Here is a 288,358-nt window from a genome sequence, read left to right as displayed (position 1 = left end):
TGTTAAAGGATATACAGAAGAAAATAGATGGAAGCTCATCAGAAAGCATAGAAAAGTTGGAGTTTAAAAAATAGTGTCGTTATCATTATTTACATTTTTTAAAAGGCAGTATAAAATGGAGACCCATGCCTTCAGGTAGAATCATCTTTTTCTCTGTGTGTTCTACTATGTAGTTGGACATGATGTTTTGGGGAATTCAGAGTCCCAAACATATATGCATATATGTATATATACACATATATATGAAATATGACTCTTGAAGAAGAGGCAAATGAAAAAGTATACATACATATCAACCTCAAGACTTCAATGCTAACCATTTTCCTACTGTCCATTTGTAGGATTGTATTATATTCCTCTGTGATTAATAGCAATTGTGCATTGGTGTTGCCCTTGGTAAAGCTGTAACGTTAACAATGTTCATCTTTATTCATCCTTCCCTCATTTCCCTTTCTGATGCCCCCTGACCCAAATGTATATGTTCTCATGCTGATCTTCCCTGTAACAGTTCACCTTAGACTGCCCCTATCAATAGTACCCTCCATGCTCTAGACTTTTCCCAAAAACCAACCAAACCCACCTGCACTCTATCCCTTAGGGCCTTATATCTTCCAAGTACCAACTAGCTGATTAATTCATCTATGCTAGTAACTCATAAATGAATCTATGCTAATGTGATAGTGGGTAAGAATGAGTCTATGTTACCATCATGCTCATTTTTGCAGGGATGAACAGAAAGTGCCGTCTTCACTTAAAGAGTAACTTTTCATGTCAGGATTTCAGATGCTGTCAAATCAGTGGAAGAGAAAGCAGGAGGATTATTTGATCTTCATATTTCATGTCATATGCAGCTGCCTACTTAGCCTCAGTATAGGGTTGACCTTCAGTCTTAATATTCCCAAATACTCTGTCTTTTGGTGAAACAGTGAAAGGGTACTTTCATCGTGAACCAAAAAAATATTTTGTTTTCACAGATCGTTTTTGAGGAAAACTGTGCCTTCATGACTTGGAGTCATTTTTTTAAAACTTCCAATAAACTATCCTGGCATTATATAAATTAAGGAAATAAAAACAAAACCCAGACAGAGGAGGAAACATAAAGACTTGAATGAAGAGACAGTTACATTAATAGCAGCTATAAAGAATCAGACTAGTCACCCTCACTCAAAAAGATACCAGGTCCATAGCCATGTTTTCACTTATTATTAGCTCTGATGTAATTTGGGAGGCACCTATAATATGATGTGATTTCTTTGAATTAACCACTGCCTTTGCTGCAAAAATGAGTTTTGTTCTGAATTAATTTTCTTACTGGCATTCTTCCTCTCTGATGCTGTGTCTCTTGTATTTCACACAGTCCCCACTAACTTCTGTTCTTGAGGAAATATCTTTTCCAAATACTGTAGGTGTGTAAGACTTATTCTTTTGGGGAGGATGGAGGGTACTAGCTGGTGCAGTGGAGAGAATGCTTGGCCTGGAGTCAGGAAGACTTGTCTTCTAAGTTCAAATTTGGCCTCAGACACTTACTAGTTGTGCCACCCTGGACAAGTCACTTAACTGTTTGCCTCAGTTTTCTCATCTTTGAAATGATCTGGAGAAGAAAATGGTAAACCACTCCAGTATCTTTACCAAAAAATGCTCAAATGGTGTCTTAAAGAATGAGAATAATTGATATGACTAAATAACAACAACAAAATGAGCTGGAGAAGGAAACGGCAAACTACTCCAGTATCTCTGCCAAGAAAACCCCAAATGGGGTCACAGAGTCAAATATAACTTTAAAAGACTGAACAGCAACAGAGGTGATAAGTGGCTGAACTCCAGTGGTTGAAAGGCAAGTGAATAGCAGAGAATTGATGACAAAGATTGTAAAGGTAAAATCAATCAGACTTAGCAACTGACTGGTTGTGGGAAGCAAAGGAGAGGGAGGAACCAAAGATGTCTGAGACTGCAGACCTGAGTGATGATCAATAGAAATGGGTTTTTCCTTTTTTTTTTTTAGTGTTTTGGCAGTAGGGGGAAGTAGAAGGGAAAAAACATGAAGCTTTTAATTAAATTTAAAATCAAAGACTTAAATTTTTACAAAATTTAAAAGAGAGAGGCTCTAGGAAGGCAAAAAGGAGAAGTGGGAATTCCGACTGAGTCAAAATTGGGAAATGTTGACTTGATAAAATTTATTGCTTTCTCTTGGGGAGGATGGTTTACTTAAAGCATTTGCATGGTTACTGACTTTTTACCTGAGGACCCTTTAAAGTGCTACAGTGTTTTATGTAACCTACACAGTCTGTTCTTCAAACAATGGCATCTGGAAGACCTCTCTCTGTCCACTGGGAGTCTCTCTTCAACTTGAACTTAAATGGGGTCTCCTCACTGACAAGCACATCTGCTTAGCTTGTGTCTCACCTCATCTTTAGGATAAGAGTGCAATTAAACAAAAGTTTCTCCCTTGTTATATCCTCTGACTTATTTTGATGTATGTATTGGAAGACACATTGTCAGAAAAGAGCTTTTATGGCAGAGAATTATAACCTGGCATCCATGAATTTGTTTTAAAAACATTCTTTGATAACTATTGCAATATATTATTTCCTTTGTAACCCTATTTGGTTTTATGCATTTAAAAACAGTGAAGACATTAGCAGTTCCAAAACCGTAAAGATGCAAAGAATAGAATTTCTGAAGAGGTCATAAAAACAACATTGCTCCAATTAACACACATTGTTTGGAGTGTTTGGTTTAAGCAATCCCTAAGCAGCAGTGCATAACAACCTTTTTCATCACTTTTTTCTTTGATTTGTTTTTCCCCTTTTCTTTTGTCCTTATTTATCCATGCAAATGCTTGTACTCCTTGATGGAAGAAAAAACATAAAAGGTATCTATTGAAGAAAATAGATAATTTAGTCAAGTTTCATAAAGCAGGTAGTGCAAATAATTCTCTTATTGTCCATGAGTTTGTGGTCCCTTACCTCACCTGTGGACCCAAATGGATCCGGGTTTAAAATGTGGAAACTTTTAATAATAATTTACCTCCCTTGATTCTTTCCCTCTAAAATGTCAGAAAACTGGGAACTTCAGAAAATAACTGAGGCTGACGTTTTTGCTTACTGAGCTAACAGACTCAGACAAAGAATAACATGAGAACTATAAACACTGTGCTGAGATAGAAATGAATATTAATCATCTTGGCTACATTTTTGAATGAGTAGTTTTCTTCTGCTCTGCCTTAGAGTAATTTGAGACTCACGCTACTCCAAATTTATGAGTCCAGGGATGAAAACATGGGCTTAGACTATAGATATAAGGTACTGACTGCTGAGTGGTCCAAGGTTGAGGATTTCAGGGAAGGATTAGGTCTGTTTGGAATTATCTGCTTCCCTCTTTATCTCCTTCCATAAAGTAAACAGCATTTCTCTTTACAAGGACCTGAGGCACACTGTCTACACATGAGGCTTGCTTTTCTCTGCTTCCTGTATCCACTAGTCATCCAATGCAATACAGCAATAAAAATGTCCTCCACGTTTGCTTTCTCTGGGAGTGGGAGAAAGAACAAATTCAGAGTAAATTCTTCCTCAATAGCCTAAAGAAAAACTTTTCTTTCCCAACGTTGTTTCATTTGGAGAAGGGGATGTGGGTGAGAGCAAACCACTTTAGGAAAAACTTTTTCTTCCCTTTATTGGGAAAAACTACTCAAATGACCTCGTTCCCCACAACTCATTCAAGAAGGCGGTCCCAAGGAAAAGGCAAATGAAAAGTAATGCACACGCCAGCCTCATGCTATGGAGAATTGGTAACTGTACTAGCCTCACTTTACAAATGAAAAAACCTAGAGAGTGGAAATCCTCCCAAGTCATACATGCTTCTAGTAAGTGCTACAGTCAGGACTCAAATTGGGGGCTTCCAATTCCGATCCAGCGCAATTCTCACCAGATCGTGCTATTTTTCTGGAATTGTGTAGGCTCACATGATCGGACCTATTTCATGATGAACTCAGTAAGCTAAAGCAGGATGCTCATATCACAAACCCACAGCACGGGACAGAAGTACTAAGTTCTCCAATTGTTTCATTAAGGAAGAGAACTTGGTTACTGCATTAGTTCAACTAGCCAAGAGAAAGCATTCTAAACTTTCCAAAGTAATCACGCCAGGAAGAAGCAGTTTCCGTCAGTTACACCAACATGCACTTCCTGTCAGTTCATGAAAACAATCCTTGCATCAAAAGCTTTCTCCTCTGGTAAGGCACAGGTTCCTTCCACAGAATTTCTTCCTTACTGGCTCACAGAACCCACAGGGGAAATCATTGCCCGACCCAAGCTGGGCATATCAGTGTGGTGACACCAATTCCTCAACAAGGACACAGTTCACAAAATTTCCAGAGGAAAAGTTTTGCTGAAAAGGCAAGGAAAATCGATGTTATAGCAAAACTTTTAGAAAATAAAGCAATATCCACTAGGCAACTGTTTACTAAGGAACGATATAAGGTAGCAGATAGCATGGTCCAACCAGATGGGGTTGGAGGTCCTCTGGTCTGGCTTCCCCTTTAATTCTGTTTCACTCCATGATAAGCCCTAGGCCAGCCAGAACAAAACCAGTCCAGTGTTCTCCCTGTATCATAATCCCAGGGATGTACTGAGGGTTGGAAGCCCATCTCATTGAGTCTATTATTCTCTGATATAGCACTTGTTGGCCCAGTCTTTACAAAAGTGTGTCTAGGGAGCAGGACCATTTCTTCTCTCTGTGACCAAGAGATTCTTAGCAGTCATCTGTCCTACATTTAGAGAAGACTAAATTGTCTAATGTCCTTTCTTGCCCAAGACCTAGAAGGGACATTGACCTACACAAGGGAAGATGCCTCACTTGTTCAGCACCCTACTTTTTATTTAATAACTCTCTTGAGTACAAGACATGGGTTGGAACTATTCAACTCACTCTAGGCTGTTACAAAAGAGATACAAGACATTTTTTTTTACCTTTTGAGGGGAAGTAGTTAGATCCTAGCATATACAAATGTACACACACATATAGATATATAGATAGATGTATGTATATCTTGGATCCCCTATGGCTTGAATGAATGCTCCTTAAAAGAAGAGATGGCTTCATTGTTGACTTTGCATCTCTAATACCTAGTGTTTAATAAATGCTTGTTAATGTATTATTTGAAGAAGGTCCAAAGTGGGGTCCTGGCAGCAGCACAGAGGATGTGTTCTGGAATCCAAAGGGGGAGGAGGTTCTCAGGATGGGATCAGAATAGGTCATTCTTCAATTGAACCCAAAGTGCTGAATCAAAACAAAATTAGCTGGTTGGAAGGACAGTTCCATTCACCTGATTTCTTCTCTGCACTAATTCTCCTTCTATCTCACTGCTCAAGACCTGTCACTTCCCCCTGAAAGTGATATGTTTAGGTTCTGTTCCAGGTAACATGCTCAGAGGCAATGAATAAGTCAACAGAACACTATGTCCAAATATCTGTTCCCAAGAGTCTTTTCTCCAGCCAATAATCCTGAGAAGTAGAATAGAGGTAGGAATCTTTCATATTCTAACAGATGAGAAGGGCAGGGCTATTATAGACCAGGTGATGCAGAGTATCTGTCATCAATGGTAGACAAAATCCAAGAAATGGAATGCCCATGTTCTGCTCCAGATAGATAGTGTCTACTTAAGATCTCAAAAGAGTTTGCAAAAAGAAGATACAGTCTGAGTAGGTAGTATTATTTAAATACTTGATATTTTCAAGAAATTTAGAAACAGTGGATATAACATCCAGCTTAAAGTCAGGATGCCCTAAGTCCATATCTGGCCCAGTTTACTTACTGTCTGTGTGACCCTGGGCAAGTCATTTCCCCTGTTGGTCTCAGGTTCCTTCTCTGTAAAATGAGCTGGAAAAGGAAATGGCAAACCACTCCAGTATGTTCCCCAAACAAACCCCAAATGGAGTGACAATAAGTCAAATATGACCAAAATGACCAAATAGCAACAATACTGTGAATAGAATAAGGGACAGGTGGGTAGAGTGAAGAAGAAAATAAGCACTGGAATCTCTAGACCATCATTTCTTGAGCAGTTGCTGCTCTGGGTTGGCAGAGGGGCTCTTTTCCCAAGAAATCCCCTGGATCCATGTTCTTAGGGATCTAGATGCTCCCTCTCCACCCTTCCTCCCAGCTTAGGTTGGAGTCATGATCTGAGTTTGAGTCTTGGCTCTGCCATTTACTCCTTGTGTGACCTTGGGCAAGTTCCTTCACTCCCTTAGACCTCCAGTGTCTCATCTGTAAACTGGCAGGGTGAGACTAGAGGGCTTCTAAGGTTTCCTTCCAGCCCTCAATTTATGACCCTGCCTCCCACCTTAAAGAGATGCTGTTTCGTAACACAGCACAAACGATTATTTTCCCACATTTTACCTCCACCCCCTCAGAACTGATGTGGTTGTGGTTTGGGAAATATGGTCTGGGAAGTTTAATCCAATGGCCAAAGAGCCAGGGAAAAGAGCTTAATTAGGCCTCTTTACAGTCTACCTTGCAGAGCACAGAGACCAAAGTATTGAATAGTTGCCATTCTGAAGAACCTGATAAAAAATACTCTTATTTTTTTCTAGCCAAAAAAAAAAAAAAGATGCAGATGGAGATGTTCTCTCAACAGAGAAAGGAGCCAATGAAAGCAGTGAATTTTTGGAGGCCACCCATAAGACACAAACCTAATCTCTGGATATCCTGCCAGAAGTGTGTGGGGAAAAAGAGAGAACAGATAGGATCAGTGTGTACGAAACCGTGGGGGGAAAAATGGGTTGGGGGTGTGGAAGGGGGTAGAGATTGATTGCACAGTACAGAGACAGGCATCAGGCTTCATGTTCAGGAACATAATGGGAGAAGGAATTGTGAGATCATTCCCCTCTGTGACAGAGGGCTTACTCCAGAGGAAGTCGTTGGTCTGCCCACAAGCCTTTAGTGTTTACTATCTGCCAGTCACTTCACTAAATGCTGAAGAGACCAAGAATGGTTTAAAAAGGAAAAAAACAAAGGAGTAATGGATAGAACAGTGTAGGGCAGGACCAATTAACAGTCGAGTCTAGACTATGGCCCATGTTCCATCATTTTTAGGGAGTACATGAGCTTGCAGTTAGAAAAATCTGGGTTCAAAACTCACTCGTAGCACTAAACCTCAGTGTGAGCAGAGACCTCAGTTTTCTCATCAATAAAATGGGGGGAATAACGCCTGCAGTATCTACTGCACTTCACAGGGTTGTTCTATAGTTCAAATGGGAGAACATGTGTAAAGGGCTTTGTAAACCTCAGATCATGATCATTATAGAATGCTGCTTCTTAACTGAGACCTCCTTGAAGGAAGGTAGGATGAGGATGCGAAAAGCAGGGGTGAGCTAGAAAATGTTCAGTGACCAGAAAGAAGGGATTATATAAATATATATACATATATACATTAGATATATATATAGAGAGAGAGTTTAAAATTCAACAAGGAAATCTTTTCTACATGACAGCATTTATATAGTTAATAACTGTGACAAGGAAATCACTTTAAAAGACTGATATATATTAATTTAAGCTAAGAAATTTTAAAATTTACATAACCTCACAACATATATTTACATATATTTACATATTTTACATATGTGCGTACATACATTATTACATATATTTACATATATTTTCCCAGGGTGCTATGAAGAACTCTGTGAGATAGGTGCTATTGTTGCCTCCATTTTACACATGACAAAACTGAGGCTGAGAGTAGTTCAGTGACTTACCCTACAGTAAGTGTCTGGGGCAAGATTTGAACTCATTTAAGTCATATCTGATCAAGGGTGTTATGAGACTCAAATGAGATAATGGACATAATTTGTGAGTTGTTCAGTCATGTCTGACTCTTTGTGACCCCATCTGTAGTTGTTTTTTTTTTTTTTTTGCAAAAATACTGCAGAGAGTTGTCATTTCCTTCTCTAATTCATTTTACAAATGAGGAAACTGAGGCAAACAGGGTTAAGTGACTTGCCCAGGGTCACACAATTAGACTGAGACCAGATTTGAACTCAGAAAGCTGTATGTTTCTGACTTCAGACCTAGTGCTCTATCCACTGAGCCACCTAACGTCCCAGATCTAAAGCACCTTGCAAACTTTAACATGCTCTATAAATACCAGTATTATTGTTGTTGTTGTTGTTTTACAATAACTTCCTTCTTGTTCCTTAATATCCTGCTTATTTCAGCAGTGTTTGCGGGGCCATAGAGAAGTGTGCTTGTTAAGACTCAACTGCAAAGGATGTCAGAGGAAGATGATGGCTTCTATCCTTTTAAATTCAATCTGAGTTATTGGTATTTGCTTTAGTCTAGTCAATGAACAGGAGAATAAATCAAGCACTGATTTGTAACAATTCTGTTATTTCTGAGATGTAAAAGGTACACTGAAAATTTAACAACAGTCAGTGCAAGTATGCTGTTTAGAGCTGGCCATTTAAAATGGATAGTAGAGTCTTTATGCATCAATTATTTACTTGGTGGGAAATCCCTTGTAAATTTCCTTTTCAAGACCTAATGAAAGGTTGGACCCAAAGCTCTTGAGTGCCCCCTTTGAATGCTGGGAATAGTTCTCGAATTAATCCCTAAGAGTGACCACACTAAGTGTTTTATTGACATTTCACACTTTCTCTGCTTACTCCTACTTTGTACTAAGGCCCTGGAGCAACTCGAAATTCCTTTGAAGTCAAACCATTAACTAAAGAACATTTGAGTTCAGTGGTTTCTGGAGTAGGATTCTGGGGCTCCTTGAGAAGTCGCAGAGACCTTTTTTTTTTTTTAATTAATCCACTAGTAAACAAGCAAATACCTATTGACTAAAAAAAAAGTCTTAAACGTGTTTTAAAGCAAAATACATATGGTTAAACACGGCTTGCAAATGGAAACTTCCCAACCAGTTGTCAGCAACCTGTGCATCACTTGAAGTTTTAGAGAGGTTAAGTACCCCTTCACTATGGCCAGGAAGTGTCAGAGATTTAATTTAATCTCACGTGTCCAAGTCTCCTAAGGAAGTCCTCCTTGCATTATAGCAGACTACATTAGAAGGTGGGTGGGGGAGGCAGACAGACAGACAGACAGACACAGAAAGAGAGAGAGACAGAGAGACAAGAGACAGAGACAGAAAGACAGAGAAACAGAGAGACAGAGACAGAGAAAGGAGAGAGAAAGAGAGAGACAGAGACAGAGAAAGGAGAGAGAGACTTTAGGTAGTTGAAATGCAACATTCATTTTATGATAATTCATTTTTTATTGTTGTATAGTTGCTTTTCTTTTAATCACATGGTCATAGTCATTCTATAGACTGTTTTCCTGGCTCTGCTTACTTCATTTTGCATGAGATTATTTAAGTTTTGATAAATATGATATATCATAACATCTATTATAAATAGTATCATATATGCATATACAAAGGTGTAAATATGCAGAATTTTTCAAATGCATATAGACGCTTGTGATTAAAAAAACAAGAAGGCAAATTCATTTAAAAGCAATACTGAAAAGTTTAGGTGACCTCAGGCAGAGAGAAGTCAGTAGAGCAGGTAAACAATCTACACAATGACCACAGCAATGCAATTAGAAAGAAAAACAATTACAAAACAATTGAAAATAAATATTACAAAATTACAAAGAATGAATGGCCAAGAAAAATAGATTTGAATAGTTAGCTTTTCTACTCCTGTGGAGTATATAGTGGAATATTGTATATACTGTTAACTTTTTCAATGTATTGATTGGTTTTTTCTCTTTTTCTTCTTTTACTTTTTAACAAGTCTATTATGATAGATAGTTGGGTCTCTTACAGGAAGAGGGGGGAGATGTCTAGAGAAGTTTAGGAGATGTAAAAAAAAAAGTGAGTAAATTTTTTAAAGACCATTACTGAGTTCATAGGGGTTTATTGTCATTTTATATTTTCCTCTCTAAGGGAAACTAATAGCACCATTACTGGTACACTCAGGGGGAGAGGAGGAGTGAAATTTTGTTGACATTACAAATAAATCCATTAAATTCAAAAAGATCAAGAACCACTGCTTTTCTTGGGCTTATAATTTGTCTCCGTTTGGGAAGTGATGTTGTTTATTCCCAGGCCTGAGTGAGTTATAACTAGAACAAGGACACAGGTGGAAGAGGCTCCCTGCTCCCAATCAGCCTTCCTAGTATGGATTCCTTCTCATTTTGTGTCGTCATATATCCTCTCAATAAATTCAATTAAATTCAAATAAAAACTCTTTCTGAAGTCATATATTCAGAAATCTGGTAAAGCTTCATTAAGATTAATGTTCTTTCCACCCACAGGCATCAGAAGCTCTCCATACCTTAATTAATGGTTCACAATTTGTTTCTAAAAGCATCATCTGCTGGCCAATCCTATAGTGATGAATTTCTGCAGACTGAGACTGGTTATCAGATTACAGACAGACAGATGGATGGACAGACAGCCCATCGCTGGGTTGTTCTCAGACTCTCACCAATCAATGCTCTGACTCAGCCTTTAACATTCTAAAGGCTCCTTTACTCCACGTGGAGGGGGTAGAACTTTAGTAAAGGCAGCATACGGAAGGAATGATTTTTGACTGTCCGTTGTTTATAACTACGTATCTGTCCCCTTCTTTTAGCAATGATAATTAACATTGATTGTACTCTGAATCTAAAAGATAAATTTAAGCATTAAAATGTTTATGATGAGGGGTAGTGAGGTGGCTTCGTGGATTGAGAGCCAGGCTTAGAGACAGGAGGTCCTGGGTTCAAATATGGCCTTAGATGCTTCCTAGCTGTGGGACCCTGGGGAAGTGTGGTGAAAATTTATTAGCAGAAACATCAATAAGAGAAACAAGATCAAAATTAACTATAAACATAAATTTTAAAAAGTCTCCAAGCTAATAATAAATAGGTTTATTGAGATGTGGCCAGTCTCACAATAAAGCCAAGTTCTGGTCAAAATCAACCCTAGAGACCCTGAGCCTTAGGAGACAGCCTTTTTTTTATGCAAAGAAAGCTGATGACACAATGACACAAAGAAAATACAGTCAAAATTAAAATAGAATGAATGCAAACTCTTTCACATGGGCAGTTCTGAATGACGCAAGTGCTGATTAAGCCAGAAAGTACAAAAATAAGCACTATGGGTGCTACCTTTATGTTTATTATTATTGCTGACCTTTCCAAGACCTCTGCAATATGGGTCAGGGTCCAGTTGTTTTCTGCTGACAATTATGATTTAATACTAGGAGTTAGCAGTTAGATAGCACCCAAAAGTAGTTGTCGGCTTCCTTTTTTGTCGATGTTTGCACCCAAGAGCAGCCCTCCACTTCCTTTGGGTCAATGTCATACTTAGAGCAGGGTGTGGTGGGCTTAGTGGAAATTCTTAGGTTATAGACACAGTCAAAATGCCTGTAAACAAGATTTTATATCCCCTAAACTGTATTTTTCTTAGCTAATATTTAAAATTCTTATAAAGCAAACTATATAACTTGACTATTAACTCAAGACTAATGATTATGTTATTAAAATAATCATAGAGGCTAATACTATTATAATCATAAAAGGGGGCAGGGGTTTCACACTCACATAAATCACTTACCCATCATTGCCTAGTCCTTAATGTTCCACTACCTTGGAACCAATAAGGAGTATTGATTCTAGGATAGAAGAGAAGGGTTTATTAAAAAAGATTTTATGATACTTGAAATTCAGATTGCCTAAACTGGGTTTTTCCATCAAGCATTTGATATCTGCTATTAAACAGGTTAAAAGGAAATCCACTTTATCCGAAGGCTAATAATAATGCCCACATATAGCATTGCTATTATTTTATATGTAGTATGGTAAGTATATAATATACTGATATATCAAAATATTGTATTGATAATTAGCAGCAAATTAACCTAGTCCTATGGAGAACATACTGGAAGGAAATCAGACATTATCAATCTTTACCACTCAAGGTCTACCTTAACCACTGTTTCTTCATAACATTTTGCCTGCATTTCTCCCAAGCCCTTATCACAATCTCCCTAACATTCTATCTTTGTCTTTATTACACTCACCTTTGCACTCATCTGTGTCCAGATTGAACTTCCTTTAGTAGGTTATAAACTCGAGGGGAGAAACATTATTTTTCATCTTTCAATCTTCAAAACTGAGCATTAATATGTGCTTAATAAATATTTATTAAATCGAATTGATTTGAAGAGGTTTTGTTCTGTTGGACCAGGGAGAGAAAGAGGGCAGGGGAAGGAGACATGTTCCCCTTAAAAATCTGTTAATACATGTAGAGGAATCATTGGGATTATAGAAAGAGTGTTGACTCATTCCAAATTCAATTCCAAATTCAAACTCTGGCATTTAATAGCTACATGACCTTGGATGAGTCCCTTAATTTCTTTATGCCTCAGTTTCTTCATCTGAAAATTAGGATAATAACATTTTATTACATTTATTACAGAGTTATTATGAAAAAAAATCTTGGAAAACTTTGAACTGAATATTAATATAGCCTATTATAAACACCCCAATCATCAACAAAAGTGTGGGAATGCTCCCCTACTCCCCTTATATGCTCACAGCCCTTAGACCTAACCTTCAAAGCTCTCCTTGATTTCCATTTGAACATGAATTGATGCCCATAATAATAATGATAATCATGATGATAATAATGGTAGCTTATATTTTATAGTTATTAGGTGGCATTCATGAGCCAGGCAGGCTGAGCTATTAAACTTTACCTGGGCCAGCAGACCTGTCTGTGCATGATTTCAGAACTTTCTTCCCCTTCCTTTCCTGAGGGTGGAGCTTTCTTTCAACTGAGTTCACACTCAGGAGAGTGGTTTCCCATTTCTAGTCATCCCACTACTCCACCACTTGTTTCATTGGGGCAAGGCTTTCTTTTAATCCCATGGTTCCAGATGGCAGCCAAGAGAGGGAGAAAAAGAAAAAGAAATGGCCATATTTTGCTTGTTTTTTGGCCTGTGGTTAGTACTAGTTCATGTTTTTAAAATAAAGCTTAGGATTTTTAAATTCCTTGTCAGGTTGCAACAGCACAATATAAGCTACCGCCATTTTGCCTTAGTTCCAAGCTTCTTGTTAGGCAAGATGACTTTCATCTCCAGAAAGGATATTCAGTGCCCTGACCTCACTTCCTTTATTCTGATACATGAGAGATAAGTAAAAGACAGCAGTTCAGATTTTACTGCCCACAATTTCTATAGCAGGTTTGAGGCATTAGAAAAATCAAGAGAGTAATAGATGGAAGGAGAATAGATATCAGGGTACTAATAATCATCAGGGAAACTTCCTTTTCCTGGGGCAGAGAAATGGAAGAAAGAAGAAGAAAGGGGAAAGTGTTTACTGTCCTCCTTCCAGTTCACTTGGGGTCAGCAATCTGACTAGTCAGCAGTCAGAATGAAATCTTCCCTCCTCCAGCCCAACTAGTCATCCACTGCAGCCTACCATGACCTACTCATTTCTTCTCACTTGTTTGGCTCTCTCATTCTTCTACCTTCAAGCCCCTTCTCTAAAGACCAGGTAGGTCAGCTTAGAAGCCAGAGCATACATGTATTTTTGGACACGGTTGGTGAGGAAATTTGTTTTACTTGACTATGCCTATTTCTTACAGAGATTTAGTTTTTCTTCCTCTCTATCTACCTCTCATAGGGTGATGGATGGGCAGGAGAAAAAAATGTTTGCATTAATTTAAAATTTTTTAAATTTAAAAATAAAAGAGACAGAGTCCCCAAATTTCATTGTCACTTAAGAATTTTGTCATGCAGAAAGAACAGCACAGATGTCACTGAATTATGAAGCTAGGCAAGATTCCTTCAGTATCCTGGAATTTCAGAGTCCTCCTAGCTTTCTCCCTGATCACATTGGTCTACAGACCCAAAGTGGTATTGCTGGGTCTAAAGCTTCTCTGGGCTTATTTCCAGATTGTTCTCCAAAGTTGTTGGATTCCAAGTTACACAACAAACAGTGTGTTAGTGAACCCATTTTTCCACATCCCCTCAAAATTATCATTTTAGCCAATCTAATAGGCAGGAAATGATATCTCAGAATTGTTTGATTTGCATTTCTCTAATCAGTAATTATTTAGAGCATTTCTTTCATATGCCTACATAGAACTTTGATTTCTTTGCCCAAAATCTGTTCATATCTTTTGACCATCCACCAACGGGAAAATGGGTCCTATTCTTATAAATATGATCAGGTTCTCTATAAATTTTAGAAATAAGACTTTTGTCCAGAAAACTGTCCATACATTTTTAAAAACATCTCTTGCTTTCCTTCTAATCTTGACTACATTAGTTTTATATGTACAAACCCCTTTTGATTTAGTATAATTAAAATGATTTTATATTTCAAACTGCTCTCTATCTCTTGTTTATTCATAAATGCCTCTCCTATCCATAAATCTGATAGGTAATATGTTCCCTATTTTTCTAATTTGCTTATAATGTCTCCCTTTAGGTCTGTCATGTATCCATTTTGATTTTATCTTACTAAGTTGTGTAAGATATTGGCCTATACCTAATTTCTGTCCAACTGCTTTCTAATTTTCCTGACAATTTTTACCATGTGGTGAATTCTTATCCCAAAAGCTTGGATTCATAGTTTTGTTAAACACAACGTTACTATAATCTTTTACTAGTCTTTGTTGTACTCCTGTTCTGTTTCACTTATTTCTATTTCTTAGCCATCACCAGATAACTTTGATAATTACTGCTTAATAGTATAGTTTAAAATCTGGAACTGACAGACCTCCTTATTGTGCATTGTTTTTTCATCTATTCCTTTGATATTCTTGATCTGTTCTTTCGAATGAATTTTGTTATTTTTCTAGTTCAGTAAAAAGATTTTTGGTCATTTAATTGGGGTAGCATTAAATAAGCTTAATTTAGGTAGGATTATAATTTTAATTATATTGTCTTTGTCCCCCTATGAGAAATTAATATTTCTCCAATTATTTAAATATGATATATTTGTGTAAATAGTGTTTTATGATTACATTCATATAGCACCTGGATTTATTTTGACAGATTTACTCCTAGGCCTGTGGTTATTTTAAATGAGGTTTCTCTTTCAGTCTCTTCTCGCAGTTTTTCTTAGTGACATATAGAATGATAATGATTTATGTGAGTTTATTTTACATTCTGCTGCTTTTCTGAAATTATTGATAATTTCAACTAACTTTTTTAGTTGAATGTCTAGGATTTTCCATGTATGCCATCATATCATTTGCCCATTCTGATTTCTTCAACTTCTTTTTCTTCTTTTATTGCTATTGCTAGTATTTGTAATATAGTGCATAATAATATTTGTGATGATGGACATCCTTGTTTCACTCCTGAAAGGCTTCTAGCTTATCTTTATTACAAATAATATTTGCTAATGATTTTAGGCAGATATTTCTTTTCATTTTAAGAAAAAAAAATCCATTTATATCTATGTTTTCCAGTGTTTTCTTTTCATAAATTTCCTTATCTTTTAAGGAAGTATGTGAAAATCAGGAAGTCAGTATGGCATTATGGGAAGAGTACCTACCACACAGGGAGTCTAAAGACCTGATTTCAAAACCTGGCACAGACACTTTCCTATCACCCAGGGCAAATTACTTAACTTGCTGATCCTCATTTTTCCCATCTGTAAAATATAAGAATTGGATTTGATGATTTCTAATGTTGCTTTCAGATCTAAAATTGTGATCCTATGAGCTAAATTAATATCTTTTGTTATAGAATTTAGAAAAGAGAGAACAAAACTTGCAAAAAAAAATCAAGCTATCAACTTAAAGCTATCAACTTGTATAGCCATCAATCTAAAAAAATCAAAAAGGTTTTTCTCCTTAATTTACTATTTGGCATAGATAACAATGAGGTTATCCCTATTGTCTTGGCATGTAAGCAAAACTGTGAAAGGTTCTGTGGAACTATTTAGATTTGGAAAAATGGACTTGAGTTTCATAAGTAGGACTTGGGAATAGATAATGCTTTGATCCCAAGATTTCTAAGGACTTGGTAAATAGGGACAATTGGATTTGCCTGTAATCTAGCTCCACCTAGAGTACAGTGAACACCAGTGAATAAAAAATCTGATCTCTTAATAAAATCAGTGTTCTGGGATCATTTTCCACAGGGACAAAAAAGGCTTCTGGAACTTGCTTTCAAATTATATAAAATGATTATTTGTCCCAAAGTTGGCCATACTTTGTGGAGGGAATGAGCAGAAAAGCTATTTATCACAAGTCTAGGACTAGAATATGTCTTTCATGAAATAGCAATGATGTATCCAATATTCATATTTACCCAAAATACAAATTTCTTTATAACAAGACTCAATATTTTACAAAAATCAGCAAAGATTCCTTTAAATTAAAATGTCATACAGTTCTGGATCCAGTGAATTGAATGGTCTTTAAAGAATTAAAAGGGCCAATATAAAGGCTCTAGGGACACAACTATAACTTTAATGGGATAGGGGATGCTATGGAGAGAAAATCTCTCCAAATACAGGTGAGCAACTTCTCCACAGTTTACAGATTCCTGAAATGTTAAATAACTTGCCCAAAGTCACACAATGTGTGTCAGAGGCAGGACTTGACGTCATGTATTTCTGATTCCCAGGGCAGTTCTGACTCTATCTTGCTGCCCCTGACCCGATTTTGAAAAACTTTAATATTTAGAGTGTAGGATAATGAAAAGAATACAGTAATGTTGATAAACATTTAGTGTGAGACTGCTATAATGTTAATCACTGTGCTAAGCAATGAAAATGCAAAAAGGACGGGGATAATCCTTGTTTACATAGCTCTCCCAATCTTTTTTTTAATCATACATTGTCATCTGTATTTATACTCCAACAGTTCTTTCTCTAGAGATGGATAGTGTTCCTTTTCTTAAGTCCCTCAGAATTATCCTGGATCATTGCAATGCTTATTGATCATTCTACAATATTTCAGTTACCCTTCTATTTTTTAACCAGTACCAGATTTTTTTAATGATTATTGCTTTTTAGTACAGTTTAAGATCTGGTATTCCCTAGGTCACAATCTATCACTTTTTGTTCATGAGTTCACTTGACTTTTTGTTCTTCCAGATGAATTTTGTTATTATTTTTTCTAGTCCTATAAAATAGTTTTTTGATAGGTTTGGCACTGAATAAGTAAATTAATTTAAATACATTAACTCAGGCTACCCATAAGTAATTAATGTTTTTCCAGTTATTGAGATCTAATTTTATTTGGCTGAAAAGTATTTTGTAATTGTGTTCATATAATACCGGCATTTGTCTTGGAAAATAAATTACCAAATATTTGATATTATCAAGAGTGATTTTAAGTGAAGTTTCTCTTTCCAACTCTTGATGCTGAGTTTTGTTGGAAATATGTAGAAATGCCCATGTTTTATGTGGATTTATTTTGTATCCTGCTATTTTGTTAAAGTTGTTAATTATTTCAACTAGATTTTTAGTTGATTTTCTAGGATTCTCTAAGTATACCATCATATCATCCATGAGGAATAAGTTTCCTTATTGTCTATTTTCATTCCTTCAATTTATGTTTCTTCTCAGTTGCTACCACTAACATTTCTAGGACAATATTAAATAATATTGGTGATAATGGGCATCCTTGCTTCACTCCTGATCTTATTAGGAAGATTTCTAATTTATCCCCATTGCAGATGATACTTGCTGGTGGTTTTAAATAAATTCTAATTATTTTAAGAAAAAGCCCTTTTATTCCTCTAGTGTTTTCAATAGGAATGAGTGCTATATTTTATCAAAGACTTTTTCTTCATCTATTGAGAAAATTGTGTGATTTCTGTAAGTTTGATTATTATATGGTCAATTATACTGATAGTTTTCCTAATATTAAACCAGCTTTGCATTCTTGGTATAAATTCCACCTGGTCATAGTGAATAATCTTTGTGATATATTACTATGATCTCTTTGCTAGAGTTTTATTAAAAATGTTTGCATCACTATCCATTAAGAAGATTAGTCTGTAATTTTCTCTGTTTTTGATCTTCCTGGCTTAGGTATAAGCACCATATTTGTGTCATTAAAAAGAATTTGGTAGGACTCCTTCTTTGCTTATTTTGCCAAAAAGTTTATACAGTATTGGAATTAGTTGTTCTTTAAATATTTGATAGAATTCACTTGTGAATCTTTCTGGATCTGGCAGTTTTTTCTTTGGGAGTTCATGGATGATTTGTTCAATTTACTTTTAAGAGATTGGATTATTTTATTATTTTTTAATCTAGGCAATTTATATTTTTGAAAATATTCATCCATTTCACCTACATTATCAGATTTATTGTCATATAATTGGGCAAAATAGCTCTTAATAATTGTTTTAATTTCTTCTCATTAGAAATGAAATCACCCTTTTCCATTTTTGATGCTGGTAATTTGATCCTCTTTTTGTTTTTAATCAAATTAACCAATACTATATTTTATTTGTTTTGTTTTTTCATAAAACCAGCTCCTAGTCTTATTTATTAGTTCAATAGTTCTTTTATTTTCAATTTTATTAATTTCTCCTTTGATTTTTAGGATTTCCAATTTGGTTTTAACTGGAGTTTTTTTTTTTAAATTTGTTCTTTTTCTAGTTTTTTTTTTCCATTGCATGCCCCATTCAATGATCTGGTTGTTTTTGGGTTTTTTTGTTTGTTTGTTTGTTTGTTTTTTGGTTTTGTTTTGTTTTGTTTTTCTATTTTATTGATATAAGCACTCAGGCATATAAATTTTCCCCTGAGTACTGCTTGTTGGTATCCCACAAATTTTGATATGTTGTCTTCTCATTGGCATTATCTTCAATGAAATCAGTGATTGTTTTTATGATTTGTTCTTTGACCCATCAGTTTTGAAGAATTAGATTATTTAGTTTCCAATTAATTTTTAATTAATGAACCATGAACCCTTATTGATTATAATTTTTATTGCATTGTGATCTAAAAAAGTTGTGTTTATTATTTCTGCTGTTCTGCATTTGGTTATGAAAGTTTTATACCCTAATACATGGTCAATCTTTATAGCATGTGTTGCTGAAAAGAAGGAATATATTTTCTCCACATATCAATTATATGTAACTTTTCTAAACTTTCATTCACTTCCCTTATTTTCTTTCTTATTTATTTTTGGTTAGATTTATCTAGTTCTGATAGGAATGGGTTGAGATCCCCACTATTATAGTTATACTATCTATTTCTTCCTTAAGCTACTTTAGTTTATCCTTTAAAAAAACTGAATGCTATGCTTGCATATATGTTAAATACTGATGTTTCTTCTTTGTCTATACTGTCTTTTACCCAGATGAAATTACCTTACTTATATTTTAATTGGATTTATTTATGATTTAGCTTTCTCTGAGCTCATTATTTCTACTCCTGCTTTTTTTGTTTCAACTGAAGCCAATAGATTCTTCTCCAACCTCTTACCTTTACTTTGGGTGTCCAACTGCCTCAAATGTGTTTTTTATAAACAACATATGGTAGAATTATGGTTTTTAAGCTACTCTCCTATCCACTTCCATTTTATGGGTGAATTCATCCCATTTACATTCACAGTTATGATTACCATCTATGTCTTCTCCTCTGTCTTGATTTTCTCTCTTAATCCTGCCCTTTCTCCTTTCACTTTTTCTCTCCACATCAGTGTTTTACTTTTAATCATTCCCTCTCTTCTCTCTCCCTCATATTACTCCCCTCCATACCACCCCCTTTCTTATTCCCCTTCTATAGGGTAAGATAGGATTCTATACCACAATGAATTTGACTTATCTTCCCTCTCTGAGCCAATTCTACTGAGAGTAAAGTTTAAGTATTACCTGTCACCACCCTCATTCTCCCCTCCAATGAAATAATATCTCCACCACTCCACACCTCTTTATGTGATATAATTTACCCCATTTTACTTCTCTCTTCCCATTTTTCTTGGTACAATCCTCTTTTCCACCCCTAGGTTTTTTTTTAACTTATCATCCTAAACAGCTTACTACCATATCCTCTATCTATGTATACTTCTACTACTATGATAATTATAACAATTTTTAAGAAGTATAGAGATCATCTTTCAATATAAGAATATAAACAATTTGACCTTAGTGGAGCTCTTAAATTTTTCTCTTTCTTATTTACCTTTTTATTCTTCTCTTGAATTTTATATTTGAACATCAGATTTTCTATGTATGTCTGATCTTTTCTTCAGGAATGGTGAGAAATCTTCTATTTTATTAAATGACAATACTTTCCCTAAAATTATGGGGAGGTGATTCTTTGTTGTTAACCCAGTTCCCTTGCCTTCCAGCATATTCTAAGCCTTCCAGTCCTTTAATGTGGAAGCTGCTACATCCTATGTAACCCAGACTGAGGATTCATGATGTATGAATTGTTTCTTTCTGGCTGTTTGTAGTATTTTCTCTTTGTCCAGGAGCTCTTGAACTTGGCTATAACATTCCTGGGAATTGTCATTTGGGGATTTATTGTAGGAAGGGGTTTGTGGATTCTTTCAACTTCTATTTTGCCCTCTTGTTCAAGAATATCAGTGAAGTTTTCTTGGATAATTTCTTGTAATATGATATATAGTCTTTTTTTTTTCTGGTCATGACTTTCAGATAGTCTAATAATACCAAAATTGTCTCTCCTGGATCTATTTTCCAGGGCATTTTTTTCCCAATGAAATATTTCACATTTTCTCATTTTTTACTCTTTTTTGTCTTATTGTTTATTGATGTCTCATGAAGACATTAGGTTCTATTTGCTCATTTGTAATATTTAAAGATTGAATTTCTCCCATGACCTTTTGATCCTCCTTTTTCATTTGGTCCTTTCTACTTTTCATAACACTCTTTTCTTCATTGGTTTTGGTTTTCTTTGGGGAGAGGTCCTCTTTTTCTAGTAGGTTAATTCTATTTTTTAAAAAACTTTTTCTTCATTGGATTTTTGTGCCTTTTTTTTCCAGTGGACTAATTATGCCTTGGAAGCAGTTGTTTTCTTTTTGCATTACTTTCACTTTTTTCATTTTTCTTCCCATTTTCTTCAACCTGTCATTTGATTTTTGAATGCCTTTTTGAATCCTTCTTGTTCTTGAGACCACTTTCCATTTTTAACTGAAGTTTTGAATGGAGTTATTTAGATCTCACCATCCTCTGTTGGGTTTATGCTTTGCTATTTGCCCATAGAAATTTTTAAGGGTTAATTTTTTATTTTTTATTTTTTGGCTTGTGGACTGGAAATTCTGGAAGCTGCTTGCTGATTCTGTTTCCTTTGCTTCTGACTTACAGGGATTGATACTTTGAGCTGTTTTACCATGGGGCTAGGTCTTCACCACAGCAGAGCAAGTTTGAAAAGGACCACCACTATGGACTTCTGAACTTCACAGTGGGATAGTATCAGAGTCTGGGACTTCAAGGGGTGGGTCTGAGGTGCTCTTTTGTTGGTGTATCCCACATCCTGGGATCTCAAAGTTAGCCTATGCTCATTACAGAACCTGATGTAGTAGGTGGAGGGTGGTCAACCAGCACTATTTTGTGTGCAGTTTTGCTTCTGGTTCCCCCTTATCCCATATAAATCAACTGTCTCGGCCTTTATTTCAAACTGTGTTCTGGGGGAGACCCCTCTCAATCTGTCTTACTATCATTTTGAGGTGCTTTTTAAAGATTTGTTAGGAAAGACTGTCAGAGCAGTTTCAGTTTTTGCTACTATTAAGCCATCATCTGGGCTCTGCCCCTGGATCTCACAATCTTATGAATAAAACAACATACATACAGCTATGTACAAATGAAATACAAGGTAAATTAAAGATAAACTTAGAGAAAAGGCAATAGCATTAAGGTGGACTAGAAAAAGCATCTTCTAGAATTTGGGGTTTTAGATGGGATATGAAAGAATCTAGAGAAACTAGGAGATGAAGATGAAGAGGGAAAGAATTCCATGCATCAGGGACAGTCAGTGAAAATGCTTAGGATCAGGCTATAGAGCTATTTGTGTAAAGAACAGCAAGGAGGACAGTGTTACTAGATTACAGAGTATGGGGGAGGTGGGGTAAAGTGTAAGAAGACTGAAAATATAGGGGGAGACACATTAAAGGAGCCAACCAGATTTTATATATGACTCTAGAGATAACAGGAAATCATAAGTATTTAATGATGGAGGAAGCTAGGTAAGATGGTCCTATATGAATGAGCATTAGGAAAATCATTTTAATAAATGAGGGATGAATAGATTGGAGAGTCTTGAGGCCAGGAGACCAACCAAAAGGCTATTGCAATAGTCCAGGCATGAGAGGAGAAGGGCTTGCACCAGGGTAGTAAAAGTGTAAGAGGAGAGAAGCGGAAGTATAGAAAATATGTTAAAAAAGTAGAACAGATAGATCTTTGCAACTGATTAGATATGGGATCCATTAGAGAGACTACTGGGTTGGGTATGATAACAATGCTACTCTGGAGGTAAAAGAACTTGAATTTGTACCTATTGACTTAAAGTTGCTTTTGGATCTTTATGGATTAGCCTATGTTTCTAAGCATAATGTCTAGGGAAGCACCCTGGTATATAAAGTAATGTAAATATATATACATATATATATATATATATTAGATTGTACATGCTAATAAGTATTTTCAAAAAGGCAAGATTACATTCTATGGTCTAGATTGTAAAGGGTTGATTTGGAATTATTAATCTCCTAACCCTATGTATATATTATATAAGATAAATGTATGTTAAAATTCCATGTGATAACAAAAGGTCAAAAACTCTTGGCCGCAGCTAAAGTCAAAGACAAAAATATAGAAAGAGTCCATGACTCATGAAGGGGTTGGACAAGAAGACCTCTAGGTTGCTTTCAACTTGGCAAGTTTATGATTCTCAACAAAAGAATTCCCCATGAGAAGAAGAGCAAAGATCAAATTACTAAGCAAATGTGACCAATTGAAATTAGGGTTCATTAGTTTATTGACAAGGTTCAACTTTAACAAATAGTCTCTCAGTAACCGAGGATGAAGATTGTCTTTGTGCGTTTTCATCTATGGTACAAAACTCTAAAATTTATGATCCAGAATGTTTACGGAGATTATTCAATGAATTTATAGAATCACAAAGCTGGAAGGTATCTCAGGGTCATATAGCTCAACTATTACCCAAGAAAGAATCTTTTCTACAAGCTTCCCAACAAGTTGCTATCCAGTCTTAACTTGAATGCTGCCAGTGACAAAGAAGTTACTACCTCATAAGCTATTTTCATGCCACTGTAATTTTCATCTGCTTACCAGAAATGTTGTCCTACTTTTTATTTGCCTTCTGGATCCACACAGAAAAATGTCTTAACCTTCCTTCACCACTGAATTTATTCTCACTGTGGTAAACTTATCCACAAAAATTCTGAACCAGCAGATATAAAGAATAATTTTTGTGACCTTAGAAAAATATTAATTTGAATGTTGGTCTTCTAAATAAGAGATTCTTGTTCCATGATAAGACTAAAATAGTCACAGAGGAAATGAATCACTACCATGCTCTCTGATAAAGGGAAATTGAGCTAAATGGAAGTATGACTTAAAGCTTCTCCCTTGGAGAGACAATAAAGATGACAAAGTTAACTTTATTGCACATCCAAAGGCAATAAGAAACGTCATTTTATTGGATACTTAGTTATCTCATATTATAGTGTTCATGGTAAGCATTGCAAAAAGACCATTAAAAAGATAATTTCAGCTTAGGCAAGAACTTCTGTTGTAAAGGATGAGGAAACAGAAATTCTATTCAGATTTTAATAACACCCTTCAAACTAACATATTTTTAAAATTCATATGGGCAACCCTAAGTAGCATGGTAGATAGAGCACCAGGCCTGGAGTTGGTAGGACCTGGGTTCAAATCTGACCTCAGACACTTCCTAGCTGTGTAAACTTGTGCCAGTCACTTAACCCCAATTGCCAAGTCCTGCCTTCCTATCTTAGAGTTGTTACAAATACAGAAAATAAGGATTAAAAAAAAAAAACAATGAATTTACAAAAGTGGACTTAAAGGAGAATAGTGTATGTGTATACATGGATATTTATATTGGAATATATAGTTTGAAAAGAACACAAAAGCTTTTAGACCAGCCAGAAGCTCCATGCCTCTCTATAGATCATGAATAATTTATTTAAGAAGTTCAAGAATCAATGATTTGGCAAACACCACATACAGCTACACACACAAAAAAAATAAAATTGATTTTAAAATATAGGAAATGACTGATTACTCATGTGGTGAGTAATATGATAGAGTAAAAAAATAAAAATAAAATCAGTACCAACATAACAAGAAAAACGAAAACTGTGTTATATAATTGAGGTAACTAAAGCCTTACTCATTTAAAAAGCTGTTAGTGGGGTAGCTAGGTGGCTCAGTGGATTGAAAGCCAGATCTAGAAACAGGAGATCCTGGGTTCAAATCTGACCTCAGACAGTTCCTGGCTGTGTGACCACTGGATAAGTCACAATATACACTATTGATTCTAAAATGGAAGATTGAGGGTTTTCTTTAAAAGGTTGTTATTACTGAAAAAGGAAAGTAGTTAAGAGGACAGATGTAAACACTATCAACATTTCCTAAGGAAATTTAACTAATATAAATCAGTTTTCACAACAAGGAGGCAAAAACAACCTAGAAACTGCCTCAACCAGAAAACTTTGATCTCTTTCTCAAATACATAGATACAACAGCCAACAGAAACAATGTCCAGAATATAAACTTGTTTATAAAATTTTACAAGAACAGAGAAAGATTATGAAAAGTATCACTTCATAAAACTGTAAGAAAGAGTAAGAGGAGAAAAATAAGTTTATAAAATTCAATAAGAAGTTCGATTTTACCAGATGATCCTCAAAATATTTAAGAATAAAATTGAAAGCTCAACAAATAGACAAAAATGGAAAACACAGCTTTGTGAAGATATCTTTAATAAACCCTCTTATCCTAATTCTACCACTAAGAGTGGAGTCACTAAATTTGCACCCCAGTCTGCAATGAGAAGCCTAAGAAAACAGAAATTACTCTAAAGAAAATAATGAGGAAAGAACATTAAACCAAGAGATGAAGTCTATGCAGGAGAGGACAAAATTTTGAAGTTATTAAAAGATTCATTTTCAAAAACATTCTGAAGAGGGAAGATAATCAAATACATGGAGAAATTACAGTTTTATGATTAATAAAATGGGTAAATATGAAAATATCAATAAATATGGGACAATATACCTACTGTCAAATTTCTATAGTCTTTATGATAATATGTGTACATAGTTTTTTGTTGGGGTGTTTTTTTCAGTCTTTTCAGACTGCTTCTGGTCCAGTTTCAATTTCCTTTAGATACTGGAGTGGTTTGCCATTTCCTTCTCCATCTCATTTTACAGATGAGGAAACTGAGGTAGTCAGGGTTAAGTGACATGTCCAAGATCACACAGTTGTGTCTAAGGATGAGTCTTAATTCAGGTCTCCCTGATGATACCCTCGATACTGTGCTATCTAGATACCTTGTGTATATAGCAGGCTTTCACAAATGATATTCTACAATGAAACACATTTATGACATAATTTCCTAAAGGTAAAACAAGAGAATACAATATCCCATCATATTTATTGTTTGTTGACCAGAATAAGGTTGAAACTATTCCCCTTATTTTAACCTTGAACATTTGCCAAGTGAAAATAAATCTAAATTAATAAAAATTAGACTTAACTAAGTTTGAAAAGTTGGGTTTGTTGGGGGTTTTTTTAAGTGTAGGATAAGATGAAATGATGCCTGGAAATTTATTCCAAGTGGTTGAGAGATTTCATCATACCCTCTAGGTTCTGTATAAAAAAGCATCAACTTATTTGGAATTAGGGAGTTCCAGAAAGTGTATCAAGTGTCAGACCTCTAAAGAAACCTCTGAAAAAGGACTGCCTGGTGAGGTGTGAAGTCAACATGTGGCTGAAGGGATCCAGTTTTATTTGAGTTTTACACCACTGGGTGAAGGGAAAGCATAAGTTGGGATCAAGAAGACCTGGGTTTAAATTCTGCATCTGACACATCCTGGCCCTACAGCCAAAGGGAAGTGGTGATTTCTCAATGCTCTAGGCTCCTCTAAAAGATTATCAATAGATCAGCCATCAATCTGAAGTTGAAAGAAAGGTTTCTATACTAGGAGTTTCCTAAACTGATAAAATCACAGGTCTACACCAAAAAAGGAAATGCTTTTTTTAGACAAAAAATTTCATCTTACAAACTTTGATTAAACAGGAAATAATTTATGGCAGTTACAAAGGGGCAAAAGTAGGTTTGATGTTTGGAAAATTTTCCAAACAGTTAAGAGTTATTCTAAAGTGAATTGGGCTGCCTCAAAAGGGTGTGGGTTTCTCCTTATTGGAGATCCTTATGCAGAGGCTGGATGGCTGCTTGGTAAGTAAATAGTGGTAGGAATTCATTTCATATATGATCAAATGGTCACTGACATTCCTACTCACTATCAAATTCTATAATTCTGTTAAAAGATTATAGATAGGGGACAGCTGGATGACTCAGTGGATTAAGCACCAGTCTTTGGTGTGGGAGGTCCTGGATTCAAATTTGCCCTTGGTCACTTCCTAGCTGTGTGACCCTGTCACTTCACCCCCTTGCCTAGCCCTTACCACTCTTCTGCCCTAGATGGGATTTTTTAAAATTTAATTTTACTTGATCTTCACAATAGCCTGAAAGGTTCTTCATGTGTTGCTGTTCTCATTTTACAGTTGAAGAAACTAAGGCAGAGATTGTTTAAATGATTTGCCTATGATCATTTAGCTTGTAAATACCAGAGGTAGGCTTTGAGCCCAGCAAATGTTAAACCCCAAATTTAGGCTTCTTTCCACTATACCTTAAATTGGTTATTAACCTGTTCTTGGAGACACTCAGTAAAAGGAGAGAGAAGTAACTTGGCACACCGTAAAGAGAAAAGCCCATTTCAGAAGCTCTTTTTCCCCACTTTGTATTTCTCTTGTCAAGATCTTTGAAAACTATGGCAAGAGCCCCTCACTGTGTGAAAACTGAAAAACAAAACTAAATACACTGTTTCAGATGAGCAAGGCAATGAATCTCAGACTCCAGGGAAGAGAACTGAATTAATTAGTTCAAAACACTTTGAGTTCCCATCATGTACCAAGCATTCCTGCTCAATTTCAGTGGTTGTGAAAGCCTTTGTTTTAGGTATCAGAAAGATACTTCATTTTATCTGGGAGCTCTTTTCCTGCACTAATCTCAATCACTCTTCGAATAACCAGAGCCTTCAACAGGTCTTTTGTTTTTTGGATCCTGATATAGAACACCAAACACGAAGGTTTACTAAGAAAAGAAAACACTGAACATTTATTTTCCATTCTTCTGGTCTCACCCAGCTTTTAACTTCCCTGTAACAGCACACTGTTCAAGAGGGTTGGAAAATGTTCCTTTTCATATCTGTGAAAACAAACTTTCTCTCAGAAGAGGAAGCTATCAGTAACATCAAGCCCTTGCTTATCTTGTTGGCTGCCACCTTTGGACATTAGGTAAACCATGAAAGAACTGGCAGCCCACCGAAAGGCGAATTAGCATCAGCTCAGAACCTGCCGGGACAATGGCACAAGGCTGTGCAGTCCCTCCCTGCCTTTTATTCTAGCTCCCCGTATCCTAATTAAACGTTTCTGGCTTTTTGGAGAGTTTTACTGACTAGATGAGCGCAGCCACAAGAATGAGCAGGATTTTGAGAAAATGGCGGCAAACTCTCTCTTCACGCCCCAGAAAAGTGCGCTGTCCTTCCTAAGAGATGAAATCGTCCCTTTCCACCTTTGTGCCATGACAGGCATGAATTCATCTCCCTCAAGCAGACTTTATGCCCATGAAAGGCAAACTATCAAATACCCTTTTTGGAATGTGTTCTTTTTTTCAGCTTTTACATAATAATAATGATATATGATTAACTAGCATGATCTCACTGGAGATTAAAAGGCTGGAAACGTGCTGCACGTTAGTGCTTCGATTTAATGTCATTGTAAGACTTTCATATCAAATAGCATGTTTGGAATTATTGTCATTATTATTCATTGCATTTAGAAAAACTACGTCTGCACGATGAGTAAGTAACAGCTATAGCTTTCTGGAAGGTATTTATTATCTTCTGGGAAGATTATCACTGAGACGTGAGCGAAGGCTTTATTTTTACTTCAGTTTTCACAAAGATGCTAAGTCGCTATAATTAGAGTAAGGCTGCTCTGTTCAGGCTGATGAGCAACCTATGGCTGTGGCAGGCTTTCTTCTGGGGGCTAAAGAGAGGCAACCCTCTGGACCAGAACACAAGACCTGGGTTCCACTCAACAGCAAACTGGAGCCAGCCCTCACCCATTTACTGGCCAATTGTTATTTTTTTCGTGGTGAGCATTTACACCTCAGAAATGGCAGTTGCTATAAATCAGTCTGCTTATTTTGTCGACTGCCTAGACGTAAGAAAATGATGGGGAAAATGTCAATAGTACATATTAAATTTCAAAGTGTCTCATTGGCAAACTTTTTTTTCATACAGACAGCTGTCAAACTTAGCATCACACTCCTGATTCCATTACAAAATTATATATTTTCTATGAATTTAACCTTAGGTCAGTTGCTTCTCCATTCTGATCCACTTCCTACTCTGTATAAAGGGGATTATAGCAAGACCTGCCTTATGAGGTTAGGGCCAGGATTACCTGAGGTAATGTTTGTAAAGTGTATTTATTCTTTACATATATTTAATTATATATGTATAATTAAAAAGAATATATAAAGTACATTATTGATTTCTTTTTTTTTTAAACCCTCACCTTCCGTCTTGGAGTCAATGCTATGTATTGGCTCCAAGGCAGAAGAGTGGTAAGGGCTAGGCAATGGGGGTCAAGTGACTTGCCCAGGGTCACACAGCTGGGAAGTGTCTGAGTCCAGATTTGAGCCTAGGACCTCCTATCTCTAGGCCTGGCTCTCAATACACTGAGCTACCCAGCTTCCCCCCATTATTGATTTCTAATATTATTACTGTACTTTCTAATCGCATATTTATCACTGAATATGTGCCATTTAATTTTAACTAACCCTGGCATCTAGGAAATGGGAATAAATAAAATTGCCTTCTCTCTACCTCAGAGGGAGGTTCTGAGAAACTCTGAAGCCAAAAAACTCTCAGAAAATACTTTTAAAATAGTAGCTGTAGCTTATCAGATAACAGACATTCATGAAGCACCTACTATACGCTGTTCCCTATGGACAAAGATAAGGTCTGACTCCAGTACTTTATAATTTTGCTTAGGAGAAAGTAATATAACGAAATGTTGTATGGCAATTAAAGATCATAAGAAATTGGGCAAAATAGTCCATAAATAATTAGAAAATTGGTTGCTTTGACAACCCAGGCATTCAGAGAAGGGTGAGATCATCTGGACTGGGGGGAGAGGAGGAAGGGAATGGTAAGGAAAGGCTTCCTTGGGAGATTTGGAACTGAACTGTGTCAATATTGACAGCCTCTGTGTAATAGAAACCAATGAGCAGGAAGGAAACAATTAAGGCATTTTATGAAATAGACTCCTGTTAACCTAACTGGTATGAAGAGATGATCATCCTCTACTACACAGTTGTGTCACCCAGAAGAGTAGAAAGAGACTGGAAATATTTTTAATTTTGTAGGTAAGCTACTTAGTAGGTAACTTACTGGCTTTCATCAATTTTCTGCATTTCTCCATCATTACCTTAGGTAATTGAGTGGAATGCTAATCAAAGAAAAAGCATTGATCTATAATGTTCAACCCAGATCAGTTTCCAAATAAGCATTTCAAACAAAGAGATAGTTTGAAAGCATTCTTCTTTCTAAAATATTTTCAGATTGGGATTGGGGATGGCACTGGGGAACAGGAGACATCACTGAAAATAGAAGAAATTGTTCAGAGGACTCAGAGAAAAATGAGCTAAGAAAAACTTATTATCATTTTTCAGGAGACGGTTACAGTTCTTTTCATAATTTTATTTCTTTGTTAGGGTATATGAGGTGTTTCAGGAAGACTAGCCAAGTCCTTAAACTTAGTATTTTGTGTCCACCTTTTCACTCAATTTTTATCTGTTATTCGCCCAGTAAAAAGCTGTCCATGAGTAAGGACCATGTCTGTTCCAATCACGTGAAGACTTCCCTCAGTGAAATGAGAGGATGAGAACAGTTTGTTCCAATAGCCAAGAAAATGGTTGAAGAGATCAGAGCTTGGTCAGATAACAAAAAACCTGAGATCTCCCATTCATCCCAGGCCATTGCCAGGCTTGCGGATTTTTGTCCTGCCACTGGACTTTGATGATTCTGGAAGAGAGAGTAAGGCTGATGGCAGTGCAACTCCTTCTTACTTCGATTCCAATTCACAGGAAAGTTAAGATAGCACTCTGTGTTGTCACTGATCCTTTTTGAAAAGGGAGGATGAACAATTCATTTCTTTGCCAATGAAGAAATATTTTTAGCAAGTGAAATCCTGTCTCCTTATTGCCTTTGGTCATTCATTGACCATCTCGGAGTGGACTTCTGACTAGTCTTATTGTGAAGCAATGATCCATTTGTCAAGTCTTCTATTTCAAGTCATCCAAATAGCAGAAGTTGGGGTCAGAGGCAACTGTAGCATTAAAAAAAAATGTCTGCAACTATATTTATTTCTTTAAAATGAAATAAAAGCTAAAATGGAAAAAACAAGGATAAAAAATTTTTTCAATGTCCTCCTTCAGCAGAGCATATGTTTCCCCTAAGTCCTATACTAGTTATCATGCAGGCTCCAGAGCAAGGAGGAAGAGGGCAGAATCGTACTGCCCAGTGCCCAAAGATGAAAAATATCTTTGGAAGATAGTGTCAAAGCAAAACAAGATGGGTAGATCACATGAGGTATTTGTTCTCCCTGTTTCTGATATAACTAGAATTTGTTCCTAGCCCCCTCTCTTAAACAAACAATCAAAAAAAAAATCAGAAATCAAGAGAGACCTCTGGTGATCAGTGGCGAAGTTAAACAAAGGAGATAGAACCACTTAAATGATGAGATTTTAGCTTTGGGCATTTTGTGCTTCTACCTTCAAAATAAATCAAGCTTTGCCCTTCCAGTCAGGAAAGTGAGCCAAGCAGCCAAAACAGAGGAAATTATCTTGAAACCTGTAATAAAGTGAGATGAAACCAGGATATAATCATATTTCTACCTGTGAATTCAATTCTGTTTGCTTTCAAACTGAGGAAGGAATATTGGGCAATGCCTGAATGTTAGCATTTCTACTCCATATGTTTCCATTACGAGACACTTTTAGGGGAAGGGTTTATGGGCTTCTGTCTTGTGCTGATTGTCTTATAAACAAAGTCTTGTCTTACAAATAACAAAAGAAAGCCTAATGGTCAGGTGAGTAGAAAAAGAAATCCAGTAGTTAGAGGCAAGATAAGGTAGGAATAAACTGTTATTTAAGGGCAACTGACAAGAGTTATTCTCTCAGCAAAAAGGCAGAAAACCCATGCTCAAGACTTACTCAGGAGCTACCAGTCACAAAACCCTCAACTGGTATAGAGAGTAATAGCAAATAAACACCAGAAAATAGAAAATTAGTGGTCACTCCATCATAGAGTTTCCTAGAGAGAAAGAGGTTAGGGGTGGGACAGCTGGGTGGTCCAGGGGATAGAAGGCCAGACTTAAGTCAAGAAGACCTAAGTTCAAATCTGGTCTTAGAGATTTACTAACTTCTATGTGATCACTTGTAAAGTGACAAGTCACTTTATCTTGTTTGCCTTAGTTTCCTCATCTGTAAAATGAGCTAGAAAAGGAAATGGCAAATCACTCCATTATCACTGCCAATTAAATCCCAAATGGGGTCACGGAGAGTCTGACACAACTTTTTGTTACTTGCCCATTTCACTCTATCTCTTGTCTCTGTGACTTCACTAGCTGTCTTTCCTGCCTGGAATGTTCCACCTCTTAGTTTTCCTAGCTTCCTTCAAGACTTAGCTCAAATCCCCCCTTTTGAAAGATACCTTTCCTCCTGCTTAACTGTCAATAGGTTACACCTTTTCAATTGCTTTTCATTTACTCTGTATATTTTATGTAGAATACTACGAGTTCCTTGAGGACAGAGACTTGTACTCAGGAAGATCCTAGTCCAAATCCTGACTCTGATACATATTAAGAACTTTGACAAATCACTTAATATCTTAGGGTTCTAATCACCTCTCTAAGTCTACAATTAGCAGAAAAAGTGTCAAATTGCATTGGAAGAAAGAATTGCCTCAGCCCTCTTTATCAGTGGAATTCTAAGTCCAGTCCCGGATTCCCTTTCCCTCTCTTAAGATGTTGTTGTTCAGTTGTGCCTGACAATTCATGATCCAATTTGTGATTTTCTGGGCAAAGATCCTGGAGTGGTTCTCCAGTTCATTTTACACATGAGGAAAGTGAGGCAAACAGAGATAAGTAGCTTGCCCAGGGTCATCGAGCTAGTCTAAAGCTAGATTTGAACTCCAGAAGGTAAGTCTTCTTGACTTTAGACCCCAGACTCTCTCCACTGTGCCACCTAACTGCCCTCCCTATCCTATAGTACAAAGGAAAAAGGAAGAAAGGAAATAAAATCCCATTAGGAAGGAATAGAGTTGAGACAGAAAGAAGGGAAGCAAAGGACAAACTTTGTCTTCTTGGAAATTTTGTTTCTTAATCAGAAGCTTAATCAGCCCAGATTAAGTCATATAAACCCTTTCCTTGTCAATGTACTCAGATATCTACTTTGGAAGAGGGAGCTAGGAGGAATAGCAAAGAGAGAATATGGCAAAGGGAATATTATTTTACTCATAGCAGATTTACTTTGAAAGTATGTTCATAGACACAGTCCATGTTTGTTTTAGGTTTTATAACGAAAGCATCTTGAACTCAAAGTAAATGTACCAATCATTCAACTGGAAACTGATCAAATTGTTCCCTTACAGATTGTGGAGCACTTACTAGATATGACATGAAAAGGACAGTTCTTTGACATTGGGAACATTGTCTTAATGTGGTCTTGAGTAAATATCAAATGCTTCATTTAAAATGAGTTCTATTAGTCATATTTCATTAAATAGGACTTGTTCTAAATACATTAGTAAGAAAGTCATTTTGGCTCCCTAATGGATATGATGACATCAAGCAGCTGCCTGGAGCTTCGCAAATCAGCTTTTTTATGTCACCATTTATTAGCACAAAATCCTTTTTCTGGTTCTCAAAGATTTTTGAAAACATTATACAATTTAACAAAACCTCAGAAAATTGCCACAAAAGCTAAGTGCCATTTAGACCCAATATCTTGATTTCATGAACAGGACAAATATAAATTTGAGACAAGTTAAGATCCTGATACAGGAAACTAAAATTTAGGAATGTCTTTAATAAATGAATTGTTCATCTCAATCACAACACATGTGTTAGTTATATCAAAACTCAGCACTGTAAGCCAGCTAGCTAGTTCAGGCTTTCTGATTGGGTTCTGGAATGAGATGGTATCACCTTTTCCCACAAATAAATTGAATTTTTACAAGGTCCAACATCCACTATGAGATAGCTATAGACTTAACATGTATATTTTAACCACTCTGACCTTAGAAAGATTACATATAAACAGTTAATTCATGGATTAATGCTCTTATCACTGCAGAGTTATTTCTGTTAAATCATCTATAGAAAGTTAAATGATCTAGAAGTATGAATGGGAGAAAGCTTTGGCATAAAAGATCTTTTAAATTCAAAGATCTTCCCATTATAAACATTCATGACTTATAAAACAAGAAGAGGGACACTTAACAATAATAAAGACAGGAACATATTAAAAAAAAAAACCTTCTTTCCTGGCTGACAGTGCAAAGTCACATGGCTATCAATCTGAGGCTTCTGATTATTGTTTCTGTGAAATACATAGAAGTAGAGATAATAATTAGCATTTATGAACCTCCTGGCATTATGCTATGTGCTTTACAAATGTTGCCTCATTTGATAGGTATAATAATCCTAGGAGGTAGGTGTCTTGCAGTTGGAGAAACTATGGCAAGAGACTAAGTGACTTGCCCAGGGATTCATAGCTATGATGTGTCTGAGGTCAGATTTGAACTCAGATCTTCTTGACTCCAAGCATAGTGTTGTAAAAGGGAATTCTTTGTTCTCTTTGACTTTACACTTGTGAAAGGGAATCCTTTATTCCCTTTGTCTATTTTGAGTCAACACTTTGGTTAATAATAACTAAAGTACCCCTGCTTAGTACCTCACTAGATTGTAAAGACAGGATTAACTCTCCTTTATCTACTTTTGAGTTGAATCAACAAAAAATTAAACAACCCACTTAGTACTAGGTGAGAAGCTAGAAAGGTGCTTAGAGAATTCAAAACCTTAGAAATTCAGCCAGGAATCTGTGAATCTTTTTGATAAGAACTTAACTTTCAGAAGGTGAGAATTCAATCCACAGACACTGCCCCCTGGGCAGTGCTAGACAATTTGGAAACTGGGATTGTCTCCTGTGAAGAGGGAGGGGACAAGAAGTCACCATAAAAAGCAAGCCCTGAACTCCTTCAGAGCAGACTGTCTTTGAGAAGATAGTCTGAAGAGATTGTCTTCTATAGATAATCTTAGATAGTCTTTGAGGGAGCTTCCCTGGAGACTCTAGCTTGGATGGTGGGCTCAGAGCTCAGCTTCTAGTTGGACTTGGACTCTTGGATTACTTCGTTGGGTGAGTAAAAGTCTGACGCCTTTCCTAGCTTCTGGAGAGACTAGCTTCCATCTTGGAAGAGGCCAAGTGGTTACTCACTACTGGCCTTCCTGGTTGAGAGCTAATTACTCTTTGCCTGGATTAAGCAGACCCAGAGCAAAACATTTAGGTTGACAGGATAGATAACTTCTCTATCCCCCTCACATTTTTCTTCTTTATTGTTTCCTCTCTATTTGTAAATACATTTCTGACTCAAGATATAATAAATACTGGCAATCACATAATTTCACATAATCATGGTCCAATCATTAATTTTAACCTTTACAATGTTCTATCTACTCCACCATTCAACTACATTGAAGACCATGTTTTTTAAAAATTTGTCATGTTGTTTGGATAAGAGCAATGAAAGAGCCATGATATTCTTCCTCTATTTCCCTTTCAAATAATAGAAGATAACTTATCAATTGTTCACTTAAAGTACTGCTAAGAATGGTGGAGCTCACAATTTCCTGACATTCTCTCTTTTTTGGTGGGATGATGTAAGCAAGTGTCCTGACCAAGCAAGGAAGCTTCTAACAATGAACCAAATCAATAATTAAATTCATATCAGGTAAGTTAAACAGAGGCAATATTGCAGAATGAAAAGGGCACTGAACTGATAATCAGGGGCCCTGGGCTCTTACCACTAAGTAGTTGTGTGATCTTAGACAATTTAATAGTTAACAGCAACAACAATCACTAGTATTTATGTGGCAATTTAAAGTGGCAAAGCACATTTCATAGTTAACTCACTTAATACTCACAATGACCCTATGAAGTAGCTGCTATACTTATCCCCATTTTAAAGATGAGGAAACTGAGGCTAACAGGTATGATATGATTTGTTTAGGGTCACCTCACTGCAAAGTGTTGGAAACAGCATTTAAACTCAGATCTTCCTGTTCCTAATTACAGTCTTTTATCTACAAAAGCACTTTATCTTACCCTGAATTTGTAAAAGAAAAAGATCCATTAGATGACCTCTTGGGATCTGGAAAGGAGTTGAAAGGCTGTTTAACCCAGTCAAACCCTGAAATTTTCCAGATGAAAAGAGAGGTCCATGAAAGATGAGAAAATTGCCCAAGATTATTCAAGTCATAATGCTCAAAAAGCCTTCATTTCACCAGGTTCCATTATCCCAATGTACCTGTTGTGTTACTTAAAAAAAAACAAAAACAAACAGGATAAGCTGGTCCCATTGGTTCCAAACTTTGCAGAAACTAGCTAGATGGAACACCTAAGCAACAATCATGGAATTATAGAAACAGCTATTGATTGAAGCCATGGATGCTATTACGTAGGAATTGTGACTAATATAGTGTTCTGAAAGAAACTTCCATTAGGGCCTCTATCCAAATTTATAATATCATGTGGAACAATTAACTATATGACTCACACTAGTACTCAGTTTATACTTAAAGATGCCATTAATTGTATCAGCTCAGATATCAACAAATGGCACTTATATTCATAAAAACTTCCCTGGCTTTTAAAACATTATAGCAGTCAGACTTGTGGCCTTGTCCTTCTTTAATCAGAATTATAGAGGTGGAACTGTAGTCTATAGAAAAGTATTTGCTTTAACTTGTTTACTGACCTCTTATTTCCCTAATGATACACATTGGTGTTTTGAACTACAAAATAAATAAGAAATTGAGTTTAAGAAAGGAAATTTAGGCAGGTAAAATCTAGGCTCCACTTAATTCCTAAAGCACCATATGGATTTATATCAGCAATTATCTCAGGCTTTCATATCCTGTCCTACTGACACAGGAAGTAGAGCAAACAGCAATAATCATCCCAGACAACTGTTGCCTCATCTACAGATGGGAAGAGGTCCCCAGTGCAATCATGATGTGCATTTCATCCGCTTTCCCTGAAGAAATTAAGGAAATCACACAAAATAAAGAAGAAAAGGAAAAAAACTTCTAAACCCTAAACTCACAACAGGAGAGAATAAATGGATTTTCTTTCCCATTAAAACAATATTGTTTGGTGTCAAGAGCCCTGAACAGGAAGTCAGAAACTGTAGTAAAAGTTCCTCACTGTATGGATTGGGTGACTTTGAGAGAATTACCAAAAGTCTTTCAACAACCATTTTTTCATTGTAATGCACTGCCCTAATTACATTGAAGGGTTTGAGAACATATATCAGAAAGCAATTTATATTTTTTTAAATGCTGAAATATTATTCTTGTTCTTTCCATCTTATACATTGCTCCCCTACACACATAAACATATGTGTGTATTATAATCTAGTGACCAGTATTAATTAGAGAAATATAAATTTAAAAAACTCAGGTGTCACCTCACACCTATCAGACTGGCTAATATAAAAAAAAGAAAAGAAAGAAAAATAATAAATATTGGAGGGAATGTGAAATAATTGGGACACTAATACACTGTTGGTGGAGCTGTAAACTGATACAACTATTCTGGAGAGCAATTTGGAACAATGCCCAAAAGGCCATCAAACTGCATACACTCTTTGACCCAACAATACCACTATGTCTGTTACAAATCGAAGAGGAAAAGGGTCTACTTGTACAAAAATATTTATAGCAGCTCTTTTTTTGGTGACAAAGAACTGGAAACTGAAGAGATCTCTATCAACTGGGGAATGACTGAACATAGTGTGGCGTATGATTGTAATGGAATACTATTCTGCCATAAGAAATGACAAACAAGATTCCCACCAAAAAGAAAAAGAAAAAAGAAAAGAAACAACAAACAAACAAACCCTGGAAAGACATATAAACTGCTGCAAAGTGAAGTGAGCAGAGCTAGGAGATCACTACACAAGTAATAGGAATAAGGTACAAGACTCAACTGAATGACTTAACTATTATCATCAATGCAAGAATCCAGGACAATTCTAAGGGACTCATGATGAAGAAAGCTATTCACTATCATATAATGAATTGATGGAGTCTGAATACATATCTCCTTTGGGGGGTTTTTCCTTGTATAAGCAACTTGTGCCTTCTTTTACAACATGAACATGGAAATATGTATTACATGATAGGATATTCATAACCTTTTTCATATTACCCTCTGTCTGGGGGAGGGTGAAAAGGTAGGAAGGAGGAAGAGAACATGGATTGCAAAATGTCAGAAAATGGTTATTAAAAATATCAACATATAATCTGGAAAAATAAAATAAAAATTTAAATGTATATGTGTGTATGTATGTGTACAATCCAGTGACACAAGTCTTCCTTGCAAAAGATACTCCATCTCTCAGGTCTTTGTATTTTTACAGATTATTCACCATGTCTGGAGAGCTCTTCCTCTTCATCTCCAATTCCAAATTTTCCTGACTTCCTCAAAGTCCCATCTAAAATTCTACTTTCTGTAAAAAAACATTTCCCACTCCCTCTTAACATTAGTGTCCTCCTTCTGAGGATTATCTCCAATATATCCTACATATGTCTTGTTTGTAAATAGTTATTTACATCTTGTCTCAATTAAATTTTGAGCTCCTTGAGAGCAAGAATTATTCCTAGTGCTTAGCACAGTGCCTGACACAAAGTAACTATATAATAAATACTTGTTGAAGATTTGATGATAATACTTTTTGCCAATTTGACTATACTATCATGAGGCATAAAAAAATAAACATCCTTAGATAACAGTATCACAAAATGATGGTATGACTTGTTAAGGTTCATATAGCAACAGATAACCAAAATAACAACTTTTTTTTCTACTTCATTGTTTTATCCAGAGTTCATTTAATAATGAACAATTTAGTCTAATTAAAATAGAGATAATAATATAGTAAAGATGGGAAAGAGAGATTACTAATCTTATATCCTATAAATATGCCTAAAATTCCTAATAACTACTTCTAACTGTCTTTTGAGGACAGCTTCTTCTTGCCTGGCAAACACCAGGGCTATCTAACCTACACTATCTATAAATAATTCACTAACTACCTAACTTCCTAAAATGATGGATAGCCACCCCTCATTTACTCCTTCAATCAGTTTTCTATAGCAACCCAAACTGTCAGGAGCCAACTGATAGCAGATCCTTGCCTATGAGACAGACCTCCTGCTTTCTAGAGATCCCAGAGGTAAAAAAAAAAACAAAAAACCCTCTAAAGGCTAAATTCAAAAAGCCCTCTCAGTAAGCTCAGGCCCACCTTTATATTCCAGCAACTAAATGCCAACCCACACCGGCCCTGTCAGCAACTTACTCCCCAACTGTCAACAACTGACAGCCTGTAACTGACGCTGGCTCAGCAGGGGGCTCTCCAGTTCCTACTTCCTGTCACTGTGGGCTGGTTAATCCCTACACATCTCTATGGTAAGAGGACCTCCAGTTCCCCCGTTAAATTAAAGATAAATTAAATTAAAGAATTCCTTTTTACAATCTGCAATGATTCTAATGAGAAATTAGTACAGCTAGTCACCTGGGTACTGTCAGAAAATCATGCTGGAAATAGAGACTTGAGAGGATAATATAAACAATTGGTTTCATAATATAATGAGCTTAGCACTTTCCCTTTCCAGATCCAGCCCAAACCCTATACCTGGAGAATCAACTCTATGGGGAGCCTTTCCTCCAACCTTCTTATTGATACCTCCTCTACATCTCCTCCTTCATGGAAGCTAACCTCTCCAATTCTCAGCACCTTTGGAAGTAACCCAGAACCCCATTTCATTCTAATTCTCAGACCCATTCTCTTCTCTCAAAAGTAATTGGCCATCCCTTCCTAGTCCCCCACCCCAAGGCAAAGTGGACACTTAGATGAATAGGAATTCATCAGCTACAATTCTTCCAGAAAGATGGAGGACCCCTATACCTTAACAGTTGCCCTGTTACTAAACCCTCCATGGGATCTTTCCCTGAACAATGCAAATTAGCTTTATTTTCTGTATGGTCTTCCTTTGTATCCCAAAAAGATAAAAATAATGGGAAAAATTCTGTTTGTATAAAAATATTTATAGCTGTGCTTTTTATGGTGGCAAAAAAAAATTGAAAAATGAGGGGATGTCCATCAATTGAAGAATGGCTGAACAAATTGTGGTATATGGTGGTGATGGAATGCTAGTGTACTATAAGGAATGACAAACACTTGATTCTATATGAACAGGAAAGACCTGCATGAACTGATGTGGAGTGAAATAAGAAGAACCAGGAGAACATTATACACAGTAACTGAAACATTGTGGGACAATCAAATGTAATTGGCTTTGCTACTAAAAACAATGCAATGATCTGGGACAACTCTGAGGGACTTATGAAAAAGAATGCTATCCACATTTGAGAAGAGTGGGAGTAGAAACCCAGAAGAAAACATATAATTTATCACTTGTTTATATGGCTATATGATTTGGGGTTTTGGTTTTAAAAGATTACTCTATTACAAAAATGAATAATATGGAAATAAGTTTTGAGTGATAATATATGTATAACCTAATGGGATTGCTTATCAACTCTGGTAGGGAGGAGAAAAAACAGGAGGGAGACAAGAAGAATCATGTAACCATGGAAAAACAATTTTTAATAAAATATTTTTAAATTATGTGATCTTCCTCAGTTAAGATGTGAGTTCTTCAACAGCAAGCTCTAAATCCATTGTTTACACTACAAAGAGCCTAGAATTAAATATTTCTCGTCTTCTCAATTTAACAGGAAGAAAGGAAAACAAAAAAAGCTCTCAAGTCATCATCAACCAACCAGAAATGGCTGTGCAATGGAAACATTTGAAAATTTGGAGCCAGAGGAATTGGGTACAAACTCCAGTTTTGCTATTACTTCTTATGGAGCCTTAAGTAATTTATTTCAAGTCTCTAGCCCTCAGAGAGTCAAGCTAGATAACTCCCAAGTTTTCTTAGAGTGAAATCTATGATCTTATGATTGAATACATCTTATTATGTATCTGACACTGTAAAGAAGAAAAAGGGATATTTTTTAAAAGGGTTGGACTTGATTATTTAAGAGTGTAGTCACCAGGAATTTAATTAATTCCAAAGAGATTTTATTTACAACTTATTTACAAAATGTAGAAAGAATGAACAAGAAATCAGAGAGAGGAGAAGGTAAGATATCTAGCCTGAACACTAAGTAATTTACTCCCAGCCCCTCTGGGCAGGGAGAATTAGTTTCAAACAGCCTCCCAAAGCAGAGGAACCATGAAGTCTCTGTAGAAAATCCAGCAGTTAAGAGTCAGTCTTTCACTCACCAAGTGTCAATCCAGTCAGTAGACCCTTCCTCACCAGCCTCAATTCAAAAACATGAAGAATTGACATCCATCAGAAGTGGAGGCCAAATTGAACTCTGCTCCAAGAAATCCACCAACTCTGTGTAGCACTCTCTCTTTTAAATGCATTTTCTCTTGCACCACTTCCCCTAATTTAATGCCTACCAGACAGCTGACGCTCTTCTCTAGGACTGCCCAGAAGGCAGTTAGTTGATTCTGATTCATTACCCACTATCACACAGGTGGGTCACAGACCTCCCACTTCATGATTAAGTGGGATTTGTACTTTTTATGATTAGATCTAAATGGGAAATTCTTCATACTTAACTTTTAGGTACTGTGAACTTTTTTGTGATTGAATCTAAAAATAGGCAGGTCTCCATACTTAACTTTTAAGTAGGGTGTTTACACTTATGGGGATTAAAATCTAAAAATATACATGAATTACATCTAATCTTCACAGCATTATGTTAGGTTATACAGGGGATATAGAGGAAGTATATGGGGCATGGTCTTTATCCCATAGAAGCTTACAGGCTAGATGTAAAGAGAAGACTGATACAAATGAAATCTTAGCAGGATACATGAAAGCATGTATATAAACAAGCATTATCACACAGTAGATTCACCATCTTAGATTCAATAGGAATTTGGAGAGAGAGATCAATAGTCACAAAAGGCTGGTATGAACTTTAAAAGACCATCTATAAGCATTAATAGAAGCAGCATAGAGTCTTAAGACCCTGACTGGCCATGTGATCAGTCACTTAAGTTCTCTGGGGTCTGGACAACTCTAGGATCCTTCACCTACAAGTTCCCTATATCAATGAAATCATAAGCCTGGTCTCTATCTCCCCATCATGAGTTGAGCACTTGATTATCTGGGTCTTATATTATTTTCTAATTGACTCACATGTTATTCTGGATCTGTACTTAGAATGTAAGCTTCTTGATGACAGGACAAAAGGGAGTGAGGGAAATGAAATATAAAGATAAATAATTTGGAATCTTGTTTTGAATTCCAGCTCTGTTCATTAATCAGTTCAACCTTGAATACGTGGCTTCTCTCTTTACCTTGGTTTCCTGATTTGTAAAATGATGAAATTAAACAAAATTATTCCTAAGGTCCCTTTGAGTATTAAAATTCTGTGAGCAAACTTTGTTTTCTACTTTCTTTGTATCCCTCCATGGCAGTTAGTACCATGCTGGCAAAGATGAACATGTGGAGCTAAACTAAAAAGTAAATACAGATAAGATAAAGTAGGATATATTAAATAACCTAAAGAAGGAATTTTATAAACAAAGACCAATCTGAGCATGTACATGTAGTGTAGAGAAGAAATATATAACAACTCCTAAGCCCATATTTAAATTACAAGTTTCTAAGGCAAAGACTACTTTTCTTCATCATTTATGTCTTTATATAATGTTTAAATACAGCCATATTTCAATTTATTTGATGACAGAAAACTCTAAGGATGTTTATATTAATCAAAATGGATGATCTCCAACCATCTATGCTTGTCTATTCTCTGCAGCTCTATCCATGTCCACTCATAAGATCACTGAATATGCTAGGGAACATTTTGAATTCTCTTGATATCATGCATGAAGATACCAATGGAACACATAGACTATCTATCAGTCATTGCTTCCTTGTATCATTTAGCCAGTCCAATGTCTTTTTCACTGAGGCATTTCTCTTGTAATCTCCTTTATAATTTTTCTTGTTTGTAATTCTTTGTTTTTAATATTGTGTAGCCTTCTCACACCCATTATGCACCTCTCCACTGCCCTCAATATCAGTTGTTTAGAAACTGATTTGATCCGTGACTTATAGCCATACAATATCTTGGAAGAATGTTGAAATAAATATACGGGCCTCTATCTCAAGGAGAAGTTTGGGTTCATTAAAAGCCTCACAGTTTTGCTAAAATAATCTAGCCTCCTCTTATCCTCATCTTCAAGCCTAGTCCCAACTTTGTGTCTATTTTGTAGTGTTAGCGTGTGTTTTGTAGCAAGGGAAATTACAGGATGCAAAAAGTTTGAGTGAGAAGCCCTCAAGACTCAGAATTCTCCCAGGGGTGTCAAAGTTCCAAGGAACAGTTTTGCCAACTGACACACTGGACCGGAAGGTGAAGCCTGGAAGGTGAAGATCTGATCTCTCCTGGACTCCCCTGGACAGCTAGCAAGCAGCCTCTTTTAATTCCACCATACATGGTTGAGAGGACATCTTCATACACTCTGGTGGACAGAGTGAAACTCAGAGAAATCCTCTTTTCCCTGGGACAATTGAGGACTTAGCTGTATTCCTGTACCTGAACCACCAAGGACTCTGTGTGAGAAATCTGATTCCCTGTTGGACTTACCCTTAGGAAACTTAGGTATTTAGATTAGAGTATTTAGATAGTGGGTTTAATAACTGGGCTAATGATCAGATGCTAACCCCAAAACCTTACCCTTATCTGTTAATAAATTCTATATTTATATCTTTTCCCTCTGTATTGCTTTCCCTCTCCCCATCCTAATTATAGATACTTTTAACAGTTTGTGAGAGACAGAGACAGAGGGGAAAGAGAGACAGACTGATGGAAAGATAAACTTTGGAAGTGGCCATTCAAATGCATACTATACTCTTGACATCCACTCATTTTTCTAGCTATTGGTTTTGTTTTGTTTTGTTTAATATGGTAAACAAGCAAAAGACAATGGGAGTCTTATTTTCTGCCTCTTTTAACTACTGTATAATACTGTTTATGAAAGCTTACCTATTCTGCCCTTGGTGATTATATATATATATATATATTTTATAAATGTTTGTAGAGCATATAGGTTATCTTATATATTGTATGGATTATTCATATAAATTATTTACATAGGTGAGAAAATAAGCATGTGGGTGAATTATCAATGATATTCTTCTTTGATTTATTTTTGTGGAAAAAGGTTTGAGATTTTTTTCTACACCTTTGTTATCTTCAGGTAACTTGAAAATTGATCTCTAAATGTCCTTAACATTGTAACACCTCTAGAAAGGACCTCCTTTGAATCTACTTATTTTAGTCCAGCTGCTTTATAGATTGACAGAATAGTTGCACACATCTCATCGCTATTCCATCCTACCTTCATAAACCAAGACGAAATATCAACTGGCCAGTGTAATTTAGCACCATTATTCATGAAAAAGTTTTGCACAGAGGGCAGACTGTGGTCATCTAATGTAATACTTTCATTTTACCAATCAGAAAACTGAGATCCACTGAGATATGACTTATCTAATTAATGAATCAATTCATAGCCAATTCTCAGCAAATCCTGGATTAAAATCATATCCTTTGATTTTTGTCTTCAGTGATCTCTCCACTATATGTCACTGATGATTCAATAAGATTCCCACAGTAGTCTTAAAGAGTAATTGGTTTTCTCAGATTTGGAGCCCTGTTCCCATCCTAACCCAACCCATTGACACTGCATTTCAAATTTTACTCCTCTTCATAGATTCTTCTCTAATGTTGAGAACTACTCTCTTCTCACGTCCTTCCTATTTCCCTCTCTATCCAGTTACCTTAATAAATAAGTTATTTATAGTTTTTCTTTCAAGATTAAACCTTATTCCTGGCCTCCAACACCCACACTCTAGGCAAGGTATGTTCCCAGGTGAAGCTGAATAGTAAGTTAGGAATTTGCTGGAGTCAACAGGCTAAATGGAACCAAGTAATCTATGAGCTTGCAAAGGGTGCCACCCTTTGGAGAAAAAGGGATTATTGCCCTTTCAAAAAATGTTTTTCTCTTTGGAGGTCTTAATAATCACCTTCTATAAAATAAATGCAAAAATAATTTAATCTTTTTTGCTGCAGGAATTTATTTCCAGGTGATTTATTTTTGTTTCTGTTCATAATATCAATAATGCCTGAATAATCCCTACTGGAAGACATATAGGGACAGAAATTAGACTCGAGAATTCACTGATGAAGGGAATTCCCTGTCTAAGGGAATAACAATCCAGATAAATATCTTCTTGGCAATTTGTTTAAACCTAGAGAGTTGCTCAGATCCCTGAAAGGTCAAGTGCTTTGCTCAGAGTCACATAACTAGTATGCACCAAGTCAGAATTCAAACTCAAGTCTTCATGGCTTTAATACTGGCTGTGGTATCCAATACACTAAACTCCCTCTGTAACACACATGGGGCCCTGATCTTGGAATTAGAGAACCTAAATTCTAATCCTGGTCTCACTACTAGCTAATTGTATGAGAAGTTATTTAATGTCTTTGGGACTCAATTTCCTCATCTGTAAAATGGAGGAGATAGTGGAATAGATTAGATAACTTCCAAGGTCATATCTGACTCTAAAGATCGATGGAGAAGTCAACTATCATTAGGCATCTCCTTGGGTAACCAACAATAGCTACCATTAGTGAGAGACTGAACCCTGGGACTGGCAAGAATTGTTGAGAATTAAGAGTTGATGCCACTAACTGTGTGCATTTGAGTGACATTGACCTCCCCACAACTATATAGCTGAGGGATTTTGTCTTTAACACAGCCATGCTTGCCCTTCACACATTATAAACCCAAGACTTCCTGCCACTCCATCCCTTCCTTTGCTGTGTGAACTCTTAATGTTCCCCCTTTACACTACTTCCATTAGGATAATTCTTACCTCACTGAGAGATGGACAACAATGGTGACGGCATTTTAGGGAACCCTTTCCACCCTCACTCCCAGCTTACTCATTTCCTGTCTAGATGTCCAGGGATCCCTTCCACATCACCATTTTCCCCATCACAATTTCAATGTGTAGTGGGTCAACAGAAGAAATTAGATAGAAATTTTAGGGGAGTTTTGCAGAATCTGCAGACAACACATGAAGGCCAGCAAATGACATAAAAAGGTTTACAAACTCATTTTTTATTTTACAATGACCTATACATATCCTATGACCAAATACTTCACCCAAATGTTAGAATAAGGTGCTAAAAACACTCCAAAAAAAAGGAAAAGGAGAAAAATCTTCTTTATGAAGGGAGAACCAACAAAATTTTGCACAGACTAGCCAGATTAGGAGGGGGTGATGTCATGCCATTAACCATGTGAAATGGAAAGGATACCTGTATGCTCTTTTTTTTTTATGGGAGGGGCAGTGGTTGATGTAAGGCATTTACCTTACTTTTTTATTACACTACATACTTTCTAAAGTCCATTCACAAATACAACCTCTTTTGATGGTAACAAAGCTAAATTAATCCAGGCAAGATGGAATGGCACTTAATCTTTCCATTTTATAGATGAAAAAATTGAGGGCCAGAGGTCTGCAGTTACTCATCAAGTCACTCGTTACGCCTATGTGTTCATGTCAGGTATTTAATTAAGTTTTTCCACAATTCAGCAGGCTATGGTGGATGAGTGACCTACTCCTGGTCATAAGTGGGTCAATAGAATGAGAAATAAGTTTCTCCTTTGTACCACTAAAAGGGCATTTAGTGCCTGGAAACCAAGCAAACACTTCTTGCCCCCAGGGAGCTTGCTTGGAATTGCCTAATGGGGTACAGTAATGAACAGCTTTCCATAAAAGACAGCAAAGCAGCAAAATCAGCTCTAAATTTTACTTCCTGCCATTTGCAGCAGGAAAATTACTTCAGTTCCTGGGTGCTGATTTGGTGTCCTTTACCTTTTCATTGCATTAATGAATGCCAACCCTTTCAAAGCAATCCCTCCCATTTCAACAGGGATTTTGATGAACCCAGTCTGAACAGGAAGCAACTGGTCTCAACCAGATTTGTAATTTCTCTCAACTAACAAATTTTCATTTCTAAGTCTTTTACTCCCATCAAGGTTGATGGGGGTTGGGAGAGCTAGAATCTCCTTTCCTCTTTTAGTTTTGTTTTAGAAATTGCTTATTCAAGATTCAAAATGTTCCCCATATGAGCTGAACTGAATGAATACCACAGGGTGAATTGATTAAATGAAATAAAATATGTTAATTTCCTTTGCAGTCTAAAATAATGGGAGACCAGAAACATATTTCTGGTCTCAGAGTCAGAAGACTCAGATTAGCAACTTGAGTATACTTGCAGATCATATCATCTTGGGCAAGTCACTACAGTCTCTGAGTCTCAAGTTCCAAATCTATAAAATGGTGATGGGGATGACCCCTAAGGATCACTTTACACAAAGTGCTAAGAAAAGTGAGCTTTTTTTTATTGTGAATACCATGATTTGATTCCAAGCTACTCCCTGCCACAGAAGTCCACCAATACCAATGTTAATATTCTTCCAGTGAAGCCACACAATGTGCTGATCATGTCAGGAAGTCCAGGTTCGAATCCTGCTCTTGACACAGCCACAAAAGTAGGGCTGAGTCACTAATCCTTTCTAAATTTCAGGCAATTCTATGGTTCTAACACATATATTAGTATGGAAGTTACTGTAATGAGCTTCCACTTAGTGAATTATCCAATTATAATTTTTTACTTTATGTTTCTATAATTTATATTGTATATTACATTTATAAAATTACTTTTTACATGAAATGATTATGGCCCAGCGTTTTATGGAGCTCTTTCATATATATTTCAATGCACAGTGAATGATGAGACATCTGATGGTCCTTCTGTATTAGTCAATAAAAATTTAAGTGGCTGCTGTGTGCCAGGTATTGTACCAAGCCCAGGAGACACAAGAGAAGGCAAAAACAATCCGTGCCTCCAGGAGCTTGAAGCCTAATGGAGGAGGCAACATGCAAACAATGTACAAAGGATTGTCACCATAAAGGAGGCACTGGAGTTAAGGGGGCTTTGAATGGGTTTCTTATAGAAGGTAGAACATTAGATGGGACTTGAAGGAAGTCAAAGAGGCAGGAAGTGGAGATGAGGAGGGAGAGCATTCTAGATATGAGGGACAGTTAGTGAAAATGCTGGGAACTGGGAGGTGGAACAGCAAAGAGGCCAATGTCACTGGATCTCAATGTATATGAGGGGTGGGGGGTGGCCATTAGGAGTAAGAAGACTGGAAAGGAGGTAGGGCTTGTGAAGAGGTGCCCATATTTGCATTCTAGAGGGCATTAACCTTGCCATTTCAACATTTCCTGTGGTTTGTGCAGAGCTGGTGATTGAATAGCTAACTGACTGCCACTTTCCCACCAGGGTATAGACTAGGTCAGACCTCTATGGGCACAGTGCCCGCAAAGGTGCTATGTTTCACAACACTCAGTCTAGACTTTCAAACCTCGGGGTGTCTTGATATATTCTGGCTAAAGAGCAGGAAGGTTTCAGGAGAATCAGTCACCAGAGGGAGTCTGGTCCTTACTGTCCTTGGCTGCTCCAAGCTGTCAATCAGTATTTATTAGACTGTTCTAAGTGCTTTGGAGGGTCCAGTTAAAGAGAAGAAATAATCAATGCTCTGAAGAAGTTTATTAACTGAATTGAAGAAATAAGCCACAGATACATGAAAAATTAAAACACAAAGCAATATGTCATTAAGTGACAAATTCCTGACACTAAGAAGGGACAGGGTGGATACATAGAAGAACATTGAATTTAGCAAAAAATGGGATCAAATCTCAGCTTTCCTGTTTACTAACTGGGTGACTTTGGGCAAGGTAATCATTTTCTCTGGGCTTCAGCTTTCTTATACAGAAAATGATGGGACTAAACTAAAGTCTAGATAAGATAAGAACTAGATAAGATCCCTTCTAAATTGAAAATCCTGTGATCTAAGTACTAAAGCAATTTTGAGGAGGAAGAGATTGCTGTGAGCTGTGGTGATCAGGGAAAGCCTCATGAAGGAGATAAGGCTTCAGCTAGAGATTGAAAAAATAGGTCAGAACTGAATAGGTGGAGTTGAGAGTGGGAGTTAATTACAACGATGTCATTTAAGGGGAGAATGGTTTGAAAAAGAATTCAGTAGAGAAAGGACCAAGTGTTTACAGGGGAAAGTGAATAATCAGTATTAAGAAAAGAGAATACTAGGAGATAACATTGGGAAAGTAAGGTTTGGGACCAGATTGTAGGAGCCATAAAGTACCTTGGTCACTAAAAGATGAAAAGGAAACATCTTCTAAGTAGTAGTAATTTATTGAAGGCATTTGAGCAGTAGAGTATCACAACGAAAGTATTATAAGAAGATTACTAAGGTTGCATTATAGAATGGATTTGAAGATAAAGGGGCTAAAGGCAGTTTGACTAAATAAAAGGCTATGGGTTATTGTTAGTCTTTCTTGCCTGACTCTTTTTGTTTGTTTTTTAAGCCCTTACCTTTTATCAATCAATACCATGTATTGATGTATTAATTCTAAGGCAGAAAAGTGGTTAGGGCTACACAATGGGCTTAAGTGACTTGCCCAAGGTAACATAACTAGGAAGTATCTGAGGTCAAATTTGAACCAAGAACCTCTTTCTCTGAGCCTGGCTCTCAATCCACAGAGCTACCTAGTTGCCCTATGTCTGACTCTGAACCCATTTGGGGGCTTTCTTGGCTAACATACTGAAATGATTTGCCATTTCCTTTTGATTTTACAAATGAGGAACTAAGGCAAACAGTCTGAGGCTGGATTTGAACTAATGAATTTGAGTCTTACTAATTCCAAGTCCAGTGCTCTATCTACTGCATCATCTCGCTGCCCAGGCTATGCAGAGCAGAAATCCTAGAAGTAAATTTATATTTTTACTTAGGAGGGGAGAGAAGGTGGATACATGATGTGGAGATTGAAGAATTAGAGAATGTCTGTCATTACCTTCATGGAATATGCAGAAGGTGATAAGAATACTCATTTTACAACTTTCACAAGACACCTATGATTTCTTGATTGAACTTCCTTGTTTATTCTAGGTTGGAAGCCACATACTAAGCAAACTAATGCTTCCTCAAGCAAAAGTAAATAATGCTTTTGAGGCTTAGGTAAAAGAGGAGATATTCTTCTGCTGGATTTCTCAGAAAATAATGTCATCATGGCATAAAGCCTAAAGAAACCCATAAATAAGATCACTGATTTCATGTGACCAAAAAATTAATGTAGGGCTCTTCCCCCACCCGGCTTCTGGAAATTTCAATGACTTGCTTGGGTGTGGCACGTTTCTGATCATTTGCCAAGTCATATAATTTCTTTTTCCATAACACCTCTCAGATACTTTTCTTTCTCTCCACTGAGAAATATGACCATCACCCTACTTTGAGCATGCAACACTCTCACATGGAATATTGCAATAGCCTTCTAATTGGTCTGTCTCCAGTCTCTTCCCTCTCTAATCCATCTACCACACAGCCATCAGTGATTCTCCTAAAGTGTAAGTCTGACCATGATGCCCCCCTCCTCAATCAATTCTAATAGCTCCATCATATCTCTAGAACATAGCTATATAAAATCCTCTGCTTCTCATTTCCTTCCTATCTTTCTAGAGTTCTTACACATTTCTCTCCTCCACATACTATATGGTGCAACCATATTTGCAAATAGTCCTTTAAGCAATCTAGGCTTATTCACTGTTCCTTATCCATGCACTCTATCTCTCATCTCAGTGTCTTTGCCTAGCCTGAAATGCTCTCCCTCCTCAACTACACTTCCTATTGTTTTACATGCTTCCTTCATGAATCAGCTCAGACACTACCTTCAGTGGGAGGAATTGGATTAGTTTCTAGTGATTTCTTCTCCCAGGCCATCTCTCATCTTCTCTTTCTCTATCTTCCATTTATATATATATATATATATATTTTCTCTCCCCAATTAGAATGTAAGTTCGTTCCTTAAAGGCAGGAAGCCTACTCACTTTTTCTTTGCAATACAGTATCTGGATTGTAATAAGCATTTAATAAATTATGTATCAGCAATTAGGTGGCACAGTGGATAGAATGCTGAGCCTAGAGTCAGGAAGACCTGAGTTCAAATCCAGCCTCAGACACTTACTAGCTATGTGACCCTAGGCAAATCATTTATCCTATCTGCTTCAGTTTCCTCATACCGATAAAATAAACTGTAGAAGCAAATGGCAATATATATCTTTGCTAAGAAAACCCCAAATGGGATCATGAAGAGTCAGGCATGACTAAAAATAACTGAAGAACAAAAATTACTTTTTATTGCTAAATTGAAGCAGAGAAAAGAAAGCCAATAAATAGAAGCAAAAATAATATAAAAGCTCATTTTAATGTGTATAAGATATGATGATACCTGCATTTATTATTATAATATCAATATAAAAACCCAATATTATCATAAATACGTTAGAGTAATGACATAGCCCTCTATATGAAAGAATATGCTCTTTAGAGATTTATTGACCCAAACAACCCCAAATCCCATTATTTTCTCTCTTTTGGTTGGACCTGTGATTTCATTGAAATTAATAATTTTCTTAGTTCCTGTATCAAGGTAGATCATTTGCAACTGTTCTTTATACAATATACTCTTAGAGACTTTCCTGTAACTTGCCCAGGATATCACATCCAATGTGCTCTAGGGAAATGTTCTCATGACTCAAAAATTAGGTCTATGACATCATGCTGCCTCTTTCCCTACTGAATGCTTGGTTAAATGATTTGTTTGTTTTGTGCAGACATCTGGTTCAATATGGTATAGATAAGAACTTGGTGGTAGAAGACCAGAATTTGAATCCTGGCTCTACCATGTATATGTTCTGTAACTTTGTCCAACTTAGTTCTTCTCTAAAGGCCTTGGTTTCTTGATCTGTACGATAACATGGTTAGGATCTCTGCCCTCTAAAAGCTCTTTTAGCTCCAAATATCTATAATCTAAGTATAAGCCACAGGACTTGCCTTATAAGAACTTGGGATTTTGTAGTATTCAACCCAGCCAGAGATAACTGATTTAATTATATTTGTATCAGAAGTAAAATGGTGTCCCCTGTTTCAGATACAGACGTCCTCCTCTTCTACCAGCACCACAATAATTCAAGCCTTTAATTCTAAATATAGAGCACTTGTTTTATAAATTGGGGAGGGAAGAAAGAATCTTCTTTATGTCAAAATTTCCTTAAAATTTGATATATCATTGTGTTAATGGATGATTTAGAGAAAGCATTGTAAGTCTCTTTTCTATCTTCTTGTGGGAAAAGTGACTCAGATCCTAGTTGGGGAGCCAATGTACATAAACTCCACTTTCCTATTAACAAGGATCTTAACTGTAATCCCTCTTGCCTATCATTAAGCATAAACATATGTTTAAAACTTGCTATATATTTAAAATCGATTCTCTTAACTTTATAATTTAGTTTCTTTGGGTGGGTCATTTTCCTAACACAAAGTCTAGTTGTCCTTATGGCTCACCCTTGGGAATAGCACTCTGGCTGAATTTTAATAGCTTATTATGAGAAAAACAAGAAGGGGGTGGCGGGGAGAGGAATGATAGCCAAGAGAAGGAGAGTGAAGAGAAAAGAGGAGAAAGCAGTTAAGAAAACAGTTGCCAAAGCCCATTAAAGGATTCCTTGACCTTGCCTGCACACATGTTGTGTGGTCTATGTTGAGTTATTGGCCTAGGTCTTAACATCCTAGGCAGCCAGATTTCAGAAATATTGTCTTCAGTGTGTAATAAATTTAAATTCATAGTCACCAGTGCAATGATTTAAAAAAGAAGTCCCTCTCCGTTGTTAACTGGGGGAAAAATAATCTTTCCATTTGCAGTCCCTTTATTCCCTACCCTTGCCATTCAAGAGGCTATTACTGTGACATTTACAGCATCAAATTGCCCCTATGGAAAGTAAGGTGTTTTTTTTTTTTTTGTAGGAGGGCCACTGAAAACTGGAAATCTATGCCGAGAGACTTAGGAAAGAAAAGTTGGCCCCTGGTTTGGGACTAAGACTTGCCTCACCTACTCTTTGCTTACCTCCCAGCTGACTATTCCATCCCAAGTCAAGGAGTTAGGAGAGAAAGGAAAATCATGAAACTGTTTAGAGTTGCTAAGGAGTTGACAGCCTGTCCTGATTTATGTAGTCATGGTTAATTGCCTTTTATGGCTTCGCTATGACTGTATGGGTTTGTTGGGGTCACCTAAGCAAGGTCCATCAGGAACTAAGTGAAAATGAAGAGTTGTGGCAATTGCTTAAGAAAAGACATTTTGCTTTTAACTGACAAAGAGTATGAACCACTTAAAATTATTTATATATATATATATATATATATATATATACATGCATTAGTTTGGGGGGAAAGAAGGAAGAAGGGAAAGGAGGAAAGGAGGGAGGAAAAGTTTCTTTTGAAGTCCTCTAGGGTAGGAAATTCACTGCTTCTTAAGCAAGACCATGATTCTTTTGAACAACTCTAATTGTTCAAAAGTGTTTTTTCTTATTTAGAACCAAAAATCCTTCTTTCCAAAGCTTAGAATCATAAATTCTCAATGTTGAGAGTGATCTCAAATGGCATTTAATCCAACCTGTGGTGTAAAAAGTATTGCCTTTATCACTTTCTCATTAAATGCTCATAGACCTTGAATATCTCCAATGTAGGGGAAGTCACTAACTTCACAAACAGCCACTCTGGAGTATCGTTAATTATTAGGACCATGTTTATGGAACAAAACCTGGTTTTCCTAAGCCACTTACTGATCCTTGTTTTAGCCCCTGGGACTAAGCAAAATAATGCTGCTCTTTCTTGCACATAGGTGCCAGCCCTTAGATACCTGAAGATAATTACCATGCTCAGACCCCACCGCACTCATCTCTTCTCCAGATTCAGTTTTACCAGTTCTGTTAAATTATTTTATCCAACATAGTCCTGAGTCCCTTTACCAGTCTATTTGCCCTCTTTTGGATATATGTTGCAGTTTATCAATGTTTTTCCTCAAGTATGAACCCCAAACTAAACATAATGCTCCATTCAGAGCCCATCTAATAAGGACAGACTATAGAATGAATACAACTACCCTTATTATGAACACTATCTTTTTCACATGAAGTGATCTAGCCATATATCATCAGATGATTGGGCAGATGAATTTTCTGAATCCAAGTGTGGGATTTTACATTTATCTCCAGTGCATTTCATCTTCACAGATTCAACTCATCATTCTTGCCTGTTAAGATCTTTTGGGATCTTTACTCTGTCATCCAGAATGTTAACTTTGCCTCCCAGTTTTGCATTACCCAGAAATTGTATCTACATGTGGAATATACCAGAGCCAAAGACAGACTCCCTGGGCCATCCCACTCCAGACCTCCTGCCAGGCTGATGTCTATTCATTAATCACAATTCTGTTTATCTTGTCTTTCAACATTACAAAGACTGTGTAGTTATATTATTATCTAGTTCACATTTCTCCATTTAAAATGGAGCTTCCTAACTTTTTTGGGAAGGGAGAGGGGTGGTAGACTTCTTTGGTAGTCCAATGGAATTCTTCTAAGAAATTTTTGTTTTGTTTTTTAATTCATAATTGAAGGAAATTCTAAATTTCAGTTGAAGATTAGTGCAGATAAAGATATATTTGTCCCACCTATGTTCATAAGCTGTCTAAAATCCTTTTTAATTAGTTTGTTACATTAAAGTTCCCAAGTTCCCTCCCCTCCCCACAGTAGAGAAGGCATCATTTAACAAAAAGACATACGTATATATAAAACTATGTCTTGCTTATTTCTATTTATCTGGGCTTTTTTTCCTCTGGAGGTAGAAATATATGGGTATTTTACAGAGATAGCATGAGAAACACTGTCAAATACCTCCTTAAAAATCAAGTATGCCACATTCAAAGCATTTTACTGTTATAACCCTATTTTAAGAGAAGCATTATAAACAAGGGAATAAGGTTGGTCTCATATTATTAGTACTTGTTCTTGTAATGAATTCATGTGGGATCATAGTGATTGCTGCTTCTCTTTTCTGAGTGTTCACAGCCTATTCCATTAAAAATATTCCTTGAAAAATGTATCGTTGGGCATCTAAGTGACTCAGTAGATAGAAAATCAGGACAGGTCACAGAAGGTCCTAGTTTCAAATATAGAATCAGATTCTTCCTAGCTGTGTGACCCTGGGCAAGTCACTTAATCCCAAATGCCTGGTCCTCACCACTCTTCTGCTTTGGACTGATACTTAATATGAATTCCAAGACACAAGGTAAGGATGTTTTTAAAAAGAAAATTATAAAATTTTGCAAGAATCCTTGTCAATCTAAATGATCACCCTAGTGCAAATATCAATAATATGGAAATAGGTCTTGATCAATAACACACATAAAACCCAGAGGAATTGCACATTGGCTACAGGAGGGGGGTGTGAGGAGGGGAGGGAAAGAACATGAATCATGTAACCATGGAAAAATATTCTAAATTAATTAATTAAATAATCCCCCCCCCCAAAAAAAAGAGAATCCTTGTCAAGCTCAATAGCTTATTTGAGGAAGCCAAATTCTTTCTCCTTTTTGGAATTGAGAATAATATCTACCTATTTCCAATCAGAATCATAGCATCTCAAAGTTGATTACTGAGAGTCACACACAATTTTTAGATCATCAACAAACTTCAATGTGACTACTGGCATTGTAAATTTGATATCTTTGCCCAGTGTTCAAGTGGACATAATGTTGGAGTAGCTAAACTAAACTAATATCAAAGAAGCTTGATATTATATGCAGTGGCCCACATACCTGGCAATCTACCTCTGGGGGGAAAAAACAAAATGAAACAAGGGAAATGATTTCCTATAGCTCTTCCGTGGAGCCGAGCTTCATCATTATACTTTTTCAGCATTCAGGTTTGGTTATTTTGTTTCAGTCGTTGTATATGTTGTTTCTTGGTTTTGCATCATGCTAAATCTATTGAGACCTGTATATATTATGCTCATGATTCCTTACACTACAATGATACTTAATTACATTCATGCACCATAATCTCTTTCGACACTCCCAATACATGGACAGTTACTTTTTTTTTTCCTATGTCCTTGCTATCAAACAATCAAAGCATTAATTAAACACTTCGGTATACGTAATTGAAGCACCTACCAGGCACTGGGCTAGACACTGGGGATTCAACTACAGTACAAAGATTGGAAAAAAATGATATATTTTCTATACCCAAAGATTTTACATTACAATGGGAGAGACAAGTGCATATTCGTAATTGTAGACAAACTAAATATGAAGTGAATAAACACAAAAAAAGAATTCAGTATCAGGTCATTTGGGACACATTTCATATGGGAAAGGGATTACATTTCTCATATTTTACTTCTGAGGGAAGAAATATGAGTAATTAAAGGAAGCAGTGATTAACTGAGATCAGCTCCTACAAGCCTTGAGAGCCGAGTTAAATTTTCAGTGTGAGCATTTATAGTAAAGAAATTAGCAAGTGCTACAAGCCACAGCTTGATATTTGTTGATTGTCTAGATTTAAGAAAGTAATGAGGAAAAATTTTTTAATGCATACTAAACTTAAAAGTTTACAATGGACACTTCCCTCCCCCAAGAGAGCTGGTTATTAAATATTTTTCAGCACCCCCTGGATGAATATTACAAAAATATTTATACACACACAAATATACACATATGCATTCAGAGACAGGCTTGTCAGTGTGTGCACGTATGTATATATATGTATATGCACACATATATAAATAGAGAGGCTTATATCAGTGTGTGTGTGTATGTGTTTGATATCAGGAATATCTTCTTAGTCAATGGAGTTGCTGAAAAATGCAGTCAGCTGTCTCACAAGTATGTGGCCTCTTCCATCACTAGAAGACTGTAAACAAAGACAGAGTAAACAAGTATTGGATATGTTACTTTGGTGGGAATCATTTTTCTGGTAAGAATGAGTTGATGACTCCCAAGTCATCCTCCGCCTCTGAGAGTCTGTGCCACCTGGACTGTATCATACCCTCCAAAGTCCCTCAGCTTTCCCCCATCTGCTGAAATCACCATGCTAATGCAACCTCCCATTCAAAAACATTTAGGGATTATCCATGGTCTTCTGAAGGCCTTTCCCCAATCCGGCTCCAACCTAGGCTCAAGTTTTTAGCTCCAACCAGAGTCTCCAAGCTTTCCAACATTATTCCACCGCCTGTGCTCCAGACAAATTGAACTTTCTGTCCTCCTCTGCATGTGCTCGGAGGTTTCTAACTTACATTTATAACCTTTTCCCTACTTGATAAAACTTGGCTCATCTTTCAAAGCTCTGTTCTTTGCCATCTTGATCTTAAAGCCCTTATTGCCTCATTTAGAAGTGATGTCTTCTCTCCTTAGCTCTCTTCTTTTGTTGGGGGGTTTTTTAACCCCTTAACTTCTGTCTTAATATCAGCTCTAAGAAAGAGGTGGAAAGGACTAGGCAATCTGGATTAAATGATCAGACCAAGGTTATAGAGCTAGGAAGGTTCTGAGATCAGATTTGAACCCAGGTCCTTCAGATTCCAGGCCTGGCACTCTGCATTGTGCTACCTAGCTGCCCCAACCGTTAGCTATTATACCACTTTGTGCCTCTTTTGTGAATTTGTTATATTCTATTTGTATTAGTTATTTGCGTGCATATCCCACAGTTCCAATTCCTTGAGGGCTGAAATCTGCCCTTGAAAAAAACTGAGGGAGTGGTACCATGGATAGATAGCTGACACTAGAGTTTAGAAGACTTGAGTTCAAATCATCCCTCTGACAGCTTACAATTTATATGACCTCAGGCAAGTAAATTAATGTCTCCTTGTCTCACTTTCTTTATCTATAGAGTAGGGATACTAATTGTACCTACCTCTCAGGATTATTGTGAGGATTAAATCAAATAACCCATGGAAAGTGTTTCACCAATCTTAAAAGTACTATATAAATGCTAGTTATTATAATTTAAGATGAGAGTGTGTAAAACAGTTTCTGTGAGAGATAAGGAAGAGGTAAAAGTTAGGTTTCAAGTCTGCGTGACTAGGAGAATGATTAAGAGAAATCAGGAAATTTGAAGAAAGGGAGAGGTTTGAGGAAAGGGAAGGAAAAAATTATAAGTTTAGTTGTTGACAGATTGAATTATTAAAGTCACTGGTAGGACAGTCTAGGAGGGAGTTAGAAATTTGTTACCAGAGCCAAAGGTATACACAGAGCCAAAGCAATAAACTAGTAACTGTAATTGTAAGTGTGTGTGTGTGTGTGTTGGGTATGTAATTCTTGGTGCATACATTTAGAGCTTAAAGAGATCTTAGAAGTCTTCAAGTCTGACCTACTCATATGTCAAGAAAAGCAACTGAGGCTCAGAGAAGGTAAATAATTTGCCCCAAATCACACATGGAATAAGTATCTGAGACAGGATTTAAACCCAGACCTCTACACCCTCAAAATCCATTGCTCTATCCCCTAGACCACATAGCTTGTCAGATAAATGTTGAACATATGAAAGTGGAAGAACTCAAGTGAGATTGTTGAGAGGAATGAGGACAGAGTTTTGGGGAACACCCATATCCCTCACAGAGATTTGGAAAGGGGAGCATGTGCTATTAAATTCGATCTGTTTACATTTGATTTTAAAGACACTAAAAAGTCTCTCGTTTAAATGCAATCTCCTTGTGTGGACAGTTGACTGATTAGAATTTCAATATTTTGCAAGACCCAGGGAGAAGTCAAAGTTTAGCTGTTTATGTTTGCCATGTTGTGAAATGTCTGCAGCCTTAAAAACCTCCTACAGTCATTAAACCCTACTCCTACAAGTTGAATGATTTGAAAACTTGACCTAGTTCTCAAAAGTTTGATTCAACTATTCCCTTTCCAAAAAAAAATTATAAATGTAAGATTTTATTTGTTTGTTTGCATAAATTTGACCTGGACTAATCATCTCTCATTAGATTAGCACTTTTCTAATTGTACTTAGGGCTAGTTGGTGTTGTTCAGTCATTTTTCTTTTGTGTGTGACTCATCATGACCCCATTTAGGGTTTTCTTGGCAAAGATGTTTGAGTAGTTTGCTACTTCCTTCCCCGACTCATTTTACAAATGATGAGATGCGGGCAAATGGAGTGAAGTGATTTGCTCAGGGTCACCCAGCTACTATCTGAGGCCAGATTAGAATTCAGGAAGATGAATCTTCCTGACTCCAAGCCTGCACTCTATTCCTCTGTGCCATCTAGTTGCTCCACGAAGGACTATAGAATGGCATATATTTCATTAGTCTGTGAGGGAGCACAGTAAAAATTCACTTTGGGGACAAGAGGACCTGGGTTTTAATCAGACTTCAGACCTTTGTTAGCGAGGTTAACCTGAGCAAATCATTCATCTTCTGTCTGCTTCAGTTTCCTTATCCACAAAATGGGGATAACAGTAAGCCAGATCCTGCAGAGATATCAGGAGAGAAAAATGAGATATTTGCAAAGAAAGTGGCAAATCAAAATGATTCATAAATGCTAGCAAATATCATTATCATTATTATTACTAAAGGCTTTGACAGCCAATTCTATTCTTCTTTACACTTAATGGAGAGCTTATGAGAAGCCATAAGATTTAGAATCGAGTTCTTCACCTATAGTCATTAGACGAACAATTGCGATTAAAAGAGAGTAGATATATGAATTTTTAAACCACTCCCCCTCCAAGATTTAGGTACAGTAATGAAATTATTTTCTTGATAAAGTACTACAAAAAATGAAGACATCACTGTATAAAAACATGCAGGGGAAAATTTAATAATTGTTCAAGCCTCTCGGAATTATCTAAGGCTAATACATAGTACCTATTTTGGAACAGGTGTGTCAGTTTACCCTAGATACTGGTTACAACTACAGAGAAGGAGAGAGAGAGAGACAGAGAGAAAGACAGAGACAGAGGCAGAGACAGACAGAGGCAGAGACAGACAGAGAGAGACAGAGAGACAGAGACAGAGACAGAGACAGAGAGAGACAGAGGCAGAGACAGACAGAGAGAGACAGAGAGAGAGACAGAGAGACAGAGAGAGAGACAGAGAGAGACAGAGAGAGACAGAGAGAGAGACAGAGAGAGAGAGAGAGAGAGAGACAGAGACACAGAGAGAGAGAGAGAGAGAGACAGAGAGAAAGAGAGAGAGAGAAAGGAGGGAGGGAGAGAGTCAGATAAAGAGACAAAGAGAGACTTAAAGTTCTCCATGAACTTGATTCTCTGTCAAACCAAGAAGGAAAGAGGTTCAGGCTGGGCTGCTGTATAGATGATGAGATGTATGTATTTCTTCGAATCGGGAATATGGACTTCAGCGAGGGGTTGCACCAACCCTAGAAGTGTGCACATCATGTCTTCCTGATCATGCTATCTCTTCCCCCAATATCCTCTGACAATGAATGTAAGCCAATAGGAGGACATCATTGTGCTGGCAGTCCAGAAATCCTAAGTGTCAATAAACATTCCTTCAATCTGAGGACTCACACCTTCCAAAAGCATCATCTAGAACAAGATGAAGGGAGGGTTTTCTCCTTAAAGGAATGTGTATTGCCTATACTCTTCTAGGTTTATTGCATCTGATCTTTAGAGCAAGATGAAGCAGAGATGTGATATGAAATCATCTATGCATAAGTTTTGTTAGGACTTCACCTGTGATTTCACTGTGTTAGGGGAACTCCCAATGAGAAGGAAAAAAACTTGTTCTGCCAGTGGTTATCATCTGTTCTATAACTTGTCTTAAAGAATGATAAATATCAGCTTTAATTTATCCTGGAGAGTAAATGTTTTTTGAAATTCTGATGAACTTTTTTACATCCTTACCATCTGTCTTAGAATCTATACTAAGTATCTGTTCCAAAGGAGAAGAGTTGTAAGGGCTAGTCATTTACGGGTAAGTGACTTGCCCAAGGTCTCACAGATGGGAAGTGTCTGAGCCCAGATTTAAACCCAGGACTTCCCATTTCCAGGCCTGGGTAAATATTCACTTGTGGGACAGCAGGTTTTGTAGTGGGAGAGTGAATGCCGGTTCTCATCCAAAGAATTGCAGATCAGATCCCTTCATCTTAAGGCATGAAAAAGTTTATTTAAGGATGTTATAGATAGTGTAGTCAGGGTGATGGAAAAAGCCAAAACAGGATTTTCAGTTGCCAGTTTTATTATAGGTCTGGGATATTACTCTCCTCCCATCCTAGGAATTCTCTAATAATCCCTCAGATTATTCTTCCCATGGTATTCCAGGGGGCATTACAGGGAAGGGGGGCAGGGAACGAGTATAAAGATTCCTAGTGCACCTGGGTGATGTTTCCTCCCATGTTCTGTTTGTCAGACTTTCAAGGTTGTTTGGGTTTCTTTGGTGTCCTTTCTCAGTCTTACTGAGAATAAAGGGAATAAAGTCATAATATAGTTCATGTGCTCCCCCCTCCCTTTAGGCTTGGCTTTGTAAGCTTTTATCAACTGGGAATAGCTGGAAAGTACAGGGTAACATATACTTTTCTGTTAACTAGTAAAAAAGCATGAGATCCAAAACACCACGAAAGAAAAAGTATTTCAAAGTATTTCTAAGATTTTAAAGTATCATTTACTATTGCTAACCCACATGACATTGGACCACCTATTTGCCCCTTTCTAAAACCTTTCATAACACCTTGTAGCTCTCTCTTCCATTTATTGTTATTAAACATTGACCTGGTTTGCAAGGTCCTTTTTTTGTTCCAAAGCTGCTGTTTCTTTGGTCTCCCTTTGCTATTTATTTGCAAACTCATTTCATTCATTTTCCTTCCTTCAGTTTAAAGAATGCTTGGTGCAGAAATTCCCTCTACCAATATATATGGGCATCCAGTCTATAATTTAGAGACATAGCAAGTTGCCTGAGGCACTAAAAATTTCAAAAAGTTTCCCAAGACTTGAGACAGAACTTGAACTTAGATTTTGCCAACTCCAAAGCTGGCCCTCTGTCTCTGATACCATGCTGTCTCTCCAGTCTGGTTGATATTATGTTCGTGTCCATGCCATACCTTGCCTGGAGGACGGTGACTATCTTTTCATCTCTTCCTTTCTCAGTGTACCTACTGTGAATCTTGAAATTTCTCAGACTTGTGAATGTTAAAAGATTCTCAGACTCTACCTTAGAACATTTGGTTAAGACCATTCCCCATTTTAAACAATGAAGCTACTTAGATCTAAAATGTGAGAACTCTACTTAGATCAGAAATGGGAAGACCTCTACTCCACCCATACTTAAGACTGCTTTAGGGAAGAAAACTCCTTGTAGAACAATGAAAAGTACTTAAACCCGTACTTAAGCCATGCCTATTTTTAGAAAGGGGTGCTAAGTACCTATAAAGGTCAGGCAACTTGTGAACTTACAAGGAGCAAAGAGGTGAAAACTTACTCAGAGCTTTCCTGATGTGAATTACTCAGAAGTTTTAGTCTACCCAGAAAAGGTGAGAGCAAGATGTGAAATAAGAAGGTGATAAAATGTGAATTAAGAATGGCCAGTCCTTTGGAAAAGTCTACTGTGACTGGTAGATGTAAGGACTTAGGGGAGGTGACATAGGAGAAATTGCCCTTTAAATAGGAGCTCAGATAGGAGCTCAAGGGGGTCTGATTCTGAAACATTCAGATTCAGGATAGAGCTGGTGAAAGCAGCTGAGATGATGCTGGCCTGGTGTCACTAGAATCTTTTTCTTTTAGGACTTAGGCCTGGGTTGGCCAGGGCTACTGTGGACTGATCTATCATTTCCTTTTTCTCTCTTTCTCTCTTTCTTTGATTCCTCATTGTATTATTAATTAAAGTCTCTATAAAACCCAGTTGACTTGGGTATATTCATAATTGGGAATATTTCCCTGGCGACCCCCTTATATTTGATTTAAAACAAAACACTGTGGTGAAAACATATTTTCTGCGGTCACAATTTACTCACCCACTCTTATATCTACTACAATTTATATCTCCCACCATTTTAACTCTTACAGTTTAAGGCATCCACTCTTTTGCTGTCTCTCCAGTCTGGTTGATATTATGTTTGTGTCCATGCCATACCTTGCCTGGAGGACGGTGACTATCTTTTCATCTCTTCCTTTCTCCCAGTACCTACACACAGTGTACCTACACATAGTAGGTACTTGTTAAACATTTGTCAACCTGGATTTATTGACTAAAATCTCTTGGCAATGCTGAATAGTTATGAGTCAACTGAACGCTCTTTAATTTATGAGTAGGCACAGACCTCTGATTGCTTTTAGATTACATTCATGTTTACATGAAACTGAGTCATAGTGATAAAATATTTGTTGCAGTTAATTAATGCAAGGCCCTGCATTGTCTCCATGTGTGAGTAGCAAAGAAAAAACTATTTAATGCTCCTAACACTGTCTGCTAGAAAAGATATTCCCTGAAGGGGTAGGTGATTCATTCTCTCAGATGGAGCTGGCCCCACTTTTATGCCTTCTTAAATTACCTGAAAAAAGGAACCAGTTAGAACAAGAGAAGCCAAGATGATGAATAAATGCTATTAAAGCAAGTGGGGCAATGGCAAAAACAAGCTGGTTCTTGACTCAAGGGGAAAAGGTTCAAATCCCACCTCTGACATTCTACATTAAAAAAAAAAAAAACAGGGTGCCCATTATCACCACTCTTATTTAATATTGTACTGAAATGCTAGCTTTAGTGATAAGAGAAGGATAAGAAATTGAAGGAGTTAAAGTAGTCAATGAGGAAAGTAAAAACTATCACGCTTTGCAGATTATATGATGGTATATTTAGAGAATTCTAGAGAATCAACTAAAAAAACTAGTTGAAATAACAACTTTAGCAAAGTTGCAGGATACAAAATAAACCCAAAAAGATCATCAGCATTTACACACATACACACATATGTGTATGTGTGTGTGTGTATATATATATATATATATATGCATATATATATATATATATATTATTAGCAACAAAGTCCAACAGCATCAGGTAGAAAAATAAATTTCATTTAAAATCACTCTTTAGGCAATATAAAATCCCTAAGAATCTACTTGACAAGACAAATACAGGAATTATGTGAACACAGTTTCAAAATACCTTTTACACAAATAAAGTTAGATCTAAACAATTGGAAAAACATTTATAGTCATGTGTAAGGCAAGTCAGTATAATAAAAATAATGATTCCATATAAATTCATTTATTTATTTGGTGCCATACCAACCAAACTACCAAAAAAGTATTTTTTTAGAACTAGAAAAGATAATAAAACTCATCTTGAAGAATAAAAGTTCAAGAATATCAAGGGAATTAATGAAAAAAATATAAAAGATGATGGCCTACCAGATATCAAGTGGTACTATAAAGCAGTAATCATTAAAACAAATCAGGTACTGGCTAAGAAATAGATTGGTGTGGATCAGTGGAATAGATCAGTGTTTGATAAACACAAAGATCCCAACTTCTGGGATAAGAACACACTATTTGACTAAAAAATGTTGGGAAAAGCAAAAAACAGTATGACAGAGACTAGGTATAGACCAATATCTCACACTATACCAAGATAAGGTCAAAATGAGTATGTGATTTAGATATAAAGAGTGATACCACAAGTAAATTAGGAAAACATAGAATAGTTTACCTGCCAGATCTATGGAGAAAAGAAGAATTTATGACCAAACAAGAAATAAAGAAATGAATAATTTAACTGTATTTATTTTTTAAGTTTTTATATATAAATATAATTAATACAACCAATATTAGAAGGGAAACAACAAATTGGGGACAATTTTATAACAAATTCCTCTGGTAAAGGTCTCATTTCTCAAATATATAGAGGACTAAGTCAAAAATTTGTAAGAAAACAAGCCATTCCCCAATTGAGAAATGGTCAAAGGATATGAACAATCAATTTTCAGATGACGAAATCAAAGCTATCAATAACCATAAGAAAAAAAATGTTCCAAATCACTCTTGATTAGAGAAATGCAAATTAAATCACCTCATACCTATCAGATTGGTCAATATGCCAGTTAAGGAAAGTGGTAAATGTTGGAGAAGATGTGGCAAAACTGGTACACTAATGCACTTCTGTGAACTGATTCAACCATTGTGGAGGGCAATTTGGAACTATTCCCAAAGGGCTACAAAATAGTGTGTACCCTTTGATGCAGTGATACCATTGCTAGGTCTGTATCCCAAAGAGATTTTTATAAAAAGGAAAAGGAAGAAGGATCTTCTTCCACAAAAAATATTTATAGCAGTCTTTTTGTGGTGGCAAAGAATTGAAGATTGAGGCGATGTCCATTCATTGGGGAATGGCTGAACAAATTGTGGTATATTATTTATGGAATACTATTGTGCTGTAGGAAATTAATAAGATGATTCCAGAAAGAACTGGAAAGACCTACATGAACTTATGCAGAGTGTAATAAGTAGAACTGCGAGAACATTGTACTCAGTAACGGCAATATCATAGAACTATCAACCTTGAAAGACTTAGCTATTCATCAAAACAATGATCCAGGACAATTCTGAAGGACTTATGAAAAAGAATACTATCAAACTCCAAAGAAAGAATTGTTAGAATCTCCATGGTGATCAATGCATATTATTTTTTGCTTTAGTTTATTTGAGTTTTTATTTTAGGGTTTTGGTTTTATGCAATTATTCTCTCACAAAAATGAATATGGAAATATGTTTTGCATGATAATACAAGTATAACTCAAATAAAATTTCTTACCATCTCTGGGATGAGTGAGGGAAAGGAAAGAAGGAGGCAATTTGGATCATATATCTTCAGAAAACTTGTGGGAAATTATTGTTACATGTAATTGGTTCTTATATATTCACAAAAAGAACAAGAAAAAAAACATTAAAGCAAAAAAAAGTTATTGAATTTAGATGGAACCATGGAAAAATATTGCTCTACTCTGAAACATCAAAGTTTACATACATACATACACATACACATGCAGATAAATCTGTAGTCTCAGAAATAAATCATGGGGCCACAGTAATTTCCTAACTATGTGACCATGGGCAAGTTACTTAATCCCAATTCCCTAGCCCTTACTACTCTTCTGCCTTGGAACTAATATTTTTTTTTTATCAATTCTGAGACAGAATGTAAGGATTTTTAAAAATTAATAAATTATGGGAATGTATATGTTGTTTTCCCATCTTTTATTCAATTGTGTCCAACTCTTCATGATTTCTCATTTTGGTAATTGCTGACTCTTTGTAATCCCTTTTGGTTTTTGGTGTGTGTGTGTGTGTGTGTGTGTGTGTGTGTGTGTGTGTTTGCAAAGATGCTCGAGTGGGTTGCCACTCTAGTGGAAACTGAGGAGGAATCTGAGGCAAACAGGATGAAGTGACTTGCCCAGGGTCACACAGCTAGTAAGGGTCTGAGACCAGATTTGAACTCAGGAAGATGAGTCTTTGTGACTCCAGATCCACAATTTCGTGACAAATTGGGTGAGAGGGGAAGGTGCTTTGGAAATGAACTAGGAAAGGTAGCCCTGTATCACAAGGAAACCCCTTGTGAACATTGCAGATAAATGTAGAATACATTGTTATTTGGGGGAGTATCCCCATCTCAAGTAGGATGGAGCTACAATCATGCTAGGACTGAAACAAAGAGTCACTTATTAATTATGTTAATTAAAATTATATATAATAAATAATTCTAATGAATACTACTAGTTAATTAGCCTGTATTGATGAATTTTCCCAGAGGAGAATCAGTGTACTCTGAGAAAAGATGAAATTGATGAGATTATTCTGTTAAGAATTAAGTGAGAATTTAGATAACTACAGCATCATAACCCTAAGGACTTGACAGCCTTGGTTGATATGACATTGTACCTAAATGGCTATCAAGAAAACAAGGAGGGGGCAGCTGGGTAGCTCAGTGGATTAAGAGCTGGTCCTAGAGATGGGAGGTCCTAGGTTCAAATCTGGCCTCAGACACTTCCTAGCTGTGTGACCCTGGGCAAGTCACTTGACCCCCATTGCCTAGCCCTTACCACTCTTCTGCCTTGGAGCAATACACAGTCAATACACACAGTATTGACTCCAAGACGGAAGGTAAGGGTTTTATAAAAAAAAAAAAACAAGGAAGTCATTGTACCCATGGGAAAGTCTGAAATTCAAATGACTTGATGTTAGTGCAAAGAACATTGATTCTAGAGTCAACGTTTCAAAGTTCCAATCCCAACTCTTCTACTTACCTCCTGGGTAACTAACCTTGGACAAGTAATTAAGCCTTTCTGTGTCACCTACATAAAATGAAGAGATTGAACTACATGCAGCATTCTTAACTGGGAATCCACAGACACTCCAAGGAGTAAGTGGATAGATTTTATGGGCTCTCTGAATTTTAAAAGGAAAAAATAACATTTTTATTTCAATCTAATTAGTTTTCTTTGTAATTCTATGATGTTTTTCTCATGCATTTAAAAATATTCTGAAGAGAGGTCCATGGGATTCATTAGATTGTAAAAGAGGTCCATGTAATAACAAGTTAAACCCTGTACTAGATACAATGTCCTTTTTAGCTCTAAATTTGTTAAACTAAAAAAATTCTAATAAATGCTTGTTGAATTGAATTGAATGACTTCCAGAGGAGCAACATATTTGAGTGTCATTGTTTCAACCATTAGTATCCTTCTCTTGAATGGAGCTTCAAGAGATATTCTTTTTCCAATCCTCCTGCCTGGAGACATAAAGGGAAAGGAGTCAACCAAAAGCCTCCTAACTTATAGCAAGGTGGTCCAGGTGACCTTTTTTCTAAGGTAGAAGAGCAACTGTTGACAGACAAAAATTTTCAATTCAAGCAATCGATCTGAATGAGTAAGCTACAGCAAGAAAAGTAGTTAGTCTACCCTTCCAGAGAAAAGACTGAAAATTCTAAAGGGGTCAAGAAAAAAAATGGCTTAACAATAAGTACAAGCCAACTTTTCAAATGAAAGGCAAGAAATAAGGTTCATGGGAAGAATGATCTGTACGTGGGAGCTATGAGTTGAGTCATAAAGAATTTCAATCATTTTCAGAAAAGCAGTCAAGCAAGAAAATGAAATTTGTAAAAACTCTGGGAACCAAAACCCACACCAAAATACAAAAGAAAGAAATCCAAGAATATGTGAATGAGTTAGTTATTCTTAGGTACATGAGTACATGAAAGGAGGACATGTCACACATACGACACAAACACATACACATATACACCTCAAATAGAAGATAGGAGAAACAAAGATAGTAGTGGATTAGGATCCTTTTAGTGTCTTATTAGAGAAGTTATCAGAAACAGAAGCCTACAAACAGAAGCCTGAAAACCAACTGGTACAGTCCGCAAGAAAGTTATGGAAAGCAGAAAAATTATCACAAGTTGGGCTGAATTAAGGACTCACTGCTTTAGTATGAAGGGTCAACTTTATGCAGATTATTGAAAAAGGAAGATGATACAAGGGCGAAAGATATACCCAGGAGTTGCATATTTCCTGTTTCCCCAAAGATTGTTTATTCCCCAGTATTGAGCTATTTCTGGTTGGCTTCAGTACCAGGACAAACTGGACTGGTTGTCTAGGGCAGACATGATGGGGGCTAACTGAGAAGATTTTAACATCAGTTACAAAATTAGCAAGGAAGCAACTTTTGGGACAAGAACTCACTATTAGACAAAAGCTGCTTGGAAAATTGGAAGACAATATGGGAAAAATTAAGTTTAGGTCAACATCTTATACCCTATACCAAGATAAATTCAAAATGGGTAAATGACTTAAATTAAGAGTGAAATCACCAATAAATTAGGTGAACATAGAATAGTATACCTGTCAGATCTGTTAGAAAGAAAGGAATTTCAAGACCAAGCAAGAGATAAAGAACATTACAAAATGTAAAATGAATGAGTTTGATGATATCAAATTAAAAAGGTTTTGTATAAACAAAACCAATGCAAAGAAAATTAGAAGGAAAGAAACAAACTAGGAGAACATTTTTATGAAAAAACTCTCTGACAAATATTTAATTTCCCAAATATATAAGGGACTAAGTCAAATCTACAAAAAAATAAGCCATTCCTCAAACAACAAATGGTCAAGGGACATTGAATAGGAAGTTTTCACATGAAGAAATTAAAACTATCAATTAGCACATGAAAAAGTGTTCTAAATCCTTCCTGATTAGAGAAATGCAAATCAAAACAACCCTGAGGTACCACCTCACACCTAGCAGACTGGCCAATATGGCAGCAAAGGAAAGTGATAAATATTGGAGAGGAATGTGGCATTGGGACACTAATGCATTGCTGGTAGAGTTGTGAATTAATCCAACTATTCTGGAGGGCAATTTGAAATTAGGTCCAAAGGGCTTTAAAAGAATGTCTGCCCTTTGATTGAGCCATACCACGGCTGGATTTGTAGCCCAAAGAGACAAGGAAAAAGACTTCTACACAAATATTTATATCTGTGCTCTTTGTGGTGGCAAAAAAAAAATGGAAAATGAGGGAGTGTCCATTGATTGGGGAATGACTGAACAAATTGTGTTATCTGGTGGTGATGGAATACTATTGTGCTGAAAGGAATAATGAACTGGAGGAATTCCATGTGACCTGGAATGACCTCCAGGAACTGATACCGCAAGAAAGGAGCAGAACCAGAACATTATACACAGAGACTGATACACTGTGGCACAATTGAATGTAATGGGCTTTTCTACTAGCAGCAATGCAAGGACCCAGGACAATCCAGAGGAACTTATGAGAAAGAATGTTATCCACATCCAAAGAAAGAACTGTGGGAGCAGAAATGCACTAGAAAGACATTTCCTTGATCACATGGTTTAATTGGGATATGACTGGAGTTTTGATGTTAAAAAATCACTCTGCTGTAAATATGAATAACATGGAAATGGGTTTTGAACAATGATACATGTATAACCCAATGGAATTGCTTGTCAGCACCAGGAGCAGGAAGGGATCGTGTAATCAAGGAAAAATTTTCTAAATAAAAAAAGTAGGAAGAAGATCTATATTAATGTGGGAGAGGAGGAAAAAACTATTGAGGAATTTGGATTTGAACACTGAGTTTGAGGTGCCAGAGGAATATTTAAGTGCAGGTTGAAAAGTTAAACTCTGAAGAGAGGTAGAGACTTGGGAGTCTTCCACAAATTTGAAGCTATGAGAGTAGATGAGATCATCAAGGCCTCAGAGTATAAAGAGAACAGAAAAGGGAACTCAGGACACACTTTGGTGAATTACTATAATTAAAGAGATGGAGAAGGAAGATAGGGAGGCAAATGAAAAAAAGTTTCCAGAGAGATAGATTGAAAAACAGGATATTACAGTTTCGAGTAAGCAAAAGACTCCAAGGAGAATTATGTAGTAAAGAATCTGGCATTAATGTTCAAAATTCAATTCAACAAGCATTTGCCAAGCACATATTATGCATAAAGCACTGTATTAGAGATGAGGAAAGTGAAGAGAAGCAGAATAATCCCTGTCCTCAAGGAACTTACATTCATTAGGGAGGACTTGGGCCTGAGAACAGCAACCCAAAATCAATGGATTTTTATTAGGAATGTATCAAATGCCAGATACTGTGCTAAACTGTAGACCCGAGTAGTGAGAGTACGCTCCAATAAAATCAGTCATTAGCTAGAGCCTGACACAGTCTCCCCTCTCCAGTGTGAGAACTTAATCCAACACCTTCACAAATACTGTATGTCCTGCCAAGAAATTACTGGTGCGAGAATTCTATGAGAAACTTTGATTTATTACCCTATAGAAAACTCTAAGTTTTGGTGAGGTAAACTAAGTCATTGTACTAAGATTGTAAATCATTATCAATCATTGTCCATGTAAAAAGCTTAACTAATTCCTTAGCCTAGGTCACTTTCTCCATAAAATACTAACTGTGATCCATAAACCTTGCCTCTGATTGCTACCAGCTTCATTGGCCCTTCTGATGCGTGTCATCCTTCTCCCCAAATCTCATTCTCACCCCTTCAGGATCCCCAAATGTTTGACAGTAACCTGACACTGTGCCCCAGGAAGGCAAATAAAGGAAAAAATAATTTATTTTATTTGTCAACTAGGACTCTGAATTTTATTTCTGATAGTCTTACATTCAGTAACCCATTAAGTGAACTCAAGTGACTTGAAATTGAGGTTCCTGGTGAGATTTTATTCCTGTTTCTGATTTTAATTTGAGCTGAATTTTTATTATTCACTTTTACTGTCACATCAGTGTCTTTCTCATACTCTTCCAGAAGAAGATGTTTATGTTACAGTGCATCAGTTAACAGTGACTTCAGTCTCTCACTGTAAACCAAGACTTTTAATATTACTATTCATTCTTATGTGTTCCATGACCATCTATCAACAGCTCATTGGTTATATCATCACTTACATAATCTAAATAGAGAGACAATAGAGCTGTTTACCTTTCTTCCACAACCAGGATTGCCCAGTTTCACCAGAACTGTGGCAAATGATCCAATATGAAACTTGCCAAATAAGAAATGTCAGTAAGTGACCTGCGAACTCTCTGCCTCCCTAGACCCTAGAATCCCAAAGAATGATCACAGTCACTGGGGAAAAGAGAGCTAACAGATATGTGAATAGGTATGAATGTGTATCCATGTCTGAATTTCAAAGAAAAAGCATTTGATTCGTGTGGCATATTGGAAAGGGCAAAAAGGCTTTATTTCAGGAAATAGAGATTCTAGTCTTGGCACCACTAGAACTAGTTGTATCATCTTAAACAAAGCACTTAAGTTAAGCTTCGATTTTCTAACAGTAGGATCACGGATTCTTAGACTTAGAATTAAAAAGAATCTTAGAGTCATCTAATCCATTTCTCTCATTTCCACCTCATCGCTGTAAAATGAAAAAAATGAGACTATGAATGATAAGGTTCATTTAAGCTATAAAATGCTATGATTAGGGGCTTATCCATAACTGTACTAAAAGCTCTCTTCTCCCTTTATCTGCCTTGTTAATAGAGAATTAATAGAGTACTGGCATGGGAGAGAGTGGAATGGAACACAAAATTGATCTGTACTTTATCTTTTGTATTATAATGTAAGCTCCATGAAGACAAGGACTAAATCTTATTAATCTTTCATTCTCAATGGCACCTCGCATAACAATATGAATTCACTATTTCTTTAAGTTAGCGAATGAACATGAGGGAAATAAAATGCAATTCTAACTATTGATATCTTTGAACTTATAGCTTGCCACACACACACACACACACACACACACACACACACACACACACACACACACACACACACACACACACAAAAGCTAAGCCATGACCTCAACAGAAAATATCAATGGTAAGTCCAAATTCTGGAATTCCATAACATTCTTGAATAGAAATGAACAAAACTTGAGGTGGGGTGGGGTCATGAGGCCCTTTAAAAAGTGGATAGACATGGAGTTTGCTTTCAAAATTTCAAACCTCAAATATAAAACAACTGTAGACCACCCCATCACCATTATATGAAAGTGGGGTTTCTACATTTCTTTGTCAAGAAATTCTTTTAAGAGATCATTGGCAAGTTTTGCTGAAACTTGCTACTCGTGCCTGTCAGCATTAATATTTTCTTGCTGCCTTACTGGCAGAGAAGGCAAATGCTGACAGTGTGGTCCATCCTCCATGCAAAATCTGAGCTATGAGATATGTGGTTTCATGATCTGCTCAAGTCAGCAGAAGTTTTTGCCAAAGCTCAGTCCCAGCTCCACTAGCAAATTGTAAAAAGGGTATCATCTTAGAATCAGGATTGGGTTCTATGTAAACTGGGCTATGAAAAGACCACACATTCTGTGACACAGAGCTCCTGGGAATTATACTCCCCTCCATTTGTCTTTTTGAGACATATGTCCTTGGGGGTTTTTTTATTTAGAAATTACTCATGAAGAAAATATCAGCAAAAATACTCTAGATAGTATCTGCAGTTTATATCTTCTTAAAATGTTTTCATGTTAACTCAGGTCTTAATTTAGTATAGTTATTGAACTAATGAGAAAAGTATAAAACCTTTTACTAAAGTACATGTCCACTTAAAGCAGCCCTAAAATTTAATTTAAGAACTGGACGGAACCTTAGAGATGATCTCCTCCAACACTCTCATCTTATGTTATTAGTGTCAAGAAACATTCATCTAGCATCTATTACATGATAGGTCTTAACATATATAAGAATATTTTTCATTAATCTTATGATCATTCATTCATTCATTCATCCAAGAAATATTGAGACTTTATTATGTGCCAGGAACTGTGCACATAGTATCATATAATATAATATAATATAATATAATATAATATAATATAATATAATATAATATAATATAATATAATATAATATAATATAATATAATATAATATAATATAATATAATATAATATAATATAATATAATATAATATAATATAATATAATATAATATAATATAATATAATATAATATAATATAATATAATATAATATAATATAATGTAATGTAATGTAATATAATATAATATAATATAATATAATATAATATAATATAATATAATATAATATGATATGATATGATATGATATAATCATAAGAGATTATAGAAGTGCTTTATAAACTTTAAAAGCCATTGTAACCCCCTAAACCCAAATGGGCTGAGTGGGGGAGGGTAAAGAATCTTATATACATGTATGAGGGTATGCCTCCTGAGAAGCAGAGTGGGAGAAACAGACACACAGACAGATAGAGACAGAGAGCACTTCAAATGCTAAAAAGGATCCTCCAAGAGGCAGCATTAGATCAGAGAGGAAGAGATGAAAGCATCTCAACCTGCCCTTTGATCTTGAGTTCTTGTACCTCCAAGACTGTTAAGAGTAGGTGAGTCCATTCTCCTCAACTCAACAAAAATGCCCTCTATTCCTGAGCAGTAGGGTCCCTGAATTCTTATCTATTTTATCACCTAAACGAATCTGTATGATTTCTCTAGTGACTATTTTACTGTTTCCTTTGATAAATATTTTGCTTACTATCCAAAATTTTCTTTTGTGTAATAAACATATTATGGGAGCTAAACTAAGATAAAGCTGTTGTCCTCCAGATTTGAGGCAGAACTAAAGCTCTACCCCCAATTCCCATCTAGCAGTCAGGGAATGTGGCTTTTATCCTGAATTCTACTCCCCTCCATACGCACACCCCCAAAAAGAATTGTGCCTCTGGATTGCATATATTAGATTCTAATGCCTGGGTATTATCCTAGCCTAATAGACTCTTAAAGATAGGCCACTAAAGGAGTGATTAACCAGTTACAGCCATTCTTAGGTTTTCCACCAAAGTTGAACATCATTCTCCCAGGTATATGGGTTTGGACATTCCAGATCTAAACTCCGTGCTATAAATGGTGATTTTTCAAATTTAACTCTAATAATAAGCCCTCAAAAACAAGGGTTTTTAATAGTAACTGTACTTAGAATTAAATTTACCTGAAATGATTTTTCTTTGAAAGAATACTTGGTTGAATGAATGAAAAGGAATATGCTAAGTTCTTATTCTAAACCAATCACAAGACCTCTTCCAACTCTTTAGGCTTTGCCACCCTTCCTCAGCTGTCTTCTCCCCTAGGAAATCATTCTATCCCTAAGGTCCCTACCTCCCCATCAGTGAGTTACTCTCATAACCTACTTGTATTTTGAGGAATTACCCCCAGCTGCCACTCTTTGTTCCTCTCTCTGCCTTGCTCCTGACTCTTCAGACTGCACCGGAACCTTCTGCTCTCCATTTAAGCACTGTTCAATGTAATATCTTTCATGCCTTAGAATGCTATTTCCTTGAAAGTAAGAGTTCTCTTTCTTTTTTGCTTGCATATGCATTCTCAGAATTTAACACAATGCCTGACACAACAATCCTTGTTGACTGATTGACCTCACACATAAGGGGAGAGATGTTCTGGAAAAGTTTTGGTCTGTAAAGTCACGAGATTCATAGAAAATCCAATTAGAGTGACCTTTCCAGAAGTAACGGTAATATAGTTCTAATTACTACTACTATTCCTATAGCAGGAGGTAGAAGCCACAGACTGCTGTAAGTTGTCAGGACAAATGAGAAGATGATCCATGTGGATAACTCAGGGAGATATGAAACATTGTCTGATCTGGGGTCAGCTAGAAATAGAAGGTCTGGATGAGTCTGTGCTTCTCTATTAATCAAAGAGGCTCAGTCTCAAAACAGAAGTTCCAAATTCAAGTTAATTAACTGCCTCATTGATTTGGGCCCAAACCTATGAAAAAGGGAAAGATACACTCAAGTTTCTGTCATTACTTATTTCTTTGGGGGTGGAGGGGAAGTGGCAGTGGAAATCTCTTATAAGTTTGCACGTTATTTGCTAATCATCCTAAAGTAATTTATCTGGTGAGGAAGCTCTCAATTATTTTTCCATTTGAATCTGATTCATAAGATCATCAACCTCATTTATTTGGAACAAAGTTGGGAATGAAGAAATTAACTGAGAAGCCCAACTAGAAATCACAAAGCCCATGTCCTGAATAATGAACTTTATTTGGAAACATATCTCTTAGGTACTCATTCTGAGCCTATTTACTCATATTTTATACAGAAATGTATAACTAAATAGCTATCTGGTTTCCAAGGTCTTAACAGAGTAAATATGACAAATTAAAAAGAATAGAAGGAACAAGCCACATTCATACCAACAGATTTCTATCAAAATATGTGTTTTTAAAGTTTTCCTTTATAAAGGGATAAACTTTCCACTATCCAAGAAATATCCTTTTTCAAAGGATCCATTTCCTCAGAATTCTGGATAGTCAAGGCTTTCCTTTTATTTAGGAGTTCACTTTAGAGTTTTCTATAAATATTCTCTCAGTCAAAGAGCTGTCCTGGGTCCCTTTCTCTCTCTAAACTACCTTATGAGATGATCTCATCATCTCCCACATATTTAACTACTATCTCTATGTTTCTGATTCTCAAATCTACCTTTCCTGCCCTAAACTCTCAGCTGACCTCTAATCTCACTTCTCCAACTACCTTTCAGAAATCTCAAACTGGAGTTTGATATCTTCCATTCAACATGACCAAAACTGAACTATTTTTAATTTTTTTCCAAATTGAATGTTTATAAAAAATTTTAGTAATCATTTTCTGACATTTTGTGATCCATGTTCTCTCCCTCTCTCCCTCATCACTTCCCCAAGACACAGATAATATGATAGGGGTGGTATATATGTTATCATACAATACATACTTCCATGCTTGTCATAATATGAAAGAAGACAGAGAAAAATTCATGAATGAAATAAAGTGAAGAATGATGTTTCCATCAGCAGTTAGACTCCATCTGCTTCCTTTATGAAGATGTATATCCTTTTTTCATCATGAATCCCTTTGAGTTGTCCTGAATCCTTGCCTTATTGATAATAATTAAGTCATTCACAGTTTATCATAATACAATAGTGTTGCTGTGTACAAAGTTCTGGTTCTGTTCACTTCACTTTGCTTGGTATTCATGTTTGATATTGAAATTCACTTCATATGTCTTTCCAGTTTTTTTCTATGATAGTCTTGTTTGTCATTTCTTATGGCACAATAGTATTCAATACAATCATGTACCACAACTTGTTCAGTCATTCCTCAATTGATAGCCATTCCTTCAATTTCTAATTCTTTGCCACCACAAAAAGAGCTGCTATAAATATAAAGGACTAGTAGGTACTTTTCACCTATATTTAATCTCTTTGAGGTACAAATCTCATGGTGGTATTGTTGGTTCAAAGAGAATACACTGTTTTATGGGTCTTTGATCATGGTTTCAAATTGCTCTCAAGAATGGTTGTATCAGTTTGCAGCTCTACCAACAGTGTATTAGTGTCTATTAGTGTCCCAATTTTTTTCACATCCTTTCCTTTTTTGTTATATTATATTATCCAGTCTGATAGGTGTGAGGTGGTACATCAAAATTGTTTTTAATTTGTATTTCTCTAATTAATAGTGATTTGGAGCATGTCTCCATATGACTAGAGATAGTTTTAATTTCTTCATCTGAGAATTGCCTGTTCATATCCATTGACTATTTGTCAATTGGAGAATTCAACCAAACTCATTTTTCCCTAGTTCTGAATTTCCTTATTACTGTCAAGAGCACTCCTAGTCCCCTCAGGTTTATAATCTAGTGTCATCCTCAACCTCCTACTCTCTCTCACACCTTTCCCAACCCCATATCCAATCTGTTGCCAAAGCCTGTTGATTTTTCCTTTGCAACATCTCTTGATTATGCTTCCTACTCTCCTTTGGCATTGCCACTACTCTAATACAAGTCTTTATCACCTCAGACCCAGGCTATTGCAACAGCCTGCTAGTAGGTCAGCCTGCCTCTAATCTCTTTCCACTTTAATCTATCTTCCCTTCAGCCACCAAAGGGATTTTCCCAAAGTGCAACATTGACCTTGCTACCCCTCTCTTCAAACTCTAGTAGCTTCCTAACATCTTCAGAATCAATTACAAAAACCTCTGTCTGGCATTCAAATCCCTTCATAACCTATCCTTTTTCCTACACCTTGCCACATACTCTTCAATTCAGTGACCCTGGCCTCTTTCCTGTTCCTTAAACTAGACAATCCATCTTTTAGCTCCAGTTATTTTATCTAGCTGTTCTCCATGCCTGGAATGGTCTTCCTCATCTTGAACTACTTATATCTCTGGCTTCCTTTGGGTCCCAGCTAAAATTACAACATCAGTAGGAAGACTTTCCACAATCTCTCTTAATTCTAGTGCTTTTTCTCTGCTAACTATTTCTTATTTATCCTGTATATAGTTTGTTTGTACACAGTTGCTTACATATTGCCTCTCCCATTCAACTGTGAGGTCTTTGAGGGCATGGACTGTCTTTTGCCTTTCTTTGAAACTCCAACACTTAGCACATTGCCTGACACATAGTAGGCACTTAATAAATGCTATTAACTATTAGAAAGATTGATATTATTCCAATTTATTATGTGTATATTTTTTCATAGTGAGCTCCCTCGAGTAGGCATCAGGGACTAGGTACTTGTTATACCCAAGTGTCAGGATACCTTATGAGGTCTGACCCAAGCCAAACTAGTATTAGACTTAGGGGTAGGGATGGGTGGAGCTTTATCATCTTTTTTGACAACAACTTGTACAGATCTGGACATTAAAACATAGCTGTGTGGGTGTGTGTTTTGGTAGTTATCTATATTTGTGGCATGTTAATTAAGGATTAGTCAGAGTCTCGGTGGTCTAAAGTCATTGTTGAAATGGTTTATGAATCTGCTTTGTTTAAATATTGGAAATGCTTAGTGTACAATTTGCATTTGGTGTAAAGACACATTCTAGATTTTTTCCATAAAATTTATAATCTTTCATTTCTGATATTTCCATATAGGTATTTAAGTAGTTTATTCAATTGTCATTGTTTATTTTAAATTTTCTCTTTTCTATATATACCATTTTTTAAAATATCTGTTTATTTTTGGCTTTTATTGCAGTGTTATCTTTTATACCAGATCAAAATTCAATAAAGCTGCTAACTAACATCTTTAGGTTTTAAATTTCTGTTTAGTGTGAGGAAGGAGTTAATGAGTTTGTAGGAACTTCTAAATCATTAGCAATATTATTTAAAAGGTGTTTTGTTTATGATTTGTCTTGGTCTCATATCCTAGTCATGTTTTAATCTTGATATTAAATTACTCTCAATGGATATTGATTTAAAGCTTCAGAACTTTCAAATGGATACCTCAAAATATTTTTACATAATTGATCAAATTCCACCAATAATATTCTGATCTAACATTTGTTGTATATATTTTGCACTAGATTTTTCACTCCTTATCACCTTCTCTATTTCTCCTATCCCATCTGGCTTCTTCTCTTTACCCTTATAATAACAGAGGAGAGGCAACCACACTTAATTGCCTATAATCAATAGTCTTATTCCAATTCCTATTTGATTTTTGGACTGGTAAAATTTTTCTTTTCAATTGTATTATTCACATACACAGTTTGCATATCACATTTATACCTCTAACCTTATACCATTCAGGTAAAAAATAAATTTTCTTTATAGTACAATTGCATACAGACTTTTTTTAACCCCAGCCCAGCTATTCCAGAGGGCCCCTTCCATTACATCTGTAACTGATCAGATCGCCCCCCTCCAAAAACCCATTTTCTTGTCAGTCTTTTAGTACATACTCCCAGTCCCTGGTATTCAGACCCAAATGTCTACACCCTGATTCCACCTCAGAAAGCAAAAAGTAATATCAAGCATTTATTTACTTCAGCTTTGTTTGACTGATTTAAGTACAAAAGGAGCAGGTATAGGAGGCAAAGCCCAAGACCCCCAGCAAAGCTGAGGACCATACAAAAGTTGATGGTGTTCATGTTATTCACCCCTCACCCTGAGCCCCCCACCCCTTGCCCATGCATTTCCTTGGGAAAACAAGTTAGGCTATTCCATGTTGATTTATGATCTTATAGACTCCATTGTGTAGACTTGATGAGGTAAAGACAACACTGTATCACTTTACCAATTACTTACTTTCATTGTGTATATGAAAGTTTGTACAAAGACGTCAGCTTGTTTTGCCCTCTTTATAAAATAGCAGTTATACCAATAAACCTCACCTCTGACAACTACCAGTTTCAGTGTTCCTCCTAACCCCCAATTTTGTTTATATCATCCTTATCACACCTCATTCTTCTTATCTCTCTGGGACCCCCTGACATGTTTTTACACACTTCCTGCTTTGCCTCATGAGACCCCAGTGGCATTTCTCTAATTCCAACCTTATATCTCTTTTTTAGTTACTCATTGTGACTACATCTCTCTTGATTTCCCTTAGATGTTTATATTACATCTCCAAACACTTATTCAAATTAAGCTTTATCTTATATTGACTCAACAGTGGTACCATATTTATTTCTTATGATATCACATACTTTTTGGACCACATTTGGGCCCTTGTTCTTGCCTTGCTTGAAGCTCATATTTATTGATCTTGTTTGTTTTTCAAGTCTTTATTATGGATTTCAAATTAGATAGAGACCTATAGTAAGCATATAATAAGTCTCCAGGGCTAGAGAAAGTGGATGAATTTATGCTCAGGGTAGAGAATACAGTAACCAGTTTATTTAGGACAATCATCAGTGACTTTCATGCCTATAGTTAAATGTATTCTGAGAGTTAGTGGGAGATAATTTGCTAGCCTACCTATTTGAATATTCAAATTCTCAGCATGGAGTGAGGTTGGGAGTCATCAGGTCATGATGCCCTGACAAAGTCACTTGTGGCAGCTAAGAGGTCACAGAGTGGCTCTTTGGCAAAATGAAATTGCCTACTCAGCCCCCTCTATATAACTTCTTTCATCAACATCCCTTACTAGAGGAATTGATATGATTCTTGCTTTCTCCCTAACCTTAGAAGGAATAATATAAGAACAATATACTTGTACTCTATTTCCCCAAAACATCACCAAAAGATCAGACTCTCAAATCCAAACCCAAAAGACCATCATGGGTCAACTTTTGCTTAGGTACATAATTTGCAGCAGGCCCAGAATTTCCCCCACTACCCTGCACAGAAACTTATTCTCCAAAAGCCAACTAAATCAATCATAAAAACCCATATAAAATATACAAGTACACCAAGCTTCACCATGCCTCAGTGACTCGATTTCACTAGCCAGAAACTCCCTGCTAACCCTGAAAAATGATCAGACTAATAATTAATCTGAATTGTGTTCTCAATGCCTCTCAGATCTCTCAACCCTAATGTTATGATTGTTGAATTGTCTAAAAATTTCTGATTGATTACTTTTTATTAAAAGTAATAAGCAAATTTCTTTGATTGTTTGTCAAGCCTAGACTCCGTGAAGGTTAATGAACAAATTAAGCCACCTGTGATGAAATCATTTATCTTGTGTAGAACCTTTATTCTGTCAAGAATCTGTAATCACAAAAGAATATAGAATGATCTCAGAATATTAATCAAGTGATTTGTTAAAAGTTTATCACTTTTCCAATTATCTTTACTTGAACATGTGTGTTAGGTAATGTATCTATGTGCCAAGAAAATGGGTATAAAAATAAAGACCAAACCTGGGCATGGTGGAGCAGTCACCAGATACAAAGTTTGCCCCTGGCTGATTTATATACAGAGATGACTTTCTTTTTTTTTCCATCCTACCATTCATTCACCTGCTGAGAACCCCTGGAGCCATGAGTGGGCCTAGACCTGACTCATGGCAGAGTGAAGAAATCTTGTCCTTAAAATTTTCATCCCCCTAATAAATGTTATTCCCCCAGCAATAACAACTTCCCAAAAAATTATAAAATACATTATAAAACAAAGGATGGTTGATTGTATCATGGATTGTGATGAAGTTCACTAAAACAAGGGATCTCAGATTGAGAAGTTAATCTGGAGTACATCCACTCACCTAATGTGTGAATACTCCTCAACAACATCCTTGCCAAGTGATTATTTGTTCCCTGCTTGAATACTCATGGTTCTGAAGCCTGGGAAACTTTTAGAGACTTAAGTGTTTTAATTTATATTCTTAGACTTTTTTTCTCTCCAAAGTTATGTGTTCCCAGATCTCCCCAAGTTGCCTCTTAGAACTTAACATCTCCTTAGAACCACATGATCCTTTAAGAAAAGGCCAGTTGGCTGGTAGAGAAAGGAAAATACTCTTGAAAGTTTGACTCTCAAATATAGGCTGAGCCGACACAACATCAAGTAATCAAATAAAAGAAAAAAAGTTGAATTAATTTAATCAAAGATTTTACCTCTAAAATGTCATCAAACACCTAGATATTTACAAAAATTAGTTGAGGAGAGGAGGTAATTGATCATTAGCCAGTTGATTCCAATGCCTCCCAGTCCTCTTCCATCCTTCAGGTAGGCATAGAAAGCAAGCGACATATTTAAAAAGCTTACATGGACCTATGATCTTGTATACTTAGGAGTTCCCTCTAATGATGTATATGGCAAACCATCTGTGATCATCCATCATATTTAAGGGCTTTCTCATATTTAAGGGCTTTCTCACCTTCTTGAACTATGAGGGAACCAGTAATGTATTCTGGCACTCTCATTTGGCCAACTCAACTTGTCTTTCTGTCCTCCAATTTTTTGATAACATCTTTTACTTCTGCTCTTCAGAGGCAAACAAGTGGCTTGCCCATAGCTAGGAAGAGTCTGAGGCCAGATTTGAACTTAGGACAATGAGTCTTCCTGATCTCCAGCTGGGCACTCTATCCACTATACCACCCAGTTATGGATTATTCAGCATCTTTTTGATGACTTCAGCTTTTTCCCTCCTCTGATTGGAAGGCTGGAGAGTGGAACATCAATCTCTCAGAACCTTCATAAAGGGCTGGGATCTGAAGTTTCCAAGTAACTCTCCATTTTTCATCCTCACCTTTGCTTGGTTTAAATGGAGTATCATATGCTTCCTGTCTCCAGCTCCAATTTTTAGTGTCCTTTTATCTGTCATATTTCCCCATTAGATTATAAGCTCCTGGATGGCCTGAGCTGTCATTCTTTTTCATATTTGTGTCACCAGCACTCAACCCAGGACCTGGCCCATAAAAGAAGCACTTAATAAATGTGAATTGAATCTAATGGAAAGAAAGAGTACTAGATATAGTCAAAAGATTTGGGCTTTGAGAGTTTGCCACTTACTGGTTGTATTACCTTCAGAAAGTTACCTCATTTTTTACATTTGTATCATGTATAAAATAATACTTGTACTGCTCACCTACCAGAGTTGTTAAAAAGGAAAGCACCATAAGATGTGAGCGATATATGAAAGGGACTTACTCACCCTTCAAAATATAAGGAAATCGATACTCTGCAAAAGCTTCAGAGTGTGATTCTATAAGGGAATCATTTTTCAACAAGGGTAAATTAAATTCTGTCTCTAAGTAAAACCCAATTGTTGCCTCACCTAACCTGAAAACATGACCTCTAGACTATAATCATCCAAATCCTTTCCACTACACAATTGATGTTTCAATGAAGTTTTTGAATTGCTTGTTAAAGTATGTCACTGAAGGATATGTTTAATGGAGAATCATTAATTCCTTCTAGGAAAAAGAAAATGGTCCTTAGAAACCAATGAAGACAAATTGCCTGGGTTACTTTGGAAACAGCATTTGGAAACAGCTCTTTGGAAAGAGCATCACATTGGCAGTACACTTGGAAGATTAAATTGTAAAGGCTAGAGGAAGAAGCTTTTTGTTATCTTTAATGTGTTTGTAAAGCGCCTCTACAATTGCCCTGTCTGCAATAAGGGGATTGTTACTGTGGTACATTCAAGCTATATATCTCTGTAATCCATATAGCTATCTATCAGCATATAGAGATCACAGGAAGAGAGGCGATAGATCATTCTCAATTTTATAGACTGATAAATTATTTACAATGGAAGATTCACAAGTAAGAAGTCACAAGAATAATAAAATGTTAGACCTAGAAAGGTTTTTTGGAGATCTTTTTGTCTAAGCTCTCATTGTTCTTGAACTGCAGGTCCTTGTAATCTCGTAGAGAAGAGAAGACAAATAAGATATATATATATATATATACATACAAGACACATATAAGATATATACATCAAGAGCTACAATGCAACCCTAAGGGCTTTGGAAATTGTAAGGACAGTAAATGCCATAGAAATAGAGAAGACAAAGATCACTTCATTCTCAAGAGCTCGAGGAATGAATAGGAAGACATGGTTTTTGATGTGGACTTTAAGAGATGGGTAGGATTTTAATAATCAGAGATAATATTCCAAGTGAAGTGAATGGCATAAACAAATACATGAAAAAACGGGGAGATGCCAGACCCGTGTAAAGCCGTAGTGCCCAAAGTGCCCTCTCAGTTCACATTTCCATCCTCCAGCCCACCTCAGGACATAGCACGGTGGTGTCCTTTATTGCATGTTTGCTGTATTTCCTTGCCCTTTACTAACAGCACCTTTGTTCTCTACATTGCCTTCCTACCACCACCTTAAGCAATGCGAGAAGACAAAACTATCTTATCTCCTATTCATAGAAAATAATTGATGATCATTGAAGGAGATTTAAACATAAATATTTTATACCATATAATCCAGTTAACCTAACCACATACTACATATTGATATGATAAAATAAAAATTACACATGTATCTACATATATGTACATGTGTGGTTTATATACATGCATGGGTGTATATATATATATATATATATATATATATATATTTGCATGCATCTCAAATACACTTTAGGTATAGATGATTGGATAGAGATTGTCCCTGTGATTTCGCTGGTATAAGAATGGACAAGTGAGGAAACTTCTCTTCCAAAGATTAACACCTCTCTGCAAGTTACAGTCAAATGAGTATTGCCTGGAGCACTAAAGGTTACATGACAAGCCCAGGGTCACAGAGCCAGCAAGAGCCAAAAGCAGGAGTTGAACCCAGAACTCCCTAGCTTCAAGGCCAACTCTTTGTTTTTCATATATAGTTTCTGTATAAATAGTCAGTATATAGTTAAGCTAACAAACTAATTCTTGGGGAGAGAATGGGGGAGATAGAGCCACAGAGAGAAACAGAAATACAGGTAGAGTCAGAGAGAGATATCACATATATGTGCATGTATGCAGTAATGAGTGGCATTCCATTTATATGTAATGAGATAAAATTATAATATAATAATACATATGCCACTCCACTCAACACAAGGCTCACACATTACTTGGGTTTAATGCTGGAGGAAATGGTGACCAAAAGACCATAGCTAGCATCTTCTATAACAACACACTATATGGCAACCAAAATCCAAAAATCATCTTATAGATTTATATAGCTGGACAGGACCTTTGAGATCATATAGTACTCCATACTCAGTTTACAGGAGATTTGGGCACCGAGAAGTTAGGTAACATGTTTAGGGTAACACAACTACTAAGTAAAAGAGTCAGAATTCAAACCCAGGTTGAATGATTCCACTTTTGAGCCTCAGAAAGTCTTTATCCAGTTTTTGTAGACTAAGGATAAACAAAGGTATTTCCAAATCCTTCAGGACTAAGGAGTGATTGCATCCCTAGACCCTTCCCATGATGTCTTCTTTTGAATAGGAGGGTTCCACATGTATTCGTTTTTCATCCTTCATCCCCTTCCTTGGACTTCAGTTTGGATCTATGTCGTGACACTTTTGATGCTAGGGCACCACAGTGAATGAAAAAACAAGAATGGGTCAAAGAATAAAAAGTGTTAATGGAAATAGACATATTGAGGTCACCAGAAATTCCTTGAATAGGATGTTGTGGGAAAAAATGATTGTCAAGAGTTTAAAATTGGGCCATAAATCTGAGAGAAAAAAATCTTAAAAATATTTTCCTTATGTTTTTCTTTCCTCATCTGGATTTAGTAGATTGTATGATGGAGCCAATTCATTTTTTAGAAATTCCTCTGAAATGAAGAGATTTCTTCCACTGCCCACTATCATTCCAATGCAGTGTCTGCATTTGCAAAAGCATATTTCATCATTTTCTAAGAGAGAAGGATCAGAATTGTCAGCCCATATCAAACAATATATAAACTTCTATAACAACAATTGCTACTTCAGCTTTGGAGGTGACAGAACCTGAGTTCAAGTTCTGCTTTTGGCATTATACTGGTTATGTGGCCTAGAGCAAGTCATTCAACCCCTCAATTTCCTAGGCACTACTCTTTTTTTTTTTTTAAACCCTTACCTTCCATCTTGGAGTCAATACTGTGTATTAGCTCCAAGGCAGAAGAGTGGTAAGGGCTAGGCAATGGGGGTCAAGTGACTTGCCCAGGGTCACGCAGCTAGGAAGTGGCTGAGGTCAGATTTGAACCTAGGACCTCCCGTCTCTAGGACTGGCTCTTAATCCACTGAGCTACCCAGCTGCCCCCTCCTAGGCACTACTCTTAAGCTGCAGGAAAGATGCTGACTTTGGACTGAGGGAGTTCCCTATACCAATGAAATAATAGGTCTAGTCTCTATCCCTCTCGTTGCGCTTGCTTTAGCATTGCAGTTGGTCTGTCATCTCACCTAATGTGGGATCCCAATATGCCTTTCTGGTGTACCTTATCACTATCACATACCTTATTCTGGAGCCCTCTTACTTACGTCTTTCCCTAAATCCTGAAGAGAGATACAACCAACATACTGAAGGTATTATTCAGATGCTTTTACTTTTGAAGATTCATATGTACAAGCCGGCCTTTTTGGAGAGGGGAGAAAGGTGAGTGCAAGGGAAAACATTTTTATAAGTTTATTAGTTTCTTACCGAAAGGAGAGTTTTGATAATCATATCAAAATAAGAGGGAAAAAGAACATTTTAAAATTCCAGTAGGAGAACAAAAGAAAATGGAGTCCAAACGCCCATTTTGCAGATGAAGATTAAAGACTCAGAAAGATTTAGTAACTAAATTAAGAACAACCTTTTTCTCAAGCTTTCAAAACCATTACTCTCTCTCACATCATACTTTTCTAAAAAAAAAAAAATCATGCTCACCATTCACTTTGAGCTCCTTCCTTATGTCCATCTCAAAATCCTTTGACATCATTCCTCACTCTCCTCCCTTTGTTCAGTTTCTGGTGCCAAGATTAGCCCCTATGCATGTAACCATGACCCCCATTCAGTCCCATCTTCTCCAGCAAATTACAACTTCAATCATCCCCTATCTTTCTTACCTTTAATCTCTGCCTATCTACTGGCTCCTTCCCTGCTACCTCAAAATTTATCCTAGTCTTTCCTATCTTGGGGGAAGGAGGGAGGGAAGAGACAAATAAGCCCTCTCACTAAATGCCATCATTCTCTCCAACTCTTAGCTGATATCTCTCCTTCCAGTCATAGCCAAACTATTTTTTAAATGTTTTCAAAGGGGCACCTGGGTGGCTCAGTGGATTGAGAGCCAGGTCCAGAGATAGGAGGTCTTAGGTTCAAATCTGACTTCAGACCCTTCTTAGCTGTGTGACCCTGGACAAGTCACTTTACCCCTATTGCCCAGCCCTTGCTGCTGTTCTGCCTTGGAACCAATACATAGTATTGATTCTAAGATAGAAGGTAAAAGTTTTAAAAAAATAAAATTTTCAACTTTTATGGTTCTTTTACAATTCAGTTTTTTAACCTCCTCATTCAACCAAGCAAACCAACCACCAAAAAACAAAAAACAAAAACATTGTTTTTTCAAAACTATTAATAATTTCTTAATGATTCAGTAATCTGATAACTTTTTCTCAATGCTCATCCTTCTCAAGCTTTCTGCAATATTTTGGGCTAGGGAATGCCCTGTTCTCCTGGTTCCCCTCTCCCCTATGCTCTCTGTTGTCCCTCCTCCAACTTTTCTGACATCTCTTTTTCATTCCCATTCTCCAGCTTTGGGTGTAGGCCAAAACTCTGTCCTATAACCTCTTCTTTCTTTATAATGTATTCTTTCACTTGATTAATTCATCTGTACCTATAAGTTTAATTATCATTTCAGTGGAGAAAACTCCCAAATCTCTATCTCTAACTTAAGTCTATCTCCAGAGCTCAAGGTATGCATCTCTAAATGATATTTCAAACTGAATATTTCATAGGCATCTCCAATTCAACATAAATTAAAAAATTAATATCTGGAGTTCAACCACTTCAATTCATGGATGAGGAAACTGACCCAACAATGGCATTATGTGACTTGTCCAGGGTCACACAGCTGGTAAATGTCTGAGGCTATCTAGAATTTAAATCTTCCCAGCTCACACCAATGCTCCATTCACTATACCAAGCTGTCTCTTTAAAATTGAACTTTACAATATTCAATACAAAACCAATCTTTCCCAAAAAACACACCCTTCTCCCAGTCTTCCTTGCCCCTATCAAGGGCATCGCCATTCTTTCAGACACCCAGATTTTCAACATTGACATTTTCCTGGAGTCCAGACCCAAGTTCATCTCCCATATCCAATCAGGACCAAATCATATTATTTCTGCCTCCACAATATCTCTTATATTCATCTCATTCTCTTTTCTTATACAACCACTTTTGCTTACACTCTCACAGTACTTTTCTAATTGGTCTCCCGGCCTCAAGTTTTACCTTATTCCCAGTTGATCTCCAACATAATTTACCAACATTATTTTCCTAAACCCCATGTATGACTATGGCACTCCTTTACTTGATAAAAATCGAATGGCTTCTTATTGTCCCTAGGATCAAATGTAAGCTCCTATTTGGCTTTTATAATTCTTCATCACCTGAACCTACCCCTCCTTTCTAATTTTGTTATATATATGTAGGAAGGACCCCCCCTTCCTATATTCAATGACAGTCAAATAGACTTTGTTGCTGCTCATACATACCATCCCACCTCCCAACTTCATTTCTTTTCCTTAGATCTTCCTCATGCTTGGAATGTACCTTCCTCTTCTCTGCCTCTTGTTTCCTTAAATGCTTTGCTCAAAACCACTTTTTCTGTGTAATCCTTCCTGATTCTCCCAATTTCTAGTGACCCCCTCAGCAAAAATCCTGTCTTCTGCTTCTCCCCCTCAAAAAAAATCCTTTGCTCTTCTCCATGATACGACTTATACTTATGTGCTATCCCACCATCATGAGAATTCTATTAGTGATAGTAGCCATATATAAATGGTTTCTGAGCATCGGAGTTATTCTTATTTTATACTTATGACAACAAAGGATAGCAACCCCGTTTAAAATATAGAAATCTAAGGTAAGTAGTACAAAAGCAACATTGAATAGACCAAGCATAGTTAAGCTAAATAAGGATATACACACAAAGCCTGGTAAAATGTGTGTGTGAGTATCTGTATGTATATGCAAGTACCTGCAATTCTCTGAGTCTCATTTTTCTCATCTATAAAATAAAAGTATTAAATTAAGTGATTTCTAAAATCATCTCCAGCTCTCGATCTGTTCTGTGGGCAGCTAGGTATAGATCTAGTTCCAAGCCTAGAGTCAGTAAAACCAAGTTAAAATCTACCATCAGATACTTAATCATAATCTGTTTTGTCTCATTTTCCTCATCTGAAAAATGGGGATAATTATAGCACCTACTTCCCAGAACTGTTGTGAGGAATAAATGAGATAACATTTGTAAAAGTGCTTAGTTTTACACAGTGCATAGCACATAGTAAGTGCTATTATTATTAAGCTATGATCCTATAAACAGCCTTAGAATGCCCATCTATTATCTCTCAGGCTTCCATAACTGAATAATTTTATTTTCCAGTTATTTTACGAAGGATGCAATCAGAAGAAATGTAAAATTGGTGAATTCTCCCAAATGTTATGCAGGAGAATACAACAGTTTATATTTTTATTTTTCAAAATGTTTACATGCACTGAATTTCATCTTGTCTTCCTAATAACTCTTGGAGAGATGTCAATTTTCTCCATTTTACAGAGGGCTGAAACAAAAGTCTCATCTACAGATAAACCAGTTTTCAGAAGTGATGAGTAGGCACTGTCATATTTCACTTAGATTCTCCATCATTCCAAGAGCTTCAAGGCCATATATATATTCTTAGGCTCAGGGCTTATGCCTAACTTTCTGTTAGTGGTCATCTTGAATGCTAAAAAAATCTTCCCTTCTGTGAAAATTCAGCTCCATCCTGTGGATCCAAGATTTCTGTACCTCTTATATGGTCACCTCTGAGTCTGAACATTGACATTTTGAAATATCCCATAAGTCTTTTTCATATCTAAAAGTTGGTGACTCTAAATTTATACTTTAGTTTTCAACAAGTCAAATTTCAATCAAATAAGTCTTCCTTTTTACAGACTTCAATTTTAATTTCAATGTGAATTGAGCCAGATATAAAAAGAAACAAAGAAAAAGTGGCAGCTGGAGGCTTAGGCTCAAGCTTGTCCTCCTAAATCCTTCTGCTCTGCTTGCCACATGAAAAGGTTCCTTTATAAGAAACCTAGTGAAAGGAAACCATTTGCTATGGGGCAGAATATGTGGAATAGACCCAGGGGCAAAACTACTTCCTTTCGAAAAGTCCATCATATCAATAATTCTTCTTACTCAGTGGCCAATAAAGAGATTGTTTCATTAGATGAAAGCACAAATCATTCAGCACTTATTCATAGATGACCAGAAGCATCCAGGTGGGCTCCTCATCCCCCAACCCTTAAGCGATGAACTAACACACCTGGCTAGCCTGAATCAGGAAAGTCATCTTTGCATATGCCTGGTAAAACCTCCGGTTACCTGTGACTCAGGCTTTCTGGCACTCTCTCTATCCCTACCTCCTTTTAAATTGTGTTACCTCTTCCTCTGGATTACATATCTGGCTGTTTGGTTCCTGGGAATAAGAAACTTACAGGGATTGCCTTTCCTGTAAAGAGGAAGCTACCGAAGATGATTTCTATTCTTAGTCTGGCTCCACACCTGCCTCTGACTCAGACACTCTCCAGAGGCAATTGGCAGCATCACTTGGCTTTTCCAGTGTAAGAGGAATATCCTTAGATTAATATGAATAGGTTGTATACTTCTATTTCAAAAGTGGGACTGCTGATCATTCCCCTCTCCACAACCACTCTCTAAGCCCATATCGCAGTGGAATTTTTTGGAGTATATGACAAAGAAAAGTGAAAAATTGCCAATGTCCCTGAGATTCAGTAATTAAATTCCTGTCAAGTAGGTGAACCATGACATGCATATGTCTATACATCAAACTAGATTCAAAACTGTTATGAACTGACTTCTGGAATTATTGGAGTTGTGCATGCATGGGAAATTTGAATGGGAAATTTTCGTTCATTCATATTAAGAAATAAAGTCATAAAAGAATACAATTTGTAACCACTCATTTTCTTTTAAAATGTTTTTAGGGTTTTTGTTTTTATATCACCTAAAGCAACCACTCACTTTCAATAATTATTACCAATTGTCTTTGTTTGTTTTTAAGTAATATGACAAAGAATGGCTTGGTCTATTCAATGCCAAAATGTCCAGATGAAGAATTTAGTGAATGATCCAAGGATAGTAATTTAAGTAAAGCCAAACAAAATGGATACTTAGAAAGTAGAATATGATGGATGAAGTAGGGAAGATCTGATTCCTCCCTAGGGCCTTCACAAGATGAATAAGATTTAACAATGGAACAGATGGATGGCCTAAAATATTCATTGAAATAAATGTTTGGAGGAAGCAAAAAGTCCAATAGGCAAAACAGAGCAGATTCTTTAATGATGGTCTTTTTTATTTTTAATAGACTTGCAATTGCACTGGCATAGTGCATCCCTATTTCTTTTTTTTTTTAAATTTAAAACCCTTACCTTCCGTCTTGGAGTCAATACTGTGTATTGGATCCAAGGCAGAAGAGTGGTAAGGGCTAGGCAATGGGGGTCAAGTGACTTGCCCAGGGTCACACAGCTGGGAAGTGGCTGAAGCCAGATTTGAACCTAGGACCTCCCGTCTCTAGGACTGGTTCTCAATCCACTGTGCTACCCAGCTGCCCCCTTCCTCCAACAATGTAGGTGGACACCTGCTTTGTAAATTACAGTCTTAAAGAGCTGTATGAGATGCTTAGAGATTAAATGACTTACCCAAGGTCTCACCATGAATGTGTCAGAGAAAGGACTTCCGCTCAGGGCTTTATGAGAACAAAACTATAATGATAGCTTCAGTTTAAGTTGTTCAGATAACATAGAGGAATAAATAAAATAATAACTGACATTTATATGTTGATTTAGGATTTGTAAAGCACTATCCCTAGATTATCTCATTTGATATTTAACAGTGTTTATAACATTCAATTTTAATAAAATATGATCAGCTTGAGAGTAGAGGAACCATTTCTCAAAAACTACAACATTCATCAGAAAAATATCTGGGGATTTTAGTGGAATGCAAGCTTGATAATATAGAGTGGTATGATATGGCATCAAAAAAAAGCTAATTTATCTTTTGGTTGCATTAAAAGGGGCATGGTGCCCAGAGGTTAATCCTGACATACTCTGCCCTGCTTAGACCCCATACGAACTGTTCAGGTCACGTGTAGGTGCCTCATCTTAGTATGGATATTAACAAACTGGAAAGTGTGAGAAGAAAATAATCAGCATAGTGAAGGGCTTTGAGGTCATAACAAATAACAATCAGATCAAGAACTTGTTTAGCCTAGAGAAGAAAATAATTTGGGGGGCATGGATAACTTCAAGTACAGAAAAGGAAGTAGTAGGATTCAATTGTGTGTTGGTCCCCAAAGGGAAACAATAGGTGGGAGGTTCAAAGGCAATATTAGTCTTAATAAATAGAAAAACTATCGAATAAAATGGGCATCTACAGAGCTTGGTGAAGTAGTAATTCACCCTCACTGGGGATTTTCAAGCAATAACTGGTTGCACAATTATCTAGTATAATATAAAGTGAATTATTTCTTAGGTAAGGGTTGGACTATCATAGTCTCTGATATCCCTTCCTAGCCTTCTATGGTTCTATGATTTTCGGTTAGTTAACAACTCCACATCCCAAAGATCTGCGTAAAGCCCCAGTGATGTGCAGTACCAAGTGGTAGGTTTCCTCTGCCGTACCTTCTCCCCCTATAAAAGCCTTTCTGGGTCTGTGGCTTTCGGCTACCTGGAGGAAAGTGAAGTCCATGCCAGCGTAGTCCAAAAAGTGTGTCACAGTAGAACCTTGAAAACTGAGTAGAATATGTAAACCTTAAAATTTCTTAGACTTATGAATGTTGGAAATTTCCCCATTGGGAAATTTCATACTTGAAAAAATTTCCTACTGATAGTAAGAACTCTATTGGAATATGAAACTCCTTGGCTTGGGAGGATCCTTCTCCTCCCTACTTAAGACTACTTTAGGACAGAAACATTTTGCTAAACAATGGAAAGGGCTTTGACCTATGCTTAAGCATAGAACAGGAAGTTCTTTGAGTCATGATTGATTTTAGAATTGATCCAATAGAGCTAGTTGGAATGACAGAACCAGGTCTTGGAAACTACAATCTCCACCCTACTCAGAGTAACAGGATTTAGGAAGGGCTGCAGCAAAGATCAAGATTTAATTATTTGAGAATATGACCTTCAACAGACATATGCAAAGGAGACAGACCTCTGGGCGGTCCTGGGTTAAGCTAGAGCCACCATTGGCATAGGTGAGACATCGACAGTGATTGGTAGATGCGAGAACTAAGGAGAGGGAACTTAGATTTTTTGCTTAAAGATAGCAGGGTCTGAGGACTGAAGGAGGTTGATGCTCTGAAGGAGGTCTGAGAGGAGAAAGGTCCTGGAGGGAGAGCTCCTGGAGAGGTCTTGAAGGAGGCTGTGGAAGGAGAACTCAGGAGGAGTCAGGAGGAGGATTCTCTGGAAACATTTCTTGAAAGGAGGCTCTCTTGAAGGTGGAGCCTGAGGTTGGCATGAGAAGCCTTACCTAGAGAGATCTTGGGTGAGTGATAAAACCAACTGACTCTTTTATCTCTTAGGACTGAGGTCTAGGCCTTATTGGCTTGAGGCCCTTCATTCTTATTCCTTTCTTCCTTTCTCTCTTTTTCTATTGATTAATCAGTGTATTATAAATTAAATTTCTCTATAAAACCCAGTTGGCTTGGGCATATTCATAAATTGGGAATATATTCCCTGGCGACCATCTTATATTTATATAAAACCAAGACACAGTAGAAAACATATTTCAGCAGTCATAATTGTTATATATTTCCTTTGCTCCCAAACATTTTAATTATCACATTTTATGGCTCCCACTCTCTTATCTACAACTATTTAATGCTCAAAACTATTTTAAATCTAACAATATAGACATCCACAAAGTGCCACACTTAGGATCTCACCCCCCTGATCTATGTTTATGATACAATTTCAGTCTTTCTCTGGGATTGTCTCAGTCACTCCATCGCCCTAAACTGCTTCATACTCGAAGGTTCAAATGTCCACATTTACACAATGGTTATATTCCGACTCTTGCAAAGTCCCTGTTAGGGGAAATAAACTTCCCCTACTTAGCACTCTAGCTCTGGAATGAGTTCCCATACAATGTTTACTATCCATTCCACTAGCCATTACAAGTCAAGTAAAGCCAACAAAACCCCTGTGTGTCCAATGCTTAGCAACACACTGAATATAAAAAGAAACACAAAATGCATCCACATGATGTGTGATATTTATACAGCCAGCCGCCATTTATAAAAATGACACATTTTATCTTAAACATAACCATTTACTCATAATACAAAAGAAATATCATATATGTTCTTCTATTAAGTGACTAAATTAATAATGAGATATATTATTACACATATTAAAGTATATCCTACAATTCTGCCAATGTATTCTATAGCTATAAAGAAGAGTGGGCACACATTTATAGGGAATGGTAAGTAAACACATGGAAAAGGGAAACTTACACAGTTAAAGTAACACAACTCCAGACTCCAGATTTCTATATTATTGGTCTATTAAGGAACATCTCCTTTACATGAAACTGCTTTTTGGCTCAGTTTGACTATTAATAACACTCTTCAAGTGAAGATGCTTTCTTTTCTCAATTCAAATATAGTCTTTACAACTTCTTTCAAAAAACTTTTCCCTTAATGGGGGGCATTTAAAAAATATTTGTAGGGCAGCTGGGCAGCTCTCAGAGCCAGGCTAAGAGATGAGAGGTTCTGGGTTCAAATGTGACCTCAGACACTTTCTAGCTGTGTGACCCTGGACAAGTCACTTAATCTCCCCTTGCCTAGCCCTTAACCACTCTTCTGCATTAGAACCAACACACAGTATTGATTTTAAGACAGAAGGTAAAGGTTTAAAAAAAATTCTGTTTACGTTCATACACCCCAGGATAAGAAACCTTGTCTTAGATAATAGCAACCCAGCTACAAAATTATCCAGTAATAACTGCTTTCAGATTAGTTCAGACCTTTTTAGAGCTGTTGTATCTTTTCTTTGGGTCTTGATCAGATCAGGTGACAGTTCATTTGGCTGGAGAGCTTTTACATACAATGGTAGGCTTAGAAAGAATTGGCTTTTCTTTATGAAGGAAAAGGCACAGTCAACAGAATGGATTAGGACCTGCTCTAACTAAATGTATATACATATTGAGAGAGAGAGAGAGAGAGAGAGAGAGAGAGAGAGAGAGAGAGAGAGAGAGAGAGAGAGAGAGAGAGAGAGAGAGAGAGAGAGAATTCCCTTAGTTTTAAAAATACTCTTAATAGGCACAATTGCTGTATATATTTTAAGTGAAAGAGTATATGTATATGAAAGATAGGCAGCCTGGCATAGTGTTTAAAAGGCTGAACTTCTGATCAAGAAGACCTGATTCCAGTCTTGACTCTGACCACTAGTTGGTGAGCATGGAAATATCACATGGTCTCTCCAATGCATGAAGTAACTCTCAAAGACTATATGTTAAAATGAATTACCTATCTACATCAGGTGTTTCCACATCAAGGTTCTGTAATGGTTAGAATGGGTGGTTGCCAAAAATTGTAATTAACCCTTAAGTCATAAGACTGTAATAGCTAGATTTAGTAGTAAGAAAAGAAAATAAGAGATGTTAAAAGGAAAGATGGAGAACCCCTGGGATGATGATAAAATGGTTAGTCAGAATGTCTAGTGAGCTAACCCGCCCAAGGGTACTTCCTCCTTTCCCAGACAGAGATCTGATGGCAGCTCTCTGATCTTGTTTGGGTAAGATGGAGGCACAGGTAAAGCAGAGGTCCATACCAGACTAGGGAACACCACAGGAGTGGAGAATGGCAGTTGATTAGGTAAATTTTACAAACTTTAATCCCCCTGAATGTCCTTTTGGTAAAAACCCCTTGCTGGAGGAAGATCAATGATGTCCGAATCAGGATTTTGCTTAACCTGGTTCTAATAGAGATCTCTTTCCTGGATCTAAAAACCCTCTAGCCATTAACCCTCCTTCTTCTTCCCTTAAAGATCTGACTGCTAATTATGTACAATCAATTATTTATTTGGGATGGGATAACTAGGGTGGGATCAGGGAAGAGGTCAAATAGGAGTTCCTAAGCTAAAACCCAGATTGATCATGGATCCTTTCGACTTGGGTCAGCTGCTGAAAGGACCAGACAGGAAGCTTTCTCTGTCTTCTTGATTCCCCTATGCTGGCTATCCTAAACTAATGTTAAAGAAACAACAAATGTCTTTAACTATAGCTGACACTAAGGGAGATGGTTCTGTCTTCAGGACTGACTCCACCTGCCCTCCAGGGTAAACCCTCTCAGGCAGCTGAATGTCCTGTCAGTCCACACAGGTTTTGAGATGGCAGAGAAAAATAGGATTAATTCACAGTCAATGTAGGCATCAGATATGTTTGGGAAATATTCAGAAAATTGGGTTTCAAATCCAGAGATAGGAAAGGGGGCTGTTTTCAGTCCAAGGTTCAGAACTGAACTCCTCATCTGCTGGTTATTTTCCCAGCAGTCCCTCTTCTCAACATTCCAACTGCCCTGTCTGTCACTCTTGCTTCTCTATCATTCCATTTCGACTCTGTGTAAAATCCTTCTCTTTCAGAGAGAAATATAGAAAGGAGGTGAAGAATTTCCTAGCCTAATAACCCAGAGCCTAACAACTCAGCCTCAGAAAATAACATAACATAACATGCTGTATCTCATCTTATAAATCATTACTACACCCACTGGTTCTCTTACATCACTCCCCAGGAACCAATCCCAGTTCTCCAATTAGCCTGGCACCACCCAGGAGGGCAGTGCCTGTGGGATCAATTTCATGGTTACTGATTGACCCAAATTCAAAACAAATGGAAGGGAAGTTCAAATCTCTGATTGATTAAATCAACACACAAATTCCCTTCTTACAGTTCCCTACATGATTACAATTCTCATCCCCCAAAATAAGTATGTAAAACTATTCTGTAGACTTTAAATATATGTGCAATTATCATTAATAAAAAATATCATCATAATACATTAGTGATTTTTTTCATTTTCTTTTTTATTACTATCAACTTGATAAGCATTAACCAACATGAATATCTCTATATTCAAAGAAGACAAAAAAGAGTCCCACATAGGAAATTGTAAATCTCTATTAGATACAACTTTTAGAACATATATATTTGAAATGTAATATTTTAATTCCAACACTGCTTTGTTTGTCTGGGTCCTGTTCTATATTTTCTTTTGTTTTCTAATTCATATAAAAAAAAAAAACAACTTGTACCTTCCAACTTAGAATCAATATTGTGTATTGGTTCTAAAGAAGAAGAACCATAATAGGCAATACAGGTTAAGTGACTTGCCCAGGGTCACACAGCTAGGAAGTGTCTCAGGTCAGATTCAAACTTAGGACCTCCCATCTCCAGGGCTCTCAATCTTATTTGTGTTTTTAAATGATTCATCAATGTTCTTTTCTTTCTTTTTTGATATAATCATCATCAACCCTACTTCTTTTCAAAGCCCTCCTATTCAACAAAAAATAATAAACTATTTTTAAAAATTTCTCCTCCCTCTCATCAATTCCCCTCCCCCAAAAAGCCAGACATATGTAGGCTATAAATATATTATGATATAATCCATATTTCCCTATTCATCATGTTGTGAAACAAGATACATATTGCTTATATTAGAGAAAAATTCATGGAGAAAGTAAAGTGAACAGTGGTATGTTGCATTTGGCTTTAATACTAGATGTCATAAAAACAGAAATGTCAATTGCTAAAAAGTTATGCATTTGGCAAAGTGCATGACCATAATCAAAAAGAACTTCTATGGGCCTTCTATGCTATGAGATGGTGGCTTGAAGTGAGTCAAGCCTGAAATGGAAGTAATTGATTCTAAAATATCTTTTAGCTAAGAAAGTTCTAGTGACTCCAACTATTGGAGAATGGGCTATAAGCTGTTCTGTTACATATTAACTAAGTATGTTACTTACAGTAGCTTATTTAACAAGTCAATAGGATTTCTGGCTACACTTAGTCATGACTTAGATATTCAGTGGAATGCTGCTTCCTCTAAAGATCAACAATAAAGAAGCCTCAGGGAACAGTAAAATTAAAGCTAAAAAGAGCAAAAAAAAAATTTTTTTTTTAAAGTCAAGATCTCCTTTAAACAAATGAAACAGAGGAGTTTGGTAGGGAAAAAGGGAAATACTCAGTAAAAATATTCAAAAGAAAGTGGCACTTAAATGGAAGTGCCAAAGTATATTCTATTTTTATAAATATATATCCAATGAGGAGGCCAAGGTCAATATAACTTAATGGTCAAAGTATGAGGCCTATGAGGAAGTCAAAGTCAAATACAAGAACCTGACTGCAAGTTGGAGCAGAAATCAGTACAATTTCTAGGGGCGTGTGTATTCATAAATCACAATCATCCAATGGATCACAAATATGAAGCAACTATAGGAAGTTATAGAGAATGAAGTGTAAATAACTAAGGCACTAGAAAATACTATCCTGAGGAAACGAGGTTAGGTAGAACTATAGCAATCCATAGAAGACTGAATTGCCTTCATGACTGCCACAAATAAGCTAGGTTATTTTCTGAAGGATGTTAATCAATGACCTTCTTCTTCTTCTCTCCCAAAATGATGTGATGAAATCCTATATGCTATTAGCGTGAAAGACTAGGGAAGAGAAGAATTAGAGCTTTGAAAGACTAGATTATATATTTTTTAAAACAGGCTAATCAAGAAGGTTGTGAGTCTCTATGGGTAGTTTGGGATAATTTGAATATGATCCCACTTGAAAACTGAGGACTAAAATAATGACCTCTCATAATTCCTTTCAAGACTAGAATTTGGAGGTTATTTGAAAAGTTTACCTTCAAAACATGTGTTGGATATGCCTATGTTAAATAAAGAATTTTGTGGAAAGGTCAGCTTTTTATTTTTATTTTTTAAAAAGGAAGCTGGTGCAGTAGAGTGATTAATAGGTCTGACTTTAGTCAAAGGAGTTACATTTGAGTTCCAGTTCCATAAATTGATCCCACTCTTCAATACCACTTTATACTGTAGACTCCAGGGTTTTACTGTAATTGTGAAGCATTGTATCAGATGTCCTTTTTATATTATGTAGAGCCCCAAATCCTATCATCCAATGATCTCCTATCAGCTAGGGAGTCTTACTGTTAGACACAACATACACATGCATACATACATAAATTCATTGTTCAACCTATAAAAGAGTTCAACCAGGTGTTCAACCTATAAAAGAGATTTGGGGTGTTGTCTCCAAGAATTTGAAGGCAAAGAAGCATTTGATTTACTCTGGTTGGCCCCATGGGATACACTAAGAATAATGCCTGGAAGGAGATTTAGGCTTCATATAAAAGAAATAAACTTCTTATTCATTAGAGTAGCCCCAAAGTATAAGAGTCTACCTTGGGAGGCAGAGGTTTTCCCCCTCACTATAGGTCTTAAATTTGAGGCTGGACTAGTCTTTCATGAAAATTTTCTAGAGAATATTCACGATCAAATTGGAAGTAGACTAAGTGATGATCTCTAAGTTCCCATACAACTCTGTTATTTTGTGATTACAATGAAAATTTTGATATGGTCATTTTCTACTTTGCAAAAATCTCCATAGGGACAGATGAGTAGCTCAGTGGATTGAGAGCCAAGCCTCAAGACAGGAGGTCCTAGGTTCAAATATGGCCTCAGACACTTCCCAGCTGTGTGACCCTGAGCAAGTCACTTAACCCCCATTGCCTAGCCCAAATAAGTTTTACTTTATTTAGAAATATATTTGCCAAGGTTGAAAGATTTGCTATATCTATAAAAATTGTGACAAATATCCATCAGTTCATAGGTTGCTGTTTTTTTTTTTGTCATATAGCAAGTTATATGAAATATGATAGTGGGATTGTTTGCTATTGCAATTAACTGGGCTATCATGAATTTTGGGGACTTTGATACTTCTTTGAATGTGCATCATCTACTGTTTTACTGCTTTATTGTGAAAATTACTTGCTTGCAGTCAAAGTGGATCATGGCCAGGTTTGAAGAGGAAATGAATCTCTTTTTTTTTTTTGGTGAGAAACATTTGTATTCTACCCTTCCTTTGCTGAAAGTGTCAATGATTGTATGCTATATATTTTTTTATTTTTAAAAATTTTTATTATTACCATATTAACAAGCAAACTGACAAAAATCACATGATTATCTCAATAGATGCAGAAAAAAACCTTTGATAAAATACAACACCCATTCCTATTGAAAACAGTGGAAAGTATAGGAATACAAGGGTTTTTCCTAAAAGTAATAAACTCTATATATTTAAAACCATCAGCAAACATCATGTGCAATGGGGATAAACTAGAAGCCTTCCCAATAAGATCAGGAGTGAAACAAGGATGCCCATTATCACCTCTATTATTTAACATTGTACTAGAAACACTAGCCGTAGCAATTAGAGAAGAAAAAGAAACTGAAGGTATTAAAATTGGCAATGAGACCAAGCTATCACTCTTTGTGGATGATATGATGGTCTACTTAAAGAATCCTAGAGTATCAACCAAAAAGCTAGTCTAAATAATCAACAACTTTAGCAAAGTTACAGGATACAAAATAAACCCACATAAGTCATCAGCATTTCTATATATCTCCAACCCAGTTCAGCAGCAAGAATTAGAAAGAGAAATTCCATTTACAATCACCCTAGACAATATAAAATACTTAGAAATCTATCTGTTGAGACAAAAACAGGAATTATATGAACACAACTACAAAACACTCTCCACACAATTAAAAGTAGATCTAAACAATTGGAAAAACATTGATTGCTTATGGGTAGGATGAGCTAACATAATAAAAATGACAATCCTGCCCAAATTAATTTACTTATTTAGTGCCATACCCATTGAACTACCAAAAATCTTTTTTACTGAATTAGAAAAAACCATAACAAAGATCATTTGGAAGAACAAAAGATCACGTATATCCAGGGAAATCATGAAAAAAATGCAAAGGAAGGAGGACTTGCAGTCCCAGATCTCAAACTATACTATAAAGCAGTGGTCATCAAAATAATTTGGTACTGGCTAAGAGATAGAAAGGAGGATCAGTGGAATAGACTAGGGGTAATTGACCTTAGCAAGACAGTTTATGATAAGCCCAAAGATCCCAGTTTTGGGAACCAAAACTTACTATTTGATAAAAACTTCTGGGAAAATTGGAAGACAGTATAGGAGAGATTAGGTTTGGATCAACAGCTCACACCCTACACCAAGATAAACTCAGAATGGGTGAATGACCTGAATATAAAGAAGGAAAGTATAAGCAAATTAGATGAACACAGAATAGTATACTTGTCAGATCTTTGGGAAAGGAAAGATTTTAAAACCAAGCAAGAACTAGAAAAAAAACACAAAATATAAAATAAATAATTTTGATTACATCAAATTAATAAGTTTTTGTACAAACAAAACTAATACATCCAAAATTAGAAGGGAAGAAACAAACTAGGAGACAATCTTCATTACAAAAACCTCTGACAAAGGTCTAATTACTCAAATTTATAAAGAACTAAACCAATTGTACAAAAAATCAAGCCATTCTCCAATTGATATATGGGCAATAGACACAAATAGGTAAGTTTCAGTTAAAGAAATCAAAACTATTAATGACATAAAAAAGTGCTCTAAATCTTTAATAATCAGAGAAATGCAAATCAAAACAACTCTGAGGTATCACCTCACACCTAGCAGATTGGCTAACATGACAGCAAAGGAAAGTAATGAATGCTGGAGGGGATGTGGCAAAGTCGGGACATTAATTCATTGCTGGTGGAGCTGTGAATTGATCCAACCATTCTGGAGGGCAATTTGGAACTATGCCCAAAGGCGCTAAAAGACTGTCAGCCCTTTGATCCAGCCATAGCACTGCTGGGCTTGTACCCCAAAGAGATAATAAGGAAAAAGACATGTACAAAAATATTCATAGCTGCGCTCTTTGTGGTGGTAAAAAATTGGAAAATGACGGGATGCCCTTCAATTGGGAAATGGCTGAACAAATTGTGGTACATGTTGGTGATGGAACAATATTGTTCTCAAAGGAATAATAAAGTGGAGGAATTCCATGGAGACTGGAACAACCTCCAGGAATTGAGGCAGAGTGAGAGGAGCAGAACCAGGAAAACATTGTACACAATGAACTGATACACTGTGGTACAATCGAATGTACTTCTCCATTTGTGGCAATGCAGTGATCCTAAACAACCTTGAGGGATCTACGAGAAAGAACACTATCCACATGCAGAGGACGAACTGTGGGAGTAGAAACACAGAAGAAAAACAACTGCTTGAATACATGGGTCGAAGGGATATAATTGAGGATATAGACCCTAAAGGAACATTCTAGTGCAAACACCAATAGCATGGAAATAGGTTCTGATCAAGGACACAAGTAATACCCAATGAAATTGCAGGTTGGCTGTGGGAAGGGTGGGTGGGAGGGAGGGAAGGAAATAAAGTGAGTATTGTAACCAAAAAATAAATAAATAAAAATAAAAATAAATTATTATTGTTTTTGCTTGCATATGCAATATACTATTTCAGTTTTATTTTTTCTCTCCGTTTTATATTTGAAACACATCACTAGTATTGAGAAGATGTTATTTAACATTTTTGATTTTTGCAGTAATATAAGTTTAAAATATATTTGTTATAATGTCACTGCATACCCCCCCAAAAGCTTAAGACTATAAAAATGATGACACTGATTGCTAAAAAGAAATTATGGGATTTTGCTAAATGATTCTATCTGATTCCAGGACAAGAGAATACAAAAAGACCCAGTGCCAAAGAAGCACAAAGCTAACCTGAATAGTGCCAATCGAGCACAAGGTCAAAGAGACCAACCAATCCCAATGGGATTGATGAAAATTTCGAGCCAAGACAAGAGGACTTGAACTTGTTCGGGGTTTGAGGTTGTAGCTATTTAACATGTGTGAAAGGCAGATCTTCCCTGTCCCACATTCTACCAAGTATCTGTAAAAATAGACTCAAACTCTGGACTTCAATCCCCACAAGCCTTTGCTCCACTTCCCCAGAATGCTTTGTAATCTCACCTGGGCCGAGATCGAGAAGGTCTTTAACCTGATTGCAAAGTCTTTTGACTCTCTTGGACTTCCATTTTGGGGCAGATGTGGCTCTTTCCGTAATGTAGGTGAGGTCTTATCTAGGCCTCTCTGGCCTAGACACGTGTTTCTTATCCTGTATTTTCTTTAATCCTTAACTTTTAATAAACCTCTAAAAAAATATAATATTCCTTGCAGAGAGAAACTAATTTCTACCTGCCTCAGTCTCCTCAGCCTCCCCTAAATTTTAATCTTTACATATCTCAAATTTGGCTCCTACCTGGCTCCGATAATCTAGTCCCTTTTCTGTCTTTCATGGTGTAGCAAATTTTCTATAGTCCTGGCTACTGGTTGGGTAAATGAATAATTGCTTAAATTACTTTAATTGGGCCCTGATTCAAGGGCCCAATTATAGGCTTGTTATAGATTTATTTTCCTTTACTTAGTATTTTTACACACAAGACTTTGATAGTCTATATTTCATCCAGAAATTATCTTTTTTTATTTGGATTTTCTTTGATGTTTTCATTGCCAATCGATTCATACACCTTATAACTTCACCATGCATTCCTAAGTGATCCCTGTGTTTTTCAACATCCTCTTCAGGAGGGAATGTATAATTACTCTAAATTGCAAAGTTTAAATTCTTTTTGAGAATAATTTTATGTTAAGCAACAAGCTACCTCTCCTATACTATTATATAGAGGCAATTCTTGTAAAGTCAAGGAGAATGTGTGTTTTAATCGTCGTTCTGAGAATCTATAAGATAAATTACATAGAAGACTAAAAGAAAAAAGGTAAGGAAAACTGTTGTGTACATTGAATTCAGTGAAGTGTCTGAGGAATTGATAGTGTATGATGGGCACTCTGGAAATAATTTTTACTGGTGATATATGAACAAAGTAGAAAGAAAAAGGAACAAAATAATTCATTTAACTAATCCTGAGTACAAATATGAAGAGGATTCTTAAGAGGTTTTAGTCAGTATCTCAAATAAACTAAATCATGGAATTATGTTTCCAAAAGTGAATAAAAGACATCCATTGTTACACTAAGGGTGTTAGGTGACTGACTGTGATCTTGTACATAGGTGTCCTTACTAGTGAATGAGTGAGTGAAAAAATGAATAATAAATTGTAAGTAATAAGCTAAGCTTTGGTTTCATTACTGATTCCATTTATTAACAACTTTGATAACCAGTAACTTTAAAGTTTAATTAGAGTGATTGGAAAAGAAAATTGTTCCAGTGTATTCAATATAGTATGTTTAATAATAATAGAGTTGATACAAAAGATTAATTAATAAGAAAAAGGTTTTGCATTTCCAAATTAATAATATAAATTTTGATAAAAAATATCAAAATATCCATCCATATAAATCTAGAGCACAGGATGATCAGACTGACTATTGAAGAAAGCAAAAGGTAAACTGAATGAAATCTGACCTAAAAATAAAATATGATCAACCCCATATAAACATTGCTACAATAAAATGAATATCCACTCAGACATTCTGATACCTACAACGTGGATGGGACAGAGAGTTTATTGGGGAGCTAGGGGATGATCAGAAGTATCAATTGTTACCACTATATTATCCCAGGAAAATTATCAGAGTCGGGAGATGAGGCTGTAGCCTTTTCTGGTCTGGTATTTGAATTATTGACTGGGTTGACCCTCAAGGCCAAGGTAAGGTAGAAGCAAACTTATAGAAGAACTCTTGGCTAGAAAATCCAAGTTAAGGACAAATTTTATCTAACCCAGAATTTTTTAAAAAGATAAATAATATATTATTATAGATGTGCTATGATCTCTCTCCTTCTCTGGAGTTGGTGATGAGGAAATATGGTCACCATGGCTATGTCACCAAATTGCCATGCACAGAATCAGTCATCCTTAAAATACATTAATTAAAAAAAATTAGTAAGTTCTTGTTAAATTGTATCTCCAGTGCTGAGTACTGGGGGTGCAAACATAAATATAAAACAATCCCTGCTCTTAAGGAGTTTACATTCCAATGGGGAGACAATACATATAAAAGATTATCAATGAGAGAGGGATGTTTTGTTTTGAAAGTCTATGTCAAGTCAAGTTAACATATACTTATTAAGTACCCACTATATCCCTATTCATCTAAAATGCTAAAAGGACAAAAAAAGGACAAAAAACAGCCCCTACCTTCAAGATGCTTACAATCTAATAGGTGGAGTTAACATTACAAACAATTATATACAAAACAAAATATAAACAGTATAAACTGAAGGTAGCCATAGAGGATTAAAATAATATTCTCTTTCTACTAATAATAATAGCATTGATTATGATTCCAAATCTAGAATGGAGTAAGCATGACATTAGAAGTCATGGAGCAGTGTATATGTCAATAAGATAGTTAGAAATAGAATGTGAAGCACAGCTGGGCGAAACAGTGAGTGATGCAATATGTCCATCAGTTAAGATCATGTAGGTCCAAGAGAAAGAATTCCAGAACTGAAAGGGATGACTTTCCTGGGGCATGGTCCTTGGAAGCAGTCAGAGGTTAAAGTCCATCTGGAGAGTGAGCAAGAAGTTGGCCAGGATAGAATGGGGAGCCTGGTTGTAGTTGGCTAGAGAGCAGGGTCAAAAAAAAAAAAAAACCCTAGATAAGCCCACATCTCTAAGATGCTTTAGATCCATTCTTCATAGGAACTCTAGGTTATTAAAGCTAGAAGGGACCTTAGGAATTATTTTATCCATACCCCTCATTTTGAAGAGGAAACTGAAACTCAGAGAAGAGAATGAAGCATCCAAAGACCTAAGGAAGAAGGGACAGAGCTTAAACTGAATTTCCACAGAAATTTCCCTGAAACTATACTTCTAGATCATCAATAGAACAAAACATTTTGTACTGGCTGCAGTGAGGTCCATGAACTTGAACTTGTGAAAGCAGAGCCATTGAACTTCAGGAAGTACTATTTTGATTAGATGGTACTTTTGGTTCTTACTAAACCCTAGAATGGGGTGTATGGGGTGCTCAGGGAGGGGTAATATCTCTGGTATGGAGGGCTTGTCATGCCCTTTTAGGGCAACTCTCCAGCCTCTGACCCTCACCTGACACCCAGCTCTCACTTGTGGCTCCTAGTAGCTGCTAGCATGCGGCAGCGGCCACACCCTGGGCAACGGCTTCGACAGGCTGGCTAAATCTTGTGAGGGTAGCCATCGGGTCGACGTCGACCCCTGGTGAACTAGGGCTTTGCTCACCCAGCATGTGAAGACTGCTTCGGCGGAACAGGCGGAAGAAACCAACAAGAAGGTTCAACAGCTGAGATGGCGATGCAGCAAGGCACTGTGGAGTGCTTAGGGCGTGTTGGAGCACAAAGGACAACACGGCCATCCAATGCAGCTGAGGAAGTCTCCAGGTGTAACGACTTTTCATACCAATGGACCCAGGCTTCCAACGCCGAGAGAGTGGAACTGTCTCTGTGCATCGACTTTTCCACTTAAATCTTCATGCACAGGTGTTTTTGTGCACAAAAACCCACAAAGACAATCGTCATCCTCGGTTCGAGAGACAACCAACAACAACAAATCCTAGAAGGAGGGTGGTGAAGGCTCAGCCTCACAAGCAAAGTGGACAGGGCACAGCTGGCTCTCCTTGAGTTTGTTAAGGGAACCAAACATAATTTCAATCAGGGAGGACTTAATGACAAAGGTGTCTATCGGTGTTAATAGGGTTTCTGGTTTCAATGAACCTTTGATTTGTCATTTGGAACTTTCTCACATTCACATTTGTGATAATTACTCTAACAATAATTAGTCCTCATTTAAAGGACATTGGGAGGCTACTCATCACTTGAGCATGAAAATAAACAATATTTATGACAAAAAGTTTCTTAATTAAAAAAAAATTATGGCTTTTGGATTCCCTCAAGGAAATCATGTACTGGCAGATGTATTAATAAGAGAGTAGGCAAGGTTCAGGCTTTTGAATTTTGTTTTATTTTGCCAAGTTTACAAACATGTTGCTTGAAATATCTCTTTTCATGAAAAGCTAATATGTAGAGCATTCTTTAGAATGTTTATAGACCTTTTTTTAATGAATTGTAGTCATGGAATTCCAGGCTTGTAGGGATATGCTCATCTCCCTAATGCCATTGCATCTAGACATCTAGATCTAGGGTTTAATGATCCTGAAATAGGAAAGCAAAAGCTCTGAAGATCAAAAACAAACAAAAAAAACACCACAGAAGATAGGAAGACCCCCCAAAAAATACAAAACAAACTTGAAAGCCATAGGCATAGTTTCTAGCCAAAGTAACCATGTATTGCTGTGAGACCTATACAGGAAGATTTGTTCCACAGAATCACAAAATTTAAGAGTTGGAAGGGACTTCAGCAGCCATATAATCAAAACCAAAATAAACTCCACTATTATTTACTCAAAAGGTTGTCCTCAAGGCTCTAATCAAAGGCCTCTAAAGATAGTAACCCACCAACTCTCAAGGCAATCTATTCCACTTTGGGACAGCAGATATTGTATGTGTGCGTGGGGGGGGGGGAGGAGGGGGAGTCCTAACACCATTAAGTATAAAGTTGCCTGTCTCTTTCCACCTATTGCTCCTGGTTCTGCTCTCTGGTGATAAAACAGAACAAGTCAAATCCTTCATTTACAGGACTTCCCTTCACATACTTGAAGACATATCATTTCCCTCCCAAATCATCTCTTTTCCATGCAAAACATCCTTAGTTCTTTCAACTGATTCTCATGACATGGAGTAAAAGTCCTCCACCATCTTGGTCTTCTAAAACTGTGGTGTTGAGAGCTAACATAATACTCTATATAAAAATCTAAAAACAGTATAATATAATAGAACCCTTGCCTCCCTTTTCCTTGAAGCCATGACTCTCTTCATGCAGCCCAGGATCACCTGAGCTTTTTTTGCCTTCCACATCCCATTGCTGACTCACATTGACTTCACAGTCAATAGATATTTCCTTTAAAATTACTATCTAGGGGCAGCTGGGTGGCTCAGAGGATTAAGAGTCAGGTCTAGAGACAGTAGGTCTTAGATGCAAATCAGAAACTTCCTAGCTGTGTGACCTGTAATGGGAAAAGGATAGAGATAAGATTTAAGAGAAGTGGAGGGCTGTCTTTAAGGCACATACTAGGAACTAAAGAGAAAGGATTTTAGCAAGCAGAAGGTAGAAGAGGAAGAATTTGAAAATAACATCCGCTAGAGTAGTGACTTCCTGTAGAACACTGGGTTTTCTTCTTGTCTGGAAGGGTGGAGGAAAGGCAGGCTTGTGGGAGCTCATCTAACTCAACCTGACTGTGGAGAAGGAGTAAACCCCTACATCATCTTTGAAGGTACTCTATTTGACTGGGAAACATCTAGAAAAGGATCTGACCATACCAGCTGTGCTTTCCAGAAGGTTTTTATCTAAAAAACCTGTCTGATCTGCTTTGAGGTTTTTCCTCAGGGGTCAGACCCCCAAGGGTGAACTTAGCCAGTTGAGAGCAATCATAACGGTTTTCGGAGACAGCTTTGAAAAGAAATCTAACCAAATACTGAGGGTCATTGATAGGTAGCTTAGTCAGTTTTTGGGGAACACCTAAATAGAAATAGGGAGCTGGTAAATTAGCCAGAAGACCAGAAGCCTCCCTCTTGTGAGGGACATAGAGGATTGTGAGGGACTAATAGATCCCTTAGAGTTAGGGATCCCTTGTCTGATCCTCAGTTTGTATCCCCTCTTATAATAAAAGAGATGCTGTTTTTTATATATCAATTGTCTCCACGGTGTTTGTACAACTGGCCCAGGAAGAAAAAGTGATTCTGTTTCACTCTCACTAACTGGAGGTTAGAATACCCGGAGATCACAGCTTCATGAGAAAAGTTTTGGTCTTGGTCTGTAGCTGTGATTTTGCTGGAAATTATGTACCTAAGTAAAAGTTAACCCATGATAGTCTTTTGGGGATTGGGTTTAAGGGTCTGATCATTTGGTGATGTTTTGGGGAATTAGAGTACAGATGTTTTGCTCTTGCATTATTTCTTTTGAGACTAGGGGGAATAATAATCATGCCAATTCATAGGTAAGGGGCATTGATGAAAGAGGCATTTAAAAGGGGGACTGGGTGAACAATCACATCTTGCCAAGGATCACTCTATGATCCTTGCTACCATGCATGACTCTGTCAAGGCATCATGGCCTGATGACTCCCAACAAATTAAATGGAAGGGAATGCACAGTTAGTAATCATAACTGTGAATGTGAATGGGATGAACTCATCCATAAAATGAAAGTGCGTTAAAAACCAGAATCCTACTATATGTTGCTTACAAGAAACACATATGAGGCAGGGTGGCACACACAGAGTAAAGGTAAATGTCTGGAACAGAATTTATTGTTTATCATTAAAAAAGCAAGAGTAGCAATCATGATCTCAGACAAAGCTAAAGCAAAAATAGATCTGATTCTTGCTAAAAGGTACTATAAACAATGAAGAAATACCAGTACTAAACATATATACGCCAAATGGTATAACCTCTAAATTTTTAAAGAAGAAATTAAATGAACTTCTGAAGAAGGAGACAATGAAACTCGATAAATAGGGGACTTCAACTTATCCCTTTCAGATCTAGATATATCAAACCAAAAAATGAACAAGATACAAGTAAAGGAAGTGAATAAAATCTTAGAAAAGTTAGAATTAATAGATCTCTGGAAAGAATTGAATGATAATAGAAAGGAATATACTTTCTTTTCAGCAGTACATGACTCCTACTCAAAAACTGACCATGTATTCGATCATAAAAACTTCACAATAAAATGTAGAAAAGCAAAAATAATAAATGCATCTCTTCAGATCATAACACAATAGGAATTATAATCAATAAAGCTCCATCAAAAGATAAATAAAAAATTAATTGCAGACTAAATATTCTTGTAAAAATTAATCTCAAACAATAGAAATATTATATTTTAGGAGATTAATTAATGTTCATTAGAAGTAAAGGAATAAAAAGGTAACCAAAGAAAAACTAACCACATTCCCATGGCTAATCAGCCTCTTTAAAACCTCCTCTAATCATTCTTGCTAGGAAGCCAAAGAGGCTGAGGCCCAGAATGCCCACTAAATTTATCCCCTGTCTATAGGAAGTACATAATGACAGGAAGTCAGTGGACTCCCAGGAAATGTAGTTCTTCTTTAGGGTAACAGATTTTCAATTATACATTCTAATGCTAAAAATAATAATGAATCAAAGAACAACTTATAGAAACAATCAATAATTTTATTGATGAAAATGACAATGAAGAGACAACATATCAAAATTTATGGGACACAGCCAAAGCAGTACTTAGGAGAATATTTATGTCTCTAATTGCTTATATCAATAAAATAGAGAAAATGTAGATCAATGAATTGGGCTTGCAACTTTAAAAAATAGAAAATGAACATGTTAAAAATCCTCATTTAAACACTAAATTGGAAATCTTAAAAATTAAAGGAGAAATTAATATAATTGAAAGTAAGAGAACCTTTGAACTAATAAAAAAGGGAAAAGGACCTACTTGAGCAATAACATTTATAGCTGTCCTTTTTGTGGGGCCAAAAAAATTGGAACTTATGGGGATGTCTATCAATTAGGAAATAACTAAACAAATTGTGGCATATGTTGGTAATGGAATACTATTGTACTATAAGAAATAATAAGAAAGATGATTTTAGAAAAAGCTGGAAAGCCCTGTGGAACTGATGTAGAGTAAAATAAGCAGAACTGGAAGAACATTGTACACAATAACAGCAATATTGGATGATAATTATCTGTGAAAATTTGGCTACTCTCAGCAATGCAATGATTTGGGACAATGATGAAAGACTTATGATGGGGAATGCTATCCACCTCCAGAGAAAGAATTATTGGAGTCACCTTTCACATCAGTGTATTTTTTATTCTATTCTGGGGTTTGGGATAGGTAGGGCTTTGCTCTTACAGCAATCACCAATTTGGAAGTGTGTTTACATGATGATAAAAATGAGGGGAAAAGAACATAAAAATACTCAAACACTGGCTAATGTAAGGACTATGTTGATAGTCTATACTCAAAATATACAGTCAATATGATTTAACTCAAAGGGTCATCAAACCTCTATTATTTCAAACCAATCTAAGATGGGTACCAATAACATGAACTCATAACTTTGTAACTAAAATTAATAAACAATATCAAACAATTATAGAAATATATTCATATAGCAGTGTAGAAAGTCAATAGGGTTCAAGCATATTTAGATAAAATGGGACCAGAAAAAGTAAAGGGACTACCAAGATCACCATTTTTTCTTAGTTAAACACTACTTAGTAACAAAATTCTCATGGAAGGGGATAATAAATTCAGCATGCAACACACATCCTGATCCAGCAATTCATTTGTTTGACCAAGTTTTAGAAATATTCACCAAAGTTTTAAAAAATTATATTATAATGCCAAAGGTTTTTGTTTCAATTATAATGATTAAGTGCTGGCAACTTCAGGCTATCATTTTCTAACTTCTCCAGACCACAAAAGATTGGAAGAAAATGATGTTTTTTGAGTCGAGGTATTTTTAGTGGAAATAATGACAGGCAATCAAAGATAATAAACCCTGAATGACCTCAAAACAACTGTAATCATCAGCATATAGACATGAACAGGCTGAACTAAGAAATTGTTCACAAATTGATAACTCAGTTCTTTACCTAATCTTACTTGTGATGTAACAAGATTTGGTCTCTCTTATACCTTATCTTTTTTTATATCCAGGTGATCTCAGAATATTAGAGCTGAGAGGGGCCTGAAAGATTACCATAAAATGAATTTCTTCTACCACTTTCTTAAAAGTATCCTCCTGGTTTTCAGATTTAGGGTGCTGTACTTTTTCCCATTCAAATTTAAAATCCTGAAGGGCAAAGACTATATTTTTTCTATTTGTATACACATCATTTAGCAGTGACTGGCACATAGAAAGTGCTTAATAAATGTTTATTAACTAACTTTTAAAAAGTTGTAAAAAGTCACTAAAATGGGGACAAGAGACTCAGCTGAGCTCTCTCAACATTCCCTTCTTAAAAAAAATCTTTTAAATGGCACTTCAAGTCAAATTTTGGAGTGGCAAAGCCAACAAAAGACTAAGATATAACTGTTTCCCATACTAAGACAACTTGGGATGTTGGCAACAGAGGTCCATGACACTTGTATGAGGGCCACCCTGGAGCTTAAGCAATGGTGGCAACACTCTCAGTGCACTTTAAAGGTGGCTACAAAAGCAGAAGCTGCATTAGCTTTGGGAGCTATTGGCCCAGAGACAGTAAGAGGGTAGGACTATTGGTCAGAAAAATATTACAAAGGGTCCTTTTGTGGGTACTGGGTGCAGTTGGTTTTGGTTGGAACACTACTGCCTATACATCATTCTGGGTTGCCCTCCTTTTGGTGCTTGTGGTTGGTCACAACAGAATAAGGCCCTTGATAACAGTTCTAAAGCAATGAGGAGTATCAGTACTTGTGGTTGAAGGAGATGGGGGACTGGGTAACAGTTTAAGGATCAAGAAGACTGCTAGCTTTTGTGGCTACAAGAGAGCAAGAGCCCCTTCTGGGTAAAAACTGGAGCCAAGACCAGGAAAGCAGTGATCACACCTCTCCCAGGATAATACCACTTTGAAAGCACTGAAAACGTATAAACAGCCAGAACTAGCTCTGAAAACAGTAGCACAAAAAATTCAGAAGCTTAGAACAATACCTACCCTGACCCTGGGGTGAGCAGAGCCCAAATTTAGCTTACAGTTTAAAGTTAAGAAATAGACTGGGGAAATAGCAAATAACAACAACAACAACAACACACACACACACACAAACTTAATCATAAAAAACTATTAAAGTGTCAAGGGAAAGCAAGACACACACTCAGCAGAAGACAGCAAGGTAAAAATCACCATAAGCAAATGATCAAAGAAAAATGCTAATTGGACATAAACCCAACAAGAGTTCCTGGAAGAAAGAAACAGATAAAAGTGGTAGAGGAGAAATTAGGAAAAGAAAAATGAATGATCCAAAAAAATTATGAATAGAGAATTAACAGGTTGGTAAAAGAGGTACCAAAAAAAAATGCTAAAGAACTGACCTAATGATAAAAAATAAGCACAAGAATTCACCAAAACATTTAAAAAGTAGAATTGGCCAAATGGAAAAAAAGGTACAAAAGCTCACTAAAGAAAATAATTTCTTGGGGGCAGCTGGGTAGCTCAGTGGATTGAGAGCCATGCCTAGAGACGGGAGGTCCTAGGTTCAAATCTGATCTCAGACACTTCCCAGCTGTGTGACCCTGGAAAAGTCACTTAACCCCCATTGCCTAGCCCTTATCACTCTTCTGCCTTGGAACCAATACACAGTATTGATTCCAAGATGGAAGGTAAGGGTTTACAAAAAAATAAAATAAAATAATTTCTTAAAAATTAAAATTGGGCCAGTGGAAACTAATGACTCCATAAAACTTCAAGAAACAATAAAACACAGTCAAAAGAAGAAAAAAGAGAAGAAAATATGAAATATCTCATTGGAAAAATAATTGACCCAGAAAACAGATTGAGGAGAGATAATTTAAGAAGTATTAGACTTCCTAGAAGCAATGAACAAAATAGCCCAGACATCATATTTCAAGAAATTATCAAGAAAAACTACCCCAATATCTTAGATCCAGAGAGTACAATAGAAATTGCAAGAATACACCAATCATCTCCTGAAAGATATTTTAAAATGGAACCCCAAGGCAATTTGGAAATATGCCCAAAGGGTTATAAAAGAATGTATATCCTTTGGTCCAGGAATGCCAGTATTAGGTCTGTATCACAAAGAGATTTAAAAAGAGCGAGAGAGGAACTGTTTGTACAAAAATATTTATAGATGCTCTTTTTATGGTGGCAAAGAATTAGAAACTGAAAGGGGAAAGGATGAACAAATTAAAGACTATTGTGTTATAAGAAACAAAGAACAGGATGACTTCAAAAAAGCTGGGAAGACCTGCATGTACTACTGCAGAGTAAAATAAGAACCAGGAAAACATTGTACACAATAACAGCAACATTGTGGTCTTATTCTAGAGCCATAGTGGTGAACCTATGATACACAAGCCAGAGGGGCATTAAGAGCCTTCCCTGTGGGCATGTGTTCCATCACCCTAGCACAGAGTTCCCCAGACTTAATTACTAGAAAGCCAGAAGGATGAGGGACCAGGCTGCTCCCCTCCCCCTCTCCACAGGTACCTGAGGACATTTCTCATATCAACTGCCACTCTAAAAGGTTCACCATCACTCCTCTAGAGCCTCCCAAGATAACTCTGTATCAGCCCTGTTGTAGTATACCCATAGCTGTCTTTTCCCTCCCCACTTCAGGACCTTTTTCATGACTCTGAAGTCTAGTCCAACATCAGAGCCACTTTAAATTTCTAATTTCTGTTTCCTGATTTCATTCCTCAGAACATACCTCTACCTGATCCTACCCAATGTGAATCAAATGCCCTGTGCCTTAAAAAACATAAAATCACCGCCTGCCACAAGATTGGACCTTGAAACAAGACATTGAACAGTCCAAGCCAGTGATAGCAAAACCTTTAGGAGACTAAGTGCCCAAACTGCAACCCTCACCCCCCCCCAGAAAGGTGAGGGAGGAAATGCTCCCATTGGACTGTTGGACAGAGGGGTGGGTGATGTGAGAAATGTCCTCAGGCATGCATGTAGAAGGGGAAGGAAACAGCCCCTTCTGGCACCACCCATAGGTTCACCAACACCAGTCTAAGCAATATCTTTCCTTAATGGACTTCCCTCCAGCCACTGATGCTCTGCCTAGAATGATTCCTCACTGGTTAGTATATTTCCATCACATTATATTCTTTTCCCAGTGATTCTTAGCCCTCAGGTCTAGAAGTACAAACCCTGTTCACCATCCCTTACTTCCCACACCTTTACTTCCGTCTCTCTTTACATCTCCCTTCTACTAGTGTCCCAATATAGCTCTACCTGCCCCTTCTACCATGCTCTCTAAAATACTTGCTTGATAATTAATCAACTTGTTTTCATCTTAAACTTTTTCCTTTCTCAATCCTTCTATATTCTTGTATTTATAGGTACTGGCAATCTTCTCAATGACATTGCATTACCTGACCAACCTTCCAGCATTGGTTGCACTTTTGCTCATACCCTTTAACTCACTCACCATTGTGTGGGAGTAAAAATAATTTCCTATTACCACTTTGGACTTTCCTTCTAGCATCACTCAGTATCTTTATCTTTTATGAGGTTCATTCAATTCAAATTGATCATACAATTGATATTATGGTGGCTGTTCTTTACTGACCTTGGTCTTTCTGCTTCATTGAATTCAAGGTCTGACTTCACTCCTTCTCTCCACACCAATTGCTTCCCTGATACAAAGGGACTTCAACATACTTATTGATATTCCCTCAGTTACCCCTTAACTTACCAGTTTCTCAGTCCAACTCATTTCCCATGAGCTACTCCTTTACTTCTCCTCAAATATACATAGACCACACCTTTGATCTTACCATCACTTCATGCCACCTAAAATTCCTTTATCTAATAATAATCCTTTATCATTCCATTTTTCTTTGTGACTTGACTGGCCATAAACTTGATCTTTATTCTTACTGTGGCCTCCGATCCATCTATTCTTAATTCAAAAACTCACCTTCCATACCTATACTGTTGCTAAATCTTGTTTCTATTTTCACAACTTCACACACACACACACACACACACACACACACACACACACACACCATACATATTTTTCTCTACTCACAGATCAATCCCTGATGCAAGTTATCAATTTCTCAGTTCTAAACTTTTGCAGTAGCCACATGATTGGTCTCTCTGCCTCCACTCTATCCTCTGTCAAAGCCATAATCTAAGAAACTAACAAATGATCTTCTGAAAGTGGGGATACAACTACATCACCGCCATAACCAGTAAATTCTAGTGGCTCCCTATTGCCTAAAGGATAAAATATAAAATTATGTCTTTGGAATTTAAAATCCTTTATCACTTGTTCCTTCTCTATCTTTATATTGCTTTTATATCTTATTGCCTTCCATAATTGCTATAATCCAGTGATGATGGATGACCTTCTTACTCTTTGAACACGCCACTCCGTCTCTCAGCTCCCTGCCTTTTCCCTAACTATTGCCCATACCTGCAGGGATCTCCTTCCTCACCTACACCTCTTCATTGTGATTTTTTCAAGACTCCAGTAAAATATCATCTTCTGCAAGAGACTGTTCTAGGTCTCCCCACTGATAGTGCCTTCCCTTTGAGAATACCTCCAAGTTACTCTCTGTATATCTTCTATGTGCATAGTTGTCATATTGTCTCCCCCATTAGACTGTGAGATCCTTTAGGAAGGGACTGTTTTGACTTTATTTATTTTCTCATTACACAGTTAGCACTCAATAAATGTTTATTGACTGACTGACTAATAGCTCCCTCTATGCCCATTATCCTGAGCTATCCCCAATTCTTTCTGTTTTTTTTTATTGCTATAATTTTCTCCAGATCCTTCTGCTCTACCTATTTTATTCTTCACTTTCCTCATTCAAATAAAAGTACGATACTTATTCATCACTGTTGAATGCTACTATCCTTTCATCTTAGTGACATTCATTTAAGAAATGTTTTCATTCAAAATGTTTTCTTATTCCTTTCCCTTTTCTGGACAGTCTAGAATTTATATCAAGGAATGTTAATTCTCAAAGGAGCTAGCTATCTGAAAGGAGAAATATTATGTGATTTGAACAGGGGAAATAGAAAGTAAGGGTAGGAGTATTCCTTTTCTTTCATTTCTTGATCATCCTTTTCTTAAATTCCCTACAAGCTATTTTCTGTCCTCCATCAATCCCAACTACTTTCTACCCCTTAGTAGGAATCAGTTCTAAGACACATGGCCCAATGTAATTTCATGAAGTGCCCAAGCCCCTAACGCTTTCCAGTAAGACCCCTGTCCCTCATTTTTGTCTCAGTGGGACCACTTCATGATGAAGTCATTAAACAATTCTGTTTGCTTTCTGCTAGTAGTTTACAATTCTGACATTTTCCCAAATGATTTGTCTCTCCACCACCACACCACCCTGCTTCCAATGTATCCTTACTTTTTCTCACCATGGGGAAAAAAAAAAAACAGGAAGAATTGGAAATGTCTCTTCTCAAGTCTTAACTAGTGCCTTTATGGAGGTCCATGCCCCCCTTTTTTCTCCCCATCTAATAGGAGTTCCTCTGTATTATTCCAAAATAAGGATGATAATATGATGCAATTCAGAGAGCATTGAAACTGGAGGTATAGGAAATGACTTCATATTCTTCCACTCTTATACATAAGACTATCTCTTTACCTCCCTTTTTCTTCTGCAGTCTTTGATACTGTTCATCTCCCTTTCCTCTTGAATACTCTCCTCTCTCTAGGTTTTTGAGTTAGTGATCTCCCTTGGTTCTTGTCCTACCTATCTAAATGTTCTTTGTCTCCTTTTTGGATCCTCTTCTAAATCATACCCTCTAACCATCAGTGTACCTCAGAGTTCTGTCCTGGATCCTTTTCTCTTCTCCTTCTGTACTACTTAACTTGGTAATCTCATCAGCAACCATGAATTTAAGTATCATCTCTATGCAAATGGTTCTCAAATCTAGCTGTCCTTCCCTAAACTCTGCTGGCTTCCAATCTCACATCTTCAATTACCTTTTTAGACATCTCTAAGTGAATATCCAGTAGACACCTTAAACTCAACATTTCCAAAATGGAACTGATTCTCTTTTTCCCTAAATCCATCCCACTTCTGAACATAAGGGTTTCTATACTCCATGAATTGTAAACTGTTATATACATATATTATGATAATTATTATGGGAGAAATGATCATTAATTACTTGGAGAGGGCTTTATGAAGAAATAACTTGAACTGAGCCTGAGATAGAAGAATTTATTCTACAAGTACTGTTTCTCACAAACTGCATGAGGTAGTGAAGTATTTTGCTAACTATTTGCACATTCTATCTAGTCTCATGTTTATTTATGCATATTTCATGTCCTCCTCATAACTTTGCATTGTTAGCTCATTGAGGGGAGGGATTTTGATCTGTGGTTTGAATTTTTGTGTTTTGTTTTGTTTCTCATTTTTGTATGTGCAATGCCTGGAGCAGTACTTTACTTATAGTGGGCATTCCATGAACCCAATAGCCTATCAAGCATCTTGAACTAGATGTCACTTAGACATCTTAAATTCAACTTGTCCAAAATTGAATCCATTCTATTTTTTGCTAAACCCTCCCCTCTTCTTTTTTTTTTTAACCCTTACCTTCTGTCTTGGAGTCAATACTGTGTATTGGCTCCAAGGCAGAAGAGTGGTAAGGGCTAGGCAATGGAGGTTAAGTGACTTGCCCAGGGTCACACAGCTAGGAAGTGTCTGAGGCCAGATTTGAACCCAAGACTCCCTGTCACCAGGCCTGATTCTTTATCCACTGAGCTACCTAGCTGCCCCCTCCCCTCCCCTCTTCTTAACTCTCCCATTACCATCAAAGGTAGAATCAATCCTCTCAGGTTTCTGACCAATAAATCATCTTCAACTCATCACTCTTGCTCATTCCTCCATGTATAAGCAATTGTGCTTGTCAATTTTTCTTTCATAACATTTCTCTTCTGATAGCTATCACCCTGGTGTTGGCCCTCACCCTGACTCAAGTTTCTCCCCACTCCAATATCTCCTCCACTCAGCTGTCAAATTCATCTTTTTAAAGCTGAATTTTGATCACATCACTCCTTTCCATTTAATTACCTTCAGAGTTAAATAGAAAATCCTCTATTAGGCTTTTAAAATCCATGATAACTCAGATAGATGGCACAGAGGATAGCAATATGAGGCTGGAGTCAGGAAGACCTGAGTTCAAATCTAGCTTCAAACACCTACTAGCTATATGACCCTGGGTTAGTCATTTTACTATTTGTCTCCATTTCCCCATCTGTAAAATGAAATGGAGAAGGAAATAGCAAACCACTCTAGTATCTTTGCCAAGAAAGTTCCAAATGGGGTCATGAAGAGTTGGGCACAATTTAAATGACTGAACAACAATAAAATAACCTTCCTACCTTTTCAATTTTCTAACATTTTATTCTCCTCTGTGCGTTTTAAGATTTAGTGACAATGGCCTCCATGCTTTTCCTCAAACAAGACCATTCATCTCCAAACTTCAGGCATTCTCACTGGCTATCCACCCTACCTAGAATTTTCTCTTTCTTTTTTTTCTGCCTCCTCACTTCCTTAGAGTCTTAACTAAAATCCTAACTGCAAGAAGTCTTTTCTAGTCGTCCCTCTTAATCCTAGTACCTTTCCTCTGAGTCTACTCTCAACTTCCTTTATCTATCTTGTTTATACAAAATTGTTCATATGTTGTCTCCTTCTGTGAGCTCCTTCAAAAAAAAGGGCTAGTTTGTTTTATTTGGTTTTTTCCTTTATTTCCCCAAGGCTTAGTTCTGTAACCGGCACATAGTAGTCACTTAATAAATGCTAGTTTTCTAAAATGACTGAGAGACTATATTATTTAATAGCAAAAAAAAAAGAAATAAACAACCCAAATCATTAACTACCATCCCAGTGTCTGACCTCCAGTCCTAGCCCAGTAGTGGGGAAAGAAATAATGTGCTTGCTCTCTCCCAGACTGGGTTATGTAGTATGTATATAATATAATCCAGAGGTTAGAAGGCATGGTAGAGAGCCAGGGAGCCAAATCCTGGGGCTCAGCATAGAAAAAGGGTGGAGAGAGTATACAATAGAGCTGTGGCATCACATCCACCTTAAATTCTCAAATTACCTTGTCTCATCAAAAATTATATTATGGAAACATAGACATGGTTAATCTACCATTTGCTTAATGAACTCTTGTCTTTTTAACTTTTATAAACATGTTTATTGAAAGTATTTATTGAAAGTATTCAGATGAATTTACCCAAACCCTTTTTTCTCTCTAATGCCCCAGCTAACATGATGAAGTATTCATTTTCAGTTGACTTGACAGATTTATTTCTGTTTGCTTAACATTCTTACCTCCCTAACTTTGTAAACATCTGTGAGAATAGTATTCTAAGGCCAGGAGAATTTTAATCTCTCCTGATCGTGTTGAAAAAGTATCCATTCTGTGTAGGACTATGGTTAACTAATCTTCCATGACCATCTTTGGGTTTCCAATTCAGCTCTATTACTTTCTAAAATGTTTCAGTATTTTGTTATTGGAAGGAAGAAAGAAAGAAAGAAAGAAAGAAAGAAAGAAAGAAAGAAAGAAAGAAAGAAAGAAAGAAAGAAAGAAAGAAAGAAAGAAAGAAAGAAAGAAAGAAAGAAAGAAAGAAAGAAAGAAAGAAAGAAAGAAAGAAAGAGAAAAAGAAAGAAAGAGAGAAAGAAAGAGAGAAAGAAAGAAAGAAAGAAAGAGAGAAAGAAAGAAAGAGAGAAAGAAAGAAAGAAAGAAAGAAAGAAAGAAAGAAAGAAAGAAAGAAAGAAAGAAAGAAAGAAAGAAAGAAAGAAAGAAAGAAAGAAAGAAAGAAAGAAAGAAAGAAAGAAAGAAAGAAAGAAAGAAAGAAAGAGAGAGAGAGATGGAGGGAGGGAAGGAGGGATAGAGGAAGGAAGGAAGGAAGGAAGGAAGGAAGGAAGGAAGGAAGGAAGGAAGGAAGGAAGGAAGGAAGGAAGGAAGGAAGGAAGGAAGGAAGGAAGAAGGAAACAAACAAACAAACAAACAAAGATATAAAGAAATTATGAAAGATAGAAAGAAATTAAGAAAGATAGAAAGAAGAAAGAAAAAAAAGTTAAAAGTCTTTGGAAGTGGAGGAAGAAGCCCTTCCTATTGCAATTTTTACTTAGATACTCCAGTGGCTCCTTCTTACTTCTAGAAAAACAATATATATTCCTGTTTGACTTTTTAAACCCTTCACAATCTGACATCAGCCTCTTTTCCCAGGCCTGTCACACATTAAGCACCTTTGTGCACTCTATTTTCAGTCAAACTAGTATAATAGCTTTATCTCATGCATGGCATTATACTTTCCATAGCTATGCCTTTGCCCTTGCTGTGTCCCTCATACTTGAAAGACAGTCTTTTCTTTCCACTTTTCCCAATGAGTTTTACCAAACAGTGAATTCTTATCCCCAAAGCTTTGATCTTTACTTTTGTTAAACACAAAGTTACTATAATCTTTTTCAAGTGTTTGTTGTACATCTGTTCTGTTCAAATGATCTACTTTTCTATTTCTTAGCTAGTACCAGATAGCTTAGATAATTACTGCTTTGTAATACAATTTAAAATCTCATGTTGGGGGAAGCTAGATGGTTCAATGGACTGAAGGCTAGACTTAAAGAGAGCAAGTCCTGGATTCAAATCTGGATCTCAGACACTTCCTAGGTATCTGACCCTGGGGAAGTCACTTAACCCCCCATTGCCTAGCCCTCACTGCTCTTCTTCCTTAGAACCAATACACAGTATTGATTCTAAAGTGGTAGGTAAGGGTTTTTTTAAAATAAAAAGTAAAATCTCATATTGCTAGACCTTTTTTTTTACCTGCACCTGGCAAATTCCCTTTTCACAGCTCTTTTCACAGCTAAATGCAACCACCAATCATGAGCAGACTCCTCCAATTGCTAGTGCCCTGCATGACCAAAAAAAAAAATTCTTTACTTTGTATATATTTTGTAGCCACTTTTCAGTGTGCCATTGTTTACCCTTAATATAATATAAGTATCTTGAGGGCAGGAACTGTTCTGTTTCATATTTTGTATCCTTTGAACCTGGCTTCATAAGCACTGAATGAATGCTTTTTTTTTTTATTCCCCATATATATTAAAAAAATTGACATATGAAAAAAATCCAAAAAATTAAAATTAAGATCAACAAATGTCTGTGTATAAAATAGATTTCCTTTAGTTACATTTATCCAGATAACATTTTTTTTAAGACACAGGTCTCATATTGAGTTCAATTGAACATGGTCAGAAATTCAGTCCCATTGGAATAATGGGAAATTGGGACAAGAAAAGTCGGCATTTAAAGGTTGATAAAGGTTGTTTGATAAGTGTGTGATATCTTTCAGACACGACTGACTGAAGTTCCTGACTGCTCACTGACACTACTTCCTGAGCAGTAGTGGGGATTCATGCCACTCTATCACACTTTCTCATATGACCCAGACAAGGGCATAAAATGGGAGTTTGCCGATTGATTAAGCTTAAGTCTTAAAAGCACTAGTCTAGTTGAATATTTGACCCCATAGCTTAAAATCTACCATTGGCCTTCCAGTCTAGCCCAACTACGTCACCTAGAATATTAAAATACACACGTTTAAAGTTACATTAGTCTCTACTCTTTCTCTCCCAATCTTATTGTCCACAATGTTAAATCGGTAGTTCCAGGGTCCTGCCATTGCTGAACCAGTGGTTAGTTAACATTAACACATTTTTTTTTCAATCAGAAAAAAGGTTTCAAAATTTAGCAGAAAGTCTGGAGACACAATTCGTACAAGCAGTCACATCCATAACAGTCCTGAAACCTTTGCCTGGGGCAGACTTGACATAATAAGTTCAGAAGGTATTTTCAAAGACACAGCTAGAGTCCCCTGGTGACCCAGAGTGATCATCACTCAGCTCCTACATGGCGGATGTGCCTAAAACCTCAGCTAGCTTTCAGGACAGCTTACTGGCCAAGACTTTCCCAGAAACAAGAGCAGCACAGGCAGACACAAACCAAAGGAAATCTATCATGATAATTCCTATACTTCCACAAAGAGGCTCCATCTGACCCTCTTGCTCTTCTTCCTTCTAATGCTATAGCAATAAAACAAGACAGTCTTTATATTGTAGGTCTAGACACTTGGGGTTTTGCATGCTATGTACAGGCAATGTAATAATAGGAGATAAATTGGTGCCCTCAGCAGGAACTTTTACAATTTTTTCCCCTTTCCTCTTCTGCCTCCTCTCCTCCCATTGTTAGCACCAGCCCCACTCCTCTCCCAAATCCATGGTGCTTTTTCCCAGAGGGAGGTAATGGTTTCACCTCATAATTCTAATGAAAAGTCCAGCTAAAATTATAATCTCATTTTTGAAACTAGGTCAGTATTGGTCCACTTTCTATAAAGGCATCTAAGTCTGAGTGCATCCTAGCTAGTACTCTTTGCCTTTTATTTTCTTTTTTCATGTCTTTCTCCTGAAGAAATTGGTCAGAACTAAAAACTCTAATCATCTCTTCTGCTCCCTTTATGTAGTCATAGTTCTACAAGAATGGGACAAACTTCCAACTCATTCAATTGACAAGTTTCTGTATTTTCTCCTTTTAAGACTTTAAGACTTTCCTACTAGGCCAGAGGTTGGAACTTAAGCTTTATCTCCCAAGAATTTCTTGTTACCCCAGCAAGGTAAAGGGCAAGAAATCCATTGGCAAGGTCCCTTCTTCCAAGTTACTTTTATTGAAAACACCAATTGGTTATATGGACCTGAGATTTAATTGAGATTATGGTTATGAAGCCAAGGCCATCACAGCCTCCATAACACCTTTATTGGAAGGTAGTAGTCAACATGGACTCAACATTAACCAACCTGATTAACTTTATCTTTTACTATTACTATTTACTATTATCTTTTACTTTTTTGTTTTTAAATCCTCAGTGCCTCGTTTAGGGTCAGTTAATAGTAGACAACTAAAAAATACTTGTTGATTGTTGATGGATGTGGAGTAAGGAAAATCGAAGTTGGAATCCTGCCTCAAATACCTCCTAGCTGTGTGACCTCAAGAAAGTCAACTAACTTCTTTGAGCCTTATTTAATATGAGAAGGTGAGAATTATCCTTTGAAGTTCCTCTCCAGATCTTTATTTATGATCTTCCTAGGCAGTTACAGAGTTTCTTCCACAATAACTCTCCTCCCCAAAAATCTCCCTTACAACTCAATTTCCTTCTAAGTGCCATCTCACTATACTACTAAGTCTGGAGACGGTATCATTCCTTGGGCTCCCTAAATTAATCATGATTTATGCCTATCTAATCTTCATTTTGGACCCAGAAAAATTCTCTCCAGTGTAGGCAGTTCCATATCCAAGGGTTAGAAGATCTGCAAAGTCCTTTACACTTCTGTAAGAACATTTCTGTAAGAATTTAATTCTGTAAGAACAAATTCTGAAGAACAAAGAAATTCCTTAAAACTCCTACATTCTTCTTCCCTTAAACTGCCTGCAATAAAGACCATTGTGAAGATTAAATTAACTCTCTCCTGCCCATTTTCAGATTTAATCACCAGAAGCTTATACACCCCACTTACACTTGAGTATGGGAGGTCTATGACTCATATGTGCGATGATGGGTGACAAATCAGAATTAACTGACTGCCCCGTGGGCAGTCCTAGGCAAAGCTTTAGCTGTAATTGGTACACATAAAATGGAAGGAAGTCACAGGAAATGACAAAAAGGAATGATCTTTAAAAATGCCAAGAACTTCCTGTGAAGGGCCTTCTTTCATCTGGTGTTTTCAACTTGACTTTGGAGGAGCTCTAACTGAGGATCTTGGACTGCTTCTACTTTCCTTAGAACAACACGTGGGGTGAGTGAAAAAGACTGACTCCTTTCCTGGATTTTCTGAAGGGACTAGGAGAGACCTGCCCAATTGAGAGAGGCTTCGTACATCCCCAAGTCCTCAGCTCAAGGCTGAGGCCCCTCCAGCTAAGGGCTAATTAGTCCTGCCTGGGTTGAGCCAGGGGCAGGAACAAAATACTTAGTGCTTAGGCTATATATCTTACTCTATCCTCTCTCTGATTTTCTACTTTCACTCTTTCTATATTTTATAAATAAATTGTTAAAATGAATTTCTTTGGAATTTGACTAAATTCCTGGCGACCCTACTCCTAAATAATCTAGTCCAACCTTTTATATTGACCTCTTACATTTCTGCCCCTTACACCATGCTTATTGAAAAAGTGCATGCTTGACATGCACTCTCAGCGGACAGATCACACTAACCTAGTGTTTGAATTTCATGGCCCTGCCAGGAATACCAGTGAGGAAATAATGGCAGATTCTATAGTGAGAGGCACCAGTTGAGATGTCAGTCTCCTCCAGGGCATATACCTGCTATGGCATGAATTGCAGTTCTTATATATGCTCACTCAGCCCACGTATAATCTGCACTAGTCCCTTTAGATCTACATACCAGGTGTGTGGGAAAGAAGAGAAAGTTGTCTTCATTGTATTTTGCTTTTACATTCATTGCCTCCTTAATCTGACAAAATCACACACAACAGAATAAGAGAGATCTAAAAACATGTCAAGGCCAGAGCTACAGATGATCCTGTGACACACAGCTAATATCACCTTATGTAACCACAAATATTCTGAGCCCAAATTCTCAGGCTGTTGACAACACAGCCATATATACAAACTTCTGTTCTACATATAAAACCAACAGGAACTGACAATTTAAATATGGGGGGGGGGGGGATCATACAAGAACATCACACCTTCCAGAGAGCTACATTGTTTCCCCCAAAAGGAATTTTCATCTGCTTCCCTTTCTGTCTCTTCTTTCAAGGGGATGTAACTGAGTAAGAACTGTTTTTGCCTTTCTGTGTATCCCCAGAACTTAACACATTGCCTGACACACAGTAGGTGTTTAAAAAAATATAAGTTGACTAACTAACTGATTGACTGATAATAGCTTAACCAGCAGAATATGAGTCAACTTGGATGCTAGCCTACAGGGTTAGACATACCTTGCCTTTAAGAAATAATAAGAAAAAAGACTTTACAAAAATATTTATAGCCACACTCTTTGTGGTGGCAAAAAAAAAAACAAAAACAAAAACAAAAAACACTGGAAAATGAGGGGATGCCCTTCAATTGGGGAATGGCTGAACAAATTGTGGTATATGTTGGTGATGGAATAATATTGTGCTAAACAGAATAATAAGGTGGAGGAATTCCATGGAGACTGGAACGACCTCTAGGAAGTGATGCAGAGCGAAAGGAGCAGAACCAGGAGAACACTGTACACAGAGACTGATACACTTTGGCACAATCGAATGTAATGGACTTCTCTACTAGCAGCAATGCAATGATCCAGGACAATCCAGAGAAACTTATGAGAAAGAATGTTATCCACATCCAGAGAAAGAACTATGGGAGTAGAAATACAGAAGAAAAACAACTGCTTGATCATATGTTTTGATGGGGACATGATTGGGGGTATAGACTCTAAAGGATCACCTTAGTGCAAATACTAATAATATGGAAATAGGTCTTGATCAATGACATAAGTAAAACCCAGTGGAATTGCTCATTGGCTATGGGAGGGGGGTGAGAAGAGGGGAAGGAAAGAACATGATTCATGTAACCATGGAAAAATATTCTAAATTAATTAATTAAATAAACTTTTAAAAAGAAGACTACTTCCTGGGAATGAGTAAGAGGTGAGTTCCCTAATTATAGCTCTTACCAATAGCTTCAGTCTTTCTGCCCCCACAGAAAAACTTCTCTTTTCACAATTGTGATAACAGACTTTTTTAGCCAAGCTGTTCATTAACACCACTTAAAAACAAGTTGGGAGTCAGGGGCAGCTAGGTGGTTTAGTGGATTGAGAGCCAGGGCTAGAGATGACTGGGTTCAAATCTGGCCTCAGACACTTCCCAGCTGTGTGACCCTGGGCAAGTCACTTAACCCCCATTGCCTAGCCCTTACCACTCTTCTTCCTTGGAACTGATACACAGTATTGCTTCTATGGAAGGTAAAGGTTTAAAAAAAAAGTTAGGACTGCTGGGTGACACAAGAGACAGCATAGCAGATCTGGAGTCAGGAAGATTCCTCTTCCTGAGTTCAAAACTCATCACAGAGACTTACTAGATATGTGACATAGGTTTTATAATCTGTCAAAAGAGCTGGAAAGGGAAATGGCAAACTACTCCAATATCTTTGCCAAGAAAATCCCAAAAAGGGTCACAAAGATTCAGACAAATGAAAAATGACTAAGCAAATTGAACACCTTCATTTCACTTCTCACCTTAACCCACCAATTCTCTAGAAGCTCCTAGTCTCCAAAAGTGCATCCTGTTTTCTATTAATGCTTCCCCTTTCCAGTGTACGAATGCCATCTACTGGCAACCTAAAATCAAATGAGGATTATTTCAGACTGTGGATTCAGGCTAGCTCACCAATATATTGTAAGAGGAAACATCATCTTCCTGACACACTGCTTTCTAACTTGCCGAAATACTAACATCTATAAGTTAAATTGTATTATATTATGTCAGGTGAATTATATTATTATATATTTCATTATATATATATATATATATATATATATATATATATAATATTTTCTCATTAGTCGTGTGGGCAATATACATATATAGCAAAGAACAAACACACATTCCGGATTAGTGAAATGTCATTTTGAGTATGTCTCCAGGGCCAGCAGAAAGTAGAGGAAGATACTCTTTGGTTCTAAATCCAAGTTCACCACTAATTGACTATGTGACTTTAAGCAAGTCATTTCACTTCTCTTCATCTTACTTCTACCCTAAGGACCACTCCTTAGAGTCCTTAGATCTTAGTCCTTAGAAAAATCACTGCCAGTGGTTGAAAATGATGATTGTTATCTTGGGGAATTCTAGTTTAATAGCTTTCTCCCTTCATATCGCACTTAACCATCTACCCATAACTTCTCACAGTCCTAGACTACGTTCAAACCCAATAGGGACCGTAGTGCATCTGAGAGAGTATGTTCATGGTGTGTGTGTGTGGGGGGGGGGGGCTGTATTGTTTTTGCCTGCAGTTTGTTTGGGCCACTACTTCTCCAACTAACAGAAGCTGCAGTAGGTAGGGTGATCGTGACTGGAGTCAGGAAGACCTGAGATTTAATCTGGCCGCCCGAGATGTATTAGTTGTGTGGGTGAGTCACTTAATCTCTGACTACTTGTTTTCTTGCCTATAAATGGGGATAATAATAGCACACTTCCCTGGTGTTGTGATGAAGATTAAATAAGATAATATTTGTAAAGTGCTTTACACAGTGTTTGGCACATAGTAGATGCTTAATAAATGCTTGGTTTCTATCTTTCTTCCTATTATTACCATAAATAAAACACATCAAAATCGAATCCCAGGATCATAGAGTTGGTGTTGGAAGGGACCTCAGAAACTCTCTAGCCCAATTTCATCCTTTCAAAGATGAGGACAGTAAACTCTTGGAGATTAGGTGGCTTGCCTGAGGTCAAACAAGCAGTAATGAACTATGAAAGTATGAAAGTATGAACTGGGCAGCTTGATTGATGCTGTCTAGCTGTGAGACTGTGGGTAAGTCACCTAACTCCACTTGCCCAGTCTGTACCACTCTTCTGCCTTTGAATTGATATTTAATTTTGATTCTAAGATGGAAGGTAGGGATATTAAAAAGCAAAAAGAACTATGAGCTTTATAAAGTACTTACAGCGAGGAATGGAAGACTAGGGAGTCAGGAAAAACTAAGTTCAAATCCTGCCTATAGTTTTTTGATCCTATAGGCAAGTTACATAATTTCTGTATGCCTCATATCCGATAAAAATAAGGATAATGATAGCATCTACTCAGTGCAAAGGAACAAAGATAGGAAATGCAACCTAATGTAAAAGAAACATGTAGAATGTCTCATGGACCTTATGGTGAAATAAGAAATATGTAGCGTTTGGGACCAGGTTCTGAAGAGCTTTAAATGACAAATAAATGTAGGGAATAGCCTATCATTGGAATCATTGGAGGTTAAATGTTTACCTAAGATCATTAGGAAGGAAAGGGAAAGAATAGAGGGAAGGAAGGAAGGAAGGAAGGAAGGAAGGAAGGAAGGAAGGAAGGAAGGAAGGAAGGAAGGAACGAAGGAAGGAAGGAAGGGAGGGAGGGAGGGAGGGAGGAAGGGAGGGAAGGAGGGAGGGAGGGAGGGAGGGAGGGAGGGAGGAAGGGAGGGAGGAAGGGAGGAAGGAAGGGAGGGAGGGAGGGAAGGAGGGAGGGAGGGAGGGAGGGAAGGAGGGAGGAAGGGAGGGAGGGAGGGAGGGAAGGAGGGAGGAAGGGAGGGAGGGAGGGAGGGAAGGAGGGAGGAAGGAAGGAAGGAAGGAAGGAAGGAAGGAAGGAAGGAAGGAAGGAAGGAAGGAAGGAAGGAAGGAAGGAAGGAAGGAAGGAAGGAAGGAAGGAAGAAGGAAGGAAGGAAGGAAGGAAGGAAGGAAGGAAGGAAGGAAGGGAGGGAGGGAGGGAGGGAGGGAGGGAGGGAGGGAGGAAGGAAGGAAGGAAGGAAGGAAGGAAGGAAGGAAGGAAGGAAGGAAGGAAGGAAGGAAGAAGGGAGGGAGGGAGGGAGGGAGGGAGGGAGGGAGGGAGGGAGGGAGGGAGGAAGGAAGGAAGGAAGGAAGGAAGGAAGGAAGGAAGGAAGGAAGGAAGGAAGGAAGGAAGGAAGGGAGGGAGGGAGGGAGGGAGGGAGGGAGGGAGGGAGGGAGGGAGGAAGGAAGGAAGGAAGGAAGGAAGGAAGGAAGGAAGGAAGGAAGGAAGGAAGGAAGGAAGGAAGGAAGGAAGGAAGGAAGGAAGGAAGGAAGGAAGGAAGGAAGGAAGGAAGGAAGGAAGGAAGGAAGGAAGGAAGGAAGGAAGGAAGGAAGGAGGAAACATTAAACACCTACTATGCCAATCACTGGGTTATAAGCATTTTACAAATTTTATCACATTTGATCCCCACAACAACTTCAGCAGATCCTAGAATTTATTATTATCCTCATTTTGTAGTTAAGGAAACAGGAAAATGGAGATTAAGTGACTTGCCCAGGGCCAAGTTTGAACTCAGGTCTTCCTTACTCCAAGTTCAGAGAACTATCTCCTGTGCCCATCTAATTGCAATTTCAGATCTTTTGATTCTAAATCTAATGTTCTTCCCATTTTATCTTTTGTCTTTAGCTCCCAACATGAAGGCCTTCAGAGTTGAAGTTATTTTGGTTTGAGGGAGATGTTAGACATTCTTGGTGTTAATTCCTGTCTGAAATTGGAAGGAATCTGAAGAAATGAGAAGTCTTGTTCCAAATCCCTTGGATCTTATCTTAACAAAATGAGTCTGCCCCAGATTAACCAAACTAAAACCCTTTTGTATTCTTCAATTAAATAGGAAGATTCTTTATGCTTTAGTAATTTTACCTGTTTCTTATTTCTTTTTCAGTTCATAGGATACTTCCTCTGTAATAGTCCTTTTTGCATTTGTGAATTGTCTGCCTAGATTATTAGCCAGGTTGCTTGTTAAAGTCAACTGAGATCTGCTTTCAATTTTTATTCTAGTAGTACACCCACACTCCTAGTTATGGCCTGCAGTTTTCAATTAGGATTCATTGACTTTTTAACATGAAAACACTGCCTTTCTTTGGCTGCATTCTTAAGTAGAAAAATATACAAACAGAGAACTTTCTCCTACTTTGATTTTTTTTCCACCAAATAATGAAAACCTGCCTTTAGAACACCCACCAATGAACTAAAACAATAACTAAGAATAATAATAAACATAATAATATAATACTCATGTTTACGGAATACTTTCCTATAATCTATCTTGTTTTATTTGTGTTTCACAATAGGTCTCTAAAGTGGTAAGGCAGGCATTTTTATTTCCACTTCACAGAAGAGGAAGTTGAGGCTCCTCAAGATCTCATATCTACTATAGTGAGGGAAATATAAATCTAGCACCAGTGACTCCAGTGCTGCAGTAAATCAGCCTTTTTAAAATGGTGAAGTTAGATGCATAATGGCAGCAGATTGATTTGTCATGTTGACATTTAATAAAATTTCAGTAGCAAAACAAATTAAGAAACATCACAAATTATAGCTCAGAGTCACAGAATGTCAGAGTTGAAAGATGCCATAAATAATTCAGATTAAGACCAAACAAAGAAACACCATTGCCCTTAAAATGATAGGCCTTCCTGAATAGGAACTTCTTTGACAACACGTCAGATAAGTGGTTGTCCCACCTGTACATAAGAGGGAATCTACCAGGTCTTTTTTTTTTTTATTAGCACTTGCCTTCTGTCTTAGAATCTGTACAAAGTAGCTAAGATTCTAAGGCAGAAGAGTGGCAAAGGTAAGGGCAAAAGTGGCCCCAACCCACTTAGGAGACTGACCCCTAGAGACCCTATTTCTGCAAAGCACTGGCAGATAATAATTCTCCTCCAACAACCTCCCCTTTGTTCAGCCAATACTCACTGCCACTCTGGATCTACCCTCTAAGATCTACCAATCAAATCTCTCTTCTACATGACAGCCCATTAGATCTTGAAGACAGCTATCAATGTTTTCCACCTCACTCTTCAAGTCATCTCTTCTCAAGTCAGAAATTTCCCAGTTACTTCAATCAATCCTTTTATAGGATGCTCTTTTTTTTAATCCCTACCTTCTGACTTAGAATCTATATTAAGTACTGATTCTAAGACAGAAGAGTATTGACAACAACTAGGCAATTGAAGTTAAATCATTTGTCCAGGGTCACACAGCTCAGTGTCTGAGACCAAATTTGAACCCAAGACCTCTTGTCTCAGCCCTGGTACCCATACCACTTTTCTTTCTACCTGCCCCTAGAATAATCTTGAGACTCTTTTCCATCCTGACTGCCCTACTTTTCAGCTTATCAACATCCTTCCTGAAATGTAGTTCCCAGAACTAAACACAGATTGCCAGATATGACCTCACTGGTCAGAACATAGAAAGGTGACCTCCATGATCCAAGACACTGTGCTGCTCTTAATGCAGCCTTTTTCGAGTGCCATGTAACACTGTTGAAATCATGCTGAGCTTCCAGTCCACTAAAAAGTTCAGTTCTTATTTGGACAAACTGATGTCCGATCACACCTTCCTTATATTGGACTTGTAAAGTTGGTTTTAGGATCCATGTATAAGAGGGAAATCATTCTTAATAAATTCTCTCTTAACATATTTAACCCAATGTTCTGGCCTCTCAAATTCTTTCTGGATTCTATTTATCCAAATATTATCTACCCTTCCAACTTTGTACCCTCTACATATTTGATAAGTATGTTTTCTATGATTGTATCCAAGTCAGTAACAGGAATTTTAAATAGTGCTAGGCCATGCCAGATCACTAGGATCCTCCACTAAAGACTTTCCAAGTTGATATTGAACAAAACTGTTCTTAAAGACAGTTCTTTAGGTCTAGCCATTCATCTAGATCTGAGTCCTTCCAGCTATGCTGTTATCTAACCCATAAGAAGAGCAAAGAAACTCAAATGCTTTCCTAAATGTAGTTGTTATGTCTACAATAGACCAAGAGGAGGAGGAGGAGAAAGAAGAAGAAGAAGAAGAAGAAGAAGAAGAAGAAGAAGAAGAAGAAGAAGAAGAAGAAGAAGAAGAAGAAGAAGAAGAAGAAGAAGAAGAAGAAGAAGAAGAAGAAGAAGAAGAAGAAGAAGAAGAAGAAGAAGAAGAAAGAAGAAGAAGAAGAAGAAGAAGAAGAAGAAGAAGAAGAAGAAGAAGAAGAAGAAGAAGAAGAGGAAGAAGAGGAAGAAGAGGAAGAGGAAGAAGAGGAAGAAGAAGGAGAAAAGAAGGAAGAAGAAGGAGAAGAAGAAAAGAAGGAAGAAGAAGAAAAGGAAGAAGGAAGAAGAAGAAGAAGAAGAAGGAGAAGAAGAAAAGAAGGAAGAAGAGGAGGATGAAGAGGGAGAGGGAGAGGGAGAGGGGGAAGAAGAGGAAGAGGAGGAGGAGGAGGAGGAGCCTGGCATGATCTGGTCTTTTTTCCTGGGCTTATGTAGAAGTGTGAGGCAGGTAGAAGGCAAGGCTTAGGACTTGTCCTCTGACATTTTCTAATGCTGGCAATAGTCACTATCCCAATACACCCAGTATGAATGAGTGCCAACTCATAAAGGTGAGTTAAGGGAATGTCTCTCATCTTTCAACATAATAGATATTCAATTCAGGTCAAAGATTAACCCTATTTTAGGTGTCTAGCTTTGTGCTAGGAATTGAGAGAGGTGCAATGATGAATCAGATGGAGTGTTTCCCTTCGTGGGGCTTAGAGATGAATAGGAGGATGCCACACATGACACAGTAAGGCCACACTATAGCAGGACCTCATTTCATACAACCAATACATTCCTTTGCATAAACTGAAAATGGAGCATAGCAGCAAACCTCATGATTTAATGAGTATTTCATGTACAAACACACCTCGGCATTTTACAGCTTTTCTTAGGCTTATCAGTGTTACCAGCCTCACTACCTTGTACTTTGGGGTCATTAATAACAACTAAATAGCATTAATGGAACAAAGAGAAGCACTACTCTGACTCAATCTGGACCAGGCTGAGGCAGGAGCTAATGTTTGGAGCAAAGCAATGAACTGCTGTGAGACTTCATGCTGCTTGGGAAAATGGCTCAGATTTGCCATAGAATTAATTTCTTTTAAATTTAACATATTTTTTCTGCCTTTGTTTTTTTTTAATTGCCAATAGAATATGCCTGAATTCATTCAATAAACCAGGAATATACACAGCATTCTATAAGATAAGGTCCTGTTGTACAGATCAAAGAAAAGCATGATACAACCACAATGCAAGAATAAAGTGATATAAAACATGGGTAGTTGGAGGAGTGCACAGGCTAGATAATATTAAGGCATATATTTCATTGATAACATATTAACTTCCTTTGTATGACCCTTCTTTGAAAGGTAAGGGGGCAGGGCAGCTGGGTAACTCAGTGAATTGAGAACCCAACCCAGAGAAAGAAGGTCATAGGTTTAAATCTGGCCTGGAATACTTCCAAACTGTGTGGCCCTGGGCAAGTCACTTAATCCCCATTGCCTAGTCCATACCACTCTTCTGCTTAAAACCAATACATGGAATTGATTCTAAAGGGGAAGGTAATGGTTATTATTTTTTTAAAAAAGAACAAGAACAAGAGGAAGAGGAGAAGGAGAAGAAGGAGGAGGAAAAGGAAGAGGAGGAGAATCTGGTCTTTTTTTTAACCCTTACCTTCTGTCTCAGATCCAATATACTGTGTATTGATTCCAAAGCATGAGAGTTAAGGGTTAGGTCACACAACTAAGTATCTGAGGTCAGATTTGAACTCAGGACCCCCATCTCCAGGCCTGGCTCTCAAAAACTGAGTCACCTAGCTGCCCCCATAACCTGGTCTTGAGGAAGCCAATCTGGCCTGATTCCTTTTCTTTATATTCATTCACTATCTCTTTATATATTCTAAAAATTTTCCAGGAATCAAGGTAAAGCTTAATGACATGGAGGCTGAGAATTTCAATCTTTCCTGTTTTTAAATCAAAACATTTGCTCTTCTTCCATTTTGGAGTTCTTCCATTCTTCTATACTCCACAATTTTTCAAACAAAATTGACAGTAGTTTAGCAATAATATCATCAGTTCTTTCAGCATCTAAGCACTACATCTGATCATCTGAACTCACCAAGAGCAATTAGGCACGTTCTTGTTTTCCTGCTTATTTTGCATAGCTTCTTAAAACCTATTTTTCCTCTCTCTTTTTTCATCCAAACATCTTTCTCCTTGGGTGAGAATAAGCAAAATAAAAGGAAGGCAGCTCAGTCCTCTCTTCATCATCTGATAGCCTACATTATTGTCCTAGCCACTCATGATTATCAGTACAATTCCCCAATGCATTTGTTTCATTTCAAATCAAAAGGTCTGGTTCACTTTTGTCACTCCATTTCTTTGCTTTCATTGTTTTTTGTTATTGCCATATTAAGAGTATAATAAGAGACCACAATCAAGTTTTGTGCCAGTAGGAGTGAATGTTCATCATGAGGGAAGGTATGCATAAAAGGGGAATGCAACCCATAATGAGAATAATATTATAAAGGTGAGCAATTATTACCTTAGTGGGGCTCTACTGAATTTTTTTGGCTAATCTTTTTTTAATCCCAAAATTAAGCTTAATGTGTTCTTTCATGCAAACATAATAAACTACCCCCCTTAAAAGGAAATATTCAAGATGTGTTAGATTCTATATAGATCACCAATTGTGACACAGTATGGTTCTTTCGCACTGGATTTGCAGGTTATGTGTGACAAATAGTCTGAGTCAGAGAAGCATGCATGCAGGCAAGCAGACAGAGGATCTGTCAGGTGTAAGGAGAATGTCAGCATGGACCTGAGCTCAATGGATGTCACAAATAAACATCTTCAAAGTTTAAGAAAATTTGTCATTTAAATCCTTTTGAAATAACCTTTCTTCGTTATGCAAAAATGACCAGTGATAAACAAGAATAACCTAGGACCTGATTATATGAATTCACAGTCACTAAAGTAAAATATTGTCATTGTCTTAGGTTTCTGCCTTTTGATTCAAGATTCATAACTTCATTTAATTTTTGTTAAAAAGGTCTTCAGGTAAAAGCATATCCCATAGTCCCAAATATTCTCTTTAGCATATAGCTATAAGCCCCCCATCAGGGCAGTACAAAAGAGGAGACAGATTTTTTTAATATATTCCTTTAGTGTGAGTGTGTTCCCCACAAAATTAATCCAGATGACTCCTAAAGTAAAATCTTGGAAGAGATGAGTATAAAAGATTGATGGATAGCTAAACATTTGCTTATTAGAACAAGAATAATAATTTAGAGAAAATTAAAAACTTTAATGTTTTTACCTTGTTATTTCCCAAAACTAATCCTAAGAAAAAGAAGAGTAATTAGCTTCAAGTCACAGAAGTAAAGCAGACTAAAAGAATTGAACTTTAGAGATCAGTGGCAAAACTGCTTACACCCTCAATGGTACTAGCCAATGAACCTAAATCTTATCAAGTTGATCCTTTAGGAGAAATTTTCAGGCTTAGAAAATTTAAAAATAAACCACCTTCTTTGACAGTTGCTTATATTAGTGGTCAGAAAAGTGGGGGGCCATTAAGACCTAGTGGGATGTGGCTTCATCCCCAAGGTAAAACCAGGAAATGTCAGCTCCTACTCTCCCCGTCATAGTCAATCATGGTGCTTGTGTCTATTAGAAATCTAGGACTCCATTTGTTGTCTCCTGATTCTTCCCTGCTTTGTACCCCCACTAATGGCTTCCCTAGGCAATTTAAGCTCCCAGTCTCTCTCACCTTGTGCTTTGAACATAGGCTTCAAGGTGGTTAGAATCCAACCACTACTTTGGCATGCACAGCAGCAGTCATAAAGGCAAAATCCCCCTCATCCCAACATACCCCCTCCTATGTCCTAAATTATGTTGCATATGCTCCTCAACAGACTTGGACCTCATGGGCAGTGCTGGATGAATAGGATCTCTGCATTATCTTTTATGTTTATGATTGGAGATTTAGAACAGGTTCATCAGACTTACATCACAAATCTTTCTCAATACATTATATTTCCCCCGAAATCTTCTCCATTTCCAAAAGTTCCTATTTCTGTTGAGGAGCCCACCATCCTTTCAGTCCCCCAGGACCATGACTTTTCAGTCATTTTCAACTGTCCCTATCTGTCTCACCAGTTCCTGAGTTTTGTCATTTTTCCTTCTTTCACAGAATTTCTTATAACCATCCCCCTTTCTCCACTCACAAAGCTACCAGTTTCATTCAGGTCCTCATCACCTCTCACCTAAAATATTATAATAACTTCCTTATCATTCTTCCTGCCCTATGGAAAAATATCTGTCCTATGGCTGCCAATCGGTATTCCTAAAGAATAGATCTGACAGTATCATTAACCTCATGAACAAATTATAGTGGCTTTTTATTGGCTCTCTGATTAGACTTTATTTTGTCATTATCTCATCCCATTTTAAGGTTTATTTTTGTGTAAAGTCTTTCAAGACTTTTTCAAGGTCATAGAAATAGTAAACATTAAGATCCAGATTCAAATATAGGTTCTTTCATTTCCAAAGCCAGTATTTTTCTCAATATATCATGCTGTCCCATACATTAATATAATAGTGATAATTAGGAGATCTAATAATCAATTTGATGAGTCCTTCAATCAAACTGATGATATAGCAGGATGTGGACCTTGAAAGTCATTTGAAGAATATTTCCCAAAGAAGTGAATTTTAGCATTTATACCTTTTTAATTAGGCTACAGAGATTTGGGCTCTCTCTTATTGACTGACTATTATTCAGGGGGATGAATTCCATGGTCTATTAAAGAGAGCTGCGAAAAATTTAATTTCCCATCTCTTCCCATTTTTTCTTTCTTTTAGACTTCCAGAATGGAGTGCAATAAGTGTGACAGGGTTGGTTGTGGGGGATGGCAAAGGGAGAGAGAAATGGCAACTGGCAGAAGAAACACGGCACACTCTATATTTGTATGGATAATCTGAAAAAGGAATTTGAGGATAGTGAGTTCATTAGTACCTTCTGCCTATTTTTTTTTGTTTTTGTTTTTGGAGAACAGGTCAGATACTACCATTTCTGATCAATGATTTTCTGCATAAATTCTAGAATTCCCAAGAAATCAAGAATCATGAACTTAAGAATTAGACACCAGATTCTAGAAAAAGAAGATTTATATAACAGAATGTCTACCACAAATAGAAGAGGTCATCATCAAAGAGTGTTCTGCTGCTGAAGAGGTAAAGTTATTGTATAAGGTACCAAGAGAACTAGAAGGACCTTCTCAAACCTCCATGATAGTACTATGAACTGTGCAGATAATACAGATCTGAGATTAATGAGAAATGCTTGTTCATAAGGCCTATAAAGTATGTTCACCTTTTGTGAATTTACTGAAATCTACAGACTCTGAGTGTTTTCTATTTCTGAGTTTGTTTCTGGCATCCTAAGTCTCATCCTAATACAGTGTACATTGAGTGTCTGTCAGATATAATCCATTTTGAGAAATTTTTTGTATGAAGCATACTTAAGTTTTATGCATATCAGTCAATAAGCATTTATTGTCTACTATATGCCAGGTACTAAGGGCTGGAGATACAAATAAGATAAAAGATAGCTCCTGCCCTCAAGAAGTTTATAATCTAATGGGGGAAAAAATATCCAAACAAATATACAAAAACAAAAGCTTTTACATCTGAGCTAAATAAGAGAGAATGAAGATAGGGAAGAAGGCTCTAAAATGAAGAGGGATCAAGTAGGTTTCCTGTAAAAATGGAATTTTAGCTGGTATTTAAAGGAAGCCAGGGGAGTCAATATGTGGAGCTGAAGAGTGAGACAGCCATTATAGACAGTCCAAGACAATGCCCTTTGAGAGAGGAGAGATGGAATGTTTTATTTGAGGAACAGTCATGATTTCCTCAGAGTATTGGTCCCAGCTGGTGACAAAGAAACTTTGTGGATACGCCCCCAGAATATGATCCAAGTCCAAGTGAGCCAGCATGGAAGGAAGTGAGAGGATGGAGCAGCAGGGGAGAGAAACTAGGTCACATCAATGTAAAACATCATTATTACTTTATTTCTTGGTTTTATTTAATTTAATATATTAATTAATTAATTAATATATTATTTAATGCAATGAGTCCTGACTTTCACACGAAAGTTTAAAAATAGTGTCCAGTCATAATATTTAAATGCAATACACTTATTCACTAAAACTACTAAAGCTGAAAGATAAAATAAAACTGTAATTAAAGAAATATTAGCCATAATTCTAAGACCAAACAAAGACCAAACATTGCCTTTGAAATAGCGGGATCCCAAGCACTTAAGTACTTTAAAATTCTGGCCACTTGACAAACTACAACAGCTTCTCAGGTGGAGTTACCAAGATGGAGTGGCAATAAGCATTATGACTCCATACCTATGCACGTAAAAGTCAGGGCTTTAGGCTATAGATTGAGATGTGGTGACCCAAAAGTCTTGGTGTAATTTTAATCTGTTAAAGCATAAAATTTAAGCTTTATATGTAAAAGTTTAAAACTTCACTAAGGCTTTGGAACACCTAGTATATTTAAAGTGATGAGGAAATTCTATTATGTTAGATTTTTTGTTCCCCCCCAAATACAATTTGTAAAACTGGGTATTTCAGGTTCCAGCACATTTGCATTCTGTTCTAAGGCTGCTTGTGAATGGTTTGGGGCCCAGACATGGATTTCTCATCTCAAGAAGGGAATGCAGTGCCTTATTTAGGAATTGCAATGGCACATAGAAGATGTCAGTGTCTGACCAAAGTAGAAAATCAATCTCCTTAATTCAATATGAATTATATTCAGATAAATCACAAGTCATATGACCACTTCCTTCTTCACTGGTGGTCAACTTGCATAAAATCAGAGGGTTTGGGGGGAAAGAATTTTTAGTATAAAATGGGACATCTTTGACAAGAAACCTTTTCCAACCCCTGTTATTTCTAGTGCTTTCCCTCTGTTAATTATTTTCTATGTATCTTGTATATAGCTGGCTTTGCATACATTTTTGTGAATGTTGTCTCTTCTCTTGGACTTTTGTCTATTTTTGTATCCCCAGAGCTTAGCACAATACCTGGCACACTGTTGCTATTCAGTTGATTTGCATTCATGCCTGATTCTTCATGACCCTATTTGGGATTTTCTTGACAAAGATACTGACATGGTTTGTCTCTCCAGCTCATTTTACAGATGTGAAAATTGAGGCAAATAGGATTAAGTGACTTGCCCAGGGTCACATAGTTAGTAAATGGGTGAATCCAGATTTGAACTCAGGTAGAGTCTACCTGACTCTAGACCTGACACTCTATCCACTCTGCCACCTAGTTACTGATAGTGGCACATAGTAGGTATTTAATATTGATTGAGTGATATTAATTGCCATGAAGTAGACAATACTTTTCTCATGGTTAGATGTTTAATGAATATTTATTGAATTAAGTCAAATTGGAAAATCATGACATTTGGCTGATGTCCTTAATCAAATGTTTCTTCCCTCTAAGTAATCCAAAGAAAAAACCTAATAATCATAGCATCAAGAATTTTGAGCTGTGAAATACTTCAGAGGCCATCTAATCCAACCTCTGCATTTTCAAGGGAAGGAAATTAAGATTCAAGGAAGCCAAATGACATATCTGAGGTCACGCTGATGAGAAGTATCAGAATTTGACATTCTGCTTCCAAAGTCAATTCTAGTAATTATTTCCTAAAAGTAACTGGTATTCATGAAGCGATTTAATGTTTCTGAGTACTTATACATGTATTATTTCATTTGGTTCTCAGAATCATCCAGGAGAATAAGTACTACAGGTATTAGCATCATTCTTATTTTAAACAGGAGGAAGTGAAGTCTCAAGAAGCATAAGTAATCTACCCATGTTCACCCATGGGTGGAGAGGAAATTTGAGTTCAGTTCCACATGACTCAGGTCCATAACTCCACCAGCTACACATTGCCTCCTTTAGTGCTGAGTCAAAACAAATATGGCATCTTTTGCCCATGACTATTCTCTGTAGACCTTCACCAATTCAAGTGTCTTCTTTATTGGTCCCAAGGAATCTGGCAAAGGGTGGGTACAGCTGGAAAATTCCATACTCAATTAGCAATCTGCTCTGCTAGCCAGGGCATTGTCATCACATCCTATGGGAAGTAATATGAGCAGCTCATGTGGTTGGCTGTGCCTGGGAATGCTGCCCTCAGCCATCATGAGTGGGATTTTGCATAGTTCTTCTGTGGCATCCAAGACGCTGCTCCCTGGGTGTGGGTTATATAGTGTTGGCTTGGTGATGAGAGCTCACAGGAAAACACTGTTGTCTTTCTCTGCTCTTTCTCAAGTGCTGCTGACATTTGGGGTTGAAATTAGTTCTCTGCTCCCAAGTCTGGACTCTCAAAGAAAGGTTTCTCAGCAGATTGCAGTCAGGCAAACAGAAGTTTTTGTACTGACGAGTCTCTGGCATATTCCTGAAGAGGGGAAATATTCCTCTGTCAGAAAAAGAAATGGTTTAGTAAGGAAATAAGGAATTTGAAATGGGCAAACAGTTTGTATTTTTTTAATTCCTCTAGTTTGTTGCTAAGACTCAAACTATTGTACAAATATGTGGAAAGAGCACTAGATTGGGAATCAGAAGATTATAGATTGATAGATTTCTATCTGGGTGATCTAAGGAAAGTCTTCTCTCTGAAATGAAATGAGTTCTAATATTCCTTTCATCTCTGCTTTTCTCTGAGCCTTGGTTTTCTCACCTATAAAATCAAGTAGCAACTTTATTCCAACCAACAAGGTAAAAATTGACATCTACTCTTTTGGTTTGGGCTCTCTTTCTCAGACTGAACCAGACATGAAAAGATTTGGACCTCTCTTCAAACTCTGTCAGAATTTAATGGTGCCTACCCAGAAAAAACAATTCTCAAAACACTTGTGAATAGGTTCCTTCATTGTACTTGCTATGAAAGATATGCTCATTGATTGCATGCTTTATGTTTATATCTCCAGTGTGGAATTTATTTGATTAATTCCATCATGAAAATAAGCAATGGTTTCAAAGAAGCAGAGTGAATCCAGGAAAATGAGCAAAAGCTAGAAGGAAATCCAGGTCCTCCCAACCTGAAAGTCAAGTGAAACAAAGACAGTCATTTCAGCCTGATTTGGGGAAGGCAAGGATGTGAGGCATAAAGATGGAGTCAGAGAGGTGGCAGAGTACAAAGAGTACTAGGACATCAGTCAGGAAGGCCCAAGTTCAAATCCATCCTCAAACACTTACTAGCTGGGTATCCCCGGGCAAATAATTACCTCAGTTCTCTCAACTACAAAATGAAGTTAATAATAGCATCTACTTTGCAGGGCTGTTGTAAACCTCAAATGAAATAACATATAAAACACTTTGCAAACCATAAATTATTATTATTTTTTGCATTGCCTGTTCCAGAAGTTAGCTTAACAAGAAAGTCTATATTAGCCAAATCTGGGATGTAAAGGACCAGATAGAGATAAATGACCACACTCAGTTGATCTAATGAACACCTTTATTGATAGTATACTTACTGATGTGGTAGACAAACTTGGTCCTACAAGAAGTGTACGGAACATATGTGCCCTGCATCCTTGCCACTTGCCATGGACTGAAGCAAGCCCTGCTTTGTCCTGGTTTGGATTTGAAGCTGCTTAAGTAGTTACCACCCAGATGACCACCTCTATCCAGGCAATAGTCCATGATCCATAGATCTTAGTGCTTGCATGATTTTATACTAAAGTCAACAAAAGGAATTGAGGTCTCTTAAAAATACACCAACCTTAGGGTAAACAGACTTCAGATGTCTTGGGTAGGACAGATAATGCTAAATGTAGAGGTTGGAAGCATCCATAGACAGAGACTATACTAGTGGATATCCATCAGGGCTCCCCATTGTCTCTAAGTGCATAGCCCTCTCCTCTGACGATTGGGATACCTCAAGGACTTATTCAGGATCACAGAATCTTAGGTGACCTAAGAAGCTCTCTGTTCAAATAGCCATCTGTACAAAAACCACTCTCTTATAGACCAAGCAAATGGTCACACAATATTTTATCAAGGGCCTTCAGGCAGGGGAAAGCTACTAACTCTCAGGGTAGTATACTCTAGTTGGAGATAGATTCATTGTTGGGATTTTCCTTAAATCAAAACTATCCCTCTACAACTTCTAATAATTGCTTCCAGTACTAGAGCCAAACACTCAACATTTAAAAAAATAAATGTTTAATTTTTTTACATGTAATTGGAGGAAAAGGAAATAGTGTTAAAAATCAAATGAAGGAGCTTGGGAGAAAAAAAAAGAATGTAAGCTCCTTGAAAGCAAGGATCGTCTTTCATTTGGCTTCTATTTGTATTCCTTGGGCTTAGTCTAGTGCCTGGCATCTTTAATAAATGCTTCTTTCAAGGATAGCTGAGTGGCTCAGTGGATTGAGAGCCAGGCCTAGAGTCAGGAGGTCCTAGGTTCAAATCTGGCCTCAGTCTCTTCCTAGCTTTGTGTAAGAGAATTCCAAAAGCCAGAGTTGTAGCATGAATAAGGAGGGCTTTAAGGAAACAGTGATCACTTTTTAAGTAGACCAGGTGTTGGGGGCGAGCAATTAGGATTTGGCTATTTATATATACTGTGACTACCAGGAAACCTAGATTTCCAGATGTATCCACACATTTTATGTCTTCCTATCCTTCTGACCTGACTGGCGTGGGTGAGTGACTATACAGCATAAATCCCCTAATAGCTGAATCTCATACAGATATAAAAACAAAGTGGTATCCCAGGCATCTCTGAGAATCAGTATTACAATCCATTTCCTTTAATAATTCAGAGCAATATTCTGCCAAAGCCCTGATTGGGGCAAGACAATGAGAAATGGAGTTTTTTGATTGTCCTCTCTTTTATTTCAAGTTACTTGGATCTCTCTGGGGACCTGGAGATGCCACCAGAGCCCAGAATTCATTCAACCATGCCAACGTACTGGAAATTGAACAATAGGAGTCTCATCTTTCCAATCATCTGGCAGGAGGAAGAAAACAGAATGAAGATTTCAGAGGGTCAGAGATGAAGAAAGATATCTGGGTATTCCTAACAACCCAAGTAAAGAATGAGGTCATTGGAGGAGACTGGGGCACAGGGAAGGAAGGAGGTAGAGAAGTCTTTTCCCTATTCTCCCAACTTCTCCCTCCTTTCCATTGCCTCCACATTTGAAAACTCAGCCTTGCTATTATTAGCTTTTAATTAAATCAAGATGTTTCCCTTGTTTCATGACAAACTCTATTTATGCTTGGTAAGGTTATATTATTGTTGCCTCCGATAGAGGAGACTGGCATCCAGAGTGGATGGCACCATGATGTCAAAGCCATGTGGCAAAGAAGCAAATCCCATACCTCAACAGTTCAGCCAGCAAGATAAAATTGAGCCATGGATTTAGGGTTTTCTTTAAACAAGGAAAGAAAGAGTCTTAAGTCCTCTAAAAAAATGTTCCTAGAGCAAAACAATGCAGTGAGAACAAGAGACGATTGTACAATGTTGGTAACCCATTGACACTGCAGCTGTCCCCAAGGACATACCATTGCCATGTTTTCAGTAGATGCTGGAGGCCAGAGGCACCTTCTTTAGTTTAGTGTGACTCACTTTTCACTATTCCAGAGCTTAAGCCTCCAAGTCCAGAAAGCAGGCTGGGAGCATTCAGGAAAAATAACAAAGCTGAAGGTTCATGCAGCTGGAGTCATGTTTTAGGCTACAGATCCCCACTAGCCCATTCCCCCATGCATAGAGATGTCTGGGAAATGAAGGCTATTTATATTAATTATCACAAGGTCAGACAAGAAAAAGAAATGAGACCAACTCAAAGATAACTTCAACCTCCAGCAAACTATTTCTGGCACCAATGTCTATAAAACAGAGATTTACACTCCTATTGTAACTATCCAAGGAAAATGATAAACAGCCATAAATTTAGAATTTTAGCATCTCTGGAAACATGTCAAGAATTAGACCATTCTACAGATGAACAATGTTGGTTCTTTGGGGTTGGAGAATTGGGGATGGGGAGTGGATTGAGATGGGAAGTAGGTGGTTGCTGACTTTTGGTTGAGGTTCTATTTCTATCCCAAGTTCAAGAAAGTGTGTGTGTGTGTGTGTGTGTGTGTGTGTGTGTGTGTGTGTGTGTGTGTTCTCCCAGGGGTAAAAAAAAAAAAAGAAGAAGCTTGAAAGCTCCTACATGCAGGTTCCCTGTTTTGTTGTTGGACTTCAGTTTGCCTTTTTGCAACCATCACTCAGAAACCAAATGAGTGGAGATATATTTAAACTTTGACAAAAACAACAACAAATGCTATAGTAGAGTGCCAGCCTCATTTAGAACAAAGAAAATGTTAATTCAAATCCCACTTCTGACATTTACTAGCTTTCTGCTCATGAACAAGACATTTATTCTTTGTAAGCCTCAGTTTCCTCATCTTATATCCAATGACTTCTAAGGTCCCTTCCAACTTTAAGTTTGAGATGAATTATTTGTATCTGTATCAGCACCTACAAGACAAGCAAGTAGGCAAGAAGCATTTTTTTTAACCCTGGCCTTCCATCTTAGCATTGGTTCCAAGGCAGAAGAGTGGTAAGGGCAAGGGCATGGGGGTTAAGTGACTTGCCCAGGGTCACAAAGCTAGGAAGAGTCTGAGGCCAGATTTGAATCCAGGACCTCCTGTGTCCTGGCCAGATTGAACCTAGGACCTCCTGACTCTATGCCTGGCTCTCAATTCACTGAGCTACCCAACTTTCCCAGCAAGAAGCATTTATTAAGGATGCTAAGCACTGGACTAAGCCCCTAGGAATACAAATATAAGCAAAATGAAAGATGATCCTTGTTTTCTTTTTCTCTGAAGTTCCTTCATTTTATTTTTAGCACTATTTTCTTTTTTCCTAATTACATGTAAAAAAAATTTTAACTTTTTAAAAAAATGTTGAGTTCCAAATTCTCTCCTTCCTTCCCACCTTTCCTTCTGCCCTCCCCTCTTCCTTTAGATGGTAAGTAATCTGATATAGATTTTATATGTAGTGTAAATAGTAGAATGATGTAAAAATTTGAAGGAACTCTTATTCTAATGGAGAAAGTCAACATAAAAGGGAGCAGAAATTGAGGGGCAGGTAGGGGATGAGGAAAATGTGGCATATGGTGTCTGAAATCTAGAAATCCAGGAGAAAACCCTGGAGGGGAATGAAACTTGGCTGGCTTGGTTTTGTCCCAAAAATAGAGTGCCCAGGAAGGAAAATACCAATAAAAGAAGACCCTAAGAGTGCCACACATGCAATATTCATTTAATAAATATTTGTTGAATCTAATTAGGTTGACTGTGTTGAGTGGCATAAGATTCTACCTATAATTCTCCTCCATTTTATCATAGTATCTCAGAGTTCGAAGGAAACTCAGACCATACAATCCAACTTACACAAGAATCCCCTCAACTGCATTCTTGATACAGAGTGATCCAGCCTTTGTTTGAAAACAAGTATTAAAGAGCTAGATGGTCCAGTGGATAGATTGCTGGCCTAGTGTCAGGAATATTCCTCTTCCTGAGTTCAAATCCAGCCTCAGACACTTTATTTAGTAAGTGCAACCTTATACTGTACAACCTTGTGCAAGCCACTTAATAACCCTGTTTACCTCAGTTTCCTCAACTGTAAAATAAATTAGAGAAGGAAATTTAAAATCCATTCCAATATTGTTGGCAAGAAAACCTCCATAAGGGGGTTTTGAGGGCATCTTGACAGTCAAACACAACTGAAAAATGACTAAACAACAATAAAATAAAGAGGAACCCACAGCTCATGCTAACTTGGGGCATTTCTAATTCAAAGTTTTTTTCTCTCACTGAGGTTAAATTTGCCTCTTCACAACCTCTAAGCAGTATTCCTTTTTTTTTTTTTTGCCTAGTGGGGCCAAGCATTCTCTTCCACATGATAAACCTTAAAATATCTAAAGTTCTCTATCATATCCCCCCCCAATTCTTCCCTTCTCCAAGTTAACTCTCTCCAGTTTATAAAATCATAGAATTTGAGAACTGAAGTAGAAATTAGAAGCTACCTAGTACAATCCATACTCAAAAGGAGTCTTCACTTTAATAACAACCTGAGCAGTAGCCATCCAATCTTCCCTTGAGAGCTCATCAAAGGAATGAAACCCACCACCTTTCAAGAAATGTCTTTCAATCGATCTCCATATGGTATGAATCTATAGCCTTTCAACTCTAGGTGCTCCCTTTTGGATGCTGCCCAAATTAGCAACATCCTTACGAAACTGTGGCATCTGAATTGAACACAATCCAGATATAATTAGACTGAGCCAGAGTAAAGTGGGATCATCAAAATGTGATTAGACAAGGCCAGAACAAAATCATCTTCTTATTCCTGGAAACTGTGCCTCCATTTATGAAGTCTAAAAAATCATTTATTTTCTCAGCTGCCATATCACATTTTTCATTCAGACTTGTCTAGCCACTCCTTCCTCACCTTTGTTCTTGTAAATATGATTTTTTAACCCAAGATAAGACTGTACATTTATTCCTGTGAAATTTTGTTGAATTATATTTGACCCAATCTGTTAAGATATTTTAAAATCCTAACATCATCTAGCATGTTAACTATCCTTAACAAATTTTTGTCATCTGTAAATTTGATAAATATATTAGCCCTTCTTTTATGTTCTTGTGACCAGTTTCCTAGCTGACCATCTCTGGAAACATTTTTCCTTGGATACTCTCTGAATCTCTCATTTTTCCTAAAACTTCTGTTTAGTTCTTTATAGTTTCTCCCTAAAGCATCATCAGTCATAGACGTAATGGAAAGTGTGCTAGATTTAGAAGATGAAATTAGGTTTTGATGAATATTTCTACCATTCACCATGTAATTTTCCCTAACAATGAAATTGTGTGGCCATTGTGTGGTCATTTGGCATAATGACCTCCTGGTATCATTTATTAATGCCACCATTAATTCCATTTAGGGGCAGTGAGATGGTCCAGAGTCAGGAAGATCTGAGTTCAAATCTGGACTCAGACACTTATTAGATATATAACCCTGACAAGTCACTTAACCCTATTTGCTTTAGTAACCTCATCTGTGAAAAAAGGAAATGGCAAACCACTCCTGTTTCTTTGTCAAGAAAATCCCAAATGGGATCACAAAGAGTTAGAAATAATTGAGAATGACTGAACAATAAGAAATTAATCTCAGTTGCTCATTTTCATGATTTTATATTGCAAAAGTCTGGTGTTATGAATTCTTTAATCTCTGACATAGTCTTTGACTGATATACAACTTTGTCAACTCCCCTCTAGGGATACATGAGTCTGTGTTAGGCACTTTGGAGAACAAGGAGAACATATGAAAATATCTTCAAAGGCATAAAGGGTCATTGTGGAGAAGTGGGATCTGAATTGTTCTGCTTGACCAACCCTAAAGGGCAAGACTAGGGACAAAGGTGGAAATTGCAGAGGTAGACAATCTCAAAGCTAAGAGAATAAAAAAAAATATTTCTAACAATTCTAACTTTCCAAAAGTTAGAACTGCCTTGTGAACTAGTAGGTTCTCCCACACTTAGGAATATATGGTTGAATGATTAGGTATTGGAGATGTTGGAGGTGGTAGTGATGGTGGTGATGATGATAGTGGTGGTAGTGATGGTAACTAGCATTTATATAGCACTTAAGGTCTTCAAAGTGCTTTTTTATATATGTTAATTCATTTGTTCCTTAGAAAAACCATCTGATGTGTGCTTTTATTATCCTTGTTTTTCAGATGAGGAAACTGAGGCACAGAGAAATTAAGTTACTTTATTAAGGATTACACAACTAGAAAATATCTGAGACAGAATTCAAACTTAGGTCTTCCTGACTCTATGTTCTGCACTCTATCCTTTGAACTACCTAGGTGCCAAAATGACCTAAAAAGTTTTTTACAAGTAGGATATGATATAACATAGTAGCTTCACTCTAAATCTTAAGTGTGAATACATCCATGCAGTCAACATTAAAGCCATTGAGGGCATCTAGGCAGCACAGTAGATAAAGTGTCAGGATTGGAGCTGAGAGGATGTTGGTTCCAACATGGTCTCATACACTTCCTAGCTGTGTGCCCCTGGACAAGTCAATGAACCCTATTTGCCAAAATAAAAATATAAATAGATACATAAGTAAATAGAACACTAAAGTTACTATCCCTGTGTCTGAGTTGCTATGGAACAGTTATAAGAATGGGGGACAAACAGGCATATTTCTGGACCGACATTTAGATACAGGATGCTTTGTTTCCCCTTGTCATTAACATCTTTTCTCTTCAGACCTGAAGTATCACTTTGTTTTGTAACTCTCTAAACCATTTTATTGTGTAATATTGTGTGTTATAGGTATTTACTAGATGATGACTTTGTTTCAAAAATTTTGGGGGGGTTGACATATTGTATTAAAATGATTGGGCAGGGAATGGAGAACAAAATAATTTGTACTTTGAAAGTGTTTTCCCATGAGCTATTTATATATGTGTATATGTGTTTATTCTGGTGAAATGAGCATATAACCATTTCTGCGCAAGCAGAAAATATGTAGAACTGTATTGCCATCCTTTCCTTGGAGAGGTGAATGACTATGAATATATAGCTGCATATACCTGCATATGTGTTGGCTGTGTCTGTAATGTTTCCATTATACCACAATAGAAAACCATGCCAGATGTCCCAGGAGAAAGGAAAGGAAGAAGAAGAAAGAGGCAAAGAAGAGCTAGCATTGAGTACACAATTGGGGATGGAATCCACAGCCTTTTCTGCTAATCTCCACCCCCAATTATTGTTGCCCATTCCATAAAATTCCATAGATTCCCAGGTCGGATAATAATGGCTGTTTGTCCCTCAAGGAATGGGTAATGGGTGAACCTGAGAAGGGAGATGTGTTGGATGAGCACCTTAGTGGATGGTAAGCAGACGTTGGACAAAGTTGCTAATAGATCCAGGACTGAGAATCCAGAAGTGGGTTGGAAGGATAAGAATAAAGGAATCTGGAGAGTTTGGCTAGCTGCACCAGATCCAATGGATCATGAGACCACAGTTCCTTATATAAAATGAGAGAAAGCACTACATCAACTCTAAGGTCCCTTAAGCTTATACATTCATTCTAAGAGCTCCTGGACAGAGCACAGCAAAGAGTAAAAAAAGCCAGGCTGGGTTTTATATTGTTTTATTTCAAGGACAAGCCATTTTTGCAGTGAACATATCACCATCTAGTGGACCTATCAGAATACTGCCTTTTTACTGAACATTTGTTTTTAAACACTTGAAAGTTCCAAGTGGCAAAAGGTATTCCTAATGTAGGCACAATCTTCTTGAGAAAAACATCAAGCCTTGTACTGGAAAAAAAGATGGTCTCAGAGTCATGAAGACCTTGATTCAAGTTCCATCCCCAGTGCATATTGACTTTTTGCATAGGTGTGCTAGTAAATATTTTAATAACCAACTCTCTGGGGGGTCCTCTCCACAAATAACGCATTTTAAGTTAAATGTGTAATATTAACATTTTCTCCATCACTTTCATAAAACTAAATAATCAATCAAGCCCTAGGTTGTAGCCATTTTGAGAAATGTAAATGCTCACACTAAAAGTTCTAAAATCAACTTTCCAGAACTGTTTTGAGCTGCCTCTAGTGCTCTCCTGTATGTGGTCCTGAATAACAAATATAAGGTATGGAATGAGAAGCCACTAGGAATTGGACAGCCAAGGATTGGCCAGTCCCATGGGCCATTTAAAAATGTAGTCATGCCTCTAAGAATTGATGCAGAACCAGGATCGAAAGTAATGGTCTTCTCTACTAGCAGCAATGCAGCGCTCCAGGACAATTCTGAGGGACTTATGAGAAAGATGCTATCCACATTCAGAGGAAGAACTGTGGGAGCAGCAGAAACACAGAAGAAAGACATGATCAATCATGTGGTTTGATGGGTACATGACTGGGGTTTGGGCATTAAAAGATCACTCTACTGCAAATATGAATAAGATGGAAATAGGTTTTGAACAATGATACATGTATAAGCCAGTGGAGCTGCTCGTTGGCTCCAGAAGTGGAAAAGGAAGAGGGGAGGGAAAGAACATGAATCGTGATACCATGGAAATATATCCTAAATAAATAATAACCCCCAAAAATGTAGTCATGCTCTCCTAAGGAGGCAGAAGATCATTCTGAGGACTGTTACCTCTTGTGGCTGAGGTAAGAACAAGTTCTGCCACCTAGAATTGTTATGAAAAGGAATAAGTCCAGAAAACTCTACTGAGCACCTTGCCCAGAGGAGACATTGGGCCCCAAGAAAAAGGAAAGAACAAGAAGGCCTTACAGTCACAGAAATGTGATTTCTTCACATGTATGCCTCTCTATTCTGATTTACCTGCTTTTCTCACTAATGCTGTGAGAAGATGGTTCAAAGACACTGAGTTCATAGACTCTCAGGGATTTGAATCCAGATCTAGAAGGGCAGCAGCAGAGTCATTCAGCTCTCGATGAGTCATGGATCCCTGTCCATGATTTGGTCTCAGTGGTAAGAGTTTCTGAATTCCAGCTCTCTTCAGAAAGTCTTGATACTTCTTCAACTTGATCCATGGCCTGGGACTGTTTTTGATTTCCACAAACAAGGTTCAAGAACAAGAGCTATGTCCCAAATCACCCCTGCTTTGACTCCTATTTTTCCTAACTAAAATTGACTCTGCAAAATATCAGAACATAGCATGAATAAAATTAATATCTAGGTTTCTGCATATGTGACTCCTTTTTCAAGATCCTACTGCCCTTCAGACTCATAGCACCACTTAGGGAAGAGAAATGATGTTAGGGTTTCGAAATAAGCAATCTCCTTCCATTCAGTCCTTCACTGTACAAATGTATTCATTCAATAAGCATACTTATGTACCTACTCTGGCCAGGCATTGGGTATGCATAAATAAAAATAAAACAGTCGGAAACCTTCCTCCAAGAAGTTCACATCCCAGAGGTAAGGAGGGAGTCCATTACAGGCAAGAGGACAATCTGTGTAAAGGTTCAGAGATCGAATAGACTTTGAATAGAAATAGGGATCTGCCTAGATACAATTCCTTTCCCTTAAAAATCACTTCCAGTTTCCTTTTCCCTTCTTGAATTCTGTCCTAGCCTTAATGTACTCTTATCCAGCTTGCCTTTTCCTTAAATTGGACCCATTCTATCACTTGGTCCTTCATATTATAGTTCTTCTTTTCATTCTCCTTCTATTTATGAAAGAATTTTCTGGGACACAGCACCTCTGATCTTCTTCTATTGCAGGTGTCCAGGGACTCTGAGGACCACAACAGAATGAGGTCATGCTGAGCTTGGAGCAAAGCCCCTCTTGTCTCTTTGCTAAGTTTAGGGATACTTTGAGGTTCACAATGATGCCAAACTTGCTCCAAGTTAGCTCCTTAACAAAAGGATACTCTAAGCAGAGAACACATTGCTTTATTATCAAACCTTCTAATTATCTATCTTCATCAACAGACCTCAGTTACTGTGCTTAGAGTCACTCCCCAGTGGTTATATTCTCCTCTTATTCCCTCTAACTCTCTCCATCCTTCAAGAGAGTCAGAGTGCTCTTTGCTATCATCATTTCCAGATTCTTCCTCTACCATGAGTAGTCCAAAGTCCCAATTCTGGTAAGTCATTAGCTATTAAATCCCGGTACTTCCTTTCTCAGTGAGTCCATTCTTGGATCACAATTTTTCTCTTCACCTCATCTCCTGTTCTCATTCTAGGAGACTTAAGCATATTTGTTGATCTTTCCTCAAATACCCTCCTTCTTGTTCAATCTATTTATTCCCCATGCTCTACTCCTCCCCTCCACCTCAACTATTCACTGGAATGGCCATATCTTTACTCTTATCATCACCTACAGATGTTTGACTTCCATATAACAACTCTAGAATTCCTCTATCTGATCACAATATTTCAAGTTCCCACTCTGAATATTTTCTCCTATATGAGTGAGTTGCAGAGGAACCCTAGGAACATTTGAGGAGAGATGAAAATTTTTAGAAAGCCACCAGGGAGAGTAGGATCGAGAGGTAATTGTGGAAATATAAAAGGATCGCCTTGCTGCAGTGAGGGCCCAGTTGTGATTACCTAACATTAATTTTTAGTTGGCCCAGTAAGCATGGTTTTCATATTCTCCAGCTTCATTTAGCAGCATGCATGATAGTGGAAGTAACCCAAGACTGAGGCTTTCTAGGGCAATATCTTCAATAGAAGAAAGGGACAAAGAACTTTAGAGAAAAGGACAGTGTAGAGTTCAACTCAGTGACCACAGCATTAAAATGAGGCAATGGACTTCCCAAAATCAAAGTTATGTAGATAATGAGCTAAATTCTGAGCCTAAGGCTACTCTTTCACCCCCAGCATCCCACAGAAATGAAATTGGTGCCTAGGAGTTCCATTGAGGTACTGGAGGAAAATGTTTGTATATTTGTTCTTAGTAAACTTCCAAAATATCCATTAAAAAAGAATATTAGGTAGGAGAGTTATTTCAGTCATAGAATCAAATTTAACTGAGCAACTGATTAGATATTAAGCATAAGAAATAGAGAAGAATCAAAAATGACTCATTGGATCAGAGAATCATATAGCCTTAGAGGCTATCTAGCCCAGCCCTTCATTTTACAAATTACAGAATTGAAGTCAAGAGAAGAGAAATGACTTGTACAGGTTCACACAATTAGTAAGCATTAGAAGTAAGGGTTGAACTCAGGCCTTCCTGACTCACAGACTATTATTCTATCCAGTACAACATTTTTTCTCAAGGTATCAAGCCTAAGTTACTGGGAAGATAGTACCACCATCTACAGATTTTTTTTTTAATGAGAAGAAAAAGAAGGTTTGAGGGACAGAGAAGATTAAAACAGTTCTGGATATGTTGAGTTTGAAATGCTGGCAGGACACCCAAGTAGAAATATCCAACATGAAGATGGAAATTGGGACTGTAGCTAGGTGAAAGGAGGGAGAATAACGTTTGAGAGATAAACGTGGGAGTCATCTGCATAAAGGTGAGAATCATGGAAGTCTTGGGCATGATGAGATCATAAGAGACTCTGTAGAGAGCTAATAAAAGGATTTGAAAGGACATTGCCTTGGATGATAGCATACTTAAGGTTTGGAAGGAGGATAAGTAGCTAGCAAAAGATGATCCAAAGGGTCATCTAGATAGATGGATAGAGAGCCAGACCAGGAGTCTGGAAGACATGGGTTCAAATGTGACCTCAGATACTTCCTAGCTGTGTGACCTTGGACAAACTTAATCCCAACTGCCTAGCCCTTACTCCTAGTCTGCCTTGAAACTGCTAGTTAGTATTACTTCTAAAACAATAACAACAAAAAGATGATCTCAAGAGGTAAAAGAGTAGCTATTATAGTATTGTGCCCCAAAAGTAAAGACATGAGAAAGTCTTGAAAATATTCAAAATGATGTATATTTTTAGCTACAGCAATTAATAGAAATTAAATACAAAAGGATACAATCGGCATTGGTGTTAGAGTGATAACCACACTGAAAAAAAATCCCAGTTGTCCAGAATTCTCGCTATCTCTTGCCTCTTCCTCACCCTCAAAGCCCAAGTCTTATTGATCCTAACTGTATCTATACAATTTTCTCTATTCATATAATCACCACACTAATGCAAAGTCTCATCACCTCTCCTCTTAACCACCAGCTTTCTAGTTAGATTCCTCACTTTGAATCTCTTTCAGATCCACCTCTACAGAGTAGCCAAAATCATATTCCAAAAACATAGTCTGGCCATAGCCTCTTCCCAGGGACCATCAGCATATCCTCAATTTGGCATTTAAAGCCTTTCAAAATCTGATTTGAGTCTGCCTTTCTAGACCTGATTCAAGCTACTCTTATGTATTTCTACCAAAGTAGACTTCTTGGTGATCCTTGAATAGGATTACATTTCTCTTTTGCATACATGTCTTTTTGAAGGTTGTGCCTAGAATAAATCCCTCCTCACCTCCATTTCCACAAATCCTTAGTTTCCCAAATTTAAGGCTCAGTTTTTACAAGGAATTTTTCCTGATCCCTAAAAATGTACGGTCCTCTCCCTCCTCAAATTATCTCTGTTCACTTGTCCACATGCAGGGTCTATCCCTACATGCACTAGAATGTATGTTTCTTAAAGACAGGAATGGTTTTCCTTTTGTCTTCATATCCCTAGCACCCATGTTGCACACCTGGCTTCCCTAATCAATTGAATCACAGATACTGTTGAGCTACAGATCTTTAAATGAATGGAGCATACTTGAATTATTTATATATTAATTTTTTAATGAATGTGTGCCACACTACAGGGAGCACTGAATGTAGAACCAGGATCCAAGACCTGGTTCTGGCTCTGATACCTGATAGGTAGTAGTGGAAGTCTGATGATCTGAACTGTTGAGTTCTATGGGGCTACATGAAAGTAAATCACACTTTTTCCTCCTCAGTTTCCTCATCTATAAAATACAAGTACAAGGCTTATACTTGGGGGCAGCTGGATGGCACAGTGGATAGATAAAGAGCCAGATCTGGAGTCCAAAGGACTTGGGCTCAAATCTGACTTCAGACACTTTGTAGCTGTGTGATTTAGCAGTCATTGTTTGCCCAAAGTTGTTACTAGTGGTTTGTGGGTTTAAAAACAAAGATATATCCCCCCTATCTCATGGGCTGTTGTATGTCATTATCATGTGCCTATTTTTCCTGCTTTCTCTATTACACTATCAACATTCTAGGTGTAAGCAATGTGTCTTTCATTTCTTTCACATTTTCAAGTACCAAGTTTGAGAAGTAATGTAGTGCAATGGATTGAGGGGTTAAGATGGACGTAGTGTGGCTATTGAGTCTGGAGTAAGAGACCATGAAATCCTGACTTTGCCACTTAATGGTGTAGGTGGCCTTGGGCAAGTCTACTTTTAACCCTGATGGAGCCTCAGTTTCCCTATCTTTAAAATGGGGTGCTTAGGCTAAAATCCCTTCCAACTCAATATCTATAATCCTAGGATTTTAACCTGAACTCAAGTCATGCCTTTTATGTATGTGACTGACTATGGACGAATGAGTTATTTAGTATATGTGAGTATATTCATGAAAGTATATTCAACTTTCAATACACCGGACAACTCTCTGAGACTCTAAGTCAAGTGGCCAATTTGCATCACTAGAGGGAAGTTCACCACGATGATGAGATCATTGGTCTTGCCCAGCAAAAACTGCCAAATCTGGCTGGATGGCAGCTGCTCCATCAGTGTTTACTCTGAAAAGTGGGGCTGCTTAGCAAACAACACTGGCAACTCCAAGTCTGACCACTAGAGGACAAGCTTGACCCACTATCCTTGTCTTGAGGAAAGCCACCAAATACTGATTGGTACTGGTGGTAATACTGTTCACCCACATGTATGTCCTCAGATTTGCTATTACCTGTGACATTTAGGGTTAATAGACTGTAATCGATAGAATGAGGGAACGTTAGGACTCCAGGGAGGAGGGAAACACATCTCCTATGGTTAAAAGAGATGGAAGACTCTCCTGTCCTCTTCATTATGCAACCTTGCAAAGTCGGGCATCTAATTTAAAAAAGTGTAAGGAAAAAGAGAATCTTTAGGGAAAGAGCATGTCTAAATGAGGAAAAAAGGAGAGTCTGGTGAAGGAATTGGTTGTTTGGGGTTTCCAATCAAAAACTTCGGGCTGCTTGGATTGGTTAAGGACCATGGCCCATCTATCCTGCCCCTCTCTGCCTGGGGGTGGCGACTCACTTGAAATGCTTCAGTGAATTTCATTAACCAAGATCAGTTGTTCTCAAAGTACCATACACCAACCCCTAGGCATCTCCAGGATCTTTTCAATGGGTCCAGGAAGTCAAAATTATTTTCATAATAATGCTAAGTTTATTTTCCTGTTAAAATTTTCCTCCCTTTTCCAATTATATATCTACGTGGAGCCAGATTTTCTTCAACCAATAGGACATACTGGAATAGATTGAATACAGAAGCAGAGATGAGGATCCAGCTGTCTGCTATTAAGCCAGATATCAGAGATTTGCACACACAAAAAAGTAAAACTATGTCACTCTTCTCACTATTTTTTTTTATTTTAGAAAAGTTATTTTTATCTTAAATTAATTAATTTTATTCATTCTAATTTATAACATGGTAAATATCATCACCCATATAAACAAAAGCTCTTCAAGGTCCTCAATAATCTTCAAGAGCAGAAAGAAACTACAGAGGATTTCCTCTCCCATTAAATAAAACACTAGACCCACCGTAGACATGTTCCATAGACTAGATGAAAATCCTAACTGGCAACAAGTGACACAAGTTTCACTTCAGCATCTTTTTAAGTATAATTTGGCACTACCTGGCTCAGTCTGGCATGAGGTTGGTTCATCTTTGATACAGGCTTTGGCACAGTAAGCAGCAACAAGAATTCTTCTCCCTCTTAATTTGAGGTAGGCAATAAAAGCATCAAAATCAAGACCAAGAAGCAAAAACATATGTTAATTAAAGTCACAAGCAATGATTCCTCAGGTTAATTATAAGATCATTTGATTTTCCGTACTAAATAAATTTTTGTTAGCAGATGAAAAAGATGTTAGTCTTCAGGGAGGAGAGCTGGAATTGGTCTTGTTCATCTGCTGCATTCAGGTCCAATCATAAGGTAGGTCATCGGGAATGTTTGCTTCAAGCTCAAGGTGAGGCAGCTTAAAATTATCACAATACAACTATGCAACTGGAGCAGAGATGAGTCTAATGCTATAGGGTGCGTCTGTCAGCATGCCCCAGAAAGAATATACTCTAGAAATGGATGCTCCCTCCTATCTCTACACCCCCTTCCAAGGCCGGTTGTCATTTAACTAACACTTCTGTACACCAAAGTTCAAAAATAAATACATTCCACTATGCTTAATATCAACTGTGACAATGCACAAAACTAGAGGTTTCTCAATAATCTTCAGAAAGTGCTTAGACATTCAAAGGAAGAACTGTGGAAATAAAAACTCAGAAGAAAAACAACTGCTTGATCACATGGGTCGATGAGGATGAGGATATGATTGGGGATGTAGACTCTCAACGATCACCCTAGTGCAATTATTATCAATAATATGGAAATAGGTCATGATCAATGATAAATGTAAAACCCAGAGGAATTGCACATCGGCTATGGGATAGGAGTAGAAGGAGAGGAGAGATACATAAATCATGTAACCATGGAAAAATACTCTTAATTAATTAATTAAATGCAATTTTTCAATTAAAAAAAGAAAGTGTTTAGAAAAGGATATGTTAAATTTGTTAGATATAGTCAAATTAAGTCTTGCTCTGTGGTACCCTAATTTTAATTTTCATATAACGTCATTTTTCATTGGGGCAGGAGTTTCAGACTGGTAGTGGTTCAGCTTCTGTGAATCTCTGTGGGATCCTGACTGCATGTCCTCCTCATTGCTGCAAGATGGATGACACATTGTTCTTGGGGAAAATATTTGTTTTGTACTTGCAGACACATTGTGTTCCCAGCCCCATTATCCACCATGCAATTGGAATATGTGGTGATGACTTTCCCTCCCAGCTTATTACTGCTGTTATCCATCCAAGCAATCGCCTCTCCTTTCCCAACCTTAATGTCTACCTCCTCACTCACCTGTTCTATCAAAAATATGGAGTCTGAATAATGAAGTAAGAAAAGGAAGCTGGAGGAAATCCTGTTAACTTCTTAAGGGACTGCTTTTACAAAACTCCACAATAGTGGGAAAAGGTTGCTTCACAAGAAAATTGACAAATCATAGGATCCTGGGTATAGAGCTGGAGGGAACTTAGAGGTCATCTAGTACAGTTCACTCATTTTACAGATGAGGAAACTGAGGCCCAAATATAGAAATGATTTGCCAAGAGTCACACAGATAAGTGGCTCAGGAAGAATTTGAACCCTAGTCCTTTGGAAAAGTAATATTTTAAAAAATCTGAGCTACCTATTGCATAAACATCAAAGGAATTCACTGTGTACTCTGACTTTCACAATATGAGCCTGGTTGTTTTTTGTCTTAAATATCACTGTCTTTTCATTAGTATTATCACTGTCTTTCTATTTGAAGATGACACTTGGACCAAAAAAACCAGACATATTGATCTAACTTTTGCTTAGGAATCCAACTTCTTCCAACCTTTTACTCAGAGCCCCTGAACTCCCTTCCAACCTCCCCATTCCTGGTGTTCCTGATTACTCTTTGCCATACCAGCTCTCTTATTGGGCTTCCCATGAGCTTTCAAATTGGACTTGTCAGCAATTCTTCTGCTTTTTCCAGACATGTTCATTCCCTCTCACTCTTACCCAGAGTCCAGAAAACCAATCTAGATGGAGATTTTTGGTTTTTGTAACCATCCAACATGAAAGTGAGGTTCCTTTGGTCAGAAACTATGGAAGCCGAGAAGTAGGATCCAAATCATAAAGACTATGTTTAATGGGAATACTCGGACCCTCTCACGTGTGAAAGAAGTTGTTATAATAGGAAAAGAAGGAAGTATAGTGACACGAGAACTTGAGTCACAAGCAATTTGAGTTACGAGCAGTCATGTTTGGGATTTTTGCTTGAAGTCACAAGCAGATATTTGAATCATGAGCTTCCACCTATGGGAGAAGCCCAAGGTGGATAAGGTAATCAGTACAAGTGAGATTAAGAAAATGTTGAGGATTTGGGGAAAAATTAAACAGTTTATTGAAAAGACACATCCAAAAGAAGTTGTAACAGGTCATGTGTTGGAGCTAAGTGTTTCACACATTATCAAAACATTCTGAAAGGGAGAAAGAAACAAAATTCCATAGAAAGGTTTTTGTTGAAATGGCCTCTAAGTGAAATTGAGGAGAGTGTGACAAAATAGCCAAAATTCAATAAAGAAAATGATGATAAGTAAAGTAAAAAAAAAGCAATTAAGATTAGCAATAAAGTTACATATCAAAAATAATGTGCAAGGTCAATTTTGTATTTAAATGTAGCATTGCATGTGTAAAGAGTCGAAAACATTCTCCTCTAGCATCTTTAGCTGACCTTGAAGGTAAATAACATTTCATAAGCAAGTTTATTTCTTTACATTCTGTCTTATTATCTATAAATATATTTATTTGTATTTATAAAGTACATTTTCATATTTAAAAGAATATAAAACAAAAAATCCATATGGTTTTTGGGGGTCAGAATGGATTCATTGCATTTCCATTAATTTAAATGGGGAAATTCTATTTGACACACAGCAAATTATGAGCTTATCCATGGAACAAATTAAACTCATGTGTCAAGGTACCTCTGTATTATTTAACGCTTACTTTAATTTAATGCTTTAAACTTAGGGAAGTCTTTACCTGAAACACCATGCCAACTTGGTCTATTTTCACAAAGCATCCATATCTCTCACTTATAGCTGCCTTTTTTCTGAAGTGCCAATGAGTACCTATCCTGTTGCAATCATGATAATTATATCCATCCTGTCCCGACCTACTAAATAATTGCTACACACAGCAAGTAAGGCACCCTGAAAAAGAGATAGAAAGCAATATGTGTCCAGAAAGCCAAATCAAAACCATGGCTTCAACTGCCACTTTCCTTCAAACCCAATAGAGGTACCTTAGGACCATGAACCCCAAATCCCTGGGAAAAGCAATGTTTCCAGCCTAGCCCCCAGAGCCATTATCTGGAAAAGTAATCTCCAAAGAGATGCAAGCCTAGAAACTGCTTTTGTGGATTTTTCAGCCAGCGCTACAGAAAACCAGAAAAGAATGTCTTTGTCAACAGAGTCCTTGGCAATTGAAATAGTTCTACATCAAAAAATGATATAATTTTATCAGTGGAAATAACATTAAAGAAGAGTTTTTACAACATTCCACTTTGCTGTTGCACCAAAGATCGTCCTTTTTGACTTCAAGCTGAAACCTCCTTGGTATGTTGTCTCCCCTATTAAAACATGAACTCCTTGAGAGCAGGGACTATCTCTGATTTTCTCTTCATATTCCCAGCACTTAACACAATGTTTTTCACATAGCAGTCATAGAAAGTAAATACTTCTTTATTCATTCATTCATTCATTCATTCATTCATAAAAATGATACCACCTTCCCACTGCAATGAGGACTTTATAAGATCTCCTTAGGGAGAGTATTCTAGTCCTTGGGGCAGATTGCAATCTTGCTCCACATTTTCATACTGTGCTCTTTCTGGTTCCTGTCTTTCCACAAACCTTTCAACATGTATCTACCTAATGTGATGGAAATGTTATTTATACTTTTTTTTAATACCTCAAGGATTTCAATATTCTACTGGAGATATTCATCTGATTGCTTGCCTTCTCATTAAATAATTGGACCACCTCTTTTTCTAGTCACCCAGTGAAATCAATGATGCCTTTTATGCCACTTCTCATGGAAAAAGACATCATTATGGCATCACCATAGGGAGCAGCTGGGTAGGTTAGTGGATTGAGACCCAGGCCTAGAGATGGGAGGTCCAGGGTTCAAATCTGGCCTCAGACACTTCTGAGCTGGGTGACCCTGGGCAAATCACTTACTCCCATTGCCTAATCCATACCACTCTTCTGCCTTGAAACCAATACATGATATTGACTCTAAGGCAGAAGTTAAGGGTTTACAAAATAATAATACACCATAGCCTCTTTATATCTACCTTGTCTATTTTCATTTTCTTTTGGAGTGTTTTTAATGTCAATTCTTTCAAAATGGTGGTGTACTATGACTTGTAGACATAGACACAGCATAGCATGGAGAAAGTAGAGATTCTGGATCAGAGAACCTGAGTATACATCTCCTCCCTGGTACTTAGTATCTTTATGATCTTCAGGATCATACTTGACCTCCATGGCTCTCAGTTTTCTCATCTATAAAATGAAAGACTTAGATTAGATGGTGTGAAAGAGAGAAATGTTGAAGGAAATACAAGGACTAGATTTGCAGTGTTATCTCGTGAAAAAAGGAGATAGAACTCTGGCTGCCAAGGGGGTTGGGAATGGAACCTACAGCTAAGAAAAGCAGGAGCTGAGTAGTCGGAGCCTTCAACCTTTCCCTTTTGAACTGAAGAGGAAGGAGCAATTTCCACTGAGTTTATCTAGCTATAAAATCCCTTATTGAACAGAAAAAGATCCAGACTAACCATCTGTCTCATAGTGCTTGGATAGAGACTTTTTCTCTTTGGGGAAGGCAATAGCCTATCCTTCAAAAGACTCTTTCAAAGCTATATCTCTGTGCCAAGAAATACAATCATCTTGAACCTACAAAGATACTAAGATTGTCTGGGACTTAGTCCCTGGACTTGAGCTTCAAACCCCTGAAGAAACTATAGGAGGAATATAGTTCAGGGACTTCCTGTTCCCTCTTTCCTAACCTATTATACTAAACCCTTTATCTAATAAATAGATATTTTAAGTAATTGAGAAACCAGATATCTTCAAAATGTACTAAAGGGGATCATAGATACAATCAACTAAAGAAGAAATTATGAACATAGATTGAAGGGAATTTTCTCTTACCCTTCAGCTCTGGTCAGATCCAACTCTATTTCTCTAGACAGCTCTACCTGGGAGGGAAGTGGTGTTCCCCTTCATCTGTTCCTTCCCCCTCAGCTACCTGTCAAACTTTAGTTCATGATCCCCCGCTACTACAATGGCATCTTGGGTCCCTTCCAAGACTAGATATTTGATCCTTCAATGATTTACTAATTAACTGGGACAAAGCAAAATAATTAAATTTATTGACATATAATAAACCTTATAACTTTTTCCATCTTTTAAAAAACTGTAAATGTAAATCAGTGGTCTGCAATACAGTTTTTTTACATCATTTGATATGTGATTATGAGGTTTTGACATTTTTTAATCCTTCAAAACTAAAACCACATATCACATGGGATATTAAGCTAATGTTTGTCCATTTGTCCATATCTAGCCTTGATTACATCCCAAAGGTTTTCAATGAGGCTTAAATCAGATTGAGTTTGTGGGCCATTAATGTATGTTTATCTCTATCTTTTGGACAAGTTTCTTAACTTTTGGTGATATATAACATGGTTCATGGTCCTGTTTTAGTATTCTTTCATTGCTTGAGAATATCTTTAATTCTGGAACATTTCTGCTTCTCAGAATATCAATATATTTATCAGACTTCATCATTTCTTAGTGGGAGCAAGACATCTAAGGCAATTAAAAATTTAAAATAAAAAGCCTTTTTAAGGGTGGATATCAATGAGTTTTGTATGACACGCCCAAAGAAATACACTGACAGTCCACAGAGATAAAAGCAAGTGGTAAGAGGATGACAATTTCCAGAAAATACCAGCTATTCCCTTGCCTTCCGTGGTGCTATTGTACTGTCTTTGGTCAGATTAACAGAGATGCCAGTGTGCTTTTCCTGACATATTAATCACATCTGCTTCCCTTTACCTAAATTGCTGAGTTGCCTTCCTTCTGTACTAACAGTCCTGAGCACCAATAAAAATGATAGTGAGTGCATATGGTTATTTCTAATGAGTACTGGATACACTCTGTAGGTTAGCCAGCCAGTATTAATGGTACTCTCAGTTTCTTTGGAATAGAGTTGTATTCCTGTGTTATTACCTGGACTTTATAAAAATCCGATCCAGGAACTTTTAGTTCTTCTCTACCCTGTTCTCACTATGTAACCTCAATGTATGAAATCAGTGCCTTGATGTATCCTTTATTTGATAGTCTGTAATTTCACCGCCAATGTGATTGTATCATTGAGTTTTCTTTTTTTATTTAAATTTATTTATTTATTCCATTAAAATTACTAGATAGCTCCTTCCATCACTTCCTACCCCCAACAGAGAAGAATTCTTTCTTATATTTCCTAGCTTACTACTTTTTCTATTGTTATTGGTCAGTCATGTCTCCTTGGATCTTACTGTCCATTGGGTTTTCTTGGCAAAAATACTGGAGAGGTTTGCCATTCCCTTATCCAATGAGTGAAGGCAAGCAGAATTTAAGTGACTTGCCCAGGGCCTCACAGCTAGTAAGTGTCTTATGCCCAATCTGAACTGAAGTCTTCTTGACTCCAGGCCCAGCATGTATCTAACTGAGCCTTCTTGCTTTATCCATAGGAGACACTTAATAAATTTGGAAAGAATGAATGGTACTCAAAGAAATAGAAATATTAAGATAAATGATTCCTTAGGGCTACTGATCACCTGGTTCTATAAAATGTAACCTATGGACTCTTGTTTATAAAAGATGAAATTTCTGATTTAAAATCTTTGTGATTCACCTTCCATGAAAATCTGATCTAACTTTCTAGCTATGAAGTCCTCATAGCTTTCAACCCTGAGGTGAGTGAGATGAGATGAGTCATTTAACATTTCTTTTTCCATGACACATTTTTTTTTAAATCTAGTTGTTAGGGACACACATTTAGAAATTGCCTCTCATTATAAAGTGTGGAAAAGATTGCTCACTTCAAGCCTTCTCCATGAATTTCTCCAGAACTACTCTTATAAATCCTGGGAACTAAAAGACTGGCAATAGAGGATTTTAATAGATTACATTCAATAAATCTTCCTCTATCATTCCATATCTCATCCCCTCTTCTTTCTGCCTCTCCCTCTTCCCCACTCTTCCCCTTTCTCTTCCCTTTCTCTTTTCTCCTTTCCTCTTTTTCTCTCTTCACTTATGCCTCTCTCTTTCTCCTACCCTGCCACTTCAATCTCACTTACAAGATTTTCCTTCAAAAACAAAATAAACGTGGAGAGGAACTACAATCTTCTTCAGGGAAATTTTAGCTCTGATCTGTTACCATATGTATGCCAGTCTGCACTCTCATCTAAAATCCTAACTCTGAACTCATGCAACAAATATGCATATAGAATGATGAAGAAATGGGATTATAGCGCTCCCAGGGTCCCAAGGGCATTAAAAAGCAGACACAGGAAAAGCTTTTGCTTCACAGTCAAGGAGATCTGGGAGCAGGTGAAGGTGGAGGCAGTGGAAATTTAGCAGCCTTCAGAGGGACGCAGGACGTCTCCAGCCCCATCTCCCTGCCCCCAAAATTAAGCAATTAAATAAAGAAGCTTCTACGATTGTATTGCTTCCTCTTGACTTTCAGCTGACCAAGGGAGGGAGCACTCTGGAACATTAAGGATCACCTTCTTTCCCCTGCCTGCTTACAGTTCAGTACTTTTCAGCTCCACAAAGGTCACAACTCCTGCTTAAACAAAGCTCCCAGTGTTCATTATAATAGGATGGTACTCATTGAGGGAGAGGAGGAGGCAAGGTCTTCATTCCTTTCTCCTTATTGCTTCACCACTGGATTCTTTTCAGTTCTAAATACTTTTCCTTCTCTGTTGTCTTTCATGTGGGGGTCCATGTCCACTTTTTCTATGCAGTTCAGCTTTTTCTGAGTCAGCCCTTTGGGCCCTGGATATTTTTTTTTTGCAAGGGGGGCTGCTGTCCTCTCTAAGGGGTGTCCAAAGAGGACTCTCAGATGAATAACAGAGCTGAATTTCCTCAGCCTAAAACCTGTGCTCTGGGGATATCTGTCCCCATGGAAACAGCAAAGCATCTGGAATGTACCAAGATGTCAGCTAGTTCATTCACAATCACAATAAATAACTGGATGCCTAAGGAGCAATCTGCCAACACGAGAATGAATAAAATTTGGGGGAAAAGGGAGGAAACGCAGCCATATGTCAATGCATTAGCATTCCTGGTTTGCCTCTTTCCCTAACCCCCCCCCCCTTTGGATGCTGCTGAATGGAATTGAGTGAGTTAAGCAAATGGAAAATCAGGTTTTAGAAATTACACATAGGGCAGCTGGGTGGCACAATAAATAGATCACCTATCCTGGAGTGAGGAAGGCTCATTTTCCCGAGTTCAGATCTGGCCTCAGACCCTAAACAACTCACTTAACCCTGTGTGCCTCAGTTTCCTCATCTGTAAAGTGAGCTGGAGAAGGAAATGGAAACCTACTCTAGTATCTTTTTTACCAAAAAAGTCCCAAATGAAATCCCAAATAGCTGAACATGACTGGGACACCTGAACAACAAGAACCACAAGTAACCATGTCAGATATACTCCCCCACTCCTTAATCTAATCCTCCTTAATCTAATTTCTTCCTCCCTTTCCAGTCTTCTTACACCTTACTCCTCTCAACATAATCTTCTATCCAGGGACACTGGACTTCTTGCTGTGCCTCCTATAACATACACTATCTCCCAATTCCAAGCATTTTTGGTAGCTGTTTCACATGCCTGGAATTCTCTCCCTCCTCATCTCTGCCTCTGGCTTCCTCCAAGTCTGATCTAAGGTCCCACATTCTGAAAGATGCTCCCCTTAATTTTAATACCTTCCCACTGATATTATCTCATATTTGTCCTGTCTGTATCTTGTTTGTCCTTAGCTATTTCGATGTTTTTCACCTTTTAAACTCTGAACTCCTTCAGAATAGGGATTGTTTTCTGCCTTTCTTTTTCCCCTGACATGTAGGAAAGTGCCTAGCACAAGTTGGGCATTTAATAAATGCTTGTTGACTGAGCATTTAATCATTGTGTTTCTCCCTCCTTTCTAGCCCATCTATTCATTAAAGGATCAGAGATAGCTCAAGAGCGAGCGGGGACGTCACGGGCCATCTAGTCGAATACCCTTCTTTTATAAATGAGTAAATGGCTTCCTGGGGAGGTTAAAAAACTCACTCAAAGTTGCCCAGGTCATAAGTGTCAGAGGCATGATTCTTCCCTGATGCTTTAGCATTACAAAAGCAATGCTAAGCATTAATACACCTTCTCAAACACACAATCACGCACATATTTCAGTGGCATTTTAAAAGTTACAAATCTCTTACCTCACACAAACCGACAGGGGAAGGAGGATGAGCACCATAATATGCCATTTCATATATTAATTCAGAAAGGTTAGGCAGCTTGCCTGGGGTCACACAGATATTAAATTTCAGAGCTGGGATAAGAATCCAGACCTCCTGACTCCAAGTTCAGAACTCCCCATTAAAGTCCTCAGTTGAAAGTCTGAGGTTATGTCTGTTTGCCAAGAATGGAGTCAGAAAACTTAAAGATTGGATGGAACCAATTCTCCATAGCCTATTTACAATACTGCCAAAGTTGTGAGGACCCAGAAAGAAGGGTCCTGCCATTTGGCAGGATCTTACCACCTTAAGGAGCCCACAAGGAATGTGCATGAAGCAGTCCTTCAATCACATCTGATTCCACTAAGCACAAAGATTAGATATTCTCTGAATTTTAATGGGCTGCAGCATCAGTTATATGTCAGAGAAAAATACAAAAGAAAGAAGGACTCACAGCATCTTCATACTGAATCAATTATACTTTTTCATCAGGGAGAACAACTGAGGGAACAAAAATTCTTCATTCTGTCTTTTTTGGCAATAAAACACATTTCATTTGTGAAGAATATAAGTTTAAACCCATCCTACAACTGGGAGTATACTCAAGCCCTCGTATATCTTTTGGGCTTTATTACGGTGTTACTTTATGGGCAGGGCTTGTGTTCTTGTCAACATAGAGAACTCCTGGGGTAGGAACTTCTTCCATCAACACAAATGGGGAAACAATCTGCAAATATTACCTCATTTTATTCTCATAACAACTCTGAGAGGCAAGTACTATCATTACCTCATCATTAAGGGAACTAGGCAGACCAAAATTAGGTGACTTGCCTAGGGTCATACAGCTAGCATCTAAAACAGTTTTTGAGCTAGGTCCTTCCTCACTTCCAATTCCAGTTCACTATTCCCTGAACTGTTTCACTTCCTCTATATAAAGTACTATAATAAAGCTCAGATAAAGTTTACTTCCTGTTATTACCCTTGGCAAAACACAATATCCATGGATCTCATCTTTGAAAGGATCGAATTGGATTAGATGGTTTCTGAGGTGCCCTTCCAGCTCTAGCTCTGGGATATTGGGATCCTAGAGTAATGTGAACTACTATTACTTATGTAGCAATAAGTATTATCATACAAGGTCTGCATCCCAAAGAGATAAAAATGATGGGGGGGGAGGGGAATACCTACTTGTACAGAAATATTTATAGCAACTCTTTTGTGTTGGTAAAGAACTAGAAATTGAGGTGATATCCATCAATTGTGGAATGGCTGAACAAATTGTGGTAAATGATGGTGCTGGATACTATTATGCTATAAAAAAAGGTGAATAGGATAGTTTCAGAAAGAGCTAGAAAGCCCTTCATGTACTGATGCAGAGTGAAATAAGCAGAACCAGGTGAACACTGTACACAGTAACATCAATATTATGCAATGATCAACTGAGAAAGACTTAGCTATTCTCAACAATACAATGATCTAGGACAATTTTGAAGGACTTATGACAAAGAATGCTTTACCTCTGCAGAAAACTGTTGGAGTCAGAATACAGATCAAAACATACTATTTTCCACTTTAGTTTATTTGGTTTTTTTTATTTGGGAGTTTTGGCTTTATGAGTATTCTCTTATAATAATGAACAATATGGAAATATGTTGTGCATAATAATACTTGTGTAACCCAAATCAAATTACTTACCATCTCTGAGAAAGGGGAGGGGAAAAAGGAGACAGACAATTTGGAACTTATAACTCCAGAAAACTTCTGTGGAAAATTGTTATTACATATAATTGGTAAAATAAAGTATCCTTACCAAAAAAATGAGTAACCCAGATGAGACATAATAAAATTCAGAAATGGAATGGTATCAGTAGGAATGGAAAGAAGATATGCACCGTGCATGTTACAGAAATATAACTGGCAGGACTTAGAAACTGATGGGATGTGGAAGGAAGTTTTTAAGATGACTCAGAGATTATGAACCTTGTGACTAGAAGATGGATGGTGGTACCAACAATAGAAATAAGGAAGTTATGAAGAACGGGAGGGTGATGAGTAAATTTGGGACATATTGAATATGAGATGTCACTGTGCCATTAGCACAGTGCCTCACACAGTAGGCACTTAATAAATGTTTTTTGAAGTGAATTGAAATGGAGCTATCCAACAGATAGTTGGAAATGCAAAGCTGGAGTTCAAGGTAAAGATCTCCTTAGATTAGATTTCTTTTTAAATATTTCTTTAACTAAAATTTCTTTCTAAATATTCCTTTAAATAAGCAACCATTTATTACATACCTATAAAAATACAAGACATTGCACTGTGTTGGGGATGTGGCCAAAAAAAAAAAAGAAAAAGAAACCCCCTGCCTTTAGAGATCTTGCTGACAGGCTATAGCTTGTACACAGAAAAGCAAATAAAAAACTAATTTTAAAAGAAAAGGCATTAACAAATGGTTGGAGGGGGGCAAAAAAAGGAAGTGAGGGAAAAGACTTCAGGGAGAATGTACAAGTCATGTATTTGAGGAAGCAACACCTAAAAAACTTTCAAAACTGATAGAACCTTCTAGAGTTTATGCTACATTAGGTTAACCTTTAAGAAACTTGGTTCAGCTCCATGCAGACTACAATGAAGCATCTAAGTAGGATTTCACTGAAGGCATATCAGCACAGTATAACAAGCAAATAAGAGTGAGCATCTAGAAAATGTTGATGTCACTAGAGAATCTCTGTCCTATTTGACCATCATTCACCACATTCTCCATGACATTGTCAAATATAGTCACCCAAGTAATGCCAGCCTATCTTATGAATTCCACATCTATATGTTGTCTTCCTTCTGATATCATCCAAAAATGCTCTCAAGAGAATCTGGCTTAGCTGAGTCTCCCCCAGACTCACTTTCTCCTTAACTTCCTTTCAGTTTTTTGGTGAAACAATGCTACTCCTCATCTTCGATCATTCTCCCCCTTAGAGTTTTGCAAATTACCTTGTAGAGTAAGGTAGTAATTCTCTAAACTACCACACCTCCTGTTCTTGGCAAGGTAAATAAGTCCTTGCTGGCTAAGGCAATTTCTGCCTCAATTGATCTCATTGTTGTGGCAACTATTTTACATGAATTAAAACTTCTCTAAGCAATAAAAATGTCAGGATAAATGTCTTTATTTGTGTCTATTTCTCATCTTTGAAGCCAGCGTCTTTAAACATGTAAGTTTGGAGCTACAATAATTCCATACAACCTCTCTCTTTTTTTTTTTATCTTTCTTCAAATTTGATATATACAGACAGCCAATCATGAAATGATTCTCAGACAGATATAATCAATTTTAATTTTTTTCTGGTGCCATATCTTTGACATTTTCAATGCTTTCCAGATGTCTTTTTTTAAACCCTTACCTTCCATCTTAGAATAAACAGTATATATTGATCCCAAGGCAGAAGAGTGGTAAGAACTAGGCAATGGGAGTTAAGCGACTTGCCCAGGGTTGCACAGCTAAGAGGTGTCTGAGGCCAGATTTAAACCCAGATCCTCCTGTCTCTAGGCATGGCTCTCAATCATTGAGCCAACTAACTGCCCTTCTGACTTTCTTCTTAAAGAACGAGTTCATGATATGAATTCAAGACCTATTCCAAGTGGACTACAAGCTTTGGATCTCTGCATTATTGCCCATAGACCACACTTTCTAATATGTTTTTCAACTCCATTCCATGGACATTACAAAATGATCTCCCATTATGAGTATCGACAATCCAAAGGATGTATTTTAAACTTTCTTCTACCTTTTCTGCCCATCCGCCATTGTCAGTGCAAAACTTTAAGAGAGATACTCAAGACTCAAGGTCATTTTTTACTTTTATCTACTTCATGAATTGCCAAAGAACTTATCATCTTGTGGTTAACTTTGTGATTATAAGTTTCTCTGTATTTGCATAGGATGGTCTTGAAGAGAAGACACAGTGTTATCAAGCTTTTCTTTTTCCAGGTGAGTAGAAACTTCCACAATTTGAGCTCTGTTGGCACAGGTTTTAAGATTCCCAAGAGCATCTCATTGCCATTGTGAGACCTTAAAGAAGACTTATATGAATTTCACCAAAGTTCAAAGTAAATTTTGAAGGTGTAATGCCCCAATAAATGGCAAACTCCATGAGGACCAATAATCATAATAATAAATAAAAGCAACTAAGTGGCGTAATGTATCGAGTACTGAGTCCAGAATCAGGAAGAACTGTATTCAAATCTCACCCCACAGACTTACTGGTTGAGTGACTCTAGGCAAATCACTTAACCTTTTCTGCCTCAGTTTCCTCTTCTATAAAATGAGCTAGAGAAGAAAATAGCAAACCACTCCAGTGTCTTTGCCAAGAAAAACCCACAGGATCACAGAGTCAGAAATCACTGAACCAACTGAACAATAACAACTAAAATAGTAGTAACTAACATGTACATAGTATTTATTCTCTGCTGGGCACTGTACTAAATGCATTACCATTACAATTTCACTTGATCCTCATAATAACTCTAAAAGATAGGCATTTTTTATCTGAACACATGTTACAGTGATATCTATCTGTCTATCTATCTATCTATGTGTGTATGTATGTATATATACATATATATAATGTTTTACGATCGGCAAAGCCCTTTGCAAATATTGTCCCATTTTATCCTCACAACAACTCTGGGAGGCAGGTGCTATTATTATCCCCAAGTTTATGGGAACTGAGGCAGATAGAGATCAAGTGACTTGCCCAGGGTCACACAGCTAGTAGGAATCAGAGGCAAAATTTGAATTTCCAGCCTTACTGAATTGAGACCCAGATTTCTCTCCATCTTTTATATCAATTTCATATCTCTAGTAACATCTAGTTAATTGCATATTGTAGTGGACAGAGGGTTAGGCTTAGATTCAGGAAGATCTGGATTTCAATTCTCCCACTGAAACATACTATATGACCAGAAGAAAATCACTGAGCCTCTCAGTGACTCCAGGCAACTCCCTGAGAACATAAGTTGTAGAGCAGCCAATCTGTGGTGGTAGAGGGAGTTTCTTCTGAATGGAAACTCAGCATCTAGCATAGTGTTCTAATCGAATGATTTAATGAATGCATATTTCATCTATGTGGAATTTCTGTCCATCGGCACAGACACAACAATCTGCACATGATCCTATTAGATTCTCAATCATCTTCTCCTATAAATCTTCCTTAGAGGAGCTACTCAGAAGGCTGAAGACTTTTCCCTGGCTCTTTTTACTGCCTGTGGCCACCCACCTATGTCTTTTAATCTTGTCTCAAACTAGTTCACCTCCTTGTGTGATCATATGTATGTTAAATGATATATCTCATATTCCATCTACATATAGATTTTAGGTAGGAATATGCTACAACCCAGTTACATCCACCATATATCCCTCCATTGACTTTTAAATTATATTTAACTTTGTTTCTTCAAAAATTATGATGTTCCAAGATTCATAACCAATGGGTAGCATCATTGGGAGAACATTTGATGTTCAGTATGATGTCTATAGAACTGAGTCAAACCTGTTCTCTCCAGGCTTCCTATCTATCAGCACACCAAAAAAACTAATTCATTTACAATACAATTACAAGGCAGCCTAAATAAAGGATCAGGAAAAGATAAACTAACTGATTTTTAATGGGAGGAAAAAAAAACAGGGAGTTCTCACTTTTCTATGTAACCAAAGGAACCATTTTCTCTTCCCTTTTCTAACATCTCCTTAAAAACAAGATAACATGATCCAACCATTCTAGAAGGCAATTTGGAACTATTCCCAAAGGGCAATAAAAGACTGTCTACCCTTTGATCCAGCCATATTACTGCTGGGTTTGTACCCCAAAGAGACAATAAGTAAAAAGACTTGTACAAGAATATTCATAGCTGAGCTCTTTGTGGTGGCAAAAAATTGGAAAATGAAGGGATGCCTTTTAATTGGGGAATGGCTGAACAAATTGTGGCATATGTTGGTGATGGAATACTATTGTGCTCAAAGGAATAATAAAGTGGAGGAATTCCATGGGGACTGGAACAACCTCCAGGAATTGATGCAGAGTGAGAGGAGCAGAACCAGGAAAACATTGTACACTGTGGTACAATTGAATGTAATGGACTTCTCCATTAGTGGCAATGCAGTGATCCAGAACAACCTGGAGGGATCTATGAGAAAGAACACTATCCACATTCAGAGGAAAAATGTGGGAATAGAAACACAGAAGAAAAATAACTGCTTGAATACATGGGTCGAAGGGATATAATTGAGGATATAGACACTAAAGGAACATTCTAGTGCAAACCCAACAGCATGGAAATGGGTTCTGATCAAGGACACCTGTAATACCCAGTGGAATAGACTCTGAATCTAAGCAGTTATCTTGTTCTTTACTAAGTATGAAATACCAAAATGAATGACTTTCTTTTAAATTTGTTATACACACCTCCCTGAAATAAAACCTTTACAATAAAAAGATAAAAGAAAGTTTACAAATCAATACAGACTGACATGATAATCTGTGTTCATACCTATATTTCCTTACCTTTGCAAAAAGAGACAATACATGTTAGAAATGTTTTAGAGGACATCCAGTCCAACCCTCTTATTTTACAAATGAGGAATCTGAGGATGACTGAGGATCAGTGACTTGCTAAGGGACACAAATCTAGGAATGATCTGAAACAAGATTTGAATCCATGTCATGATGACTACAAGACAAGCAAGAATCCGTCATACCACAAGAGAGATATGTTCTCCTATCTCTTTTCATGGTCAAGTTTGAACATTATAATTTCCTTTTTGTTGTTACTGTTATCCCTTTAATTTACATTATCATAATCATTATGTATATTACTTTCCTGATTCAATTGATTTCTTTTTCATCAAGTTTTATATCTATATATGTATACTTATATAATATATATCTTCCAATGCTTCTCTGAATTCATCATTTCTTAGAGAACAGTAATATAAATATCATTCACAAGCCACAACTTATTTGTTCTTTGGTCATTTTTCAGTCATGTCTGACTCTTCATGACCCCATTTGGAGTTTTCTTGGCAAAGATACTGGAGAATTTTCCATTTCCTTTTCCAGCTCATTTTATAGATGAGGAAACTGAGGCAAACAGGGTTAAGTGACTTGTCCAGGTTAAATTCCAAGATATGATCACTAGTACTAAACTTAAGTACCAGGTATGTCGGAATCTCTAATCTGTAGTGATTTTTCTAAGTTCTATCAACCCAATCATATAAATGATACAGTGTTTGAGTGAGTGTTTAAGGCCAAATTTGAACTCAGAAAGATGAGTCTTACTGACTTCAGGCCCAGGACTTTATATACACTTTGCCACTTAGCTGCCCCAATTTGTTTAACTGCTCCTCAACTCAAGATGAATTACTGCTTGTTGCTTTACTGTGAGATATGAACATGACTGATGGTTCTTTTCAGGAACCATCTTAGCTTGCCTTTCAGAGTAGCAGAATAAAATCTATTTGCCTCAATATTTTCCAGATAGCATTAGAGTCATGGAGTTTCCCCTCATAATTCTTTCATAAGAAAACAATAGTTGGGAAAGTATGAGAATATTTGGCTCTCCTGCTCAGAATATCAACCACTGTCTGGTTACCCAGTACAAACAAGGGCAAATGAGGGAAGTCACTCACTTAAAATTCCAGAACATTCAGTGCATGATATCTTAGAGATGGCATAAAAATGGCATAAAGGAGAGAGGGAGACAACTCGGATTTTATCATTTCAGACAATGAACATTGAAAATTGTTATTATATATGATTGGGAAAATAAAATATCTTTAAAAAGCATTGTCTTTTCCACTTTTTTCATCTAAGTGCAAAAAATGGTCATGCCTTTTTGAGTTTATGTGAGAAAATTCAATTTTAGAAGTTCATGGTTTCAGAGAAACAAATAAACCAGGTTCATAGACACATTTAGATTTCACAAGAAAGCATCCAAGAGAAAACCAGGCCTAGGTTACTTAAGAGGGAAATTGCAGCATCGCCCAGTGAATACCAGACAAGCCTAGTTCTACCCAAAAGTGAGATAGGAGGCCCCACACCTGGTCTGATTTCTGAGAAAACCTGAAAGGCTCTTCCGTCTGAAATCTCCTCTATCAGCCAACATCCAGCATGAAATTCTGGCTATATCACTAGAATCAGTTCTTTGGGTGAGGATATTTATCTCATAAGGTCCAGATTAAAATGTGTAGGTCTCAAAGAATGGCAAACCCATTAGTAACCCCTAATAGACTATCTGGAACAGTTTACCAAATTAGCCTCAGAGAGGCAGACTTGGGAAAAGTAAATTTTGATGAATAGAAAGAGACTTCTCTAAGGTTCTACATATCATCCGATGGTCAAGGTTTTCTGACTTCAGACTCTGGCATGCCCTAAGGTAGACAGCATGTTTAATAATCCAATCTTACGTAGTTCAGAACACAAGAAAGCCGTCCTCAAAAAACACACCTACCACATGGGGAATTTATTCACAAGCCCAGGAGGAAAGATGCTCAAACACGATAGCCACTTTGCTCCACTGTGGGAAGGCTCTGCTGTCTTTATTCTCCTCTTTCCAAGATAATAAGGCAGAAGTAGGATCACTAGCACTGACCTTAAACACCAGGGCATGTCAGAGTCTCTAATTTGTAGCGATTTTTCTAAATTCTATCAACTAATCATTAAAGTGATAAATTCTTCACTAGCAAAAAAAAAAATATATATATATATATTAAATGAGGAAATCAAACTCCAGAAAGAGGCTTAGCAGAGTCAGAACCAAAAGAATCCAGAGCCAAAGGGGCACTTTCTGCACCTAACAGAAAAGTGACTGGTGGTTTTAGCACGCCTGTTTCTCAGTCTCCATGCTGCCAAAAACATTTGACCTGAATGGACACTGGATGGCTGCAACCATCGAATCAGAAACAGAAAGAGAAGGAGTGCTAGAGAAATGGGCAAGAAACCTATCAGACTGGCTAATCTGACAAACAAGGGGAATCATAAATGTTGGAGGAGAGGTAGGAAAATGGGGACATTAAACTAATATGCTGGTGGTGGAACTGTGAACTGATACAACCATTCTGGAGGGCAATTTGGAACCAGACCAAAAAGCTCATAAAACTGTGCATAGCCTTTGAGTTAACACGTACCATTACTAGGCTTGTATCCTAAAGAGATCAAAGATGGGAGAAAGGACCTACTTCTTCAATATGCATCAGCTCCTTTAGTAGTAGGAAAGAATTAAAAACTGAAGGGATGTCCATCTATTGGGGAAGGGCTAAACAAGTTGTGGTATGTGATTATAATGGAACAATGTTGTGCCATAAAAAATCAAAAGAAAAGAAAAAAGAAAAAACCTGGAAAGATATGTGAAGTGATACAAAACGAAGTGAGCAGAACCAAGAGAATATTGCACATAGTACCAGCAAAAATGTATAATGAAGGGGCAGCTGGGTAGCTCAGTGGATTGAGAGCCAGGTCCTAGGTTCAAATCTGGCCTCAGACACTTCCCAGCTCTGTGACCCTGGGCAAGTCACTTGACCCCCATTGCCTAGCCCTTACCACTCTTCTGCCTTGGAACCAATACACAGTATTGACTCCAAGATGGAAGGTAAGGGCTTTTAAAAAAAATGTATAATGATCAACTCTGAATGACTTGACTATTATCATTAATGCAAGGATTTAAGACAGCTCTAAGAGATTCATAAGGAAAAAATCTATCCATTGCCATCAAAGGAACTGATGGAATCTGAATGCAGATTGAAGCATATCATTCTTCACTTTATTTCCTCCATGAAACTTACACAATAGTGTGAATGATATGTAAGTTCTTTCACAACATGATGAACAAGGAAATGATAACACAATACAACCTGTATCATATTACCTGCTATCTTGGGCAAGAGTGAAGGGTGGGAAGAAGAGGGAAAATATGGATCACAAAATGTCAGAAAAAGATTATTAAAAATTGCATCAAAATAGAAACAAAATTTTTAATAGAAAAAAAGAGAGAGAAATGGGTGAGTCCAAACCAATGGCTTCTTTGGTAAATGTCTAATTCTGCTGTATGAAGCATTAACTCTTTCAGGTCCCCAGATATAAGAAATGTATTTTTTTTTCATTTATTCATTTTTTTCTCACTGATTCTAGAAATCAGGAAGTATTAAAATATGGCTTCTGAGTAGACAAATAGAAAGATGGTATTGGTGCAGCAAAGGAAAACTAGTTTTGGAGTCAGAGGATCTCAATTCCAATTCTGACTTTGTCACTTAAAATCATATGGTCGTGGGCAAGTGACTTTTCTTTGGGCCTCAGTTTTCTCATCTGTTAAGTGAGGATATTGGGCCAGATGGCCTCAAAGGCTTTTTTCTAGCTTTAAACCTCTGATCTGAGTTTGGACTTTCCCAGCAATGGTGTCAGGTCAGATAAAAAGCTTCCTTTTCTTTGCTGTTCTAGATTCAAAGGAGGCAAAAGTCTCCCTTAGGTCCCTTCTCACAATCCTCTATTCTAATCAGCTACTTATAGTATTATATGTATTATATAGTATAGTAATTGGAGAAGAAAATACTTTGCCTCTAGTTATTCATGCCTGAACTCAGAGAGGAGACAAAAATCATAAATCCCAATGTCCTCCTTGTATAGATGAGGAAATTGAGACCTAGAGTAATAAAGTGGCTTCTTCCCTAAGATTAGATGAAATCAAGTCTGGGTTCCCTCACTTTAAGCCTGGCATTTTTATTTTCCTTAATTAAATCATTATTGATATCATTTGTTTTTAATTTCATTTATATTTGTCAATGTCTACACCACCTCCTCCCTGAAAGTCATCTCTCACAATTAAAAATAAAAAAAGAGAGGAGGAAAAAACAATTCATTAAAATAAACATATCCCAAAACTGACAGTGAATGCAGGACTCCACATCTGTCATTCCCTGCTCCTATAAAGAAGGGATGGGGGAGAAGAACTGAGATGTTTCTTTATGTCATTGTCTAGTAGAAAGCAGACTTTAAAAACCTGGAGCAAGCCATAAGAAACGAAGAGCAGGTTAATTTTTTTAAACTTGGAAAGAATTACATGAGCAAATGAAGACCAGAACAAGTAGAACCAAGAGAATATTACATAGAGCTACAAATTTAATATTTGAAGAATAACTTGTGAGTGTTCACCTCCAGAGAATGAACTGAGAAGCAGAAACACAAAAGACATAATCTAGATATTTTGTCCGATGAAGCCTTCTCTTCTAAGGGGTGGGGAGTGAAGGGAAGGGCTAAATACATACATACATACATACATACATACATACATACATACATACATACATAAACTTAATTAAAAAAGAAACTTGGAGCAAGTCCTTTGAGATGCCTGCTATTTACGTCTATAGGTCAGGCCTTCTGGGGAGACAATATAAGGATTTATGCCTGGATTTGTGTAGAACTTCAGTATTTTGTGGCAAAAGCCCTAAAATTCTCCATAAGAAAAATAGAAACAGAAACAGATTTTTTTCCCCTACACCAGGTAAGTAAAAAAGCATGCATGGGGGGTGGGGTGGGGGGGCAGGGACAAATGGGGGTGAAAGGTTGAAAGCCAGCCAGCTCAGCCCTCCTTGGGGGAAGGGTGGCAGTAGGTATGGAGACACTTGGGTTAACTTAAATGACAGGTTTCATTAGAGATTTTGAAATATTGTTAAAGATTTTTTAATTTAAAAATGTAAAGTACCACAATCCAAGAAATTTCAACTAACTCTCTCTCTCCCTTCTCTTCTCTTCTCTCTCCTTCTCTCTTCTCTTCTCTTCTCTTCTCTTCTCTTCTCTTCTCTTCTCTTCTCTTCTCTCTCTCTGTCTCTCTGTCTCTCTGTCTCTCTGTCTCTCTCTCTCTCTGTCTCTCTCTCTGTCTCTCTCTCTCTCTCTCTCTCTCTCTCTCTGTCTCTCTCTGTCTCTCTCTCTCTCTCTCCCCTCTCCCTCCCTCCGTCTCTCCCTTCCTCCCTCTCTCCCTCCTTTCCTCCTCCCCTCCCTCCTTTTATTAGGGTTGTTGAAGCCAGGTTTCATTTTATGTCAGACAAGAATTCCCCCCCGAGACTTTCCTGGCTTTGGTTCAGTTTGGGATAATGTTTTCCAGCCACGTTATCATGGAATCCCTGAAAAGTTTAAAGTAAGAGGCCCAGGGAGCCTTCCCTCTGGGAGCAGCAGGGGGAGCTATTAGGGGAAAAAATTGAGCAGCATTCCCTCGCACCGGGAAAGCCTTGTGAAATGCAGCACACATTGTCTTCATATTTTCGTAGCCAGCATGCTGTTAACAATGTAAAATGTGTACAAACTCTGGCAGGGTTTCTCCTCAGGAGCTGGCATGCAGTGTGTAGCACTAAAAAAAAGAGAGACAGAGGCAGAGAGGGAGAGAGACAGAGACAGAGACAGAGACAGAGACAGAGACAGAGACAGAGAGACAGAGACAGAGACAGAGACAGAGACAGAGAGACAGAGAGAGAGACAGAGAGAGACAGACAGAGAGAGAGACAGAGAGAGAGACAGAGAGAGACAGAGACAGAGACAGAGACAGAGAGACAGAGACAGAGAGACAGAGAGAGAGAGACAGAGAGAGACAGAGACAGAGAGAGAGACAGAGAGAGACAGAGACAGAGAGAGACAGAGAGACAGAGACAGAGAGAGACAGAAAGAGACAGAGAGAGACAGAGAGACAGAGACAGAGAGAGACAGAAAGAGACAGAGAGAGACAGAGAGAGAGAGAGAGAGAGACAGAGAGAGAGAGAGAGTTTTGGTGCTGTAGAGAGAGCCTGGATTTGAAACACAGCACTTAAGACTTAGTATCTGGGTGACCTTGGGCAAGTTGCAACTTCTTTTTTATTTGAAACCCTCATTTTCTGTTTTAGGAACAACTCTAAGACAGAGGGGCAAGTGGGGTTAAATGACTTGCCCAGGGTCACATAGTTAGGAAGTAACTGAGGCCAAATTTGAGTCCAGGACCTCCTGACTCCAGACATGGTGCTCTATCCACTGGACCACCCAGCTTCCCCTCAATTACAGCTTCTCTGGCACTCATTTGCCTCACCAGCAAAATAAGGGGCTTGTGTTAGCTTCTCTGAGGTCTTTCCAGCAATAAGTGCTCTGCCATGCCCTCTAATAATACTAGCTGACCTTTAGACAGCATTTTTTAAATTTTAATTTAATTTAATTTTTTTGGTTACAATAATCACATTATTTTCCTCCCTCCCCTTCCCCCACCCTTCCCGCAGTCAACACCCAATTTCATTGGGTATTACTTGTGTCCTTGATCAGAACCTGTTTCCATGTTGTTGTTTGCACTAGGATGCTCATTTGGAGTCTGCATCCCCAAAGACAGCATTTTGTGTAAAGCATACACTTCATCTTATCTGAGCCTCGCTGTTAAGAAGGGTTGATGGCTATGATTATTCCAATTTTACAGAAGAAATCGAACCATCACACAGCTAGGACATTTAAAAGGCAAGATTCAAACCTGTGGCTTCAACTTTAGTGAGAATAACACCCATTATACTACAGGGGGCTCAGCAAATGGAGCACTGGACATGGAGTGAGGAAGACTCCAATGTGACCCCAGACACTTATTAGCTGTGTGACCTTAGGCAAGTCACTTAACACTTGACTGTCTCCTTTCCTTAACTGGGGATAATAACATCACCTACCTATCAAGGCAGTTGTGAGAATTAAATGAGATTTATTTGAGCCCTTAGCATAGTGCCTGGCACACAGTAGGAACTATATAAATACTTAGTCCCTTTCCCACTCCCTTCTCACAGCTCTTTTTTGGTAGAAATTAGAAACATTCGCTGAAATTTAGCTTTAAAACAACTTTGGAAAGCCCTAGCACAGTTTGCAAGCAGTCTGATGAATGAGAACAAAATTTCAGGATTTCTTCAAGCTCCTCACCTACATACAGAGGTCATGGCTCCTGATAAATCAAAGGATCACAGATTTAGGACTGAAAAAGAGCTTAGAAGCCATCCAGGTTTTCCCTTCATTTAGCAGATTTGGAAACTGAGGCAGAGAAACACTAAGTTCTTTGCTCAAAGTCACACAAGAAGGAAGTCGTAGAGGCAGGATTTGAACCCAAGTTCTCTGACTCCACAGTCAATGTTCTTTCCACTCTTCAATTCTATCCCTTGATGTTTCCAGTTTTCCTAAAACTTATCATCAAAAGCCAAAGTAACAACCTCAGTTCCCCAGTGTGGTTACGTCCCTATGACTCACTAAGTGGCGAAAACTGAAAATGTATTATTGACCCCAGCCCTCCACCCCTTGCAGAGATTTGAGGAATTTAATAGGAGTTATACGGGAAGTGCTCAAAGCTCCTCGGGGGAAAGACAATATATAAGTTTGTGGCTCAAATATAAAATAATGATTTTGCTGCCCATTTATATGGGGTGTTCATTTATTTGTTACCCGTTTATAAGAAGTTTTAAAAGGCTGGCAAAAGAGTTTTCTGTACAGTATCTCATTCAGGTCTTAACGATAATCCCAGGCAGTGAGCTTTATACTACCTTAGTGAAGACACACATAGTTGAAGTGGCTTGCCCAGTGTCTAAAGCAGAATTCAAACCCGTCTTCCTAATTCACTAACTCACATTGCCTCTCATCCTGTAGAATATCAGGTATTTGGTAGCAACTAATGAGCAAGGTACCTAATGACCCATTTTTTTTTTGAGAAAATATGTATTTTTTTTCCTATTTTTCTCATGTGTCGACTTAATAATCCACTTGACTGATTTGGGACCCATCTAGAATGTTGGGGTTTTTTTCATTCATTCTTTGATAATCCAACATTGGTTTTCTTATATTGATAAATGCTTGCTTGTTCAGTTTCAACGAATGGAGTCTCCACAGAGATTTAATATTCGTTTTTAAATTTCTGCATTCACTGATCTTTTATACTATATGAGAAGTATCAGTCATATCCTTACATGTAGCTTTAAAACAAATGTTTTCCAAGCAAACAATAAAAAAGGAAGAGGCGACCACTTAAAGATACATATGCTGCGTATGAAAAAAGGGATAAGTATAGGGTTTGGAAGTGATAACAGAGCAATTTTTCTTTGTAGGAAAGAGGAAATAACTAAATGAGATCCAGGAAAACTAGCTCGCTGACAGTGCAGTCACATGGATGGCCAAAGGAAGTCAAGAGATTGCATGTGTAGAGCCACAGTTCAGTGGAATGTGAAGTTGATATCCCCTTGAAAAACTTTTCCTCCTTTTTCTCATCAAAATAACAGGAGCAGAGACAAGGTGAGGAAAGTACAACAATATTTACCTAAAAGTTCAATCAGAGAATCCCTTGAGAAAGACAGCACTTGGAAATTCAGGTTGCTAAAAGGTTCCAGCATTCAATATTCTCTTCCCACTCACTGCACTCCAACTTAACTCTTCACAAAAATTAGAAATTCAGGTGCTTGATGTCTCTGATTCTTTCTGACCCCATTTGGGGTTTTTGTGGCAAAGATACTGGAGTGATTTGCCATTTTCTCCTCCAACTCATTTTACAGATGAGGAAACTGAGGCCAACAAGGTTAAGTGACTAGCCACAGGTTGCCTATCTATAGTGTCTGAATCCAGATTTGAATTCAGGTCTCCTTGATTCCAGGCCCAGTTTTTTATCCATTGTGCTACTTCACTGACCCAGATATAGGAATATCAAGTTACAACACTACTAAAACGAGGACATTCTTGGGCTATGCAATTTAGAATGTTTCCTTCCTTCTAAGTTAAATTGCAATCTTGTCCCTCCATGCAGACAACAGTTCCTTAAGACAGCATTTTCTTTATTTTTGTTTATATGCTATTAATTTCAAATCAAAAATTTTCTTTTACTTATTACTTTTGTCCCCACAACCTTCCCTCTTTCCCCCCAAAAAAGTCCAAGGATGTTTGAGTCCTCAGAGTGCATATAATCCCAAAAAGGAGGGAAATAGATATCTAGATTTAGTGTTAACCCTAGCAGTGCAAACAGTATTTTCTCTCAAAATCTTCAGGGAATGTACACCATTCTTTAACTTCTAGTATTCGGCTCTGTCATTCTTAGAGCAGGCAAAAACTCAAGTCAAAAGCTGAAGCAGCTTGGAATAATGTTGTAAAATGGGCTAAATTTGCCTCTGGCAATATAATGGAAAGAACTTTGGATTTGATGTTCAGGACCTGGATTTGAGTCTTCTCTGGGAACTACACAGATGATTGTTACAAATGGTAACTGTTGAGACTTGTGGAATCAACTATCATATTCCCTTCTAATACCTTTCTCTCTCTACTCTCTAGGAAAAATATCTCTAGTTCTCTAAAAATGGTTTTTAGGAAAGTGGTAAATGTTGGAGGGCATATGACACAATTGGGACACTAATGCATTGTTGGTGGAGTTATGAACTGATCCAATCATTCTAGAGGGCAGTATGGAACTACACCCAAAGGACTATAAAACTGTGCATACCCTTTGATCTGGTAATGCCACTACTGGGTCTGTATTCCAAAGAGACAATTTAAAAAATGGGAAAGGACCTACTTGTACAAAAATATTTATAGCAACTCTTTTTGTGGTGACAAAGAATTAGAAATTGATGGAACATCCATCATTTGGTGAATGGCTAAACAAAATGTTGTGCATGTTGGTAATGGAATACTATTGTGCAATAAGAAATGATAAGCAAGATGATTTCAGAAAAATCTGGAAAAATCTGCAGGAATTGATGCAGAGTTAAATAAGCAGAACTGGAAGAACGTTGTACATAATGATAGCAATAATGGATATAATTATCTGTGAAAACTTGACTATTCTCAGCAATGCTCTCATTTGGGATAATCCTGAAAGACTTATGAAAGGGAATGCTCTCCACCTCCAGAGAAAACTGTTGAAATCATCTTTCACATCAGTGTATCACTGGTTTTATTTTGGGGTTTTGGTTATATATGAGTGTGCTCTTATAACAATGACCAATATGAAAGTATGTTTTACATTATAATTTTTTTTAAATAGAAAAAGAATGGTTCTTTTATAACATGGTTTCCAGATCTTTCATCATCCTAGTTACTTGGTTCTTAGTACATTCTAATTTGCTAATGTTCCTCTTAAAATGTGATATCCAGAATCAAATATGACAGTGCAGATAGAGTCTACTAGTATAGACTCCAGTGAAACACTTTCTTCCCCTTACCTGGACATCACACTTTTATTACTACTACCTAAGATGGAATGGATTTTCCCCCTTTTCCATAGCCTAATCATCTAAACTCAAAATCTATTAAGCAATTATTATATCCAAGACATTGTGACTAAAGGTGTTTTTTTTTCTTTTTTTAACCAAAATAAAGATCTTAAATTTATATTTATTAAATTCCATTATTTTTTAACTGTTATTCCAGAGGCAGAGTCAAGATGGTGGCTTAGAGAAAACAAGAGCTCAGACCTCCATAAGCCCTTCCTCACTGATCAAAACCACAATGTTTCAAGGAAACTGAAAACCAAATCTAACAACAGGACAGAAATAGGTAACCCTCCTCCTTGACCCAACTTAAAAGGTACTCACCCAAAAAAGCCTGAACACTAGAGCACACAGATTTAAGGGAAAGGAAGAAAGAAAGTCCAAGGACCCCTCCCCCACCTACAGTGCTGAGCCTCCAGCAGTGACTGAAATCTCTGGGCAGGAAAGGGCACTGGTCCAGAGGGAGTACCTTGCTGGCAAAGCAGTTCCAGGATCAGGGCTTAGAACACAGGCAGCGTGGCGGCAGCTGGAGGAGAAGCACAAAGGAGGCAGTCTAGTCACAGCCAAAATGCTCCATCTTCCCCCCTCCCCTTTTCTGGAGGTTTTGGCCTCAGGGCACAGCCAGCTTTTCAAATCAACTTCTCTGCCCAGGCTCAAACTCATCAATAGGGCAGATAAGCCTTCAGAGGGCAGGGAAGCTCAAGCTCTAACACCCCTCTCCCATAGACTGATCTGAGAGCCTTGCTTACTAAGCCCCAAGGGCAAAAGCTGCAACAAACTACAGACAACAACATTGACAACAGAGCAGGAAGCCCAGCTCCTTTTCAACTTCTGCTGTCAGCCAGGGAAATCTTACTAACCTGATCAAACAGCTGAACAGAGAAGAAGCCCCTTCAGGACAGGACAGCCCAAACCCACAGATCCAGCACATAATGAAAGGAGCAAGACTACAGGCAACCACAGGATGGAAAGAAGGAGAAAATATGAGTAAACAACAGAAAAAGAAAAAAGAAATTACAATTAATAGCTTCTATCCAGGCAATGAACAAAGAGCAAACAAAGCAGAGGAAGATCAAGGAACACCAAGCAAAAACACAGAAACTCCAGAGAATTGGACACAGGCTTTGGAAGAACTCAAAATACAATTTTTAAAAAAGAGGCTAAGACAACTGGAAAAATAACTTAAAAAGCAAAATAAATCATCTAGAAACAGGAAATAGTGTCTTGAAAGTCAAAATTAATCAGATTGAAAATGAGGCAAAGGAGATGAAAGATCAGAAGGAGAAAGATGACCAAAAAGACAGGGATGAAATTCAGTCTTTAAAAACTAGAATCCAACATCTAAAAGCAAAAGACTTCACAAGGCAGCAGAAAACTATAAAACAAAATCAAAAGAATAAAAAATTGAGGAAAATATGAAACACCTCATTCACAAAACAGAAGATTTAGAAAATAAGTCCAGGAGAGACAACTTAGGAATCATAGTTCTACCAGAAATCATGAAAAAAGAAAAAATCTGGACATCATCCTATAGGAAATTATCCAAGAAAACTGCCCCAACATTCTAGAGCAAGAGGGAAAATTAGAGATTGAAAGTATCCACAGATCACCTCCTATACTTAATCCCCAACTGACAACACTCAGGAATGTTATAGCCAAATTCAAGAACTACCAGACCAAGGAAAAAACATCACAAGCTGCTAAGAAGAAGTCATTCAGATACCATGGAAGTACATTTAGGAAAACACAGGATCTGGCTGCATCTACACTGAAAGACTGAAATGGAATATGATATTCCAGAAAGCAAGAGAACTAGGTCTTCACTCAAGAATCAACTATCCAGCAAAAATTACTATATTCATGCAGGGGAAGGTATGGTCATCAATAAAACAGAAGACTTCCAAGTATATATATATATATATGTATGTATATACATATGTGTGTGTGTGTGTGTATGAATGTATAAAACTAGAGGGGAAAAGAGGTTAATACTAAGAGAAATGGGAAAAGAAACAAAATGGGGTAACTTTATATGTCATAAAGAAGTGCTTGGTGGGAATGGGGGAGAACACCAATACACTGGAAGGGTAAAGAGGTTGGAGACAGGAAATACTTAATTCTTACATGCATTGAAATTGACTCAAAGAGGGAAGAACAATCAAATCCATTGGGGCAGAAAATTGATTTGCACCCTATAGGGAAGTAGAAGGGTAACAAACAGACTGGTGGGGAGGGAGGTAATACAAAGGGTGGGGGTGGGGGGTATAAAGAAAATAAGAGGAGAATAAGGAGGGGGGTAGAAAGGGAAATAAAATAAAGGTGGGAATTAGGGGGACTGATTAAAAACAAAACACTTGTGTAGAAGGAAATAGTGAAAGAAAAAAGGGCAGGACCAGGAGTGGAAACCAAAATGATGGGAAATACACAAATGGTAATCATAACTCTGAATGTGAATGGAATAAACTCATTCATAAAATGTAAGCAAATAGCAGAGTGGATTAAAAACCAAAATCCTACATTATGTTTTCTACAAGAAGCATACATGAGGAAAGTAGATACACATAGGGAAATGGTAAGTGGATGGAGCAAAATCTATTCTGCATCAACTGAGAAAAAGAAGGCAGGCATCACAATTATGATATCTGACAAAGCCAAAGTAAAAATAGATCTAGTTAAAAGAGAAAAGGAAGGTAATTACATCCTGATAAAAGACAGTATAGACAATGAGGAAATATCAGTACTTGGCATGTATGACCAAAGGCATAGCATCCAGATTTCTAAAGGAGAAAGTAGTGGAGCTCAAGGATGAAATAGACAGAAAAACTATACTAGTGGGAGATCTGAACCTTCCTCTATCAGAACTAGATAAATCAAGCCAAAAAATAATTAAAAAGAGGTAAGAGAATTGAATGAAATCATAGAAAAATTAGAGTTGATAAATATGTGGAGAAAATAAATACGGACAAAAAGAAATACACCTTCTTTTCAACAGCACATGGTACATTCACATAGATTGACCATGTACGAGGGCCTAAAAACATTGAAAACAATGCTGGAGGCCATCATACCCAACTGTTTGACAAGATCACAGTCCAAGGAAGGAAGGTCAGCAAAGCAGACCCCAAAATGAGGGCCCTCTGCTGATCCCCCTTTGTGACTTCTTTCCCCAAATTTTCCCTACTAGTGGACTTGTTATGATTATTATCCTCTCCCCAAAACAGGAGAAATAACATGAGAGCAAATACTTATAGGATCAATAAATATATACCCTACTTTAAGCCCCCTAGGCTATTACCCCAAAAATATTGCAGTTACAGAATAAAAGTCCAAAGATTACTGCCCATGTCCCCTCCTTTCTCAAGCACAAGATATGTTCCAAGGCCCTACAATAAATACTATAATGACTCTTGTACTACAGTTACCACACTTGAATGAATTTGTTGGAACAGAAGCCAAGCAACATTGCTAGGCACTTCAAAGTAACAAGAAAAATGGAACTTGTAAATTGAGGAAAACCCTAAAATTGGTCTGCCTAAAGTCCTCACAAGTAGATACGAATATGTTTTGTTGTTTATCTCTCAAGCAAATATGATGGATAGTGAAAGCTGACCAAAAGCACAGTGATCCTCTTAGCAGGTCAAGGAATTTTATTCACATTAATAATGGCTTTATTCACATTAATAATATCTATCACAGAGAGTTGTAGAAACCTAGTTAATGTTCACAGAATTCTTTGTTGTAGTAACATCACAAGAGTCTTATTTAGGTGATTTGATAATAACCTATCAAGCTGTAGAATGTTACATACATAGTGAATTGATTATGTATGTGTACCAAAAACCTATATAATAAACATACCATGGTACTATGACAGAGCACTGTGTGTGATGCCTATGTACGTGGGCTGAATGAACGGTGTGTCTCATCTCACTTCTCCAACCATAACGTTATCCTTGGGCTTACAGACCCTGGTCCTCAGTGAGGCCACTGGAGGGACCTCTGTAAAACAAGTGCAAAATAGCAGAAATAATAAATGCAACCTTTTCAGATCACAATGCAATAAAAATAATAATTAGTAAGGGTACATGGAGAGGCAAAAGAAAATTTAATTGGAAATTAAATAATATGATTCTCCAAAATCAGTTAAAGAACAAATCATAAAAAAATTAATAATTTCATTAAAGAAAATTACAATAATGAGATATCCTTTCAAAATCTATGAGATCCAGTCAATGCAGTATTTAGTGGGAAATTTATATCCTTGAGTTCATATATTAACAAATTACAGAGGGCAGAGGTCAATGAATTGGGCATGAAAATTAAAAAACTAAAAAGTGACAAATTAAAAATGCTCAGATGAAAACTAAATTAGAGATCCTAAAAATTAAAGGAGAAATTAATAAAATCAAAAGTCAAAGAACTATTGATTTAATAAATAAGAGTAGAAGCTGGTACTTTGAAAAAAAACAAATAAAATAGACAAAGTACTGGTCAATCTAATTTAAAAAAGGAAAGAAGAAAATGGAGACCTCACCTCTAATGAATAGGAAATTAAGGCAATCATTAAAAATTGTTATGCTCAATTATATAGCAATAGATATGGCAATTTAGTGATATGGATGAATATTTACAAAAAAAATATAAATTGCCTAGGTTAAAAGAAGATAAAATAGAATACCTAAATGACCCCATATCAGAAAAAGAAATTGAACAAGCCATCAAAGAACTCCCTAAGAAAAATCCCCAGGACCAGATGGATTCACAAATGAATTCTATCAAACATTCAAAGAACAACTAATCCCAATGTTATACAAACTATTTAACAGAATAAGCAAAGAAGGAGTTCTACCAAATTCCTTTTTTTAAAAAATATATTTTATTTGATCATTTCCAAGCATTATTCGTTAAAGACATAGATCATTTTCTTTTCCTCCCCCCACCCCCCATAGCCGACGCGTAAGTCCACTGGGCATTAGATGTTTTCTTGATTTGAACCCATTGCTTTGTTGATAGTATTTGCATTAGAGTGTTCATTTAGAGTCTATCCTCTGTCATGTCCCCTCAACCTCTGTATTCAGGCAGTTGCTTTTTCTCGGTGTTTCCACTCCCATAGTTTATCCTTTGCTTATGAATGGTGTTTTTTTCTCCTGGATCCCTGCAAGTTGTTCAGGGACATTCCACCGCCACTAATGGAGAAGTCCATTACGTTCGATTATACCACAGTGTATTAGTCTCTGTGTACAATGTTCTCCTGGTTCTGCTCCTCTCGCTCTGCATCACTTCCTGGAGGTTGTTCCAGTCTCCATGGAACTTCTCCACTTTATTATTCCTTTTAGCACAATAGTATTCCATCACCAACATATACCACAGTTTGTTCAGCCATTCCCCAATTGATGGGCATCCCCTCGTTTTCCAGTTTTGGGCCACCACAAAGAGCGCAGCTATGAATATTTTTGTACAAGTCTTTGTGTCCATTATCTCTTTGGGGTACAGACCCAGCAGTGCTATGGCTGGGTCAAAGGGTAGATATTCTTTTGTCGCCCTTTGGGCATAGTTCCAAATTGCCCTCCAGAATGGTTGGATCAGTTCACAGCTCCACCAGCAATGAATTAATGTCCCTGCTTTGCCACATCCCCTCCAGCATTCATTACTTTCCTTTGCTGTTATGTTAGCCAATCTGCTAGGTGTGAGGTGATACCTCAGAGTTGTTTTGATTTGCATCTCTCTGATTATAAGAGATGTAGAACACTTCTTCATGTGCTTGTTAATAGTTTTGATTTCTTTATCTGAGAACTGCCTATCCATTTCCCTTGCCCATTTATCAATTGGAGAATGGCTTGATTTTTTGTACAATTGATTTAGCTCATTATAAATATGAGTAATTAAACCTTTGTCAGAGGTTTCTATGAAGATTTTTTCCCAATTTGTTGTTTCCCTTCTGATTTTAGTTATATTGGTTTTGTTTGTACAAAAGCTTTTTAGTTTGATGTAGTCAAAATTATTTATTTTACATTTTGTGATTCTTTCTATATCTTGCTTGGTTTTAAAGCCTTTCCCCTCCCAAAGGTCTGACATGTATACTATTCTGTGTTTACCCAATTTACTTATGGTTTCCTTCTTTATGTTTAAGTCACTCACCCATTTTGAATTTATCTTGGTGTAGGGTGTGAGGTGTTGATCTATTCCTAGTCTCTCCCACACTGTCTTCCAATTTTCCCAGCAGTTTTTATCGAATAGTGGATTTTTGTCCCAAAAGCTGGGATCTTTGGGTTTATCGTATACTGTCTTGCTGAGGTTGCTTTCCCCAGTCCAAATTCCTTTTATGACACAAATATGATACGGATTCCAAAGCAGACAGGTCAAAAACAAAAAGAAAAGCATAGGCCAATCTCCTTAATGAACATAGATGCAAAAGTCTTAAATAGAATACTAGCAAAAAGACTCCAGCAAGTGATCATGAGGGTTATTCATTATGATCATGTGGGATTTATACCAGGAATGCAAGGATGATTCAATATTAGGAAAACCATCAACATAATTGACCATATCAACAAGCAAACCAACAAAAATCTCATGATTATCTCAATAGATGCAGAAAAAAGTGCTTGATAAAATACAACACTCAATCCTATTGAAAACACTAGAAAGTATAGGAAAAGAAGGGTCATTTCTAAAAATAATAAGCAGTATATATCAAAACCATCAGGAAACATCATCTGCAATGGGGATAAACTAGAAAACCTTCCCAATAAGATCAGGAGTGAAACAAGGATGCCCATTATCACCTCTATTATTTAACATTGTACTAAAAATACTAGCAGTAGCAATTAAAGAAGAAAAAGAAATTGAAGGTATTAAAATAGGCAATGAGGAGACCAAGGTATCACTCTTTGCAGATAATATAATGGTCCACTTAAAGAATCCTAGAAAATCAACTAAAAAGCTAGTAGAAATAATCAACAACTTTAGCAAAGTTGCAGGATATAAAATAAACACACATAGATCATCAGCATTTCTATTTATTTTCAATACATCTCAACAGCAAGAATTAGAAAGATAAATTCCATTTAAAATCACCCTAGACAATATAAAATATTTAAGAATCTATCTGCCAAGACAAACACAGGAACTATATGAGCACAACTATAAAACATTTTCCTCACAATTAAAACTAGATCTAAATAATTGGAAAAACATTAATTGCTCATGGGTAGGATGAGCTAACATAATAAAAATGACAATCCTACCCAAACTGATTTACTTATTTAGTGCCATACCCATTGAACTACCAAAATTTTTTTTTTACTGAATTAGAAAACAACATAATAATGTTTCATTTGGAAAAACAAAAGATCAAGGATATCCAGGGAAATAATGAAAAAAAAATGTGAAGGAAGGGAGCCAGCAGTACCAGATCTCAAACTATCCTATAAAGCAGTGATCATCAAAACAATATGGTACTGGTTAAGAGACAGAAAGGAGGATCAGTGGAATAGACTCTGGGTAAGTGACCTCAGCAAGACAGTCTATGATAAAACCAAAGATCCCAGATTTAGGGACAACAATCCACTATTTAATAAAAACTGCTGGGTAAATTGGAGGACAGTATGGGAGAGATTGGGTTTGGATCAACATCTCACACCCTACACCAAGATGGTCTTAGAATGGGTGAATGACTTGAATATAAAGAAGGAAACTCTAAGTAAATTAGGTGAACACAGAATAGCATACTTGTCATATCTTTGGGAAAGGAAAGATTTTAAGACCAAGCAAGAGTTAGAGAAAATTACAAAATGTAAAATAAATAGTTTTGATTACATGAAATTAAAAAGGTTTTGTACAAACAAAACCAATGCAACCAAAATTAGAAGGGAAGCAACAAGTTAGGGAAAAATCTTCATAACAAAAACCTCTGACAAAGGTCTAATTACTCAAATTTATAAGGAACTAAATCAATTATACAAAAAACCAAGTCATTCTCCAATTAATGGGCACAAATGGGCAAGGAACATGAATAAGCAATTTTCAGATAAAGAAATCAAATTAACTAATTAATATTAATAAGCACATGAAAAAGTGTTCTAAATCTCTTATAATCAGAGAAATGCAAATCAAAACAACTCTCAGGTATCACCTCACACCTAGCAATTTGGCTAAAATGACAGCAAAGGAAAGAAATGAATGTTGTAGGGAATGTGGCAAAGTTGGGACATTAATGCATTGCTTGTGGAGTTGTGAATTGATCCAACCATTCTGGAGGTCAGTTTGGAACTATGCCTAAAGGGCACTAAAATACTGTCTGCCCTTTGATCCAGCCTTAGCACTCCTGGGTTTGTAGAGATAATAAGGAAAAAGACTTGTACAAGAATATTCATAGCTGTGCTCTTTGTGGTAGCAAAAAATTGGAAAATGAGAGGATATCCTTCAGTTGGGGAATGGCTTAACAAACTGTGGTATATGTTGGTGATGGAGTACTATTGTGCTCAAAGGAATAATAAAATGTAGGAATTCCATGGGAACTGAAACAACCTCCAGGAATTGATGCAGAGCGAAAGGAACAGAACCAGGAGAGCATTATATACAGAGACCGATACACTGTGGTACAATCGAATGTAATGGACTTCTCCATTAGTGGCAATGCAGTGATCCTGAACAACTTGGAGCAATCTATGGAAAAAAAAACACTATCCACATTCAGAGGAAAAACTGTGGGAGTAGAAACACAGAAGAAAAACAACTGCTTGATTACATGGGCCAAGGGGGATATGATTGAGGATATAGACCCTAAAGGAACATGCTAGTGCAAACATCAACAACATGGAAATAGGTTTTGATCAAGGACACATGTAATACCCAATGAAATTTAGCATCTGCTGTGGAGAGGGTGGGGAAGGGGAGGGAGGGAAATCATATAATTTTTGTAACCAAGGAATAATGTTCTAAATTGACTAAATAAATTAACTAAAAAAAAAAAGACTGTCTGCCCTTTGATCCAGCCATAGCACTACTGGTTTTATACCCAGAAGAGATAATAAGGAAAAAGACCTATACAAGAATATTCATAGTTGCATCCTTTGTGGTGGCAAAAAATTGGAAAATGAGGAGATGCCCTCCAATTCAGGAATGGCTGAACAAATTGTGGTATCTATTGGTGATGGAATATTATTGTGCTGAGGAATAAAGAAATGGAAGGATTCCATGGGAACTAGAATGACCTCCAGGAATTGATGCAGAGCAAAAGGAGTAGAACCAGGAGAACATTATACACTGAGACTGATACGCTGTGGTACAATTGAATGTAATGAATTTCTCCATTAATGGCAATGCAGTGAGCCTGAACAACTGGGAGTGATTTACAAGAAAGAACACTATCCACATTCAGAGGAAAACCTGTGGGAGTAGAAACACCAAAGAAAAACGATTGCTTGATTATGTGGCTCGGGACAGATATTACTGGGGATGTAGACTCTAAATGATCATACTAGTGCAAACATCAACAGCATGGAAATAAGTTCTGATCAAGCACACATGTAAAACCCAGTGGAATTGCATGGTGGCTACAGGAAGGGGTGGGGGAAGGAGAGGGAGGGAAGGAATATGATTCTTGTAACTAAGGAATAATGTTCTAAATTGACTAAATAAAAATTTCAAAATAACAATAATAATAATATTAATAATAAAATAATAATCTGTTATTCCAGATTTTAAATGTATGTGTATGGATTCTGTTATCTAATACATCAAGTATCCTTTCTCTTGACTTTTCCATCTTAAAATTTGATAAAACTACCTCCTCTGTCTTCTAAGAAAAACACTAAACCATATGGGCACACCACTAGAGGTCTCCTTCCATGATGACATCAAAGTAATATTTAATGCTCTGTGGTATCATTTTTTCAATTATCTTCAAATCTACTTCTTTAAACAGACATTCAGTCCAAAAGACCATCTTGAATCAAATTTGTGGCTAAAATACAGTCTATACCATATGGGATATTCTAATCAACTAAGCTCATAATCCTTTCAAAAGAGACAGTGTGATTAGTTTGTCATGACTCATTCTTAGTCCATGATATTGGCTCTCACTGATTGCTGGTTTCCTTTCCAAGTATTCACAAGTTTTCCGCTTATCCACAATGCTTAGCACAGCAGTTGGCACATAGTAGGTGCTTTATATGTTTATTGGCTGACATGTTCTAAAATATTGCTTGAAGATCAATATCCTCCTCATCTATAAAATATGAAAGTTGCACTTGATGGCTTCTAACCTCCCTTCCAGCTCCAGATTTAGGACCCGAGGGTTCTATAATCAAGTTCCCAAGTCTGTAATGTTCATAATCCAACTTCTTCTCATTTTGGGAAAATCAGAGACTCCTGAAGACAAAAAAAAAAATCCTTCACGAATTTTTCATTCAAAGAAATATATTTCCAATGATGAAATTTCAGTGTTGAAATTATAACAGGCTGGCTTGCTGCTGTGTTGCAATCCCCATGAGTAATACAGTTGGTAAGGCAATGTTTCAGAACAAGGAAGGGCCTTCCTAGAACCAGTCAAAATATACTTGGTAAGCAGTAGCCTACTGTGCCTATTCATAAAGCCAAGGCTTCCTCCTGCAACATCACCATGCCTCACTGTCCATTCTCTAATTCAGCAGGAAGCTCTGTACTCCTCCTCTCAGATATTTCTGTTTTAATGCATGTATATGTTTTCACATAAATGCTTATCCATACTTTGGGAGCCCCACTTATAGCTGATCACATATTTTAAATGCCTTTGTGGGGCTTCTTTTTGACAGGGAAATTAAATCTCAATGTTAAGCCAGAAGCTATAGAGGAAATGAGAGTAACTGCCTCAGAGCTTGACTGATAAAGTTCTCAGTTATAAGGATAATCTTGGGCTGAGGTGTAGTGGAAAGAACATTGGACTGAAAGTCAGGAGCCTTGGGTTCAAATCTTGGCTCTCTGATAATATCCATAAACTGTATGAGCATAGGCAAATCCCTCAAAAGAGTTTCATCCTTTTCCTGTCCCAATTGGCCTCTGGAAGGAGTGGCATACCTTCCTCATTCCTTCACTATAGACTCTAACCAGTGGTTGCTATTTCATCAAAAATGGTAGACATAGAGACAGCTAGGAAGCACAGTGGGTAGAGAGCCAGGCTTGGAGTCAGGAGGACCTACGTTCAAATCTGCCTTCAGACACTTCCTAGTTGTATTACCCTGGACAAGTCATTTAATCCTGATTGCCTAGTCCTTGCCATTCTTTTGTCTTAGAATTGATATAAAAGGTAAAAGTTTTTAAAAAATTTCTAGACATCTTTTCATGTGCAAAGCCCCCAACCTACTGAAAGATACATTCCCACAATGACCTGAACATGATTAAAAGTCATGATAATTATCATCATAATTGTAAAATAAAGCTAACATTTACATAGTACTTACTATGTACCAAGCACTGCGCTAAGTACTTTACAATTATTATCTCAATTGGTCTTTGCAGTAACCTCAGGGAGGTAAATGCTGTTATTATTATTATCCCTACTATCCCATAAGAAACTCGGGCAAACAGAGGTTAAATGACTTGCCCAGGGTTATATAACTAGCAAAGGTCTGAGACCAGATTTGAACTTGTCTTCCTGATGCTAGGCTCCGTATCAAGCAGTATGGTTCTACCCTTCAGGATAAAATAGGAGAGAAATAAAAGAATAATAATTAAAATTATTATATAATTTTATATAAATATATTATATAAATACAAAAATATTATATAAAAAATTTAAAAATAAGAATAAAGTCAAAACAAAACTAGATAGAAAATTCCTGGCCATGCTCTCTCCAGAGTGAGACTAGATCCAGTCATTCTGCATAGGGAATGCTGTTTATCAAGGACAGTCTTGTTATTTCACCCTCTTCCCCAATACTCCCGGCAGCTCCCTGTCACCTCCTATCTCTAGTACCCAGGGCTGTCTTGAGTCTTCCCACCATCTTCTTCTGCTTTCTGTCCCTTAGTTCACATCCTTTATCTCTCACTCAGGTTCACTCTGTCCAGTGGACTCGGGGAGCAGTTATAAGTGGATGATTGACAAAATGAGGTCACAAATCAATCTTATATCTCTTCAGTAGGATCCAGTGATAATGTATGAATGATGCTATTATGAAACAATCATTTCAGACCATGTGTAAGTCATACCTTTGCAGCCTTTATTCTACCCTTTATCAGGGTCAATCACAGGGAAAATGCTGCAATGTAATGGGAAGTTAATTCTGCTATACCTTTACTTCCTCTTGTAGATGGGGATCTACTAGTTTCTCTTCCTCCTCCTCCTGTTTTTGTGGCTCCTCTGACTTTCCTCCTTCACAACCTACTGCCTTCTACTCCATGCTCTTCCTTCAGTGCTTCAGGGAGCTTCCATCCTGACTGAAGTGGATTGCAATGATAGCAATCTACTTTAGAGTAGCAGGAGGTTGCCCCCAGGTACTCCTCATGGAGCTGAGAATGGGCACTTTGGTTCCACAGGAAGGGACAAATGCAATCTAGTCCTTTGCTAAGGACAAGACCTAGGAGAGCTTCCTCATGGGTTCCTTGATCACTGTGAATAGGAGAACTGTTCCAAATAGGACTGGTGACTACATCAAGAAGAACCACCTAATCCAGCAATAGCAAACCTTTTAGAGGGGCAGATGATATGAGAAATGTCCTGAGGGGGAGAGGAGCAGCCCTGCTGCATCCCTCTGGCTTTCTAGTAATGAACTCTGGAGAACTCTGTGCTGAGAAAGTGGCATGTGTGCCCACAGAGAGGGCTCTGAGTGCCTCCTCTGGAACATGTGCCATTGGTTTGTCACCACAGACCTAACCCATAGGCTTTAAGAGGAAGGGACAAAATCTCCTGCCTCTTCTCTCTCTCCTTTCTTGAGCATGTTGCTTCAGTTTCTGAAAGCTCTCCCTTGGACTTGCCACCAGGGTTTGGGGAGAGAGAATTTTTCTCCCTGCCCACTTTTCTGAAGCAGTTATGGCAGATATGAGCATAATATAAGCTCAGTCCTGTTCTATCCCTAACCTTAACCTGAAGAATCAGTCAGCATCCCATGGTCATGTAGTCCCTTTAGCAAGGGGCCAAAGCACACTGGCTTGTCCCCAGAGAGTCAAAGCACATATGCCCAGCATCTTGGACAAATGCTCCAATCCACTCCACCATGCTACCTTCCCCCCACCCCCAAAATAAAACTATTGTTCCACTGTAATCAATGCATCAAATTTTAGATGATCTCAGTTTGTAATCTAAGGTTTCACCAAGGCAAAGACTCTCCTTTCCTCCTTCTTCCACAGGTCTCCTGCTGCCACCTTGCACTATGCAATTATTTTCAGCATGACTTCTTTAACACCTCATGGCTCTACCTATCCTCAGTTTCACTTGGGAAGTCTGTGTAGTCTGTCTGAGGTCCAGGCAAGGTACTAGGGCCAGATGAGGTATCTGAACAAGTCATCAGGATGCCAATCCTTGAAACTTGAGTCTTGAGCCCCTAATACAGGTCACACAGGCAATTCTGACCCTTTTGTACATGTGTATTCATGTCCAGCCCTATGATCACTGACTGTGGTAGGGAGATACGCCATGAAGAAACTCTTCCTTACCTATTTATATTAGCAACTGTCCTGCAACTTAGAGTCCTAAAGAGTTACCTAATCTGAGGGGTAGATAGGTGGCTCGGTGAATTCAGAACCAAGTCTAGAGATGGGAGGTCCTGAGTTCAAATTTAACCTCAGACACTATGTGACCCTAGGCAAGTCATATAACTCCAATTGCCTAGCCCTGTACCACTCTTCTGTCTTGGAACCAAAGTAAGGTAAGGATTTGTAAAAAAAGTTTCCTGGACATACTGAGAGACTTATTGACTTGCCTTAAATCATAGACACAGTATGCCCCAGAAGCAGCATTGAAACCAGGTTCTGTCTGCTTCTCTATCTGCTTCATCATGCTGTCACTCTCGTTATCAGCCATGTCTTTCATAAACCCCCCATAAAATCTCTCTCCAGTGTACTGAGGGAAATCTGCAATACTGCTAATAATCTTGAACTATTTCCACAACAAAGGTCCATCTTTTTCATACATATATTCTCCTAGTCACGGAATATGATTATCCTTCCCAATCTACTGTACCTGAGAAGAATCAAAATTCTCTATCTTTCCTATGGTATAAACAATTCCTGCAATTTCATGAGAAGCAATGCCTTATCAGGCAAGCAGCTAGGTGACTCAGTGGCTAGAGGCTTGTGCCTGCAGTCAGGAAGACCTGATTTTAAATCCAGCCTCAGACACTTCCTTGCTTTGTGACCTGGGTAAGACACTTAAGCCTAGTTGCCTCCCTTTCCTCATCTGTAGAATAAGCTAGAAAAGGAAATGGCAAATCACTCTAGTGTCCCAGCCAAGAAAACTCTAAATGGAGTCATGAAGGATCAGACATGACTGAAACAACAGAACAACACACGTTATTCACAAGAAGAACAAAAATTATCTCATCAACTCATATCTCCACAAAATAATCTCCATAAATAACTGGTATTTTGTGGAGAAAAGGAAATTTTGACAATTAAATTTAAGTTTAGTCATTGAAAATTTCAAAAAAGTTTGTCTTCTTAAATCATTTCCATATTTAAAGATGTTGTTGCCCTTTAAAACCAGTTTATCTCAAAATGAATGACATTTAGAAATATACCAGATCACAGAAATATAGAAACCCAGAGGTAGGGCTGGAAGGGACCTCCGAAGCCTTGTTCTACCTCCCTCATTTTACAGATGAGGAAACCAAGGTCTAGGGCTTTGAAGTCACTTGTCCAAGGTTGCCCAGATAGTAACAGAGGTTGGATTTTATACTTTATGATTTTTTAAATTTATGCACAAAGATTGTTTAGCTTCACATGCAAAAGGTGCTGTCCACAGCTGATACACCAACTCAATTTTGATATTGTATTATAGATTGTATTAAATAATTTATTGGTTTTATTCGTTATCATTTGGAGTAAATTCTCTGTTATTTTTTATTTTGTTGCCTTTTAATTGATCATTTCATGGGGAAAGAAACAGATGTATTTGAGAGAGTTATATTTTAAAATAGTCATTCTGATCATTGCTTTGCCTGCATCCCACCCTTCCAAATGGTTTTGAACTTCTCACCTCAGGAACTGGGAACCGCCATTTATGAAACACTGCCTTGAGCTCAAGAGATGAGCTTTTGATTATAAAATTTCTGATATCCAACAAAAGAGGAATTTTTCTCTGGCTCGGCGACCTTGTAAGTCTAGTAGTGATAGATGTGCCACCATCTCTTTCCCAAGGACAAACCTAGCTCTAAAGTTCAGAGAGATTCAGCCACATGTTGGCCTTAAAGTGATACTTGTTTTCTTTTTTTGGTCACCGCAACTCTCAAGGTTCATCTCATCTTTTCTCTTATAGAGGAGTTGCCTCACTGAGGCAGGGAGGAGACCTTTTGAATCAGATATAGAAATTGGAATCAGGAAGATATGAATTCAAATCCTGCTTCAGAAACGTAGTAGCTGGGCCACTCCCTTCTGTTTTCTTTCCCATAAGTTTATTTTCAACTCTAAATTTATGACCCTATGAGCTGTGATAGTAGGAGCACTTGCAGTGACGAGGGTCTAATTCCTTAGAGTCTGGGGGTTTCTCTAGAGCCACTAAAACTGCAGACACCTCACAGGCTGCTCACTTGCTCTGTCCAGGTCTTACTTAAACCAAACAAGCCAAGCAGGCACAGACTTTTTTCTCTCCTCCCTTGGATTTCGCATTTTCTAAAAACACAGTAAGCTGAAATGAGATAAGCTAGAGCACAGCAAATCCCATAGGACAGATCTGACTCTCCAGCCCCCAAATTACATCTTTGGCCTAGCAGAAAAGAGGAACCCAAATTCTCTCTCATTGGGTTTATGTCCTCATTCTGTCACTAACTAGCTATGTGACCTTGTCCAAGACTGTTTGGAGGCTGTTTCCTCATTTGTAAAACAGTGGAGGGAGAAATAATCTCCAAGGCCTCTTCTAACATTCTAACATTTTATAAAACCCTCAAAAACAGCAAACATTTAAGAACAAATCATAAAGAAAGAGTAATACACTGGAGGACCATGATAAGCTATGGGGGTTTTTAAATGATGCCTAAACTGAAATGACTAAAAAATATTTTATTCCTAATGGAAACATCCCCAATGAAGGAGCTTTCTTTGGTCTTTCAACCTTGACCCTCTAAAACAGCTAAATATTTTTCCAAGCCCAAAAGGTGGTATAGTAGAAATCTCACTGGAATAGGATGCAGGTAAAATGGATTCTGATCTTATTCCAATCACTAGTTAGCTGTGTGACTTGGGCACGTTCTTCCCTTCTCTGAGTCATAATTTCCTCATCTATAAAATTAGTGTTATACTAAATATAATAATATTCAAATATTTAAATTAATCTAATTTAAACTAAAATAAATAATTAAATATTTAAATTAATTTAATTAAAATAAAAATGAATGGTTGAATATTTAAATTATAATAAATAATTTGATATTTAAATTAAATCAAATATTTAAAAATTAAAAAATAAACTAAAAAAAATAGCTAGATGGCTAAGTGGTACAAAGGATAGAGTAACAAGTCTGAAGTCAGGAAGATTCATCTTCCTGAGGTCAAAATCTGACCTCAGATACTTACTAGATATGTGACCCTAGGCAAGTTGCTTAACCCCATTTGCCTCAGTTTCCTCACCTGTAAAATGAATTAGAAAAGGAAATAGCAAGCATTTCCAGTATCTTTGCCAAGAAAACTCCAAAATGGGTTCACAAAGTGTTGGACATGACTGCAACAACTCAACAACAACAAAAATCATCTCCAGGATCACTTACAGGTTACCTACGAAAGTCTGTGATTTTTTTCAACATTCCTGATGCTAGTCAGACGTAAATTATTGTGAAAACTAAGAGAGAAAAAGAAAAGCAAGGTTCTCCTCGTCTAAGCCAGAATCTACCAGCATAGATGCCAAGAAATGAAAACTATTAACTGGACTTTTAACCCTTCGCTGCCCCCACTCCAGCCTCCTCTCCCAGCAGACTTAGCCCATTCCAATGACTTAGCCTGGTTTTGTTCCTCCTGACAGACAATGCTAAGTAAATACTAACCAAGAGATTAGGAGTTTGAGAAGTACAATGACTGTGAGGAGACTAAATTGTCTTTATAGGAAGGAAGGAAGGAAGCCAGCCCGAGCTGAGAAAGAATTAATGTGATAACCACACGAGACATGCTAGGAAACTTCTCAAAGCATCCATTTTTTCCAATGACAACAGCCCCCATCCTCTCCCTGGCATCGAGGACTGAGTCCTGACAGCCTTCCACTGGGAGGTGGTCAACAGACCGCCCACAAATGTAAAGGGACCATAATTAAGGCAAAGACAGAGGATGAATTCACATGGAATGAAGCATTGCACAGTAAAGAGAATCCTGGACTTGGAGTGAGGAAGACCTCTGGCAGAGGCTTGCCTAGCTGATTAACTTCTCTTCATTTCCATTTCCTCATTAATTAAAAAAGTAGATAATAACGGCTCCTATCTCACAGGAGAATCAAATGAGAAAATATGCAAAAAGCACATTCCTAATCTGAAAGTGCTATATGAATGCTATTTTATTTTCATTTAGAGCCAGCTAAGTGACACAGTGGATAGAGCTCTAGTTTGGCATTAGAAAGACCTAAGTTCAAATTCAAACTCATGCCTCTGTTTGCCTCAGTTTCCTCATCTGTAAAATGATGATAATAATAGTACTTACTCAAAGGGTTGTTGTAAGGACAGAATGAGATAATATCTGTAAAGCACTTAGCCCAGTGCCTGGCAGAGGATTTGTTCTATATAAATGCTAATTATTATTATTACATATTTTTAAAAGCTAAAAGGTAACAAAAAAGGAAAAGCTTCATATCCAAGGAAGATTTATCCATTTATTGGAATGACCACTTCATGCTCAAGATATATATATTTTTAAACCCTCACCTTCCCTCTTGGAATCAATATTGTGTATTGGCTCCAATGCAGAAGAGTGGTAAGGGCTAGGCAATGGAGGTTAAGTGACTTGCCCAGGGGCACCCAGCTAGGAAGTGTCTGAGATCAGATTTGAACCTAGGACCCAGATCTGACTCTCAATCCACTGAGCCATCCAGCTGCCCCGCCCCCCATGCTTAAGATATTTGGAGGTTCTCTATGATCTCATAAGTAGTTACTCTCTTCATTGAGACACAATACAGCCTCTCCTACCCTGCTCAGTGTTTACTGCATAAACCTGCCATGAAGACGCTATCTAATTCAATAAAGACTTTCTTCTACTTCTTTTAACTATATTTTTTTTTCTTGTAAAAAATCCCAAAGATATAAACTATCTTGTACTTTAAATGCTGGCCGATAAATCGAATGGGTATAGTTTACAAAAGGTGCAATAAGGCTCATTTGTGAGATTAACTTGACGAGGCTGGGCATGGATGATATCTCCTAAATAAGGTGTGAACGTGTGCCTTGGCCCATTGACTCCACACTGAGGATAATTAGTTGAGTCATGAATAGTCAAACAGCTGGACTAGGTTTTCTTGGACTTGTGCCCTTAACAGGGCAAGCAGACCAAGACCAGGACAGAGCAGCTAGGAGAAGGGGGCTCTTCTGAACCATGGCATGGAAAAGCAACCCAGACTTTGTGAGTCTTTCACTGAGGCCATGAGTTATAAGAACGGAGTAAGTCTTGGGAGAGGCGATGATTCTCTAGCAGCCCCTGGAGGTTGTACTTTTAGGGTCAGAGTGCTCTGGAAGTCTGTATCTTATTCTGAGGAATATGGAGATCAGTTGAAGAAAAAAGAAACATTTTAACTGCTTATGAATTTGGATACAACCTCTGGGAAAGGATTTTTGAAAAGAATAACATTTAAATCAAATTTTAGAAAAAGCCAGAGATTCTTGGAGGCAGAAGTGAGAAGGCAGAGCATCCTAGGCATGAGGAACAACCAGTGCAAAGGCTTGATGATGAGATGGAGGAAAGGGAACTACAGAGGGGAAAGACACCCTAAGAAGAGGGGAAACAGTGAACAAAGGCCCAGAGAGGGGAAATGGGCATGGCATGGGCCAGAATCAATCAGTGAACTGATCCCGATGGAACGCACCTTGGAATCAAATCCCGCCTGTTCCGATAACCCTTTCATGACCACTCATCTTTGAGGGATTTCTTCTTCCTCTGCACTCCCACATGCTCAAGATCTAAACTAGCGGTATTAAACACAAATAAAAAATAAGGGACACTAATCTGTACATCAGGATCCCTGTACATATTGACTTAGTTTTAAAATGTAATGTTATCTCTGCATTATTGTGTTTTTGATTTATTTTATTAATATTTCCCAATTACATTTTAATCTAGTTCTAGATTGCACTAGGGAATGTTGCAGGGACACAGGCCACCATGATTGACATCTCTGGTCTGTACTATTCACTTAACATTGAATATCTGCAGGCTTTAGTGAGCTGGAATATCAATCTGAGCAGAATGGAATTTGCCAGGGGAAAAAATTGATATACTCTAAGGAAAGGACAGTGTTTGGAGCAATGAAAGTGATTGTCCTCCAACTGACGCAACTAAGTTGGGCAATAGACTGAATATTGGAAATGGAGGCAGAAAGAAATGAGTTCAAATTCAGCCTCAGATATTCACCAGCCATGTGGCCCTGGTCAACTCACTGAGCCTTTGTCTGCCTCAGTTTCCACAACTGTAAAATGGAGATAATAATAGCAATTACCTCCCAAGGTAAAATGAGATAATACTTACAAAACATTTAGCAATGCATCTAGCATATAGTAAGTGCTAAATAAATGGGGTTTTTTCTTTCCTTCCTCCCTCCTCTCCTTACTTCTTTTCTCCCTTTCTTTCTTCTTCTTCTTCTTCCCTTTTCCCCTTCCTATATTCTTTCTTTTCATTCTCTCCCTTCCTTTCTCCTTTCCTTCTTCCCTCCCTTCTTTACCATTTCCTATCTCTTCCCTCCCTCTCTCCTTCCCCTCCTCCCATCCTTCTTTCCCTCTTTCCTTTCTTCCTTCCTTCCTTTCTTCTGCATTGTCCTGATCAAACCATACTTGGAGTATTCCCTACAATTCTTAATGCTACATTTTAGAGATAATTCTCTATGGAAAATTGACAGAAAATTATAGATGAGAACCCCTCAGGATGAGAAGTTTTGGAGGGAGAGTGACAATCTAAAGAAGACTCACTCCAAAAACAAATATAGATATAATGAAGAATACAAGAAAATAAATAAGCCACTGCTTTGTTTTAAGAACCTTAACTTTCACATATAGTTGTCCCTTGCTATATCACAGTTCACTTATCACAGGTTTTTAAAAAATATATATTTATGTAAAAACCAGTGGAATTGTTCATGGGCTACAGGAGGGAGGGAGGGAGGAGGAGGAGAAAGAACATGAATCATGTGACCATGGAAAAATATTCTTACATAAATAAATTTATATATTATATATTTCTGTATCACAGAGTTATACTTATCACAATACACTATTGGCTGATAGAAAGAAAGGAGACCAGCCACAGCACTGTGTTCTATATCCTGGCTGCTGATTGGCTCAGTGGAAAAGGTTCATAGGAGAGTGGGAAGGGTTTATAAAGCCTTAAAAATATATATATAAATAATAAAATAAATATAACACCAATACTTCACAGATTTTCTCTGGAATGTAACTCCCATAATAGATGAGGGATTAATCTAATTGATCTAATCACTGGATTAGATTTGTACTGTGCTTTTTGGTTTCTGTTACAGCAGAATTATCATCCTTCTACTGTTTTTTGTCCCCCAAACCTGACTCAGGACCTTGTCTGTATTGGGCATTTAATGAATGCTTGTAGTATTGAGTTATGATTTCTTCAGCACCAAGGAGACCAAATAATTGTGGTATTACCATTATCTAAAAGTTAGCACCTGCTGAGATGGAAGAATCCAGCAGCTCTAATTGCTTTTCCATCATGGTGTCTGCTGCGCCCATAAACCTGATTTATTTTACCTGACTATTTGGTCTTGCTGCAGTACTTAAATACTCCCTCAAATTAAAACTATAATAAATGTATAAGTAGAGTCTTATAGTTGGAGCTGATTCTATCTTTCTTTATTTTGGCATAGGTAATAAATCCCTGTGGTCTAAGCAATTTTAAATCAAACTTTTACTGCTAATGCCTGTGGTGGCCATCATTATAAGACTGACTTTATTCCATTTTTTCCATCTCTAAAAATAGCAATATTCCTCAGAATATTAGCAGAAAAACTTGTCATTTTCTAAGGTCTCGGTGCTTTAAAGGTCACAAAAGAATAATACAGAATACTCCTAAGTCTAGCCTTTCACCAAATGCTGTGATGCATCCTCTTTGGATTTGTCCTAGGTTATGTACTCCCCCTTCCATTGTTTTTTGTAACATCCTTTAAAATCTCAGTTCATCATAAGGCTCTCTTTAAAATCCCCTTTTGGTCTTTCTTCTTCAACAGGTTAAGTTGCTATTCAGTTATTCAGGAAATATGTTAATTGATTATTGTGAAGTGTATTTTATTAGACAAAGGAAAGATACAAAGTTTAAACAATATGTGATCCCTGTCCACATGGAACATACAATCTAATAGGTGATTAAGATACAAGCACAGATGTCAAATGTATCCAATATTGTGTGATATCTTTAGAGAATTATAAACCAAAGTGCTTTGTGAAATTTGATTACTACCAACTGTAAGAATTTAAATTTAGGTTTTTATGCTAATATAAAAGTTCTAAAGTAATATTGCAGTCATCAGTTTCAAAATATTACAGCTTAAGTCAAAATGACTTTTAGCAGCTTTATTTACAAAGAGGTAGAAAGAGTAAAAGTGGAAAAATATAGATAATGAGACAGAAAGTACTGCCTAGCTACAAATACCTTGAGTTTAATGCTAATGTCTCCAGACCAAATGCAAATCCAAAAGCAAATAACCCAAAGTCCTAATTAGGTAGCCAAATTCCAAAGAGCCAGGAGATGCTGGAGAATCCACCAAGAACCTTCAGTGCACACAAGGCTAAGACTGCCAAGAATATCACAAGAACTCGCTCTGAAGGGAGTGTCCAACTGAAGCACCAATGAGCAGAGAGGGTATCCTCACTGAAGAACCAAAGTAGATATCACTCCACTCACCACCTCAGGCCAACATAGGATTCAGGAAAAGAGTCTCCTTCTCCAGTCCAGCTCAGCAACACAGAGAGAATCACTGAATCCTCGAACTGGCCTTTTTAAAAGCAGTTTTCTCCACATCACTTTCTGTAGTTCCCCCACTTTATGACCTTTGGAGTTGTCAACCACTCTAGCAAGTGACTTGTGAACTCACATACTTAGTGACTGATAAGGTACTAAGTAGGGGTACTTAAGTTTTTGATTGATTAACTTAAAAGTCGCTGATTGGTAGACAAATAGAATTCGATTCACTCTTCACACAACTAAGTCATTACATTATTGAATTTGTTTTCAAGATTCTCCTTTCTATCCCTATATACCTCTTCTGCTATATTATTTTTTAAGGTCATGGGATTATATCTATCTTGAAATATATAAATATGTGACTGTGTACCTGTGTACTGTGTATATGTGTGTATACATACATACACACATACATATATATATGCATATATATATATATATATGATAGATAGATCCTCTTTTCCAAAATAATACTCCTTTAAGCAGAACTCACAATATATCTAGAGGGTGGCTGGCTACTCTTCCCTTCAGGGTTCCAAGGATAAATCCAAGAGACTGGAATTTATAGTACTATCAGTCATGGGCCCCCAACAGTGGCGGCACTCATTATGAGCCAGAAGAATTAATTAACTTTTAGAAAAAAATATTTACTACACAGGCAGAACTAGCATAGTTATAACAGAAATATCCCCATAAACTAAAGATATGTTCTCTCCTTTCATGTACAAGATGTTTAGGGAGAGTAGGCTCAAACTTAAAGAATACATGGGGCCAAAGGGAAAACCTTTCTTCCTTATGTGAAGTCTTCATGAAGTTTCTAATGTGTATAACTAGCTGTGGTGGGTGTTCTTAGGGCCTGTCCCTTCTTTGAGTCCTGTATCTGCCTTTCCTCTGTATATCTAATTTATATTTAGTGTCTCTCAGCTCCCTGGCTCCTACTGCTCCCAGTGATGCTGTTAACTTTTGAAATCTACTATGTTATCTTCTGAACAATGCATGTTCAGGGATGAGTGGGAGGGGAAAGAGACATTTTTCCCTTCCCCAATTCCCTACAGTTCCCTCTCATAAGTCCTTCAGTACGCATTTCATCACTAATCAGTTCATTGCTTTTGGGATGTATACTTGCTGAATTAGAAAGAGGCTCAAAAGTGTATCTGATTCTTTCAGTCAGTCACAAGATACACTTGGACAGTGTCATCTATTTGTATCCAACAAGCTAATGTGCCTATGATCTTTATAAACTCAGGACTTTTTTTCACTTGGTCCCCTTTTGATTGATTGATTTGATTAAGAAGTCTTCTCTGATGAAATCAATTATGCCATTGCAGTAGATATATAGATATAGTTTAACTGGTAATAACAAAGGGGTATGCTGATAATATGTAAGAACTGAGTTCTCTTAAAAAAAGTATGCATACACATTTCTTTTTTGCTTTTACAATTTTATTTTATTTTTACATGTTTTCCCTTGTTACATGATTCTTGTTATCTCCTTCCCTACTTCCTTCTCCCCTCCCAGAGTTGACAAGTAATTCCACTGAGTTATACATGTATCATCACCCAAAACCTATTTCCATATTATTCATTTTTGTAATAATCTTTTAAAACCAAAACCCCAAATCCTATACCCATATAAACAAGTGATCAATCACAAGTTTTCTTCTGGATTTCTACTCCCACAGTTCTTTCTCTAAATGTGGAAAAACATGCTCATAAGTTTCTCCAAGTTGTCCTGGATCATTGCATTGCTTTTAGTGCATATACACATCTAAGTTTAATCTGTATTACTAAAACATTTATCTATCTAGGCAATCAACAAAACAATAAATCAAGCCCTGATTTGTTATGATTGCCAGTGTCTGAAGGAGTGGAGGGAGTGGTACTTAACAGAAAATGTAACAATCAACTCTGATAAGTCAATTAGAGCTGACTCCAGCATACCCCTGTTAATAACTGACAATCTATTTTGATGTGCACATATTGTCTTATGTATAAGCAGAGAGCAAATGTTATTTTCCCCAATATGCCAGGAAATTGAGGCTTAGAGATATTGAATACCCCCTCCCAAAATCTTACAGCTACCAAGTGACTGTCAGATATGTATAATATAGTTGAATATGTATAGGATTCCTTTCTGTAACTCTAAGATGATGTGATCATTTCCCTAAAAGATTTTGATCACTTCCACATTAGCAACCAGTTCTTTCTTCTTGTTCAGAATTTAATGCAGACAACTTCTCTTTTTTGCTTCCTAAGTCTTCTTAGAAATGAAATTGTCAGCAAGACATGTCAAGAATTTATCAGACGTGTGGCTTTCACTGGAATTAGAGTTCCAGCTGGTGTCTGCATCACTGAATTCCCCTATCACTTTAATATATCTCCTCTACACCAGTTCTGTGATCTATAATGGGAAAGCATCATGTTCTGTATTCCAATTAATTTCATTTGCTCCTCTCTCCTTTTTCTCCTTACCCAAAGGCTCTCCATCAAGGTTACACTTTTAGGTTCATGTATTTTCCTATGTATAGGATTTTCTTGATAAAAATGCTATTTCACCATCCCTAGAACATATAGCAGGCATCCTTTTTGTACAAGGCATGCTATACAATGATTAGACTGCATTCATGAGTCTATAATCCTGCAAAGTCTCAGAGATATATCTATAAGGATGTATGTAATATTCACTTTCTCTTTTTTTAATCAGGTTCACAGTTTACAACCATTCTCTATGTAGTGATCCATAGACATCCACAGTGTTATTCATAAGATCTTCTTCCCTTTATTTTCTCCTGAAAAGTCCTGAGTTTCTTATCCACTGTTCTTCATTCTCTCACACCTAATAGTCTCTGCAGTCTGATTTCATTCTTTTATCTGAGTATTTTTCTCCCTCTTCTTCAAAAGTCAGCTTAAAGCCCCTTAATCATCTCAGATTTACTTCTTCCTTTTCAAGGGAGGTTTTTTATTCTTTCTCCCACCTCCCACCCCTCTCTTTTTCTCTTCTCCTTTCTTTCTTCCATCCTATGACAAATAGTTCCTGAGTACCTCTGAGAGCATGACATTATTTCTAGTTCTACTTAGGACCCTCTTTTAGGTGAGAATAGCTCTAGAGATATAACAATAAAGAACAAGCTGTCAATCCCAAAGTGTTCTTCCCAATTAAAAAAAAAAACCAGTCCCTTAGATCCTGCCTATGATGCCAAACATCTGGGTGAAAAGGGGGTAAATTCAATCCATTTGTCAAATATTCCTACAGTTTGGAAGTATGCAAACCATACTGTAGCAGAGTGTGTAACATCGGTTACAAACTGCAAAAGCTTTAAATTAAATGTTTTTTTATATTTTAATTAGAAGTACACAAATTGTTCATCAGCCTACTCTGCATCAGTCTTTCTACCCTAGGAACCTGTCTGGTTGTTGATACAGTGCCTCTCTAGTCCAAAGAAATCTGATGACATAAACATATCCTTTTCCCCAGTGCTGGAGTTGTGTGTGATTTAACCTTTAACTTCTGCTTGTTGATATAGGTGAGATGTCAAATATTTTCGACAGAGCTGTTGGCAAGTGTTTAAATGCATTTTCATCACTCTCACACTAAGGCAAAGTGAGCAGCATTCCCTTTGACAGGTCATTGTAATGCAGCCACATCCCCCACCCTTTTTTTCCTCACTACTTCCTCCAGCCTGAGACAGGAAAACTAGGACAATGAGCTGGGATCAGCCCTGTAGTCACTGTAAATCTGTAATTACTTAAAATGTCACTTCCTGTTTGGGGAAGAACAAGTCTGTATCACACATGGCATGAAAACCAAGGTCTTGGTGCACAAACTGTGAACAAATGACTTAAGTTGGGACACAAACAGTAAGGAGTCTGGTGTCAGATACCATAATCCCATTCTTATCTCCTATTAAACCTCCCTAGACACACAGATAAAGCCTCTTACTTCCTTTGGCTCAGACCCATCCTGAAAAGCATAGATCAACACCTTCTGCTCCGCTCACATGTTTAGTAGAAACTCTCTCTGTCTCTCTCTGTCTCTTTCTCTCTGTCTCTCTCTCTCTCTCTCTGTCTGGCTGTCTCTCTCTGTTTCTGTCTCTCTCTCTGTCTCTGTGTCTCTCTCTGTGTCTCTCTCTGTGTCTCTCTCTGTGTCTCTCTCTGTGTCTCTCTCTGTCTCTTTCTCTCTGTCTCTCTCTGTCTTTCTCTGTCTCTGTCTCTGTCTCTCTCTCTCTCTCTGTCTCTCTCATTGTCTTTCTCTCACTGTCTCTCTGTCTCTCTCTCACTCTGTCTTTCTCTCACTCTGTCTTTCTCTCAGTCTGTCTCTCTCTGTCTGTCTCTGTCTGTCTGTCTGTCTGTCTGTCTCTCTCTCTCTCTCTCTCCCTCCCCCTCTCTGGCTCTCTGTCTGTTTGTCTCTCTCTGTTTCTCTCCTTCCCCCAGAGAACAAACCCTCAAACCCTGAGTGACTGATTCACAGGGGCTAGAACCCTGGTCCTGAAACAGAGGAATACTCGGGCATACAAGACTCTATGTCACAAAATATCCAGTGAGCAAAGGGGTTCATTTTGCCTGGGGGGGGTGCCCCATCTTCCAGGCCAGCAGTGCCCAGTTGCCTACTATATTCCATTTCTCTCAAGCTGCTGGCAAAATGAGAGCATAAACATATAATGGATGCAAAAATGGCCCCTGGAACAACTGTTTTGGATACAATACAGCCCTGACATTAGTGTTTTCACCTGCTGAGGTGGAGTGTGGATTGGTCTCTTGGCAGGGGACACTACATTTAATTAAAGAAAGCCATTGTTCCCAATGCCCAGGAAATATCCTCCCAGCCCCCCAGCCCCAGGGAGAAGGAAAGAGGAGGAAAGGGGTAGCCACTGCATGACTCAAATAAGCTTGGAAGTCATTCTGTCATTAATGTTTCTGGAGCCCATTTTACTTTGTAGTCTTATTATAACTATACAGTCAGAAGGGAAAAAAATAAACTCCACCAGATAAACAGAGAAAGACTAGGGCACTTTTTTTTCTTCAGGAAGTCATTTTAAAACCATTTTCTACATTTATTTTTACTTGAAGGCAGACTTAATATGGTCCCTGAAACACAGAAGTATATTCCTTTAGCCTGGGCTCTTCCTCTTGGGGAGTTCAATCTGTCATTTTCTTCGAAAGTTTCAAAACAGGTTTCTCTTTATTTCAACCAGTATCTGATCCTTCATTTCAGTCTGATCCTGGCAAGTGAGCAAGTCACTCCCTGAAAGGAAGGGCTTGAAACTGGAAGCTCCTTCCTTCTTTCAGGCAGCCTCCTGAGTATTATTCCTGGCACTTGATATCATGGCCCCAAGGGCCTGGAAGAGTTAAGGCTCTTCCCAAATGACCCCAGTGATTATAATATAATATTTCAAAATATTTATTCAGAAGAATTCAGCATGTATTATAGGGCTAATAAAAAAAATGCTTGTTACTCATTTTCCCCAAGTCCACATTTAAAAGGACTTAAATCTTCAAATTATAATCTAGGAAAGAGGAAGATTGGAGAGGCTCAGGAGAATTGGATCTAGGAAAATGAAATACATCTTAGAATTTACATTCTCTTCCATTTGCAAGGAAAAAGGAGAGGAGAGAAGGAAGGATAGAGAAAAGTAAAGTTGTGCCTTCATGTGTTATATGCAGGTGAACAAAGAAACATGAAGTGATCAAGTAAAAAGATAAAGCAAAAAATGAATCCAAGCCATGGATTTGTCATAATCATATAAATAAGATCCAATGATGTCTGATCTTTATTAGAAATATTTGGCTCTGGGGGCAGTTATGTGGCTCAATGGATTGAGCTAGGCCCAGAGATGGGAGGTCCAGGGTTCAAATGTGACCTCAGACACTTCCTAGCTGTGTGACCCTGGGCAAGTCACTTGAACCCCATTGCCTGGCCCTTACTGCTCTTCTGCCTTGGAAACAATATATAGTATTGATACTAAGACAGAAGGTAAGGGTTTAAAAAATGAAGAAGTATTTTGCTCTGATAATACATGTATAAACCAGATCAAATTGCTTATCATTTCTGGGAAGAGGGAGGAAAGGGAGGGAGATATTTTGGATAATATAAGTTTAGAAAACTTATGTGGAAAATTGTTAATACATGTAATTGGTAAAATGAAGTATTTTTACAAAAAAAAAAGAGGAAGTACTTTGCTCACAGGAAGATGGAAAGGGCAAAAAATCTACCTTGGAAGCAAAATGCATATCAGAAGAAAATCAAAGAGAGAGACAGAAGAGATCCTTTGCGTGTGTGTGTCTCTCTGTGTCTCTCTTTGCAAATGGAAGAGAATATAAATTCTAAGATGTATTTCATTTTCCAAGCATAGTCATCAAATGTGAAAACTAGAAGGGGCACTAGCTAGAAATTCTCTCTCCTGCAGTCTCCTTTTAGAGATGAAAAGGTTGATGCTCTAATATATGAAATGATTTTGTCCAGGGTCACACAGCTGATACATGGAAGAACCATGACTAGGAACTAGCATCTTGACTTCCAGGTCACTGTTCTTTCCAATATTCTCCACTTCCTTTCTATGTTTAGAACTTTTGCTTTGGTCATCTCAATGAAAAACTGTGTTCTTCTTTGGCATGGTCCTCTTTGTGAGCCTTCTGCTTCTCCACACATCTTCTAGAGCACCTTTCTTTTACACTTAGCTTTGTTGACATCTCCCACTACCATCTTTGTGTTTTTAATTATGATTTTTATTATTGTATTAGATGAATCTTTTCCCCAGGCAAACCCATTTCCAGTTGCATAATAGAAATGATTAGAAAAATCCACTGATAAACAACTTGTTATTCCGAAGGAATGCATCTCTTTCATTTAATGATTGGATCTGTAGTTGAGTTGGTGTGATTCAGTCAAGACAACACAAGATTTGGAGTCATGTGTTCAATTTCTAGCTCTGCTACCTACTACTTGTGTGATCTTAGACAAGAGGTAATTGGACTAAATGGCCTCTGGGGTCCTTTTGGAAATTATAAATCAATGATCTTCATTGATAGAGATATCAGAAATAGCCCATATGCCTGGAATATTCTTTTTTTTTTTTTTAACCCTTACCTTCTGTCTTGGAGTCAATACTGTGTATTGGCTCCAAGGCAGAAGAGTGGTAAGGGCTAGGCAATGGGGGTCAAGTGACTTGCCCAGGGTCACACAGCTGGGAAGTGTGAGGGCAGATTTGAACCTAGGACCTCCCATCTCTAGGCTTGGCTCTCAATCCACTGAGCTACCCAGCTGCCCCTGTGGAATATTCTTGAACCAGATTAAATTGTAGCTGGGAAATATTTAACAAAGTAAATAAACATGCAATGGAACATAGGTAATATTAATAAGGGGTCAATGTGTAGCCTTAGGGATCTTCATGTTTGAATTAGTGGCCCCATTTTTATTTGAATTTCACTCCATTGCTCTCTGATAACACCAGGCTATCCTTAAAAGACAATATGGAATACCACAACTTTCTAAGTTTGTGATCTAAGGCAAGTCACTTGACTTCTCTCTCATTGCCTCACTTTTCTAATTTGTAAAATAAAAGAGTTGAAGTAGATGCCCCATAAGCTTTTTTTTAGTGTAGAAGCTAAGGCCTCTTATCCACCTTGTCTTTGCTTGTCTTTTGTTTTTTATAAGAATATTTCTTACTCATGGTAGATGAACCAAAACCATTTTAAAATAGACATTTTTCTAATTATCACACAGTAGAAAAATTCATGAACCCTCAATTTCTGTTCCTGCTGACACCTGAGTGCTGGGTGGTCTGTACTATGCATTTTCTCCATTTATTTCCAGCAAAATGAGCTGGCTTACATCCAGCTAAATGGTATTTGTTTCAAATTATACCGGTGGCCCTCCTGTCTTTATCCAGATACTTTTCTTTGTTCATGCTCTCATACAAGCATAGTAGGGGGCTGGGGAATGAGGTTGGTTTATAGCAAGTTAGATTAAAATCTCTCCCACAGAGCAATCAAGTGCTAACATGTCAGAAACTCACCCCACCCCATCAAATGGAATGGCACAGTAACGAGGAGTCAGCCCTGAGTGAATGGTCCCAGGCCCGTTCCTATACTTTTTTTTTTAATCTACAGATTTCTGCTCACATACTGTATACTGTTATGTCTATGACATTGTCAAGAAATTTGTAGGGCAAACTTTGATAGGAGAAAAATGTTGTGCCTAAAAGAAAGAAGAGTATAGACTGTCATTGAGGGCATAGAGTAGAGAAACAGCCCATCTGGAGCACAGGGAAGGAAGGCTATTTTAGATCTGGTCAGAGAAATGGACCAAGAGAAAACTAGAGAAGATGGAAAAGCCAGAAGGAGCAAAAACATAAAGGAAATGAAAGAGAGAGGCAGAAGAAATTCTATGAAGGGATGAAAGGACAGGGAGAACCATGGAGTAGGTTAATAGGCTTAAGTCCAAATCTAAACTCCATCACTTACTACCTACATAACTTCAGGTAAGTCACTATCCAAATCCATCTTCTGGAAAAGACCTTTCCCAACTTCCACATCCAGTTCTAGTGCCTTCTATCTGAAATACAATCCCATTGATACTATGCATCTTGTATGTATATAGATATTTTCATAATATCCATCCATATTTTCCACCTTTAGAATGTGAATCCTTAAGGGTAGGGTCTTTATAACCTAGTATTTATTTAACACTATGCCTGGATAAACCATAAGGACTTAATAAAATGCTTATTGACTGATTAACTGAACTTCTCTGGGCCTCAGTTTCCAAAGCAGCAAAATGAAGGAGCTGGACTGGTTAAATGTTAAGGTTCTTTCCAACTCTATGTCTCAGACCCTTTAGTTGCATTATAAAGGAATAAAATTGACTCCAGAAACAGCCCTGGACACTCACCATTGCTTCATTGTTGAACAGCTATACCCTTCTGGAACCACATACCCAATTCTATAATTCTCCTCTTTTCTTTCCCTTCCTAGATTCCCTTCTGCCTCTCTCTTTCATTTTCTTCATGTTTTGCTCCCTCTTCTCAATTTTCTTTAGTTTTCTCTTGATCCATTTCTCTGAGACATGTTGTGGATATAAGGATCCTGGAGTCAGAAAAACCTGAGTTCTAATTCTGCACCTAATCCTTGCTATCTGTGATACTCTGGGTGAGTCACTAAGCTCTTGGGGATTCAGTCAATTCTTCAAGATCTTATGTTACAGACGAGTTGTTGACCAGCATCAAGTCCAGAAAATTTTTCCACTTGGAATACTGTACCAAGATGGTAGAGCCCAGACTTGGATCATTTCTGCAACAGAGAAACATCCTGTCATTTTATAAAATTTCTTACTCTTGACTTCCCTGAACCTCAGTTCACTCAGTTGTAAAATGAAGGGGTTATACTTCATGACCTTTAACATTCTCTCAGATACAGATCTCTAATCTGTTAAATATTATTTTACTGAAACAACAACAATAGCAGCAATAATATATTTGCATGAAATTTCTCATTCTGTCAAAAATTTAATTTTTTGACTAGTTGAGACAATAACATCCCTGTTAGCCAAATGAGATAGATATTATAATCTGCAATAATTTATGAAGAAAAACATTTGTGAACCGTAATGCACTGAATAAATGTGAGCTGTTAGTATTTTATACCTAGCACTTTGCCTGATATTATAGAAGATGCAGAAGGAGGATCTGCTCTAAAGAGATTACAGTCTCATTGAAGAGAGAAACTAGAAAGAAAAAACAGCCCAAGACATGATAAAATTGTTAAAGCAATAAGCTTCTGCCTTTATTAAAGACTTTACTTAATAGTTGTAAGATCACAGACAAATTTTTCAACCTCTCAATTGCTATTACATAGGGCCATAGAACTTCCAAATTGGATGAGACCTTACTGATCATCTAGTCCAGTGGTGTCAAACTAATAGAAAAGGGAACCATTGAGCCATAAACAAGGATCCCTACAAGTTACACATTGATTTGGGAAACCACAAATTAACATTCCCTGGGTTTTATTGTATTTTTATTTATTTTGCTAAATATTTCCCAATTACATTTTAATCTGGTTCAGGCCATAGTGGATAGTGTTGCAAATTATATGCAGCCCTAGGGCCATGTGTTTGGACACAATTCAATCCTTTCATCTTACTCATGAATTTGAATCCCAGAGGAGTGATGTGACTTGATTCCTCCTTTCCTCTATGGTCAAACATAGACTTCTCTTTTTGGCATTTAAGGCTCTTCCACCCTTATTATACTTTAATCTGCCCTTCACATACTCTACAGTCTTTGGTACTTGATCACACACAATATTGCATCTCTTGTTTCCATGTTCTATCTTAAAAGTTCAACCTCACCTCCATCTCTTAAATGGTTCATCAGTTTCTTTCAAAATTCAGTTCAAGTACCTGTGCCAGTCCCTGGTGTTTAGAAGATGCTTAATAAATACTAGTTGATTTATGGATTGACCAAGATCATATAGCCATGAAGTGACAGAGCTGAGATTAAGAATATAGACCTTATAACTCCCAATGCTAAGCTCTTTGCACTAAGCCACACTTTCCCCCTACTCCATAAAATTAGGATTAATCAATAAACATTATGAAGCAATCACTGAGGGCCTACTACAATGATGGTGAACCTATGGTATGGGTGCCAAAGATGGCATGCAGAGCACTTTCTGTGGGCACTCAAGCCACCCTCCCTCCCCACCCCACCAGAGTTTGTTCCTAGAAAGGCAGAAGGACTCTGGTGGAGATGCTCCCTCCCCCTCTCCACCTTGCCTGACAACATTTTTTCACATCCCTTACCCCTCTGCCCAGCAACCCAATGGGAGGGCACAGGGGGTAAGATGGGTGGCTCATAGGCAGCAGAGCTGGAGGGAAGAAGAGTGCCCAGACCACTCCCCTCCCCCCTCTCTATAAACACTGAGGACATTATTCACATCATCTGCCCCTTTGCCCAACAGCCCAATGGGAGCATGGTCTCCTTCCCCTGTATGAGATGGGGGAAGGGGACATATCTAGCATGTGGTAGGGGGAGGGACACAGCACACTGTTGCTGGGGACATGGCACTCAGTCTGGGGAGTGTAGGGAGGCCAGTATTCTGTCTCTAAAAGGTTTGCCATCACTAACCTACTTTGTGCCAACACTTTATGCTAAGTGCTAGAAGAGAATATCAATTAATATGCAAGAATTTAATAAGGTTCTACTTTGTGCAAGGTACCAAGATACAAAGACAAAAGTGAAAGCATTTTTGTCCTCAGAAAGCTTGCAATCCATTCAGGGAAGATAATATTCAAATTTGCTACTTTACATAGACATTTATGAAATTGAAAGTGGTATGTGGATGTGAATTATTACTATTATGTTAAACCTTAGGAGAAAAGTTTCATAGAAAATTTAGAGAGACAAACTTAAGCTTGGCATATGAAAACACTTCCTAACAATTAGAGCTGCCCAATTAGCACCAGCTACCTTTATATAGGTAAGCAGTAGTTTTTCTATTACTGAAGGTCTCCAATTCCAGACCTAGGTCACTCTGTATATTTTTGTTGTTCAGTCTTTTCAGCTGTGTCTGACTCTTCATGATCCCATTTGGAGTTTTCTGGGCAAAGATGCTGCAGTGATTTGCCATTTCCTTTTCCAATTACATATATAATGAAGGATTATTTCAATGAGACGTTCATTCAACTGCAATTCAAAAGCAAGTCTAGAAATCAGTTCCTTTGGGGTGGCTCAGTGGATAGAGAGCTAGGTCTAGAAATGGGAGGTCCTAGGTTCAAATCTGACCATGATACTTGGTAGCTGAGTGACCCTAGGCAAGTCACTTAACCCCCATTGCCTAGTTCTTATCACTCTTCTGCCTTAGAACCAACACATAGCATTGATTTTAAGATGTAATGTAGAAAGAAAGAAAGAAAGAAAGAAAGAAAGAAAGAAAGAAAGAAAGAAAGAAAGAAAGAAAGAAAGAAAGAAAGAAAGAAAGAAAGAAAGAAAGAAAGAAAGAAAGAAAGAAAGAAAGAAAGAAAGAAAGAAAGAAAGAAAGAAAGAAAGAAAGAAAGAAAGAAAGAAAGAAAGAAAGAAAGAAAGAAAGAAGGGAAGGAGGGAAGGAGGGAAGGAGGGAAGAATCAGTTGCTTTGACTCCAAATAAAGAGTTTTTTTTTCCACTATATAATAGTTATATCATAATGAAAACAATGGAAAATCCCAATTTATTCTCCTGAGCATTAAAGGAAGAATGTGCAGTGATGTCCATATATCCAGTCAATTCAGTTGCAATAAAATATTTCATTAAGAAAAATTTATTTTGATGTAATCATGTAGATACAAAAAGTGGTTAGTGATTTTGTTTAATGACTTATTATGGGCTTAATATAAAATAGCAATACATGTAATTTGACTTGTTTCAATAATAATGCTTTAATAAAAAAATTTTCAATGAGTCCTATTAACTTTCCAGGTGTTCTCTTTACATCTCCATCAGCATAGCTGTGAACTGATCCAACCATTCTGGAGGGCAATTTGGAACTATGCCCAAAGGGCGACAAAAGAATATCTACCCTTTGATCCAGCCATAGCACTGCTGGGTCTGTACCCCAAAGAGATAATGGACACAAAGACTTGTACAAAAATATTCATAGCTGCGCTCTTTGTGGTGGCCAAAAATTGGAAAACGAGGGGATGCCCATCAATTGGGGAATGGCTGAACAAACTGTGGTATATGTTGGTGATGGAATACTATTGTGCTAAAAGGAATAATAAAGTGGAGGAGTTCCATGGAGACTGGAACAACCTCCAGGAAGTGATGCAGAGCGAGAGGAGCAGAACCAGGAGAACATTGTACACAGAGACTAATACACTGTGGTATAATCGAACGTAATGGACTTCTCCATTAGTAGCGGTGTAATGTCCCTGAACAACTTGCAGGGATCCAGGAGAAAAAAAACACCATTCATAAGCAAAGGATAAACTATGGGAGTGGAAACACCGAGAAAAAGCAACTGCCTGAATACAGAGGTTGAGGGGACATGACAGAGGATAGACTCTAAATGAACACTCTAATGCAAATACTATCAACAAAGCAATGGGTTCAAATCAAGAAAACATCTAATGCCCAGTGGATTTACACGTCGGCTATGGGGGGTGGGGGGGAGGAAAAGAAAATGATCTATGTCTTTAACGAATAATGCTTGGAAATGATCAAATAAAATATATTTTAAAAAAAATACATCTCCATCAGCAATCTTCATCTATTCTTTCATTCCCATTCAATATCCTTTGTCTGTGGTCATCCAAAGGTCTATTTTTCCTTCTAACTGCTATTTTTTACTGTGCATCATTCTATGAAGGTCTTTGGAGATCTCATTTCTTAATTCCTCTATCCTACTATTTTATAATATCAATTTAAAGTATCGTGCCATGATTTCTTAAAGACTCTTATTTTCTTTCTTAGTATCAATTCCAAGATAGAAGAACAGCAAAGGCTAGGCAATTGGAGTTAAATGACTTGCCCAGAGTTACACATGTAGGAAGTATCTGAAACTAAATTTGAACCCAGGACTTCCTAACTCCAGGCTGAGTGTTCCATTGTGTTGCTCTAGCTACCCTCACAACCTCTTAATTTCCTCTTCATTAGAGGTGAGATTGTCCTTTTCATTTTTGATACTATTCATTTGATTCTCTTCTTTCTTTTTTTAATTAGATTTACCAGTACTTTATCTATTTTATTTGTTTTTTTTCCAAAGTATCAGCTCCTGATCTTATTTATTAGTTCAATAGTTCTTTTACTTTCAATTTTATTAATTTCTCCCTTAATTTTTAGGATTTCCAATTTAGTTTTTATCTGAAGATTTTTAATTTGTTCTTATTCGAATTTTTTAGTTGCAAGTCCAATTCATTGATCTCCTCCCTCTCTATTTTGTTGATACAAGCACTCAGTGATGTAAATTTTCCTGGGTACTACTTTGGCTATATCCCATAGATGTTGATATGTGTTCTCCTCATTGTCATTTTCTTTCATTTGTTTGCATTGTTTCTTTGTCCTAATACTTAGTCCATCTTTGTATATGTACCATGTACTGCTGAGAAGGTATATTCCTTTTTATCCCTGTTCAGTTTTCTCCTGATATTTATTAACTCTAATTTTTCTAACATTTCATTGACTTCCCTTACTTCTTTCTTATTTATTTTTGGGTTCAACCCTCATAACTTATTTAACCATTTCCCTCTTATTAGAAATTTTACAATGTTCCTTTTGTTCCCTGCAATTACAAATAAGATTGCTTCAAAAAATTTTTTTAAATACCTCTTTTATCTTTTGTTATTGTTTTTGGTAATGTCCTTAGTACATATTCCAACACACAATTTATTGGGTCCAGTCACTTTTAATTTTTTTTTTTACATTTGCAATCACTTGGTTTGCCTATATATCACATAACTTATGTATTCTTCAGTCTGGCTCCTCATTGATCTGATTTTAGTAGTCTTCAAAACTTCAAAATGGAACTGCAACTGAATATGAAGTTAGTTTAAAGTTTATTTTGGAACTGAAACTTTCCCTTTATGTTGATATTTTAAATACTATCCATTAACAGAAGGAATTTAAGTTATAAACAATATTCTTATCTCCCTCTGGACATTCAAACCTGTCAAGCAATTCTGCTTCAAATATTTCTTCGTTTCATTCTACCATTCTTATCATCAATTCAATCCAGGTCAACAATCATAAACATGCCTACAATGTGCCTGGCCCTGGTAGTAGAGGTACTAACAAATGAAAATAACCCCTACTCTCACGGAATGTTTATTCTGTCCATCATTTTCCTTATATTGTTGTCTTTGTCAAAAATCCCCAGGCTGCCATCTTCTCTTCTAAGAATTTTTTAGCTACATCATTGTGCTGTATTATACCAAGTACACTGCGAGTACTCTGAAATTGAGAGTGCTGGTGGTGGAGAAAGAGGTGGGTAGGATGCTCCCAAACAACTTCAAAAAGCTTGAAGAAAAATCAGTTTTTGATGTTGACTCAGTAAATAATGGCTTTTCCATGTAAAGAAATAGCAATTTGGTGGTTGTAATAAATTAAGTCAATAAGCAAATATGTTTCAGGCATTGTTTCCTAAGCACTGGGGTTACAAAGTAAAAAATAGCCCTTGTCTTCAAGGAGCTCACAGTCTAATATAGGGGAGAAAATACTAACAACCATGCACAAATAAAAGGTATTGTAATATTTATTTGGGATTGATTGGAAAACAGGGGATAATGGGAGGTTTGTAGCAGGGTATGGAGGAGAGAGGGGAGAGAGGAATATTGCTTGGTGATGCAAGGAAGGGAGATGCCCCCTGCTGATAGGAAACAGCAGGGGTCCAATAAGGACAGTTTGTCCTGGAATGACTGACCTGAAGTTCAGCTCCCTCTATGACCAGAAAAGATAGTCCACTTATCTGACTGCGAATTCAAATAATATAAAGTTTAAAACCCAGTTGGAATTGGAGTTTTTCTCAGCTTCCGACCTGAGGCCAGGCCCCAGAGGCTGGCGGAGGGTCCTCCCACTCCCGTCCACTCTATATCAGTCCAGTTTTGTCTTTTAGAATCTTCAGGGTAGACAGAAAGCAAACAAGAACAGGTCTAACCTTCAGAGGTGAATGGGCCTGAATCTTCGGGCTGAACCAAGAAGAGGTGGCACACCACACCAGACTGGGCTGAACAAGCTCCTCTCTCCTCCACCACCAGGAAGCAAGACCACCCGGCAGGAAGAAAGTGCTAGTCACAAGACCCAACTGCCACTCCCAGTTGGGCCCTTCCCCCCAAAACTGTCAGTCTTGTTTCCTTTTCACAATCTAAGATAGTGAAGATAGTCTCAGAGGGACAGCATTAAAATTAAGGAGAATTGGGAAAGACTTGCAAAAAGTGAGATTTTAAATGAATCGTGATGGAAGCCAGGGATGCTAGGAGACAGGAATGAGGAAGGAAAGAATTACAAGTTTGGGGGATAATCCGTGAAGGTACAAAGAGTTGAGAGATGGATTGTCTTGTATGATGAATGGCAAGGAAGCCAACATTACTGGATTGCCAAATACATGAAAGAAAGTAAAATGGAAGATTCAAAAGGTAGGAAGGGGACAAATTATGATGGGCCTTAAAAGCCAAATAGAGGATTTTATATTTGATCCTAGTATTGTTAGGAAGCCGCTGTATTGTATTGAATTAAGTATAACAATAATAATTGAATAATATAATAAATTCAATAAATAATAATAAATTGAATTAAGGATAGAGGGTAATGTGATCAGAAATTAAATTCAGGAAGATTACTTTTGATAATTGAGTTGAGAATTAACTGGAGAGTAGGGAGACTTGAGACAAGGAGACATATAGAATATTTCAGTAATTCAGATATGAGGTGATACAGTCCTAACCAGGGAAGTGACAGTGTAGAGAAGAAAAAGAAACACATATGAGAGCTGTTGCAAAGATAAATTGACAGGTCTTGGCAAAAGATTGAATAGGAATTGAGGGTGGGGACAGAGAGGATAAAAGAATAAGGAATTAAGGATCACACCTAAATTGCAAGCTTGGGTGACTACGAATTTGGTAGAAATAACAGAAATAGAGAAGTTAAGAAGAGGGAAAGAAAGTAAGTTGTTTTAGAGATGTGCTGATTTTTAGATGTCAATAGGACATTGAATTTGAGATATCCAATTGGCAATTAGAGATATGAGTCTAAGGGTTAAGGGAGAGGGTAAGGATGGAAAAATAGATCTAAGATGCATCAGCATGGAGATGTAACTCAATCTATGGGAACTAATGAAATCATCAAGAAAATAGCATTAAAGGAGAAGAGAAGAGGGTCCAGATTTGGGGACATCCTACTTTAAGTGAGTATGATCTGGAGGAAGATCTAGCAAAAAAGGCTGAAGATGGTCAGATAAATAGGAGAACCAGAAAAGACCAGTGTTACTTAAAACAAACAAACAACAACCAGAGAAAAAGGAGTACCAAGGAAATCAAAAGAGTATCAAAGGTTAGAGACATCAGGAAGGATGACACTGAGAAAAAAGACATTAAATTTAGCAATTAAGAGAACACTGGTAACTTTTGAAAAAATAGTTTCAGTTGGGGGCAGCTAGGTGGCTCAGTGGATAGAAAGCAAAGCCTGGAGATGGGAAGTCCTGGGTTCAAATCTTATCTCAGATACTTCTTAGCTATGTGAGCTTGAGCAAGTCATTTAACCACCATTGCCTAACCTTTAGTGCTCTTCTGCCTTAGAACTAATTCATAGTATTGATTCTAAGATGGAAAGTAAGGAGAGAGAAAGAAAGAAAGAAAGAAAGAAAGAAAGAAAGAAAGAAAGAAAGAAAGAAAGAAAGAAAGAAAGAAAGAAAGAAAGAAAGAAAGAAAGAAAGAAAGAAAGAAAGAAAGAAAGAAAGAAAGAAAGAAAGAAAGAAAGAAAGAAAGAAAGAAAGAAAGAAAGAAAGAAAGGAAGAAAGGAAGAAAGGAAGAAAGGAAGGAAGGAAGGAAGGAAGGAAGGAAGGAAGGAAGGAAGGAAGGAAGGAAGGAAGGAAGGAAGGATGAACGAAAGAAAGAATAGCTTCATTTGAGTGATGAGGTCAAAAGCTAATCTGAACAATTAAAAAAAGAGTAAGACAATGGAAGTGAAAGAAGGGAAAGAATTTGAAACTCAAAAAAAATTTTAATGAATTTTAAAAATAAAGAAAAACATATTAAAGAAACCATTTCAATTTTTTTTAAAGAAAATGACAATATAGTAGATCATTTAATATATAACATAACACCCCATAACACAATACAATATATAACATCACACCATAACATAATATGTAACATAACATTAATATAGTGTACACACATATATGTCTATATATGAATATGTATATGTTCATAAGGAAAAGGCCATGAGGAAATACCACATGTAGAACTGTCTATAATCAGTGTTACAATGTTATATTATAATGTATTGTGTTATAGCATATGTTATTGTATTATAACACATTCCATATGTATTTTATATGTGTACATATATATGCATTGTTTCCCCAATAAAAGGCAAAAAGCTAAAAGTTCGGGGCTATTTCCTTTTTGTCTTTGAATCCCCAGTGCCTGAAATGAGTTGACTAAAATGTTTTGGACTGATCATGCTATTGGGATGGGAGGAGAGGACCCAGCTGGTATTAAGTACCAAGTGCTATGCCGGTGCCGGTACCAAAGTCCTATAGCATACCCAAACTGTGACTGTGAGCAAGTCACTTCACCACCATTCATCCTATTTAAAATGAGGGAGTAAATGGTCCTTAGCATCCTCTTCAGTTCTGAAGCTCTGAGGCAATGATCTCATCCTACTCTACTGTCTCTTTATGGCAGAAAGGTGTCTTTGATTGTCCAAAGTCAAGTCCAGAGGAGCCCAATCTCTAAAAAGTCCTCTCCTGTTGGAAAGACTCAAGTCAGTATGGGGGCCTGACAATAGATTCTGTGTACTGAGGACCAACCTCACTGGTCACTCACATCATCCAAAGGCTGACCACAATTAACTCATGAAGACTTTCTACTTATTCATGGAGTTATTATGATCAACATTGGTGAAGAGAGCACTCACAACAGCACCATTCAAGAGCATGAGAGGTAATGTGGTATAATCAATAGAGCACAAGATGTGAATTCAGGGAAACCTGAATTCCAGTCCTGCTTCAGACACCTTCTAGTTGTGACCCTGGGCAAATTACTTAAGCCCTCAGTTTCCTCTTCTGTAAAATGAAAATAATAGTAGCACATAGGCAAAGATATGTGTAAAGCACTTCCCAAACTTAAAGTGTTCTAGAAATGCTAATTTTGATTATCTTTTAAAACTTGAAGACTATGCCAGGCTTTAATTTCAACAAACCAAGAAAGACATTAATTTTTTTTTTATCCAAAAGAATGTACCACATGGATGAACCGGCTCTGTCTGCCCCTAACCCCCTGAGAAGTTTTGAACAGCAGGTATTCTTAATTTCCTCTAAAAGAAATACTTCTGCCATACAGCTGTGAGCCTTGGAAACAGCTGCTCTGTTTCCCTAAGAGGTGGCTACATTTTGGAAGCGGATGAAACAATTCCTATGTCCAAAGTGCATCATACTGAGATACCCTAGACTGAGAGGATCTGTAAATATCAAAATCAGCAAAAAGCTTCGATATGATTATGTCTCCAAGTTAAATAAATATTAGATATGCACAACACATTTCCCTGAATTCATAAATACTTTAGAATCTGGAGTGAGCTGTTATCACTGGAGCATTCGAAGGAGAAGCAAGAGGACATCTTGGTTTTTGTCAGAATGAAATGAGTTTTGCCTCAAGGACTATGTCTATATGGTGAAAGAAAATATAATGTAATAGAGAGAAAAATCAAATCAGTAATTTGATATTTAGTGGCACTCATAATAACTAACATTTATAGTTTGAAGCTTTACAAAATACATTATCTGCCTTATCTTATTTGAACCTCACAAGAATCCTATGAGATAGAAGCTATTGAAATAACTATCCCCAGAAAACTGAGGCCCAGAGAAGTTAAATGAGTTTTCCAGAGTCAGTATATGGGGCAGGATTTCAATCCTATGCCTGTGATTCCAAGTTCAGCGTACCATCTACTATATCACACTGCTTCTCTTTTTAAAAAATCTGGATGGATTAATTCAGCTTTTCATTTTTCAGCCAGTTGTGCTAGTAATGTCGAGGCCCAATCAATGCTCCATTTCTCTCTCCCTTGTTGCCCAACTGTAACCTCAAGACAGAATTGTGATCAGATCAGTTCATAAAATAAAATTAGAAAGAAAGAAACCCCCCCCTCTATGCTGCTTGTAACAAGTACAAAGGGTGGGGAGGCAGGGCAGGAATAAGTGGAAAAGAAAAGGGACATTTGAAAACCATCTTTCTCTCTACTGAGCAATTTGTTTCCTAAGTTTCTGTGGTTCTGCTGATGTTCTTCAGGAAACTCAGTGATGTCATTTCCTCTCAATTGGCCAGTTACATAAATGCTGGAAATGAGCCAAATCAAACAGCCCTCAAACAGATGGCTATGTGTGTAAATGCCAGAAAGTGAGAACAGCCACTTGCAGTTAAAAAAAAAAATGTACCCCACACATGGTATAATGTTTATTTTACAACCTTTCTTATGGACTTAGGTGGGTCATTCTTGTCATTTTTCCAGACAGAAATCCCATAGGAAGCAATTGTAAAATACCAAAGGGGAGGGGAAATTCAGTGGAGATATGAAAATAAAGTAACTTCAGCAGAAGAAAACACAGTGGCTTTGTAGATATAAACATATTCATAAGAAGCCATCCAAAGCACTGGTATTTGGATACTGCCTGAATGGGGTTGGGATACAGAGAGATCAAACCAGGCTGACATTTCTAGGGGGGGAGGTTTTGCTGTAGAGAAACCAAATTCATCTGCAAACCTTGAAGTTTGAAACTGAATTGCTCAGACAAAGAGGCGTACTTTGCAGGTTTACTTTGAATCCATCAAAAGCAAATCTAAATTTAGCATAAGGGAGCTCTTCATGGACTGACCTACATATCTCTTAGTTCCAAGTACATATTGGTACAATCAAGAAAAGTTTACACTTCTAAAGCTGGGAGGAATTTCAATTATGCATAATAAAACATAGCAGGGAATTTGGGACTTTTTCTTCTTCAGGAACTAAATTCTTGAGCCTGTCTGCAACAACTGATAATGACATTTCATTCTCAAAGCTAGTGGGCAAAATGGAAGCCAGGCATCCTGTTGGCTAATAGGAAGAGCCACTTTTAAAATCTGCTTCAAAGGACAGTAAGTTGATTTTTTCAGGAATTCTTTCAATTAGAGTCTCCTCATATACCAGTATTTTACCGATATGGCAACATGCCAGTGTCTGGCCATTTCTGATACCCCCTCTCCTTCCTTTTTGCCACAATAGGAATCTGCTGGGAGAAGATAAAACTAGATGGTGGACTATTACAATTCCTTCATTTCTTTCTTTTCTATGGTAGTCATCTCACATTTTCAAGGAGACAAGTATATCCATTTTCTCCTTCCCCACCACCAAGGGCGCCAAACATACCAATCCATCAGCTCATAGACCCCTTCTAATTCTAATTAGTTACCTTGCTGAACCTAGTTACTACTCAGAAATCAAGAGTTAATTGGTCCAATCCCAAACCATTTCTGAAAGGGGGCAAACACACAAACTATTTGGGGTCTAAAATCAGATATTACTCTTTTGTCCCCTTCCAGTTTCCAAACAAGTTTGCTAACTATTCTACTTGTTGGATCACAGGCAGATATTGAGAACTATGCTATTTCTCTTAAGCCAGTCTATGCCCGGTAGGTCAAGGAAGGACAGTTTTAGAGACCCTGTTACCTTAAGGTAGGCTGTGTCCTCAAATGTTTTTTATGCTTATCTTGGACCCTGCTGCCTGAACTCCACCAAACAGACTAATAAGTTCCATATGCCCATTTTTTTGAAGAACACATTTTCAAAGCAGCAAATGTTTTGACGGATTGGCTCACAGAGAGCCTGAATACTGTTATACACATCGTTTAGCATTTCACAAGGCCCCCACTGTTAAATTCTGGGAATGAGGCCAGGGTGACCTACCTAATGCAGTACTGACTTACTTTTAAAAACTGAGAATTCTTAAGCATTGTGCTGGTCAAGAACACATTCAGAATCTGAACACATCTTTACAGTCCTAGTGTTTTGAGCATGAGGGACCACAAAACTGCAAAGGCATTTGGTTGGGACAAAAGAACTCAAAGCTTTAGTGCCTCATCTGAAGCTTCTTTGAATCTGGCTCACAATGACAGAGACCAGGAAAAAAGCAGCAAGAATAGGGTGCTAAGTATATGGTTTGAGATCCCTGTGGGTTCCAGACATCATCAACTCAAGATTTAAAAATACCCTGAGGCCTTTGGGATTCAAAAATTGTTATCTCTTCGTATCATATTTTCACTCTCATTTACACAGACTGGCATACTAGCTTCAAATGAGGTCACTATGTAGCCTCAACCTAAAGACATTTCTGCATGTGGCCACCAAAATCAATGGTTTTTCAGTCAATCCTTCTACTCCTCCCCTCCTCCCTCTTTCCAACTGTCTTAAATGGCTGGTCTCACACCATCTATCTGATCCATAGAGTCCAATCAACATGGCTCCATCTGCTGTTTATCATTGTCCAAGAATGTGCTGCTTTAGGAAAACATGATCCAGTAGTCTGAGCTTACCAACCAGATCAATTTGAGAATGATTATTTAAAAAATAGATTCACCTAGTTGAGAATTTCTTTACAGACTATTAAATACTGGAAGAGATGGAGAAAGGGTAGAAGATAAGAAAGAAAGACAAAGAGAGAGAGAGAGAGAGAGAGAGAGAGAGAGAGAGAGAGAGAGAGAGAGAGAGAGAGAGAGGAGAGAGGGAGATTTAAAGCTAGAATCCTAAGAGTTATTGCTGCCAGTCCAAGTCCATTAAAACATTCTTTCTGATATTCTATAAAGTAATGGGAAAATAGGATTTGATTTTTAAATTTTGGATTTCTAAAAAATTTTCAGAAACACATATCTCAAGGTGAGAGGCAGTGTAAGAAATCTCACAGGTCCCTCACCATATCTAACTCTAAGAGGTGGGACCAATTGGTGCATAAGACTAAGCTCATCTACTGATATCCAGTCAGCTGATCTGATCCAATTTCTCTTAAATTGCCTTGCCAGACCCTGCCCACCTCCCCGTGGTTTGACTCATAGACTCCTAGGAGCTTTATTTCCCAATAGACAACTCCAATAATATTTTCTTTACAGATATGCAAGACCTGGGCTCAAATCCTTCTTTAGAAACTAGCTGATGAACCCTGCCCAATTTACCTTTCTGTCTCAATTTTTCCATCTTTATAATAAAATGGTTGGATGTGATGGTTCATTTGGTCCCTACTAAATGCAAGTCTACAATCTTATGATTCTATAATCTCTTGACCTGGTCCAACTCAGAACATTCCATTGATAGATTCCTACACCGGTAGGATCCTAGATTCACCCTCCATATAGTGTTTGGTATGAGCTTTCTTGAAGAAATTCTAGTGAATTGCCTTCATTGGCACAGCAGCTTCCCCCTCCTTAAACATTTCCCAGGAGCCTCCTCAGGTTAGCGGCTATACTTCATTGTCAAACACAATTTAATACATTTTCTATAACTTGTCCCTGGTAGGGAACCAGTCTATCCCTTGCCATAAGGATATTGTTTCTGCCTCTGCAACAAGGAAACATATTGACAAACATATGATAATATCTTAATATAACCATTTAAGTTGAGAAACAGTATTAAGAAGAAGTAGTTACAGAGCCAGTCTTGAAGCCAAGAAGACCTCCATTTAAGTCTTCGTTCTAACACACAATGACTATATGACCCTGGAAAAGTCACTTTACATCTCAAAGTTCTGCCCCCTCTAAGATTCTGAGTTGCAAAGAATGTGTTGACTTGAGTTGGTGGAAGAAGTTTGCTCAGTCCTATAATAAAAGGATATATATATATACACACATATATTCACATACATACATATATAGGTATAGAATGGCTACCATTTATATAGCATTTACTATGTGCACTGTGCTAAATACTTTACAATTATTATTTCATTTGATCCTCACAACAACCTTGGGAGGTGAGTGTTGTTATTATACCCAAGTTGGAAACAAGACAACTAAGGCAAATAGTGATTAAGTGATGTGCCCAGGGTCATTCACTTAATATGGTGTCTGAGATTAGATTAAAATGCAAGTCTTTCTGGATCCAGTCCCAATTTTCTACCTACCACACCATCTACCTGCCCCCTGGCTAAAGGAATCATAGATCCAATTCTTATCTGTAATTTTTAAAATTGGAGATAATACCTTTCCATCAAAATATTCAATAAAAGTTCTTTTAGGTTATTAGATTTTGCTGCTATAGTACTTCATTAACTGATTGGAGGAGGGAGGGACATTGACAAATGAACAAACAAAAAATCAAGAATTGTACATCCAAAAATTCTTTTCTAACATGGCATTTTGACTAAGCAAAAAATTGGTCTTCATAAAACAAGTGAGTGTTCCAGAATGACTCTTTTTCATTTTTTTAAACACTTACCTTGTTTTAGAATAGATACTGTGCTTCTGTTTCAAAGCAGAAGTGCAGTAAGGGCTAGGTAATTGGAGTTAAGTGACTTGTCCAGGGTCACAGAGCTAGGAAGTATATGAAGTCAAATTTAAACCCAAGACCTCTTATCTCTAGACTTGACCCCAGATTTACCTCACTGTCCCCAGAAGTACTTCTTCATGGAAGAAGACATCATGGAGAGGTTACTTAGGCAATATGTAATGCTCCCTTCTTTCCTTTTTGACTACTTTCACTACCGAAGTTCAGGTTACCATCACCTCCTCTACACTATTGGAACAGCTTCCTACTTAGGCTCCCTTCTTCAGTCTCTTCCTTCTCCACTCCATCCTCCACACAGTTGTGATAACAGATCATTCTCCTGCTCAATAAGCTCCAAGATTTTCTCTTGTCTCTAGGCTCAAATACAAATTCCTCTGTTTGGCATATCAACCACCTACTTTCTTGAGTCTATTATCTATTAACTCTCTTCCTTCCCTCTATAATCTGTCTAGTCATAGAGACTTTCTTAATGTTCCTTCTACACGATATTCTTTTTCCTGTATCTGTGCTCCTGTATACGCTTCCAAACCTGGAATGTACCACCTCCTCCTCTGTTTTAGAAACTGTAGCTTCCTCCAAAGCTCAGTCCAAGAGCCACCTCCTACATGAACTCCTAGAGCTTCCCAATCAAAATTATTTGACATTTACTTTTTATATATTTTGTCAGCAGTTATCTTGATTTTTGTCTTACCACTAGACTTTTGATGAATCTAGAAGAGAGAATGAGGCTGAGGACTTTGTGCAGTTCTGCCTCACTTAAATCCACTTTACCCTCAAGTCAAGGCATCATGCTGTGATATCATTGGTCTTTGAAAAAGAAGGATGCACAATAGTGATGCATTTTGTCTAGGCAAACACTTGTATGAATTGTTTCCCCTGATAGAATTTAAGCTTCTTAAGGGACACAGACTACTGTGTTTTTGTCCATGTGACCACTATGCTTAGAATAGGACCTGACCCATAACAGGTGCCTAATAAATGTTTGTTGATAGAATGTATAAGTAGATATTTTACTTTTTGAGTTGATTTGGTCTCTGATATCCAACCCAGTTCTAACTGATAGCATAGTACAACCTGAACCTTTTAAGTTCTAATATGGCCTCAGATATTTACTAACTAGGTGACCCTGGATCAGTCACTTAACCTTGTTTGCCCCGGTTTCTTCATCTCTAAGATGAGTTGGAGAAGGAAATGGCAAACCACTCTAGTTTCTTTCACAGGAAAATTCCAAATGAGGTCATGAAAAGTTGGAACACAACTAGACAATATGGCAACCTATGAATCTGAATGAACAGTAGGGTCATGAGATCTGAGTCTGAATCTTCTCTCTACCTGTTACTACTAGCTATGTGACCTTGGATGAGTGACCTCAGTTCCGTCAGCTTTCAAATGAAGTTACACTAGGAAATTAAAACTCCTCCTAGCTCCAAATCTAGAATTCTATGGTCCTGTGAATATGTTATACTGGAAAGAGCCTTGATCTTCCAGGTAGCAGCCTTGGCTCTTAGCTCCAGTCCTAGCTCTGCCATTTATCAGCTGTGTAACCCTGAGCAAGCCATCAAACCTCTTAGGACCTCAATTTCTTCATCAGTAAAATGGGAATGCTAATATCTACAACAATAACTTCACACAGGAACATGTTTTGAAAACCCTGAACTGTTGTGGAAATATGAATTGCTAGGCAGCATTATTTCATAGAAATTATGATAAACCAACAGGTAGACAACAGAGACAATTTTTCATGTCTGAATTGGTTACTAGCAAAGACTGAATGTATAATAGAGATTGGGACTGGACTGGTGATTTATTTAGTCCAGAGAACTTCTGAATGAGGAAATTCTCACTATCAGAGCAAGGCAGGACCTTTAGTGCATCTGAGTCCAAAGGGATTGCCTAGGGCAATGGCAGCAAATTCTGTATGTGAAGATCCCTGCAGGCTGCATATTGACTTAGTTTTTAAGTATAATGTTATTTTTATTGCATTTTTGTTCATGTTGTTAGATATTTCCCAATTTCATTTTATAATTTTAGTTTGGGCCACTCTCAGGAGTATTCTGGGCAGCATGTGGCCAGCAGGTTAAATGCTTTTGACAACTCTGATCTAGAGTGATGAGAAACTAAACGATTCCCAGAGTCACACAGGCAATATGTGTCAGAGGCAAGCTTTGCACTGTGGTCATCTTGGCCTCAAAGTCAGCTCTCTCTCCACCATAGCATGCTGCCTTTTAACATATTTAGCATAAAGTCATACAATCTATGGTTGTAGAGGCGAAAAGAGAAAGAATCAGTCTTCTAATCCAATCCTCCATTTTATAGATCAGGAAAACCGAGGCTCAGACAAGTAGTGATATGATTGCTGTTATATAGATATATATTGGCAAACTTTGTTAATTGATTGAGTTAATTCGTTCTTTCACAAAAAAAAAAAAGATCCTTGGTATTTAGTAACTAACATTAGACTCTTTAAAAATTTGTATTTATTTCTTTGTTCCATTAAAATACCATTTAATTCCCTCCCCCTTTCCCTCCATCTATTGGAGAAGGCATCATTTGACAAAAATAATACACATATATAAAACTATGTCTTGCTTATTTCTATTTTTCTAGAGGTTTCATTCACAAGTCATTCTTCAAACAGTATTTCTGTTGCTATATAGAAAATGTTCTCTTGGTGCTGCTTGTTTCATTCTTCATAACTTCCTGTAGGCCTCTCCATGTTGTTGTATTTTTAAGACATCAACCTGTTTGTCATTTCTCATACTCAGTAGCATTCCATCACAGTCATCTGCCACAACTTGTTCAGTCATTCCCCAAATGATATGCATGCCCTCAATTGCTAGTTCTTTGTCATCACAAAGAGAGCTGCTATAACTATTTTAGCTCTTACAGCTCTTTTCCCTTTTTTTCCTGCTCACCTTAGGAAATAAACCCAAGAGTGTCTTTGCTGGGTCAAAATAGCATTAGACTCTTAGAGTGAATGAAAAGACAAATAATACCCAGTCCCTGCCATCAAGAAGCTTATTGCCCAGTAGAGAGTGGGAAACAGCTTTAGTTTTCCCAATCCTGGCCTGTTGGTCTTTCACGATATAAACACACACACACACACACACACACACACACACACACACACACACACTCACATCATTCAAACTATTTACTGGATTTGGGGTTTTTTAGGCAACTGGATTCTTGTTGAAGTTAGAAGGAAAAGTAAATTCAGGCTCTCATTCAGTCAATGGTATTCAAATACAATCAAAATATTAATTTTGCTTTTACAGTCACCAGAGGGGAGGAATAATCCTCATTCTGCAGCTTTAGCCTCCCAATCTATGCACATTCACATTCCTGGAACTCTAGAACAAAGAGGGGAACTCTTCCTCCCAAAGTTTCTCAACTTACTGAGAACAGTATCCATTTTCATGTCCTTTTTCCAAGGAGTAGGTGACTATTGGTTAACACAAGCACTGTCCTTTTGCCTGAGTGCTGTATAAAGTAGGAATACAGAGAGGCCCAGGAGTTACATTCAGCTGGTGTCAATGCAGAAAAACATGACTTCAAGTCTTAATCCCATAAAAATAAAATTCACAAAACAGGGAAAATAGAATGCTCATCCAAAAACACCTTAGACCAAGGCCCCTTGGACACTGTAGTTGAGAAGGTGACACTACTCATTTCTATTCTCACATTATGCCAATACTCCCCATTCCAAGTTCCTATCAGGGTGTCTTCTTAAGTTTGCAACAGTTTGTATGGCAGCCATATCCCAGCTTTCCTTAGTTCCCTCTTTGTCATAAAACAATTTCTCTCTATCATGACTACCTAGGCTTGAGGGGGAGGCAAGTGGTGGGCAGTGCATGCCAGGCAGCTAGAGAGCTGTGGGGCTCCCATGGGGGCTGGGAGGAAGAGCACACATGGGCAAGCAGGCAAGCAAGGCAGTCACTGCTCTCGCAGCACCTGGGCCAGCTGGATGAGAAGGAGCAGGGAGGAGTGGGGCAGGGCTGGTGGAAGACTAGGCAGGGTTCCAGCTCACATGCAACAGAGAAATGCCTAGAACTGATTACCAGACACTTTTAGCACCCTGAAAAATATAGCAATGGCTTTACTCACAATTTTTCCCTCTCCATCCTTTTGTGAGAGCTTATTCTCATCATTAATCAAAACCAACAAAAGAAACAGTTTGACAAATGAAGTTAGTAGCACTTGCTTGGGCTTGAAGTGTACAAAATACCAACCTTCAATTGAAGATTTAGCCAATGAAATTCAGCAACAAAAAAGTCACTAATAGGCAGGTTAATTAAAGAATTCCCCCTCCCCCTCACTTATCTTAGTTCATGGCACCCCACACAAGTTAAATAATATCAAGACCAACAAAAGAAAGTGACAGATGAACAAAGAAGTCACTAAGCAGGTAAGTTAAATAATTATTTTTTGGTTTATTAAATATAGTTTTATATTCCAATTATACACTTTTGTTATTTAAACTATAAATATCGCAAAATTATGGGGTTTTTTCTCAAAGTGACACACCACCCAAGTTATGCTTGATTTTTTGGCGAATTTTGACACACCAGGCTCAAAAGGTTGCCCATCACTGACCTAGTATGTGTTAAGCACTGTGCTAAGTTCTGGGACTACTAAAAAGGCAAAAGATAGTTCTGGAAGTCTTGATTGCCGCATTAGCTGCCTCCCAAAAGAAAAGAAAATCTAGTGAAATGTCAAAATATGATAATTTCTAAATTTGAGGAATCAGCATCAGATACTATAAAGATAAAACAATAAATAATATGAAGTTCAAGATTTTATTGATTACCTAAGCACTTCTCTAAGAGAATACATATTGTAAAAGCTATGGATTTTCCTTGAATGAAACTTAAAGAGTGTTGCATGCCCAATTTGTAGCCTGCCATGGGGTTCTGGGACGGTGGTTGACTTGGTGCTGTGAATAGTGAATCAAACTTTCTTTGTCTATCAATCAGCAATTTTTAAATTAATCAGTCAAAAACTTAAGCACCCCTACTTAACAATAAGTGAAAGAGTTCGCAAGTCACTTACTAAAATGGGTGACAACTCCAGAGGCCACTGCCCTGCCCCTGGGCAGTGCTAGGCAAATTGAAAGACTGCAATTGGTTCCCATAAAGTAGAGGAAGGGACAGGAAGTGATGTGGAAAAAGGACTATAAAAAGTCCTTGACTTCCTGTCGAGGGGACGTTGGACTTTGGCTCTTGGACTTCTTCTTGGGGGACTGCTCCTGGATCTTCTCCTTTGGACTTCAGTATTGAAGGGCTTTGCCTTGAGACTTGGCCTTTGGTCTTCCCCTTTGGAGTTCATCTTGGGTGGGTGAGTAGCTGACCATCCTTTCCTGGCTTCTTGAAAGATTGGTTACAGAGATCCCTGCTGAGGCTTCAGAGTAGGTTGTGTTGGTGGAACTCTAGCTGAAGACACCACTGGATGTGGGGAAGCCCCTGCAAGACTAAACCTCACTTCACCAAAGAAGGACTAGTAGGCTTATTAAAAACTGTATTTTTAGCTACATTTTCCATTTTCACTCTTTCTACCTCTTTGTAAATAAGCTACTAAAAGTCATTTTTACTTAAGTTATGTTATCTTTAAATAAGCAACCACAATATTACTTTAGAATTCTCATTTTTAACATAAAAAACTAAATTTAATTTCTTACAGTGTTTAGAACTCTCCCACTATGAATGGTGATGAGCCATGAAAGCAGAAGAGACCTTAGGGCAGTGATGGCAAATATTTTAGAACCTTTTAGAGACCACTTGCCATGCCATGCCCCCCCAACTGTAGGCAGTGCCCCACTCCCCCCAGATACCAAGCCCCCATGTGTACACACACCTTACCCTAGACAGGGGAAGGAGGAAGGGAGGGGAGTGGCCTGAGTACTCCACTCAAGGGAGAGAGTAAGTGCAGAGGGATGTGAGGTACAGAGGAGAGGGGAAAAGGAGTATCTCTACCTCCCTCTCCTTTTCTAGTAACTAATTCTGCCAGGGATGCCACATGTGCCCACAGAGAGGTGTCTGCATGCCATCTTTGGCATATGTGCCATAGGTTCACTATCACGGCCTTAGGGAATACTCAAATATTTTGTGTGTAGTACATTACTTGTTAAGTTTTGTTGTGAAAGATTTCATCAATTAAAATTTTTTGACCTGGAATGAAATATATTTGGGGCAAAGTTCACCATGGGTTCATTAACTAGAAATCAAACAGAATTCATCAACTCCTTATTTCGGATATTCGTTGAATATTTATGAATAGTTTGAAACTATGTTGGACACTGAAATATAAGTTGTTGCCCTCAAGGAGTTTGCAGTCTCATTGGTGAAAAAATGTCTATTTAACACAATTAGAGGGTAATTAACAGACAATATGATTTGAAAACAGACTATTATTATTCTATTACTATTATTCAGGAGTATCTTGTAATAAACTAGCTATATGGCATTGTCAACAGAAGGGAAATTATCTATCTGAAATCCATAGTGTTTATTTTCAACAAGCTTTAGATACTCACCTCTATCTTTTCTGGAATCTTTTATACCTGAAATCTTCCATGAGATGAAATGAGACCTATATCCTATAGCTCAGAAAATGAAAGTATCATGGAAGATTCCAGGCCTTAATACCTCTATAAGAGTTAGAATGAGTCTAATAATAATATCCCTTGGTGTTATCATCTCCTGACCAGTCTGACTCATTTGCAAAAGCATCCTAAATCCCCAGCATCAGGGGTATTCTAGAGTCAGCTCAAAGCAACTAAATTTTCAGTGTATACATTTACACATCAAAAATTGACTAACAATATAAATCAGGACTTGATTTACTATTTTTGTTGATTATCTAGACTTTATGGAATTGATGGAGAAAATCTTAATAATGAAGATTATATTTTAAAATGTGTCTTGGACACTTTTTTTGGAGGATCCATTATTTCACATACATACATAAGAACTCAGATCTATTTTATTTTGCTTTGCTTTTTTATCTTTTGTTTTTAAGGTTTATAAATTTCTGTATTCACAAAAATAGCATGAGACAGGTAATGAAAGAGATATATTTCATATATGAGGAAACTATGATTCAAAGTGGTGAAAATCAATGGTATCAAAATCAAAGAGAAACTGATCACTGTGAACTACATATGGTCTTGGATAATTAACATTAGCTATATTTTATTGTATTTTTATTTATTTTGTTAAGTATTTCTCAATTACCATTTAGTTTGGTTGGAAAAACACTGGTAAGTGGCTCAGGCCATATGTTTGATGCTTCAAGATTTATCCATTCTCATACAAGGTAATAAGTATCAAAGCTAAGACTAAAACGAATGCCTTCAGATTCCAAATCAATCACAGCCCTGGCAAGTGAAGAAATGCATCAGGTACAAGATGGACATATAATGCCATGGGTACAGCAATTGCATGGAAAAAACTGAAAGATCAAATTTATGTGTTTCTAAATCTTTAACACTTTTCAGGAAGATATTAATTGATCTAGAGCTAAAAAATTAAAAAAGTATTTGTTTCAAAGATAACCAAATACCTAAATACTTTCAAAAGATCTCTAAGATGTAGAAACCATAAAGAGAGGTTCACCTTAGGCCATTAGCTATATCTTACATCTCAATATTTTTACAAATTCTGGTGACTCCCATCTTTCCTTAAGGTTATTGGAAAGCATCCATTAATTAACTCATAAACATTTATTAAGCATCTATTATGTTCCTGGAACTATAATAATCATATACCAAAGAAGCTATGAGTATCAATGACTAGAAGATTTAATTCAACAATTATTTTTAAACTACCTACTGTGTGAGGATACACAGACATTGGGAATAAGCATAGTTCCTGCTCTCTTCTATTGGGTGGACATTATATGTACATGGACAATCATAATATATGATAATATATATATACATGATAAAGGAAATTATCCTTTTTATATACTTCATTATTTTGTGGTATGTCAAAGAAATTAACTAAGTATACCTTGAATTCTAACATAATAGAGCTCTTAAGGTAAGATTTAAAAACAACACACACACACACACACACACACACACACACACACACACACACACACAGAAAGACTCCAAAAATGAATTGGAACATATTTTCTAGTCATTTCTGGTGGAAATAACTGTTTTCAGATTACTTTGCCATTTAGACTATCAAATATCATTGAGTGAATTAGAAGTGGTCTTTTATTTAATACACTGAGGGAATTAAATGTGGTGACATACCTCCAAAGTAATGTGAATCTTAAAAATTCTCAGACCCTACTTCAGAACACTTGGTTAAGACCATTCCCCATTTTAAACAATGAAGGGACTTAGTCAGGAATGTGAGAACTCTACTCTACCCATACTTAAGCATACTTTAGGGGAAGATAAAGTTGTAAACTCCTTACTGAACAATGAAAAGTACTTAACTCATCCTTTAGTGAGACAAAATCCCTTAAGCTAAGTCTATTTTTAGATCTAATACAAAAAGGTCCTAAGTACCTATGAAGGTCAGGTAACTTGCAAACTTGCAAGGAGCAAAGAGGTGTGAACTTACTCAGAAGTTTTAGTCTACTCAAGTGTGAACTAAGAATGGTTTGTCCTTTGGAAAACGTCTACTGTGATTGGTAGATGTGAGAACTTAGGGGAGGTGACATAGGAGAAAATTCTCCTAGGAGAAAAGGAGCTTAGAGGTCTCTTGAAAGATTCAGCTTGCCAAAGCTGAATTGGAGAGAAGCAGCTTGCCAGAGATGCCTTGAAGGGTTTGGTGGCTGAACTTAGTTCATCTTGCCGAAGCTATACTGGAGGGTCTCTCTGAACACTAGAATCTTGCTTGGGACAAATCTTGTGGTGAGTGAATTAAAGACTGACTGATCTCTCTTAGGGCTTGGGCCGAGGCTGGCCTAGACTGGCCTGGGCTGGCCTACCCCTTTTCTCATTATTTCCTCTTACTCTCTCTCTCCCTTTCATTAATTCCTTAATTTGTATTAATTAAAATCTCCATAAAAACCCAGCTGACTTGGGTATATTTAATATTTGGTAATTTTTCCCTGGCAACCACTTTTATTTCATTTAACTCAAGACAATGTCTTGAAAACCTTATTTCTGCAGTCACAATTTAAGGCAACCACTCTTTTATCTGTAACAGTTTATGCCACCACTACTTTAATTGTCACAGTAAGCAGTTTCTCATATTCTCTAAGGCAGATTTTATAACATTGACCACAATGGGATACATGTCTCCATGTTATCCCTACATGTTGCATCTATATCAGACATCTTCTGCCCCATAAACCCTCTATGTTTTTCAGCTTTCTGAAATATGTTGTCTTCTTCCATTAGACTGTAAACTCTTTGAGGGCAAAGAATATTTTTCCTTTTGTTATTTGTATTGCTAGTGGTTAGCACTGTGTATGGCACAAAGTTGGTGGCTAATAAGTGTTTTTTAATTGATTGACTGACTGACTTCCCAAAAAGACCATGGCAGGAAACAGATCTAGTTTGAATCCCCTAGAGTGGCCACAAATTGTTAGGCCCATTGTGGTCTGTTAATAAAGCCCCTTTGGAAATAATGAACTGGAGAAATTCCATGTGAATTCAAATGACCTCGAGGAATTGATGCAGAGTGAAGGAAGCAGAACCAGGAGAAGATTATACACAGAGACTGATACACTGTAGTACAATTGGATTCTTCTCTCCTAGCAACAATGCTATGATCCAGGACAATTCTGAGGGACTTATGCGAAAGAATGGTATCCACATCCAGAGAAAGAACTGTGGGAGCAGAAACACAGAAGAAAAACAACTGCTTGATCACATGGGTCAATGGGGATATGATTGGGGATGTAGACTCTAAAGGATCACCCTAGTGCAAATATCAACAACATAGAAATAGGTTTTGATCAAGGACACATGTAAAACCCAGTGGAATTACGTGTTGGCTACAGGAGGGGTTGGTGGGGAGGGGAGGGAAGGAACATGATTCTTGTAACCAAGGGAAAATGTTCTAAATTGACTAATTAAATAAAATTTAAAAAGAAAAAAAGGACAAAAGAAAGGTTAAGAGAATTGGTGGTGATCCCCTATTGTTTGTTTCTATAGATGTACAGGTTAGGTGGTAGAATGAAAAACTTACTTCATTAAAAAATAAGAATAAAAAAAAATAAAGGCCCTTTGGTTTGCCTTCACTAGATAGAATCAGAGACAATGAACTTTAATAGAAAGTAGTACAAAACTGCCTGCTTACCAAACAATTGGCACAGGCTAATTCTTGGTCCATTCACTCAGGGAAGTATTGGATGTTTTCATTTCAGCTTGATTTATTTCTTACACTTGAGAAAAAGGAAAAATCTTTCTGCAACTTTTTGAAGAATCCAAACTGTTTTCTTTACATGATCTATATAGCAGCTCAAGGTATAATCAATGTTCTCCCCTGCTGACTTGCCCTCCACCAAGCATGATGGAGAGGCCCCCCTCCTAGCCAGTGGGTAGGGCCAAAGAAACAGCTTTTTATGATTTTCTTGAGTCTCTGAAAGTCAAATTTTCCATTCAGCTCTAGTCTTTTCATCAGGATTTTTAAGGTCCTCTATTTCATTAAATACCCATTTTCCCCCCTGCAGGATTATGCTCAGTTTTGCTGGGTAAATGATTCTTGGTTGAATTACTAGCTTGTTTGCCCTCTAGAATTATATTCCAGGCCCTCCTACCCTATCATGCAGAAGCTTCTAAGTTTTTGTTATCCTGATTGTGGTGCCATGATATTTGAATTGTTTCTTTTTGGCTGTTTGTAATATTTTCTTCTTGACCTGGAAGTTGGGAAATTTGGCTACAATGTTTCTGGGAATTATCCTTTGGGGATCTCTTTTAGAAGCTGATGGATAGATTTTTTCAATTTTTAGTTTTCCTCTGGTTCAAGAATACCAGGGCAGTTTTCCTTGATGATTTCTTTTTATTATTATTATTCTTTATTTCTTTCTTTATTTGGGGGGGGATGAATTTTCTAGTTTCTTTTTTATTTTTTTTTAATTTGGTCAATTTCAAACATTATTCCTTAGGTACAAAAATCACATTCGGTCCCTCCCTCCCCTCCCCCTGCCCTTCCCATAGCTGATGTGCAGTTCCATTGGGTATTACAAGTGACCTTGATCAGAGCCTATTTCCACGTTGTTGATGTTTGCACTAGGATGTTCATTTAGAGTCTATATCCCCAATCATATCCCCTTCGACCCATGTAATCAAGCAGTTCTTTTTCTTCGGTGTTTCTCCTTGATGATTTCTTGAAAGATGATGTTTAAGCTTTTTTTTTTTTTAACATGACTTTCAAGTAGTGCAATAATTTGTAAATTTTTTTCTCCTGGATTTATGTTCCAGGTCAGTTGTTTTTCCCCACAAGATAGTACATATTTTCTTCTATTTTTAAACTTTGTTATTTCTTTTTTTCTTCTTTTTTGTAATTTTAAACTTTTTATTCCTATTTTTTTAAAAGAAAACTTTATTTAGTCAATTTAGAACATTATTTCTTGGTTACAAGAATCATATTCTTTCCCTCTCTCCCCTCCTCCCATCCCATCCCAGTAGCCAATGCACAATTCCACTGGGTTTTACATGTGTCCTTGATCAGAACCTATTTTCTTGTTATTGATGTTTGCACTAGGATGTTCATTTAGAGTATACATGCCCAGTCATATCCTCCTCGACCCATGTAATCAAGCAGTTGTTTTTCTTCTGTGTTTCTATTCCCACAGTTTTTTTCTCTGAATATGGATAGTGTTCTTTCTTGTAAATCTCTCCAAGTTGTTCAGGATCACTGCATTATCGCTAATGGAGAAGTCCATTACACTCGATTGTGCCACAGTGTATCAGTATCTGTGTACAGTGTTCCCTTGGTTCTGCTCCTTTCACTCTGCATCAGTTCCTGGAGGTTGTTCCAGTTCACATGGAATTCCTCCATAAACTTTGATTATTTCTTGATGTCTCATGAGTTTCTACTTACCTAATTATAATTTTTAAAAAATCATTTTCTTGAGTGAGTTTTTGTACATCCTTTTCCATTTGGTCAATTCTACTTTGTAAAAACTTCTTTTCCTCAGTGAATTTTTGTATCTTTTTCCAAAGGGTCAATTCTGTCTTTCAAGAAATTTTTCTCTGCTATATATTTTTGTATATCATTTTCCACTTGGCCAATTTTGCTTTTTAGTTATCCTCTTTGAGTTTTTTGTGCCTCTTTTATCATTTGACCTGGTAAATACCTGTTTTTTAAGATATGACTTTCTTATTATGTCTTTGTGGCTCCTTTACCAAACTGTTGATTCTTTTTTCATGATTTTCTTGTATTATTCTCATTTCTTTTCCCAATTTTTCTTCTACCTCTTTTATTTGATTTTTTAAAAATCCTTTTTGAGCCCTTCCATTAATTCTTTTTGGGTTTAAGAGCAATTTATATTTTTCTTGGAGGCTTTAGATACAGTATTGGCTTTGTTGTCTTCTGAATTTGAGTCTATCCTGTAACAAGAAAATAACTTCCAATGTTGTTTCTTTGTTTTTGTTCTTGTTGTTGTTTGCCATTTTCATGTCTTTTTCTTTTCTTTTAGTTTAAAAAACTATTAAAGTTGGCCTCTGTAACTGTGGTGAAGTAATCCCTGTTCCAAGCATCAGGTTTCTTTGGACAGCTGCCCTTAGAGCTACAAGTGGGGATCTATCTGCTTTCAGTTATTCCAAGGTGGTATGATGTAAGGAGAGGTGTGTTTAATACTCTCCTGACCTGTGCTCTGGTCTATGAGTAACTCCAAGCACACTTTTACTCCTCTGGAACGTGACCAGGATCCCCTGTTCCCTTGCAGCTATAAGTGCTGGTGTGTGCAAGTGCTCCTCCTCACCCTGCAACTGTGTCCCATGGCTGAGACCTGGTTCTGTGAATGGGTAATGTGACAAGAGACATACATCCAGAGCCAGCAAAGGCTCACCTGTAATCTCCTTCTGAGCAATTGTCCAATGCTACCTTACCATCTGTGGCTGAGAGTTCCAGAAGCCTTGTCTGCTGCTTTAGCCCCAAACCTGTTGACTCAATGGATCCTTTCCTCGTGGGCTGTGCTCCACCAACACCTAGTGTACTAGATCCCTCCAGCTGGCTTTCTAAGATATTTGGGGCTGAAAAATTACTTTGCCTTTTCTTTTTGTGGGTTATACTATTCCAGAATTTGTTTTGAGGTACTATATCATTGCTTTTTGAAGAGTAATTTCCTAGAAACCAGATAGGTCCCTGTACCCTCTCTGCTCTCTTGACTCTGCCCTCCCAGCTATATCAGAAGGTCCATTGTTAAACATTTGCCAGAGCATCTTTAGCCAGAATACACTGGGATGGACATCTAGCAAATGACTTCACCTATAAGAACTTCCATTCCCTCAACTACAAAATAACAAAAAGTATTAGCTGATCCTTTGGTCCCTTTCCAGCTATAAAATCTTGAATCTCTTGCTCTTAGGTATTCAACAATGTGATAACAATATAACCATAGTTTAGAGATAGGGGCAGTTGTAAGCTGTAGTCACAGAAATCTCCAGAGTAGTCAAAGTTTGCATTATACCATATCGATAAAGCTGAGATAAGTAGAAGAGGACAGACAGATTCATTATACCACAAAGAATAATCAATCATTACCTTAAGTAATACCTTATTCCTCAATGACCACTGTCATTAAGTGAAAATATCAAACAAACTAGAAAATGCTAGGCTGGGGGCAAAGAGGAAGCTCATTGGATTGACATCTAGGCCTACAGATGGGAAGTACTGGATTCAAATTTGGCCTTAAACACTTCCTAGCTGTGTGATCCTGGGCAAGGCAGTTAATCTCTAGTACCTACTCCTTATTGCTCTTCTGCCTTGGAACCAATGACCATTATTGATGCTAAGATGACAGACAAGAGTTTTTGGTTTTTTTTTAAAGATAAAGAAAGAAAATGTAAGGCCCAGGATGCAATTCATTCATCTTTATGAGAATAAGGCAAGCTATCTCTCACTGACAAGCAATAGTGACTATAATAAGCTATACTTCAGTTCAAACAAATAAGCAGATAATTCTAGTTGACTCAAGCAATAAAAAAAAAATGGAAAACATCACACTAATTAATGATTTTGTTAGTAGTTGTTTGCTCTTTATTTTCATTCAGAGATGGTATTTAGCCTAGATGAGTATATTTGAGACAAACCCATTCAAATAAAATGGGCACATCAAAAAGAGTACCATAATTCCAATGAACAAATTGTGTGGTTTCATCTGACAAATGGGTTTTCCAGGGTACAGCATGAGGTAATCAGATACACAGTCAAAATGTCCTGAGCTCACCCACTCTCTCATTTAATCTACACACAAGAAGGGTCTGTTTCCCCCCACCCTATCTATGTTTCACACCCCATTATAATCCAAAGCAATCAAATTAAAGTATAGAAGGAGAATGTATCATCTAGCCACTTTTTGGGTCCATCGATCCAGCTCTTCCATAAGTTTTTCCAAAGTTTCAGTAAAATACAAAGTACATTCTCAAAGCCCTTTTCATTTTGAAATTGACGATTCCCATCAGGGAAAATTTAATCCATGTGTTGATGATTCATTCAAGCACCAAAATGTTATTGTTTTGTAAAAAGCTATTAATGTTCAAGAAGCTTTTTGACCCTTAGTAAAGATTTCCCCTCATAAATGAGAAGCTGTGGATTTGTCCCATAAGCCAAAACCTGGCCCCCAAAAGTATGAAGTAATCCTTGACAGGGTTAACATGAGTTCTAAAAGTAAGATAGGATATAAAATGAGGGAAGTTAATCTAAATGATCTCTAAGGCTCCTCCAGCTTCATATTATGATTCTAGGATTCCTTTCCTTTTACTCAACACACACACACACACACACACACACACACACACACACACACACACACACTAATATGCAAGAAATGTGGTGTCCCTTCAGTGGAACAAAGGATTTACTCCTTCCCAATTTCAGTCTCTAAAGTTGTGTTTCCCAACCTCAAATGTATTTCAGATGAGTGAATATCTAAATTCTCTATGGGCACCACTCTGTGCTCCCCAACCTCACTCAGCCCTCAGGGATAGGTCAGGATGAATCTGAGGATAAGAGGATTGGTACATAGGAAGGAAAGTATGAAAAGTATCAGCATTCAGAGAAAAGGAAAAATCTGATTTTCAAAAGAATCGTTTTGAAGGAATAAGGAACTGTCAGAGTAGTTTCCTGGATTGCCACCCATTGCTAAGGACTTGAAGTTGAGAAATACTGCTCTGGTGAGCAAATGATTTCTTGGAGTTACTTTCAGCTCTATCATGTGTCCAAGGGACACCACACACATCTTGTCCAGTGACCTAGTTCATCTTAGATGACCTCTAAGTTTCCTTCCAGTTCCAAACCTATGATCCTATGAGCTCTCATTCAAATTAACTACTCTATTGGAATGAGCACTAGAATGTACCACTCACGTGGGGGATACCATAGATGCAATTATCATTTACCTGATTTCCAAAATAGTAAAGTAGGCGTCATGATTTTCACTTGTTTGCATTTCCAGCATATAACTCTCTGGAAACATTGCTGATAATTGTGTTTCTAACGGTCTCTAACAACTTAAACTACATATTTGATATATGTATATTGAATTGAAATTGATGTGTATTCCTACAAAGACATGCTTCCCTGTCAGATGCAGAACTTCCTCAATCAATACAGCTCTCCTATTCTCTGGGGGGGAAACTGCAAATGAAATAAAAAGTAAAGACAGATTTTCTTAGCTAGGTGAAGTGAGGTAAAACAATTGACACAACAAAGAAAGCAGAATATCCCAGAAAACTAAAAGGAAACAATTAATCTCCTTGATAAGTAGAGATATTAAACAATCAATTTAGAGGACAGGCTTATTTGAGAAATGTCGCATAGAAGAAATAGTATTATGAGTACCATCAATCATGTCAAAAAACAATGACTGTATCAAATTTAAATTGAAACAGTCACTGAATGTGACAATGTAATAATGATATCTACTGGCTACAGATTGACTTAGAAAACCACATATTAACATTATCTGTGTTCTATTGTATTTTTATTTATTTTGCTAATATGTCTCAATTACATTTTAATCTGATTCATAAAAGCACTCAGGAGTGTGACATTCCTCCCCCCCCCCCATTATGTTTGATATCTCAGGTGTAGTTTTAAGAGTGCTGGATAGAGAGGCCTATGTTGGAATCTTGCCTCAGATATATACTAACTGTGTGATATTGCAGAAGCTAATTAGCTTCTTTCAACCTCAGTTGAAATAGGGATAATATTAGTTCCTATTTCATAGGGTTGTTGTAAGAATCAAATGGCATAATCTACATAAAGCCCTTTGCAAATTTAAATCATTATAGAAATGTCAGCAATGATGATGATGATGATGATGAAGAAAATCAGTGGTAGTGAAAATAGGGATGTAAAAAGCCTTGTGTGAGAACCAGCTAATTCCAAGAGCATTTACTGATGAAACTAGAAGGATAACAAATAGGTATGAAACATAATAGATTTCCCAGCATTTACATAAAAAGTTATTTTCATTATAAGTGATTTGCCATGGCAACTCAAGATCCATGGGACTTGCAACTGAAATCATGCATGCATATTACCTTTCTCATGAGCTTCTTGACAGTCGTGACTTACTTTTCTTTTTGAATCCTCTGTACTTAGTACAGTTTCCTTTAAAAATTCATTCACTCATTATATGTTTTAAAGGTGATTAAGGTATCTGCTACTGGCCCTTATACTTGCTTTCTTATCTCTATAAAATCTTTATGAGAATCATCTACCCATGCATATATTGGAGGTAACTTTGATGACGAAAACAGGAAGTCTTGCACAATTGTCTCTAGAAGATCACATCTTCAAAGTCCTGAAACATTGACACTGGTAGAGAATACAGGATCCCACTGTTTTTATTGTTTATTGCAAAAGGAGATTTGGCTCAGTGATGCATCCTTAAAGTTTTCCTTTCAGTAAGCTTTCTCCCATACATATGTTAAGAACATACCTGCTTCTTGACTAGATGCAACCACAGAGCTCATTTTGTTCAACAGTAAGTGAAGCATAAAATCAGGATATGCTCACTAAAAGTGTTGGTCACTGTCGTGGGGTTGTCCTGCATAGAGACCAGATGGAAGAAGAATTCCCTGCAGAGCATGATATTTTCCAGATGTCCTTACTTTTACATGACTGTGCTACCATCAAGCTAAAATAGTATAGTATATCAACCTTGTAATTCTGCAGGGATCTTTCATTCAAATCTATAATCATACAAAAGAAATTAACCTAGCATTCACATAGAAGAAACCATGAGAATGAAAAATCGTTTTAATAATATAGATTATGTAGTTATCTGAGTAGTCTGTTGACCTAGTCCATCCATACAAATATCTGAAAAAGACACCTAGAAGGACAATAAACTGGATTCAGAACTGGCTAAGAGAAAGAGAAGTGAATGGGTTTATGTGGAAAATTGGGACATTTCATGGTCCTAAATGTTGCATTCTGACTTTTAAAAAAAATCTGTTCAATACCAGAATTCTTCTAGTGATATTCTGTATCTATGGATCATAGATCACAATGTCCAAAAGAATTAACTTTGTGGTTTCTATGGTGGATTTAAGTGGGTTGCAATATATTATCAAGATGATTTGCAAACAAGAAGTTGCATAAAAAGTGATCTAAAGGAAATGTTTAATTGGAAAAATTTGATCATGTAGTGGACATGGACAGCTCAAATGCTCCTCTGGTACTCATGAGATCTTAAAAGGTCTAGAGAAAATCTGCTAGCATGTTAAATAGATCTTCTTGGAAGAATTTATGAAAGAACCTAAACAAGAATCACACCAAATGAGAAGGTATGAGTAGGTTGTATCAGAGAAGGAAGTACCTAAGTTGAGGAGATTGTGAATTTTCATCATAGTATCACAGTACAATTTTTCTAAAGTTCTTTGATGAAACGCTCATTGTAAATCTAAAGTAACATTATAGTTTAATATTCTTTTTACTCTGGCACATCAACAATTAACATTTGCCCTGAAAGTAATAGAGTAGGTCAATATAAATGTCCTAGGCGTTGGTGGTAGAAGATTATACTGGAGCCTTTAGGCATGAGTGGGAGTTATATAACAGCTAAGGAACACTGTTCATACAGTGCTAGGTCATCTTCCTGAGTTCAAATCTGGCCTCAGACACTTATTAGCTATGTGACCTTGGGCAAGTCATTTAACCATGTTTGTCTCAGTTTCCTTATATGTAAAATGAGCTAAAGAAGGAAATAGCAAACCACTTCAGCATATTAGACACGATGAAAATGACTGAACAACAACAGGAACTATATGTCAAAATGTCATAAAAACTAGAAGGTGGAGCCATCCACAGAAAGAGTAAACATCACACAAAAATTCAAAGGAAAGAATATAAGAGCATATATGGGCAGAGTGAATTGGAAGTACCAGGATTTCATTCATGTACAGTTTTAGATTCTAGTCTCCAATTTTAAGAGAAAAGCTGAGACTAAAAATAAGGATTTGGAGATCACCAGAAAAGAGGACAACCCCCAGTTTCTTTAGCTAATTCTCACAAGTCCTGGTCAGTCACCTTTGAATGTGGTCTAATTTGTCAATACCCTTCTTAAAATGGGTTAGACCAGGTACTCCAGATGTGGCCTGACCAGGCTGGAAATCACAGAAATAATGCCCACACAGCTTACTTTGATCCTTTAATTCTTTAATAGATCTTTGATGTCACCAATGTAAGTGCATTTTACAGCATATCTACATTACATCTTGGGTGATTTGTGCTCACATCTTCTTATAAATCTTCTACAGGAGTCACTCAACAACCTAAGAGCCTTTCTCTAGATCACTTGACACTGGATAGCTCCCAATGGAGTGCACGGATTGTCTATAAGCTATTCTATCTATTTCCTCTTCTGGTCCTATGTTACTTAGATATATCTCTTCTCCACACAATTATTCGCTGGTGGTATGTTGAAGTCCATTGATGCCCAGCACATGCCTCTCCCTTACCCCCTTGGATGGCCAACAACTCTAATTATTCAATGATGAAGCATATAGATGTTTAAAAGACAGATTAGAAGTTTGGAATTCTCTTAAACACTGCAATTTTCCAATATCACCAAGCATTTATTAAGTCCTTACACTGTGCTAGGCACTATACTAAGTTCTAAGAATGCAGAGAAAAGCAAAAACAGTCCTGTCCCAAAGGAAATTATAGTCTAATGAGGGAGGCAACATGCAAACAGCTAGGTCCATGCAACATATATGCAGGGAAAATGAGAAATAATTTCAGAGCGAATGTTATTGTTGTTTTCTGGTCTTCCCAAAAATAACAACAATAATAGCATTTTTATGGAATTAAAAGGTTTGCAAATAACTAAGGACAATTCAACTAACTCCCTTCTTCCAGTTCCTTTCTGGGTCCTGTTCTTTCTCTGTTTCCAGTATTTGTTCAAGATACACTTATTAATGGATGAATTGAATGAGCCATCCATAGCACTACATACAAAGTCTGGACAACAGGCAATCTTCATCTATTTGGATTTTCTTGGTTGAATGTAATGAGCCTTGGACTAGTAATATTAATAACTGACATTTGTATATCTATTTACATTTTTCAAAGTACTTCTCATGTATTTTCTCATTTGATCCTGCCAACCTTATTAATTAATACAAGTTTTTAGCTACATTTGACAGATGAGGAAACTGAAGACTAAAGATTGGCCCATAAACCCAGAGCCAGTGTCAATGGCAAGTTTTAAGCTGCCCTTTCCAAGGTCAGCACTCTCTGCACTAGGCCGCCAACCTAAAGAAATTCAGGGTTGTCATGAGATTTTTTTTCTTTATATAACAAATATGTGTTCTTTCACAACATGACAAGCAGGGAAGTACTTATTGCATGATAGCTATATCATGTTATCTGCCATCTTGGGAAAGAGGAAGGCAAAAGAGGGAGGAAGAGAATACGGATTGCAAAATGTCATAAAATTATGTATCAACATGTAATTTGAGGAAAAATATAATTAAAAAAAAAAAGAAAGAAACTCATGGCTATCCAAAGCAAGGGTATAATTCAGAATTTTTATTCATTACATTCCAGTTCTTATCTCCATGTCTCTGCAAAGGCTGCTTCCATATCAATGATTCATTCTCTCCTTATGTACGCCCCTTAGAATTCCCAGTATTCCTCAAAATTTAACTCAAATACCTCCAACTGTATGAAGCCTTTCCTGACATTCCCTGCTGGAGATACTTTTTTTCTTCTGCACATACATTGAATTTTTAATATATTTTATAGATATGAATATTATATTTTAATATGTTTTCTTCTCTGATAGATTATATGCTCTCTGAGGGAAAGGACTATTTCATTTTTATCTTCATAATTACTCACTTACTTTTGCCTAGATTTGTCTCGATTTCAACTGTAAAAATGGGATTAATAAGAATTGACCTCCCAGGGTTTTTGTGAGGATCATATGAGATAATATTTTTAAAGTTCTTAACACAGTGCTTGGTTACATAATGCTAATTAATAATAATAATAATTGTCTTTATATTTCCAGATTCTATTACAGTGCCTGTCAATGAGTAGGAACTCAATAAATTTTTAATTGATTAGCAAAATTATACTCCATTTGGATTCTATGTACCTGTGTTTGCCTTATATTTAAGCAGTTTATATTTATGTTATCTTCATTGCATAGAGCAAAGTAACTCTGTTGTACTAAAGACAAACAAAATGACTTGAGAGTATGTTATGGCATAATCAGTATGAAGACAGGGAGAAAAAAAATGGAACAGTCATTACCAGGACTATCATCAAAACAAAACAGAGCTTTCATTTGGGTGATGTGACCAGGACTTTGTCCCAGGACATTGAACAGCTTTCTCAGGTTGGAACAACTGAATATAGTACCTATTTCTTAGAATAATGATGTAAAACCAGAAACTTCCAGAACGATACTTCCTCCCCACAGCCCTTCATCCACAAGCCCTAGAGTTGCACTCTAAATGAGCTCCTCCCTAACTCATCCCCTCCTTAGAAGAGGGTTCCTTTCTTAGAAAAGGGACTCTCCAATAGCTGCCCTGGAATTCTGCACTTGGGGAGCAAATTTCCCAGGATCTATCTTTCCTCCCTGCATGAAGTAGTGTCCCAAAGTCCTCAGTATCCCTCTGGGGTCCCACCCAATTTCTCACCCAATTCATCTGTGCTTGCTCTGAGTTACAGTTCTGAACCAGAGACTACAAGATCTTGCTGGTGGAAATAAAGCAAGAAACTACCAACTGTTCTGTGGTTTTGCTGCCCACCACACAACTTGAATCGAATCCAAACGTCCCCAAGTCCTATTGTGGCACATTTCCCCTGTTCTTTTCTCTAACCTACCCTAAGGCCAACAGTTTGCATGAGCTTACACTCTTCAGCTTGCCAACTAGAAGACTTCTTTCCTGGGCAATAATAATCCACATTCCTCCTTTATGGCCATTTTACCACAAATAGTGTGGACCTCGGAGCAGCTGCAAATGTAGGCTCAGCTGTAGATTTTTATTAAAAGCTGGCAGCAGCTTTCCATCCCACCTAATTTTACTCTTTCTACATTCTCCAACACTTTTCCCCTTGATTCCTTTCTTATTTTTCTTGGAGATGCTCATTCACATGTCAATATACCCTAAAAATTGGTGCCAATGTGTTAGAGACTCAGAGCCTTGCAGCGACCCTAGAGATGCCTCACAGCCATGTCAGGAAGAAGAGGTTGCCCAGGTTCACTCTGCCAACACTAATTATTCCATAATAACTGTCCATCTCCGGAGACGGTTTGTGATGTTGAGTGTTTAACTCAGAGTCCTGGCCTGAAACTCCCTCTGCTGATACTCCAGCACCAGATCAAAAATCATCAGTCTTGAAGATTTCTCTCTCCCTGATTAGCAGCTAGTGCAGACTTGATAACAAAGTACTTGTAGAAACAGTCACCGAGTTTGAATACTAAAAAAGTCGTTGATTTGGACTCTATCCATGGAAAGAAATGTGGAATAGACACAGGTTAATGAATGTGCCAGTAACATCATTGGGTAGCTAATTTAATGTGCCAGACACTTATTGAGCCTCAACTATGTATTGAACATGATATGAGGTGATGTGGGGGATAGGCAGAAAGTTGTAGCCCAGGCACATCCATCCAGGAATTTTCTATCTGCCTGGAAACACCAATTGTATTAATGTCAATTATGATCAGAGAGGGTTGGGAGGAGCCATTGAAATCATCTACTCTACTCTGACTTCCTAACCTGGGACAGAAATCCCAAACAAAGCAAAGCTGCCATATTATATCCACTCTCTGTTAAATACTTTCTTCTAGTTTTTTGTTTTTCACTGTGTCCAACTTTTCATGACCCCAGTTGGAGTGTTTTCTTGGCAAATATAAATGCAATGGCTTGCCATTGCCTTCTCCAGTTCAATTTCTAGATGAGGAAACTGAAGCAAATAAGGTTAAACAATTTCACCAGGATCATCAAGCCGGTAAGTGTGTGCGACCAGATTTGAACTCAGGAAGATGAGTCTCCCATTGCTTTATTCACTTCCCCAAGTATTAGATATACCCAGATTTGTATATTAATATTTGCTATATATACATATCGATTTACATATATGATACCTGCTATATATACTATATATACTTACACATACATATACATGCATGCTTATCCATTACCTGTTACACGTAGATACATATATGTACACACTTGTATACATAATGCCTGGGACATGGTGTATTGGACATTCAAGTCTATACTTATATACTCATGCATGTATACAAATATGTATGTGTGATATCTGACAGAATACTCATACAGATGTACATTTAATACAATTTATATGTGTCTAATACCAGTTACACTAAATATATGTGTGTGTGAGAGAGAGACAGAGACAGAGATGGTGAAAAGGAAACACAAAAGGTAGATAAGCAGCGTGAAAAGGGCTCAGCAAGTCCCCACACCATCTTGCCTGAGCATCTTGTACATGTATATGTCACTTGATTTCTCAGCTTTGGTTTCCTCATCTGTAAAATGGAGATAATAATAACTTCTATTTTACAGAGCTGTTGTGAGGATCACATGAGATAATATATATAAAACATGTGAAAACCATAAAGCAGTATAAAATTCTAGCTAATATTATCCTTATTGTGGTTACCAGTTAATTCATCATCTTCATCATCATCATCACCACAACACCTAGCCCCCAAATCAGAGTCCCTGTACTTAATTTCCTGATTAGTCTTTTGAGATTCTCCCCAATCATCCAGGAGCCTACTGCTTTAATGAGCTTTCTTGAAATGTGTCCTTCATGCAATGGTCCTGTTTTATGAAGCCTTCGATGTCTGCCCTTATAAGAGCCTGAGGGGATACAATGAGTATACAATAACAGTCATAAGCAAAGTAGCCAAGCCCGTAGGTGCCACTGGGATGATCCCACTGGTTCCATTAATTCAACAAAGGATGGTTATGGAAAATTATGGGAGATTTAGACTCACTATCATAGAATTAGAGAGCTAAAAGCGTCCTTAAAGATCATCTAGTCCAATTTCTTCTCTTCATAGATAAGGAAACAGAGTCCCAGAGATGAAGTTTATAAGACTAAAAAATGGGACTGTAGTGACTGAATCCAGCACAGGTCCTCTGACTCCTAATCTAGTCTTCTTTCCACATTGAGAGCAAAAAACTAAGTCATCATCAACATCTCCCTCTCCATGCAAACCAGAGAACTAGAAAGGGATCTGTGGTTGTGATCTGGATGTTTTTTTAGCTGCACAAATAATGCTCACAGTGAGTTGTATCTTTTTTTTTTTTCAATAATAAGGGTAGAAAGTATGTACATGGTGTGGGGGGGGGAGGGCGGGTTAGGAATAGGGAGTAGATAGAGGGAACAGATACACCTAAAAACTACATGAAAAATAAAAGGAAAAAAAATCACAGTTTCTCTAATGGACCAAAAGGGCATAGTTAGCTTGACATAAACTAGATAGACACTAGGAAGAACTTATTGAATAAAAATCCATGGGAAACTGAAATGTTTTTCTAAGGAGAATTATGAAATCTATTTCTTTGTAGATGTATAAGAATAAAAAGTTGTGATTTGAGTATATTCTTCCTTCTAGGCATAGGAATGGACTGAATGGTTTGTAAAGGTCTTTTAGCTCTAGGATTCTATGGTCATACAAAGTCTATGAATATTTTAAAAATTAAATTAATCCTAACCAATTAACAGTTCTGGGGACAACTAGGTATTATATAAGCAGTGAAGAGTGCTGGGCCTAGGGGTAACAAAACATGACTTAAGACAGCGTCAGACATTTACTAGTTGTATGACCCTAGACAAGTCAGAACTCATTTCCTCCCCACAAAAATGGAAATAATAATAATAGCACCTATCTCCTAGTATCATTGTGAGAATTAAATGAAGTAATATTTGTAAATATGCTTAGCATGGCACCTTACACAGGATGAGTACTTTTTTCCATAATAAGAACTTAATAAATACTTATTTTGTTACTCTTTTTTGAGTATGAAATAGCATAACAATACGAAGTATCATGTTCGTATAAAGCATTGTTATCATTCATTAAAGAAGGTTTATCTTCCTGAGTTCAAATCAAGCCTCAGATGATTACTATCTGGGTGACCCTGGACACATTGCCTTGTTGGCCTCAGTTTCCTTATCTGTAAAATGGACTAGAGAAGGAAATAGCAAGCCATCCCAGTATCTTTGCCCAGGAAACACCAGTTGGGATCACAAAGAGTCAAACATGACTGAAATGACTGAACAATAACATTTGTTAAAGAAATTAATCTATAGAATTGATATGTAGTCAAATGATGCGAAGCAGGGGCTGAAGTTGAGGCAGCCTGTGGGATGCTGACAAAGAAGGGAGGAGGTGAATTACTTTCATTTCCTTTCTACAAAGTGCACAGTGAAAGCAGCTGGGAAATGCAATGGACTTCCTGTAATCCCAGATACTCCAGCTGCTGAGGTTGTCAACACCTGTACACCTTATATGATTTTATCAATAGAGCATCCAAGTGCATTCAAGAATCTCACCTCCCACTGATATTCCTCATGAAACTTCTACAGAGCTATAACCCTTCAGTCCAAAAGACTGGAGAGCAAAGAAACATACAAAAGGGCTGGGAGTCACACGATTAATACCTTAGCAAAACCTCACACTTAATCATTCTTCACAGTTGATGGATCCTGTTTTTGGTTGTTGTTTTTTTGTTTGTTTCTTTTTTGGTCCATTTTCTCCTTTAAATCTAGCTATGCAGGACTCTTACCCATTACAAGTATAAAATACAATGTTCTAGATTCATCCACTTGCAGCCCTTCCCTCAAATCTTAAAAAATATTTTTTTTGAATAAGAGTAGCCTGCAAATAATAAGAATAAGAGTAAGCCTGCAAATTTCAGAAATTGCTCCTGTGAATCACCCAAGAGTCATCCAAATGGAGGCTTCCTCATCCCATTCCAGTAAATGTTATTTCAGATCATTATTTTCTTGGCTGCCTAGAGATCACGGGAATGACTTAGGACTGGCAAGAAGTCCTCTGGGTAATGCCTTTTCCCCTGTCTGTTGGAAAGAATCCTTCTTAAATTAAAGGAAAAGAATCTTCTTTTTTCTTTTTAACAATCTACTTTGTTAATTATTCATTATTTTTCTTTTGGGGGAGTAGGGGAACTAGTAAAGAGTGAGGAAGGAGTGGGGCAGAGTTGATTTTTCTACTCAAATGGGTCTGATGCATATTTCCTTTCAGACATTTGAAGGGCAGTTGAGATCTGCTTTCAATTTATCCATACTGCCATTCATTCAACAAGTATCTAATGAGCATCTACTACATTCCAAGGCTATGTGGGTGATGTGAGAAATATTAAAGGTTAAGGCATTGACTGCATCCTCGAAATGCTTAGGGAAACACAACAGACACAGGGAGACATTTAAGATGCATGAAAATGTCCAAAAAAATTCTACAACTCAGCCTTGTCATGATAGGTTTGCTTTTGGAGTTAGAAGATGTAGATTCCAGGCAGCTAGGTGTCACAGTAGATGGAGAGCCAGGCTTGGAGACAGGACATCCTGGGTTCAAATCTTACCTCAGATACTTCTTAGCTGTGTGACACTGGACAAGTCACAACCACAATTGCCTAGTTCTCACACTCTTCTTCCTTAGAACCAATACTCAGTATTGATTCTAAGACAGAAGGTGAGTTTAAAACAAATCAAAAAAGACATTGGTTAAAATCCCAGCTCTTCTAATTGCTACCACTATAAAACACTTCTATACACCCTTAAAGGGTTGTATAAATTTGCACTATTAACTGTAAGGATAAGTCACTTAAGCTCCCTAATCCTCAGTTTCCTCATCTGTAAAATGGAGCACAAGATAATGTCTAATGTCTCTTCCAAATCTAAATCTTGTGTTCTTATGCCCATGATCCCAAAGAAACTAGTATAGTGGAATGGGAATTCAAGCAGCACACCTAAGATATGGTTAATTTGGCATTCTTACGCATTCTTTCTTTTAAACAAGATTATCATCTGAATCTGAAAAATAATTATTTGTGATAACCACAATTAATTCAACAAGTATTTCACAAATGCCAAACCATGAGCCAACTGGTGTGCCAAAACTAAGAGGAAAGCTTATGAATGAGGTCAAAGCAAAATTTCCTGATCAAATTTTTAAAAAAGTCATACACTAATCATTTTAAAAACAATTTGTAAGCTGAGAACATCAATTAGGTTAACTCCAAAGTCTTTCCTCTCACATCTCCCAAAGGCTGTGCCCAGAGACTGACAAAAATGCAATCAACAATCAAAAAGACAATTCTGGAGTGATGGAAGTCCTATTCTTTAACAGTGTTAGTCACTGAGTTGATGGGTTCCTACTTGGTTGGGATGGAACTAGATCAATAGAACCTGGATGAGTGCTGAGCAATAATCCTTTGTTTGGAAGATCAACCCAAAGAAATAAGGAAGGAAACTGTATATCAAGAAAACCAAGAGAAATTGTCTAAAATTGTTTAGCAAGTCCTAAGGTATGAAATACATGGGAGCCAGAGAACAGTTTCAAGGACTCTTCTTTACCTTTCTTGGTATCTAGCATTTAGGACAATGTCTGTTCATAGCAGATGCTTGCTAAATGTTTATTGACTGACAAACACAAGATCAAGACTGATACATAGTTATTTTGAGGACCTCTCAAGGAGATAACAGAGAAGAAGTTTTCCACATAGAGTGTGAGCGGCAACAACACCAAGGTTAGCAGCAACTGAAGTTCCCTTTTCAAAGTCAAGTCTACAGCGGAGACCACAAGATGTGCCTCTAAGTGAACAAGAGACATATGACTCTGTGTGTCTATCTGTCTGTCTGTCTGTCTGTTTTAACATTATCATGATGCAAGGAGTGAAAAGCAGACAGGAGGAACTAGTAATTCTTATCTCTGCCCCTTACCTTATTTCCTTAATGTGCAACTGACACCAGATCTTCTATTGTTTATTTATTTATTATTATGGCAAAGACTACTTTTGTGGGGGGCGGCTAAGTGGCTCAGAGGATTGAGAGCCAGACCTAGCAATGGGAGGTCCTGAGTATAAATGTGTCCTCAGTCACTTCCCAGCTGTGTGACCCTGGGCAAGTCACTTACCCCCATTGCCTAGCCCTTACTACTCTTCTGCCTTGGAACCAATACACAATTGATTCAAAGATGGAAGAAAAGGGTTGTGTTGTTTTTTTAAGACTACATTTGAGGGATCTCATTGATTTCTCTTAAACATCTGTGACTGACCCTGTCCATATGTTTTCTAGTGTCTCTTTGTTCACAACATAAAAGCCCCAGACAGCTCTGGGAGCCACAGAGGATAGAGGGATAGCGCAGAACTGGGATCTGAATTCTCAGCCCTTTCTTTTTGCTCTCTAACTGAGGATAGCATCATGAGTCATTTCCTAACTGTAATGCCAAGGGCAGTGCTATTATGAATGTGGGTCCTTTTTTTAAAAAATGCCTCATCAGATATGAGCCTAACAAAGTAAACAAGAGTCATATGCATGTCCTTATGCAATGTAATAGAATGCCCCAAGTACATGTAATTGTTGTCTGCTTGCCTGGGAGAATTTAAACACCTCAATGTCAGAAACTGTTCCATTTTTGCCTTGGTGTCCCCTACGATGTCATCTGATATAATATCCTCATTTTACACATGAGGAAACTTGAGACCCAGCAAAGATGAGTGATTGAGGATCATAGGTTCAAGGTTTTAGATTGGAAATGTATTTCCAGAGTTGGAAGGAATAGCAAAGACAATTTAGTCCAAATCCCACATCATACAGATGAGGAAACTGAGCATTGTTTTGCCCACAGTGACAAAGGTAGAATTTGAACTCTGATTTGGTGAATCCAAGTTCAACATTCTTTCCACTGCATCATACTGTCTATCATCTGAAGAGTTACTTTGGCCAAACTTGCCTGGAAAAGAAAATGGATAGTGGTAAGGGAATAAACATTTACATAGCACCTACTATAGTAAGGCCCTTTGCTAAGCACTTTACAAATATCAGCTTATTTAATTCTGACAACAACCCTGCAAAGGTAGGTGCTTTTATTGTCTCCATTTTATGAAAGAAGAAATTTAGGGAAAGAAAAATCAAGTGACTTGCCCAGGGCCACACAGCTAGCAAGTATTTGAGGTCACATTTAAATTCCTAATTTTATTATTTTTATTTATTATGTTATATATTATATATTATTTATTATATTACACATTATATATATTTTATATTATTTGTTATATTATATATTATTTATTAAATTCATAATTAAATTCATAATCCTAATACCTCCTAGCTGCCCTGGGATACTCCCAAGCGTTCAGCAGCTGAATCTTTTAAATATCTGAATTCATAAAAGTATCCGTCAACTTCACCCTGAATTAAAGAGTTTTTGCTGACTTGCAAGGCCAAATCACTGTTACTTGCTATCTGCACTCCTGGGGAAATATGATAAATTTCTCATCAATCAGAATCATGCTGACCCCTACAGCCCATCCTACCTCAATGATCAGGAGGGCCAGTGACATGAGGAAATTGACAAGGAAGTTCCTCTAATCCATCAATTCTTTGAATTTTGTTTTATTTTTCAAAGATGGGGAAGGGCTAAAATTTAGATGATTCCATTCAGTCATCCAGTCATCCATTCCATAAATATTTATTAAACATCTTTGTGCCTGGCATTTTGCAAAGCAATAAGGGATACAAAAAGTGCCAAAAGACAGTTTCTGCCCTCAAGCAACTTACAATTGGATGGGGGGGGGGCAATATGCAAACAAATATATATACATATACACTTATATATATACATACATACATACATACAAAGAATGCTATGTAGAAAAAATAGAAGATAATTAGCAGGGAGAAGGCATTGGAATTAAGAAAGCTTCCTGTAGGAGACAGGACGTTAGTCAGGATTTAAAGGAAGCCAGGGAGGCCTTCGTTGGGGCTGAAGAGGAAAGAGCATTCCAGGCTTGGGGGACAAGCAGAGAGAAACCCTGGAGCCCAAAAATGGAGTGTCTCATTTCTGGAGCAGCAGGAGGCTCGTGTTCCTGGATCAAAGAGTATGTGTTGGAGTGTAAGATGTAATAAAACCGGAGAAGTAGAAAGGGGCTGGGTTATGAAGAGCTTTGAATGCCAACGAGAGCATTTTGCTTTTGTTCCCAGAAGTAATGGGGAGCTACTGGAGTCTTTTGAGGCTAGGGATGACAGGATTGGACCTGCACTTTCCGAAAATCACTTCTGTGAGTAAATGGAGGGTGGATTAGAGTGGGGAGAGACTTGAGGAGACAGACCCACCAGAAGGCTATTGCAATACTCAAGGAGTGTGGTGATCAGAACCTGCACTAGAGTGAGAGATAATGTCAGAGGAGAGGAGAGGAGAGGAGAGGGTATGTTTGAGGGATGCTCTAATGGTGAAATCAGCAGGTCTTGGCAACAAATTAGATATGGGGAGTGAGAGATAGCGAGGAGTCCAAGATGACTCCTGGGTTGTAAGCTTGGGAAGATGGTGGTGCCCTCTACAGCAATAGAGAAGGTAGGGGGTGAGGAAGGGTGTCAGGGGAAAGATAACATGCTCTGTTTTGGACATCTGAAGTTTAAGATATCTCCTGGACAACCCAGTCGGAGATGTCTGAAAGAAAGTTGGAGATGTGGGGCGGAAGGTCAGCAGAGTGACTAAATCTATCAGAAAGGTAGATTTGAGAGTCAGCAGCAGAGAGATAGAGTGGAACCATGAGCATTCAGTACAGCCCTATTATATCCAAAGTTCTCCACAAAAATGTGTTTTCAGAGCCATAAAGGATAACCTCTCCCCTCCAGGAGCTTGCATTCTCTTAGGGCATTTAGAGATTTCTACCACTCCCAAATCATAATTTACTACCAGAAAGGAGATATCTTTCTTCCTCCAGGGAGATTCAGAACCCAGGGATGGTGGAAAGTTAAATTTCAATCAATCAGAGAGTTACATCCCTTCTTCTCAGTAATAACCAATCATGGTGATTATCTCCAAGCCAATAAACCTGCTCTAAATCCTTCAACACTCTTGCACTCAATGGCCCCTCTTCTATGCAAGCTCCCAACCTCCCTGTTCTGAGCACTGACCTTTCAGAGTGGTTATAACTTAACTAATACCTAGTGCCCACTGGAGTAACTAGATAAGTGCCATTGGAAAAGTTACTGCCACCCTCTCCCAACACTTGTCCTCATCCCTCAGAGCACCTGATAGCTGTAGCAGGTGCCCTTCAAAGGATAAGTATGCCCCACGGCCTTGAGAACCCCACCCACCCTTTTTGTTTTGGGTGGTACAAGGAGATAAACAGGCTCTGTATGTCCAGATCAGTAACTCAGATATCATTACCTTTCCCCTAAATCTTTATTTTTAAAAAGGCTTTAATTCAATTTAATTTTATTTTCAGCTCCAAATTCTCCACCTCACGCCAACTCCTTATTTTTCCAAATGAAAAATCGAAAACCATGAACACTGTTACAAACATGTAGCTTCAAGAAAAACAAATTTATCAGTCCTGTCCTAAAAAACCCTTCTCAATCTGCATTCTGAGTCTATGACCTCTCTGGAAGTGAGGAGCTCCTTTCCTCACAATTCCTTTTGTATTGTGGTTGGTCATTTTGTTTATCAGAATTTCTACGCGTTTCTTGTTTATCTTTACAGTTTTGTTGCTTTCAATCAATCAACCAATACTTATTAAGTGCCTACTGTCTATATTACAAGGCACTGTATTAGGTGATGGGGAAATAAAAAAGGGTAAAAGACATTTCCTGTTTTCAAAGAACTTTTCAATTTAATGGAGGCAACAACGAATAAACAAATACATACAAAGTAAGCCATATACTAGATAAAAAAAGAAATCATTAACAGAAGGAAGGTTAGTGGTTTGGGGAAATGCTTCCTGTAAAAGGGAGTATTTTAATTAGAACTTAAAAGAAGCCAAGAAAGCCAGTAGTCAGAGTGGAGGAGAGAGAGCAGTCCAGGCATAGGGAACAGCCAGAGAGAATGCCTAGATCCCAGATAGTGTCTTATTAGTGGAATAGCCTGAAGGTCAGTTTCACAAGACTGAAGAATATGTGTCAAAGATTAAGATGTAAGAAAATTGGGAAGATAGGAAGGGAAAGTTAGTGCCAAAGTTCAGAGCATTTTGCATTTGTTTCTGGAAGAAATACATTGACATTTACTTGACAAGTTTATTGAAGAAATGCATTGACATTTTTGAGAAGAGGAAATTCCACTGAACCTTGAAAAGGAAGAGGCAAGAGGCACACAGACCCACCAGTAGGTTATTGCAATAATCCAGGCATCAGGTAAGGAGGGCATGTACTAAAGTGGTGACAGTGCCGGATCAAAGGAGACATATTTGAGAGGTATTGCAAAGGTGAAATCAGCAGGCCTAGGCAATGGCTTGTATGTGAAAGGTGAGAGATAGTAAAGAATGCAGGATGATTCTGAGATTAAGCCTGGGGGACTAGGAGGATGGTGTTGTCCTCTGGTATTGGGTAAATTATGGGAGAAAGATAATGAATTCTGTTTTGTATATATTGAGTTTTATATGTCTCCCAGATCTGCAAGGCAATTGAAGACTGGAAATCAGCAGACTTTGGAGCAGGACAGGTAGATCTTTCTTAGTTCTTTTTTTTAGTTTTATTATTATTATCATGTAAAAATCACTTCCATGTTGATTACTGTTGTAATAGCCACTCATACAAAACCAACACCCCAAAATAAACCCATAAACATGGTGATGTTAAAGATAGTGTGCTTTGATCTTCATCCATCCAACTCCAACGATTTGGAGAGATAAGATTTGAGTCATTAATGTAGAGATAGTAATTAAATCCATGGACACTGATAGGATAACTAGGTGAATATAGAGCAAGAAGAGGGGAAAAAAGGACCAGAACAAAACCCTAAGAGACATGATGATTAGAGGGCATCATCTGGAAGAATATACAGCAAAGGAGATGGAAGGAGTGATCAGAAAAAGAAGAGGAGAGCTGAGAGAATGGTGTCCTGAAAACCTAAATTAGAGAAAAGAATATCAAGGAGAGAGTTATTAATATTGTCAAAGGCTACAGAAAGGTCAAGGAGAATGAGGTTCGGGGATAGCAATGAGGAATCAAGTGCTAGGCAGTAGGGAATGGAATTTGGTTGGTGATATACAGGAGTTCAGAGTAACTGGGATAGGAAGAGTATGATCAGGTATGAGAATGGTCATCACTGACTAGAGAGCACCAATCCTCCATCCTCAATAGAACAAGCACAGGGAAGAGATGGGAAGTCTGAAGCTGAAGGGAGGGCTTCTCTCTATTGGTCTGGAAGTTCTCTACAACCCATTTGGGGGTCTGGGTTGACAGCCAAAAGTGGAAGTTGCCATGTATTGGCACAGAAAGAAGTGATTGCTATGGGGCAGATGGAAGATGCCTGGATTGCCCCTTGCAACTTTCCCTCAGAGAGCACACTATGGTTCCACTTCTCATCTGAGGAGGCCAGCAATGAGGCTATAGCAGGAAACAGTTTCCCTATACAGAAGGAAGTCCTTTGAGAAAGATGGAAGACTTCTAACTTTTCCTCTGGGGGGTACATTCTGCCCAGCAGGAGATGGCAGGCACAAGAGTATTTTGTAATTGTGTTTATGGAGTTTGCTCTGTGTGTCTTGGCAAGTAGACTTCTAAATACTTTACTCTGACTGTCTAAATGGAATTTCTCTTTCTATCTCTTCCTGCTGAATTTTGTTGGTTATAAACAGAAATACTGGTATGTGTTTATTTTATATCCTTCAGTTTTACTGATGGTAATCTACTTTTATAAGCTCAATGTTGCCTTCAACATCTTCATTCTCCATCACCTCACATAGCTAATCTGTTGGTAAATATTATCATTTCTACCTTCACATCTCTCAAATTCATCTCTTTCTTTCAATTCGCATAGCCAATACTATAGTTCAGGCTTTCGTTCTTTTTTTTTCTTAGATTATAGCAATAGCTTTCTAATTGGACTCCTTGTTTCAAATCCTTTCCTTCTCTCATCCATCCACCAATAGGTGTAAAAATGATATTCCTAGGGGCAACTAGGTGGCTCAGTGAACATAAAAAGCAAAGCCTGGAGATAGGAAGTCTTGGGTTCAAATTCGACCTCATAAAATTCCTAGTTATGTGACCCTAGATAAATCACTTAGCCCCATTTGTCTCACCCTTGCCCTTCTGTTTTAGATTCAGTACTAAAAAAGAAGGTAAGCGTTTTTGTTTTTTTAAAGATCCAATGGGGGGTGGGAGTAGTTTGAGGATCACTCTGTGACTCAGTGGAAAAAGAGCCAGGTCAGGGGATGGGATGTCCTGAGTGCAAATCTGACCTCAGACACTTCTTAGCTGTGTGACCCTGGACAAGTCACTTAATCCCAGTTGCCTACCCCTTGCAGCTCCTTTGCCTTGGAACCAGTACTTGTATCAATTCTAAGATATCAGATAAGAGCTTTTAAAAAAAATATAAGCACCTTGAGTTAAGGCTCATCTTTCATTTTATTTTTTTTTTTGTATTTGTGTCTCTTGCACTTATCACAGTACCTGATATATAACAATGTACTTAATAAATGTTTGTTTGTGTGAAAATGACCAAATAAAATAATGTTTAAAAAATTATCTTTGTTTCCAATGAATAATGTGTGAAAATGATCAAATAAAATAATGTTAAAAAATAAATAAATGTTTGTTGCCTTGCCTTCTGAAGATTTGTGTAGTGGTGATTGTCCTTAGCTTAGCAGACATAATCAAAGGGCATTCACAATTTAAAAAAAAAATTCTCCCCCTTCTGACTCGGTTGATTGCAACTCCCTTCCCCATGGTATCCTGTTGAAGAGATCAGTCATTCAGCAACATTCGTTTTATGCTAGATGCTGGGGATACAAAACCAAAATGAAGTAGTCCCTGCCCTCAGGGGGCTCATATTCTATCAGATCATTGATTCTTCCTTAGTCAGTGCTTAAGGTTTCTGGGTAGGGATAAGGTAGGGGAAGCCTGAGGGAAACTAAGCAAAAGCATCAATTACTCTTTCCAATCCTGGGCCCTTTCTGTGTATATACAAAGTAATCTTCTCCTCTGAAGAACCATGGTAACAAATGAGAAAGATGTGGAAAAGGACTACAGAGAAGAGAGTTGAAAAAACTAGGTTGAGATGAAAAAAAGTGTTTTTTGTTTCTTTTCTCCACTACTTCAGGTCCTGGTTTAGTCTATGTTTAACTGTGGGAACAAAGGTGCCTGAAAGTAATCTCTCTGGTTTAAGCATTGCTCCCACCAGGTATTTGCTTTTAAAATGAAAAAAAAAAAATAACAAGTTTAGAGGAGCATTTAGTCATAGTATCTGGGACATAGAAAACACTGAATGAATGCTTATTGACTGAGTGACCAAGAGAGAACAATGGACAATGACAACCCACTGAACTGGAGGGGTAAGGAAGAAAAGGAAAGATATCAAATATAAACTTGGGAAGCAGCTTGGTGGCTCAGTGGATTGAGAGCCAGGTAATCCTTGGGTTCAAATATGGCCTCAGACACTTCCTAGCTGTGTGACCCTGGGCAAGTGACTTTTGGAACCAAAATTCACTATCCATTCTAAGACAGAAGGTAAGGGTTTAAAAAAAAAAGACAAAGAGTAGTAACAAAGACAGCCCTGTCTCAAATACCATGGAAGACAAATGCTTTTTTTTTTTCTTTTTGAGTTGCAACATCAGCTTTGGGATTAATGGTTACTAGAAAATTGGACTGCAACTAACAGAAACAGGAGGATTATGTCCCCAAAGTTCTGGCATCATCTTTACTTTGTCAGAGCCAGACTATGCAAGAGAAAGCAAGTTCAACTTCATTCCTGATGGGAATACACAGTTAGGAAACTTGTAGATTTCAACCCGATAAAGGAGTTAACTATCTCCATGGCCAAATTTCAGTCAAGATTTACCTTGATCACACCATCTATGTCTCCGGGAAGGGGGAGAAAGTAAGTCCATCTTTGGTGAATCTTCTCTCTGCTTTTGACACTTTTAAATGCTCTTCTAAAAGTGTGGAGTAGTGGAGTAGATGCCTTCTAAGCCTGGGAGACCTGGATTCTTTGACATATCCTAGCAAAAGAAACTCCAGGCATTTTCCCTGGCTGTCCCCTAAGCCTGGAATTCTTGCCCTCTTCATCTCTGTCTCCAGCCTTCCTCAGCTTCCTTCAAGTCCCTCCTAAAATCCCACCTTTTACAGGAAGTCTTTTCTGGTTCCCCTAAATTCCAATGCCTTCCCTCTATTGTTTAGCTCCAATGTATGCCATAAATAGCTTGTTTGTAGATAATCATTTGGTCGTTGTCTCCCCTGTTGGATTATGAGCTCGTGGGGGGCAGAGACTCTCATTTACCTTTCTTTGTAACCTCAGACTTTAGCAGAGTGCCTTGCCCATAGGAGGTGCTAGATGTTGTTGACATATTGACTATGTGACAAAGGCTTGGTGAATAATGTTTTTAAAGGAATAAAATAAAATACATTGGATTATGAAGGAAACGAATTATATTAAGATAGTTATAGAAAACTATGTTTTGTTTTTAATTCTTCGGCCCCAAGTAAAGAACTCCCACTAAGACAGAGCTGAAGAAAAGATTGTGACCCACATTGGAAGGGGCATTTCCTTACCATCAGCTCCTTCTATCAGTTAAATCACAAGTTCAAACTAAGCCTTAAATTCTGTTCATAGAGCCCACATACCTGGTTTTTATTTCATATATACCATATTGATTCACCTTTCAAGAAAGTTGAAAATGGAAGGTCTTACAAAGAAAATGTCCCTGAAATGGAGTCCCTAAGGCCTTTTTCAGCTTTGAGTTCTTCCATCCACCATAGCATATCCACAAAGTCTTTCTTTGTTAGCAGTGTGGGGCCATAACACATAAAGGACAATGCAATATAATTTTATTTATTTATGTTTATTAATTAATTTGTTTGTTGGTTATATTAAAATCCCCAGTTATCTCCCTCCCCTTCTCTCCCTAGAGAAGGCATCATTTGACAAATTACACACATAGTGGACATTCACAAGTTATTCTTCAAACATTAATTCTGTAGCTATACATAAGGTTTTCTTGGCTTGAGTGGAACTGTAAATAGGCATCCAAAAAGTTTCTTATCAGGTTCTCAGAGCTAAGCTGAAGACCTTTTGGTGAATTGTTAGCTGTATTTTTTTTAATCTGGATAAATATGATCTCTAACCAGAGAGTTAATTAAATGGAAGGCTATTCTCCCATATCTCCAGATTTTCTCCAAGATAACATAGAATCCTCTAAACTTCTCCCACATGAAATACCTTCTACCCTGTGGCTTCTTCCTCAGGCTTTCTTTTTTGGGTTGTCTTTCCCTACTAGCTTGGAAGTTGCCTGAGGGCAAGGATTGTCTTTAACCAATGCTTAACATAGTGCTTGACAAGTAGAAGGTGCTTAATAAATGCTTGTGGATTTGACTTGGCATAACTTCAGTGCCCACTATATTGTACATAATGATCCATAGGGTGCCAGTCGGGAGATCTAGGGTATTTGTTCTGATTCTGCCATCAACAAGTTGTGTGATGTTAGGTGAGTGTTATTAAGTATTTCTTTTTCTTTTCTTTTTTAAGTCTTACCTTCTCTCTTAGACTTAGTACTAAGTATTTGTTCCAAGGCAGAAGAATAATAGGGTCTAGGCAATGACTTGCCCAGGGTCACAAAGCTAGGAAGTGTCTGATGTCATATTTGAAGTCAGGACCTCCCATTTCCAAGTCTGGTGCTCTGGAGCCACCTCGATGCCCCTATCAAGTATTTCTGCCATTCATTTTCCGAACCTGTAAAATGAGAAAATAATAGCTGACCTGACATGTCAGATATTAAGATATATTAAGATATAAGACATTAAGATATTAAGCATGAAACTATTTCACTCAATCAGTTAATCAATTAACCAGTATTTAATAAACATTTGCTATATTCCAGGCACTGCTGGGAACTGGAGACAAACACACTGAATAAAACTGACATTCTTTTTTTTTAAAGACATTTTATTTTTCCAATTACATATAATAACAATTTTCAACATAAGTTTTCCAAATTTATAAGATCCAAATTGTCTCCTCTCCTTTTCCTCTCCCCTCTCAGAGATGGTAAGCAATTTGATCTGGGTTATACATGTATTATCACACCAAACATTTCTATATTGATCATAATTGTAAGAGAATATTCATATAAAACCAAAACCCCAAAATAAAAACACAAATAAACTAAAGTGAGAAATAGTATGCTTTGATCTGCATTCTGACTCCAACAGTTCTTTCTCTGAAGGTAGAAAACATTCTTTGTCATAAGTCCTTGAACATTGCCTAAATCATTGAATTGCTGAGAGTAGATGAGTCTTTCACAGTTGGTTATCTCACAATATTGCTATTACTGGGTATAATCTTCTCCTGGTTCTGCTCACTTCATTCCGTATCAAGTCATATATATCTTTTCAGGTTTTTTTGGAACATCTTGTTCATCAATCCTGTGACCATCCTGCAGCTACAAGACATTCTTGCATGGGTTGAGCACCTGAAAAGGAAGCTGGGAGCTGAGGGAATATGGGTGGAAGGATTAAAGATTAAGGTATGAAGGACATAAAGAGAGAAAATGGACAGAGTCACAGGAGTCATCAGGTTCACATTTAGCTTGTCAGCCCTTGCTCTGATGGTCAGGGAAAGAGTTTCAGATTGACCCCAAATGAGGGAGCTGATCTGTTTATTAAGGGTAGCTGCACAAGGAGGGGGTGACAGGGTGTCCATCACCCATTTGGTACATCAAAAGTTTTAATAGTTCAATGACAAAGCCAAAAAGATGGATGATCACACAATAAGTTGCCAGTTATCTGGACCAGGACTCTTCTCCTTTCCAGAAAGCTTACACAAGGCTTATCGTAGGAATGTAGGTGTGGATTTTTGATATTCCAAAGGACCCTAAAGCCTGTCTGTGAGCTTACACACAAGAGATAAAAGCAGAGGTTTGGCTTTTAAGACCAACCAAATTTAACCCCATCCAAATTTAAGGATTCAGAAATCAATCATGTGAAATACTAAAAACATATCCATAAGTCTGGTCTATGAGCACTTTGCTCATTAGAGCCAGATTTTGAATACATCTTTAATACCTTCTAACTGAAACCCTTCAATTCCACAATAATATTCCATCAGCATCATATGGAATATGATGGACAACCCCTCGATTTCCAATTCTTTGCCTCCACAAAAAGAACTGCTATACATATTCTTGTACAAGTAGGTACTTTCCTTCCCTTTTTTTTTTTATCTCTTTGGCATACAGACTTAGTGTAATATTACAAAATCAAACAGTATACACAATTTTATAGCCCATTGGACATAGTTCCAAATGGACCTCCAAAATGGTTTGATAAGTACCCAACTCCACCAACAATGTATTAGTGCCCCAATTTTACCACATCTCTTCCAACATTTATCATTTTCCTTTACTGTCATATTGGGCATTCTGGTAGGTATGGGGTGGTACCTCAGAGTTGTTTTAATTTACATTTCTGGAATCAAGAGGGATTTAGAACATTATTATATGATTATCGATAGCTTTGATTTCTTCATCTGAAAACTGCTTATTTATATCCTTTGACTATTTGTCAATTGGGGAATGACTTGGATTCTTATAAATTTGAATCAGTTCTCTATATATTTGAGAAAGGAGGTCTTTATCAGAGAAATTAAGGAGCTGATATTCAAAAACAGCAAACTATAATATCTGCGATAATGAACTGACTCATGGACCTCCACATACCAAATCACATCTTTTCCAAATCAAACAATTGCTCAAGAAGCATTTATTATGTGCCATGTACTCTCCTCAGAACTGGGGGGTGCCAATGCAGAGAACAAAGCAATCTCTACCTGCTCTGAGGGAGCTTAATTTTAATGGAAAAGATGTGCTTTCAAAAGCACAAACAGAATCAATACAAAGATAGGCAATGCCAAGTAGTGTGGAAAGGAAGGCACTAGGCGTTAGGGATAGGGGAAAGAATCTGGAAAGGTTTTATTTAGCAACTTGTGTTTGAGCAGAATCTTAGAGGAAGGGAGGGATTCATTGGACAGAAGTGAAAAACCATGTCTTCCAGGAAAGGACATTGTGAGGCTGGGTTGAGATAATGGGTGTAGAGCACTTTGCAAACCTTAGAATGCCTTTTAAATATTTATTATTACTATCATTATTAGCCTGCAGTCACCAATCCTCCTGGCTAGTAATAACTTCTTTTTCTGAGCCTTCTATTGAACTCTTGATGACTTCACACAGTGTTTAAGGAGCAATACAGTGATTTTCTGGTAAATGTTTAACCACAGGCTCTCCAAAACAACAAACAAAAAAAGTATATACACACATTTCAGTCCCCGTTATTAACATTTTTCTCATGGTTTTGACAATCAAACCTGATCTGTGGCCATTTCTAATTTCTGATATATTGAACTACTGATTCTTAGATATTAACATTCAAATTGAAATTTTAACAAATAAGCTCTTGCAAGTCACTTAGAGCTGCTTCAAGCCATCCCAGGCAGTACAAAGACTCAGACTGGAGGTCGAGTTTCCTGTGTGAGGAGAGAGAAAGCCAGTTTGATTGGCTTGCCTAGTGCGAGCGGGGGAGTAATGTCTAAAAAAGGCTAAAAGGATAAGAGGATGGACTGGGGAAATGGGATGAGATAGTGAAAGTTCACAAAAAACAAGCAGAGGAGTTCATATTTTATCCCAGGGGATAATGGAAGCCATCAGATTAGATTGAGGAGGAAACCCACAGTAGGGTCTGTCAGTAAATAAAACTCCTTGGGCTGCAAGTGTGGGATAGATTGGAGTAGGGAAGGATTTGAAGCAAAGGGACAAATTAGGTAAACACTGTAATCATCTAGATCTGCAATCCCAGAGGTGACAGAGGACAAAGCCAAGGGGGAAGCTGCCTCAGTGAAAGAAGGGATAGGATATAAGAGAATTCATGGAGGTAGAAAGACATCCAGCTTTCTCCACATTTTTGTCCTTATGGATTGGCTCCAAATCTGAGCCAGCTTCCATACTATTGACTTTTTGCCAAGTGTAAGGTAAACTGCAAATGTTGAATTCTACAGTAAGAGATAGGAGGGTATTGTGGAAAGACCTTTGGCTTTGTAGTTAGAAGACTTAAATTCAAATCCAGCTCTATGACCTATTCCCTTTAACTTTATATATTTTTCTTCATTCCCCAAAGACCTTAGTTTTCTCATTTGCAAAATGAAGTGGGAAGATAAATGAGGTAGGTTTTTTTGAGAGGTGGCATTTTGCTCATTTATTTTGCTCTTTGGTTAACAGCATTACATTACTATAGTATATTGTGTAAATGTAGCAATTGTATCCTTAAATTTTTCACATTATTAATATTTTTTTAATTTTTATTTTTTTTAAACCCTTACCTTCCGTCTTGGAGTCAATACTGTGTATTGGCTCCAAGGCAGAAGAGTGGTAAGGGCTAGGCAATGGGGGTTAAGTGACTTGCCCAGGGTCACACAGCTGGGAAGTGTCTGAGGCCACATTTGAACCTAGGACCTGGTTCTTAATCCACTGAGCTACCCAGCTGCCCCCTCACATCATTAATATTTAAAGGCAGATACTGCATTACTATTAACAATGAATTAACTAAGACTGAACTGTAATTTAAGTCTTTTCTTATTCTAAATTTTATGATTCTAATTCAAGCAACCATAGAAAAATTATTTTTCTCAGGTGCCACATGACTCTAAGCCAGTAATTTAGGTTAAATATTGGATTTAATCAAACTAATCATTCAGATTTAATTGATGTTAAATTTAATCAATCATATCAAGCATTAATTTGAGTGCCTTTAGGGTATAAATATTCATTAAAGGTGTGAAAAGTGACATAGACTGCTTCTGATCATTTTTTGATAAATGGTTACTCACCCACTTTTCATTTGCAGAGCTATCTACTAGGCCAGAGCTGGAGGCCAGGGGAAGAACATTGAATGTAGAGATGAATTTGGGTTTAAACCCTAGTTCTCTGAATGGCTACTTGTATGACCTTAACTAATTTATTTCCTCTCTTCAAGTCTGTTTTCTCCTCTGTAAATTGATGAAGTTGAACTAGATAATCTTTCCTCTTCATTCTAACCTTCAGTGTATCTCTATGATTAGATACTAAACAAGTCATCAACTGGTTGATAAAGATGCCCCCGCTGTGGTGGACCAAGAGGCTGTGGCCTCTAGCTATGCCCCCTCCTTCTTGTGATTCACGAGCCCTGCCAAAGTGCATGTATGGAGGGAGGGGATTCGTACTCAGAAACAACCTCGCTTGAAATGTTTGAGGCAGTTGGCCCTTCTACTCCCCCACAGTTCACTGGTGGTACTTCTCTAGCTGTGTGGTCATGTTGAAGAATCCTCTATCCGAGCAACATCATCAGCCCCATCCTTACCTCTGGTTCATAGACTTCCTTATCAACACTACTTCCCTTCCATATCCCAGGACAAACGTGAAAGTGCAGATAAGCATAAGAATGATTTCTCACTGTTAAAAAAAAATAAGATTGAAAATTCCTACCCTTCTAAGTTAGCATCTCTACACCGGATAGAGAGACAGAGAGAGTCCTTGGACTGTAAGACCAATAGACAGACAGACACAGATAGAGAGATAGAGAGATAGATAGACAGACAGATAGATAGATAGATAGATAGATAGATAGATAGATAGATAGATAGATGAATGGATGGATGGATGGATAGATAGACAGACAGACAGACAGACAAAGAGAGAGATGACAGAGAGACCAACAGACATAAATAGATAGACAGACATAGATAGATAGACCAACAGACAGATAGACAGAGAGAGATGACAGAGAGACCAACAGACATAAATAGACAGACATAGATAGATAGATAGATAGATAGATAGATAGATAGATAGATGAATGGATGGATGGATAGACCAACAGACAGACAGACACAGAGAGAGATGACAGAGAGACCAACGGACATAAATAGACAGACAGACATAGATAGATAGACCAACAGACAGATAGAGAGAAATGACAAAGAGACCAACAGACATAAATAGATAGACATAGATAGATAGATAGATAGATAGATAGATAGATAGATAGATGAATGGATGGATGGATGGATAGACCAACAGACAGACAGACAGAGAGAGATGACAGAGAGACCAACGGACATAAATAGACAGACAGACATAGATAGATAGACCAACAGACAGATAGACAGAGAGAGATGACAGAGAGACCAACAGACATAAATAGATAGACATAGATAGGTAGATAGATAGATAGATAGATAGATGACAGAGAGGCAGGCAGGCAGACACATATATGCAAATATATATATATATACATATATATATAGTATATACACATATGTGAACAAATACATATGAGTGTGTGTGTGTGTATAACTTTTCATCTCAACCCAAATACCATTCCTCTGGATAAATGACTCAAATCACTACATTCTTTCTCCTTAAAATAATATAGATCTAAGAACTTAGGGAGAGAGAGCCCTTAACATTTGGGGGCCACAAGGGTGCCATTGAAGACACTAAAACATTCATTTAAAAAACGGTACCCTAGTGGCCTAAAAAAGTCCATGGAGCTTCCAAAGGGCTCAACTTATTCTCAGGAAGTAAACATTTTGCAGCTGTCTGTCAGATGCCAATGAAGTGGAAAACTCTGAAAAAAACAAAACAACACAGGCATAATCCATTTTGATACTAGACTAATTCGCCTGATACAACCTCAGTATGGCCAGCTTCAAAATAGGAAAAATAGAACTGAAACGATCTGATGTTGGTATTGGCAGCAAGTCTTGCTGAACTGCAAGGAAAGACAGGATCCTCCTGTTGCTTCCTCTCTGCAGAACTCCCACTCTGGCCTCTTGAAAGGGTTCCCTTGAGGTGACTCTGAAAATGCAAAACCCCCAATGTAAATGGGTTGTTTATGGCCCTAATCATTTGTTAGAAAGCATTAATTTCTGCTGAATCAAGGGTAATTGCTTTTGACAGACTCCCACATAAATTGGAAAGTGATACCCAAGACACGTGGTTTGAGTCTCAGAACTTGGAACACCCCAGACTGTGAATAAAGGGTCAGAGCATTTGACACATCCCTCAGTGGAATCTTAAACAAAGTCATTCCTACCAGCAGAATTATTGGGGGAAGGGCAGATACAGTATCTGAATTGAGCAAAGATGAGATAAATATTGTCCTAGTAAAGAGAGTAAAGGAAAGACACACACAGGCCTTCAAAAATTAAAGTTTTTAAGTAAGTAGAGAATTTTAAACCAGTCCAGTGGAAACACATGAAGTGTAAGAGATAGTCAAAGAGAAAAAAACATTACTAATTGCCTCAGGACAAAAGGCAGGAGACCAAAGAAAGTCCAGGCCAGGAAAGCTCCCTTCAAAGTGCTCTATTTTCAAACCTAGAATTTTATTTGGATGTTTCTTGCATTTGCCTAGTGGCCTAGAGGATAACCAAGAGCCAGCTTTGAGCCATGTGCTGGTGTGGGTGAACTTTGAATTCTACAGATCTTTTTCTTTCTTTATTGTTTCCCTTCCCTCCTTTCTTTCTCTTCTACTTTATATTTTTATTTTCCTTTTCTTTCCTCTTTCCTTCCTTTCTTCTTCTTTCTTTATTTTTTATTTTTTCTTTGTTTCCAAATTGAAAACTTCCATGTCCCAGAGTATTGCCAATGGAAAGACGTTTTATGTGTCTAAAACAAAAGCCCTGCCCTTCAGAAACCTACAATCTATCAGGAGAGCTTGGTTCCATACACAATTAACCATACTACCAGACAGGTTGCAAAAAGATTCAGATGGAGAGTATAGATAATATTTTCACTCGTCCTCCCATTTATTGTTGCCAATCTAATTGTTTCTATCTTCCAACTATTTCTTATATGGCATATTGCACGAAAGCACCGGAATAACCTATAACAGACTATTTACCACCTCAGGAAAAGGGAGAGATCTAAATCATAAAATGTCAGAAAACAGTTGTAAAAAATTGTTTCTACAGGTAATTCTACAGGTAATTTTTTCATGAGTCCCCTCTCCACTTCCAAAGCCACCTTCCCAGTTCAGACTTTCATCACTAATTCTGGGTTACTTCTTTCAATCTATCCTGTACTCAATTGCCACAGTGTTTTGTTTGTTTGTTTGTTTTTAACATAGATCTGACTACACCATTCTCCAGATCAATGAATTCTTGTTTATTGTTCATTCAACACAGCTCCTATTGTTGAGTCGTTTCAGTTGTATCTGGCTCTGTGACTCCATTGAGAATTTTCTTGGCAAAGATACTGGAGTGGTTTTTCATTTCATCTCTGGCTCATTTTACAGATGAGGAAATTGAGGCAAACATAATTAAGTGACTTGCCTAGGGTCACCCAGATGATAAAGGTCTAAAGCCAGATTTGAACTCTGAAAGATGAATCTTCCTGACTCCACACCTGATATTCTATCCACTGTGCCACCTAGCTGTCCTTAAAGTCCTATATAAATATGTAAATGTTGCCAAAATAAGCAAATAAATAAAAAATAGTGTTACGGATTTGAAGAGACTTTAGAGGCCCTTTAGTCCAATGCCCTCATTTTATGGATAAGGAAACTGGAACCTAGGCACCTCAAGGGACTTGCACAAGATCACACAGTCTTCCTGAACTTGAGGCCTGGCACTCTATCCACTGTGCCACCTAGCTTCCCTCAAGGAACTCTAGTGCTCCCTATTACTTCTAAAATTTCTATAAAGTCCTTTGTTTGGCATGCAAAGCTTTTCACTAGTTGTTCCCTACCTCTTCATGCTTTCCTCTTCCTCTCTGTATGTTCCAGCAACATTAGCCTAGTTGCAGTTCCTTGAACCTAGTGCTCTCCTCTCTCTGCCTTTGCATCATCTCTCCCTACTGCCTGGGATGCCTTACCCTTCACTTCCACTTCTTGGTTTCCCTGACTCCCTTCCAATCTGCTGCAGGGAGCCTTTCCTGGTCCTCCACCTGATACTACTTTGGCCTCGAATATTCCCTTTCCATCTTCTCCCCATGTATCTTGGATGTACCTAATTGTTCCCCTATCATCTATTAGCCCAACGCAAGTGGAAGCTTCTTGAGATTAGGGACTGAATTTCCCCTCTCCCCAATGTTCAACACGGTGCCTGGCCCCGAGTAAATACTCCATAAATGCCTGATCTGGCTCGTAGTTGATAGGAGATTCAAGGAGGAAGAGATCAATAATGGCTATAGGAAGGAGGTAGAATTTAAACTGGACCTCAAAGGATTATCCTGATGTGAAGAGAAATCAGCAGTAGCCTAAAACTGCTGAAAATATTCTCTTCTGGTGCAGGATCACTAATCGGTCAGTCAATAAATATTCATTAATCATCCATTCTTTGCCAGGCACTCGGCTAAACCTTGGGGCTACAAAGGAAGAAAAAGCCCAGTTTCTGCCCTCAAGGAGCTCACTGTCTTAAAGGAGAGACAACAGGTCGTCGAGTTTAGAGAGATGTTCTACTTTGGTTTATTTCGAAAAGACAAGGAAGAATGGGAAAGACTGGGCACCACGTGTTCCACGTGATCCCACGTGTTCCACATGATCCCTTTGTCTGATTTCGCAAATATTGCGGGGCACTGGGAGCACCTAGGAGAGCGGCACAGGTGTTCCCCGAGGGCTCAGCAAAAATACCTGATGCTTCCAAGTCCAGCGGGAAAGGAGAGTGACCTGAATTTAATCACGGCTCCATCCTGACGCCAAGCTGTGAGCTATAAACTGATGGGCTGGGGAGGTATTTTTGAAGTGGCTGTTAATACAGCAATATGACCATGCCTTCCAGTTGGGGGATATGAACTGGGGCTGAACCTTTACCGATGAGCAAACTGCCCACCCAGAAAGCTGTAAAACCCATTCTCCAATTTAACAGGGGAAGAAAAATAAATACCTGCCATTGACTTTGAGCAACGAAGCAAAGAGGGAATGGGGAAGATGGTTGAATCGCCTAATTTTATTTCCAGCTGGAAACACCTTTGTACCTGGGCACACTGGCCCCGTCTGCCACCTCCTACAGGTGGGAAAGAATGGCGTGAAGCCCTGTAATTCTACCCCAAGCTCCATTAAACAGTTTGATGTTGTAAGAGAGTAGAAGAGTGGCCTCACCCCACACAACAGGGAAGCTACTGTGCAATGGCACCATGGCACCATGCCCAAATGTATTCTGTCACAGGGGGAACATGGCCCCAGGCAGAGCCCACAACTGTAAGTGATGGCCATCCAGCCACCCACAGAGAAGCTCAGGGGACCTGCCTCTGAAGGAATGCTAGCTACTACATCCATCCACTTGGAAACAGAATCTTCAGAAGGACTCACTGGCCTGTAGCTACCTAACTGAAGGTAATGGTGGTACAGAGAGGGGTGAGGAAGAGAGAGCAACTTCCTCATTCTAAAATTGGTTTTTCATGCTTTGGGGTCAATACTCACTTTTAAAGACTTGCTCGCTTGAGCACATTGCTAGGACTTAACTCCCTAACAAGGAGGACAAAATAAAAACTGTAGTTTCCAGTTATTACTCTCTTTAGAGGATGGAGGCACCTAGCCTCCACCCTGCACTTTAGAGGAGAGGAAGGATTTTTGAGAAGAATTTCCTATTGACCATCTTCTACCTGAAGCCTCTTGGCATTCTCCCAGTTGTTCATGTTTTTACCCCAAAATTCCTTTTTAAAATTTTGTTTATATTTCATACATATTACTCTATGTCCATATTTCTCCTTGATTACAAGAATTATTTCATTTTTGTCTTTGTATGCCCAGTACCAATATGAGGCACAGTGCCTAGGGTCTACTAAGTATTAAACAAATACTTGTTTGTAGACTAATCAATTGGTTGGTTGGTTGGTTGGCAGACTCAAGGAATCAGCCAATCTGAATAAAGAAATTGGCTTAGTCAAATGGTTTTTAAAGAAAAAAGATATGAGAGTTCTCTTGGATGAGGGAAGGAGAGGAAAGGAATAAAAATTTATTTAGTGCCTACTATGTGCCAGGCACTGTAAGTGCTTTAAAAATATTATCTTATTTGATCCTTAAAACAATCTTGGGAGGTAAGTGCTATTATCCTCATTTTTGCAGTTAAGGAAACTGAGGAAAATAGAGGAAAGTAACTTGGCCAGGGTGACACTATTAATAAGTGTCTGGGACAGTATTTGAACTCAGATCTTCCTGAATGACTCCAGGCTCAACACTCTATTCATTGGGCCACCTAGTTATTTCTATATTTATCATAAATTTTGCCCCAAACCACCTTTCCCTTCACTTTACTGTTTTGTGAACTTTTATCCTTCAAAGATGCAATTTGCATTCAAAGCAATGTGATTTTGCTGTAATACTGTGATTAGGAGAATGTGATTTGACCCAGTCTGCTTCCATCTTCCCTTAAATCTTTTATAGGATTTGCATCTAGGTAGTGAACACAGTAGATATCATGCTGGACCTGAGTCAGGAAGTCCCAAGTTCAAATGCTCCCTCAGATACTATTTCTCTGGTCCAGGGCAAGTCACTTAATCACTGTCTGCCTTAGTTTTTGTTGCTGTGTTTCATTTGTTTGTTTGTTTTGTTTTTTTAGTTATTTCAGTCATGTCCAACTCTTCATGATCCCATTTTAGGGTTTTCTTGGCACGTGCTGAAGTGATTTACCATTTCCTTCTCCAGCTCATTTTACAGAGGAAGTAACTGAGGCAAACAGGGTTAAGTGACAAGTTAAGTGACTTGCCAAGGGTCACCAGATCTGAACTCATGAAGTTGAGTCTTCCTGATTCCAAGCCCTCTTCTCTATTCTCTGTGTCTTCTAATTGTACTCATTTACTCATCTGTAAAATGGGAGTGCAAATAGTTCCTACCTCACAGGCTAATAGTGAGGATCAAATGAGATACTATTTGTAAAGCACTTAGCAAACTGTGCATAGCCTTTGATCAGGTAATAGTACTACTAGGTCTGTATCCCAAAGAGATAATAAAAAAGGAAAAAGCTAGAAATATCTGCAAGAACTGGTGCAGATCAAAATAAGCAGAACTAGGAGAACATTATACATAAAAACAGCAATATTGGGCGATGATTATTTGTGAAAACTTGGCTCCTCTCAGCACTGCACTGATCTGGGACAATCCTAAAAGACTTATGAAGGGGAATGCTCTCCTCCTCCAGAGAAGGAGCTGTTGGAGTTGTCTTTCACATCAGTGTATCTTTGGTTTGATTTGGGGGGTTTAGTTATGTATGAGTGTGTTCTTACAATGATGACCAATATGGACGTGTGTTTTGCATGACAAAAATAAAATTTAAATGATGCATATTTTAAAAAAATACCAAAAAATACTTTGTCAACTTTGAAGCATATTGAAACATTAGCGATTATTATTATTACTGCTACAAAACATTTCCCCATATAAAGATTACTCCCACAAGAATGTTACTATGAAGGCACAGTGCTCGAATACAATGTCAAGAAATGTTTTGCCCTTTAGTGCATTCTTTTGTTCCCTCCCTGCTCTGAAGAACTTATGCTAAATGAGTACTGTAAAGTCAAATTCAGAGTGTTCTTTATTGTAAGATAAGGTCTCCTGCAGGCATAAACACTAATCAAGCAAAACTGGGCCACTGATAGAGAAGAAAGGTTGAAGCAGAGCTGGCAAGTTGATTTTCAAAGCAGAAAGCATGGATCCTCCATCCTGCTCTTGTGACTATTTCTCTTAAACTGCATGATGGATGCAGTTAATAGTTTCATCAGATGTATAAGGGGGCCATAGAATGACATATAAATAGAGGCTTCTTCCATGTCAACTGAACACTGTCTTTTCTGTGAAAGCACAAGCTAATCTTTTTGAGTTATGCATTCCCCTAAGGAAGCAGCTGTTTTATGTTCATCTGCAGATGATAAATCACATGGCAAAATCTATCTGTCATGCTTTACCTAATAGCCACTGCGGGTCTGAAGACACTACATTTCTGTGGTGTATTTATAAGCAGGATCTCATTATTATCCTCCTGATTATCATCGATGGTTAGAAGATAAAGAAACAGAACACTGGCCTTGAGAAAGTCATCTTACTTCTCTTAGCCTCAGTTTCTTCACCTGTAAAATGAGAGGACTGGGCTTAATGATATCCATTCCAGACATAAATCCCTGATTGCAGGATCTAAGAAAACAAGAGATATACCCAGGTCAACATGATGCCAAAACTGATCTAGAACCTGACCTCTTGGGTACCATGCCTAGGTTTTTCCCACGGTTGCCTCAGATAACCCGTGTTATATATTCATAAAACAATCTCCTTCATTTGAAAGACAAAGATCTCTGTAGACATATGTCTCTCAATCTTTTTAATGCTTAAATAGTTGTATTCTATCCTTATTTTCCTAAATCTTCATCAGAGTTTGAAGTCACTATTACATTCCCCTCTTTTTCTCACTTTCCTCTCATTAATCCTGTGGAAGTTTGCCTAAATAACATTCCTATTTGAAGCCAAAATTAATAAAAGTTGATATTTTATCCTGAGGTTTTGTTATTGATATTATTCAGTCATTTCAGTGGTATTCAACTCTTTCTGACCCTTTGGGGGTTTTCTTGGCAAAAACACTGCAGTGGTTTACCATTTCCTTCTTCAGTTAATTTTATAGAAGAAGAAACTGAGGTAGATAGGGTTAAGTGTCTTGTCCAAGGTCACCCAGTTAGTAAGTGTCTGAGGTTAGATTTGAACTCATGAAAATGAGTCTTCCTGACTCCAAACCCAACACTCTATCCAATTTGTCTTCCAGGTGCCCTTTTTGACAGATGAGAACAACTGAAAAGTTAAGTGGTTTGCTCCGGGTCACACAGGTAGTAAATGTCAAAGGTAAAATTTGAACTTCATGTCTTCCAATCTAGCACTCTATTCACTGAACCAACTAGCTTCCTCTAGACCAGTAATGGTGAACCTTTTAGAGACAGAGTGCTGGGTCCTGCCCCCACAAAGTGCTGGGTGCTTCCTGCACCCCACCCCAACCCCGCACAGGGGAGGAACAGAGAGCTCCCATTGGACTGCTGGGAGGAGGGAAGGGTGAAGTAAGGGACACATGACCACAGAGAGTGCTCTGCATGCCATCTTTGACACTGGTACCATAAGTTTGCCATCACTACTCCAGGCAAATGCTGACAAGCTGAAAGAGAAACAGATCCCTGTGAACTGCATATTAACTTAGAAAATCACAAATTGACAGTATGTATATTGTATCATATTTATATCTATTTTGTTAAACATTTTCTAGTTTCATGTTGATCTGGTTCCCCCAAACACAGAGAAGTTTTGCACCTGCATACAGCCTGCAGGACCTCTGCTCTAGGTAGCTAGCACCTTTGGTTCAAATAAAAAAAAATTAAAATCATAAAATAAAATCATATTTGTATCTAAACAAAACCTGCTTAGCTGCCATCAGCATTATGTAACTCACCATCAGCATGGTGAGAATTACATTCAGGAATCCCATCTAGTTCTCTTACCAGATCAGGGGAGATATGCAATCTGGAACCAGGGAAAGATGGAGAAAGCATCTTACAACAGAAATGTTAATGGTATTTTCAAATGAGAAGAGTACATTCTATTTTAAATTTATCTGGAAAGAGAAAAAATAACAGGAGTACCTATAAATGGAAGCATCTGGAAAATTTCATCATCTCAAAGGAATCTCTCTTTCATTTAGTCATTTTCTAGGATAATGGAAAATATATTTGGAGTATCCCTATTTTAATGAAGTCAGCTGACATTTATTAAGTTCCTACTATGTTCCAAGCATTGTGCCATGTACTGGGATACAAAAAAAAAAGTCCCAAACAGCCCTTGTTCCTTGTGCTTATTATATGATTATTAACAAAGTTATTAAACTGAATTCTTTTTGTGGCTGCACCTCTCAAAGAATCATGTATTATTTTAACATTGGTATTGAAGACTCCCTGCTGTAAAATTAAATACTTTTTTAACAAATAAAATTTGGGTTGGGGGGAAGCACAGCGAGGTGGCTCCATTGATTAAGAGACCTAGAGATGAGAGTTCCTGAGTTCAAATCTAGTCTCAGACACTTTCTAGCTGTGTGACTCTGGGCAAGTCACTTACCCACCATGGGGTAAGTGCCCTTACCATTCTTCTCCCTTGGAACCAATGCACAGTATTGACTCTACGACAAAAAGTAAAGATTTTAAAAGAAAGTAAAAATTTTAAAAGATTAAAAGAGTCTCATGTAACCTTTAAGCCAGTTTCAAGACTGTAAATATGAAGATGGCTGCAGAAAATGGTCTTCAGAAGTTTACCTGATGGGGCATCTGGGTAGCTCAGTAGATTGAGAGCCAGGCCTAAAGAAGGGAGGTCCTAGGTTCAAATCTGACCTCAGACACTTCTCAGCTGTGTGACCCTGGGCAAGTCACTTAACCCCCATTGCCTAGCCCTTACCACTCTTCTGCCTTGGAACCAATACACAGTATCCATTCTAAGACAAAAGGTAAGGGTTTAAAAAAAGAAGTTGACCTGTTCTCTTATCATATTTCCACTGAGGACAAGGACATCTTTGATACATGTATAGATCATTCTTAGGAAGGTTCTATAAAACTGGAAAAGTAGACATATGAGTTATTGATTGTCCTTGTGCTGCCTTTTGGGGGGAGACAATTATATCACCTGTAATTTTTAAATGCACAAAGCCCCATCATATAAGTGCTACTCTACCTAGGGCTGGTGTTTTTGCAAAAAAAAATGACAGGAAATAAAATAAATGGATAAAGGAGACCTATTGTTCAAATTGCCCTTCACATGTAGGTGGTCGGTCCATTGTACGACTGGACCTATATCTGGAACAAGCTTACCAAAGAACAGTGAGTTGGACTCAGAATTAAATAGGAGGAAGAGTCGTGGTCTGGCTTGCATTTGGGAAACTGTGGTACATCCAACAATCTTAAGCTGCTCCACAACATCAAGGAAAACCTATCTTTTTTAAACACAAGCATTCCCTTGATGATCAGTGGTTGCAATTCTTGGGATACCGCTGTCTCCAAAGAACCAAAGTCTGAGGGTGACCAAAGGAGAGTGGAGTTAGGAGAAGGGGCCTGGGGCTGTAGGCATTTTGACAGTGATGGCCCATGTGTATCGGAGATGTCATCCAGGAAATGTATGATTGGAAAAAGATGTGAATCAGCCGTGCATGCAATGCCTTAGGGTAAGAGAGGGAGAGCCCAGCTGCTGCCCTGGTACCCACAAAGCATAAACATGCCTAGAGCAAGCCCTCTCTTATAAGGGCTGAGTCCTCAAAGTTCCCACGGAGAAGGCCACGGACATGTGGTGATCTATACCCATGAGAGGAATACCCATTATTCTCAGTCGAGTTAGAATTCCTTTTAAGTATGTAAGAATCAAACCCCTTTTCTTTGTTTGCACATATCAGACAACCACACACTTTTAGGACTGGTAGCATCATCGAATTTCAAGCTGGAAGAGACCTAAGTGATGGGCAGATCCCTTTTGTGCATGTCATGGACCCCTCTGGCAGCCTGGCAAAGCCCATGGAGCCCTCAGAACCTTTTCCTTAATTCCTAATTGAAAGAAATGCTAAATCTCAACTAGACATTGGTGAAATTTTTTTTTCCTTATCCAAGTTCATAGACCTCCAGAAATCTACGTGAAGAACTCTGGGGTCTAAGAAAAATAAGCCTAAAAGAGTTATATACAAAAAATATATCAAATGAATAAATAAACTGGGTCTCTATCTCAGCAAGTCTGCAAATCCATGAGTGGTACTCATGGCCACTGTCCCCATTCCCCTTGTTGATAATCAAAAAGCTGCATGGAAGATTTAATTTGCTCTGTTTTTCTAATCTGGGATATTTTGCCTCCCTTCTCTCCCCCCCCCCAACACCCCCCCCTTGCCCACCCCCAATCCTTCAGGTCAACAGGTTTTATCCCAGTCTCAGAGGTTCACTCTATTGGCACTACATGCCATGTGGAAGCCCAATTGACTTTAGCACCCTGCAGCTCAGAATCAATGCATCAGCCTCAGCCTCCCCAAGGACCCTCCTCACCATGACATTCTGCTTGATACTTTATTTTTTATAAAATTATAAAAGTTTTTTAAAGTTTTGTTTTTTAAAGCTATTTATAAAAATATATTTCAAACCATTGGCTTATTTCTCAGCTTTTGGAAATATATGGTCTTCAATAGGTAGAAACGATAGTAAAGGTAATTTCTTTTCAAAGGAAAGGAGAATTTCTTTCTCCTAAGGAGGAGATACCACAGCCTACTGCTGTATTTATGCAATCCCATCACAGAATAAGCACAAAGTGCCTACCTTGTGTAAGGTCTTCTTGTTCTGTTAAGTTGTTTCAGGTGTGTCTGACTCTTCATGATCCCATTTGGAGTTTTCATGATAAAGATTCTAGAGTGGTTTGTCATTTCCTTCTCCAGCTCATTTTACAAATGAGAAAACTAAGGTAAACAGGGTTAAGTGACTTTTCCAGGGTCACATGGCTAGTAAGTGTCTGAGGCTGGATTTGAACTCAAGAAGATGGTTCTTCTGACTTTAGACCTGGTATACTCTGTCCACTCTGCCTTTTCACTGCCCTTAAGGTCCCATACGAGTCTTTATTCTACACTACAAACAAACCTCTTAGTGAGGTAAGTAGAAATAGTACGATTGTCCCCTTTTTTCGAATAAAGAAACTATGGTTCAGAGAGAGGTTGTGATTTTTCCTGAAGTTACAGATCTAGTAAATGACAAAGGCAGGACCTAAATGAAGATAGCTCTTCTGATTCCCAGTCTAATAATTCTCTGCTATGTACTAGGCTCTATTCTAAATGCTGGGATACAAAGACCCTGCCCTTAAAGAGTTTGCATTTTAACATGGAAGAACACACTGACATTTACTTATACAGACAATGTATAAAAATGAATACAAGGTAATTTTACTCTTTGAAAATGAAAAATACCATCATTTTTCATCCACTGTCAGGAAAACAATCCAACAAATTCCTTCTCTTCCAGGTTAATCCATTTCCCTTTACCTTGTCCTCAGGAGAAACAGTGAACAAGTGATTCATGGCTTCTGAGCAAGGCAATTATATGCAAATTATCTTTTAGCCTTCTCATCTGCAGGCTGAATGATTGCAGATCATAGAATCAAAGTGTGTTCTATGGAGAACATCTAGTAATCACCTTAGAGAACACATATTCCAACCATCTCGATTTATAGATGAGGAAACAGAGCCCTAGATTGGGTGGCTATTTAGATTATTGGCCTGAAGTCATGCGGTTAATAAATGGCAGGGCTTGGATTAGTTAGTGTCTCCCAATTCCAAACTCCCTGCCTTCCACCAGTAGTCTTTCTTTCAGCCTAACGCTATTTCTTTGAAACATGGAGACCTCCTTTCTGAGATTTTGTAGAATTTAGGGGTAGAAGGGACCAAAGAAATAACCTAACCTAGCCCTTTTGTTTTACTGATAAGAAAACTAAGGTCCAGGCATTGATTCTTCCAAGGTCATACAGTTAATCAATAGCAGAGACAGGTTCTCCACCTGTCAGTCAATCAACAAACATTTATTTAAAACCTGCTATGTACCAGGCTCTATTCTAAATGCTGGGATACAAAGACCCTGCCCTTAAAGAGTTTACATTTTAACATGGAAGAATACACTGACATTTACTTATACAGACAATGTATAAAAATGAATACAAGGTAGTTTAAGGAAGGTATACACTAGCACTTGGGGAGAGGGAAGGGAACCAGAAAGACTTCATATCAAAAGAGAAACTTACCTTAAAGAAAACCAAGAAACCCAAGAAATAGGTAAGGAGGGAATAGATTTCCAGAGCCCTGTTCCTCTGACTCTACATCCAGTGTTCTTGCCACAACTCTAAAATAATTATACTTTAAGTTTTGGAAAGCACTGCATCTACATTATCACATTTGATCATTGTTCCTCCCCTTCCCATGTTGTTGGTTCATTCATTTTCAGGCATGTCTGACAAGATCTTTGTGACCCCATTTGGGGTTTTCTTGGCAGAGACTCAGCAGATGAGGAAACTGAGGCACATGGGGTTAAGTGACTTGTCCATGGCCACATAGCTAGTAATTGTCTGAGGCACATTTGAATTCAGGAAGATGAGTGTTTCTGACTCTAGACTTGACACTCGATCCACTGTCCCACCTAGCTGTCTGACCCACATGAGGTAAATGCTATTATTAGCCCCATTTTCTAGATGAATAAAAAAAGGCTGAGAGAGGCTTGCCCAGAATCCCATAAAAAAATGTCTGATGTGAGATTCATGTTTGAAACTTTTAAACTATGAGGTCAGTAACCTCAATTCTATATCTGCTATGATAAACTGCCTCCCCATACTGAATGTTGGTATATATAGGAAGAGGGAAATGATTGTAAAGGTTGGCAAGACCTCTCAGCAAGTAACTATATCAAAGCTGGATCTCTCCTTGGGCTGTGCTGACCCGAGAGGTCCAGACCTGGCTTAGACTTGCTCATGCCTGCAGAATCTCCTCTCTTCAGAGGAGTTGGTGCTACAGGGAGCCCTGAGGACTTCTGCCCCCTTCCTCATCTCCTCAGACATTTTCCAAGGAAATGAATCCTTCTTTCCTTTGGCATGGATCATCTTCTGGCATATTTATACATAGACCTCAATTTCAGAAAACAATATTGAGGGGGCAGCTGGGTAGCTCAGTGGATTGAGAGCCAGGCCTAGAGACAGGAGGTCCTAGGTTCAAATCTGTCCTCAGGCACTTCCCAGCTGTGTGACCCTGGGCAAGTCACTTGACCCCCATTGCCTAGCCCTTACCACTCTTCTGCCTTGGAACCAATGCACAGTATTGATTCCAAGATGGAAGGTAAGGGTTTTAAAAAAAAAGAAAAGAAAAAAAAAGAAAAAAAATATTGAGATGCATTAAATGATTGTGGTGACATTTTCCTTGGTAGAGCAAGAAGAGAATGTTAGAACTGAGCCAACCCTCCCATTTCAGCATCTGGTCAACCCTCCTCATTTCAATAGCCCTATTTTTAAGTTCAGTCATTTTCCAAGAAAACAATGGAGCAAGGATTCAAAATTGAAATATATATATATATATATATATATATATATATATATATGACAGATCCACTGTGACTCTCTCCATTATTCCATGCCACCTGCTCTAAATATTCCATATTCCTGACATAGATCCTTACTGGTTGTAGAATCCTGGGCATAATCACTTAACTTCTCTTGACCTCAGTTTCCTTTTCTACAAACTAAAGAAGCTAGATTCAGTGACCTCTACAATCCTTCCTGGCTCCAACTCTATGATCCTTCTTAGTTATAGAGAATGGGAAAGGGCTCATAATTCTCATAGGAATCTGACAGTGGATATGATGGATAGAGGGTGTCGTGGAAAGATTGCACGACAGCTTCTAAAAGCTTTATCCCAGTGCTTCTCAAATGTTTCTGGTCCACAGATGATTTCTGCAGAGTAATAAATGATCTTCACATTTTATTCATTCTACTTGTTCCTGCTTGCCTCTGGAATTAAACCCCCCCCCAACATTTCATTAAAATTAATGAGAAGCTCTATTGTCTTGATGAGGATTGTCAATTCAAAATTATTCATTTATACCACAAGCAAAAGTATCAAGATGTTCATATTGCAAAGACTCACGTTATAAAATATCAGCTCTTAGAAAATCGGAAGGATCTGTAGACCAAACTCTGAGAGGCCCTGCTCTACAGTTATTTATAGACTCCAGCAATATGCTCATGTGAAGTCAATAAACAAGGAAGCCTCCTTCTCAAACTCATATCTGGGGGGGCCTGCCAATTCCTTTGGGTCACATGCACTATCTTAGTTTTGGGGGACTTCGAGCTTTGATATGATGCAGCAGCCTGACCCCTGTGTTATTATCCCAAAGCACCAAACCCAACTATATTTTCTCTTTTAAAATTATCCTTCTAGGGGGCAGCTGGGTGGCTCAGTGGATTGAGAGTCAGGCCTAGAGATGGGAGGTCCTAGGTTCAAATCTGGCCTCAGACACTTCCCAGTTGTGTGACCCTGGGCAAGTCACTTAACCCCCATAGCCTAGCCCTTATCATTCTTCTGCCTTGAAACCAATACACAGTATTGATTCCAAGATGGAAGGTAAGGGCTTAAAAAATAAAAATAAATAAAATTACCCTTCTTCATTATTCTTGCTCTAATTATACTTCCTAGAAATTTTTATGCCCTGTAGACCAAAAGTTCTTCGCTTTTTTTTAAGTAAAGAACCTCAGACACCCTTAGCAATCTGATGAAGCCTAACTTACCCTTTCTCAGAATAATGCTTTCTTTAAAAAAAAAATAATTAAGAAATGTGAAATTTCAGTTGCTGGTTAGTTAAAATAAAGATGTCATTTCTTACCCCTCCAAATTCACAAATCCCCTATAATCTATCCATGATCCCATGTAGATACATTAACTACATATAAAGAGCTCTCACCCTTGACATAAACAGATTAATGTTTATAGAATATCAAATTTAAAGGGAGAAGAAAACTTGGGAGTCATCTAGCCTAACTTCTTCACTTTGCGGATGAAGACATGGACAACCCAGAGAGGATGT

Source organism: Monodelphis domestica, chromosome 3, assembly GCF_027887165.1.
Source record: "Monodelphis domestica isolate mMonDom1 chromosome 3, mMonDom1.pri, whole genome shotgun sequence".
Lineage (NCBI taxonomy): Eukaryota > Metazoa > Chordata > Mammalia > Didelphimorphia > Didelphidae > Monodelphis > Monodelphis domestica.
This window is presented reverse-complemented; position numbering follows the sequence as displayed.